Source organism: Diorhabda sublineata, chromosome 4 (genome assembly GCF_026230105.1).
Source record: "Diorhabda sublineata isolate icDioSubl1.1 chromosome 4, icDioSubl1.1, whole genome shotgun sequence".
NCBI lineage: Eukaryota > Metazoa > Arthropoda > Insecta > Coleoptera > Chrysomelidae > Diorhabda > Diorhabda sublineata.
The window spans coordinates 16141372-16356326 of record NC_079477.1 but is presented as its reverse complement, the minus strand read 5'-3'; the positions used below and the strand labels follow the sequence as shown (position 1 = coordinate 16356326).

At 31.3% G+C, this 214955-nt stretch overlaps 5 protein-coding genes across 12 annotated transcripts; 3 read left to right on the top strand and 2 right to left on the bottom strand.

Annotated features, from left to right (window-relative positions):
• Positions 1 to 13504: 13504 nt before the first annotated feature.
• Positions 13505 to 14863, bottom strand: LOC130443597 (CDK-activating kinase assembly factor MAT1). Its single transcript, XM_056778349.1, has one exon. The coding sequence runs from the start codon at positions 14626 to 14628 to the stop codon at positions 13690 to 13692; it is 939 nt and encodes a 312-aa protein (XP_056634327.1). The 5' UTR covers positions 14629 to 14863; the 3' UTR covers positions 13505 to 13689.
• A 436-nt stretch (positions 14864 to 15299) lies between these two features.
• LOC130443596 (protein kinase C) lies at positions 15300 to 82665 on the top strand. Its single transcript, XM_056778348.1, has 12 exons — positions 15300 to 15792; positions 18511 to 18568; positions 18624 to 18780; positions 39324 to 39355; positions 47538 to 47608; positions 48841 to 49075; positions 52614 to 52775; positions 56030 to 56340; positions 59604 to 59852; positions 61681 to 61858; positions 62268 to 62416; positions 63207 to 82665. Exons 1-12 carry the CDS (start codon positions 15460 to 15462, stop codon positions 63369 to 63371), a joined length of 2100 nt encoding a protein of 699 aa, XP_056634326.1. The 5' UTR covers positions 15300 to 15459; the 3' UTR covers positions 63372 to 82665.
• An 88-nt stretch (positions 82666 to 82753) lies between these two features.
• Positions 82754 to 122812, bottom strand: LOC130443595 (dynein heavy chain, cytoplasmic). Of its 2 annotated transcripts, XM_056778347.1 has the most exons (43): positions 122393 to 122768; positions 121366 to 121639; positions 120863 to 121118; positions 117149 to 117353; positions 116680 to 117004; positions 114234 to 114483; positions 113163 to 113254; positions 111999 to 112215; positions 111757 to 111892; positions 110337 to 110710; positions 109967 to 110002; positions 107873 to 108002; positions 107579 to 107784; positions 106391 to 106801; positions 104782 to 104903; positions 104353 to 104715; positions 103462 to 103965; positions 101818 to 103400; positions 99270 to 99542; positions 98980 to 99214; positions 98434 to 98744; positions 97550 to 97638; positions 97118 to 97353; positions 96719 to 96896; positions 95913 to 96642; positions 95647 to 95834; positions 94789 to 95284; positions 93341 to 93662; positions 92871 to 93211; positions 92254 to 92444; positions 91862 to 92191; positions 91561 to 91801; positions 91289 to 91487; positions 89121 to 90636; positions 88627 to 88984; positions 88133 to 88457; positions 86031 to 86244; positions 85770 to 85964; positions 85396 to 85710; positions 85009 to 85338; positions 83967 to 84164; positions 83599 to 83770; positions 82754 to 83135 (listed from the first exon to the last, which is right to left on the bottom strand). In XM_056778347.1, exons 1-43 carry the CDS (start codon positions 122637 to 122639, stop codon positions 82867 to 82869), a joined length of 13983 nt encoding a protein of 4660 aa, XP_056634325.1. In that variant the 5' UTR covers positions 122640 to 122768; the 3' UTR covers positions 82754 to 82866. The 2 variants fall into 2 exon arrangements, with proteins under 2 accessions (XP_056634325.1, XP_056634323.1); XM_056778345.1 differs by lacking the exon at positions 109967 to 110002 and having other exon boundaries at positions 122393 to 122812.
• Positions 122813 to 123440: 628 nt separating this feature from the next.
• On the top strand, positions 123441 to 207607 carry LOC130443613 (phosphatidate phosphatase LPIN3). 7 transcript variants are annotated; one of them, XM_056778394.1, is made up of 17 exons: positions 123441 to 123805; positions 155599 to 155735; positions 167573 to 167783; positions 182364 to 182534; positions 183478 to 183768; positions 186792 to 187054; positions 187114 to 187301; positions 192343 to 192585; positions 193399 to 193507; positions 193774 to 194056; positions 194234 to 194435; positions 194529 to 194620; positions 194675 to 194823; positions 194949 to 195188; positions 197844 to 197958; positions 199566 to 199669; positions 204975 to 207607. In XM_056778394.1, exons 3-17 carry the CDS (start codon positions 167604 to 167606, stop codon positions 205099 to 205101), a joined length of 2757 nt encoding a protein of 918 aa, XP_056634372.1. In that variant the 5' UTR covers positions 123441 to 123805; positions 155599 to 155735; positions 167573 to 167603; the 3' UTR covers positions 205102 to 207607. The 7 variants fall into 7 exon arrangements, with proteins under 7 accessions (XP_056634372.1, XP_056634366.1, XP_056634371.1 ...); XM_056778388.1 differs by lacking the exon at positions 204975 to 207607 and adding an exon at positions 199811 to 200892; XM_056778392.1 differs by lacking the exon at positions 123441 to 123805 and adding an exon at positions 147617 to 147842.
• Positions 130087 to 131421, top strand: LOC130443041 (uncharacterized). Its single transcript, XM_056777486.1, has one exon. It carries the CDS (start codon positions 130087 to 130089, stop codon positions 131419 to 131421), a length of 1335 nt encoding a protein of 444 aa, XP_056633464.1.
• Positions 207608 to 214955: the final 7348 nt, after the last annotated feature.

The following is a 214955-nucleotide window of genomic DNA, read 5'->3' as shown; positions in this document are numbered from 1 at the left end:
TATGCTTTTATTCAGTGTCAACCGAGAACTGAGTTGAGACCCGGAAGAGAAGGCGGATACATATTTGGGAAGCTACATGGACGGACACGCGCATAGCTTTACATTTGGTTTCATTTTTAAAGAGTTTTCCGCAACTGGGGTTCATTAAACCTCACGTATGTAACGCCGGGTTAAGTAGCGACTATCAAGGCCAAATCGTGACTCGTCAGAAAATAAGACGTTGCGCCATTGGGGTAAAAGCCAATTCCGATGCTCTACAGCCCATTGGCGACGTTCAGCTCTATGTCGAGGTACCCTTAAAGGTCTTCTTACCCTGAGATTTAACCTCCTTCTTATGGTACTTCGAAGGGCTGTGACCGTTATTCTTCGGTTTCTTCGAGTGAAAATAGCTATTGTACTGATCTTCCTTCTCTGAAGTTCAAAACTGACTTCTTTTACAAAATTCTGAATATTTTCATACGAAAACAAGTTTTTGCTTCCTAATTGCTTTTATTTTTATGATAAGATAAGAAGGTATTTGTAAACAAAAAATGCTGAAATTAAAATAAACAGACTTTTGGAGGTGTGTATATTTTAGCGAAATGGGCAGGACATTCGCAGAATAGAGGCTCAGCTGTTACCACCGTGCAATTGTAAGAAATAAAGTTGTTTGTGCTTATGCTGTTGTTTGTAAATTTTGTTTTATGATTCCAAATTTGCAATGGTTTTATCATTTTAATACAAAAGGTGAAATGAAGTCACATAATTTGAGTTGCTAAGACATATAAGACAAGACCTATTGATGTAACAAATATTTTAGTATCATTGTAAACTCGAAATTCAGTGCGCCTCGAAAATAACAAACTTCAGAAAATTAAAAAACAGTCTAACGCCAATGGGCTAAAATTATTTCTGGAATACTTATATATTCTTAACGTTTGCATTCTTTATTAAGCATATCAATAAAAATACAGGGTATATAAAAATTACTTACTAATTTTAGAAAATAATTATGTTGTTTTGAAATCAGTTCAATTGTCTCTCTTTGCCCTGATTATTCCTTGACATTTTCAAGGTGGTCATAAAATCCAGGCTCAAATTGCACAAAGGTGAATATGGTGCTACATGCGGCTGCTGAAAGTCTGTTATGTATTGAGCAGCTTCCTGAATCATAACCAACTTTGAGATTTTTGGCTGGCTTCCAAGCTAATGCCACCTATAAACTCTTCTATAGCGTTCATGACTAAAATAACGAAATTATAAATAATTTTAGTGTCAGTGGCGAATTTAAAAATTTGCCGCTTGTAGGCTATTCTTCTTCTGCTGCCTTTAATTACCTCTGAAATTTGATGCCTTAGTTCACAATTAGAGAAAATATAGAGACGCCTAAATATTTAGTATACTGCATATAATCCTATATTTAAATTTTTATTGAATTAAATTTTCTCTAAAAATTTCAAAACTCGTCTTCGCCGTGTCAACAATATTTTTATTACATCTAAGTCGAAATAAAAAATTTTTGAACAAAATTTGCCGCAGACAAATTAATTCTATAGGGCTTGTGATAAAGCAATTATGCTATCAAAAATAGCGCCAGAGCTTTGAAATCAGTAGATTGTGACGTCGAAATACTACTTGAACTTGTAGCAAAGATTCCTATTCTCAGGCTTGCCTGGAGTTATTCCAAATTATAATGTCTCAAAACTTTGGAAATATTTTTAAATCAAAGGGGTCAATTTGAAAATTTGATGCAGTTAAGTTTTTGAATTTTGAATAAATGTGTTTCAATTTTCGCAGTGTATATGAATCGAATATTAATCACATCATTTCTCTTTTTCTCTTACTATTATTGTTTGCCATAAAAAAAATTCCAATACACTTAAACCTCGTAATGTAATATACTTCATTTTACCCCCTTTGTATTTTGAAAACTTTTCTCATATAGTTAAAATATAAATTGTCTTGATATTAACAAGGTTTATTGTATAAAGTTATTCTTACATACAGTTAAGCTTGAAACTGATTTAGTATGAAAGGATCAAGTTATTCAGAATTAGATTTTCAAAATAACCTTTTAATATCCTAAAATTTATTGCCAGAAAATTTAAATTTTTGGTTTTGAAGGAACTATCACCTCACTTATATGAAGTTATCATTATCAAAATAGTTAAAATAAATAAACTATTTTCATATTTTCAAAACATATTTTATATCATAAAGATCAAAACAATTATTTTACTTATTTCACAAGGAATGAAATTAATAATGCAGGGTAAATCTATAAGAACATTATTTTGTGTAAATTATAAACTCCAACATTACATAAATTATGGGAAAATTTTGAATAATTTATTTGATTCCATGAAACTGTTTACTGTTTAAGTTGTTAGTTGAATTAAAAGAAACTATCAATGAAATCATATTATAATCTTTATATGTTAACTGTTGTGAAGAAATTAATATATATATTAAAAATGTTTGTTTTTACGAAAATATATCATATCAATTAGCTATAAAGGCAGCTATCATTTTGGTGGTAATGCTACAGTTCGGCGATTATATAATATTAACGGTGATTATGCATAATCACCACTGAATTTGGTAAATATAAATTATTTAATATTTATAAAATTTACGGATTAGTTTATAAAAACTCCCAACTCGTAATATAAATCAGATTTTTTTTTATTTAAATCGGATTTTTTGATCAATTTATAGTTATTCATTACTTTTATATCTGTAAAAGTAATACGGCATCATAAAATATAATTGAAGTAAATTTCATGCCAGAAGCTACGCTTTTATAACATCATTTCAGATTTAACATCAACGAACCCTGCTTATTAGGCCAGTAGAATAGAGTTTTTTGAGTTGTTTTTTTTTGTCTTTTGTTTTTTTTGTATGTCTACAAATACTAGACCATTCCTGTGCCGTCACAACCGCAAATTTTTGCTTAGCAAGCACCTCTACGTCCGCCAACCTAAATGTTATGTTGTGCGCCGCTACCCAGTTTTTTACTAACGCCCAAACTTTTTCTATGAAGTTAAACTTGATATGTAAATAATTAAGTATGCTTATTAGCTGAATTCAATTTTATCAGGAGTCTTCTTCGGCGATTTAAATGACGTACTTGGCCCACTCCATTCAACTTTTTGAGCTAATTTTTTGATAAGTAGATTGGGACACATCTGTAGCTGGTGTCCTTTCTCTGAAATATTATTCCATATTTTTTAGAAAAAGTAATGTAAAGTGTAAAATATGCTAATATAAAACTTAAAACACCTCTTGATAGCTTAGCTTTGCTATTAAAAAAGCGCAAAATATACTAAAATCAGTTTTAAAAGGACACTTAAGTTGGCCAAGATGTAGTGGCAACGTGCCCTGTTTTTCTTTAGTAAAAAGGAAAATAGGTAATACATTTTATGGTTTCAACCTCACATTTACTTACTCCATGCAAAAAGGTCTTATTATTTAAAAAATCTAGATGTTTACCTGTAATTTTTTGAAGGAATGGTAATTCCTTCCTCTGCTTCTTTTTTTCATAAAATTAGTAACGTTATGTACAATTTCTCCTATAATAATTGAAACCGAAAAAACAGGACAAGTAAACAACCTGCAATATATATTTGCCCCTTCCCGAATTCATTAGTGAAATCGGGCAACATCGGAAAAAGACTGCCAATAATAAAGTATCCATGTAAACGAGACCGCTTCTGTTCACTTCATTTAGCAAAACTTGTTCTACACAATAAGAATACGGAAAACTTGTAAACACGCCAATGTAATAAAAATACAGTGCCCAAAAGGGATGAGGATATTCTCACGCTCTTTGTACTCTTTGATTTGATTTGTAATTCACTACCTAACCTAACCGTTTGTTCTCTTAGTATCCATAATATTAAGTAATTTGTAATTAAAACGCTCAAGCATACCAGCCATTATTCAATTTTTTATTTTTACGAGAGGACAGCGAAAAAACGTCTACTTGCAAAGAAATTGGAACCACTTCTGAAATGACGTGGTTGTCACGTGCCAAACAGTTGCGCAAACTAAACGATTTTTCGTATAGTTAAGAATTTTTATCATATTCCCCATTACGAGTTGGGGATTTTATAAACTAACCTAAACTGGAAAATTTGATAAATATGAAATAGTTTATCATATTCAGTTCTATAATTGATATGATAAATACTAATTGAAGAATAAAATTGAATATTGGAATACTCAGTGGCGCAACAGATTTTTTCGGTCCCCCCATGAGTGATTTTTGGACCACCGATACAACGTAATCAAACAGTATCGTCATAGATTAGTAAATTATCATCACGACAGGGATTTATTAGTGGTAAGGTTGACAGCAGCTAGTAGGTAGCTCTCTACTAACAACAAAAGCTCCCTTTAATATTTGTATTATTTTTGGCAATGGTATTTTATGGCAATATTGACAACTTTCTCTTCAACTACAATCATACTGTTTTAATCCGTATCGGAATGTTTTATATCAAGAGTAGGTTTAATATTTAATTTATTATACTATATATATATATATATATATATATATATATATATATATATATATATATATATATATATATATATATATATATATATATATATCTTTGGTAATGATGAATCGTGAGGTAAAATAAGATAGGCTAACAAAGTTAATAGAATAGCAAAATATTTTATTTAACTTAACACAATGAATATTAAGGCAAAACTGAAATAGAAAATAATTATTTGTTAAAGGGAAATTTAAAATATTTAATAATAAATTTATCAATGTTTAAAACCCAAAATGACTAAAAAATATAAAACAATCATTTTTTGGATCTAAAGCTATTCAAAATGTCTCAAGCTCTTCTTTTGATTTTGCTCGCTCTTAATGCTTTTATGACCTCATTTAAATCAGTCAGTCTTGCCACTTCACTCTCTATACTTAATATACTTAGCCCTCTAAGCCTTTCTTGAGACATGGTACTTCGAAGGTAGTTTTTAATCAATTTCAACTTCGAAAATGACCTTTCATCTGACGCAACAGTTACTGGCAAAGTTAAGAACAAAATGTATGCTGTGCTTTGGTGAGGAAAATCTGAAGTGAGATCCTCGTTATATTCAGTAGCTAGTTCTGTTGATTTCAGATTCAACTGTTCATCTGTAGATGATGACAAAAACTCGGATGAGAACAGAAAACGTACTACTGACATTGTCCATTCCCTCTATCTTAAAGTGATTTGATTTATTACAATATCTAAAGTTCCATAATAAACAACCGTCTTGAAATAAAGTTCAGGATCCGATAGGCGTTCGTCTTCTACTAGTTTATCAACTTTTTTTACTTCTCGGCGTGTCTTGTCTTTAAACTTAGTTTCAACTCCCCACTGTTGAATAAGAACTGCTACGTCATATTTATTTCTAACACTTAACAGCTCACTTTTTGAGTCATTTAATAGCTTAGGTGCCTTCTGTAGGTCCATTTCTTCTCTTTGAAAGTTTTTTAATACCAGGTTTATTGGCTCAAAGATAAGAGTGTGCAACACCACTAGAAACACAAACTAGAAATTCTCCAAGTGTTTTTGAATGAATGAAATAGTTTGAGTTTTCTCACTTGATGTGGATACTGACTTATTGATGTTTGAGATAGCATCATATAAGACCAAATTGTGGTTAACTTGTCTTCAATACTTTTTAATATATCTTCCACTAGGTCTTGTCCCGTTTGGTAGGTTACCTCTTTAAACCCCAAAAAAACTTTCTTTTATTTTCAAACAAATTGGTCTTCCTGCTTCGTCCTCTGAAATTGAAACATATCTTATTGTTTGGCTAAGTTGGTCTTTTTTAGTTTATCTTATGTTGTGTACATAATTATAAGAAAAAAATGTGCAGATTTAATTTCATTTGAAATACTATTTTCAATTTTGTTTGATAAAAGCTGTATGAGCTCATTCTGTATCTTAGGGCTCATATATTTATTGCTATATATAGGTCCAGTGACAAATTCTTGTAACACTGGATCATATTTACTGTTTGACTGACTAATGCTTTCTCTATAGCCCCTAAAAGCTAGATTAGAAGCAACCAAAGTAAGCGTGACATTTACTATTCGATCCAACACTTTCGCCCATTTGGTTTCATTTTAATGTTAAATTCCATATTAACGTCAACAGTTTGTTTTTTACTCCTCAATCCATGTTGTTGACTGTAACATTTTTCTTTCGGAAAACAATCAGCAAGCTTCACAGTACATAGAATCTTTTTTTGGTGAATAATAAAGCCATGTTCGTGATATTTTAAACTCCATTTTTGTGGATTTAAAATAATATTTTTCAGAAAAAGATTTATTGTTTTGTTGACGATATCTGTAACTATGTCTACGTCCTCATCCCTTTCTGATGAATCCTCCCTGACAGAACTTTCACCACAATTATCACCACCGGTATCGTCTTTTTCTTCACTGACAATTTTGCCAATTTCTTGTTGATCTGGATATCCCTGATCTATGGAATTTGAAGAAAAACTACTACTACTATTAGGTGTTTATTTTTTCAAGTTTTGCCTCCGATTGTTTTTGTTGGGCTTTTAATTTCCTCTTCTTAGCGCCACTTAAATGTTCGTATTTTGGTTTAAAAGAATTCATAATTTATATTTTTGTGACATAAAAAAGTGGGAAATAGTAAAATGGTCACTTTACTATACACTACGAATGAGAATTTAAATCTACGGGTCATTCGGCAAATGTAAACAACGCAGACGCCTGTCGTCACAGGTAGGCTTGACTGACTGGTCTGAGTGATGACAGCGGGAGGGAAAAGTAGGGATGAGGAGCAGATAAGCAGCTTTGCCAACATGGCAATATTAAAAACCCCAGTCAACGCTCATGACTCCAGGTAACTTAATGTTTCAAAATGTTAGGCCTATTTGGTTTCAGACATAAGCAGTGTATGAAAGTACGATAGCATAATAATTAATAACCCAAGTTGAAACGTTAAATTTATCAATAACAACATATGATTATTAAAGTAAATGATATTAATTATACCATTATTGAATGATTGATAAAATCCAATATGAATGACTCACGGGCCCCCGCATTGCGGACTCGTCTGTTACGCCACTGGGAATACTTATGAAATATATGCAGATTGTGATAGGTATGATCAAAGGTTCTAACAACTGTTTATATTATACTAAAATCACAAATGTTAGCACAAGGTTAATTGTTATAAAAATATGGCTTTAAAATAAAAACTTGACTAGAAGAGTGTAATTATTATCCTAGTCGAATAAAAAAAGGAAAAAATATCGTCACTTCCATCCAGATATTTCAAGATGTTTCTAAGACATTTGTATTTGAACGTTGAATTGTGCTCAATGTCTCAAAATAAACGATAACTTTTTTTAATAAAATATTTAAATTATTCTGTCTTGATAACATTATATAATTAGTACCTACCCAACTTCCAATTCGAGCATTATTGCTTACACACTTGCTTAATTAACGTCCACAAAACAATGGTTTAATGGTAATTATAACCAATGATCTGATAACGATGTCGGGTTTAAATTTTTAAATGATGGGCACACCTTAATATAAATTTTGCAATTTACCTCACGTCTCTAGCACTCATAATAGCGCTGATATAAATTTTGTGTAATATTTTTACTCTGCCCTAATTTCTTCACACCAATCGCATGCTTACGTCATCAGCGCCGATCGATTTTCTATCAATAGCTACAGCAGCATCCACACCTTGTTTGTTTTACCATCGTATCGAGTCGTATTGGTCGTATTTTTTGTTAGGATGTCGAATGTCCGTTATAAATATTGCATTGTACCAAAATGTACCAACACCACTATAACTGCACCAAATAAAGTATTTTTAAGTATCCCTTAGAGAGAAAAATTAAAGAAAAAATGGTGTCATGCAATGAAAAATAACAGTAAAAGGAATACTGTTTTGTCAAGTACAAGTAATCGGTTTGTTTGTGAAGATCATTTCGAGGTAAATAGGTACTTTCATTTTTTAAATAGCATATTCAAAACTTACGACGATACGATACATGGTAGTTTGACGTATTATTGTAACAATAGTGAAGTAGTTTTATTGTGTAGACTTGTAATTCGGTTTTTTTTGCATTGGCGTGGTGTCCAGGCCTGAATATTAATAAAGAAAAAAAGGGCACCAGAACTTATAATTTTCAAAATTCACGTTTAATATGGATCAAATTTGACCACAAGAGTATTTTTTTAAGTAAAAAATAAAATCGGTCTGATTTTCATGACGAAATCGTCAAAATGGGGTAAGGACTTTTTTATAAAAACTCTTAAAATCTACATACATAATCAGGCATTAACTAAATTAAATTACTGATTCTAGGGGCGCTATAACATTGAGAAAACAATAGCATTTCCCTATCTGATTTTAATTATTTTGTGATGAAAATCAAATACTTTTTTACTCGATTACCGTAAGTTCAACAAAATCGAAGTCGAATTTGCTCCAAATTAAATTTAATATATTTGTTCAAACTTTAATACTTGGTATCTCAAAATTAAGTGCACATTATGTGCACATAAAATCTTTTTGCCCCATGAATATATTATTTTATAAATCTGTCTGTTCATCCTGCGGAATTTAACAGTCACAAAATCGTTATTTGTGGCAAAATAAGTAGCCATTTTAAGGGAATATATTTGAAGAACCACGAAAAAACAAATCAATTCTTTGTCGTCTAAATAGCACTTTTGTCGGTAGCATTTTGTCAAACAGGACGGCCGATTTTCTATACAATCGGCGCCAATGACGTAGTATCATTTAGAACGGATCTCGGGCGGTATAAATATATCTAGACTTCTAAACTTTCTAAATTTGTTAGTATAGTTCTTCCAATATCAATTGCAGATTATAAAAACCCTTGCCGACAATTTTGTTTGATCTACCATAGGCGTAGATACCTCATTTTATAAATATATTATTTTTATAAATACTTTTATGTACATCTTATGCGAGAAACTACTCATTAAAAGGCAATAGAATCATTATAAATTGGACGGCATTATACTCAGTTATTTAGACAGATGCACTTAAATGCAGTCCTACTTAGAACTTGGAAAAAAATCATTATTATACCTCGCTAACTTGCTACTAACTAACTTAATATTAAATTATAAAACGTAAATAGACGAGTAAAATATACTTACCTGTGAGGAAGTTTGGTTTAAACATCTTGTCGCTATCAAACTATCCTTGACTATTCGGTTATTGCTACATGCTGACAACACTTAACGCCATGTTTCTGAACTGGTATAATTGTATTCTGGATAATTTGCTACCTTTTGCTATATTATATATATATATATATATATATATATATATATATATATATATATATATATATATATATATATATATATATATTATATATATATGTCGCAACCCTGTTCTCCTCATATAAATTATAAATTGTCCTACGTATAAAATCTTGAGTAGCTTTGTCAACTGATTTCAGTTTTTCTTTACACGTTTTTTGATTCTGTGAATGATCCACAGCAACCCCTTTCGTGACTAATCGATAAATGGAAAATGTTTTTACTCTAGTTAATTCAGCAATTCTTATTATTATAGCGTTATCAGATTTCTGAATATTTTCCTTTTTTAAACATTCAAATATATTTGAAATAACTTGCTGTGCTTGTATATCTAAATCTTTATTATTAAATTCATACCTGTCTTTATTCTCACTACACTGTGCAATTTCATTGTCTTTATTCGCCCATGGTCTAAAGAACGTCACATTTCTATTTACATAAAGAAATTTACGAATTAAATGAATTTCACCAAGCCACACCACTGCTTATCGTAGACTAACTCTGGCAGTGATATTTTAAAGAAATTGTGTACATACGCCTTCTGGTAGCTTCGGCCAATAGAAAGGCATTTATGTTTACGATTCGATGTTTTCATTGGTAACCAGTGGAGATGATGAACTCACGTGGACTGACGATTTGTTAGATGTAAACCAAATTTTATACGGGTAGTAAACATTATTTTTCATTTCTTAATGAGTGCCGTGCGTATTTATAAAATATTAATTGTTTCTCGCATAACTGTCTTTGCAATTGATATTTGAAGAACTATACTATGGACTTGAAATAATCACCATTATTTAACTTTGTTTTTTACATTTTATTTACAGATGGCGTAATCGTATTTTCTATAAACGTTTTCTTACACAGTAATGAAAAAGCTTGACCTCCAGCTTATAGGTCGCCACTTCTTATCTCGGGGGGAAATCTTTCAATTTCCTTAATTCATGTTTTTCAATACTTTGATAATTCTCTTCAGGAAATTACTTTCACTTGGATTTATTTCGATAAATAATGTATTTTTGGCGTTTTGACATAATTTAGTAGATCTTTATTACAATATAATCTGATATTGACAATCAGATATATCGCCGTTCCGGAAGAACAGTGATGTGAATTGAAAATTTTCAATTATATAGTGAAAAACGATTTACAGATGTATAATTGAAAAGGGTACAGATTCAGTTGTGGATTTACTAACAGGCTGAGTAGGCTGTAGCCCATGTCGGCAAATTTTTATTTCAAGTATTTTGAAGCGATGGAATTAAGCATATAGAAAGTTTGTACTAGAAAAATGGAAAAAGACAGCAAAGAGAGATTTGATGGAAGACTTTGGAATGGCTGCTAATGACTACTTCAGAGTTAATACGTTTTTCGTTGTCTCATATTCGAGTTAGTAAAACGGTAAGAGACCTATTTATGAAGGATTTGCATCTACATGCTTTTGCGCAGGTCTTGACGCATCTGCATGATACTAGACGCAGCAGTTTGGGAGAAGCAAAAACTTGTATTGTGTAGCTGCAGCTGTTGATTGTAGTAGTACAGTTATTTTTGGTGAGGTCTTGAAAGCTTCCTCCTTAGAATTAATGTACCCCAGACGGCTTATCGACGGATCGGATCGGTCTCGTATACGTTGGTAAGGGATTTCTCCCCTCTCCTGCTTTCTGGAGTTATCTCTGGGTTTAAGCATGAGAGTTTTCATAAATTACAATTTCCATTGGTTGTATAGTGCCGAAGTCGTGTCACACTCACAAAATAGGGTGATCTTTGGTCACACTTACTCATTGTGTGAAGAAACATTAACTATTCTTTAGGGTGATTTCCACTAAGCACTCACGACAACCACGACCTTTCCCGTTCCACTTAGTCCAGAGCGTTATAATCTTAAATCCAAGTGGAATGGCTTGCGAGGCGTTTTGAGCGTTGAGATAAAAACTCAAAATATAAAGCGAAAGCTTTAAAGAGGTTATGTTATAATTTGTAAGTAAGTAATTTTTTAGTGGGGTGCTTAACATTTGCGCCACAAGAATGTTTCAAAAGTACTTATAATATCCCATACCTCATCAAGTAATGATATATATTCTCATGGTTGCAATCTGAGTTCCTTGAGTTTTGAAACTTCCGCTAATTCTTTCAATGCTCACTTTGGAACGCCCAAAAGAGTACGAGGTCTGGCTATTAAATAACGAGACCTAGAGGTCGCCCTAGACAGGTGGGGTAAAAAGCGAGTAGTGCGTTGGGTATCTAGATATCTTGTCCTTGTCTATGCACGTCCCAAAATACGTTTCCGTCTCTATTATAATATTTGTTCAGTAGCGGTTTGAAACAAATGTGTTTTTTTTCTTGTGACGAAAAACAGGAGCAACGTATCAATCTCAAAATTCTCGTTGAGTAAAAAGAGAGAAAATTGAAAAATACTCCGATTGAGTGCTATAAATTGTTGCGAAAGGCGTATGAGAACAATTCTCTATCTTGTGCTCGTGTTTTTGAGTGGTGTAAGCGCTTTAGTGCCCAGGTCGCCCTATGACTGTTTCAACTCCGGAAACAGTGACCAAAATCAATCAAATTGTGCGTGCGTAAACGGTTAGAAAAATTTTACACGAGGAATTACATATGACAAAAGTCTGTGCGAAGTTGGAGCCAAAAAATTTGACTTCTGACTAAAAGCTCTTGAGTCAACGGGTTTGCTCAGATTTCCTTGAAAGGTTAGAAAAAGATCTGTTTTGAAATTGACCCGATTTGAGTCGATGGAAGCGGTAAAGCCAAAAACGGCAGAGCTCATAAAGGCTCTCACTGAAGAAGACTTCCAGCACTGCTTCGATAAATGTAAAAATGTATGGAAAGGTGTGTGGGCGAAGGGAGGGGATTCTATTGAAGGGGAACATTCGAATGTAGTAACCCTTTTTCGAAACCAGTCTAGTTATTTAATAGTCAGACCTCGTTTAGGCGCTGTGAACCCTTAGTGGAATACACTATTAATGTTTTGTTTTCCAGAGCATAGTTAGGAAAGTAGGTGGTTGGAGGAACGCGCCAAGAACAAGTTACACTGGTAAATCTCCCGTCAAGCTGTTATGTCATTTAGGTTGTACATAAACTGTTAAAACAGTTGAGTATTACAGCAGTGGCGATTTTAGCGAAATCTGTGAATTTCACTAGATGTGGAAATATAAAAGTTTTTATCCTATACGTGTCAGGTTAACTATTCAATAGATTAGAAATTTATTTCACCCAGATCTCTAAACTGGGGAGTTGAAAGTATGAAAATATGACCAATATCTTCAAGCAATTTAAGACTATCTTGTTTCAAATAGAATCTTAATCCCTTCGTTCCAAGTCATTTCTTGATCGGAGTACCTTTATGGTCAATACAGGAAAGCACTTTCCCTTTGAATAGATTCTGACAACAATGTACTTATGCGCAACAGAATTTGTTACCTCAATTAAAAAATCGTCTAAAATGGACTATTTATGTGAAAGGTCTTACCATTATAATCGTGGTACTTATCAAAGCTGACGATTCTTCCTTTTTAAGGTGACCACTAGCTTTTATGTTTCAGATGTTTCTATTCGCAAAAATGGTAGAAATCAGTTAGTCCAAGTCTAAACCTCTTCATAATTATACTTGCCCTACAGTTATAATTATTCCTCTATTCTACTTCACCATGTAACATACTCTTCCCTTGGGAAAGAGAGAAACAATAATTCAGCATGTTCTCTCAACAAACACTTTTCCTTTCTTACTCCATTCTATATATTCTATAAACATGTATAATGAAACTTTTAAATAAAACCCAAAAAGGACCATATGGTACAGAGATGGTCAAAACTAAGAGCAGGAGCAGCTGTTTGTAGCATGAATAAATTTATGTATATTGTCATTTTGAAGGTTATCTTTGAATCACATGAATTTAGTATTTTAAAGAAAATTTGTAATACCACAATGGTCCTCCCGATGACGAATAAATACATAGTGACTCAAAAGATTGGATTATATATCAAAATAGTACACTTGTATTTCATTACCACAACCCCACAAAAATCATATTTATTAACATATACATGTAAATATGGTACTAGTATATAAAAGCGAGTCATGTTGAAAACTCATTTTTCTTGTCAATAATTCATTTAAATAAGCTGTTCATTGAAGTACTAATAGAAATTGTAACAATTTATTATCAACAACAAAATGAAATCATATTTGTAATTTATCAAAAAATATAACAATTCAAAATTTCAAGTTTAAACAATTTTATAAAATAACAATTACTTCCATTTAATTTTACTTAATATTATTAACAAAAGGAAATTTAAACTGCATTTTGCAATACATTTAATTTAATTCAAGTCAACAAAGTCTTTTTACTATGAAAAAGTCCCATCATAGCATCCTGCAAAGCACGTAAACAGGCAATATTGGATTTAAAACCTCCCGCTCTTTCTTGTTCTGTTTCAGACCTAACATGATTTAAGAATTTTTTTTCTATGATATCAACTACATTTGGTGGTTCAGGTCCATCTATAGGGAATGTTAATGGTTTATATGAGTAAAGGGGACCTTCATCTGTAGGTACTGGCAAAAATGTTGTATGAGATTGATGACCAAACTGAATTCCAGTTGAAAATTGAGTCACTTTTGGAGGCAACTTTTTTGTTTCTTCCTCTTTTGCTTGTTGAGCAAATGTGTCAACAATATTTTTGGCATCAGCATTAGAAAACATGAGTTCATCAATCAATGCTTCTTTTTCCCTAATTTTCTTTTTTTTATTTTCAACTTCTTCCTTTTGAAGTTCTTTTTTTCTTTCATCCTCTCTTTGCTTTTCAAATTCTAGCATTTCTTCTAATTCATATTCTTCTCGTCCTAATCTTCCTTTGCTTTTTAATATCTGTTCTTTATTATCACGTTTATATTGTTCTATCTTTTTATTGGTATTTACAACATCGATATCGTTTGTTAAATTATATATAATAGTTTCTATTTCCTCTAAGTAATTATTATAATCATCTAATGAAGAAAAATCTTCCTCTTTTTTATTAAAGTCCCTAAGAACTCTTCTCCTTATATCAACTTCCTTCTCCACTGTGGCATCTTCAAATAATTGTATTCTGAAATTATTCCTTCGCAAAGGTATTCTACAGTCTGGACAAGCACCAGATCCTTTTAAAAATAATAGATCCACACAGCTTTCACATAAACCATGACCACAAACATTAACCATCATTTTCATGGAGGGATTTTGAAATTTGGATGTCCTGCATCTTGGACAAGTAAAATCATCCATATTTTCATATAACTATTGATTATTTAATAAAATTACTTTAATAATAAAAAATCGGCGGTTCAAACAGTCTAACTAAACATAACCATACATGTAAATGCTTCGCGTAAATGTCAACATGTCAATGTCATCGAAATGTTATGGGAATGATCATTATAGCCAATCTCTTCTAACAGGAATTTTATTAAAACTTTCCATTTTGATTAAATATTCCTTTTGTTAAGATTTTAAAAAATCTTGAATTGAAGATGTATTTAGTTCCCGAAAGATTGCATATTTTGTTGTGTTATAATTGGTGGTTTGATTAATGAAATTAGCTATTATCAAATGTGCAATCAAAGAAGTGTGATGATAAGTTATGTCTACTGTTCTAAAATTTCATTATTTGTGAAAATAAAATACATTGGAGAAACTATTTTGAACCAATAAATTTACACAGAAAAAAAACAAATCATTCCAACTTGTGTGAAAAATAGTACTGCGCCACCTATTGGTAAGTGCATTCATGAGCTGAAATTGATTATAAAATATAGGTTTGACAGTGAAAATAGGGAATTTTAGGAAAAGCAACTTTTCCAGGAGGTTTGAAATAAGGTAGAACTCCAGAAGGCGGAGCCTCAAGCTTAGCAGTCTCAGATTTTTAGAGGTCGTGTTGGGCCGAGCAAATCGAGATCATACGATGGTGTGCGATAACTGTCATTTATATTGTATTTTATAGACTCGTTTCTAACAAATTGTGTCGTCCCTATGTAGGTTTAAAAGTGATTAGTGGTGTGGTGTGGTGGATAAATTCATTCCTCATAGGTGAGGTATTGAAAACTCGTGTACAGTGCCATGTTCACGGGGACTATTCGCGTAAAATTATGCGAGGCCCAGAGCCTGAGACCGACGGATTGCTCGATGCGTTATACTTTCGGGAAACCTGATGAACAACTTTTAGATCCTTATGTTACGATTGTTGTGGATGACATTCATGTAGCTCAATCCACTTCTAAACAAAAAACTTGTGATCCAGTATGGAATGAATTCTTTGAGCACCAGGTTGAGAACGCTAAGACGCTGACCCTGACGGTGTTCCATGACGCTGCGATTCCACCTGACGTCTTCGTTGCGAACGTCTCTATTCTTTTTGAGGATTTGCTAAATAGGGAAAGAGATGATTTTTGGGTGAGTTTAAGAAACGTTTATTTTTTTGTTTTTTCTTTTAAATATCTGTCATGCTGTACACCTGTCGCATTTTCTATAAATGACGATCTCCAATAATTTTCACACTTATTGGGTGGTGTTAATAACGAATTTATTTTTCTAATAAAAGTGAAACATTTGATTAAAGAATATACATCTGCTGGTTGTTGAAAACCTCAATCTGTAAGAACAAACTTTGGTTAAGTTTTATTTTCGGGATACCTATTATTTTTTTAAAATATAGTACAAATTTAATGTGACTAAAAATGATTGTATTTTCAACTTTTTTCATATTTAGTGAATCATACCTTATCTTTAAGCTCTACTTCCTAATATTTTCACATTATGTATCAGTATATTACATAGATAGGCGATCAACATAATATACTTTTTGTTAAATTGCGAGAATTAAAATGTCATAAAATATTGTTTTAAATAATATAATTTGTCTATATAGACAGTAGTAAATACAACTGTAGCTATTACCTACTAGTACAATTTATCTAAGAAAATAAATCTAAACAAATTAACTTAATAAAATATTAGCCGAAAGCTTAAAAATATTCCAACAATTTTTTAAAACTTTTCATAGGCTGCGGTTTTTTATGATTTAATATCCATAAAAATTGACAGTATCTATGGAAATCTATGTTTTGTTTAATTTAAAGACTTCTTCTATTTACAAGAGTTGGACAGTTATGTCAAACAATAATATAGAGATAACTAAAGTGGAAAGAACTAAGCTGAACATTTTGATCCATATTTTTAACCACATAGATACTGTCAACATAAGTTTTTATGTTTAAAGAAGCTTGATTTTGAATAGTTTTAGTGGAAAACTAGAAATTTGGAATTCGTAACATTTTTTTTTAATTTGTTAGGTGTTAGGTGTTAGCTTAAGAAACAAAGAAGAATACGAATTAGTTTGGTTAAAATTAGGCGTCAAGATTAGTTCAATGTTGAGTATACATTAGTGTGGACAAAAAAACTTTATTTAGCTTCTACGAAAATATCGTTCAAGATGTTAAAAAAAAATTCTGGTAAAGTTTGATCTCTTAATACCAATATTTGAGGTTCTGCATCATGATTTTTAATTTCCCATTTAAATATGTTTTTTTTTTTGAATTTTAATGTATTTCAACAAATTATTTTTGTAGGAAATTAATCCTACAAAAATTCTCCAAAATAATTTTTCGCTAAGTCAACTCGGTTAAAAGTTATTTGCAGTTAAAGTTCAACCTAAATAATACAATCAGAAGATTTTTAATGCGATTAAGTCTATTATTTAAAGATTTGTTATTTGGAATCAGTTACATTGAAAGTTTTTCTCGATAAATTTGGGAAGTAAAAATGAGAAAAAATTTATTGTAGAAAACTATAAAAGATTGTGGAAGTCATATATTAATTTAAGTTGAACTTAAACTGCAAATAACTTTTAAATGAGATGACTTAATGAAAAGACCTTTTTTGTAGGCTGTTTAATTTCCTACAAAAATATCTATTTCTTTTTACTACACAATAATTCGTTGAAATACATTGAAGTTAAACATGGTCTTACAACAGCATAATAATTATTTCCCTAGAAAAAAATCTACTGTTAATACAGTATGTCTTCAAGATGTTAGGGGATTTAATCATTATAATCAACCTCTTCTAACAATATTATTGAAATTTTTCTTTTTGATTGATTATTTCTTTATTTTTTTCAAAATTAATAGTTAACTTAATATATCCAAAAAAAGAAAAAAATGTGAAAGAACCTACCAAAAAATAACATAAGTATTTCAAAAAATCTTGAGTCATTTAGCTTTTGAAATATTGCATGGATACATTAATATTTTCCTTTTTATGATCCAACTTTGTGAACACAACTATAGCATTTTTTAATATTAACTTTTTCATAATATAAAAAAAACTTTTCAGTTAGTATTTTTTCGAAAATTCATTTATCATGGAGAATAACAAGCAACATATATTATACAATACTAACCACAAACAACAACCTCTTTTCAATTCAGCTATCTGCATTTTTGATTATCTGAAATCCAAACTATAACTATTAGTAGCTACTGTAAATTTTAATCAAGTTTCTAGAGTATCTTTATAGATAATTAAAATTAGTGAGGATATTTATTAAAACATATAGTAAACAGAATGAGATTTGCTATTATTATCAATTTCAAGACTCATTACATATGATCAATAATTACTTTCTAAATTCATCCATCTATTCAAATAGATATGATTTCCTGTTTACTTCATGTTGAAATGATATTTTTTTTCAAAATTCAAACTGTAATATTTTCATCTGAAAATAACAAATTTAAAATGAGAATATGTATTGTTTTTCAATTCAAAATGATCTTTTTTAAATATTTATCTCTTCCTTTTCATTTTAATTAACATTTACAACTAAGCAATTTTGAATCAACAAGAAAATTTATATTAAAATGAAATTTCTATAAACTTGATGTGTGTGTTAGAATGTCACTCAACTGTGAAGTAATTTTATTTGGTACTAAATCTGCTGCACATAAAGCTACTAAATTAAATTTTTGTGACAATTTTTTTTGTAAAATACCCTCAGTTTTGGGTTGAAGTTAAAAAAAAAGTAAAAGGAAAAAATAAACATTATTTTAATCGTATCTCTAGGAATGCGCTTATCTGTTCACTCCAACTATAGATTCTGTTTTGTTTTAGGTGGATCTAGAGCCCAAAGGCCGCTTACATATTAAAATTGACTTAAGGATATCAAAAGGTAGTCAATAGTTTCAATTATCTTTTACTACATTTAAAGTTCCTATTTTTCACAGATTATGGAGGAAAACCAAGAGAATTCAAAGAGCGCCAGGGCTTCAATAGGAGGCGTGGTGCTATGCGAAGAAGAGTCCATCAAGTTAATGGTCATAAATTTATGGCTACTTTCTTGCGACAACCCACATTTTGCTCTCATTGTCGTGATTTTATCTGGTGAGTATATATATTTTGATTACTGATCTTTTTGATACATATTTATTTGTGGGAACTAATTCTACAGTACTATTTATTGCAATATACAGTAACTTTACTAGATCTTTTCTTAAACATTACCGTTTGAAGAAAGTCTACGATTAATGGGAACTTGTGTGTGTTACTGTAGCTTCACAATGGTTTGTGAAGGTATGTTTAACTGTATTCTTCAGGCTTAAGATAAAGTCCACCCAATATATCCAAAGTGGCAAAGATATTTACTACATTGGTTATTTTGGGGGTCATTTATAAGTACCTACTAATTAAATAAATAATCTAAAGAAAAGGTCAAGTAGAATAAGTAGAAATTGTAACTGTCAAATTAACAGTATTTAGTTATGTTTGTTTGAAATATATGAAGGTTATTGTGTTTTTAAACATAAAACCCGATAAAATAGAGATTCTCGTGATTTGTGTCTTAATATTCTAAATTGTCTAAGTATATTAATATTCCCAGTGTCAATTATATATACTACTTGTAAATTATGTGAAATGATAACATCAATTCTTGTGAAGCTGACTTCATATATAAATAGCATTTTCTAATAAATATCCTTATTTTTTTAAAAAACTAGCAAGGGTAAGTGAGTCTTACAACTTAATCTTATACACCTGTGGCACATATTTCTGGCTTGAAGGATATACTATGTGCTGATATGGCAAGATGAAGTTATTACCATTTCACAAGTTATCCATTGCAAATGCAAATGAGATTATGTGAAACCAATCATTGATCGTGGTATTAGCTTCAGAAAAAAATCTATTCTCAAACAAATATCTAAGAGATGATAAACAGAAAATTGAATTTGACAATAAAGTGAGAATAAACCAATAACTACAAGTTTTTATTAAAGGACGATACTAGTACATCTATATTTTAGACTTTCTATAAAAGATTTAATTGATAGTCTTGCTGATGATACCATTGCCAGCTCTACAGTTGATATCTATTTGGCTTCTCAAAATAAGATTAGTGAATTTGGATTTATAGAAATTTATAGTATGACTTATAATATATGTAACATGATTTTTTTATTTATATATTATAAATCCAATAAATATAGTTGATATGAGTTAATTTGTTGACTTGAGAGCAGTGCTCTTTTTAGTAGAGTAAGGTCTTTTTCAGCCCTTTTCGTCCATTTCTTATATTAGCTGGACGATTCCTATTGAGACTTCTCATGTTTTGGGGTTCTAGATGTGATGCATTGACATGGTTTTCACTTCTCTTGTGGTGTTTCATATTTCTTGAATATATGGAACAGTGCTTAGTGTTTAATTTGTCACATACCATGGCTTATCAGTGATAATGCAAAGTATTTTGGAGTGACTTTGTTGGATTATAGCTAAGTTTGATTTGTTGGTGCAGATAACCTTTGATCAAGAGATCATAAACCTTAGTATTCTATTGACTATCTGTGTTTATGAAACCTGAGACATTAACACTTATTTGTTATGTTTTTTTCCTATTATTTCTGTCATGCTGATATTTGCGAGGAAAGATATTTTGCCAAAATTATTCAGGAATAAAGAAAAATTGTTTTTGTTATATTGATATTAAATTGATAATAAGGAATGAAAAAAGGTGATTAAAAATACTTTCCCGGAAGATTAACTAGAAATATCTTGATTAGGCAACTGGTTAGGTACAAATTGATAAATATTAAGTTTCATTGCTTTGTTACTTGTACTTTTAAATGTTATATCCAAAATATTTTGATGTGCTGTCTATTGATAAGTGTTTCTATTTTATAGGAATTGTAAGTTCCATAATTTTTACTCTTCATAAATTCACTTCCTTAGTGCCAGAAAAAATTATAGATGGAAAGGCAATAAAAAATGTAATGATTCTAATGCTGTTATACATTACAATGATTGTAAATATACCTATAAAAAATATAAAAAAATAATTTGTTTTACCATTATCAACTATGACAAGAAATTTTTCACCAGTCCATCTTTCATTAACACCAATTTTAACCACCATATTATTTGCAAACATTCAACTGTAATCTTTCTAATTCATGAAAATGGTTTTCAGTGCATAACTATTTTATCGAGTTTATGTTTAAAATATGCTTGTAACATCTAATGTATGTTCATGAATATTTTTAATCTCAATTAAGACAAAATTCACCATTGTTGTAATGTAATTGAATTAGTGGATATTTACATGGAGTTGCCAATAGCGGTCACAGTAATTAATTGGAAGCAGAAAATCCAGGGCCAAAAGAAGGCCTTTGTCAAAATTTGTTACTAAAATACCGTAACAATTGAATCACATCTCCATTAATAATAATTTTACTATTATATTGATTGAACAATCAAGAAGGTCAAAAGGTCGCAAGAAGGAAATAATTATTTTGGAATAATCTGTGTACAGGTGGATTCTGTGGGATCTATTTTTTTTTTCAATAACAATCTGGGGATGATTCATGAGAATAATCAAGTTTTGGGCATCCCTGTAATTTTTTCATTAATAAAGTGTTTCTCAGTGCCTAAACAACTCAAATATTGGTATTAAAGCTGTAATTAAGTCTTATCAATACATACTGTCTAATTGTGATTTGAAAAAAAGATTTGAAACAGCTCTAACGCAATTTTTAGGGTATTTTGGTAACAAATTTTGACCAGGGCTTCCTGATCCCTATAATAATACAGTTGAAAATCACCTGTCTATGAAAAATATTTGTTTGAATGGAAGGTTTTCACCTATGGAGCTTAGAGCAAACATAATATTAAATTTGATTATAATATAAATATATAATATAATATAAATGTATAATATACGGATAGAGAAAATGGATTGTAGTATCCGTTTATCCTATTCTTGAAAATGTTTATCATTTTTTCTGGATAATAAGATTTTCTTTCAAAATTATTGAAAAAACTAATTTTAATTATTATGAGTTACATATATATATATATATATATATATATATATATATATAAATTTATTATAAAAAATATTTGAAGTTATTTTTTTTATTGTAGCTTCAAAACAGAAATGTTAATACAAAAGATAAATTTTACTTCATTAATGTTCTCTTTTTATTTTAATAATAATATATAATATGTATATATATAAGAAATATATATATGAATTGTAAAGAAGTCTTTGCCAGCTATATTATATAACGGTTTTTTTATAGGGAACGTGGCAAGGAAACACCAAAGTGGACTAACTTTAATATATTTTCTGATCTTTCGAATACTTATGTATTCATCGTCTGGGAAGTAATTAATTAAGATTTCCCAATAAGAAACCGCTTATATATATATATATATATATATATATATATATATATATATATATATATATAAATATATATATATATATATATATATATATATATATATATAAATATATATATATATATATATATATATATATATGTCACCTACGCCATTGCCCTTAGGTGGACAGTATATTGTGCTGATTAAGAACTTATTTTATTGTAGAATTGCTTAGCTTGTGTTTACCAAAAGATTATTTAATTCACGTTTGTAATAAAAAATATCAGTCTTGTAATTGAAGTTGTTGGTAGAATTTATGTTAGAAATAAAGTTAGTTTTTAAAAACACGGTTCCAGTAAATTAAAAGTTATATATATATATATATATATATATATATATATATATATATATATATATATATATATATATATATATATATATATATATATATATATATTAAAATGAAAAGAGAACATTAATGAAGTAAAAATTATTTTGATTTTCATCTCTATTTTGAAGCTTCCATAAAAAAATAACTATCAAATATTTTTTATAATATATATATATATATATATATATATATATATATATATATATATATATATATATATATATATATATATATATATATATATATATATACATAATTTACAATAATTAAAAATAATTTTTTCAACAATTTTGAAAGCAAATTGAAAGAAAATTATCTGGAAAAAAGGATAAAGAGATACTACAATTAATTAAAAAACAAAACAGAAACGAAACATCAAAACAGGAAACATTTCTTCTTGCCATATTTACAAAGGAATCCCAAGAACTATGGAATTATTTCAATAAATATGATAGTGTAAGTCATAAAGGACATAATACATTATCCAAATATTATATATCAAGCACCTTGTACTGATTGTGACGTTGTCTACATAGGGCAAAATCTCAGTATTTATAAAATAGACTAGCAATACGATAAAAAAAAATAAAACTGCATTAACGAACCACGAAATATAAAATAAAATATAAATTCAATTATAAAGATATAAGGGTTAAGAGGGAAAGTGATATAATTCGGCTTAGTGAATTTTTTTAATAGTCAGCTCCAAGGATCAAATATAATTACTTATATTAGAGGTAATTATTTAAAATTAAAAATGTTATCACCGAAATTTGTATTTTAATTGTTAATAGTATAGTAATAGCGCCATCTATTGCAATCTATGTAGAGAGATAACTTTTACTAGTGCCATTTATTTGTGAAATCATGAACAAATTTTTCCATATGCAATAAATAAAACTAATAGATTTTTTGCGAACCTTGGGTATAAGCTCAAAAATAATTTTGTAATATGAATTTTGATATTTTCTTATAGAATAAGGAATATATCATATGTTACTCCTGCAGTGTCGTACCCATTATTTATAACATATACCAAAGAACAACAATGTGGGTATGATTGAAAAATTGAATAGAAAAAATGAAAATACTAACGTCCATTAAATTTTTATTGGGAAATTGCCAAAATTTCGTCATCGTTTATTTTTGTGTATTTCCGCCCTCAACATTGTAATGATTAATATATTTTTGTGTACCGGTTTTTGTTACTTGAATTCGTTATTTTGTAAATATTATATATTGAAAACGAGATGCAACTGTACCTAACGATGTATACATTTTTTTGGTGTCTAAATATATAACTAGTAGATTAAACCGTTTAATAAATGTCAAATTCTATATTCCAAAAAAACTAGTTTTAATACAGAAGAGACCTGAAATGGATAACATTTATATGCATTAATACGAGGATATATTGAAAAATTCTTAGCCTACTATAGAACCAATATTTCTTCTTGCTGTGTAAACCAGACCTCCACGACTTTTATGACCTCCTCGTCGGAAGAAAATTTACAACCTCTTAAACTTGAAAGAAATGATAGTCGGACGGAGCCAAATCTGGTGAATTAGGGGGGTATTCAAATGACAAATTTTTTGCATGGCAACATAAGATTTGTGTGCAAGGGCGTTGTCCTGCAAAAACAAAACACCTTTGGATAGCTTTCCGCGTCTTTTCTCTTTAATTTTTTTCCGTAGAATGGTCAGTAATATTGAATAGTAATCCCCAGTTATTGTTCTACCCTTATCCAAAAAATCAATTATGATTACTCCATGGCAATCTCAAAAATACTGAAGCCAGAACTTTACCAACTAATTTTTGGACACGAAACTTCTTAGGTATTGGAGAATCAGAGTATCGCAATTCCATCGATTGTTGCTTTGTTTCTGGATCGTAGAAATGTACACAAGTCTCATCCATAGTAACAGTTCGGTTTAAGAAGCCTACATCGTTTTCAAATCGAGCACAGATCGAACGCGATACTTCTACCCTTGCACGCTTTTGGTCAACATTCAAACATTTGGGAGATCCATTTTGCAGCAATTTTTCTCATGTCCAAATTGATGTGAACTATATGATGAACGCGTTCGTATGAAATATTCAGTGCTTCAGATATCCGTTTTAGCCCAATTAGACGGTCTCATAAAATCATGTCATGAACTGCATCGATATTTTCGGGGACTGACACTGAAACTGGCCTTCCCGATCGGTCAACATCTTTAATGGAAAATGTACCTTTTTTGAAGCTTGCAGTCCAATTTTTCACGGTCGCATGCAAAGGACATTGATCACCGAGAGTATTAAGCATATCTTTTTTTGAATTTTCTTAATTGAATTTATGTTTTTTTGATATTTCATGGTTCGTTAATGTAGCTCTATTTTTTTTATCGTATTGATGACCTCAGTCTATTTTATAAATACTGAGATGTTTGCCCTATGTAGAGAGCGTCACAATTAGTACAAGGCACATTATATATAATATTACTTCTTTTATTTTTTGGTGTTTTTCTAATAAATTTAATATATTTGAGATGTGGAAACCAAAGAAAACTTAATTTTTCTTATTGGAACAAAGTTCTAAGTTGATTTTATCCTTATTTTGATATTCCTGATGAAGGTGATCTATTGATCAATATAAATAAGCAAATTGTCAGTGTCATATTTTGATAAAGACTTAAAGAAAAGTCGAAACGTCAAAATTTATCTTTCTTTTAAAAACTATCAAAAAAATTAATTTTGAAACAGAAGAGACCTAAAATCAAGAACATTTAGATATATATCAGTAGTTTTTTATTGGGAACGTGACAAGGAAACTCCTTCAATATATTTTCCGATCTTCCGAATACTTATGTATTCATATTCTGGGACTGAAATTATGGTCAAATGCAATATAAGAAATAAGTATAAATGTATAACAATAATAAAATTTTACTTACAATAATTAATTAAGATTTCCGGTGATTTTGTTACTATTATAGCTTGTAAAAATTTTTAAACTCTTGGAATTCAAAATTCAATATTTAAATTGACTTATATTGAAATATTGATTAATTGAAATATTTATTCTGGTTACTATAGGAATTCTCATTAATTTTTGATTAGTTTTATTTTGAATGACGTTGAATTTTTATAGGTTAGATAAGGATAAGTTTTAGTGAATGATGTTTAATATTGATTGATAAATTTATGGTTACATCGTCGAAGCATTATTTCATTCCGATTGAGCTACGTCCAAAACATGTGATTTGAACGCATAAATCGCTTCTTCATGTGTAGAAGAACGTTTAATACGCAATTTACTTTTGATCTGCGGATATAAGAAAAAATCATTGGGTGCCAAACAAGGACTGTACGGCAGATGACCCATCAATTCGATATTTTGACTGTTCAAAAACGTTTTTGTTAGAACTGATGTGTGAGAGCTCGCGTTGCCGTGGTGGAGAATGATTCGTCTTCTGCGATTGGTTTCCCTGATTTTTTCGAACACTTCTGGCAAACAAATGCTCGTGTACCATTCAGAATTATTCCGTTCTACGTTGTTCTAATGGAACGTTGGCGACATGTCCAGTTATTCCGAAAAAACAGATGACTATTTGCTTGTAAGTGCTTTGTAAGCGAAAAACTTTTGTTGGATTTGGCTCGACTCATACAGTCGATTATTGTTCAGTTTCGGGTTCATATGTCTAGATCCATTTTTTTTGAGCGATTGTCAAATTATGCAGTATCCTACGCGAAAAAAACTTTTTGACAGCCAAATATTCGTACAATATTGAATGTATGCGAGTGGAACTAATGACCAAGTACGCCTCAATTTCTAGGTATGTCTCATGACAATCTTACAATATCAGTTTACAACATTGTTGTTTTCTGCAACAACGCCCGATTTTGGACTACGTTCGCGAAATTAATCTTATATCGAATTGCCATCATGATTGAATTCTGAAAACAAGCGAAACTCAGTTGCTCGAGTTGGTGCTTCATCACCAAAAGTCAAGTTGATCGGCATACTGCTGTTTCTTTAATCTACGACGAAAGCCATAGAAAATATTCGCGATTTAATTCTATTTTTCAACCAAGATGAATGTTTTATGTATCCGTAAACAACTCAAACTCTGATTCGAAAATTTTCCCGGCTCGTTCCCCAAAAATTGTCGGTTTTTGTTCCGCGATAAAGAACTCGCAGACGCGAAGCTTTCATATTTGCGGGTTGCTTAGTCAGTAGCAATTGCCACGAATGGTTATGTTTTTGGCACCAAGATTTTACATACAAAATGAGTACCTTGTGGAATAACGAATTAGAACTCTCACTTATTCAATGCTTTCCTGATAAGTTGGTATTGGGGGACGTTAATTTGAAAAAATATAAAAATACATTGAAACAGCAGAGTAGCAACCCCAGTATGAAACTATAAAAATATGATACATCTTCAAAGTCAAGTCAAAAATTTCGTACACCACCTGCTTAATTTAATTGTCGCTGTTAAATCTTTTACCCCTCGGCTTTTAGCCTTGCGAACAAAAAATATTTTGACGGAGTCAGATCAGGGCTATATAGTGGGTGTTCAATCTCTGTGAAGCCACATTCATGTACCGGATGTCCCAATAAGAATGGCTCTCGGCCATATCTCGGAAGCCGTTTATAGTACAGCTTCGGGAAAAAAATATGACAAAAGTGACCTCGAGAAAAACCTGGAAATTATTTAGAGTTGTAGGTCCACCGCTAGAGGGCGTAATTAAATACCAAAAATTATGAAATGAATAATTTACAAATTTTGCCTAATTAAGATGCATTTAAACTATGATTATCGTATTCTTCAAGAAATTCAGCGTATATTTGATTTTAAAAAAACGCCTGTAAGTTCAATTCTATTTAACCTATCTATGCAAACTTAGTCTTTTTGAAGAGAGTCCCTTTCTACCAATGTAAGAGTTATAATTTCGAAACAAACTAATGAGTATTCGTATACGCTAGAGGGCGCTATTTATTCATTTTTTTAAATCTAGCTATCCTTTAAAAATGTTGATAGAAAAATACAGTTTTAATTAAGGAATATAAAAGTACACCAAATTAGCGAAAATTAGAATAGCGAAAAACGCATGTCGATATCTTTTTCGTATTACGAGATATCCTAAGAAATATGTAAAATTTAATCATTTTTCTTTAAACATAAATTACTCCGGGTTGACTGAACGGATTTTAACATTTTTTGACTCCTCAAAATTGTCTTTCTTTGTTCTATTAATAATAGTTCCAATTATTATGTCAATATATGTTATGGAAGTTAAAATGGAAATATAACTTAAGGTACCTCGCTAGTGACGAGCTAAATGTTCAAATTGTCGCCCAACATTTTCGATACAAACGTTTATTCTTTGAAGAGTAGATTGAACATCAGTCTCAATTTCTGCTCTCGAAATACTATGAATGAAGTTTCGTATTCTCTCGATCATGTTATCTCTAGTAGTGGGTCTAATTGCACAAACAAGGTCTTTAATCCGGCCCAAGAGCTAGAAATCTAAGACGGTTAAGTCTGGTGACCTAGTTCGCCAAAAAATAGGCCTCCACGTCCTATCCACCTATCAGGGTAAGCATTATCTAAAAATTCTCTAACTTGTCTGGAGAAATGCGCCGGACACCCATCGTGCTGAAACAACATAGACCTACGAGTTGCTAGTGATATATCTTCTAGAAGAAGTGGTAATTCATCCCCGTTAATTGAGTTGTCAAAAATAAAAGGTCCAATTATCTGACCATCTATAATACCACACCATACATTCACCGACCATCGCCCCTTATACTGAACTTCTTCCATCCAGCGTGGATTATTCTGTGACCAATAGTGCATATGATGCCGGTTAACCATACCATCACTACTAAATGTAGCTTCGTCTGACCACAAAATACGTGACAGTAATTGAGGGTCGTCATATACCATATGTAGTAACCGGTTGCAATAATCCAACTTTCTGTCGTAATCACGATCAACCAATTGTTGATGCAGTACTATATGATATGGATGAAATCTAAAAGAAATATAATGTCCTGTTAAATATCTTTCCGGTATGATAAATAAATTATTATGTTAACATATAACAGTGCCTTCAAATAATATTATGCGGCTATATTTTTACATCATAATTTACCTGTGTCCTGTCAAAATACGTTGAACGGTGGTTCTGCTTATTCCCAAGTCTCTACTTATTGCTCTAATACTTAAATGCGAGTTAAATTGCACATATACCAAAACATTTATTGTGTTTTCCTCTGAACGACCTCTGCCGCGTCTTCTAAATATAGGAAGATTTACATTTCCAGTCGTTCTTAAATGATGTGTGAATCAATGAAAAACTCTGCTACCGGGATGACGTCTTTGGGTATATTGTATGGCATATACCCTAGCCGCAACAGTTGCAATTCTCATACATTCAAAGTAAATGCCTATCATATCAAATGCTTCTTAGTTTGTAAAAATCATCTTAGATATAACTTTCAAGTAAATTTTATATCGAATTTAATGCACACAAATCGCAATGACACGTAAATGAACAAATTACAGGTTTATTAATTTGACGCAAGACATACATTTTTATTTTGTTTTTTTCATGGCCCACTACTTGTTTTTATATATTTCCATTTTAACTTTTTATTATATTTATTATTATATTGTTATTATATTCTATTATTAATACAATAAGGAAAGACAATTCTGAGGAATCAAAATATGTTAAAATCCCTTCAGTCAACCCGGAGTAATTTATGTTTAAAGGAAAATGCTTAAAATTTACACATTTCTTAGGATATCTAGTAATACGAAAAAGATATCGACATGCGATATTCGCTATTCTGTTGCTAATTTGGTGTACTTTTATATTCCTTAATTAAAACTGTATTTTTCCATCAACAATTTAAAGGATAGCTAGATTTAAAAAAATAAATAAATAGTGCCCTCTAGCGTATACGTTACTCATTAGGTTGTTTCGAAATTATAACTCTCTTTAAAAAGACTAAGTTTGCATAGATAGGTTAAGTAGAACTGGACTTCAGGCGTTTTTTCATAATAAAGTTCCCGCTTCCCCCCACGTCTTATTTGAAGAGATAGACTAAAACTTGTCAAATCAAATATACGCTGAATTTCTTGAAGAATACGATAATCATAGTTTAAATGCATCTTAATTAGGCAAAATTTGTAAATTATTCATTTTATAATTTTTGGTATTCTATTACGCTCTTTGGAGGTGGACCTACAACTCTGTAAATAATTTCCAGGTTTTTCTCGAGATCACTTTTGTTATAAATTTTGTTTTCCCGAAGCTGTACTATAAACGGCTTCCGAGATATGGCCGAGAGCCATTCTTATTGGGACACCCGGTACAGAGCCTTGGAAAGCGAAGCATTGTGGACTGGAGCATTGTCATGAAGCAAGCGCACACTTCGGCTGATAAATTTACAAAAAAAAATATCCATGAACCCAATCCTCCAAGTAGTTGCTGAAAACTATATAAAAAGTTTATTTATTTAAAAAAGAGAAAACAATTTGCATTAATGTGAATTCAAAGTAACAACTATTATAAGTAGTTATATAATAAAAATAACTTTAGCTAATATGAGAGAACTTATATAGATAAGGTTGTGTGGCTGCAGCTCTAATCGGCGTTGTATTTTGTGGCCGTGAGCCGGCAGCTGAAGACCTGCGGGTAATATTGGATAAAAAACGGTAATACGGATTGGAAACAACAAAGGAACTAGTAAATAGAATAGATCTGGGTAAAGTTTACGAAAAATTACACTATATTGAGAATATATTACCAGGCATAACCCTGTTCTTTTTTTCGTTCTGTTTCACAAATAAATAGAAAATTAAAATTTCCGCAGAACAAAAAAGGAGTTAAAAACTTGGTATCGAACAACTTCTTAAAAAAATCATATGATAAAAGTGTTGAAAAGTAATTTTGTAGGCAACACACATCAAAAGAAAAGTTTGGACAGAACTTATCAGCGTTAGTAAAGATAAATGTTACCAAAATTTATTTAAACTATTGAATTATTGTTGTCTTAAGGAGGCGATGAAGGAAAGCATGTTTGAATATCAGACTCAGCTAACTGAGTGGTAAGTCGACAAGCTCTCTTTTTTAAAATATCGGAATGAAATTGTGAAAATATTTGACGAAAACGAAACAAGACGATTGGTATGTTACAATTGAGTCGACCAAATAGAGTGACAATATTCATTATTAGTTTTTTTATCATTCCTGATCCCAAGAAAGGTAGCAATTACTTTAATGGCTAACAAATCCATCTTAGTGCCCATTCGCACAAAGAGACTCATTGTTTTGACTGCTCTTGTCAAATTGTTCTAATAGGTTTTAAAAAGAATAGTTCAGTTCAAGAGATATATCGGACATCACGCCAGTTTTATTCCGAGCACACTCGTTGATTAATAGTAGAGATACTGTTTGTTGATCGTTTTCATATTACGTTAACTCTAGTCGACAATATGCATCTCCCAAGACTTCGTGCATTGTCCACAAAACCAGCGATTGCCGCTGTTCAGCGTAATGTTGATGGTGATTTAAATATGTCAATTTATCATCTTGTAACTTGTATCCAATCACTCTGTGGGAAAGTTTTCACAAAAATCAGGGTTTCCGTACCTATAAAATTTAACTTAAGTAGCTTTACATTATCACAATGGACGAAAGGAAAGAATGTCATTGTTTCATTTTTGTTTCAATGTATGAACAAAAAGAACTGTCAAATTTGGAGATAATATGAAAATAACATTACTATCAGAAAAAATAACTGATTGGTGTGCTTCATTGGCCGGTGCAATAATTAGCTCTTATGTCTCTGAAATGGTGCTGTTCAAAAGGTTACTTTGAGTGGTGAGCGGTATGGAGTCATGGTTACTAACTTCTTTGTTTCTTATTTGAAGGTATTAACGTTGCAGAGTTGTGGTTTCTTAAGTATAGAGAAAAATTTTAAACGATGTGCCAAACAATTTACTACAGCTAACATTTGACCAACTATTCATTTCACAAAATGTACCTGTTAACTGGACACCTCGTTAATACGACTTGTCACCATTAGATTATTTCGTTTGCAAATAAACCAAAATTACTGGAATACAGCCTGCAATCCTGCAAAAAGTGGCAATTGTTATATTAATTTATGTCCTACATTATCAATCAAATCTAGAAAGTGAAAAAGTTAATTGAAAAAAAAAACAAATGCTACGTGTGAACGTAGCCAAATTAAACTACTTTGTAAAATGAAATCTACAAAAATCTGTAATGAATATGTATAAAAGAGGGTATACTGTATTTTCAAGTTAAACAAAATTATTCCAATTGCAGCATTGACTCACTCTTTATTTAATGTTGAATATAAAAAATATTCTAAATTAGGGGCATAATACCTTTCAAAACATTTCTTTTTAAATATTTGCACATTCTCCACCACTGCATATTCGTTATAGTTTTTGGCCGAAAAGTTAATGTTAATTCGGCGCCATTTCTCAAGATGTTTGCAATTGGATTGACTACATACTTTTTGAAATAATAAAATTATTATTAGTCTGATTCTGACTTAAATAGATTTTTCCACATCTGTAGTTTTATTGGAAAGTATTTTTTACATACCAAATAATATACAATTTCTTAGACCTCTCATATATGTTTATGTTTCCAAATTGTCTTGATTTTAGGTTTCTTCTTGCGTCTTTCAAAAATTTAAAAAAAAACTAATTTTACAGAGATCTATATATACATTATGAATATCAAAATAAGAATAAAATCAAAATAGAAATTTGTTTTAATAAGAAACATGAATTTTTCCTTAGTTCTTACATCTCAAATATGTAGTAGCAGTAATCAATTGAATTATTTGTAGTTTTATTAGAATTTACAAAATAGATCTATAAATTTTACTTAAAATATTCAGGTCTTGTTTATCATTTATAGATTTTTTGTTCTTATGAATGTGAACCATTTTTGTTTCTGTGTTTTTTTGATGTTTTATGGTTCATTAATGCAGTTTTATTTTTTTTATCGTATTTTTGACCTTTTGTCCATTTTCTAAATACTGAAATGTCTGCCCCATACAGTATCTATTAACCCTTTTCTTGAATATGTTCTTAGTTCATAGGTGTGGGCGGCCGTTGAGCACATAGGCCTTCAGATAGGCCCGTCGTGTCTCATTTGACGTTACCAAAGTCCGATGTCCTTTGGGAAGCCGGTCAGACGCTTTGACTTGAACCCTTTGATGTCGTTAGGCAGGTTGTGGGGTTTGACCAGGTGTTTAAACCGCGCCCGTGTGAGTACAGGGCACTCACAGATAACGTGGTTGGCAGTTTCATCCTCCTCCATGTACCAGCGGCAACCCAGATCATCCGTGATGCCCATGGTGTGAAGGTAACGTCTTAGATGACAGTGTCTGGCTAGAAGTCCGGTCACGCGCCTATTTTGATACAGAAGTCGTTTGGTGAGAAACGAACGGGGTCCATCTATATGGGCCTTCGCTTGTCTAATACCAGGCGTCTCCATCCATCTCTGCCGATAATGCCTTGCGAGAAGGCTGTTGAGAGACATGATAACAGCACTTTTGGCAACACCAAGAATTGATTCTGGGCCCATTTGTGGGTTCGCCGATCTCAGTCTGGTGAGTGAGTCTGGCTTCGTCGTTGCATTTGTTGCCCGAGTAACCGGGCACATAAACAAACTGGATCTTGCAGCCATCACTCGCCAGATTTTGAAGGACCCGTATACTCCAGCACTGGCCTACCTTTTCAGCCGTTATAGCTTTTATGGTACCTCTGCTGTCTGTGCAGATGGAAATTACTGTGTTTCTGTGGCGTCGATTGTGTATTGCACGTCCGCATTCCATCACAGCGAATACCTTGGCTTGGAAGACGGTAGCGTGTTCCCCACGCGCTTATATATACAGTACTTTTCAGATAAAAGTATCCAACTTTAATAACTTTTGTAATACTGGTATTTAGAAAAAATCCAAAAACACGTCAATTTATGTTGGAAGGAGCAAGCATTATGGCTTATTTACTGGAAAAGCCACCCCCTCACCCCTAGCAGCATCCCCTTTATTTTTTTAAATCACTTGTCATATTTTTTATGTAAAATTTGGATACTCCTCTTTGAGCTGATTTCAAAAATGTATAATACTTGTAGATATATATATATATATATATATATATATATATATATATATATATTATTCCTCCTAAAACCGTCTGTGTACCAGATGACTCCACTATTCAATGTAGCGGGCTTGGAATCTCCATTCCACTCCTCACGATCAATGATGTGTGCCTCCAAACTTCTATTATCAACGGTCGGAGGCGTCATTTGATCGCTGCCCATCGAAATGATTCACCTGTGGCCTGCGCCAGATTTTTGCGTGGCCAAACCGATCCAACCCGCATTTCTTTGTGGATGTACAACAATTTTATCGCAAGATCCAGGGGTGGAAGGCCTCAAGAGCCCTGTTATACTGAGGCACACAAGAAGTTGGACTTTGTCCAGTCTCGTTTTTCTTTCTTTTTCCGTGTAGGGCCCCATATGTGAGAAAAGTTTTGACCATTGAGATATAAATCCAGTGGAGGGTCTTAGGTGGAAGACCCCATGTACAGCCAAAGGCCCTTCTGCATGCCCAGAGATCGCAGGTGGCCTTTTTTATTTTATTGTCCACGTGTTTGTGTCACAGCAGCTTTGTATCCAGAGTTACAGGTATTTTACAGCTTTAGAGAACGTAAGAGTCACACTGCCCACGAGACATGGATATATACCCTCCCAGCCCGGTGATTTGTAGAAGGAAAGGGATTTGACAGCTTACCCTACTACAGTTTATTACCTTTTTGGCCGCGACGTAGTCCGTGTGAATCGGAACTCGAATATTGGCCAGTCGATCGTTATTCGAGTGGAAGCCCGGTGTGTTTGAAGCAAGATTTTCAGGGTCTTCCTCTTTGTGTAACCGCTTTCCGGAAAGGATATTGAGCTCACTTTGTGTAGTGATTCCTGGCTAGAGCCTTGCAGAGACGCACTGTCGGGAATGTCTTGGTGACACCCTCGCAGAACTTCCACCAGCTTTGTCTCTTGGAATCTCTGAGAATTTTTTTGTACTGTCTTTGAGCGTTGTGTAACGCCTCCATGTCAGCGTGGTAAATCGAACGCTCGGCCTTGTGCAAGAGCCTGCTTGTTGTTTTCCGGTGTTCCTCCGTAGAGTAGTTCCACCAAGCACGATACATTCCTGGTTAGAGAGTGCAGGCGCGCGGATTGTCACAGGGAACGCAGTGAAGTAGCGTGCCCTCAGCTTGACCCAGGCCTGTGACCGTGCCTCTAAAGGTCCTGCGTTCTTGGATTAGAGCTACTTTTGTGTCAAGTTCGTTGAGTCTCTTATACAGAACGGCGGTTGAAGCCGTGCTGAAGATTGACCTGTAAGAATTTTATGGGCATGCAATATAAAAGTAGGACTTATTGAGGCGGCGCCTGAGTTTCCTTGAGGGGGAGAGGTGTACACTTGCTAGTCCACCTTGCTGGAGGCAGCATCCATGACGGCTGTATCCGGCTTCTCTTCTTTGGCAGAAGCTAATTGGTTGACAGTAGACTCCCCAATGGTTTCTCCGGGGTCCTTGGTGGAGACGGCCTTGGATTTGCCAACTTCTTACCGCCCAGCTATTGAGATTGAGGCTTTGGAGATGCTATAATATAGTGAGCCTTCGCCCTCTTTAATAGCCGACTTGTTGTCGATTCCCAGCTCTAATCTCCCAGCCCGGTGATTTGTAGAAGGAAAGGGATTTGACAGCTTACCCTACTACAGTTTATTACCTTTTTGGCCGCGAAGTAGTCCGTGTGAATCGGAACTCGAATATTGGCCAGTCGATCGTTATTCGAGTGGAAGCCCGGTGCGTTTGAAGCAAGATTTCCAGGGTCTTCCTCTTTGTGTAGCCGCTTTCCGGAAAGGATATTGAGCTCACTTTGTGTAGTGATTCCTGGCTAGAGCCTTGCAGAGACGCACTGTCGGGAATGTCTTGGTGACAGCTCTAATCTGAGGCTTTTAGCCTCTTCTTTGCGCTCTCATACTCTTTATTGGGAGCAGGCCAGGATTTTGCCTTTCCAGGACCCTGTGTGTGTCCTGGTCGGATTGATATCTTCTGCCGGTATGATCGCTCGGGGAAGACGTAAAACGGAAGGTCTTCTGCCGTCACTGTGACACCTTTCCTTTTTGTTAGATTCCATCGTGTTCCCATGACTAGCAAGGGAATATCGGTCCGCAGAGCCCCGCATGCCACAGTAAGGCTAGGGTACTGTAGAATTTCGCCATGTTTTGCGCACACTTCGTTCTATACACCTGATTTGGGCCCATGAAACTGAATCGTCCTTGGCACCAGCCTCCTTTCTAGTGTCCACAAAGGTGGGCCCGAGGAGGGCAGCCGATGAGCCCTCTCACCAACGTCAAGGCCCAACGGCTCCTTGAAGGGCTCTTGAATATGACGTTTATCTTTTTTTCCGGATAATTATTTTCAATGCAGCCTTTGCTTTTTGAATATCAAAGCATCTAAATTTAGGATCTGATAGATGGATAGATCTATCAGTCAAAATTATCATCACTGATGTTTTTTGTGACATAGGATGACATGAATTAAAGTTATCTTGAGGACCATGTTATAGACTATAGAAATAATTTAATTGATTACTGCTATATTTGAGATGTAAGACCTTTGTAAAAATTCATGTTTTTTATTAAAACAAATTTCTATTTTGTTTTTATTTTTATTTTGGTTAAAAGTACATTATCGGTACTATCGGTAAAGTTTTTGCCCACCCTATAGTATACATGATACACAACAAATAAAAACAATTCGATTTTGATATTTATAGATATAGATATAGATAACGGCCGGTTTCATAATTTCACTCTAACTGACATTTTAACTAAAGGTTCATTTAGATTAAAGGGCTCATCATCTTATTTATTAAAGTGAATTGGTCTCATAATAGACTTATAACGGTCTCTCAAGTAAAGGTTCCTTTAAGACAATAGAAGGTTGACAATCTGGTCTTTTTCAATATGTGTCGTTAGAAAAAGAAACAATATGGAACGTGGGAATGAGTGTTATTTTGTCGCTAATATTTCTTTTGGCTGCATCTTTGGTGGCGTGCTATTGTGTTTTGTATTTGCCAATTTAATTTTTCATTTCTAGTTTTCATTTTAATTATTCTATACAATAATTATTTTTATTATTTTTTAACGAAGTATTAAAGGTTTTTCATGATTGATGCATAATTTTTATGTATACGACGTTCCTTGTTCATTATTGTATAAATTTTCAGCGTTTTCAATTTTTGTCATAAGATATCTTTGAATGCGATATCCACTGTCACCCACTAAAAGTGTCGTTTCTTAAAGCACTCTTATTGAATATTGTCTAGTCGTGAACGGAACCTGGCCAACGAGCTACAATGTTACAAATCCGAAGTGGAGCATCGGATACAGTTTGTTCGTTTATTGCAAAAAAAGCCTTTTCGGCTCCTAAAAATTTCTGCGTTTTCGCCGCTAGTGTTAGTATAAGAATTAAGTAGCAATCAATTGCACCCATTGTTAACGGGAAATTGGCTATTCGATTCATCCTGAATTTTATTCAATAATTTAGCAAATGTGCGCTTGGTAACACGAAATCGTTCAAAAAAATCCAAGTCGTTATTAAAAAGACATCTAGGTCAGATTAGACTTCAAACATGGCATATGTTTGCATGTGACGTTTGCCGCTAATTATCTCACCAATTCTCATGGAAACCATTGGGATCTGTGCACGGATACTGGGCTTTTAATAGTTTGACTTCGTCGAATACGCTAGTCGGATTATTGAAACCAAGTTTAATTAATTATTTTTTGCTTAATAACTAGTTTTTCCAAAGTGGTGTATTGAGTTATTTAACTGGATAAAGAAGACTTTGATATGCTAAAGTGAAACATTGCTGACTTCACCTTAATGTTCAAATTATAAGAACATCATAAATAAACATCAATCATAAAACGCGCGTCTTAATTTAATGCCAACTTTAAATTTAAAGCTTCATTTAAATGTATTATAAAAACGAACTTAAGAATATAGTAATAATAAATCGACAGTCTAGAATTGTTAAATATCTAAATTTTTGATTCATCGATATAACACCTTTAGGCTTTTATTATTTCGGTGCACAATTTTTGCATTCCCTGTAACAATTCCGACAAATTATCGTCGTCTATTTGGTTTCATTTTTCAGGATATTCCAAAGATGAGAAGTGGAAGTAGGACACTACTTTCTGACTTCCCTGTGGAATTTGTCCCACAATCACTTAATCGGGTTGATGTCAGGCGACTGTGACGGTCAAATCATTACATTTAGTACATTCTTTATTTGCAATTCTTTGGTATATTCTTTGCATAGTTTCTAGAAATGTTTGGGATCGTCGTGCTAGAAGATAAATTTTCTGCCGATCAGGCGCTTGCCAGAACGTACTACATTTTCCTCTAATATTATTTATAGTTTTTTTTTCAAAATGCCTTCAATATTTACGAGGTCTTCAGTCGCCCTTTCGTCGTCCAAAACATCCCCAAACTATCACCGAGCCTCCGCCGTGTTTTACAGTCGGGATTACACAATTACACATCCGTTCTCCCTTTGACCTATGCACAAATACTCTTCTTTTAAACTTAAAAACCTCAAACTTTGACCTCATCACTCACACATAAAACTATTTGCCGTTTTTCATGTGTCAATTTTTTATGTTCTTTAGCCCACTGAAACCTCTTAATTTTATTTTGACGTTTCAAATGAGAAGAAAAAAGGCCAGTTTAACTTAATCTCCTTTTCACTATAAAAGTACTCAAAAGCATATCCCTAGATTCATTGACCTGAGCTGCTATCTCTGGGCTCGTGTGTTGTCGATCTCGTTTACTGATCAATGCAATACGTTTATCCTCAGCGAATGTGGTTTTTTGAGGTCGCTCTGAACGTTTTATGTCGCCAAAGCTTCAGGTGGATGCGTACTTTTTTACGTTATGGACCAAGGAGTACCGAGATATTTCTAATTCGGCTAGAATGGTACCGTTACTTTTGCTTAATCTATGAAAACTTGCGATTAATGCACGAGTTTCCACCGATAGTTTCTTACAAGTCTGAATTTGTCAGAACGAAATCAATTCGTATACGAACTTCGAAAAATATGTCTTGGTCCAAAAAGTATAAATTATAGCATGTTCTTGCGTCTCACAGGGCTAACTGGGACTAAACTCCGATCATAAACACCGAAGATTTACAGTTGAAGAATAATAAACAAATCAGCCGGTACTTACAAATTTTAATTTGTTGCACTCAAATTATAAGCATGCGCTGGTATAAAGTAAACAAATATCGGGCATTATTAATTTTAGTATGTTAATGTTAGTAAGCCACTGTTTCGACCTCCGCTTAACAATATAAAAAATTTGTTTATTATTTTGAAATTTAAAGAATGAGTTATGGAGTGGGCAAAAGCTTTTGATCGGTAGTGGCTATTGTTATAGAGCACTCTAGTAATACAACATTTTAGAGACCTAATTACCATTCTGGGTAAATTTTTTGCTGTTTTCTAGAAGAACTGAAGTAAAAAAGTATGTCCTAATTTTTTTCTACATCAAGTATATTTGGGTATGAAAGAAAAAAGATATTTATTGTAATAATCACATAGATAAACAAATAATTGGCATTGAATTGTAATATTCTACTATGCTAAGCTCAATTTACAAAGGCTACCGTTAAATTTATATAGCGTATGAGTGCCTAGATTTTAGTTAGCACCCAGGGTGGCACTAACTTAGATAATGGTGGTTTTATTTTCAGGGGTTTGGGCAAGCAAGGCTATCAATGTCAAGGTATGATTTACGTTCAAGCATGTTCGATGTGTCAGTGTACATTTTTTAGCTGAAGCTTTGCTTTCCTACTTTACATAATCCTTGTTAATTATTCATTAATTATACGAGGTGTTTCAAAAAGAATCGTCCGATTTAGAAACATCGTAGCTATTTACCTGTGAATCAGATGAGGTAAAATAAAGTACTGCTAAAATGGTTTCTAATGGTTTCAATTTCGTACCATTGATGGTGTGGAAAAGATAATGGTTATTTTGTATCACGCATAGCGACACAAAAATACCACAATGTAAGAATATGGGGAACCAAGCAACCACATCACATTGTACAGCATGGGCCAAAAAGGGGCCACATTGAACACCTGTAAATGGTATGTAAAAAACTTCATTAGTCACTCTTTAATATAAAAGTAACTTTATATTCATATGATCATTAATTTTGAAAATATAAACCTACATTATCGGAAAATTCTTTTTGAAACGCCCTGTATGTGTAGGTGGTTGTGAATATTCTGTCCATTGATTTTTTTATTCTATTAATGAATTCATATTGACAACAGAAAGTGAACTGATATGGAATCATATATTAATTGAAGAGTTTTCAGGTGCTAAGCATTATTTTATGCCTGAAAACTTTTAATTGAAATACTTATTTCTCTTCATTTCCATTAACTATCGCATCAGAATGTAAGGAATATAGAAAATTAATATTTTCGCCAAAGGTTTCGCATCAACTTGAAAAATAATGTAGAAGTAAGTAATTAAGTGCGTTACGTACTTTAGAAAAATAATTGAGATCAATATTCATTTACAAACTATCCTTATGTGCATGTTTATTGTGATTTATATTTGTGATATTTTATATAAAATTAAAAATAACGTAATATTCTTCTTCTTTATTCCAAAGCCATATATAGATTTATTTCTGGCTGGGAAACTCCCTCTTTTCTAAAATGCACTCGTGAGTAAAAAAATCGACTCAAGTCGCACACTCGCTGTCAAAAATCTAGAAAAAAATCTGTAGCTTCCATTCTTTTTTTGATTTTAGCATGTCAAAGCCATTAGTCTTAGCTTTATGAGTGGTCTATGTTGTTATTTCTTGGTAAAAAAAATATCAAACGAAAAAGAATCTTAACCAATGAAACCAATAACAGCTTCCAATCGTTTTTTTATGTATCGAATAGTTTCTTTATTCGATGTTGTCTTATTCTTCAGTGAGCGCCGTTTTGAGGTCCGATTTCGTGGCTAGTATAGGATTCATAGATCTAACATACAACTTAATAGGGTTCAAGTCCGGGCTACGCGTTAGCAAATCCATAAAGTCGTCCTCCCCTATCGCTACTATGCTGTCACACTCTACTTTCATCTGAGAAAAGAACAGACCCCATTGTTTATCATTCCAATTAACATGTTCTTTGGCAAATCGTAGATAGACTGCTTGGTGGGCTGGGGTTACTTTGGGGTCATAAGCCTTTTTGGCTTAAGGTTAGCTGCCTTTTGTCTTATTCTGACTTTCCAACCACTCCTCATATCTCTCTTGGATATGCAACTTTTTCTTCCGGAACGGCGTCTTTGATAAAAGTAAGTTAGCCCTAATTAGCACTATTTTAAACGCGCATCAAAAGGGTGGTCACCGATCATAACCTAACAATTACAATATTTTATATCATTTTAAAGCTTATACCATTAGCTTTAAGATCTTACCAATGAAAATATAATTTAGATTTCAATTTTTTTGCCATTGACTTATACGATGGCAAGGATGTCGCTTTATTCTCACGAGTGTAGTTTAAATCACCATTTTAATTCCAATATTTACGAAATCCTACACAGTATTAGATTCCATATTAGTGTCTTGCAGTTGATTTCAATTTATATTACGGATATTTAAATATATATATATATATATATATATATATATATATATATATATTATTTTGGTTAGTGGTTATTGCATGATACGTTAATATTAATTTAACTACCCTATTGCTCTCTAATTATTTTTTTAATTTGCAGCACCACAGGCATGGCTCTTCTTAGCTTTTTAATTTTGTTGTAAGTTTATTTATTACTTACTCTTTTTTGTTAAAGTTTTTTTTCTTTTTGTTTTCTTGCAACTCACCAAAAGCGACATTTTACGTGTTTCCCACAAATTTATTTATGAATCTGTCCAAGATTTTATATTTTGGTGTTGTATTTAAGATAAAGACTCGTCCATATTTTAGGTATTTTATGTTTTAAATAGTCAAACAAGTATGGGCCTTTCCTCTTGGCCTACCATGAGATGATAAATATAGTCCAGGAGCCAGTGACAGATTTTCATGATCAAGTATCTCCCAATCAAAATTCGTGAAATGCATTAGGGATTTATATTATAAATAGTCGTGACTGTCAGATACGACTCCGCTGTCGGGGCAGGCAGTGGCAGCGTCACACGCATCGAGAAAAAAAGTTGTTTTAGTCATTTGCACCTATTTGAAAATTTGTCAGATTATAGTTTACCTAATATTTTTAAGGAAAAATAAAGTCAGCTGACCATAACATGGTTTTTTGGCTCAAGCTAAAATTTATTTCTTTTTTTTTATAGAATAAATAAGTATTTTTTTCAAAGTCAATTTTTGCGATAAATCGTAATATTTCCGAAACAGTTGAAGATAGGTATAGGACATTATGTCTAGAATTTTCTGGAGAATGCGAAAAATGAATAATAGACAGTTGATATTGACCACTGTCACATGACACACCCCGTATAAAATTAATTGTTTTGAAGAAACTGTGCATTCAAAATTACTAATCAACGTGTCCAAGCGTTTTCCCCAGACGTTCTCATTTCTTTATTAACGAATTTATTCCATTTCACCATTATATTATTCCAAATGAGAATAAAGTGTAAATATTTGTTTAATAAAAAATTAAAAGTGTATACGAAGTCATAGAATGGTCAAATATTTTCAATTTTTTGTATTATGATGGAAATATGAATGAATTTTACTGCAATAGAAAGTAAATATACTTTTTATAGTAAGCAACTACTGTTGACGTAAAATGTCGCTGATCTTTACTTTCACTGTTACATTCAAATGATATGTTTTTCGTATTAATGTATAATTTTAAAAAATCTTGAAATTATTTTCGATGTATTTCTAGCCTTGAAATCTCCGCACGTTATATTTTTTTTATATTTTTGGCAAGTTCAACGCATTACTTAATTTTTTCAAGTTTATAAATTTCAATATCACGAATTTAGTTAGTGAATTTATGAGGACAGAATAACCGCTTCCGGATATAAAATGAGTTACATTTATTTACAAATAAATATTAGTGAGTTTGTTTAATATCAAACTATTTTTCCAGTCTAAGCGAATTTATATCAATATCAATACGAAATTCACATTATCGGTAACGATTCGCTTATACAGACAACAATTAAAAAGATAATTAACTCTTGAAATTTATTTCTATCTAAAAGTCGTAATGCGTTTGTCGGTTTGACAGGTAACAGGTTAAAAGATAACCGTTATATATGGAGGACAACTGTCGACTTTCGCGAAGCACGTACCTTCAACATTAATTATGTTTCAAATTAATAAAAAACTGAATAACATTAGAAGTACCTACCGTCCAGAAAATTCAAACAGGATTTTATTAACACGTTGACGGCGGCTGTCGAAGGGTATTCGACAGTGGTACCCCTTCCCAAAACTTGACTGTCGACGACCTTTCTGTATCAGTCTAGCCAACTGCAAGAAAGAAACTCTTAAACTTTCTCCTTCCTTTTTCAAACAGTTCTGCTTATACCTGTGCCACCCCACCCGTCACCAGATTTTTTTAAATTTTTCTCTGGAGATTTATCACTAAAGATTAGTTTCGTAATCTATATATTTTTTCTCATTTGTACAATATAATTATGTTATTGAAAAAATGGATTATATGAATATAGTTATGCTATATATATTTTTAAAAAACTTCGTTCATTTCCACTATTCACACATCTATAAAATTCTTATTTCTTATCTTTTCAAGTGATTAGTGAACCTAATGGTGGCCATCGAACAACCTTCCACAAGAAATTTTTCGCAGTAAAAAAAATCGTTGAAAAAGGTTATGGCCTTGGGTAATTCTGTTACCTCATACAACTTAGCCGCCAACAAGTTAATTAAACAAGAAATTTAGACTAACATCCCACACTAATAGCTAATTTTTGCAGAAAAACCCCAAAAATTGAAGAACAAATTTTTGCATTTCGGTCATTAGAAAAAAATCTCTTTATACTCACCTCACTTGTCTAGGCCAGTTTAAAGTCGACGTTCTTCAAGAGAGTACTGGTGAATATAATTAACCAAGTAGAAGTGTATTGGGTTTTTCCATAAGTATGGAGACTACCCCTTCAGATATGTAAGTTATCTGTCAAAGTTAAAAAACGCATTTATTTTTGCTTTTGGTCTATTGCCTATTAGACCTATAATTTTAAATCGCGCTTAACCATGTATCTAAAAATAAATTTCTTTTTGGTCTTGTAAACTTTATTCTAAAGTTTTTCTAGAAATTGCTTTCCTTGCAATAAAAAGTAATATATTAAGGACAACCCAAAATAAGACATGAGTCGCCCTAATTTCATTAGGGTCTAAGGATAAGTTTTTGTAAATTTGACATCAAATTCATAATCTGCAACCTCGAAAACCTTGGAAGTAACATGTAACTTCATTGCTTTTTGAAGTATAAGTTGAAATGCAAAGGGGTGGTTATAAGAGGGTGAAGGAGAGAAGCTTTTGGAAGTGATATGTTACCTTATTGATTCATGAGTATGGGCTATTTCATGCAAGGGGGTAAAGGTGGTAAGTCATTTTCTTAATTTTGACATTGAATTTGTGGCCAGTAATCCAAATACCCCCGAGTGCGAGATTTCAGATCTATGACTTGAATTTTTTAGCTTTGGTCAGCTTTTTAAGATTTGGCCCCATTATCTTGAATATTTGTAGGCTAGAAATGATATATGAGGAGGCTTACATTGCGAGTAAAATATGAGAAATACTTATAGACCCATTTCTATAAACCATTTCGTGGACTTTTCTGAAAGAACTGTAATACGAGCGATCAGCAGCTTAATGGTTTTTCAACCATGTTTGAAATCAGCATTTCAACCGTTATTGCCGATAGAGCAAGCACAAAAAGATAATACCTATTATACTTCGAGTGGTTCGGGTGGTGTCTGCTGTATGAAGATGCCTGTGAATATTTATCTTGAACTGTATGTTGTAGTGTTCGGGAAAGACGTGACTTGATAGCTGATTCCACAAGCTTCCACTTTTCTAAAGAAAGGAGTTAAATTGACGTTCTGGATGTCTGCAGGCGATCTCAATGCTCATGCGCCACTTCTGCTTGTCGAGTAGGTCTTGCAGATACTGCCCTAAATGGGATTATGTTGGACAGCTCCGAAAATCATTTGCCGTGGTAGTATCGGTAAAACAGTGTCAGGTCAGCGATCTTTCTTCTATGCTCTGAGCTGACCCAAGTTTCTGGTCAACTATGGATCTTCTATAAGCCGAGTTCAAAATATGCGAGCAATATTCCAAAGATGAATGAATCTGGGCCTTGTAGAGGATTAGAAACTGTTGCGGATTGTATAGTTCGGCCGACTTTGCCAAGACATATTGCTCCCAACTGAAACATCCGACAAGCGAAGACTCAGAGACATTTTTGAGTGATGATCTAGTTAAGGCATATTTTTTAGAGATTGTTGTGGATGCTCTACTAAGACCCATCCGTGACAATTCGCTCTGATCGCGGTTCCAAGGAGGTGGTAAAACGCTCTCAATATAATTTAATATCGGATAAATTAGATATCTTATTCGTATCGCTCATATTAGCAAATTTATTCTCGATTGAATTTTTTTTTCAATTTTCTCGCTACATGTCCAATGTATGAGTATTATAATATCAACTCCATAGGTACATGAGTATTTGTGGTCATTTTATATAAATGAAAAACATTATTCACCTTTAAAGCACATCCTCAAAAAAATACTTAGAAAACCTGTCTAGCACTGCAGAATCCGACTATTCGTTATAGAAAGCTAACAGAAACATAAACCAACCATTTCTACCACAATTAAGTTAAACAGAAGCGGTAAAAATAAATCAAGGGACAGAGGCCTCATTACCTAAACACCAGAAAAGAAGTAAATGTAATTATAAGAAGCAACTTTCATCCTATTAAGGCCCCAGATTATGATCTCATCACAGGAAAACTAGTGATGAAACTTATCTTAAATGCAACCCTACGTCTAGGATACTTTCCCCAGGGGAAAGTTGTCTAAACCACCCTTATCATCTAACCTGGAAAACCTAATAACGTCACTATCTACATACGTATCCACCAGACATCAAATGATGACGCAAATTTAATATATAAAGCCAAATGTGGAGATAAATTGGTTTCTGTGTACCAACCTTTACTACTATAATAGATTTAATTTTTTTGTTAAAGGATATAGTTAGATGTAATATTACTCTATGCATGCTGCAATCAATACTGAGTTTGAGATAGTTGATAAGGTGAATATTAATTCATTCATTTACATTCAACGGACACGTCTCACACGCACGGTCTTAAACCTCTACTCTCTCTTCCGCTCTTTTAATTGCTCCGAGTTTAAAACTTTATCACATGGCAATAATATTCAAAACGAGCATATATTCCATTTGATATTAAATCATCTTTATTCCAATATGAATTTTGGTCATCATCAGATTGCTCTTATATTATTATTATCTCGACCCAGACTTAAGCAAATTTTTTAAAATTTTAACATGCATCTTTTAATACTTGGTAAGAACGACGAAAGTGGTATGGGACTAGCAGTGCCAGAATCACTAGTATCAGAACTTATTAAGGGTTTTCGAAAACTATGATCAGGTTAATCTATTGATGATCTGAATGTAGGGAAAGTAATCAGGATCCCGTTCCCTGTGGTTAGGAAACTGAACGAGATAATCGGATCTTTTTTAGTCAGTTTTCGTCGGTAAGTGGCATTAGCTGATAGGTTGTTTGTTTTAACATCAAAAGTATGGAGGGAATAAGTATCCAGCTGTATACAATAAAAAACAGTGGAAAAACCTTCCAGAAAAGAGCTGGTCTAGATAAAGAGTATGGTATGAATATAGAAATTGTAAAGGAATTGAATTATGCCGAATTAAAAAATTCCATATTATGGTTCATTATTGAAAATTTCAACTATTTGCGTTGTAAATAAGTATAAAAAATTGTAGATAATATTTGGCGTTTAAAATTAACCCTGATGATAATTGGTGCCACCCTTATTTAAAAAATTTCGAAGGACTTTTTCATATACACAGATTGTTCTTCTCTCTACCCCCCATATTAAAAGTTATAAATCTCGTATATGGTTATTTTTGATTAATTCTTGTAGCAGCCTAACTGGCAGATTACTGACGCTTAAGATGCTTGTACATTTTTGGTTTTTTGGTACAAAAATAACCGAATTAAGGTTTAAACCCAGAACAAATTCATTTGTAACGTACGGAAATGAAGTAATAAAAATTAAAGGTTTTGATGGTTGAATTTTAAATTGTAAATCTCCAATAAAAATCGAACGTTATATTCCCAAAGTTTGATAAAAAATCTCGTTCTGTGTAGGAATATGTAATAAGCTGATAGGTGATCTACTCGATTCCGGATTATTGTTTCCAAAAATTTCTATTCAATTATGTAATATTTATAGTTAAAAAATTCTAAAATGTTACAAACAAACGGATATTAAACCAAAAATACCTCAATATAATTCCTTTCAGTTCATGGAGTGATGGTTTAAGATGATAATGTAAAAATTCGTATTTTTGAATTATAATCGCTTGTGTGTCATTCATGTTGTCATTGTGTGGGAAGAAATAAAAGTACATACTTCAAAAATCAAATCTGCAATTAATGAGTGTTGTTCAATAAATGTCACAGACAGTAACATTAATCTGGTGCTAAAGATACTTTTCATGAAATTTGATCATAGTAATATTTTAAATACAATCTGAATGTAAACAGTGAAAGTAACATTCTTTCTAAATGTACATTTTGTATATATACTTAGCTTCGTAACAACAACTGCACTAGTGCGGTGACGGTTTTTATTTATGTATTGTTTTTTTATCATTTTTAACTACCTTTTTTACAGTGTGCACATGCGTTGTTCACAAACGATGTCATCATACCGTAGTTACAAAATGTCCTGGAATGCAGGATGAGGTAAGAGTATTTGATTCAATAACTATATTTTCACTGTAATGCTATTTGATGTAATATCATTTTAAATTCCATTTCAAAATGTGTCTCCTTAGCCGTTTTCCCAATTTGTGACAGAACTTTATGTCCACTCATTATTTATGTCTACACCTCACACTGATTACGTTCGATTCGACTACACGTACCGGCTTTTCCTATTATAGCTACGATGTTTCCTGCTAGGTGGCGCGCCTTGACATATTTTTTGATCGTTTTGTGATAGCGTCTGCGCGTAGTACATGCTGCTATTGAGATATCGAGGTATTCGTGAACTTTTTAGAAAAACTTTGTATAAATATACTTTAGAAGAACAATATTTCACAAATATTATCGAAACTACCATACTTCCATTGCGTTACATCTTATTTAACTTTGATGACGGCGTTGAATCTTGTGATGTGTCTCTACGCCACATTTATCGAAGTCTTTGAATTCTCCTATTGGTATTGCAAGACCAATTCATTTTATACCATAATTCTATGGGCGGTTATTCAGAGATTTTTATTAAATATAATTTATGACACGCAGCCTCGTTTTACTGCAAAATAAAATTCTGATTTCACAGTTTCTTCACTAGTGGGTAATATACATTTCATAATAGCAATTGAATATTTATCTGTATTGACAATACAATTTGCAACGTAGAATCGCCCGATACCTTTGGCCGACATTGACTCCCACACCTCATTTCTTTCACGGAGGATACTCTTGGTCTTATATCATACCAAATTAAAATTGAACACAAAAATTGATACTTTTCAATTAGTGATTAAACACCCATTTGGGTTTTCGTGTATTTGGTGAGATCTTCCGGAAAGTGGAAAGTAATACAAACCAAATGGAGAGGCATGCTCTTCTAGTGTGATTCTGATCCATGACAATGCAGCACCGTGTGCCAATGAGAGAAAAAAACTTAATGACTCGCCTTACAATCTTGATTGCTGCTTAGTGGCAGCAGACTTCATTGCAGGAGAGATGTCTTGTTATGCCAGTTTCATGGTTAACTTTGTAGAAAAATAATTATTGCTATATGAATATTTTGGTAGAAAAATAACTTGTTTTCTGAATACGTCTCTAGGTTATGGTCTATCAGAACTTAAAAAAAAAACCGCAAGAAAAATATTTAAAATCAAAAGTTTCACATGTCATTACCCATTTTATTTAAATTGAATATATAATACGAATTTTCTTTCTAGTCGAATCAACATCAAAGTACTGGCTTCAATGTTAATGTACCACATAGGTTTGTAGTTCACAACTACAAACGTTTTACATTTTGTGATCATTGTGGATCACTCTTATATGGACTAATAAGACAAGGACTTCAGTGCGAAGCTTGTTCTTTAAATGTACATAAACGATGTCAGAAAAATGTCGCCAACAATTGCGGTATTAATACAAAACAAATGGCAGAAATCCTGACACAAATTGGTAAGTAGTTATATGAGGTTGTTGGCGAATATAGTTTAATAAAACCCGATTATAAATTTCAAAAATGGTAGTCAGTACGTAATATAGGTGGCAGCACTGATGATATCTATCTATCTGTAGCTCAACTTGTCGCTAGTTTTATTCAAGTTTCCCATTTGATTAACATGAGAAAATTTCCTTTTTTTCTAAAATTAAATTTACACATAGTTGTTGTTATGCTATCAACCATTTTTGGAATTCATAATCCTAATCCATATAAATATAATACTGACTATTAATTCGGGTATCAATTTTAAGTAATTGTGCAAAAAAAATATTGTGAAATATTTCTCCAAATTTCAAAATTTACTAATTTTCTTAATGACTGTAACTAGTCTTCATGACATGAAAATCAGACATTATTGTAGAGTTTTTCATAAGTTCGAAGACTCAACTTTAAGAATGTAAAATGGGTTTTTGTAGTAAATTGCGTGAACTATGTGTAAATTCAATTTTAGTAAAATGTTAATCAAATGGGGTAGTAAAATAAAAATAGCGACCCCTTAGAGTTGAGCAACAGAGCTCATCTTTGGTGAGGATTTTTTTATATAAAATACAAACATTTGAGAATTTAAGCGGTAAGAATTAAAAAAAAATTTTTTAGCTCCGCAATATATATGCGTTTCATAGTGGGATTGTAGCAAACTTAAACACCAAAGTGTACTATTTTTATTTGAGCTTTCAAATTCTTATGTATTCATCGTCTGGGACTGAAATTAGGATCAAGTACACGAAACTTCTTAGGTATTGGAGAACCAGAGTATCGCCATTCCATCGATTGTTGCTTAGTTTCTGGATCGTTTCATCCATAGTAACAATTGAGTTTAAGAAGTCTACATCATTTTCAAATCGAGCACAGATCGAACGCGATACTTCTACCCTTGCACGCTTTTGGTCAACATTCAAACATTTGGGGATCCATTTTGCAGCAATTTTTCTCATGTCCAAATTGACGTGAACTATATGATGAACGCGTTCGTATGAAATATTCAGTGCTTCAAATATCCGTTTTAGCCCAATTCTATAATTGATATATAATCTGATAAAATCATATCATGAACTGCATCGATATTTTCGGGGACTGACATAGAAACTGGCCTTCCCGATCGGTCATCATCTTCAATGGAAAATTTACCTCTTTTGAAGCTTGCAGTCCAATTTTTCACGGTCGCATACGAAGAACATATCGATTTTCGCAATTTCGGTGGACATTTTTTTTCTTTCAATAGTTTACTTTTTTAACGTCAATCTTCACACCGACACTTCTAATAAGTTATTGTTAGTTGCTATGGTAACGCAATATTTTGTTTATGCATGGAATTGGTCTAGGCTGACTAGATATCAATACATACTCTTATAAAAGTATAACAATAACGAAAATTACTTACATTAATTAGTTAAGAATGGCAGAATTTTAAATTTCGTTAATTATTTAAAAAATATTTCATCGATTTAAAAATCAATATTCAATTTGACGCTTTATAGAAATATTAAGGTTATTTATTATGGTTGCTATAAAAATCGATATTAATTTTTATTTGTGAAATTATGAATGGCATTAAATTTTTATAAGTTAGATTGGGCTAGGTTGTTGAGAATGATGTTTAATATTGATTGGTTAGTTAACAAATGATATTAAATTTTAATAGGTTAGGTCGTTATGAATGACCTGAATATTTCTTGGTTCGATTATGAATGACATACTATGAATTATGAATCTACCAAAGTTTTGACATCTAAGAAAAACTACAGAAAACGTCTATTTTTAAAAACAACATAACATGCACAAAATGACATATTCGCGTATTCGCATCTTCTCATTTAGGAGTCACTAATCCTATCCTGAAACCACCTTGATCGCGGATTCAAACATTGTCCAAAAAGAAAAGAGATGAACAGATTACAGTGTATGTCAGTGTATTTAAAACAAAAATTTTTCTAGAACAATAAATTTTCAGAAAAATATCATAAGTGTACATCAGTATATTCTTATTTACTTCTGAAACCTACTTTGAGTTCAAATTTGTTTATTCACATGACATTAGCTGTATATTTTGTTTGAGTGATTGAAAGTACAGTCTATATATATATATATATATATATATATATATATATATATATATATATATATATATATATTTAGATTTTTTATTCAACGATGTAACCCCCTTTTGCTTTTATCATATCGATGCACAATTTTGGCATTCTCTGAAATAATTTCGACAAATGATTCATTCGTTTTTCAGGTCGGGCGACTGTGACGGCCAAAGCATTACTTTCAGTACATTATTCCTTTCTAATTCTTTCAAATACACTGATCAAAACGTACTGCATTTTTCTTCAATATTTTTCATAGCCTTCTTTCTTCAATATCCCTTTAAGTCTTCAGTCGCCCTTCCTTCAAAACATCCTCAAACTACCCTCGAGACTCCGTCGCGTTTTACAGTCGGGATTACATATGGATCTAACATCAGTTCTTTTTTTGACCTGCACACAAATACTCTTCTCTTAGACCCAAACCTCAAATTTTGAATCGTCACTTCTTAAAACACTCTCCCATTCTTCATGTTCGATTTTTATGTTCATTATTATCGCCGAAGAAATAATTTTTATGTTCTTTAGCTGCAACCTTTTAATTTTATTTTGACATCTTGATAGAGGTTTCTTTACTGACATCCTTCCAAAAATGCTAGTTTCTCTCAATCTCCTCATCACTGTAGAAGTACTCAACGGCAGATCACTAGATTCATTCATCTGAGGTGCAATTTCTGGGCTCGTGAGTCGTATATTACATTTACAATATAGTACGTTCGTCTTCAGCGATTGTGGTTCTTCGAAGCCTCCCTGAACGTTTGTTATCGTCAAAGCTCCAAGTGGATGCATACTTTTTCACGTTGTAGTCTACGGTACGTCGAAGTATTTTTAATTCGGCGGCAATGGTACAGTCACTTTTACTTAAGCTGTGAAGACTTGCGATTAACCAATTTTACCCATTTTAAAACTTACAAGTCTGTATTTACGATAACTAAGATGATTCGAATATGCATTTCACAAAAAAGATGTCTAGGTCCCAAACATATAAACTACAACACATTCTCGCGTCTCTCGGGACTAAGAGAGACTACACTACAATCATTATCACCGAAAAAATAATTCACAGTTGAAAAATTATAAAGAAACCAGCATGTACTTGTAAGTTTTAACTTAGCGCACTCACCGACAAAATATAAACATGCACTCAAATAAAGTGAACAAATAACGAACACTATTATTTATATGATACCGTTTCTACCTTCGATTGACATTATTGAAGAGAAATTTGTTAGAGTCCATTATTTTGAAATTTAATGAATTAATTATGAGGTGAACAAAAACTTTGGACCAGTAGTGTATATATATTCGTTGTCAGAGGTCATATTTTTTCCTAAATTCAAAAGTCATAGCTTATACGGGTATTTGCCTTAAATAATTGTCAAATTAAAAAATATATACTTTCAAGGTGTATCACCCGATAAACAAACTCCAAGAAGAAGTAAATTGTTAACTGGATCGGGTGGAAATGGAGCACAACAAGAAGGTTTCACAGAAAATTCAACTACAACTAGTGAAACAACAAGTGAAGAATTGTCAAAAGCAATGGAAGAAAAGTTATCAAATAACGGTAAATATATCATTTACTAGATAATATGAATAAAAAGTATTATAATATAATTAGTGAAAAAGTAACGAGACACAAAACTGTATGTGTATACTTATTAAGAAAAATTTATTTTCGCATTTGTTAACATTAAAAATAAACTCAAATTGTTAAATGTTTGTTACGTTCTCTATAGAATTTCAAAAATGAATTTGTTTAGCAAACACCAGGAGATGTAGTTTGGATATTATAACGATTTTCAGATTGAACAAACAATTCGTATATTTAATTAGTTGTTTTGTTATAAATTCAGAATTATTTTTGAAAGGAAGTTTCTTTAAAAACATATTTAAAAATGTATATAATTTATGGATATGGATAAATATTTTAAAAACATCGGCTCACCCTCAAATGGGAGCTAATAAAAAATACTACTAAGGGTGTAAGAATCTTTCATTCATTCCAAACTAAATTATAGAAGCTTTATTTTTATGTCAACCAGCGAATCTTTGAAAACTCTTAATTCTGTTCATAATTCAACTCTCAGAATTTGACTTGGAGCTTTCAGATCTACTGGTACCAAAAATCGTGTATCCAATGCGACGGCAACTACTCTTCATGTCATACTGTATCAAGTACAACTTGACATTCAGTTTATTCTAATGATTCATTAATCTAACGCCAGTAAATCTGCCTCTGAACCCTGATCACTTCCGGTAATCCTGTTGAAACTCATAACCAATTTCAAATCTATCTAAACTGGTGCCCATCCCTATCTCATTCTATTCTCCTTGGACAAAGCAGCAACCAAAGTTCAATACATCTTTAAATATATTTTCTTAACATGAAATACATAGCGATGTATTGAAACAACGATTTCTAATTATTATTAATTCCATTAATTTTAATAAAATTCTCTGTACTATATACTGATGCATCTAATTCTGATGCTAACATAGATTACGTGTTGAAAATTTCCATCAAATAATTAATCATCGTCTACTATATTTCGCTAACGTCTACACAAGAATCATATCCAATCATTCAAACTCTAAATTCTCTATCCCCTGACAATAAGTTATATGCAGTGACTCACTCACATAAAAAAACTCTATTAGACAAATATATCCCATACATCCTATTAGTCAGGATATTCATGACTCTATTGATCGTCTTACAAACTCTGATGTTGTCATAGATAGTTTGGAGAGTAATTTTCACTTTATAGCCACTCTGCACTTATACCTAGAAGATATTTTGTACAAGACTCTAAATCTCATTATTCTGTTTCCAAAATACGTGGACTCCTCCCAAATGAGGCTTTTTTCAGAGATTTTTGTGTTAGTACTCTCCCTTCAAGATAATTAAACCCTTCAGTGAAATGGACAGGACATTTGCAGAGTAGATGCTCTGCTGTCTCCATTGCTTACTCGCAGAATCTGCAGTTATCGTCCTCTGCCTTGCCTATTGTCTTAAAGTGATGTCTGATGGGGCATTGATGTTACTATTACTTTCATATGGGTACCATCTCACACAGGAATACATGGAAATGAACTTGCTGATCGAACTGTAAAAAAAGCTTCAACATCTATTAATTCACAATTACATGATAATTAGAATAAGGCGTACCATACGCTACTAACAGGGAAATCTTTGGACAAGTAGCAACACTACACTACACGAAATTAAATGGTCCATCGACTTCAAAGATCTAGCTCCCATGAGTTGATGTGGTGATATCAGTTGTCGAGAACGTTAATTCAAATAAATAAGAAATAATTTGAATAATGAATTATTATTAAAACAAGCAAAACATCCAATCAAGATAACATGAAATAGAATCGATTAATATTTGGAGTAATGTATTTAGAATAAATAAGTTGGTATTGTCCTCTTCCTCCTCCTGTTACATGAGATATCCTATTTATAAACAAATTTTAATCAAAATATGCTCAATTGAAAATACTAATCAACACCAATAACACTTATTTATTATTCCATATTTTGCTGGTAAACACTCTACGTATGATTCATTATATTTGAGGTTAAGTTTACTTTCTCCGTAGATAAATTGATTGCGTACTACTTTAAACTGAACTCATTTAGAACGCCATATCCTGCCGTGTCTACGTCGTTCGTTTAAAAATGGATTTTCATAATTTATTTATACTTTTGTGATAATTTCTGGACAAGAATGGGGATCAGTAACATAATTCTTGATTTGCAAAGTATTTATTACGATAACTATATCGAAATATGAAAATTGTTCTAATATTAAAGAAATGGTTGAAACGAAATAACTATAAAAACATTTTATTGGATAATGGCCATTTTGAAATATAGAACTAACAATAAATGGAAAATCAAATTAACAGTAAACACTTGCGTTAACACATATTCTTGGATTCGGTAATTCTTCAATGCCTTAGAATTATAAAAACTTGTTTTATTTGTTACGAAACCTTCTCTTAACTCTAATATTTGAAGAATCCACCTCTTCTTTAATGAGATCATAAATTTATTTGATTTGTGAAGACCAGATTAATGGTGATAATCTAAATATATTTTAACGACCATTAGAAGTTGAAAAATAAAAAATATTTGTGGTATCAAAAGACCTCTGTAATTACATTACGATCTCAAGAACTAGCATTCATTGCTCGACCAACTTCTTTTTGGCAAATATGTTTCAATGGCTCAGGTACCAAAATAACATGCGACATTTATGACGATTAACAAACCACCAAATTGATAATATGAATAAAATAACATAATTCTGTACTAAAAATTTTCATCCGATTGTTTTTGTTCAACAATACATTCAAGGCATTCTTTTTGCCTTGCATAATAATTTGGCTTAGACTCTTCTCTTGGTTGAACTTTGCAAGCCGTGATTGCACCTCACCGAGATCTTTCCCTTTTTCAACAGACACTCTTACATACTACTTTAATATTGGCATTTGTATGGCTCGTGTTCGCTGACATCAATTCATCTGGTTAATTTGAATTTCTCATTTACTTTCTTGACAATTGTTACTCTCACCATATTTGTGTGGTCAGAGAAAAATTCAAATCTTGTGCAAATTTTGTGACCACAAGACCCCGAATTTCTGTTCTTCTGTTCGAATCTATAAAAACTGACCAATTATACCCAAAATATATAACTATTATATTTGTATTTTTCATTTAAAATTTAAAAAAAAGGAAATCATCAAGTTTACACCACTAATTTGTATCTTATAGGAGATTTTAAATATGTAATATATTTTTTCTTTCAGAAGATGCTTGTGCTGGAAAGAAAACTATTGGCCTTAATGATTTTCACTTTATAAAGGTTCTTGGTAAAGGCAGTTTTGGTAAAGTCATGTTGGCCGAAAAGAAAAATACAGATGAAGTGTATGCTGTTAAAGTGTTAAAGAAAGATGTAATTATACAAGATGATGATGTCGATTGTACGATGACAGAAAAACGAATCTTAGCTTTGGCGGCAAATCACCCATTCTTAACTGCTCTACATTCATGTTTCCAGACGAAAGACAGATTGTTATTTATAATGGAGTATGTCAATGGTGGTGATTTGATGTTTCAGGCAAGTACTTGTAAATGTGTCTGTTAATCTTGCCTCCTTTTGGTGGTTAAATAATATGAGGATTTGAGTGGTAACTTTATACCCTCCAAGAGTTAGTGTTGATAATTTTTGAAAATTTGTAAATATAATCTAGACAATAGATGAAGAATTAATGTTTTGAACTACTGGTACTATATATTTCTCAAAAATATTCTTGAGGTTTTTTTTATGTTCTTGGCATCAACATTCATAAAAACAGAAATCAAATTAGTAAAGAAGTAAGGATAGATAATTTGTTAATTCTAAATATAAATTATCCATACCAATATTGAGTCTATACAAATTTAGATTATTTATAATTTTCTCAAAATGATCAAATATGAACGAAGACTTCAATGACAAATAGCTAATTACAGAAAGCCAGTTAGTCAGATTGAAATCGAATCATTTCTCTAAATACAAATTACCGTTTTAAATAAAAAATATGAAATTATTAATAGTTCTAATAAAAAATTCTTGAGAAGACTCTAATACATTTTTGTTTCATGTCCAAAATACTTATAATTTTTTCTTTGAATTAGCTCAGTTTTTAAACCAGTCATAATGTTATAAACATCTAAAATAGTTACATTATTTCATTCTAATTAATTTTTGGTTTTATTGAAAACATTTGATATATGACTAGCATAAAGAAGGTAACTACTATAACTATATTATTTTCTACATTATTTTCCAACATTAATAGAATTTGTATAACAATTGGACAGTCAACATGCCAACTAACAAAGTAGTTACAAATTGGGGTCCAATGAAGTAAAATGGTATCAATTGCTGATAGAAGAGATAGCCAATGAGCTCATATGTGTCGTTTTATATTATACTTATAACTTATTACTTTAATTTTATCAAAGTTGTAAAACAAAAAAAAGGTCGACGCAAAAAACGGTTATGTTCTGAGAACGCACGTACTCGCATGTCTGTCAGCGACTGATAGTCCTGAATATTTGACATTGACAGATACGTTCAGAAACTGTGTGATGTGGTTGTACTGCACTGAGCAGTGAGCACCCTCTGACTAAATAAAAACAAATTTGTGTGAGCGTCTAAGTATAACACATAATAATGTGTTTTCATTTTCATGCTGAAAACAGTATTTTGTATACTTTATTTTTGTTCAACAGTAAATAGTATAATTTAATGGTAAACAATATAATACTGTCCAAAACAGTATAGTTGGCAACTTTATTATGAAGCCGCCGATTTGTTAAATACATATCCTAACAGAATTTCTCATATTTCCAAGTCTATTCCATGCCTTGGAATTGAAACTGGTAGTGTAAAAAACATTTCCAATTGTGGACGAGAAAGAACAGCCCACAAATGAGGATAATTAATTTAATGTAATTCTAAATGTACAGGAAGAACATAAAAATGTAATATCAAAACTTGCAATGAATAACAATATTAATGAAAAATCTGTAAAAAGGATATCTTAAAACATAATATTCATTCTAATAAAGTGTAATTACAACAAACATCAGATAAAGATGACGGCGTAGGTTGTCCCATAACCGTTATTCCCATCAAACAAACACCATCGTCTACCACCTTTGGCTAGCGTCAATCATCATCAATAAACTCCATTAGACGAATATATCCTTTACAACTTATGTATGAATTAGGATATTCATGGTTCTATTGATCCTCTTGCAAGCTCCGATGTCACCATTACTTTAATACCAGCTAACGACCAATACAAATTCATGATGACCTTATAATTAGGGTAAGGAGTTCCATATGTTAGTGACGGGCAAATTGCGATACTAAGCTATATGAAATTCAACAGTCAATCGATTTAATCAGCTAGGAAACTCACTTCCAAGAAATTTTAAATAGTCCAGAACAGTTAATAGGCCTAATCCACGTTAATCTATATAATGAATTATTACTTATTAATGTAATCTAAACAGTAAAAACTGTACCATGTGATAATGATTCCAGTTGTCGGAAACATTAATTTAAATAAAAAAATGGATGTGATCCTGTTGAACAATTATAGTTTAGCTAATGCTACTTATAAATGAAATTGGATGTGAATAACATTGTGCTTTCCAGTGAAGCAACATTTTGCTGGAACGACTTTAAAATTGACATAATTGCAGGTTTTGGTCCGATAATCGCATTAAATAGAAGAAAGCTGTATATAATATCCCCAAAAGCTTAATGTTTGACGTGGAGTAGTTAGAGGAATAATAATTGAACCCTTTTTGTGAGAGATGCATTAAATGATGATAGATATTTACAGAACCAATGTACAAAGTATCATGACAGAAATCATTCAAAATTCGCTAAGGTCATTTGCTGACAAATTAGTTTACTGCCAGACAACCGAAGGTTTTCATTTTCAACAATAATTATTACAAATAAATGTTGAAGTTTCATTTATTGTATATTTTGTAATGAATAAATATTTCACCATTTAAATCGAATTGTTAAATAAATAATAAATATCATATCAACTCAAAAAATTATAAATACAGGGTGGTGTATTTAAAATATTACTCATGATGTCATATCTCAAACAATGTCATATACAGAAAATCTGAAAACATGATTAGATAGTATAGAAAATATACACAAAGTTTTATTTGAGGCATTATTGAACCACAAATTGTCCGAACCTTTATACTGATAACCAAGTTATCGTCTTCAGAGACAGTGAAATTGTTAGTATTGGTAGTGTAAACAGTGTGTTCAGTATGAATGAACGGTTCCAAAAATTCCAACTTAGCTGCAAAAGCTGCATGATTTTGTAGATATAAAAAAATATACAAATTGTAGAGAACAGCACTATTAAAAATGAAACGTGAAAATCAACTAATAGACCCATTAATTATTTTTTTCGATTTATTGTAAAGAGCAAACGTATTCCCATGTAGTGATAATTCAGTTTCCAAATTATTTCATAAGTTTATTTTATACTGAAGGCAGTATTTAATTATTCCAGTACCATATGATTTTTTTAATGCTCAGTAGAAGTAGTAAGAACTGAGCATTTTAACATACAATCTATAATTTTTATTCATAGCTGTTAATAGAGTATATTCCAAGCAACTGTTAGAAGCCAATATGCCATTTTAGGTTGTTAGCTATACCAAAAATAATGTTGGTGTTGAAACTATCAATTTGCAACAAATCATCTTTTTCTAATCAACTATCTACAAGATCTGTTGTATTAATTAAACTCAACAGACCTACATGTTATAAAAAAAATATTTTTTCAGATACAACGTGCTAAAAAATTCGATGAGCCACGTGCAAGATTTTACGCAGCAGAAGTCACATTGGCATTACAATTTTTACACAAGCATGGAGTTATATATAGGGATCTCAAATTGGATAATATTTTATTGGATGCTGAAGGACACTGCAAACTTGCTGATTTTGGTATGTGCAAAGAAGGTATTCAGGATGGTAAAACTACTTCCACTTTCTGTGGTACTCCTGATTATATTGCTCCGGAAATTCTACAGGTAATAATTATACAACACTTGCGATGATTTGATAGACATGAGTTATATAATTAGTTATACAGTTGTACTTCATAGAAAAAATTCAATGAAACTTTTGTAACAGATATTTCACATTTTAGCATGAAATCTAGAATCCCTAAGTTCATGACATCTTGTCCGATCTGTCTCTACTTTTAGATACTACATATCTGAGTGCCAACTTTAGTACACTTCTGTTATGTTGATATATGTCTGATATGTTCCAAGTATCGATTTACAAACAGCAATCCTCTCTTATAACTTTTATTGATTTAGAGATACCATTTTTCTATCCATTGAGTCAAATGCAGCTACCAAATCGATGAATGTCATATGTAATTATTCTCCCTGTTCTATTTTCTTTTCTATTAGGCTTCTTAATAGGCATGTATTATCTATCGTTTTTTCCCTTTTTTATATGCTTTTTGTTCCTCCTCCATTTCCTCATCAATGTATCTCCTTAAATTTGCCGATGATCCTCTTTATACTTGAATATATTTATATAATCTAGTAGGCACCAGATGTCAAATTCTTAAATATGTAATCAATTTTTAAGTAATTTCGCCCCAAGATTAAAATATCTTGTAGATGTATAAAGATTATATCATTTTGTGAGTTTCAATGTATGGTTATTTTATTTAGTCATATAACAATACAAAAAAGCAAAATTGATTAAAACTTCGTTTTAAACTAGATTTTACGTAAATAGTATTATAGGTACCGTGATTCTACTCGAAGTGGAATAATTATACTAACAATAAACAACAATGAATTGAGAAGTATAACCAGATATGTTTTCTGGTTATACTTCTCAATTCATTCAAACATCTATATCGACATAGTAAAGTAGCAATTGGTCTAAAAATCATAATTATCAAAAATACTTTTAATCTTTTCAATACAGATATTTAATCTTCGTCTAGTAGAGAAGATTATGAATTTAATTTTTTATTTATTTAGTTTTTCTCTTTCTACATAGTAGATTCGCTTAGTTAAATGGTTAACCTAATGTTCAAAAGCGCTACTATAATGTAGTAGAGAGATAGAGAGATAAAATGTCATAAGATTCACTAGCTATGTAAAACTTGTTTGGTAAGTACGAAGGTAAAGGATGGCTGAAATGTCTGAACAAAGTAGAAGTTTCGTTTGGGGTTTGTGGTGTTTTTTAGATAAGCATTAATTCAGGAGATTTCAGTTAGCAAAAACTTCATTTTTTTAAATGGAACACCCAGTATATTATTTTACTATCTTATAAAACTATTTTATCTCTTCAAATAATGTCTTGTTATGTACACTCTAAAATTGACTGTTTTTAAGAAAATTGTACTTTTAGTTTATGATTTAAAAATATTCACCTTTTTAACAAGTAAATACTGCATGTGACTTCTAGTTTTTGTGACAAAATCAAACACCCCGAACCACAAACGAAACTTCTACTCTGTTCAGACATTTCAGTCATCCTGTACCTTCATACTTACCAAACAAGTTTAGTTACTTCTCACTAATAACGTTTACTAGGCAGCATTTATAGTGCACCAATTTTATTTAAATCTTCATATGTTTCGCACCAATTTGGCGACGTCACAATTTATGGGCTAGATTCAGAATTTTATGCTAAATTAGATGGTAAACAAATATATATTTAAAAAAACTTTACTTCATGTTGTCACGCTTAGGATGAACACCCTGTATACCTCTAAATATTTTAGAAATGTGTATCTGTACAAATACAAACAACTTTTATTCAAACATTTTTCTTGTATATTTTATCTTAAGTAAGTTATTACATTTCCATTTTTGCAATTTTTAGGAATTGGAATATGGTGCAAGCGTAGATTGGTGGGCATTAGGGGTCCTGATGTATGAAATGATGGCAGGTCAACCCCCGTTTGAAGCAGATAATGAGGATGATCTTTTTGAGTCCATTTTACATGATGATGTCTTATATCCAGTTTGGTTGAGTAAGGAGGCAGTCAGTATATTGAAAGGTTAGTTTACATGTAACAATAGTCACTATAAAATTTATAAATTTCAACAGTTTTAGAGGTATAAATTGAAATATTTGAAATTATATGTGGAGTGTGAAACAAAGATCCGTAATTAATTCTAACTGTATATTCTTTATGAGATTACAAATAATCGTCTCATTCATTACATTAAATTTCAGCTGTCTCGTTTTAAGATCAGCAGATTTTGTCAGGGTTACCATATTAAACAGAAGTACGAAATAAATGTTCAAATTTGAAGTTTTTTAGATTAAAAAAACCTAATGATTAGAAACTTCCATTTAGTACCAAGATATTAGTTATCATCAAATCAAAAACCATGTTTATTTTATATTTAACATGACTCTTCAAATGTAGAAAATTGATTATTGTTGACCTCTTCCTTTTTTAGGCTTCATGACTAAAAATCCAAGCAGAAGGTTGGGATGTGTAGTTGCACATGGAGGCGAGTCTGCTATTCAGGCACATCCCTTTTTCAAAGAAATTGATTGGACCGCTTTAGAACAACGACGAGTGAAGCCTCCGTTCAGACCAAGAATAGTAAGTTTTATTATTAAAAAGTAAATTCTCTTTAATACATATTCTGAGTTTTCGAATATTTATATATTCATCATCGGTAATTTATTTTGTTATATTTTCTAAATTTATTTCGTTATATTTTTTAGATTTATTTTTTTTTAATTGAAATCCGTCTGATTCAAAATCTTTATGAATGACTTTTTATAAAATTTGTTTTTTCAAAACCTAAAAGATGCATAGGTTACACTAAAGTTATTTAAATCAAATCAAACGATTTGAAATTAAATTAATAAAATTAATGCATGAAACTGAAAAATCTAGTGATCATTTTTTTCATGTGACAAGATTTATATGAAACACTACTACGTTATTTGTATTTGAAATGTGGAAACTGTCTTTATACAGTATCTCATTTAATTACCAGTAAGTGATTTGTGATATCATTTGAAAAAGTATTAGCATCGGAAATAATCAAGTTCGTTAACTTTTGATTAAACAGATTATTTGGAGGTTGGTAAAATGATTATAGAATTGTATCAAGACAGTCAAATGAAGTTAGGTTTTTTAATAAAAAACATGTTCCAAAAACTCGTTTAGTAATAAAAAGCAGTGAGAATTTGAACAAAAACTGAATTTTGAGGTAGTATGAAAATTTGAGTGTTGTCAACAAAATTGTATGATTATTCATTTGAAAAACTAGTTTGCTGTAATATAGAATAATAAATTTGTGGTTGTAAGTAAACCAACACAAACCTGAGTTCTTTCAAACTAACATAATTTTTCTATGTTATATATGAAATATTTTTTACAGAAAAGCAGAAAGGACGTGACAAATTTCGATGCAGAATTTACAAGGGAAGAACCCATCTTAACGCCAGTGAGTAATGAGGTACTTCAATCTATAAATCAAGAAGAATTCCGTGGATTTTCCATGATTAATCGAGATTTTAACCCAGCCAGATTTCTTGCCGAATAGGCTTCTTTGTGTACCTAAAGTAAAACCAGGTACCAAAAATTAATTTAGTCCTGTATGTACCTTTTGCAAAATGTTTATGTCGGTTTCTATGTTATTCGTATTTCTTAAACTACAATGTATTGATTGGGTAGACTTACTATTTCACTTGAATTTTGTAATTATACTAAATTGAAACGGGGGTAATTTACGTAATATAAAATCAGGATAAGAAAAATCGAATGTAAATTTATTATATAAAAATTTAATTAAGGAAAAAGACTAAACTTTAAAAAAGTATTCGTGTACATAAAGTTTCTAATAACGTTTATGTTATATGAAACCAGTTATTGTAATTGTTTTAGCAAATAAGGAAACATTTTGTTACTAAACACTTATAAGTTTATTATATTAATTTTCTGTCATCAATATGCGTAAAAAGTTGAAATTAATTGATGATTACTATTGATTAAAATTGGAAGTTGAATTTATTGGAAGAAATTTATGTGCATAACGTTATTTATTGATCATTGTAAGATGTTTATATTAAATTAAAATAGATTAATTGGAATGAAGTTCTAAAATATGGATATTAACCCGTAAAAAATATCTATCCAGGATGAGGGATCACATAGAGTTCTAAAAACAATTAACATTGATAAGTGGTCAAGTTTATTGCTGAATAAAAAATTTTAGAAACAATTTTATTGGCACACAGGAACAAAAATGACGATATATTAGAAATAAATAAAATTTAGTTGATGTTATGATCATGAGTTGAAATTTCTAAAACCATTGGTGTTACTTATATTGAACACAATATTTACTACTGCTACAATATTATTCACGACTACACTGACAGAAATGCGTGTTGATAATCGAGTATCTTCTTCAAAGATCAAAGGTAAACTTAAAACTTATTTAATTTGTTCCACATATTTACTAAATATCTTACATCAATGCACTGCGCTGCCACAAAAATTTACAGTCTGTAAGTTTCACATATAATTCGTATCGAATAAAGTGTAGAACGTAATGAATAAGTCCTTTTTTTAATTTTTCATGCATATTTCAAATGAGCTCCAAGTCTGCCCAACTTATTTATCTTTACAAGAATTACAGCTATTTTTTGTTAATACTGCTCTTTTCCAAATCCATTATTTTATACTCAGGATTACTTAAAAACTGTGTCAAAGTATTGTTTATAAACAGTTGAACAATAGGTTTCTAGATGTTGATAGAGACAAATTACATATTCCTTACAGTCTGCACTTTATATTTTATTAGCTGAAATTAAATATGAAATTTTACCCCTGAATGGGAGTTTTTCTTGAGAGAAGGTGCACTGGTGTAGAAAATTGAATATATATAAAGGATCAATTAAGTTTCAACTTAATTTTGATCTCGCAAGATGAGAACTTGAATAACTTAGAGTACGCCAGGTAGTGTTATTTTGAGTGTTACTGTAGTGATAGTAAATAGTAAGTTCGCCCATATGAACAAGATAATTGTACAAGTTGATATAAATGATAGAACAATTATTTTAAAAGGTATAATCCATAGTTAAACATTCTGATAGATGAGTTCGTATACCTCGGAGCCTCGATAAACCTAGTAATGATGTTAGTAAAGAGACAAAAAGGAGTATAATGCTTGCTAATAGATGTTATTTCGGACTGTTAAAATTCATAAAACGATCCTCTCAAGAAGTACCAAGTTAAACATTTATAAGACGTTAACTATACTAGTTTCAATATATGGATCGGAAACCTCGATCGGAGATAAACTGAGGAGACGTTAATATTGATCTTCGAGATAAAGATAATGAGAAACATTTACGAGGCTCTCCAAAAAAATAACGTCTGGAGTCGTAGATAAAACTTTGTCTACAACTTATACAGATCAAGAAACAGAGGCATAAGAAAGACAATTAAAATTGGTAGACAACAGTGTGTCCACAAAAAAGAACTTGAGTCCATACAAACTAACAGTAGAGGTAAAATGAGACCAAGGCTAAGATGGAGCAACGAAGTCCCTGAAGATACTACAAAGATTGGTGCATCAAACTGGATGGTCCTTGCAAGAGATCGGAAGAAAGTCGAGGTTTCCGTGTAAGGCTGTAACGCTAATGAAGATGATGACATGTGAAAAAATGAACAAGAAATTAAAAATGTTGCTTTTTAAAAACTTTTTTCACCTGATGTAAACGTAAGCAATTTCAGAATAGTACACAAGGATATTAATAGAACATTTGAAGGAAAAGGGTGTCAAATGTCTTTTTTAATCTCCGCGTTTGTTTTTGGATAGAGCTTTATTGCGTCAATACTAAAATATCGTTAGTTTATCTACACATTTAATTCGTGAATCATTACTAATATTAATAAGTTATGCAAAAGAATTTAAATTACATTTTGGCATACAGATCACTTGACTACTTGTTTATTAATACAATACTGTCATATTTTTCTTTAATCTATTTTTGTTATTCGAATTGAGTATTTTCTAGAATAAGGTTTATAAATACGCTAGCTAAGCTAATTAACTATTGTAAATTGTAAATAATGCTTCGATGACGTGTAAAAAGTGAATGTTTCGGTGCGTAAAATTAGTATATATTTATGGTCTATCCACTTATTACTTCAGTTTAAGAATAGCGGATAAAATCTATTAAGTTATAGAAACCTCTTTCGGTACATATATGTGGCGATAGAATTAATAATTTAGTCAGATGATATAATTTTTTGTCGAAAAACTGATCGAGAAAACTTGAAGCTTTAATTAACTTAAACATGTATGTTGGTATTTGAATACATTAGTTTTCATCGCCTTACCTCGAATTATTTTTATTGTTATTAATTCACGTTCTGGTGAATTCTTGAAAGTTTCCAAACATACATTTTATTTTTTATCAACAATACAAATACTCTGTATATTTTATGAAAGAATTTCATTGCGTCATTACAACTCAATGTCCAGCAACTTTTTGTTTCCATTGGGATAATATAAATAGAACTAACTTTTCAATACAAGCGCTTAAAATTTCATGTAGTAAAAGAGTTTCTCCAAGGAACATTTTTAATATGTCCAAATCTTCATTAATATAAGCTTTACCTTCTGTTTTCAACTCAAATTTTTAAAGACAAGGGTGACATGATCAAATTCATAACTCTTTTCTGAAATTTTTTGGTAGATTTAGAAGGTTACAAGGAATATTCGTTAACAATTAAAGCCAGAATATTGTTTACTGAATCTCTAAATACGATTATTAAAATTAATGTGAGGATTTTCATAGTATGGATATTTCGTCATAGGAGTTCAAAAACTTGATCCTAAAACACAAAGTAGTTGTTATGTAAGTTAGTTTAACCAAATGCCTGTAACTACCTGAACATGAATAAATCTTGAATCTTCTTAAATATTGGAGCCGCTTTCTTGAGAATGTTTCTTGAATCTGTTATTTATCTGCATTTAATGCATAAAACTCATTTTATGTTGATTTGTTTCTTTGGGCAGGTATATTATAAGGGCATAAACACCACCTAATCACACACCATTAAGGAGAGTTGAGCCAACTCATTGCCCAGTAAAAAAATCCAGATGTTTCTAGCATCCATGATAAAAATTTTTTTTGAAGCATTAAACCAACTTGTTGTTTACTTACTCCTGTTTGGTTTTACTTTACAAAATTGTTTATCTATCTATTCTTTCGAAAGTAATACAATCAAATTCAGTCTATTTTTTAAGTTTGCTTCTTTTTTGTTATCATAATGAAATCATAAAAAAATAAACCAGAATAACTTGGAAAAAAATAAATCGAACAATTCATGATTAAACTATGATTTTTCGAATTTAATATTGAAAAAAAGGAATATTGAATATTTTAAATCATTGTTACTTTCGACAGAGTTTCCAACATCAGTTTAAATTGATAAACTGATATTTTTGAAACTGTACAAACAAATTGGTCTATTTATTTCTATTAGCAACAGTGGTATACTTTATTATTTAATAAAACTGTTAGATACACTACCAAAAGTTTGCACCAGATCGAGGAAGCTTTGAATGGAGGATGGTCAAAGATTGGGGAACTATTGGTTTTCCAAACAAGCGTTGCAAAAAATACGTAGGTGATAGGAAGCTTGGTAGTTTTGTAGTAGATGAAAATAAGATATTGAACTAAATATATAAAGATTTGCTATCCAAAAAACTTGGTTATATTCAGGTTTGTTCGGAATTCAACATATTCGTGCACGAAATTGGGCATGAAATAATTCTGTTTACTGTGGTAGTTCTTGGGTAATAATGCTATAAAAAGGGCGTTTCCAATTTGTTATCCCAAATTATACACTGCTGTCTTCGTATTTTGCTTGCTAGTGGACCAGTTTCCAAACATCTGTAATTAGAGTAAACTCACCAAGGGTTGTAAATGTTAAGTGTGAGCACCTTGTGAATGAAGTAGCTGTGAACCCTTTTTCGTGAATAAAATACCTAATCTAATCGGGGAACTGTTGTAAAATTTTAGTGAAAACCAACCATTCTTACGTTCACGCCTGTTCTAGTTTCACACGACTAATGTGGGGTCGTCATAAAATAAAAGATAGATCATAGGTGAATAATAGTGAAAACACACTTGACATATAAAAATTAGGAAAAACATTCCATGGATAGTGGCTAAATTATGACGTATAGGGTAATATTAAGTTAGATAGGTTTTAAAATTGAGATTAAAAGTTGATTAAAAAGGCTTAATCAATACACTTCAAATATTTAATATAAAAATAATAATAATAATAAGAAATGCTGAAAATAATTTTTAGTTCGTTTAAATCACCGAGATGTACAGTTTTAATGATTTTGCACTCTGCTTATTACTTTAAATATTTTTGCACAAATGTTCATATATTATTACTATTAGTACTCTAAATGTAATGTATTAAATTTGTGAACACATAATTGTTGATAATTGATAAATGATAATGGAAAATTCAAGATTTCATCTTTTTGGGCCGATAACTAAGTGTTTTATTTTTGCTTAGAATTCTGATTCTCACACAAAATTGAAATGAAACATACATATAAGTAGATTGGATAAATCCTACTTGAATGCTCACGTGTGTATTATTTATTTTTACCTTAAAACGGCAGTATTGTTTACATAACGCTGGTGAATACAAGAGTGAAGTTTTTAGATTTGAAATTTAAGATGCATGTATACTTAAACATGTCAATATATAAAATTAAAAAATTTTGCTTTAAAACATCTTGAGTAATATAAGTATCACATTCGAATTTCTACTCTCGTCCCTTTATCATACACTCCAGAGTTCTAATAAACACTTGAATCTGTTCAAAGGATTTTCTACATTGTTTGTAAAGAAACTTGATAATTCAGTGTTTTTCCCCTTTTTTTAAATCGTCTATAGTAATTTCTTTTGCATTCTTCCTTCCTCTGAAAGCCTCTCTTTTAGGTAGATGCACTTTTCTATACCACAGAATTATTTCATGCTAATAAAAGGCTTTTGCTTCTTATCTGACCCCGTTTCCTGTGATATTAAATATACTCATGTCACGATCAGTGCGCCTCTTAAATTAAAGCTAGAAGGAAATGTCTTTGTCACAGTGTCAACTCAGTCGCTCTAGTAGTTATCATAATTTCACTGCACTGCTATATTTGACCAAAAAATGTGCAAAAACGGACTTTATATTGGATTTGGTAATTATATGGTTTCGATTAGTGTACTCACAATTTAATATAGGATTTCCAGCGTATCAATTCAGACGTTAAAGTTGAAGCAAATGACTCCAAATAAATCATTGGTAACCCAAAAAATAGTTAATGATCACCAAAGTATTAACCACATTTTAATTTAAAATGACATGCAAATATTTAATATGTCGTTGTCCTATTAAAGTAAATTAATTTAGGGTAATAATTAGTTACCTGCACATAGTAAATAAACTCCTTGTTTGATCCTTTATTATTATAAGATACAAATGATTTTTTTGAGCGTTTATTCAACCAAAGGTTAAAAAAATAAAACTCCTACAATTTCAATAATCCTTTATAACAATAATAAACGTAAAAGTCAGTCCTTTTAAAACTAATAATAAATTTTAAAAATCTTAAGAAGAATCTGTCTAATAATTTACTGCACAATTAATGCTTTCTTAGCTTTGGCTGGTTGTCCTCTTTTGCGTTTCATGCCAATTGGAATAGCTCTTGCCTCTGACATGCTTAAGCTGAATTGCCAATTCAACGAGAAGCTTGCAAATATAAACTTTGAGAAACTTTATGCAAATGCATGATCCGTGTAAGCAATTTGCTTTTCTCGGGGCATCGTTACAACGCTAGTAACGTTTTACTCCTTCAGTCATATGAACTTTTTCTATTGACCAGGTCATCTCATTTTTGATCAATTCCTCTGCGTTTCGCACAGTCGTCAATTTTCTTTTGAAAACCCAAGCTTTGCCTTGCCTTCGACGTTTTTTCTCCGCTCCGTGATTTTATTACCGTCTTCATCTGATTTTGTTGAAGAACTCAACAGCGGAACACAAGTAAATTGTTTGTATTCTACTATTCCAACAACATCTGAATTGTGGGTATCTTATTTGTGTTTTCAATGTCATGATTATCAGTAAGAGAATTTTGTATTAAACGTAATTCACATACTACTTACGATTTGTTTTTAAAATATATATGAATCATGGTATTCACGTTTACTTGGTACTTTTTGTTAAAGGTAATCCATTATTGTGAATTACCCGAAAAAAATCGTGTTGTTGGAAACAAAGAATAGAGAGGAGTGACATTGAAATTAAACTGAAAATACTTATTTCATTATAGAAAGAAAATTGAAACAAAGTTCATGAGCAAATAATATTAGAAAAAAATAAAAGAGGTAGAAAAAGCAGTTGTTATAATAATGAACATAATAATATTGAATTTGCAATTTATATTGAGTGGCAATTATTTAGAATGAAAAAATAAAGTACGAGTAGTGCATAGAGCAGGCTCAGAAAAAAAAGGATTCGTAAATATACGGATAAAAGAAAAATAATAAGAAAATAAGTAGAACATGTGAAACCATATTAGTAGTAAGGTTATTATTACTTAATCAGTTCGAAAAAAAATATGATTAAGTAATGACTAAGAAAATTCATATAAAACAAGAATTAGATAAAAGTGAAGGCACAGATCTATGATAGAGTACCAAAAGTATAAACTCGAGATAAATAATAGTCATTAAAAAATAACTCCAGCTTTGAATGATAATATTAGAACGTTAAATTACTCAATTTAAAGATGTGAATTTATTAAAACCAATTTGGTGTAAATGTACGAATATACATAAAACTTCATATTGTATTCACTAGATGCATGTTATTCTATCCCAGCAGTGTTCTATTTATTTTTGTCTAGTGACATATTTAACAGATTTCTTCTTTTTTAACGATAAGTTGGAACCATCATGTTTTTTATGTTCCCATCATATTTTGTTGGAATAATACATTTTACACCATTTCAATTTATATATAAATATATTGTTATGTTTTAAATTAATCAAGATCCTCTAATTGTTTTATATATCTGTGTAAATACCGCGCGTAAAACCTTATCTATAATTAACAGCTTATTTACGCTAATCTTGCATTCTAGTTCTTTCCGTCACACTCTAAAACAACATTTGGTGCCTTGAAATAAACTCGTCGTATTGATAAAACTTTATGCTCTGGAAATTTTCCTCTGCATATATATACTTCTATATCCATTCCACTTTCAACCTGATTACTCTTCAATCAACAACAATTCTTATCAAATTTCAAATTTTCATCTTCTTATCATACTCCTCTATTTTCTTTCTATTTGGATATTCTGAAAAGCTATATGTCCTCTGACCATAGAAATATGTCGAAGTGAAAGTCAATACATTTCCGATATTATAAATATGAAGTTTCAAGTAAATCTAATTATGTTCAGTTCATTCATGAGCTTTTGCACTGTTTTCAGTAAGTTTTTTTTATATTTATTTATCATTCGACTCTTAGTTCGTTGCTTTTCAGTTTTCAATGATCCCTTGGTTCCTTTAATTTTTATTTACTTCATGCAATTTCATTGAATCTAGATGGTCTTCTGTAATTCTTGACCAGAGAATAAAATAATGATCTACTGTTTCCATTTTTTTCTAAAGTTTATTTGGATGAGGTCAAGTCGTAAAAAAGCCAAGATTTCAAAATTGCGTAGCTTTAATGTGCTACAAATAATGCTAATTATTTCAACATTATCAAAAATATAAATGATTTTTTCTAATATTTCATCTTTAATTAAACTCATCTACCCTTGGAAAAACTGCTTTTTTGTTAATAACTGTCAGATTTCTGACCAGTGTCACTGTTAATCCTTACCTTGAACATCTCGCATTTATATTAAGAAAATCCTTATTACTACAAATAAATATCTTGATAAAATAATTATGGGGATATCAATATTATATTACTTTTAAAAAACATAACACTATACTATATATAATGTCTCAATGCATATATTTAGATTTTATTTTTTTGCTGTGATTTCGTAATATCAAACAGATGCAAAAATGAAATTGAAATCACGTGTTAATCTAGTCATTGAAGGCCTATCTATTCATAATAAAGTTTATAAGGTGATCTAAGAGGATGGCAATGTTCCATATTTCCTTGTTCTTATTTGATATAAAAATGTTTACATAATTTTAAATTAGCGGATACTAAATATCTTCTCTAAATGTAAAAAATTAATTATAGAAAAAAATTGTTATGGTTTTTTAGAAGGGAAAACTTATAAAATGCCATATATCATGTATATAGTATATTTTTCATTAGAGGGGGAAAGTATGTTTTTTTTATGAAAGGTTGAAATTTTTGCCGATTCTGTATATGTACATTGTAAAATAAAAATTTGTTTAGTTAGTTAAAAATCTGTTATACAGGAATGCATACCCTCCTTCTCTATTTATCGTTTATTTTTAACATATTTCCTTGCTTTTAAAGCTTTTTCACATCGGAACATTCGATCTCATCGAGAAATGTTAGATCACCTTGTATAGTAGTTAATGCAGTCTTATAATTTAAGAATTTACGGAATCCTAAAAGCAAGTCGAATTTTCTGAATCTCGCCAATATATTAGGAAACGTGAATGTTTCTTTTATATACGGAATAATTATACTTCTAGGATTCCTGTTCTGAGCCTTAAAGAACACTGTTTCTAGACTGCAGCAAAATAGTATAACAAATAAGAAAGCCATTCAACTAACAGAATTGTCGAGTTTAGTACAATTTGTAACAAATTAGTGTTTCAATACTAAAAATTGCAAGATTGTTGAAATCCTTTTAGAAAAGAATTCATTAGTATTCCTTTTAGATCTTGAAAAACTTTGTTTTGTTTTTTATACTGTATCATTATTTAATGTATGGGTACAGTATTGAAGTTGTATTGCGCATTTTAAATAAAAAATCGAATACATTTTTTGAAGAAAAATTATATGTGAATATTGTGTCTTCATAGCTCGTGGAATGGGTTTTCTAAAATATATAATTTGGAATTCTTTTTATATTTGTAACACATGCATCATTTATTGTATACTTAAGTTTCAATCTTACTTAAATCAAATACTTAACTGTATCACTTAAGTTAAAAAATTGAATCCTTTTTTCAATGTTAGAAATCTAATTAGGGATAATTAAAATTTTCTCCCCGATTCTGACCAGTGACAGAATAGCTTACAGTCATATTTAAAAAAAAAACTTTCACAATCAATGTCTTGCTCCTGGTAAAAAATAACATAAATTTTCACAAAATAAAGATGCCAACATTTATATACTCTGCTATTATTTAGTGGTCTTCTATCTCATGTATTACTGAAAACTATGTAAATTAAAATCAATATTGACCAAAAAATGAAAAAAGATTAGAAAAAAAATAGGTAATTTTTAGTATTGATTATAATGTGTTATTGGTGCAATCTAGTCGATCTGTTCTGTTGGTTTGATGAAACTAATTGCCCCTATTTCTTAGATATATAACACTAAATAATTGTTTTCTAGTTATGTTGTGATAATGTGTAAAATTGAATTTATGTGAAATAATATGAATCTCATTCATATTCACGTAAAGACTTAGGAATTGCATATAAAAAATGCTTAAAGTTGTTAAAAAAACTACCAAAGATTTTATTTATTTTGTAAATGTATCTATTCGAATTACTAAAGGAATATTCATTCTCATATGTATTTACGTGTACTGTTGTTTGTAGTATCTACATTTTAGCGAATAAAAGCATTTAATGACCTTAGTTATAAAATAATTGAAAGGGGCTATAATTTGGATATATTTATTGATATATTATGAATAAGATGTTAATCTTTTTACAATAATACATTCGTTTGATGTAAATATAATTAGTATTAAATTTGAATTCGAAGACATAAAAAATTCAAAGAAAGGTTAATAGTGAAATTACAAATCAAAAAATAGATTGATAACAAAATGGATATTATTGCTATTCTCAAAAAATATTTATATTTTTAAGTTTAATCATGTGAATGTTGGGCAGAATGCTATCTGCTAACCAAGACGATCGGGTTCAATCGTGGGTCCAGACTCTCTACTACAGAAATGTATTATTATGATTAAGGTCTTTTTGTAAAGTAAAGAAGAATTTAGAAACATTATACATAATAATAACTCAGTAAAGAAAGGTGATGTAAATAGGTTGAAACATATATAATCATCTTAACGAGAAGGATGAACGTGGTGTGCTGCTACTAATTCTTAATACTAATAATTACTTCACAGAAACCACGTGCCACTGAATATCTTCTTCTTCCTCTTTCAATAGGACCAGGTCATGTTCAATCCTCCTACATTTGGCCCTCTTCCTAGATCTTCCTGAGAAGCTAAACTCCAGTTCTCGTACCACCTCATTGGTGGTCTGCCTACAGGTCTGCGTGTGTTCGGTCTCTGAGTTTTAGCCTACTTTGCCCATCTGGCATCCTTTCTATGTGATCCGTCCAGAATCTTTTTCGTGTCCTGACCCATCTCACCACATCCTGTACGCCCAATTCTTCTCTTATGTCGTTATTGCTTATTCCGTCCCTGAGGGTGACTCCCTTGATGGTTCGCAGTATTTTCATCTGTGGGGTTCTCATTATTTTTTTTGTTGTTGATGTCTCAGCTCTGGTTTCTGAGGCATATGTGTGAATAGGTCTCACACACGTTTTATAGATTCTGGTCTTGCTCTGTGAGCTCATCACTTTGTTTCTCCACACTATATCTCTCAGACAGCTGCTGACTTTTGATGCTTTCATCATCTGTGCTCGTGCCTCCTCTGACAGGTTTCTTTCACTAGATATATTCATTCCCAGGTAATTGAATCTTGATACCTGCTGTATCATTCCCCTATCGACTGCCAATTTGCATCTGATAGGATTTTTTGATATTACCATTGATTGTGTCTTGTTGACTGAGATGCTCAAATTTTTTCGGCAGAAATTTTCATCTTATATAGTAGACGTTGTAAGTAGTCTTCATTTTCTCAAGTTCATTGTTTATATTATCAGTGCCAGGCGTCTTCCGGTTCTTCAGTTTTTTTTGTTGTTTATTGAACTTCCTCCACCGTTATTTCGGGTTCATTGTTGTCGTCATTTGGCGTGATTTCAATAGTCGATGCATTATCATTGGGCGCACCATACATGTTTTCGAAATATCTAATCCATGTCTCCTGTGTTATCTCATTCACCTGTACATCCTCCGTCATCTGTTTCCTTCTGTTTCGTAGCATATTCCATATCTTCCTCTGGCCACTATATAGATCTCCCTCCATTTCGACCGAGAATTTTTCCCAGTACTCCTTTTTTAGTTGTTTTATCCTGTTATTTAATTGGTTTCTAACGATTTTATAGTTCTGGTATTTGGCTGGGCTTCTGTTGTTGACATATTTGATGTATACTTTTTTCTTTTCTTTTGCAAGTTCCTTAACTTCGCTGGTGAACCAAGGTTTCGTTTTGCCTTTAGCATTGGTATTTACATTTCTTATTCCTATGGCTTACTTTGCACTATATTATCCTTAATTTTTTCCCAGGCTAATCCTTATATATGGTCTTCTCTAATTTTTTCATTAATTCTCTGTTCGTATAATCCTCTTGTGCTGTAATCTTTAGCAATTCTATGTTGAACTTAGTGATGAAGATGGGTTCTTTCATTTTTTCTGTATGCTTGCGGTTCGGTACTTGCACAAGATAAGATTATGTTGTGTTCCTATGTTTAGGATGCTAGTACTCTGACATCAAGGATATGTTGCGGTTCTACTTTTCTGTTCGTGATCACTTAACCAATAACCGATTTATCTCCTCTAGTATTATTAAATGTATATTTTTGTTGATCTTTATGAAAAAATGTATTATTGATTCTCAGCTCATTATATGTACATAACTCCAGAAGCATCTTACCATTCTCATTTCTTGTTTCCTCGTTAAAACATTACATGGTACCTGGAACTGCATCATACGTGAGTTGAGGTCTCCCATTATGAATACCTTGTCGTTCATTGATAGTCTATCCAAGGTGTTTTGTAGATCATCGAAAAACTGTTCTCTTTCCTCTCTTGGTTTCTTTATATCTGGTGCGTACAAGCTTATCAGATGGGTTCTATTGGTATATTAGTATATTTTGGTGTATGTACTGTACGTTTTCAATGAGATGTTCCAGTTTCTCGTGTACTACTATACCCACACATACCCTGTATGTGCGCTGTGCACTCCTGCAAATATCGATGTTATTGATAGCGATTTCTAGTAGTACTTCCTGATCTTTGTTGTTCCATGATGTGATATTTTAGCAGGCCAATCTGAGTTTGTTCCGTTTCCATTCTCGTTTTTTTCTTTTTCTCGCCGTGTCTTTGACCAAAATCATCCGTCCTGTTTCGGAGGCCAAAGTATCAGTTATTTGAGCAGTTTTGGATTTTGTAAAAGGCAGGTTGCTAACCTCACCTTTAAACCCTCCTTTATCTGGGCTTGGGACCGGCAACAGAGCCTTCGGACTACTCGATCCATCCAACTACTCTGTAGGCGGAGTTGCCACTGAATATGTTTCAGGAAATGCAATGAGGTACTATAACCCATATCTTAGGATTTCCTTTTACAACCAGAATCATTGTTAGCCACAATTGAATTTAAATTGCTTGTAATTCTTTTTGTAGCTGTTGAAATTCTTCTATAATTCCACTTGAAAAGGGTTACAAAATCCAATCAGGTGTGTTCATTTTGAAAATATTATATTGTTGATTTAAATCACAATTAGAAAGTATATCTTCAACTTTTTTTCCATCTCTTATCATTTTAGGTTCTTTTTGAATACCTCTCGCTGTAGTGCGAACCACTTTGGAATTCACTAAAATAGACATTCCAATCCATAGTTTAACTGTCTGTAGAGAACCGGAACACAGGTAGAAATGTCCATACTGGAATAAATTACTAAGAGAGGTATAAAGTTCTATTAGTATGTTTTTCTGCAGATACTGCAGTATGAATCTCAATCCTGATAAATGTCTTATATTCTAAATGAATGTTATATCCACTGTGAAATATTAATCTCAATTAGTGAAACTAATAAATGAGTATATGTTTAGCGAACAAAAGTACAAATTAACATTGTTGTAATAATAATTATAAATATTATCACTGTTGTCTTCTTTCAGAAAAATCTTATATGAGACCTTGGTCTTTCTGGAGTGTCCGTATTACTATCCTCTGTCGCATCCTCTATTACAACTGCTTACACATTATTTCAGTAGGACTGAATATGCCTGGTTGTTAACTACTCCCTGCTTATATCTCTACCGTCTTGCCTTTGTTTTCTATAATGTGCTTTATGATTATGTATGCACTTCTCCATCGTTCCTACCCTGAGATCAGGGATGTTCATACATCCATGTCGATTTCATATGTTTCTTTCACGTATACGCAAACATCCTGAACTTTATAACAGGAGTAGAATTTATAGATCAGCTGTAAACATTAAACCCAGTACTGTAGAATGAAAAGGGGTTACAATAGACCCTTTGGGTCGTAGTGTATATGACACCCTGTATTACACATACATACATATCTCTATGAAGAATAGTTTTTCAAGCATTAATCACAAGTAAACGGATATGTATTTATCAAACACATGGACATATAAACATTGTTGTTAATATTATAATTGATCGATGTTGGTTAATGTTGGGATTAATTAATCTGCCATGATTGACTCCTTGTTATGTTCAGATGAATCAATATGAAAGTTCGCAGAAATAATGGCGGTTGTTAAGCAGAACTGATTACCATAGTAAAAGTTGATAACCACCTTTTTCTTCCTAGCAATTAATGCAGAAATGTAAATATAATATGGGGAACTTAAAAAGGCATGTCATTGACAGTTTAAACGGAGGAGCTGATAACGGTCCTTGGTAATTTAAATTGTTTTTCATTTTCACAAATATTTTCTATTTTAAGATTTTATCAAAATCTTTTAATGAATAATGCTATGATTTTCTTTTCACTCAACGTCCTAAGATTTGGTTTAATTAAAAATTGATTAGTAGATTGAGTATTTCATCAGATATTTAACGTTTTTTTCTTGCTTTTTATGTAAAACATTACCGATAATCATTTTATTTGAAGGAATCTATTTTATTCCATTGATTTAAAGGATATATCTAGTTTGGTCCAATAATATATAATAAATATATACTGCTACTCAAAAATTATAGAAAATTATAAATTATAGAAAATTATACCTGCAAATACCGAAATAATACATTTAAGAAACATTCAAGGAGGCATTACACTCCCTGCATTATTTTATAATTGGAAAGGGTCACCAGCCAATAAAGCGCACATAAAATATATTTTGTTATGTACATAAACATTTTCAAAATATTCCGTTAGTAACTCGTTTACTTTTATGTACCATAATTTATGTATGTTTAGGTGTTTTTTGTATAAAATATTCAGAAATGTAACACGTCGTGACCTACCAAAGGATCGCTAAATATTTTTACTAGTCATTAAATATTTTGAAAAAGTTTAAGTGAAAATAATTGGGAATCCTTTCAAAGTGTATTGGTGCTAAACAGAATCAAGTATAGAAACTAAAGTTTTACTCATACTACTTATCCAAAATTCAATTTAAACGTTTATTTTGAAATCCCCAAATGAGGAACACTTTTTTTGGCTTTGCATACGTCTGTCATCCAATATTGGAACTCATTCAAACCGATAAAGAATTTGTAGCCATTCCATCTACATTACAGCAGTGATAATGTTCCTCTCCAGAATTTATTGGATGATGATTGACAATTAATTTTTCTTAACTACTTTCTCTATATTTTGTTTACGTAATACTGTTATATCCTTACCCTTACTCAAATAATGGTTTTTAACTCATTTTGAATATATATATATATATATATATATATATATATATATATATATATATATATATATATATATATGTATACATATGTTCAGTATTTTAGTAGTTGTGTTTCTGAATCCATTATACAAACAGAATGAATGTGGTGTGGTGTTATTTAATGTTTTTTTATTTATTAAATATATAAATATGTTAATTTTATTTATTTTGTACTCTTAAAATCTGCCAGATTGTGTAAAATTGACATTCAAATACATTTCAAGGAAATGTATATATTGTTAAAAATATGTAATGTTTTAGATATTTATTAATGTGAACTTAGAATAGTAAACAGATAAAGAAGATTATCTATATTTTTGCCTACTAGAACAATTAATATCAATAATATAACGAGTTTTTTTTTCAATCATAAATTTTATATATTTTAGGTTCATTCCATTTAATAATGGATTTCTTAATAGATAATATTTTTCACGTTAGGACATAATTATAGTCTTTAACAAGAATATTCGATAAAAAATCCATTATCAATTAGAAGAGAATCGTTTTAATTTTAGGTTTCCTCTGATTTGAAATTAGTTTGTTTTATATTTTTGAAGACAGGTAAAAATTTTTATGTTTTTCAAAAATTAAAAAAAAACTTTTTTTTATAACAGAAGAGACCTAAAATCAAGACGATTTATAAACATAATCATATATAAAAAGTCTAAGCAATTAAAGAAATACATATGCAGGATTTCTCAAATTATATCACCTTTCTTCTTGGCATCAAATTTAACAATGATTCCCTTTGCTATAAATATGTTATCATTAGTTATTTATGCAAGTATATATTTTATATAACAACTAGACCTTTATTGTACCCCAGATCAAGTTCTTTTTTTGTCGATGTTTCATATAGTTGAAGAATACTTGCGACTAAATCAGAAGCTTTTAGGTATGGACCTATCACATTGTTCCAATTTTTTGAGATCTGTTTTGTCGAAGTGGATGGAATGTGAGTATTTTGCGAATTTTTCATGATAATTTGTGACAATTGATCCCGATTATATTTTATTTTTGTGACTAATTTCGGATATTTTCTCTATAATTATATTATTCCATTTTCTTTTGAATTTTTCTTTTATTGCATGACTCATAAAACCCTAATAGATGGTATTTCAGAAATGGCTTGTCTAACTAGGATCTTTTATGATTATGAAATGTAATTATTGATCGTTGACCTCAGTTTTAGTTAAGGAGTATTAATAAAAGAGCTGTTAATATTAATTGGAGATGAATGTATGAAATATGAATTAACACGTAGTTTAAACTACTTTTTGATATTTAATCCTTATTGTCTATTGAATGTTTGAGTATCTTTTTAACGGAATAGAATTAGACAATGGTGCCCTACAAGTACCAATCTATTTTTTCTTATGATTGACAGCTTTTAGTTACTATTACGCTGTTAAAAAGCAATTTTATATACGGATATATACTACAAAATATTTTGAATTCTAGAAAGAAATGAGAATACATTTTTCATATCTTATAACGGCACATACAGGAAATAATTACCTTAACAATGCTATAAAAATTATCATCGGTGAAGTTCATAAATGAATTCACATCAAAAATATTTTTTTAATTTTTTTTCATCTTTTGAAGGCATTCTTAAAGTATAAAACGTTATTCAAAGGATCTCTGTCGATGTTGAATTTGTCTGACATACATGCGTGTGATAAAAAAATGTTATGAACAATGGTGAATATATAATTAAAAATTAAATTGAAGTGCATGTATCTCATGACAGAAATGTAAAATTGAATAATTCAGAAGAAATATCGTAGTTCTTTTCTGTTTAGGGTTTTTTTATTCTTTTAAATTAGCTTATTTATATGCCATAATTTTCTTAGGAGCCTAATAAAAATATATCATATATCATATCATAGACATATATCAATCCAACAAAAAATTTTCTTAGTTAATAAATAATAAATTTTTATTATTTTCTCTTCCGCTCTTGTCATTTGCTTGACTTGCCACCTTTTAAATCTGGTCATATTCATAGGTAAAATATTACTTTTTTATATAAAATACACTTTTCAAGCTAAAACATTGCAATAAAAAATTCACATATATAAAAATAAATGGAAAGCTTACTTATATAGAAATACAAATGATGCAGCATAAAAATTAGTAGTAGTAAGCAAAAGTTATAGTGTCGATACACTGAAAATGGGCAAAAATATAGTTAACCACCCTATATAAGAAAAGAAAAATTAATCTACTATTATTAGTTAATGTTTAGATCCATGTATCACAGGTCTATGTTAGCACTAGACTTAAAAATCCAAACAGATCAGAGATCAATTTTATCCAAAGATTGAGCTTTTTGATTTCTTTCATTTTTGAATATTTTCTGGAAAATGAAAGAAACAACAGTTTCACCATTACTACAAAAATTAGATCTCGTTTGCTGCTTTGCTTTTATGTATTAAAAGTTATAATATATTACAGGGTTAGATGTTCTAGCATCTGTAGGGTATTTAATAACTCTGATTCATTAATTGAACTGAAAACTAACAGTTATTAGATTACATCTATATTCCTATTTATGACAATGGCGTATTAATCTAGACCATTAATTTTTTTTAAATTTTCCCTCTATTACATTTTACCAATTTTGTGGTTTTGTTAATTATTTTGATGATAGAATAATGTAAAATATTTATTTCATATTAATAGTCAAAGTTGTTGAATTAACCCGATAATTGTAACATTAAGCAATGCCCCCCCCCCGTATATGAAAATTATTTTCAAAATTAGTTAAGGCTTATTATTTTCTACTGTTATAGGTATCTTAGTAATAGGATAATTATTCAGAAGTTGACTATCTCGAGTGAAATAAAACCAGACAGTACAAACTTAAGAAGGAATACAATTTCTTATACACTATTGAATAGTTCATGGAACATATAAATGTAAAATCACTATCTATTAAATTCCAATCTGACGGTGTAAGTTTCAATAGAATGTCGCTATAAATTATTATAACCTCTAACTATTCTACTGGATTAACATTTTAGAAAATCTGTATTATACAGAGATAGTATTTTATGTCTCCGCTGCTATAATTCTATCAGTTCGTTTTTTCCTTAAATTGTTAGAATTTGTAGCTGTTTGATTGCATCGCATGAAGCAATAATTCTCTATCTGTTTGGACGTTAAAACAATGTCTTTATTATTAATTGAACAATTAATCAGCAAACGCATGTCTCACTCACGCATTCCCACTAAAGTGATAAAGGGAAATAGTAATCTAGTGGAACAGTTGAGACCATTATAATTTATCGTGATGTCTTATTGAAGCTTACTCTAGTAGATTGTAATTAAGCTAGTTAGTAATTACATCCATATTCGTTTCATGAAAATTTTTCCAATACTATATATATTGAAATACCAAATGGGTGTTATTTTGACTTATTTTTGAGTACGATTCGAATTTATTAGTTATTTGAATACAATTTCATGAAATAAAAAATATATTTGCAGTGGAAACCCCATTTTTATAATGTTTCATTGTGTCCTTAGTGTTCCTGTTACATTTGATATTAGACTGTTCAGCTTTTGAAATATCCTATTAATGTTGAAGTAGATTTGTTTTAGATAACCTGTTTCAAAGTGGTGATTGATAGATTGAACAAGTTGTGTTCGGCTTACAGTATTGTGCCAAACCATATTCCATTTCAGCTGGCTGTTTGCACAAAAATTCACTTGACCATTGTATTGTTTAAAGAAATCATATTGTAGTATCAATGTGTTGTACTCTGATGTACCTATTTCTCTGATTGTGTACTAAAATATAAATAAACTATTTAATGTAACACTTTATTGTTTAGTATGTTGCCTATCGGGCTTAGACTTAGAATTAACTGGAATGTCAAAGGAAATTCGAATGGAAAAAAGAGACAATTCTTAAAGTTTATTAATAAAAAGTAAAATTCAACTACATTTTAAATATAGTAAATAAATAAATAAAGTGGTTAATATTTAAAGCTAGAATATATAGTAACATTTCAATTTTAATTCAAAGCTGTGGATGTAAGCAAAGCAACGCCTCGTTCGTAGAAGCTGTGAGGGTCTTGACCAGCTGCGATATTAAGTTCTACTGTATACAAAAGCTCGGTTCTTGTCGAGTTTAGATACAATGGTAAAGATAATTTGTCTTCTTTGAGTTTTTCATCACCAGTCACCCTTACCCATCGGAAAAGAGTGATAGGTAGTTCGATCATAATGCTCGAAGTTAATAGTAACTGATTATTTCGACACTGAGCCCCTTGTAATTTAATTCCTGTAAAAAAGTATACAGATTAAAACTACATAGACATCAAGTTATTATAAAAAAATTATTCTTGTATAGATATTAATTCCTTGTGGTATAGTGAAGCATTTTTTGCTCAGATTGTTTAGGAATAAGTGGTCCAGAAAAATGTTAATCACAGACACAAGGTATGATAAAAAAATACAATGAATGATTTCATTAGACAGAGTCAACAAAAGTGTGAATTAATATCCTTCAAAGTATTGAAAAGTAGAATACACTTATCCCAACATTGGGATGTTTTCAAAAATCGAATACGACTCATAATTTGAATGCTTAGTTAAATTCAAATTTACTTCTATTTTCACTCTTATTATAGGATAATAATAATGCATCAGCCACCAATAAATATACAGAAAGTTAATAACTTTCAACTATTTTGAAAGCTTAGTCTATTGCAATATCTGTAATATCGTATCAAAACTTCACTTACCAACGACAGCAAAACAATCGTGGGGAATAGATTCCTTATCATTAGAATCTGTTATTGTAACATCCAAGTGAAGTTCTTCCAATGGCCAGCTGTTTGCCTGAGCAACACATTGTCTTGTAGCTGTTATATAAGCTTCCGGGTTTAATAGACCTCCTAACCATACGGGAAAACTCTAAAATGTTGTTGGCACTGTTGTTTAGGTTGTAATCACAAATTATATATCTACAGCATCAATTGGTTCATTTATAATTCTACATTAATTGAATCCAAATAAATTTAGAAATAATGCTAATGAGTATTATTTGAACTGCAAGTTTCCAAAATAAGCAAATATGTACACTTTCACATAATTATCAAATAAATTATACCTGTAATTCTTTAGCACCAGCAGACGAAACTAATTTGGACACTTTTTGCAGCTGTTTAATTCTTTGACTAAAATCGGTAATCCATTGCATAACCATACAACCTTTTGGTACTGTATACCTGTGCCAATTTTTTGGAATTATACCTCTAACCAATTCGGCTAGCATCAGACGATGATAGTTAGTTTGTTTCTTCTCCCCCTAAAATAATTTATATTTCTAATTATATATTAATTAATTTATATATCAATTAAAAATTGTAAAACAGTACTGTAAATGGTAGAGAAATACGTAGATGAAGATATCTTTCTTCTGTAGAGAGTAAATTTGATGTTTTTGGTTTCCCATGGTAAATTCATGTAATGACCTTGGTATTGAAAAGAGACGTCCTGGCCTCTAAGCCATTGATCATTATGAGTTAGGACAATTATATGGATAATGAGAACGTGTTTCACACAATTTTTTTCTAATTTCAAATTATTATATATATTATAATACTAATTATTTGAATTAAAATTAAAAGTAGTGAAAACGTCCCAACGAGCATTCCCCGTAGATTTCTTTTGTTTTGTCTTGACTGCTATGGAAGTAAATACTTTTTAGTGCAACGTTGTGTTGTCAATAGATGAAAAATAATGTTTTTTTCTTGTAGGTAGAAGTAATTCATTTTTTTTGGTACGATATACTTCAAAAACCTATGACTACTAAGTTGGAATTTTTGGTACCGTTGGTGATATTCATATTGAACAAACTGTTTAACACCTCTACACCAACACTCACAATTACAATGTATCACGCTCGTTTCGATAACCAAGTTATTTTAAATTCTCATCCTAAAGGGTTATGTATGGATAATTCTATAATTAATAAACAGAAAATTACTGTAAACGTAACATGCTACAATGCCATCCATAAGTGAAATGTCGGAACAGTAGTTTAATAAATTCCACTAATTAAATTTTTTTGTGTATTTCTCATTTGATCCATGCATTGTCATCGAAATTAAGCAGGAATGCAAAATAATATTAACTATTTCTACAATTACCTGACATATCAATAATACATCATTAAGGTCATGTAAAACATCAGTAAGGAGCTTCGAAGCAGAATTAACTTCTCTTTCAAAATATCTATAAAGAGGGTCTTTGATATTTTCAACGGTACGTCTCAAAGTCTGTAAAGAAGTAGGTAATAGTTTAACCCATGTATGAGCGCTGTTATGAAGAGTCTTCATCCAAGATGGTCTACCATCGATCTGTGCATGATCAGTTGGTGAACTATCATCTATTGAGTAAGCTAATTCATCGTCATCTTCTAGTTGTTGCATCTTAAGTAGTTTAGCAATAAGATCTGTACCTCTGGTGGTTAACAAAACCTGAAATTAATTTTTAGAATTAATACTATGAACTCTGCATAATTTTTAAGAACTTACTTTTTCTGCATTGTTGGGCAGTCCCAACCAAGCTGGTGTCTGTCTATCAGCAAAACTCTCAATCCATTTCAAGAAATGGTCTCTTCTAGTACCATCTGGCATTGTAATATGTCTATTTCCGCCTGGTCCATTATCAATATTAGCCACAAGTGCAAAATCACTTTCAAAGCTCTTAGGAGTAAACAATTTATTTAAGAAGGAATGTAAAAGTCTTTGATCAAAATCATTATCGATTTTACCACCATAAATAGATTGAGAAAGTAATGTGATTAAGGCATCCCACGGAACTTTTTCGGGTGGTAAATTGGTTCTTCCCTAAAAGAAAATAAATATCAACATCTTGAATATTTACAATAATTTGAAAATAAAATTACCATAGCTGTTGCATCTATCCAAGTATCTAAAGTATCACAGGCAACTCTTAAATCTGATTCACTAAATTCATAATGTTTTGCCCATCCCAGAGGGCAATACCTTAACCTTTCTTGAACAATTGCATGGAACCAAGCTAACAAGAAATAGAGTCTGGCTCTCTCATTAGGCGCTTTCATCATTCTGCTTGCTGGTACCTAAAAATTTGATTATTTTTTATTTTACGGATCAATGTTTCAATACTCTTGAAATATTGTACTTACAGTACTAAATGTTCTTAATAAATTAGCTCTAATTCCTGGTGGAGGTTCAAATACAAATATTCTTCCAGCTCTTAATAAATTAACTGGAAGTTTAGGATTTATTTCCATTGTAAGAAATAGACGGAAGTTTGCATGAGGCTGTAGAGAATGAAGCTTCTTTTCCAACTGAACAAGCCATTGAGGTGCCAAATGAACATTCTTGAGCATGACCCATCTATTAAAAAATAATTTTGTTTTACTTCACCAATAACAAAAAACATAGTATAAATTATAAGGACAACCAAAGATAAATTAATATATTTATATACAATTTTCCGTTCAAATACAACATTTTGACTATCCAACTGGAATTTAAATTTTCTAGAAAATATACAATTTGTATTTTTTGTTACATACCAACTTCTAGTAGACTGTATAAGCGTGCTTTGAGATTAATATGTAATAATAGGATAAATTCCAGTTAGTTATAATCACGTGAATGAATACATTGAAGAGGAAATCTTCAGTAGTTTTTTATATTATCATAATTTTCTGGGGCTGGAATGAAATTTTAATTACATATTAATATGCGGGAAATTTGGAAAACTTTTTTTTCTCGTGTCCAATATGGAAACTATTTTCCTTATCTTAGTATGAAAAATAAAAATTTAACAATATTTAAATGTTTACGTTATATAAAATGTGTATATGTATAAACATTTCATGTATTTATTTCTGCTTTAGAAAGTATTTCATGTTATAGCAGATAGCTGCCAACATGATGGAAAAAAATAAAGAGTATAAGGAGAAGCAGCAACAAACACCCACGTTTTCTTTTTATCGTTATTACATATGAATTGAAATTATTGACAATCATTATGAAAAATAAGAAGATACAATATTAATTACTTCTAATCAATAAAACAAAAATAACATTCTAGCTGTAACATCTTTAACACATTCAATCTCATTGCTGAATATATTTTCTGTTAACATGTCTCTTTTGATGAATATATATTTAAAATGAATATCAGTGGGAAAGACGTCCTTTGCAGTGATCTAAAAATCAGAATAAATGCGATCTTCATTTTGAATTTTGTTAGATAACTAATATGGAGTCATTGAAATAATTCCCTCCACTCTCTTCTGGATGTATGTAGTGATTTCAAGTGGGTCCATTGAATTTTCAAATAATCTTACTAAATTGTAGTCATCATTCTTTTCTTCATACAAGGCTCACAAATATCTAACATGTTTCCTGGAGTCATTGTTGAATAGGAATTGTTGGAGTGGAATTATTTTCAAAGTCTAAATAAATTTATTTAATTTGTATAACTTTTTGACTTGTTTCAGGTGATAATCTTGGTTTATTAGGTATGTTCCATTCGCGCAGTTTTCGGCTATACACGGTTTCTATAACAGTACTTGCTATCAGCCAAGTATCGAAAGGACCGTCCAGGTAACGGTTCACAAACGTTACCTAAGTCGGTTGGAACACAAAACTGATGTATTCGTATAACGGTAACTGCCCTGTTGGAACACTATTGTATGAATTTGCAATTGGTTTTCTTATCAATTATATCCTATAATTACTTTTGTCCTCGAATTTTGGTGCTATCATTAACCAATAGTTGTTATCCAAAACACAATGGAATCATATATCCTTTCAGAAATTGCCTGTTCCGAGATGAAAACAGAAAAGTGTCTTATGTTCGATGTCATTATTGATGGGAAAGTTTAAAATTTCTATGCTGTTAAATAATGAACCCAACAATGCTTAGTGCATTTAAAAACATTAGTCCGAAATGTAGAAAAGCAGCAGCAGTTTTGAAGAGTTTAGTTTTGTGCAGAAAAAAAGAGATAATTTATTTAGAAGGCCAAACTCTCTGAAGGCAGTGATTGGTAGCGATTTGCAGACAGCTATATCCCTTAAAACTCTTAAACAGTGGCATTTGACATGTTATTTCAAAGATCTCACTCTATATCAGTACATCTAGTAACCAACTCAAATAACATGGTAGCCCTAATTAATATACTTATTTCAGAGCTTAAATAAGATAATGCAATTTTTTACAACGTGTATTATTATAATGATTCTAATATTTCAAGTTTTACTTCCTTACCTTCCAGTTTTGCAAGCCATATTTATTGCTCTATCAGCTTGATTAAAACCTTCAGCTGAACCAATAGCAATACTAGAAATCTGTTTGTTAAGTTCTGCTGCAAGATCATCGACTCTTCCAGAAGCGTCAAAACCTGGAACTGAACAAAGAAGGGCCGGAACATTGGACCTAATCTCTTTTTCGACACAAGTTGCGAAATCCAACTCTTTTTCGGCCAGATACATGAAATTCTCTCCCAAAACGACTGATACAAAGTTGTGAGCAGCAGCAATAACCCGATCAGGTCTGAACGCTTGAATAATCAAAAGTTGATACATTGCTCGACCTAAAAAATAAATTTTTTATTATAAACATAGTAATTAACCTTTGGCACACAATCCTGAAATACGATCTGAAATTTTCAGTAGTTTTTTTGATACTAAACACATAAAATTATTTATAGTAGTAGTAGATTTTATATTAATGAATATTAAATTGAACATTGTCATACTTACCTACTGCACTAAGTTGCTTTTCCTCAATCCACAATTGTGGAACAGCTTGTTCGGGACTACTTTGTTGCAACCATGCTCCAAACTCAGGCATTTCCTGAATTTGACCTTGCAATTTCTTAAATGCCGGTAGTTTCATTGTCAATCTACTAACCGCTTCTAATTGGTCGCTATTTAAACCATCAACCAAAGAGGAGCCGGAACTATGGAATACCCCTTCTTTTCCTCTAAGGAAGAAATTAAATTCTTGATCTAGATTGGGTTCGGATGTTTGTCCTTTTAAGTGAATTCTACATAATAAGATGGCAAAAGTAAGACGATCATTATGGAGCATACCTCTTGCTACTCGTTCATAGACAACCTAAAATAAAGCAACGTTTATAATAAAACATTTTTAGAACTATTTATTATACGAGATTTTTTATTTTTAGTACATTTAGAACATTTCAGATGGAGCAACCCTATCTGCGTATTAATTTCAATCAAAATATACTTACAGAATATAGGTTTGAAGTGATGACATTAAGCCTAGCTTGATAATCACTGATTCCATCAAGTTGAATGTTATTATGTAATACAGTAGCAAAAACATCCAAAAACATTTTAAGCGAGTATTGATACAAAAAGTGAACTTGATTAAGACTATCCATAGTAAAGTAGGTATTACTACAGGCTTGTGACAAAGGAAGGTATTGTTGAGAAACAGCTTCAATCTCTGAAATAACTTTATCAGTTTCTTCAACTTTCTGACCAATTTCAGCAGCTTCTTGTTTGAGTGTTTCTAAAGTAGTAATAACACTATCATCATCCAAAATTTTTCCTTTTGCGTCATTCAAAGCTTGTAAGAGAGACTTTTCTAATTGCCTTAATCGTAAATGGAATTCGCCTTGGAGTTTCAATAAATCTGAACGCTTAGCATCAATGTCTGGTCTTTCAGCTTTAAGTACTTGGTTCAAGCACTGACTTTGTAGAGAGCTTCTGGTGACTGTAAAGTTCACGAAAGTCACTCGCGAACATATGTCCGGAGGAAATTCGACGGTAGGATCTCTTGTTGAAAGGAAAATAACAAAAGAAGGGGATAAATCTATATCTTGATCACCTAGAGTAATTAAAACACGTCCTCCCGTTCTCCTTAATTCTCTATTAAGTACAGGATTGAGAATAGCATCATAATTTTCGACGTCTTGGACTAGTAATGGATTACCAAATCTTAAAGCCGATTCTAAATTCTTTCTAAATGAATCATCCAAGAAGCTAGTTTTAGTAATCTTCTTATCTTTAAATTCATTCATAATAAACTCAGTAGCTTGTCCAGAGGGATCAATAATAAGAGGATACCTATTGAATCTCTTCAACATTATAGCATTTTCAGTACATAAATCATCAGTGGGTAGTGCATTGGCTTGCCATCTAAGTCTTTCATCAGGATTAGAAAGATATTCAGTTCTTGCTATATCAGCTCTATACTGAATGCAGGCTTGTGTTAGATGTTGACACCAAGTACTGAATAAATTTTGACGGTAGTGCTGATCAAAGTAACCACCGTATGCAATAAAAGCAGCTGAAAGTAAAACATCACCAATGATGGTAGACATTTGCGATCTGAATGTTTCACTACTGGCTTCCCATCTTTCTCTTTCAATTACAAGAGATTTAAGAAGAGCAATGGACCTATCAACTTTAGCTTGCACATTTTCTAAATCTGTTTTAATAGCTTGTGCTTGGGCAATTAGTTGTGCATACTCTTCTTTATAAGCAGCAATACTTTGTTCTAATTGACTAATAAGAGCTTTAACATCTTCGCCTCGTTTCTGATTGGTTTCAGCTTGTTGTTCGAGAGATCTTAATTCTTCACGTAAAGGTTCGACTTTTTTCAACATGTCTGCGTATTGAACTTGCGCACATGCCCATTTTACAAGAGGTCCACAAGCGTTACTGGCATGATAGATTTTATCTATATTGTAGTCTGGATTACTGAGGTAACGACTCTTCATTTTTTCTCTAACATCATCACTGAAAAATAATACAAAAATCTGTTATTGTCCGCATTAATGAAGTTAAGTAAATTAGAGTGAATAAATCGTTTATTTTATAAGAGTCTTGTGCAATATATTTTCATAGCAACTATAATAGTTCAAGATTAATGACCAATTTAATTAACTGTCCAAGTATTCATTTTAAACAGACTTTCTTTTAACAGGAGTACTCAAAGGGCCTGGTTGACCTATTAAAATCACATATAAGTAAATAGAAGAATACCTGTTCAACACCTTCCAAGAAATTAAACAAAAAATTTAAAAAAGAAGAGTTACTACTAACATGCAAATATTAGTTTATAGGAGGCAGTTATCACTAATGGAATCGTTTTTTTTTACTCAAAAGACCTAAGTAGAGGAGGACTATTTTATTCAGAGAAAATTTTCTAGAACTCTTCTGAAGAATATTCTAGGCCTCAGATTGACTGTTATCACACAATATGATAGAAGAGTAGTAGACGGAAATAGAAAGATGAATTAGAGAACATCAAAAGTTTTGACTCTCAATGTATTACAATATATTTTTTTAGAACGTTAGAACAAGTTCATGTTTGCAGTAAATTGAGGTATTCGCAATAAATTATTTTGGTAAGTATGGAAGTTGAATATGAATCACAAATTATACCTACCTAATGTCTTCTGTATTAAAATTGTTGACAACAGTATTGATAAAGTTGTCTCTCATTATTACAGCACGAATCGATTTCCAATCACTAGCATTTTCTCCAAGAAGTAGACAAATAGATTCTAAAGCTAATTTTACAAGAGCAGGAGGATTTGCCATTGTACGAATTTCCACTAATTGTTGTTTCTTAATTGATTTTACAGCTAAAAAACAAACGAGAACAAATAAAACGTCTTTCAATCATCATTATTAGTTGATTAAGAAATAAAAACTTACCCAGCTGTGCTTCAATGACAGCAGGTTCGACTTGTTCTAAATCAGCCATTACTTCTGACCTCTTTTGTTGAATATGTATTGTTTGTTCTGCCAATTGTTGCTGGATTTCTTGACTTTGTACTTTTTTCTTCTCAGCTTCTTGTTGATCCTTTACCATCTGTTTGAGTTTAGCATTTGCAGCTTCATTCTTGGCTTGCAACTCTTGCGATTTTACAGCCAAACTTTTTTGCATTTCTTCTACCTACCCATATTGATAAATGGCAATATTTTATACAATCACTTTATAACAAAGTAAACATACCTGTTCTACGGTTTCAGCAATTTTGTTCAAACCAACATTCAAATGTAACTGTTGTTCCTCCAAATCCGATCGTTTTTCATTATACAATTTAACAAGATGGTGGATAAAGTCTAAGTAGTGTCTTGGAGTAATCGCCATTGTACGGCTTCCTCGTTTTATTAATCTTCCATTTGCTTTATGGAGTGTTTGATGGACATAAACACACGCGTTTATAACAGCTTGCCTATGAGTTGGTGAAGCAGGTATATTATTACAAGCTGCTGGGAAGAAATCTGGACATTTCCACGATTGTTTATCGAGATCAAGACGATTTGTAAATTCTTTACCAACCTGTTGAAAAGATTATTATTGCAATGTGAGAAAAAGAAGTATGTCTTGTTTGAATAATTTACCTGATACAGAGCTCCATCTGACCAATCACCAAACCAATTCAATACACATCTGTTAAATAGAGCTGGAGATGTGGCTGCTCGGTCTTTGAGTCCATCAGTGGATGGATTCATTGTGAAAACAACATGTAAGTTACGCATTACTTGTTGGGTAAACCATTTGTATAGTTCATCATTGGAATCTAACATTAGACCTAGAGAAAATATAAGTATTACAATACAGTATAGAATGAAGAGAATAAAACAGAAGATTTGAAGAAAATTGAAATATGCCTCAATAAAAAATACATAGTCGACCACTGCATGACAAACAACATCTGAAATCATTAGAAAATAGGAAACAGCACTGAATTTTTAACCAATATTTTCAATAGAACATATAATAAAGGAACAGTACCAAACAATTGAAAAATCAGAGAAATAATGTCAATATATCAAATTATTTTATCTAATATTTTCTTAAGAAATATTATCTTCAAATATATATTATAATATAGGGCAGTGATCGTTCCATTAATATTGTAGATACATGACCATATGACCACTCTTATAATTACATTTACATTATTTATCAGATATCAGCATTGAAGAATGAATGAGCTTTAACAAAATTTACCAACCTTCTCTTTGAGCTCCCTCTTTACATTGGGTCATTAAAGTAGTGTATTCATCTCCTTCAAATAATCCAGGAACTTCCCCATTAGCTAAAAGTGTGTTCATTCTTTCTAAGAAGCTTGAATCCAACATATTAGATTCATCTAGAATAAACGCGATTTTTTCATGTTTGCAGCCACTTCTTCTTAATACAGATCTCAAATCTTCATCAAAATCCTCAGCAGTATATTTATTATGAACCTTAATTTGGAAAATAGACAGGCCATTCATCCAAGCTACAAATCTAGAAAGTGTTGTTTTTCCTGCTCCAGAAACACCAATTAGCAATAAATGTCCTTGAGGTTGTCTGAAAATTAGGGAAAGGCGCTATATGATTAATTCTAAAAAGAATTGTCACATTATAGTGAAAGATAGAAAATAAAAATATGATTAAATTTATTGTTTTAGTTAACTGAAATCAATAAAAATTATTCACCTGAAAATTCTATCGATTCTTAACACATGATCTAATACTTCATCAAATAACACCAAAGGAACATCAAGTTCTTCTTCATAGAATACCTTTAGTCTTGCTTTAACATAATCCCTCAATTGCTCTCTGCCAACAGGTACGTAGTCTTTAGATAACCAGTTACTGTAAAGAATTGGTCTTTCGAGAGCTTTTTCGCAATTAGCTGATGGGAAATGTTTAAGTGCTACTGCATCAATATTTTCATTAGTCCATCGTCTCTCTGAATCTTCTACCAATCTATCTTGGAACAGACGAAGCGCTTCATGTGCCCAAAGCCTCACCAAACCTACAAAATACATTCAATTTTAAGAATGTACTTAGATGAGCTATCATACTTGTGCGACACTTTATTAATGTATGACAATAATCATCATCGGAATTTTATTTATAACAACTCATCTATGATTTTGTAAATAGTCTTGATATTGGCCGAATTTGGCCAATACATCTACTTGTTTCAAAACGAAATGATTAATCAAAAGAGCTCTAAAATCAAGACGATTTATCAACAAAAACATATAAAAAGGTCTAATAAATAAGAAGTCAAGAAACTCAAAAATGATTTAATCAACATTTTTTCACCGTAAGGGAGGGGACAAAAGTAAACAACTCTTATGGATCTGAAAGACTTTTGTTCTTAGCAGGTGTAGTTTAATTAGTCAATTTAATTTAAAAGAGTAACATTATGTTTGAATAACCTGGAATTAAAGTGGAAGAGAAAATGGAAAAATAAGATACTAAACTAACAAAGCTAATAATTTCTCAAAAATTCACTACTCACTAAATAAAATAATACTAGGACGTATAAATATAGATATAGAGTTGAAAATAAAATATTGGGAGAAACAAATTAATGAAATGGAAATGAGATTTTTGAGAATAGGAAAATAACTAAGTAGAACATAATAAAGAATCGGTAGACACGTTGTAAGAATGGAAATAGATTAACAAGACAATTATAGGGAGCTAGAAACACCATTAATAAACGAAGGACACAAAAAACAATGAAAGAGATTGAATAAAGGAACTGGGTACAAAGGGAAAATATTTAAGAGGTATTAAAGAAGATTTAAAAGACAAGACAAGGCAAGAAATGGGTACAAAAGGGACTGAAAATATAAAAACTTTCTAATTATCAATAGAATGCGGAATATGAAAGTAGTACAGAGAAAATATGTATTACATACATTTACATAAAATGTAAAAAACTTGGAACATAATGTATTAAGTTGCAAAATTTGAAATTTATACGAGCAAATTTGTTGAATTTCTAGGCTAGGAAAAAATTTGGTCAAATTTGATAAAACAGGATTTAAAAATTTATATGATTTTCAAAAACGTACTGTTTAACAGATACTATTAGAAACAACTGTTTGATCAAGTTTAAATTTCGTCACTATCCAGATACAAACCTTCCACAGAAAGATTATCCAAAGGTCTAATGGCTTCACATATTCCTCGTACCCATCGTGTCATTTCTCTTGGAGAATACACATAATGAGGCTGCATGTCTTGTGTAAATCTATCTTGAGATGCTAGGTAAAATTCTACCATAGCGTTGGTTAAGGGTTCAGCATAACCTTTCAAACCTGGCGCCAGTCGCAACATTGCTCTAGTGAAAGTACCATAGATTTGTTTTAGAGATGTCTCTCCTGGATAATCAACATATATGACGGGGACGTGCCGCAGGAACCTGTGAGAAAGAGGTTTTCTACCAGGATCTGTAGGCGGATTACACGCACCAACAAATTGAATACGTTCTAAAGATACCCATGTTTGATCTGAGGCGCGGTAAAAACCTTTTTGTTCTACTATTTGACGTAAAAACATTATCACACGTTGGGTTCCATAATTGTCCATATCAGGTAAATTTATTTCGTCACAGAAAAGGACCAACCATTTGCCCAACTGGAAATAGATTTAGAAATATTTCATATATGTTGAGCTCACAGAAATGAAAATTTTTGAAAATTTTTTTTGAATAGATTATTTATTATTGAAACTTAAGCTGGTAAAGTGGAAGTGAGTTGATTACATATTGAGATTCCTATATTCCACAAAATATAGAACTGTAGACAAATCTGTTTTTTTGTACATCTTGGTTTTGTTTTCATAAATTCTACCTTTTGAAATTTTATGCTACTCATACATGATCATCATATTCATACTACTTATGTATGAAATTTCAAATTTTTTAAAATAAAAAGTTTTAAACGTTTTTTGTATGAGCAGTATGTTATATTTTCTGCAAAAAATTTCTATAAACTTACCTGAATTGGGGACAAAACTACACCGTTAGGAGTTTTTCTATATTCACAGTAATGATCAAAAGTTTTCAATAATAGTTCTGGTGTAGTAGCTGAGGAGAAATTCAATCCAACAACTTCCATATCGGGTAGAGCCCTCAAAGCTGAGAATAATGTCATTGTCTTACCAGAACCAGGTGGACCACAAAGCACTGTAATTTATATTTTTTTTACTAAACTTAGCAACATTCGAACAATTTCAATACATTATTTGTGCAAAAAGGACTCACCTAATGGTTTATGTTCAGCTAGCCAAGTATACAATAATGATTCATGCCTTACAGTGTCTAAGGTAGGTACAACAATATCAGGCGATGCTACTTTATGTGTCTCAACTTCGATTTGAGGAACTTTATTAGACCAAAGTGACCATTCTCCTTCGATTGTAACCTCGTAATCGATAATAGGCATGTTATTATCAGGAGGAAGAGGTACAGTTGTCACCGATCTAATAAAATCGCCAATGTCTGAACGAATTTTAAGTTTTGCATCACCGGAAAAACTCCAAAGAACAGAATATATCAAACATTTTGGTATATATTTATCTAAGGATTCGTTAGACAATGGAAAATCGGGATGCATGTGATTATATTGTAAAACATTTCTTACGGCTTGATTTAACATGGAAAAGAGTGAACTAAGTGCTCTAAGACGAGTGAAATCCATAATATGTTCTTGTTCCATAGCATATTCCAAACAACGCACAACAAGACCGTCAGGTGCCAAATAAGGTTGTAATAGATTCACGACATCCACTTGTAATTGTAGAGTGGGAGAAAGTAAATCCTCTTTATCTGATTTTTTTCCAAAACCGGTTTCTTCACTTTCTTCAAGTGGGATATTTCTCAAACGAAGGATGTAGTTTTCGAAAATCATATCTGTAGATAATACATCTTCTGAGAACCACACCATACCACAACGAGATACTGTGGCAAGAGTAGCATATTTCAAATCTTGAACCTATATAATTGAAATTATTATTACATAGTTTATAAAAATGTATTTTTAGGGAAATACAAACTTGATTTATACTTACTTCAAACATGACTCTAACATTGGGGGGTAAAGAAAGACGTTCACCATTTGGCAGAGTTAGCAATTTGTTATCATCCAATACCGAATTCAAATTTTCTACCCATTCAGGATCTACATCACCATCAAAAATGATCCATTGACGCTTGTTGATTTCTCCTCTAACATTATCAATGATTTTTCTAAAAAAAGGAAGTAATAATGAAATTTAAAAGAGACAATGAGCTTTGAAGTTGAAACTTCCTTATTAAGAATTTTTCTATTGTGTATTTGTGTTTATGAAAACACATCTTACTTGAACAAAATTATTACTTTATAGTACAGTTGAAAACCAAAATCTCTATTCGTATAATTGTTATAAATTCATATGAATTTTAATCCAGAGAGATTAATTTGAAGGTACCTTAAAATGTGGGTGAATAAACCATCAGTCCATTCTCTGGTGTTTGGATCTAAAACACCATAAAGTGCTTCTTTGCTAATAGCCTTTGGATCGATGACATGTGCAACACCTTCGGTGCCCTCGAATCTTTCCAGTGCTTTAAGAAGTACTCTCCATGCTGAACTTTTTCCCGAACCACTTGGACCAACCATCATCAGACCATGATTCAGATTAGATATTTGGTAGAGTTGTAGAACCTAAATAAAAATATGTGATAAATTGTATAAAATAATAGAAACTAATTTAAAAAATAATAAAATAAGTTAATTATATAACAAAGTACCTTAGATAACCATGTGTCCCTCTATGTAGCAGCAAAAAATGAATATACTTCAATAAAAATTGATCTTTATTATTTAAATAATATTTATAATTAAAAATCACAAGTTTTACCTTTTCCATCCAAGCAGATCCACGTTCATCCCCTTCTCCACAAACCAAATACTCTTCAGCACAGACTTTTCTAATTTCATCTTTAAGACCTTTAACAATAAAAATATAACTCACCAATATGCATATTTTTTAAATTTGCTCTAAATATATAAAATTGCATTTATCACTTCAAACAGGTACATGTCAGAATAAATGGGACTAATATGTATGAAGCAAACTAGAATACAGGCAATAATAATAAGGCTAATAAGGATGACATTTTAAATGGAACAAACACTGTGGAGATGTTATAAGTTCGAATTGCGAGTCAGATCTCTACTGTATTGCACACGAGTGATTCGAAAAACAATTGATAAATGATTTGGAAAAAGTATGGACTGAAAATACATTAAGAAAACACAAATATGTGAATATCAGAAAGCAGACCTACAACTATCCTTCATGTAGATCAAATTTTTTTTATATATAGGGGTATTAATAGGAGAAAAACGAGTAGAAGCGTAAATCTGAAAGGTAGTATAGTCAAAGGAACACAAAAGTATAAAAGCACTAATAAAATAAAAGTATATGTCAAAGTAAACTAAAATAAGACTATAGTTTTTGTCTGCCCTTCATGGTATCAAGAAATCGTAGTGAAGTTGAATATATTGAAAAAGAAGAGAGATCAAGAAGAAGAATCTTTCTGCTTTCAGATTACTGTAAAGCTACATACTGCAAAGTAGATCTTGCCGAGGTCGGTACTAATTTATTTATCTGTACTCAAGAAACTAATTGTAGCTGAAAACCATTTTCTAGATATGCTAAGAGAATTTTAATTTGAAATAGAGGTTTCTATCATACCATTTTTTATTTATTTTTATTAATCATAATTTTGTCTCAATTACCTTGCATTTCAGCTCTGGTATATTGAACATTGGGGAAAACATCATTCAATAAACTAAATAACAGCGGTATATCTTCTGCTACCAATTTGGGAACCATGGTTTCGCAAACAGATTGTATTAGAATTTCTTGTTCTGGCAGGTTTTCAGCTATACTGGCTTCATCTATATCAGTCTCTCCTCGTTGAGTCATACCTTCTTTAATCCGCTGGATTCTATCTCTTTTAACATTACCAGCAGATATCAGAACGGATTTCAATGCTCTCAGACCAAAATCGTAATGAGACTGATTGGATAATTGTTCATCACATAACCTAAACATAATTGAATAATTGTTAAAATCAAATATTGGTTTACACTTATTTAAACATTTGGTCGATACAATTGCTGAATAAATTTAATAAATATTATGAATAAATTTAATATTTTCAATAACTTTAAATTCTAATGTCGAATCCTTCAAGGGAAGAGGGTTTGTTCGTTGAATGTTGTTACTTGTCTGTAAATCATTTTCATAAATTTTGATTTCCAAAATATTTAAAAACACACCTGAAAAATGGAACAATCTTGCAAGCTAATTTTTCAGCTTGTCTGAAACCTTGAGAGAATAACATAACTTCTGCAATAAGTTGCCTATCTGGTGTGGTCATGGCTAATGATCTGAACAATTTCTTCAAATTGTCAGGAAGATTTGATCTTCCTGCATAACCAGGATTCATGGTAATAAATATAGCCATATCTGGAGACACCTTTACTTGTTTTCCAACAAGTTCAACACTTATGCCTAAAACAAATAAACAATAAATTGTCTATGTACTTTAAAACAGTTAATTACATACTCCCTATTGCAGTTCCTTCTGCTGCTGCTTCTTTCTGAGATTTTAGTGCCTCTTGTATAGTTTGAATTTGTTGGGAAACAGCTGATAACATTCTTTCTTCAAGACGATTAAATTCATCAAAACAACCCCAAGCACCTACTTGGCAAAGACCAACGAATATTCTTCCCATTGCCTGGAAGTCAAAAGTTTCATCGCAATTGAATACCAGAACGAAACGACCCAATTGGTTGCCCAGGGCTTTGACCGATTCCGTTTTACCGGTACCAGCAGGACCTAAGATAAAATTAGATTAATAATATAATCATGAATAAGTTGTTACAAATTTGTAATTAGGGCAAGTACTGCTGATTATGATACATATATATATATATATATATATATATATATATATATATATATATATATATATATATATATATATATATATATGTGTGTGTGTGTGTGTGTGTTTTATAAATTTTTTTTTTTTAAATAAAATCAGATTTTAATTTGGGCGCCATTAATTATTTGAATTTCTTTATTTTATTATGTTATTATTTATTTTTTTTTATTCTCAGGGTATTATATTGTGAGGTCAAATTAAAAAATTTTATTGCGATAAATTGTTATGGTTATAAGATGATAATAGTCTTAAGACCGGGTCTGTTCTTTATAATGAATAAAATATTCAAAATATACAATTTCTTAACTAGCTATTACAATTATTTTATTTTACAAACATTCATTCATTCATTCATACTCGTAATTACATTCATAAAACTAAATTATATGGAAATGTGAACTCAAATATTATATACTAAAAGAAATACTTAAACTTAATAGAACAGTACCTTAAGTGTTTGTTATGTTGTATTTTTATTTTTTTTTTTTAATTGGTAATTGTTACGGCCTTGCAGAATAAACGGATACTCCGCTGTAGTTCCACTCCTGTTCTTTTTCACAACTTCTTTATCTTGGAAATTGTCCCTTTGTGAGTATTCTCACTTATTTCATTTTATTGAATTGTTTTCACTAATTTCTTATTACTACACTTATACAATTATTAATTATCAATCCTTTGAATATTTGATGGCTTTTTTATCAAGATTTTAATTTTTAAAAATTTCAATTAAAATAATTTTACTCTTTTCTTTTCTTGCCAAAAAAATTTCTCCCGTTGTTGATTCTTTTCTTCATTGTTTTTTTTTAACCAATGATATTTATTTTAAAAGTTAGTTACTAAATTGTCATTTCTAAATTTTTAAATTATTGTGACTTTATTCAAATAATATTATTCTATAATTTCTTTGTTGTATTTATTTCATACCTATGTTATTAATTTTATCATTGCAGTTGTCAAAATTTTTATATTATATATATATAAAGAATGTTATTTTTATTGTGATAAACTGCTCTAAGTAACCGAATAACAGAACTGAACTTATTGCTTTATTTATATCTTATTATTATTTAATAATTTATTTTGGATATATTCATACCATAACAATATATATATATATATATATATATATATATATATATATATATATATGTTTGCAAGAATGAAAAATATGAAAAATGTTCTAGTCTGCCCTTTTATAACAGCAAAATTTCTCAACTGAATGTAAGATGGAAAATAAAAGATACTTATTATGAGCTTTTATACAACCCAAAATTACTTAAAAGCGTGTTGAAAAGATGGTTAAACAGCTATAGAATAAATATATAATACTAAACTCACATCCATTATTACTTCTGAGTATGGATGAAATTATGTGAATATTTGAGAACAATTACTATACTAAATGGTCAAAAATAAAATCTGATTATTTCTTTGTTAAAACCAATACAATTGAAAATTGTTCTTATGAAGGATAATGAATACAAAGAAAAAAAACTATAACGCCTTATGAGCAAGACGTATTTGTTTATCACATCCCAACAGTTCTGTTTGCCAAATAGTTTTGATGTGTTTTAATGAATGACTGGAGTTATCGAAAAAACAACTTATAGGTTTTTAAACTAGAGGAAAAGTGGAGACAGAATACCAAAACAAAATTTAGGAAGAACATTACTATCAACATATTGACTCCCGAAGACGACGTTTTACAACAGGGAGGCAGAACCAAATTATTGAAACCTTCATGTGTGATAAAAGGGTATCCAGTGAAAAGCTGAAAAATATTGTTTTCAAAAAATAATAAAGGACAATCAGGAAATGTTGATCAGCTGTTCTAGTATCATTTTCCAAAGTCACACTTGATATGTATTGTTTCTTGGATCGTTTATAAGTAAATATATATTAAGACATGGTGTACCGAGCGCACATCACTAATAATTATTGATCTAATATTACCATCTATGTTTTTATGATAATTTTGTCGTTCTATTGTTATTAGAGATAAAACTCAAAGATATGTGAAACTTGTTTATTAACATGAAATTTATTTGAGCAAACAGTAAACACTTTGTGTAGATTTTCATTTTTAATGAGAATGAGAAACTTAAAGGAGCTACAGTGATTTTAACTAATGAAAGATTAAAGTAAATGTTTTTTAAAATAACTTACCAAATGGCGAACCTCCCAATCTAGCTTCTAAAGCTTGTGTCATTGTTAAGTAGCATCTATCAGTCAAAGGTGTCTGCACAAGCCGATCCTGAACTCCCAAATATTCAAAACCATAATAAAATCTTGCATTAGCCATGTGTATAGTTAACTGCTTAAGAACTTCTGTCTGGCGTGGATCAAAATAGAATCTCATTTCACATAACCACTCAAAAGCTTTATTACTGCAAACTCCATTGGCAATCAATCTCCTTGTAACAGTTCTTTTGTGTACGAATTCATTAATCAGATGTTCTAATTTTTTTCTTCTTAGCTGAGGTTGTTCTTGAAGAACAGAATCAGCTAGAACATTTAATGTACCTTCAACTTGTTGAAGAACTTTTTCTAATGGTCCTTTTTGAGGTTCACCATTCAATTTTAGAAGTGCAGCTTCAACATCCTCGCTCCATAAGATCTGAGCTGCTAGTACTACAATTTGTGCTTGGTATTTATCTACCCACTGCATATAAGTCTTTGGATCAATACCATCTTTGAACTGTTTAATATCTTGCACTGCCTGTGTTAGATTAGAAGCTAAAGTAACTCTCATTTCTTTTTCAACCAAGGTAAGCCATTCATTGATTTTTGGATGATCAACAGTAGAAACAGGATTATTGAAATTCACTTCTTCTCCCTCTCTTGAAGCAATACCGGTAATTATTGTATTATTGTCATTTAATAAGATAGAAGCAACACCAGCAAACATTTTTTTGAAATGTTTTTGAAGTCTTGCTATATTTTTGCTGTTACCTATTATCTCCAATAAGTCTTCATCACCCACAAAATAGAATCGAGGGAAAGAAGTACGTTCTCTTTCCAAGTACTCTCCCAACGCTTTTTGAATTTTCCCTAACAAGTCAGCTAATCTTTCTAATGCTCTTTGAACTCCCGGAATGTTCAACACATCCATAACCATAGGACTTTTGCTGACTTTTTTCATCAGTCCTAGAAATTCTGAACTTATACTATGGAACCTGGATGTTTCTACAGGCAATAGAGTTTTGATATCAGCACTCCCTGAAAATATTCCTTCTAGGTATACCCATCTCCTTTGAACATCAATCCAAACATCAAATAGGGCATTGATTCGATTTAACTTTTCTTCCCAGGTCAGTGCTTCTTCTTCAAAAACTTTGTAGTAAGGGGACAATTTCATTGCTGCTACCGAGTTGATGTGTTCTTTGACTTTATTAAATAGATCATCCCATCCTCTTATGAGTTTACATTTATTCTGATAATTAATCAAGTCAAGTTCATATGTTTGCCAAGATTCACGCACTTGTTTCAAAAACTCTTCTAGGGCCATTTCTCCTTGTGCAACCAAGATGATATCTTTTACTATAGCTTCGTTTTTCTGCAAATTCACATCCCATACTTGTCCTAAATTTAGGTCAGATAGAACCCAATTTACTCTCAACTGTTTCATAAGTTGTTTCCAATGTCTTTCTTTAAGAGCATCAGATTTAAGCTCCACTATCAACATGTTAACTTTAGTATAGGTTTGTAGGGTTTTCTTTACATATTCATATGAAGCGTATTGTCTCAATCTAAAATTAATAAAAGCAACTAATCATGCAAGTTCTTTAAATATAAGAATGAAGTACATACCTGGCTGGTAGTTCCTTCAATTGTGTACTTAGTGCATCAAGCTGCTGTCTCAATTTTCTTGGTTGAATGGATAACCACGGCTTTTCTCTAGTTTCATCAATTTGTTGCCATATACGTGCTAATTCAGACCACACACCTCTTAAATCTTGTAATTCTTCAAACACTACCTGCATTCTGTCCTCACTGGTACTTATACCACCAGGATCTTGCAATTCAAGAGCTTCCTTAGCTTTAGCAACATTATCTCTCTCTTCTTTCAATCTGGAAAATTTACTTTCAAAAAGTTGTAGTTGTGATAGAGCATCATCTGGTCTAAGATGGCCTTCAACTGGTTTACTTTTCTCCCAATCATTAAGGAAATCGTTAGTACGACTTTCCACAGCTTTATCTTCAGATACAATTTTCTGTTGAAGACTGGCAACTTGAGTTTGAATACTGGAATCCTTTCGTTTAATGATTTCGTTAAATGCGCCCCATTCGCCTTCCAAATTTTCTACATGTAACCTGAGAAATACACAATTCCAAATTACAATAAATATGGTGTTTGTTTATGTATATCCTACAATAGTTTTGTAAAAACAAATTTCTAGATTGTAGATATAAAGTGAAGAGAAGCTATAATTTCAATCACTTTATCGATTCAATTCAAAATCAAAAATGATTACTAGTAAAACATGTAGGGATTGATGAGTACGTCTTTTTCGTTGCTAAGCTTGCTTCACTCACTATTTGTAAAATTGGTTATCAGTACTCCTATTGAGTTTACAATATTTTATTAAATGTATATGCAATAAACTCATTTTTGGATACTTTCTTTTGTAATGTGAGCTTTGTGAATATAAATTGATTTTTAGACATGTTATAATGTTGTTATAGCACCAAATTACTTACCAGTTGGTCGGGAACTGGAATCTCTGACGTTCTAAAATTCTCTGTCCTTCTTTATAGATATCAACCTGCTTTTCCCAGGCTTTCATATTTCGTTTTAACTGTTGAACGTAAGTTATAAAACTGACAGCATCTGAAGTACTTGCTGCTTCTATGCTTTGTAACTCCAGCTCGGATCGTGATTTTGAAACGTTGGCATGGAAAGTTGTCATTTCGTTACTGAGTAGACTTCCAAATTTACCCAATGTGTCTTTGTGCCAAGAGTCATACTTAAGCGAGACTTTGCTTTGCACTTTCGCAAAATCAATGATAATTGGTCCAAATTCACGACGTGTATCTGATGTGTCGAAAGTAGTACGAGTTTTTCTAGAAAAAAAGTAGTTGATTATACAAGTATTGTTTTATTACCATACATGTTGAGAAGTTACTTACTTAATATCATTTAGGCATTCCATCCATTTGCTAATATCTTCTCCCAATTTACCATAAAGATTGTCAGCTTGTAAGTCCCAGAGTGATTGATAAGTTAGCCATTCATTGACATAGTTTTGAACCTACAAAAATATTAGATTTTTTAAAGAGCTCTTAATTTTAAAATAAGCCATGCCCTATGTAGCTTTGACATATTAATAGAATAATGTTTTGAAATAGACACTAAAAGTGAGCAATTACATTGGTTGTCTGTGTAAGGACATATCAGTTTGATGAGGAAAATATGTGAAATTAATTTAAATGTAATATAGTGTCTTCATCTACATTGTCTATACTACTTGAAGTAATTTAATGTCGAATAATAGTTAAAAGTGTTTCAAAGTTTATCAAAATGGCGGTCTTCAGACTCAGACACAGATGAAAAACAGAACAACACCATCACAGTTCTTTAATTAAAGGTGCAATTCAACATGTAGCTTGTAGATTTTTCGAGGATTCATTTTGGCTATCCAGCCGCTCTGCACCTATACCTAAAAAGATATTTTCTTTGCAATTCCATATCTCCTCTTTCTGCCCCCAAAATACGAAAATTCCTCCTAAAGAAGACTATTTTTTGGAGGTTGTTTGTCCCACTTCCTAAGGTGTTAGCACTACTCCTTTGAAGTACCTAATCCTTTTTCTGAAGTGGCTAGACTTTCAGATGACCGACCACCAATTTAATGTTGTTGCTGGACATCTTGAAAAGTTTCTTAGACTTCTTAGATGATATAAATTATGAATCTTTCGGATTGTCTCCAGTAAGAGTTTATCTGATGCTTTAACCATTCATTCAACTCATTGTTGATGTGACATGTTAATTTGTTTTTGCTTTTAGGCTTTGTTTACATTCCCATTCTATCTTAAACATGCACTCAATAGCCTTCAAGGGCTAGGAAAGAATGTAAATTGCTTTCTAGCCAAGTTTCTATTCAAATATTTATGGTTAGCAGCTCTACCTGACAAATAGTGAGTGATTTTTTTAGTGGTATGGCCCAAAAATGGCGAATCCAGCCCTTTGCGCTAACGAAGATGTTTATTGGCACAAGTTTGGTAATCATGGATTACCACTTCAAACGAGATGTCTGCGTCTATCAGTTATGCATTTGGTTCATTCCTTTATTACCACTTTCCAGCTTTGTTGATTTTAGAATTTTTAAGTGACCTATCAGATTCCATATAGCAAGCTAACCTAACCAGAAACATTAGTAGATCTTATGGTAATGAGAGCTAATTTTATTTAAAATGTAAGGGTGATTTCAAACAATGGTAACAATTAAATGTCTGGTGAAAATAAATATCGCAAAACTATATGGTATGAAAGCTTAATCACATTAATTGAATTTGATGTGTTGATTGAATTGAATAATTAAATAAATTTTAATAAGAAAATTATGTATATATATAGTTAAACTAAAAAATTTTGAATTGTTTCTTTAATTACAATAAAAATAGTTTTATTTATTATTTATATGTCAATTAGAGTTTCTGGAAAAAATTGTGAGGTATGAGATATTTAGTGCAGTGTAATTGATTTTCTACCCAAATTAATAACCATCAACTTCATACTTACTTCTTTAATTTTGGAAGCTATTGCACTATATGCATTATTTAGTGGATGCGCTCCACCTGGCAACTTAGTCAAAATGTTCCTATATGTTTCAGTAACTGGTTTATCAACACCAACTTGATATCTACTACTTTGCAATCTTTGCTGAGATGTAACAATAGCTTGCCATGCAAATAATTGTTGCATTATTAAAAATCGGGCTTCCTCGATACTTGGATACAAATACATGGTTTGATTTGTGATTCGTACTTCATGAACCATAGTTTGGATTTGAGGGTCCCCACCTGGTTTGTGCGTAGGTTGAGCTGGAGCATCTGTGTCCATACTATGATCAATTTCTTTCTTTTGTCCACTTAAAGCGTCTGTCCAGGCTTCAATGCCGGCTTGAAGTCGTCTTGATAAATTTTTTTCAACCTAGAATCAAAGGGTATATAAGTAAGAACCAACCACTGACAATGCAGAAATGAAACTTGAAGAGAAAATATTTACATTTTAAAACCGGTTTGTCGCAAATGTTGGTTTATTATATTTGTCATAGATAAACTACCAGCGGAAGAAAAAATAGTTAAATTAATATCAACAAATAATAAAAAACAAAAGAATTCTATTTAAATTTGGACAAACAAAAGAACTAATAAGAAAATTAAATAAATATTTTTCAATTACATTTCTCAGTAGTTAAACACTAATTTCTGCACATGACTATCGAATTCTTAGACAGAATTCATTTCTGATCCTTGTACAGGTTTTGGAAAATTTTTGTAAGATTCGTCCCTAGAAGAAAAACTCTAAAATTTTTAGATCTGAGTGGCTAATCTATCAATGGATTACCACAGTTTATCAATCAGTTTGGATATTTTTTATTATCTGTATTCTATTCATATCAATGAGTAGTTTATTGAAGATAATTGAAAAGTGAAACAATACCCATCACATATTTCTAATTTTTTTGAAATTGTGGTTACAACTATATATATATATATATATATATATATATATATATATATATATATATATATATATATATATATACAATAACAACTCTGCTAAGAAATAACACTTTTTCACAAAACTATACACATAAAACTTATATTTTTTATCAAATATTAATATTAACTGATTATGGAATAGAACAAAAAAAATTCTTGAAATTATTTACTAGTTTTCTTACTATGGTACATTATAAATTACCTCTTCATCAAGTCTAGAGACCCATATATGTAAGTTCGAATACTGTTTTAAAGACAAATCATCAACAGCATGCTGAATCTTGGATAAAATATCTGCAAATGTGTTAGCAGAATATGGACAAGTTTCTAATGACCGTACATCAACTTCCAGTTGTTCACCAACAAAAACTAATTCTTCTACCCTCTCTTGAAAACTGACGACCAAATCTGAAACGTATATTTTTTGTAATTAAGAAATGAATAATTTATAAGTGGAATTGTATCACAAAAAATTTTGAACGTATCAATTGATTACCTGAGAATCGTTGAACATAGGGATCTAGTTTGTAGCTTTCCCAAACCAATTGGATTCCTTCTGCAATTACTTGTTGTACTTCTTTACGCATTCCAGCAACAAGAGGAATTATACTAGCCTTATCTTCAATCTAAAAATTTACAAATCTCTATATTTTCCAATTTTTAAATATAAATCAATACATTGATAGAACAAGCAATATACTGCAAGGGTACATACATGTACATGTATAAGAGGTGGGATATATACAATTAAGATGCTATATGTTTGCTACATTTTTTGTTCAACATTTTGTTTATTATTATTAATGTTTACTTTAAAAATACACTATTGAAAATGAGAAATCAAACTACGAGAAAAAACTCTAGTAGACAAATTTAAATACCTGGGCGTAATGACAAATAATAAAGGAAGAAAACAAACGGAGATTGAAGAAAAAATAATGGTATCAATCCGAGTGTAGCAAAAAACCTATGAAAAACAACATAGAATATATATATATATATATATATATATATATATATATATATATATATATATATATATATATATATATATATGTATGAAACAATAATAAAGGCTGTAACTAAAGAGCCATGTTATACTTATTGTTAAGAGGAACAGTTCGTAAGATGCGTTTCAATTAAATTTCAACCCTTTAACGGGTACGGTCACAAGCTAAAATCTCAAATAGAATGGAAGCTTGAAGCTCGTTTAACTACCATTTCAAAAATAGCAAATTCTTAATCTCTCTTTTTAATACTTTTGCAATAATCAAGTAAAACCATACAAACATTCTAAGTATCAATTAACAAAATATAAAAGAAACTTATTAAATTTTTGAAATGTTTCTGAACAATGATAAAGTTTGCTCTCAAACTACTCTCTAACATTTCCAAAAACCCTTTTCTGAAGCTCTCTACACGCAGCTATTATTCTTTTCTTTAAATCTTTCAACAATCGAGGTTGTGATTTATAAAGTTTGTTTTGTTTAAAACAATCAATTTTAGATTCTTCCATATAAAAAAAACTAAAGGCGCTAAGTCGGGCGATCTTGAAGGTCTTTCTATTGCTCCTCTTTAACCAATCAATCTGCCAGGAAATCTATCAATTTTCAGTTATCTTACTGGAAGAAAGTAATGTGGTGGAGCTCCATCTGATTGGAAGTGAACATTTTCTTGCAAAATAATATTATCAGCTGCAACAATTTGAGTTTCAAAACTAATTTTTATAATGACCTTTGCTTGTTGACTGTTGACACGACAAGTAAAGTTGTTTTGAACTTAAATATGTCCCGCTTTGTCTAATATAAGGCAAATATTTCTTTTTTATTGTTCGCAAAGGCCCAGTTTCACTGAACTCGGCGACTAATTTGAATACATATCTTTTATTAAACAGTTAATAATAGAATAGTTTCAGTTCTTTATTGAAGTGCAAACATCATTCAAAAAACTAATAGACACAACCTTCAAGTCTCAAAACTAATTTTACAATAATCTAATTTTGGTAATAAGAATGGTAAAATAATAAAAATTTTATATTGAATAATATGCTTCTTTATGTTGTGTATTATAAGTAAAACTTGTTTATTTTTTACACATTTTCTGTTGAAAAAGCCAAGTAAGTGGTATTTTTAAAAGATAGTTCTTGTGGTTGAACAAATGATTGTTCAACAAACCGCTTCAATTGCAAATCAAAGGAGATGTAATGTTTATGTTGTTTGTCACGTGGAAATGTAATTACTATTAAATTTTAACTTTAGTTGAAGGGATAAGCTGTACAAATCACAAAGTTTAGCATGTTTTTGAGATACACTTCAATTCATAATAAATACCAAGCACATTGACTTATTTATATATAAAACTACAAAGATTTTAAAATAAAAGTAGGAAAAACATGCTATTTCATAAGCTCAATAAAGCAGAAAAGGAATTTTTGAAAAAAAAATGAACGATTTCAAGATTTTTGTTTCTAAATAATTGAGAGAGGAATATTTTTATAGTTAGGAACATATTTTTAGATGTGACAAAAATGTCGTCCATTAAACATGCAAGGTATACTGGTTACATGCCAGATCATCTACAGCACATCTACCTTAACACCACACGCTGGATTAGTCCTATTGGTTAGCTATTAATAAATTTTAAAATTTACAAATGACTTATGTTTAGAAATAGTATACAATATTTTATCATCAATACTTGAAATATGTGCAAAATTCAATGAATTGTTAAAGACTCACTTCTTTATCAATTAGTACAATCAATCAGTTTTGGTACATATGAGAATTGGATAATTTACTTAAAAATGTAATACATACACAAATCAACATCAAATCTGATATTTAACAAATCTAAATTTGGAATATATAATTTGTAAATCATCTCTATTACTAGTAAAAATTTGAATGATAAAATAGAAACATTCAACTGTATATCATGTTGGTTATTTCATATTTATTTACCTTCTCTAAAGTCATTTCATACGTCCTTACACTCTCAATGAGTGATATAGCGAATGGGTATAGTTGGTTTGCCTGATGAGCTTTATTAACAATAGCCAATGGTACTCTGAATCCTAAACATTTTAAATTTCGTACTTCTTTAGCCAAAGTTATAATTTCTGGTAGAAAATTTACTTTCAATTTCAACACATTCCCTCTACCACTTCTCGAACGTACAGCTTCAATAGTGAAGATTCTTCCAGAAACTCCTAGATTTCGCTGTTGCACATTACGAGCCCAATCGTCAAATATTTCTTGTGTGTTTAATTTAAGACGGAAGCTATCGCCGTCTGCTTTTAATTTTTGACCCTCTATGTGGTTTTCCCAACCTTTTCCTGAAATAAAAACAAAAATACTAACATAAATGTTTAAGCAAAAAAAATGAAATTATACTTTTTAGGATGACTTATGAAATGTATTGTACCACACAGGGAGGTTTTAATTTATTCATTGACACCAAATTAAGCTTGCAACCAAACACCTAGTCACATAGTAGTCTCATCACTACCAAACAGAATCTTTACAGGTGTTAGACCTAAAGACTCGTGAGCCGCTGATCGACTCCAGTTCTTCATGGTATGAATTGGGGAAAAAATTTCTACCATTATTCCTTCTGGAATCGTTTTCTGAACATGTCCCCTCCGCTTTCCAATTGTGTGTAACATTTTGAGAGCGTCGTCTGATAAATCTTACATGATGATGACATTCTACACATTGAATGTAGCTGCTATCAATGCAGTAGCCATTTCCCTATATCCAACAATTCACTTAATTTCTTGATTGCCATTCTTGCTTTTTCTTAAAAATCACACACTTGACCACAATTTGTAATATACCATTCAATTTATTTATCAACACAAATAGCTTTATCCTTATAATTTTGAAGTTTTTCTAAGATTTGAATAATCAGTCAGAACAACTCCAGAATATTCGATAACTGCATAAGCAAAAGATAAGTTACAGGGGACAAAAAATAACTCTAATCTATAAAACAACTTTGTTGCAGTATTTTGAATGTTTTTTCAATTAGTTAGGAAGTAAAAGTACATTTTTTTATTTTATAATTAAAACCATCCTGTAACATTGTTATTGGTAACATTTTAATATATGTATGTACCTTAGAACCAGTGGTAGCGCAAGAATTTGATTTAAAATGTTAACCATAATCATACAAAGCTCAGGGGTAGGTGTAGTTCAAATTTCTTGATATAATTATTATTTTTCATGAACTTGATGTGTTCCGCTTTTCCCTCCAAATCGATCATACAGTATAGATGTGTATATATAATGGGTTTCTAACTTAATATATACTATTATTACAGACAATCAATTTGACTGCGAATTTAATTATGTAAAGTTGAATTAAATTTTATTAACTCACCTAAAACGTCCTCCACGCGTTTTAAATATGTTGTTAGTTGATGATCTATTTGTTTAGCCCAAATGATAGAACCAGCAACAGGAGGTAAATCTCTCACTTTACTTATTTTTGCGCTGTTGCTTTGTGGATATTGAACCTATATCAAAATTATATATGTAGTAGCAACAAAAGTACGTTATTTTCACAGAAATTTAAAGCAATAGAGGTAGTTTCAATCACCTAAAGTTAACATTAAATAATACCTTGAACTTCTCATGAAGAGCTTCAATGTCATCCTTCACTCTTTGTATAAGATGAGTTTGATACTCTCGAATAGCTCCTCTAATATGTGGTCTAACAAAGAGAGCATTAAAACGAGAGAAAATCCTGAACATCTCGTTGGCATTTTTAGCAGTACCCAATTGGTCACGCAAATGTGCCGTGATTCTAGTTTCAACTCTGTCGATACGTTCTTCGTATCTAGAAATATATTTTACAGTTAAATATATCATTCACAAAATTAGATACAAATTCTCCAAAAAGGAATAGCAAAACTAATCACATGATAGTGAATAAAATGATCAAATATATAAAGCAAAAAAATTATTTCTATGTACGATGTGCCCAAAGCCCGTTTAATTGAAAAGGTGATAATGCAAGCTTTAGAAAACATTTTTGATTTTTGACTTGTTTTCGCTAAAAATTTGTAAAATACAATCATCAATTTGAAATTTTGTACAGAAAGATTTTACTCTCATTACAAAAAGAAAGTTAATTTTGCAATCGAGGAAATATTGCCTTCAAGAATGATATCAACACAATAATCCATCAAATTAAATTGAAGCTAACCAATGAAGTTGTCAAGAACAAATCAATAGATAGGAAAAAACTGTCAAATATTTAAAATATAAATGCTCTATAATGTATAACAATTAACAATAGGAATTTGGTTACACTTGTCAACAATTGGTACGAGGATATATTGAAAAATTATTAGCCTAGTATAGAACCAAACAAAATTTGAATGTCAAAATATGGCAGAATAGTTATTGTTCTATCCTTATCTAAAAATCAATCATGTTACTCGATGGCAATCCCAAAAAACTAAAGCAAGAACTTTCCAGCAGATTTTTGGACACGAAACTTCTTAGGTCTTGGAGAACCAGAGTGTCGCCATTCCATCAATTGTTGCTTGGTTTCTGGTTTACTTTTTTGACGTCAAGCTTTACACTGACACTTCTAATAAGTTATTGTTCGTTGCTATGGTATCGCAATATTTTGTTTATGCATGGAAATGGTCTAGGCTAACTAGATATCAATACATCCTCGTATACCTACCAAATCATTTTTTAGCTAAATAATTATCACAATTTTAAATAGAATCTATGATTTTTTTTGGAATTCGCATAATAAAATTCAAAACCTACCTTTGAACAGCTGCATCCCAAGCATCTTGTCCTTCTTTGGATATGTCTAAGCAGTCCACTTCTTTCACATTTTCGTATGCTAGATTGACCTCCTATCAAAATGAAGTTTCATTATATATCACGCTTTATATTATTTAAATAACATATTAAAATCCGAATTTTAAACTACTATTTATGGATTAAGAATGTATAAATTAAATTTTTTTTTTTCATTCAAAGAAGCGTAACGTAATTGGGGGAATAGGATGGTCTTCAGATACTAGGCAATTAAATCTCTCTAGTTGGCAACCCTTTCCTTTAATGCTATACAGGAAATCCCCGACTGAATTGTACTTCGTTTTTTTTTGTTATACTTTTCAGTATCCCCTCAGCAAATGACTGTCAGACATAATTTGCAAGGACATCTTAATAACGTAATATATAGATTAATTATTCAACTAAACTACTTACTAATGTAGATACATGCTTCAAATTACAGTTACTGATTTTTTTGAGATGTTTATATTGTCCTTTTTGGCTGTCAACTAAAAATACTGAGGACACTGTTTATGACTACTATTCCAATACTCACATTACTCTGACCTAACCTAACTTAACCCTCTATGGATAGTGTAAATATATAATTGTCAGTATGTTACTGGTGTAGCAGTAGTGAACAGTATGTTACTGAAGGTAAACTACTTAGCAGTAGTAGTTATAAATTACAACTCAGTCCCTGTAGACGATAACTTGATTATTATTGATAACAGATAATGTAAAACTATATAATCTGATTATTATTGATAACAGATAATGTAAAACTATATAATCGTAAGTATTGGTGTAGTGGTGGTAGACAGTGTATTTAATATGCATATCACAAAAGGTTCAACAATTTCAATTAAAAAATGCATAACTTATACATACATCAGTTTTGGCTACCTCCCACCACAGTTTTAGAAAAATATAATACAGATTTTGTAATTAAAACTGATGAAGTAGTTTTTCCAAAATGATTATAAGTTCTGTTTTAAGAATATCTGTTTAGAAAAATTGACCTAACTATAACATATTAAAAGTTGAAGAACCTACCTCTATAGCGTTTGCATCAGCAGCATCTAGAGAAAATGTAGGTTCGGGCGTTTCAATATCTCCGCCCTCCATAGGCACAACAGTTTCTTTAATGCTGGGCCTCAGAACGCGGACAATAACTGTGCGCAACTGTTCATGTTGTTTACGAAATTTACGCATTTGGTCCATCCTACTCTGTAACTTCTTATGCTGAGGTGATATACGCCACACCATTTTCATATGTTCGTCGCGTTTCTTTTTCATTATATCTCTGAAAATATATTAATAAGATATGAACTATTTTTTCTTATTATCACATGAAAATTGAAATATCACCCAAGAAATAGATAAAAAAACACAGTAAACATGGAATTGAGATTTAATAATGAATAATTATATAATTATAATTATGAATGTATAAAAAAAGGAAACAAACTCGATGCAAAAATTATAGGGTATTGTATTTGATACAAATTATATACCCAAATTTTGGGAAAAAGGTCTGAGACATTGCTTAGAACTAACGAGCAAGCAGCTTTTAGACTGGGAAAAGATAATAGATACATAATGAGGAGCTTAATAGAAAGAATAATAGAGAAATGGAAAACATTTTTTTCTAGAATTCATTGATTTGAAAGCAACAATTGAAATAACTGTTAGAAAATCAATGTGGAGAATGCTAGAGGAAATGAAAATATCTAGAGGTCTAATACAGATTTAAAACAGGACAAAAGTACAAATTGCATGGCAAATAGCAGAAGAGTGTAAGAGGACAGTTGAAGCACACTTCTGTTTATACTTATCATGGATAAGATAATCAAGAACATTCTCTCAACTCAACAAGTAAAACAATTGGATATGGTAATATGAAACCTGTGAATGTTATACATTGATAAAGTGGTAGTAATAGTTAATACTAAAAAAATCAAAAGTTAATAATTCTCAGAAATAGACCAAATTCATCATAATAAATATAATAAAATTATCGATACAATAAAGAAATAAAATATAAGAATATATGAATATGAACAAAAATTTACTATACACTAAATAAAACAATATTGGGAGAGAAATATATAGATATGGATGTGAAAATGAAAATATATAATGTGGCAGCAGTGTCAGTTATAACATATCAAGCAGAAAAGTAAGGACAAAGAAAAACAAGTGAAAAATAAAAGGGGAAATCAAGAAAGAACTGGGCAGGCCAAAATCTGTAAGTACTGAACACCACTTCACATACACTCATAATTACAGGGCTTTCAACACACAACGTTTAAAAAAAAGGGACTTTAGGGAAAAATAACAAAAATCATTTCACTTATAAATATCAATAATATATGAATATTTTTTTATATATATTATATATAATACCTGAAATCAAGCAGTTAAAATATAGCATTTTATATTTACAGTTAATTGATGGCAATACAATATTTATAAAATCTATTAAAATTATTTTGTAGAATTTAAGATTTCCATATTTTATGTAGATTATTCAACCTCTTATCTGATCAAAGTTTTTCTTTTTTTTTAAATAAAGGTATTAAAATTCAGATATGCATACCTTGATTCATTTAACAGGATAATTTTAAATAAATATGATAAATATTTCAAAATATTTTATTCAAACACAAAAATATTTGGCCTGTTTTTCATTGAGTAAGGTTTTTCATGAAAAAGGGAGAATAAACAGTGAAAGTGTCCCATCGAAATAAAGTAACTACTGTTAATAGTCAATATATTCATAAAGTTTTTATATAATTTTGAATATCATTTACTGGAGGGCAGTAGCAAGTCCCAGGTTTCTATGATGGTGGTTTTTTACTTCTGCTTCAGTGTTAGTAAGAAGTATACTATTGTAACCAGTCCAATCATACAACTTATAATTAATATCACCTCACACTATCGTCAAATTAAAAGTATGCGGCAATGTGGTAAACATATAAAATCATACAATATTTGATGCAAATTTTAAAAAAAGGGACTAAGGGACCAATTTGCAAAATAGGGAAATTTAGGAACCTCACTAAAAGCCCTGCAATTATAATGTTTGACACGTATTTGATTAACCACTTTTTGTCATCGGACAGTGCAATTTTGAGTGTTGGTGTAAAGTGTAGACAGAGTGTTCAGCATGAAAATTACCAATAGCTCCAGAATTTCTAACTTAATATGTATTATCTTTCAGAATCGACAAAAAAATATTGTCATATATCGCTTTAGTAAATATTTTCTAAAACTCACTTATTACAGAAAGAGCACAAATAGCCATGAAAGTAATTGATTATTCACTGACTATTGCAGGAACACGAAAAAAAAAAGGAATACCCAAAAAGAGATGGTATGCGAAGGTAGAAGGAGGGATGAGCTCAGAGCTGGAATAAAAAAGAATAGAAAATTTTTACCATGCTATTGGTCTAAATTGCCTGTGTGAAGCACGATATATATAAAATTTTTTTCTCACCTCAATAAAGCTTGCAACTTTTCATATTCATCTTCCCAAATTGAAAACACTTCAAAGCACTGTGTCATAACTTTTTCAAATTCATCAGAAGGAATGTGCATTAATCTCCTGGTTCCCAAAACCTTCAGCAGCTGAGCTCCTAGATCTCTGGAAATGGCTTCAACTAGTCTCAAACATCTTTGGATTGGATACTTGGTTGATCTCACTTTTCTAAGGTGGGCAAAAATTAGTTGTACAGCAGCTCGAATTCTTTCTAACTCTGTAGCTGCTAATAAATCATTAATGGGAAAGTCTTTCATCAAAGGATTATAGTCATTCACCGTTGCTGAAATAAATTTATTTATTAGAATTTTTTTACTTAAATCACACAAAAAAGTTTAGTCTAACAAATAGATTACTCAAGGTTTTGGTCCATCGATAGATTTAAAACTTGAATTTTTATTTATTAATTCGTTTCAATTGAACTTACCTATTGCTTGTTTTAGACCAGTATCAGTATCAAATGATACTGTAGCATGAAATCTTTTACCATGTTTCAAAATGTCTAATGTAAGAGCGACTTCCATACTTTCTCGTTTTTCTTGGATGCGATGAAGAGCTCTTTCTAAATTTAACCAGAAGCTTATTTCTTGAAGAGCTGTGCCTGATGACGGATCTCTGTCGAGTTTTGTTACCTAAAACAAAAATTAGTATAATTTTTAAATAATGATGACATCACCGTTTTATATTAAAATTTGTAATTAATTGTTGAAATGGATTAGATTTTGGTTAAATAATATTATAGAAATTTCCTCATCTTCAGAACACAGCTAGTACTTATGGATCCCCCTTCCAGCAGTATTCAGACTGACATTATGTTATCTCACTCACATATCTTCCTATATTGACTTGACCTCTATTCAGTCTGTCAAAAATATATTTATCCTACTAGTTCAAGACATACATAATCTCTATGAAAAACTCATGTCTCTAAATCTGGTTCACTATTGGTGAGTTGAAACTTAAATATCTTCGACTGTTGAAAATGGTCTTTGTTTTGTCTACCTAATACTGTCAAACACTTACTTGAAGAATGCCCACCTATGATAACCAGAGATAATTATTCATTAATCACTATCGAGATTAATGGGTATTTTGATGGTGTGCTCACATTGGTGACTAGCAGTTACAATTTTAATTGAAAAGATATAAATTAAAAGTTTATGATTATCTTAAATTGTGCTCAAAAACAGGACGTTACTTTAGTTTATATTAAAGATAAGTTAATGAATGAAGCTGACATCAATGAACTGACATTTATAATGATGTCTAATAATTGTACACAAAAAGCGAGATTCTCAGTTATTGAGTCCGATTACTAATTTATGTATGTTCTTTTTTTGGCAGTTATTAAAAATGGTTGTTAATAATGCCTAAAGTTCAGAACAAGCTTCACAAAAGTTACAAGAAACAGATGTGGCTGTTAGACCAAATGCACAAAAATATAGCATTCCTAAATCTACCATTCATTTTAAATTAAAAAAATTGTATTGCTGAAAATACGTTTGACCTGCTTTATATTCTAACGACTCATGAGGGATAATAGTTAATGCAAAGGATTTCTGAGTCAAGTAGAAAGGGATTTCTTGGAAAAATAGACGTGGTTTTAAGTGTAAATTCGCGAATCCCGGGCCAAATCAGTTCAAGAATAATCGTCTGGGGATGGGTGGATAAAGTCCTTTATCCAAAGAAATGGGGTCGTGGGGTTCTAGAAATCTCTCCAATCGGGTTAAAAACCGAACGGAAGGAGGACCATCCCAGAGTAGCCTGGTTAAAACTAAATATAGCTGATCTAGACCGGGAGGTCGATAAACATTCCCCGAATCCAAGTTGGAAGACATCAGGCGACGGATGAATGACAGCAGGGTGATTGCTGTCTCAAATGATTCCCCTGGGGCACCGGGTCGATCTTACTCCGACATGCGAGGCTCTGCTGGAATGGACCAACCGTTCCCTAGCTATTCCTGGGAACAGCTATGGAGAGAGTAAAAAATAAAAGAGAAAAACGAGAACAAACCCCAAAAATAGAGAAACCCTCCACCTCTCAAATAAGAATACCTTACGAGAAAGGGAAATAGGGAGAAGAACTTGCTGGAACCTGGACAACCAGGAGGCAGTGATTACCCCCTGAGGCGTGGACTCAGCCGGGCGGGTTGCCGATGGTATCTGCGCTACTTTAACAATGGGCTTGCACCAGAAGAAGCCAGAGCCAAAGTATTGGAGCATAGATCCAAGGGTAGTGAAACAAAAACACTACCCTCTCAGCTTCAAAGAGGAAATGGGTTGAGACTACCTTAACCGAAAATCCTGGAAAAAAGAAAAGAGAAGAAGCGGACAAAGACACTCCCTCAAACTCTAAGAGGGGCACTTACGCGACTACCGTCAAGCTCGTGAGAGTTGCCAATCTGCCGAGGGCGTTCCCCGAGACTGTTCTCAGCGCGGACAAGCAAACTTCAGTGGAGGAGGCACTAGAGGATGAGATATTCTCTGAATGGGAGCATAAGATCCAATTTACGAGCATCCACTTTCGGCCGGGACTAATTCTGGCGAAACATGGCTGAGTGGTTATGGTTGAAGGTTCCTCAACTCGCAGGCTGAATGGGGGCCGAGTCAACTACGTGTGCGGGAGAAGATATCCCGAAAGCACACACCACCACTTTGTTCTTCTCTAAGAGTAAAGAAGTGGAAGAAAAGAGGCGTTCTACAGCTAATAGAAAAACGGAATGAGGTTTACACCTCATAATGGAAAGTCCTAAATCGGAAGGACGAAAGTAATGGTCAGCTCATTAGGGTAGGTATAGACAAACAATCCTAAAGGAGGAGAACAAAGGTATTCCCAGTACATCCAAGGAACACACTGAAGATGCGAAGGTTTGATGGCGGACATCGAAATAGCCCAAGTGAACGCTCACCATGCAAAAGGGGCATTTGCAATCATCGCTCGGGCGTTGACTAAAGAAAACCTTACCGTAGTCCTAATCCAATAGCCTTGAGTCTAGAAGGAACATGTCAAGGTACTAACCTTTAAAAACACCAAGGTAATATATGACACAAGTAGTGGTAGTATACCGAGATCATGTATCTTGGTAAGAAACAACATAAATCATTTTTGTCTTTCAGACCAAAGACCTCGTACCGATTTGAGCACACCTTGAATAAGAGAAAAAACCTCAAGAAATTGTCATAGTCTCCTGCTCCTTCGATGGAAACGGGCCTGTACCATCACCAGAACTGCAAAGACTAGTAGAGTATTGCCAGAGAAAGAAGCTGCCAATACTCCTAGAGTGCGATGTAAATGCACACAACACTGTTTGGGGTAGCAAAGACACCAACAGCAGAGGTGAGCAACTCTTGTTCGGACTGGAGACAGACTCCACTAAACCAGAAATCAGTAGAAATCCAAGAAAAACCATTCTCGATGCATACGAATCGAGTTTCCCCATACAAAAAAGCAAAAAAAGTAGCGATGCTCCCCGATGGAATGATCCACCTGCAGCTTCAAGACTTCACAAAGTCTTGGCGAAGGTCAGTCAATATAACCATGGCACTGAGGAAACCGGATGAAAGCTTCACAGAAAGTGAGGAGGGCAGAGCACAACTCTTGCTGAAGACTCACTTCCCAGAAGATGGCAATCCAGCCTCAGTATTCAAAAGAACAGAATATAGAAAAATTAAGAGAGAAACTGCAGCAATTGCAAAACAGGTATACAGCAGTGAATGAAAAACATGGGTTTTAAATACCTCTCAACTGTTCAAGTCGCCAGAAGTGGACGGAATCTTCCCAACCCTCCTCCAAAGGGGACAGGAGGATATCTTGCCATACTTGATCCGCCTCAGTAGAAGCAGCCTAGAGCCATGAACAAGGTCCAAAGTAGGGAAGAAGAATACGACACATTCCAAATCCTTCAGACCAATCAGCCTAACCTCGTTTTTACTCAAAATGATGGAAAAAGCTGTAGACAATTATATTAGAACTGATTATGAAGTGGAAACCTCTCCATCTATGTCAATTTGCATCTGTACACAGAATTTTTTATTGGAAGAAATATACAAGAAATTGGAACCTCCATATTATTTTAAAGTCTAATAAAAAGTATGGGACTATATTTCAATAGTAATAACTTACTATATTATTCAAACCTACCTTTTGTATTTCCTTTATCCATCTATTAACTCCGTGTTGCAATTGATTTAAAAAGTTGGAATCATCTACTTTGTCACTAAAGTCGGCAACTTTGGGTTTTCTACCCTCATCAGCACATTGCTTGATCAGACTTGCCACATAAGGGTGCACTTGTAATGTTATTTCAGGAATATCAATATTTTGTTGTAAATGTAGTAAACCCATTTCTAGTTCAGCAATTGTTTTTTCTACTGCTGGAGCCATCTTGTCTCCATCGCTTATATGAAATAGAGATATAGAAATTAAAGAGTTGAAAATTTATTAAAACCAGATGTATAATTGAAATGGAAGAACCAGTGTAATTCCACAAAATAATGAATGGTTAACTAAGGAAGAATAAGTAAATGAATTTAATTGTGTCTTTATTCCAAATATCCTAAAGTAAATTCGATGAGATAAAATAAGATAGAAAAATTTAATTGAAGATAGCTTGATAGTTATTTTTTAGACATTATGTCACTTACCGATCCGCTCTTCCAGATTCTTTAACATATGATTTGAAGAAAGGTGCCACTGTCCTGCTTACATAATCATGTAATATCTCATAAGGAGATCCCTCACTAAAATTCATGAGCCTAACTTGTGCTCTAATACTTTTGTCTGCTTCTATCACTGGGCCTCTTTTAATACAAACTAGACTGGACATTTTAGAGTTTGAATAATGTACTTCATTACTGACATAATATGTCACTGGTTCTTTTTCTTCTTCGCCTTCTGGCGGTTGCACACTATCATCATCTAAAATTTTAATATCAAAGAATAGATTATTTGAAATTTGATGCATAACTAGATATCCATCAAGACCATAAGAAAATGTGTGTTAAACTAATGGCACACCAAAGTGCTAATTTTTCTCTGAGGCTAAAAATTCTCACAAATGTGCCATGAGATAGAAAAAATACATTTTATATAAATTATAATAATTTTGATACATTTATAATAATTGTAATCATTTATTGGCAAACTTTTCACTTAATAAATATTAGAATTTTTCAATTACAAATTCATCAACTTTATTGATAATGAAATATAATTAATTTATGATAAGGGTTTTCATTATAATTAAACTTTAGATTGACATTTCCAATAAACATGTGCTCCCTTCTAACCAAATCAGAATTATATTTAAAAGGTCATATTTGACAAAAAAAATATGAAATAATTGTATAATCCCACAAAAAAGAGTTAAAAAGTAGTAATTTTTTTATGTAGCCAATATTTTGTGATCTAGTGAATTATTAAGAAGAATTACATATATCTTTATAAGACATTAGATTCTTAGTATTCTTCTGACATAAGTATTTATTTTTAAATCAATAGCAGCAATTATATTGATCATGACCTTCATCTGAGAGCCCGGAATTTTTGAAAAACTACAAATAATATAATAACTGATAAACATCAGTTTATACTGACAAGCTTTTATGTGCATGGTGGGAATAATATGTTAATAAGTATTACCGATTATGCAAATAGGTGAGTCATGTTTACCTTTGGAAGAGTTTCTTTGTATGTATAAAGTTGAAATCTGGCTATCACTGATAAATTTTCTAATACATTCTTGGTTTGTCTTATCATCTAAAGCTGCTACCAAATTAGCCGGTTCAGCTTGACCGTCATCTTCCGGCAAGAGAACTGTTGCTGCTTTCAAAATGAAATTCGTAAAAGCAGTGAAATCTACCAAAGCCACATTCTGAGTTTCGTGGCTGGTTTCAGTTGCTTCCAATGAATCCCCCATTTTTGGGGATTTAGATATTTTCAATGCATATACAGAAAAACAATTATTAATAACTAAAAACACTATCCAATAATATATATATGTATATTCACAATCAATTAAGAACCATAGATTTTTTACACCTCAATAAACCGATCAACTGAGATTAATGAAGTGACAATTGAATGACATCTGTCATAGATGTATAACAATGACAGATGTCAGACATAAGTTTGCTAGATACGTTTTTTTTCTGAACTACTTACTTAGTTAAGACAGTATGGAGCTTTGTTAGGCATGTTCAACAGATATAAATATTTATTTGAGGTTTTCACTTCGCATTAAATCCCCTTCCCAAAAATGGAAAAAAAGATTTCATCTGAAAAACTATTAGATCACTCTTTGTAAAACAGACTAAAGTTCCATTTATCTAATTATAGGAATACGATAACATAGATATGTCCTAGGTAAATGCTGAAAATCGAAAATATAATAAAAGTTATATTTTAAATTTACACTTATTATTGATTCTAATTATCCTTATTAGATCATAATTAAATTTAAGGTCAGTCGTTTCAATTTCTATGTAATGATTTTGGTTTTCAAATGCAACACTGACTTTTGTATAAATGTACCAAATAAATTATTTACATATCAGAATTTTTTAATCTTTGCAAGTTAGATTATCTGTTTCGTATCTCATTTACTGAGAAATTAACTGAAGTGATATGAAAATCATAAATGAAATTAAACTCTTCTATGGTTACTCAATTCCTCTACACATTACTTTTCATTATCTGACGGACGTCGCTTTCTTAACCTAGTTGTATTGTTGTATTCTCCAGAGGTATGGTGTTAATGTAATATCTGTAATTGTTTGGTGAAAATATATTAGCATATTATGTATGATTAATTTAATAGGAGATTCATTTATGTATCACCTTAATTTTGAAAATTTGTTTACTATATTCATTTCAACTCCTTGCATACTCTGTGAAGACTTGGCAACGCAGTAAAAAGACCGGTTCATTTCTGTATCCCCGTCAGAAAAATCAGCTGTTTATCGTATGATTTAATTTTTGAACGGTTAGGTGAGAGTGGAGCGATTGAAGGTGTTCTTTGTGTAGATTGTGAAATTTGTTATAACATTTACATCGGTAATAAGTGTAATTTTGTGAAGATAAACGGTAAGTTATTTCATGTTATTGAAAACTAATATATTTTTGTTAAATCAATACGACGTTAATGTGAATCAAGTGTATTCACTAACAAAGAAAATCAATAGTTTCCTAAGAAGGGTTGACTTATTGGAAAACCCCAGGGTGTCATCATTTTGAATTCACTAACTGATCATAAATAGGTTACTATTTTAGTTCTAATTTATAAATTAATGTCAATGGAACTGTATTTAATTGAGGAATGACAAACATATTTATATATTTTGTTTAATAAATGGCTATAAATGCTACTTTTCCTCATGAGGCTGTAATTTAATCATTCAAAGGAGGGAAAGGCACTTTGCTCCTATGTTATACATGATTTTTCTGCCTCTCTCTAATAACGGGTAAATTTTAAATACTTTATTTATGAAACTAACAAACAAAATTTATTAAAGCACTAAAATTAAGAAGTTGGTATAGTATAACTTAGAGGCACGTTAATTTCATTCTTGTATTACAAATATTTTTAATTCGTGGCAGAGTAATTATACTAATATTGAACGTGCGATTTTGAGCAGCGGCTATTTGAATACTATTAGAGAGAGATAAGCTTTATTGTCACATGAAAAGTTTATAATTTTGTGGACAAAGCGACACAATTGTACATTAAATAATATAAAATAACAATTTGGCTTGATAATAATTATGGTACAATATTAATTACCTTACTCCATACTACATATTGAAATATGCCAGTCTATGGTATATTGCAAAATTCTGTCACAGAATAATAAGGTCCTTCTAGCAGAAATGCCTCTGTTAATCACCGTAACTTATTAACTGTATTTGCCACTTTTAATTCTGAAGGTAGCTGATTGAATAATTTTTTGGTATCCAAGGTGATGGAAATTTTACCATATCAGAGATAGGTATTGTTAAGTAAATGTCCAAATTTTTTTTTCTAGTAGGGTATCTATGAATGGGTTTCTCAATTGATTTATGAAAGTGTTTTCACAAAGATAGTTAAAATTTTGTATTTTCTAAAATAGAATTTGCAATGCATGCTACTACTTAAATAATAAATGTAACGGATAGCTCTTTTTTGTTATTTGAAGATGGATTCAAAGAGGTGCAAAGTACAAGTCACCCAGAAAAGCAAACCATGGCAAAGATGCGATTCGAACAAGTAGTAAGCAGAAAATTATTTTTTCATGTCTACATGTACAGACTATTGAAGGATACCGTCAATATGTAGACCAAGAAACTTGATTGAGATTAATAGTAATGAGGTCCATGGTAGAATGTATATAATATTCTTACTAACGGTGACGAAATAATTGTTAAGTTCGTCTGGGTCGAGGTCTATAGAGTTAAGGAACGTGTTTGGTTTCTCAAATCATTGATAACTGACCAAGTTTCTTTCGAGGAATTTTTAGTGCTAGAGATAAGATTGTTGTAATAGTTTTGATAGTTTTCAGGCACAATAATTTATAGGTATTGATATAATTGAGTAAGTGAGGATTGTCTGAGAAGTTTCTAATAAACATGAGTGATCTCATATTCTTAGATGAAGTACGTGTTCCTTTCGTAGACCATGATTTGTGATGATTAGTTTTACGAGGGGGAAGAGGAAATACTGTAATGAAGCACCTGATAGTTTAATCGAGAAAGTCCGAAAATTTATTCATTAATTTGGTGTCGTTAGTTGCATTCCAAAGCAGGCTGACACCCTAGTGTATATACAGGGGGTGGCTCCGAGGGGTGAAAGTGGTCAATTTTTCAGGAAAAATAAACGATCGACAATATGCCTAAAAAAATTTAGAATTTGAGAATGTACTGACTACAATACTAATTGTAGACAACATTGTACTGAGCACCAGAATTTTGTTACTCATTTGAAAATAAATATTTATAACCTCATATTTTTCTGTTTCATATTGGTTGAATTAACCATGTATTGGTGAAAAATACTGGCACATCACGTGTTTTTGTGATGAAACACTTTTTTTTAAAAACAAATAACAACTTTACTAACAAAAAATACAATAAAATATTAACAGAACAAAAGTTACAAAATCCTACATCAAAATCACAAACTTAAAATCTGTACCAAAATCTTGACCCAATATCTAAATCTAAAATAAAAGTACATATAGAATGTATGTATATATAATAAAATAAATGCTGATTTCACAAATGATTATTTTATAAAAGAACTAGCTTTTACCCGCGGCTTCGCTCGCATCGAATCCATTAAATAAGTATCAGAAATCATTATAATAGAAAAGGACGAACTCTGTAGCAATATTAGAACCTGAGATATAGATCTTTAAATATAGAAAAATTGCCAAAAACCTACAAAAATCCACTCCACATTGAATGTCCGCGCCTAGCTCTTCTTCAACTCAACCGATTTAAGTGTTCAAAAACTCAAAAGAAAGAAGGTGTTTCAGCGAGTGTTCTTAAACCAAAACGAAGTCTCTATCTTGAATAGAACCTGAGATGTTGAGGATAGAACGTGTGTATGTGAAAAACTCCCATAAGTAATGTACAGGGGGAAATCGCATTTCAGTATAACTTGAGAATGGTGAAAATTAGATGAAATCCGATGGTTGATGGCTAATCTGTGCATCAATAACTTTCATTGAAAAAAAAATTAAGCAAATCGGTTGGGTAGAACGCCTGAACGGACTCGGAATGGAAATCATCAATTTTTTTAATATATAAGATACCAATTTCCAGGTTCGTAATTGGCACCATAGTATATTATCTAATTTGTTTGTTAAATTAATTGTTCAACTCAAATTAGTTTGTATGATACTGTGTATTTGTTACTAGCTTTTTCTAAAATTCTCATTGTGATAAAAAAGTAATTAATGCATAGCTGAATGTTTGTAGGGTTTATATACCTGTACCTACCTCAGAGGTAAACTATCATAACTGACAACTTTACAGGAGAGCAGTATTAATGTTAAATTTTCCTTTTTATTGTTGCTCACTGTTTTCAATGATAACTAGAGGTCATCAACTTGTAATTTTCCTTGATATATTATTAAAACTAAATAGTAGTGAATATTACCATATATGATTTCTCCCACCCAATTTGAGGGGTAGCAGTTACGGGGCGGATGTAATTTGGGCGCTAAAGGATTAATGTACTTTTTACAACATGTAAACTAGGCGCCAAGACCGAAGGGTCATTTTAATCCTATGTGTATTTTGGGCGCTAACCGACTGAAGTACATGATTTATGAAATACAGTTATTTATTAAATCACCGACATTTATAATAAGATATATTTTTGTATTTTTAAATTTTCCTATAAGAGACATGACCTATTATCACTTAAGGTCTGAAAAAATTTACCGTTAGAGGGGGCTACTTTGCACTTTTTTTAAATGAAAAATCTGCCCTTAATAAAGTTTCCTCACAACATTTTTGTAACACTCTACAGAATAAAGTAAATTTTATATTTCTTCATATTTTTATTTAGTACTTAAGTACATATTACATATAAAATAAGAGATTTACATAACCTAACCTAACCTAACCTAACCTACTTAAAAATCTATCAACTTTCCCTCTATTGGGTTATTTTATGACTCGACCTACCTGCACTTCTTACCGACGAAAATACTTGTCGGATTATCTACCCTTCTTGGTCAGACAGGTAAAGAAGGATGGTTAGCACCCAAATTACACCCGCCTGCAGTTTTTTACCACTAACAATTTTATTGTGCCGCAAATAAAATTTTAAATGTCGTAACTGCTTATATATTAGAAGAAGGTTATAAAAACTCATTTTATTATAAAAAAAAAACTGTATATTAAACTGTCCATACAAAATTATAAAAAATCCTTAGTGTTAAGAATAATAATGCATTACTAATAATCTTCATTAATCTGGATAATCTAGGACAGCCGCAGAAGAATCTATGTTTTTATAAAAGTGGTGAAAACAAGAAGAAACCCATGTCAGTAGTTTTTATAAATCCTAAAATTTATTTTTGTTGATAGACCTAGGCTTTGTATTCATAACTGGTAGTTCTGTAGGCCACACTTGATGGCACTCTTTCCTCCGCCGATTAGGTTCTAGGTCCACAATTTTATATTATTCTTGGAAAATGGTTTTATAGAAAAGCTTATTTGGTTCAGATGATCTAAGTTGCAGTTCTACTGCTTCACTTATTAAAAACTTCTCTATATTGGCGATAGATTTGTGGTTTTTAAGAGATGCTCTATCAAATCTTTGAATCGGCACTGGCGCACGTACTGTTGCCAGACCCATGGCACCATCATTTGTATCTGACCAACCAGCTTTTTGGCTCTCTCAAACACGGAATGAACTCCATCGACTTCCATAAGGGTATGCCCTTTTAATAAATATTTGTGAGTAATCACTTTTAACGTAGGTATTGTTCTCAAAATCCACACGTAAGCTGGCACTATCATAAAATTTCGATTTTGATTTGTGCAAACCATGAATAAAAGATTAAATAGTGGATTATAATTATTGATATTTAAAACTATTTGTAAAACAAAACAGAAACACCATAAAAGATGTAAACAAGAAAAGTAGTATCACTACCTCCTATAACTGTTACCTTCTGGACATATGTCAGCTTTTGACAGTGCTGCCTTTTTTCTCAGTGAGTAAACTGTCTTAACACATTTGCACCTCCTTCACAATCAGTATTTAATAGGGATATACAGTTGTAACTCAAGTTACTTGAGTTTACCTTTATCATATCATGACAGATACATTACATTCACATTGACTATGACGCCATTCATTCACAGTTTACCTTTCAGGTACAGATATATTCTGTGATATAGAAAAGTTCCAATGATGAAGGAATTTCTTTGCACTAACTCTAAAATGAAATTTTGCTTAGCCTTTTATTTTATCAGTTTCAAATCAGAGTACGTTTTCAATACCTAATAAATTGAAGAATTTATTTTGGACATTTACATGTGATACAGGTTATTATTATGAATATTACAGATTAACCATTTAACACGTGTGGGTAATGTAGAATTCATTCATACTAGCACATGGGTGTATGTTCTTACTTCTACGCAACATTTACTTATTCAAAACCATTTCTACCATAGGTTTAGAGATACAAGGGTGTATGTAATTAATCACTAAAATTTGGATGTATAGCTTAGCAATTATTTAAAAAAATATGTATTTATTTGAAATGCTTAAGTTCATAACTTGAGGAAGTTTTATATAACAAAAATCTATTTGAACTCCCGTAATTAGTTATTTTCGAAATTTTTATTTTCATGGGACATGCCTTGTTAAAAAAAATTTTTGATCAAAACTTATGAAATTTAAACAAACAATTATTAGACTGAAAATGGGGAATTTATTTTATAGTCCAAGTGATAGTATAGCTTTTTGGTGCATGATTTCATAATAATTTGATTAGAACATTGAAAAATCAAACATATTTCAGTTGGAATAGATCCATTCTGAATTCTTCCAATGCATGTGAAATTTTTTTCGTAATTAGTTTTCATCATCATGTGTAAAGAATAGTCAACAGTAGAAATATATAGAAATAATACTGTTATTATAGTCAGCTACTCATATAAAGAAATTACTACTGAAACGTCAATAGGTGTATGTCGGTAATGTCATCAAAAGGAGAAATCACTTACAGTATGTACTATCAAATATGATGGTGGCAATATTGTGGTGCAGAATTATTAATGAAGGAAATATATATCCAAAAATATTTGGGGTAGGGTTCTGGATTTCTGTTTTGATAGAATAATGATCCAAGCATTTGCTGTGTCAGAACAAAAAGAAAGTGATTAAAATGTTTCCAAAATTATGTAATGGCCAGGTTAATTATCTAACCTGCTCTATAAATATAATAAAATGAAACTTGTTTTTCCTTGAAGCTCAATTTTTCATTTTATTGCCATACTGATGTTAATATTTTATATTGTTAATTGGCTATTCATACTTGTATGTTGTATGGATTTGGAGTCTCGTACGAGGCCTCATATTGATATTTAGTTAGCCTAGACCAGTTCCATGCATAAACAAAATATTGCGTTACCATAGCAACAAACAATAACTTATTAGAAGTGACAGTGTAAAGTTTGACGTGAAAAAAGTGAACCAGAGTTACGCAATAAATTAAAAGACAAAAGATGTCCACCGAAATTGTGAAATTTGAAGAATTGGAGTATCGAGCCATCATCAAGTACCTGTATTTAAAAGGATTAAGAGGTAAGCAGGAAATCTATCAAAATCTATAGATTTCCTGCACAATCAAAAGTTATATGTAATGAACAGCTTCTTTCAAAAGAAATTGCATAGACGATGGACTTGGGTAAGTCCAAATGGAAGAACAAAAAATGAAATAGACTTTTTTATCACGACGCGGAAAAGATTTGTAACAGATGTTACAGTTCTAAATAAATTCGGTATAGGGAGTGATCATAGAGCTGTAAGAATAACTGTAAGAATAAACGCCAGAAATGAACGACAAAAAATGATAAGAAAGAAACAACAAATAAAGTGGGAGACCCCAGAAGATATTGATGCATATAATACTTTCTTAACTAAATCCCTGAACACGAACCAGTCACTAGACATAAACATATTAAATGAAGAAATCACTGGAACAATATTAAAAGCACAACAAAAATACTGTAAAAGAGATGGAGATAAAGAAGAAAAAATAAGCAAAAATACAAAAGATCTAATTAGACAAAGAAAACTTCTAGTAGAACAACAAAAGGAAGATACAAGCGAAATAAGAACACTAAATAAGACTATTTCAAAAGAAATACGGAAAGATTTAAGGAAATATAACACAGAAAAAACCAGACAAGTAATCGAAGAAAATAAAAGTATGAAGGTGCTTAGAAGGAGACTGGCTGATGGGAAAAAGAAAATCGTCAAACTCAAGGATAACAACAAAAAAGAAACAAACAATAGGAGAGAATTGGTAAAAATTGTAGAAGAATTCTACAAGGAACTATATAGGAGCAGAAGAGAAGAATTAAATATCACAGAAAATAAAATGAAAGTCGTAAACCAAGGTTCAGAACTTGTACCCGAAATAACAATTGAAGAGTCAAAAAATGCCCCAACGGAAATGAAAAACAAGAAAGCGGCAGGAGAAGACCAAATTGTGATAGAAGCTGTCAAAGTTGGGGGTGAGAAACTTTTAAAAGAAATAATCTCCCTCTTCAATCTATGTCTACAAAAGGGGGAAATCCCGGAAAAGTGGAGAAATGCGACGATAATTCTCATCCACAAAAAAGGGGATATAACGAACTTTGAAAACTATAGACCTATAAGCTTGCTTTCTCACCTTTATAAATGGTTCACTAAGATCGTAACGAAACGCTTGGAACGAAAGTTAGACTTTTATCAGTCCAGAGAACAGGCGGGGTTCAGAATAGGGTATGGAACAAACGACCATTTGCAAACGATTAAGATACTGATAGAAAAATCCATAGAATATAATAGGCCCCTCGTAATGATATTTGTCGATTTCAGAAAGGCGTTTGACACAGTTGAACTTCCAGCAATTTTATCAGCCCTGCAACAATGTAGGATATACTACAGATACGCAAACTCATTAAACACATTTATGAAAACGCAACTCTAAATGTAAATCTCCACGAACCAACAAATAAGATACATGTAGGCCGCGGGATTAGACAAGGAGACACTATCTCTCCTCAGCTCTTCACATGTGTGTTGGAATACTCTTTCAAAAAATTAAACTGGGAAGGGAAAGGTATAAATATCGACAGTGAGTATCTAAACCACCTGCGTTTCGCAGACGATATCGTCATAATCACCGACAATATGCAAGACGCTCGGCAGATGGCCACGGATTTGAAAAGAACCACAATGAATGTTGGCCTAGAAATAAATCTAGACAAAACCAAATTTATGACAAATCTGGCAACAAATGATAACATAATTACCGATGGAGGTGAGATAGCGCAAGTGTATGACTATAAATATCTAGGCCATGAAGTGAGGATAGGAAGAGATAACCAAACGTGTGAGATAAAGCTTCGAATACAGTTAGGATGGATAGCTTTTGGCAAGTTGAGTAGTACCTTGAAATCAGACTTACCAATAAGCTTAAAGTGAAAAGTATATGAGCAGTGTGTTATACCTGTGATGTCCTATGGGGCAGAGACGCTTACCCTCACGAGACTGCAGGAAAGATGAGAGTGGCGCAACGGGCAATGGAAAGGGCAATGCTGGGAATTACGAGAAGGGATAGAATTACAAATGAGAACATAAGAAGAAGAACAAACGTTAAGGACATTATTGAAATTATAGCCCAAAAGAAATGGAAATGGGCAGGCCATGTAGCCCGAATGACGGATAATAGATGGACGAAAAGAATATTGGAGTGGAGGCCAAGAATGGATAATAGAAGTAGAGGCAGGCCGCCAACAAGATGGAGTGACGATGTAAAGAAAATTGTAGGAAATTGGATACATACAGCTCAAGATAGAGATAGATGGTTTAAACTTCCATCCACTGCCTATATCCAGCAGTGGATGGAAGATGGCTGATAGATGATGAAGAGGTAAGCTGATTTACGAAGATATGATTAATACCCTTGGTGATCAATGTCCTTCGTATGCGACCGTGAAAAATTAGACTGCAAGCTTCAAAAGAGGTAAATTTTCCATTGAAGATGTTGACCGATCGGGAAGGCCAGTTTCAGTGACTGATATACGAGGATGTATTGATATCTAGTTAGCCAGACCAGTTCCATGCATAAACAAAATATTGCGTTACCATAGCAACGAACAATAACTTATTAGTTTGACGTCAAAACAGTGAACCAGAATTACGCAATAAATTAAAAGGTAAGAGGTTAGCAGATTCCTTCGTATGAGACCGTCAAAAATTGGACTGCAAGCTTCAAAAGAGGTGAATTTTCCATTGAAGATGACGATCGATCGGGAAGGCCAGTTTCTGTATCAGTCTCCGAAAATATCGATGCATGATTTTATCAGACCGTCGAATTGGGCTAAAAGGATATTTGAAGCACTGAATATTTCATACGAACGCGTTATCATATAGTTCACATCAATTTGGACATGAGAAAAATTGCTGCAAAATGGACCTCAGAAATGTTTGAATGTTGACCAAAAGCGTGCAAGGGTAGAAGCATCGCGTTCGATCTGTGCTCGATTTGAAAACGATGTAGACTTCTTAAACTCAATTGTTACTATGGATGAAACGATCCAGAAACAAAGCAACAATCGATGGAATGGCGATACTCTGGTTCTCCAATACCTAAGAAGTTTCGTGTCCAAAAATCTGCTGCAAAAGTTCTTACTTCAGTTTTTTAGGATTGCCATGGAGTAATCATCATTGATTTTTTGGATAAGGGTAGAACAATAACTGGAGATTACTAATCGACATTAGTGACCACTCTACGGGAAAAAATTAAAGAGAAAAGACGCGGAAACCTATCCAAAGGTGTTTTGTTTTTGCAGGACAACGCTCCTGCACACAAAGCTCATGTTGCCATGCAAAAAATTTGTGATTTAGGGTTTGAATTACTGGAACACCCCCCTTATTCACCAGACTATCATCTCTTTCCTCAACTGCAAAAAATTTAAAAGGTCGTAAATTTTCTTCCAACGAGAGGGAAAAAAACTGTGGAGGTCTGGTTTGCAGAGCAAAAAGAAACATTTTTTTTAAAAGGTCTAGAGACGTTGCAGGTTCGCTGTAATAAATGTATCGAATTGAGAAGGATATGTTGAGTAATAGAATATTTTGACATTGAAATTTTGTATGGTTCTATAGTAGGGTAAGAATTTTCAATATATCCTCGTATACACTGCGACCCAAAGGGTCTATTATGTCCCCCTTTCTTGCTGCGATACTGAAGAACCCTGTGTTTACAGCTGATCAATTAATCCCACTGCTTTTAAAAAGTCTAGAATGTGGGATAGCTTAACTTGACAGAGATCTTCTATTTCATGCGCTCCTGGGTGCAGGGCTTTGGAGTTCCTTAGTGTTTCACACTTCGAGAGAATAGGGATAGAGGTTTCGTCCTCTGTGCAACAAAACCTGCACACATCTGCTAGGCCTAGCGTCTTCAAGTGTTTGTTGGGGCGACAGTGCCCAGATAGAACTCCTGTTAGTATTCGTAGATTGTTCTTACTTAGGTTGATACATTCTGCAGATCTACTCTGGTTATAGTTTCCCAGAAGATTCTTTGCCTGTCTCAGCCCTTGTAGGTTGTCCCAATAATTGGTTTTGTTATTCATACTTATGTACTGCTTCCCCCCAATGTCAATTTGCAAAGAAAAAATATTGGCCACAGAACTGCCTATACTAAATTTTATAAACATATTATGCCATAAAAATGTAAATTTACAACTATGCAACAATTTGACGCGTGACGTCAGGATCTATGGGAACATAATTGAGAATAATATTTGTTATTATATTGTTGATAACGTCGAAAACGATAACACTAATTTATTTCAATAATATATTTGTTGTAAAAATTTTTTTAAGGAAATAAAAAATGATAGTGGAAAATTTTATACGTGAAATCGGCTATCGATTGTTGAACATAATTATTCTAACGCGTGTATTTGCAGAAGATTTTATATAATATTATTGAAAAGTTAATCATTATTGTTATAACAAAAAGCTAGTGATGTTAGGAATGCATCGAATGTCATGGAACAGAAAAAATATATATAAATAGAACAAAACAGGCTTAGAATCGCGAACTATATAGAACTGTTATATATCAGTTGTAAAATTTTGAAACTCATCACTGGTACCTACAACGCATTATTTGTGACTTCACCGTGCCTTTTTGAATTTTCGATTTCCAAATAAACTTCATGCGCATTTAAATTTCTAGAGACTAATAAATCACTTGTTGAAACAAATTGTTATGTGTATCAAATCATCTTTAAAAGATCTTGAAAAATCATAATTATTAAATATAAATCGATTCGATATAGACATTTTTATGTTATGTTTTCTAATTATTGATATTTTCAACTTATTATAAGTGTATTGGAATAATTTTGGTATAATTCATAGACATACTCTGCGTGCTCTTTCAATGACTTACGTTATACTCCTGGTTTTCTAAAATATATGGAGTGATGTAACTGGAGAAGTTTGCTACATTCAGTCTAGCGCATCGCGTAATATTTGCACGGTGGTTTTTAAGAACGATTTGAAAAGAATAACAACATTCTATAATAGATTTGGAGAGATTTTGTGCCTCAGATTCGTCCATCTTTAGTGTATTCATCGCACATTTGGAGCTCGGCCCCCTATTCGATTTATATACGATCCAGAGTTGACCAAAAACTTGGGACATACAGAAATTCAAGGTCAATATCTACAGGCATCTCCACAAGGCAGTTACCATTCGAATTAATCGAGTGTAATAGGGCTTACACTCTTGTGCTCTAAACAGTCTCACCTCAATAATACATATAGCAATAATGATTATGCATTTCTGTTAAATAAACCAATTCTGTAGGATACCGAAAACTGTGTGCCCTTTAGGTCATAAAAATGTTTAGCATGAGTTATAAAATAAAGAGAATATCTTCTGCCCCAACGTTTCTCTCGCCGTGTAAATTTGAGGGCAATAGCTTCTTAAAAATTACCTTTAATTAACATGAGACTAGGGTCTTGTACAAAACTTCAAAGCAGTGCGCAATGGATTAACAAACCAAAAAGTACAAACACAATTTAACCAAGTGAAAATTAATGGCTATAGTATTGTAGGATGAAAGGGCGTTGTCCTTGTAGATTTCATGGAACAGATAACATTAATAATCCTACGTCGCCTCCGGATAGAGATACAAAACAAACGAAGGAGCATGGTCTCCTCTGGCGTAATTCTGATTTATGACACAGGATGATCGCATGTTGCCAATGCGACAAAAGATCATCTCCAAAAGTAAAATGGATAGTGTCTGATCAACTACCTTATAATCCTGATCTAGCAGTCAGTGACCATCACCGCTGTTGAAAAATGTAGCTGTGTTAAGATGCTCTAATATTAAAGAAGGACCTCAAAACGATATCTATTTGAGCTCACTTCTGTACGGAAGGTATGTTTTTAACACAACTCGTAAACATAATTTTAATGACTATAATTCTTTTATTGTATCCACTTAAAGAGAAACCATTAAAAGAAAAATTATCGGTAAATACTACGCCGTTGAATGCATTGTAATTAACCTGATTCGAGATTAGTTTTTTTTTGAATGCATCAACGTATATGACGTAGTGAGATCGTGCCACAAATTCATGCAATCTCATTCGTTCTCATGAGAGGAGTGTTTGTTACGTAGCAGAGAGAGAGAGGTTTGTCAAGGTCGAATAACAAAATTCTTGAATTTGTTTATGCGAAAGTTGCGTTTGTGGTCACTACACGTGCTGGGCTATGATAAATATGAATGTGTTGCGCATTTTATTTTAGGCGTAATATCACATATTAACTCGTTTTTTTGATATAGGTATCTATTAATTTCTTTGGATATGATAAATGCACCCGAATTACCTTGATTGAAAAAATGATCATTCATATAAAGTGAAAACAAAGATTATAATTGGGGAGAATGCTCACTTGCCTAAGGACAAGGGGTAGATATGATCCTAAAAGTTGTAATCTTCATAATATGCACACGTTTCTACGCCACTTGCAATAATGAAAACTGTTTATATTTTTAAAAACCATATGAAATTATTCGTTGTATTCATAATAGTCTTGGAAAATTTAAAAAAAAAGTATATTCTTTTTCAACAAAAATAAATAAAACTTAATTTTACAAGAATAATAGTGTTTATTTCAAGTCGATAACATTAGTATTAACAAACTCAAAGCTCAGAAGTCTGGATATACATAATTATACCGCCTGAGATCCATTCCAAATAAATCCTACGTTATCAGCGCCGATTGTGTAGCAGAATGGCCGGACTGTTTGACAAAATGCTACTGGCTATTTTGAACACAAAAAAAATGATTTCCTTGCGATGGCTAGTTATTTTACCGCAAATATGACTGTTAAAATTCGCGGAATGAAACAGGTGGACAAATCGATAGAATGACATATTCAGGGAGCAAATACAAGAAGGGCCGTTATACACGGAACCTCTTAATTTTGAAATACCAAGTGTTAAAAGTTTAAACAAATATATTACATTTAATTTGGAGCAAATTCGACTTCGATTTTGTTGAACTTATGGTGTTAGAGTAAAAAAGTGCCCGTTTTTCAACACAAAATAATGAAAATGAGATAAGGAAATGCTATTGTTTTCTAAATGTTATAGTGTCTCTAGATTTCATAAATTTAGTTAATGCTTGATAACTAGCAAACGGTTTCAACCAACTTACATAAAAAATGTAGTTTTATAAAAAAAAGTTATGTCCGTAATCAGACCGATTTTATTTTTTACTTAAAAAAATACTCTAGGGCCCAATTTGCTCCATGTTAAACGTGAATTTGAAAAACCGATGGTGTCCTTTTTTTCTTTAAAAATATTCAGGTTAAATCCCATATGGACGCCAAGCCAATGCAAAAAACCAAAAAAATCAAATCACAAGTAACACCTTAAAACTACTATATTATTGTTACAATAAGTATCGTAAGTTTTACAAAATTACTTGTACTTTATGAAACAGTATTCATTTACTGTCCCCTTTCCTTGCATCGCATAATTTTTTTTCCTCAGGAATACTCAAAAATTCTTTATTTGGTGCAATAATAGTGGTGTTGGTACTTTTTGGTATAATGCAATATTTATAACGAACCATTGTCGATCTATGCTTGGACATCTTGACAAAAAATACGACAAGACGCGATAGGATGCTAAAACAAAACAATGTGATGTGGAGCTGGTGTAGCTTGGCAAGAAAAATTGAGGGCGGGGTAAAAATATTACACTTTTAAAAATTCATATCAGCGCTAATATGAGTGCTAGAGACGTGCGATGAATTGCGGTACGGCGTGCCCAATCCTTTAAAAATATAAACCCATTCTGTAATACTTCTGTTTTGAATTCTTTAAATATGTGTACGTAAATCGTCCGTCACATATCTTCTATTTGGTATGATACGAATCTCCTTCTGTGGGTTTAATATTAGAACACGACTGGCTAAGGTAACTAGTACATTCAAAAGAATATCACAACTTTTTTGAAGGAACATTTAATACCACATCTCTTTTTACAGTCTCGTGAAATTTTGTTAAAGAGTTTTTTATGTGCAGTTAGGAATAGAGCTTGGACTGGTCAATATCGAGGAGTCGAGGACTGAGGATTCACCTACGTCTTTTTATTGCAGTGGTCCCGCTACTGTGGGGCCACTATTTGATTTCAGACAAAATTCTCGTATGAAGTTTGACGACAAAATCAAACAAATAAAGAAACTTGTTGGGTTCCGCTACTGTGGAATATCATGCATGATGGACAACTCAAGGTGAAAATTCCGACGGATTTCAAGCTTGTGACGTACGCGCAACAATGTTGTCGTGGTAATAGTAGCTAACCATCTAGAAGAGATTAACTTAGCATTTGACATTATCTTTGAGAAGATCAGCCAATAGATGCACACGGTTGACTTGAAATTGGCTGTACACAAAACTGAGACAATGCTCATTACTAGTAGAAAGCAGCTGAAAACGATCACACTGCAGGTCGGGCGCATGAAAACGATTGACGCTCGGTTTATTTTCAAACAGCAGGCATAGCACTTGAGCGGCTTATCGGCGATGGTCAGAACAGTCTTAGCACGACTAATGCCCAACATAGGAGGTTTAAAGCAGAAAAATAGGAAACGACTATCATTTGTAGTGACCTCTGTACTCACTTAGGGCATTCCAATATGGGCTGTGCATTAAAAACATAGGAATCACAAAGGAAGGTAATGCCAGTATATCGACTGAGTACCTTGAGAGTGGCAAGCGCTTTCTGCACGGTGTCTTAGTGTGCGTTATAGCCGAAATGCTGCCTATAAACTTACTTACTACCGATGAAAAGGTTCTACCAAAATTCATCCAAGTAGAACTCACAAATGAATGATAAAAGAACAGCCTACAACGAAGGCAAAAACAGTGGAGTTCATCGGGAAATGGCCGATGGACTTACCGTCTTATCCCACAAATAGACACCTGGGTGAATCGTGAGCATGGAGAGGTCAAATATTACTTGAGTTAGATGATATCAGGAAATGGGTGTAAATGTGTGAAAATACCTGTATCATTTTAAGCACGACACGTCTCCAGAGTGTAACGGTGTAAACGAAGGTGCTGAGCATGTGTTTATTGCGTGTCCTCGTTTCTAGTCATTTCGCAGTACTTGGGAAACTGCGGTAAAGCAGGCACTGCAAAGAAGAAGAAGCTGTGGATTTCAAAGACCTGAAGGAAGAGTATGATTACTAGATCCTCCCCCCGCGAAGTAATACCTAAGCCCAGTGTCGAAGGGGAAACAGAGGTCTAACATCTTGTTCTGGTGATACATTAAAAGTATGTTCCGCATCTCTATGAAAAAAAAACACACACATATTTCGTCTGTAGTGAAATATCATCAAATTTTTTTCTCTTTCTATGCATCATGAAATTTTTTTAAGCGAAGTAATTTTTTTATTTTTACTTCGATTAAAATCGCTTAAGATTCCTCAATTGGCTGTATAGAACATCATCTAGCTTCAAAATTCTCATGTTCATTGTTTTCTTTTCTGGTATATATTAGTTGTTATGCTTGCCCTACTTGAAGTAGATACGAACGATAGAGCACTACTAGAATGACAATAAGACTGACTTCATTCTGATTGTTCATTTGGCTTTATCTGTTAAAATAGCCAATATTTTGTTAAAGAACCACCTTATGAATATAATTAATAATAAAAATGAAACAAACTAAAACTATCCTCGGACACGTTTATTAAATTAATATTTATGAATGTGAATAATAAAAAAGTTTCAGCAACAAATAAATTCGCATTAACTGCGTATCCAAAAGAGCACAACGAATAAAAAGCAGTTATAAATTAAAAACAACTTAGATTTATATACATTAAAGATAAGACTGAGACTTATATACGAAAATCTGGGATGGTTGCAGCCCTCAACTGGAGTTCCAGATGTTAGAGTTGTATTGGTTTCTTGTGATGCTGTCCCGGTTGAATCCGTAGGTGTGGATGTAACTCCAACCTAGCAGCTGTAGAACTGCGGGGAAAAAGAATAAAATGAGAAAAGTAACGGGAACAAAGATGGGTACTACCAAAGAAGGAACGAGTAGGTAGAACAGATTTGAATAAAAAGGAGCTTATGCTATAATATAAAAAATTTTAATTATATTTTTTAAAATATAATCAAACAGGAATTTGTTCTATTCGTTCTGTTCCACAAATAAATAGAAAATATGAATTCACACGGAATTTATTTGTTTAAAACAAAAGGAAATTATTAAAGATAACTGGAACTTTTGTGACCACTATAAAATGAAATAGCAATATTGAGACGATATTTAAAGAACATACTAGCGATTATAAAGAGTAGTGTCAACCCACATTTACTTTGATTTAAATAATAGAGTGTAGATAGGTAGAGGACATTCCAAGAATTTTTTGAATTTCTCGAATGGTGTTAATTAATTTAATCAAAAACTCGAATTTTAGAATAAATAAATCAGAAGGGACTACTGTGCCAAAATAGGTGAACAAATGAATACTCGAAATGTTTGAAGAAAAATGTAACAGGTCGAACGGCACGTTACAAAGTAGGAAAAATAATATTCTCATAACTTACCACTTTCATAAGTATGACCATCTGTAGAAAATAAATTTTAGCTTCACTTTATATTTGGTTGGTATTGAGCCTCTTACAGTTTTCGTTGACGTTCAGAAGTATTAAGAAACAAGACTGTGCAAAGTGAACAGAGCAGATGCCATTTGGTTTAAGTGGTGCCTAAATCCACATATTCTTGAAATAGATTCGTTTTGGAAAGCTTGAAAACAAATATTGGAAACTAAGAAATTTTACGAATGTTCATACATATTTTATGTAGTATTTTGGATTATTATGGTTTCTTGGTCGCTGACAACTTAGGACACAGAGAGTTGGTTGTTCCGTTCAAACTCCGGGATAATAATTTTAATTTTCATGTATATAAGCAAGGTATTCATCTGCATCTTCTATATTGCAAACGTATGTCAAATATCCTTACCTTAACTCGAGAAAATGAAAGTGTATCATCTTGTTTCATTATGTTTTGTTTACATACGGCAGTAACTTCTTTGTTGTATTTATAACCTATTTGCAGTATGTTGTGGCCGAGTCAATTTCTAAGGAATTCTTTATTTGTTTACGACAAATTAGAGATTTAGAACATTCTGGATATCATTGTAGTGTAGTCTCAACAGCTGTAATAGTCAGTAAATAATCTGATGCAAATCACATTGGGATAGACAAGTAAGCCAAACGGTGAATTCAAATAAATTATATAAGTGGATAGTGAATAGTTTAGTGTATGAATAAATTAGGTGAGTAAGTAAATACATCTTGTGTATAAATTGTTGAATCTAATATTACAATTATTATTACGAGGATATATTGAAAAATTCGTAGCCTACTATAGAACCAAAAAAAAATTTCAATGTCAAAATATTTTATTACTAAACATATTCTCCACTTAATTGGATACATTTATTATAGCGAACCTGCAACGTCTCTAGATCTTTCAAAAAAATGTTTCTTCTTTCCCTGCAAACTAGACCTCCACAGTTTTTTTCCCTCTCGTTGGAAGAAAATTTACGACGTTTTAAACTTTTTTTTAGTTGAGGAAAGAGATAAACATTGACGTTAAATATCTTTTTATAAAATCTGTGCGCCCATATTTGTAGTTGTACCTTCCTATATATAATTTTTCCCTTATGCGATCTTACACGCTGTTAAAAATCAAGTCCTTTTACATGCACCCGTAAAACCAACAAAAAGAGGAGCGACGTGTGACGTCGTGGAGAGTCTGGATCGGATTATACATTCGATAATTGTTTAGCAGTAATACCGATTTACGTCTTCCTGGTTATTTTATTTAATTAATCAATATAATTATACACGTTTCAATTCTAAGAATTACTTGTGTGAGCTAAAAGTAAACTTTTATTGGCAATTCTTGTTACACATTTTGTAAATAAGTATGATATACTAAAGTCAATGGTTTAGTTAGAGTTTCAAATTATTTTAGGTCTTTCATACTGGTCTAAAAATAATATAAAATCTTCTGTCAATGTACGTATGTCGAAAGAAAAATTTTGGCTCTATTACAAAATCAGCGTCCGTTCTATAATCATTATTTGTATGGGTATTTATATTTTGCCATACTGTCTGTGCATGAACAAGTCACCGATTCATATCGTTCGAAATATATCAAGGTCATTATAACGTTCGGATGAATGTTTTAAGACTCACCTCTAAATTAATCGAAAATAAATATGTAGAACTTGTCTGTAACTATTAACTAATAGTCACTATTAGCTAATTTCGTTTGTTTTTTTTTTGCTAATACAATTGGTGAAGTATTGAAGTTGAATTCAGTGTCGGTTTTGCCATTTTTTTCGCTCTTGTTTGATAATTAACATAAAATTTACAAAATACAATCATTCCTACCGTTCTATCTTTAAGGATATTTGATTCCAATAAAACAAATATGAAGCAAGAGAATTTGTCCAAGTGATGCTATCAAGTAATCTCTCAGATTACCAGATTTACCTCTATATGACTTTATGTTGGGGTTATTGGAAGCAAGATGTTTATAGATATGGCTACCAATCTTAAGAAATTGAGATATAAGGCTATCTCTGTACAATAGATTTGGATATTGTTCAACGGAAAGAGGAGTATCTTTTTGGCCGCTTTTCAAAGAGAATACTCGCTTATTATTTCACTCGGCAATTTGTTAACTAGCTCATTTTTTATTTTCGAATTTTGCTTGTTAATTGTTGTGTAAATTTTTCCTTACACAAAACTAACGTTATTTGAAAAAAATCCTTGACCTTGTAATATTCATTGTCAAAATCGCGAATAAAAAATTGGCACGTGTCGAGAAAAACATCGTTGTTTATTCGAATTTGTAAAACATGCAAAATGTTATAATCTTATCAGATCTTTAATATTGCGAAACGTGTATTTTTAGGTCGTTTGTACTTGTACGATAACGTAAATCAGAATAAACAATCTCCTCCTGTTTATAATTCTACGGTTATATAAGGTTTGTTCCACGGTCAGACGGTCAGAAACAGTGAACAAATTTTGTAAAGAAGCGTTTGCAAAGGTCAGTTGTTTTTCATTAGGGTCTCTCCTTATCCTTAGGCCAAATACACACAGATCAACTCAAAAGAAACTCATTTCTGACGCAAGCCACTAACCAATTTGCAATGGGTACCAACCTTTGTATTGGAATGGGTATCTACAGACGAGGCAAGTGGTTTCAAGCTAGTCAGCAACGCGTTGGCAACAGGTTAGAAGAAACTCGACCTGTTGATTCGCCGGCAATTTAAATCAACAGCCTCTCAAAGGTTCCAATGGACGGAGGTTATTTTGTTTTTAATCTGATCTGATCTCTTTCAATTTATTAATAATAATAATAATTGATGCAGAGCAACATTTTTCCTACCGATATTGTTTTCTTTCAACATAGGTGCCTTAATTACCGTTCTCTTTTGTTCCACATTAGTGACAAAGATTTCTTTGTCTGTATATTGTAACTTCATCTCTCAATCTTGAGAGAATCTGTTTCTGATCTTTATTTTCAATTATGTGTTTGATTTTACTGTATGGAATGTCATTAAATTTAAACTGTGAACTTTGGGATTTGTATTAAAAAATTTTTCATTTTTCATTTGCAACACTTTAAACTTATTCTTAGAAGAAATGTTCAGTATCATGAATTAACAAGTCCCAGAGGACTATAAATATCAATGCTTTTCATATTTCTCTCTATCAAAATCTTGGCGCGGCTGAGAAAATTTTTGCTCTATGTATTCTAGATTGTTATCTGTATTTCGAATGAAATGCATGCATTAGACCTAGATTCATAATGCTATTTTTATTTTGTGGGACACAAATTACTTTCAGGTTCAGGTTTGGTATACGTACAACTGCACATGAAATTGCATTAGAATCCCTTCCTGCTAGGAATTCATGCCATATGCAATTATAAATTGTTTTATTTACATTGCAATGGGCGCTTAGATTGAGAACGCATAGTTTTGATTTGTAGTAGAAGTTCGAAACCTCAGATTCCGACAGTGAAAAAACATTTTATAGATCAAATGTTAATACGGTCAGGCCGAAGCTATTGCGTTCCCTATCCAAATTTCTTTCTGTTCGTTCATGATCTTTTCTTTATGCAGAATCTCTTGGTCTTCAGAAGGGCTTATTAAAACCTTGAATGAATATCTTTCTTTGGGCGAAAAAACGATAAATTGAATTCATTATTGAAAACTTCGCTGTAAATAGCATAAGTAGCTGGTTTATTGTGTTTGGTTCTCAATAATGTTTTTGTTAAATTTAAAGTGGCTTCCAAATATTTTGTTTGGAAATCAGCTCGACAATAGAGGAAATCCATATTTGGGTACGTTTTGATGTGATTTCGAACTTCGTCTAATTTCTGCAGGGTGCAAATTAACTTATGTTGATTGATTGCATTGTCAATTTCTCTATTTTAAAACTTTTTACCCATCCCATAATCCATTCGAATCATTTTAGTTATCGCAAATAAAGACTTGTAATTTTTAAAATGGGTAAAATTGCTTAATCGCAAATCTTCACAGCTTAAGTAAAAGTGACTGTACCATTGCCGCTGAATTAAAAATACTTCGACGTGAAAAAATATGCATCCACCTGGAGCTTTGGCGATAACAAACGTTCAAGGAGGCCTCGAAGAACTACAATCGCTGAAGATGAACGTACTATATTGATCAGTAAATGTAATCTACGACTCACGAGCCCAGAGATAGCAGCTCAGATGAATGAATCTAGGGATCTGCCTTTGACTACTTCTACACTGATGAGGAGATTGAGAGAAACTAGGCTTTTTGGAAGGATGTCAGTAAAGAAACCTCTACCAAGATGTCAAAATAAAATTAAAAGGTTGCAGCTAAAGAACATAAAAATTGGACGCATGAAGAGTGGAAGAGAGTTTTATGGAGTGATTAGTCAAAATTTGAGGTTTTTGAGTCTGAGACAAAATGTTCGAGTTCATAAAAATAACTAGTTTTTGAAGAATACTTCTGAGGGGTACTGCCAAATTTTGCGGAAATTTAGAAGAACACTTCAGCTTCTATTCGCTCCTAGACATGATAACGTCTACTCGAAAACACTAAAATTAATAGATACTAAACATCTGTGCAAACTCTTTAACATTATATATGATGCGGCAGTATTCCCCTAGACTGGCTAAAATGCACCTTTGTGGCTATCTCGAAGAAACCCAGTGTCAAAATTTGTGAAGACTACAGAGTGATAAGCTTGATGAGCCACGCATTTAAGGCTTTTTTGAAGATTATACACACGAATATTTAAAAAGTCTGAAGAGGTTAGTGGTGAAACGCAGTTTGGGTTTAAAAACGGGCTAGGTACCAGGGAAGCACTATTCTGTATGCCGTTTCAAATTCATAAATGCTATAATCAAAGAAAAAAATGTCTTCGTCTGCTTTATAGACTACCGAAAAGCGTTTGACTCCATCCGGCATTACTTACTGTTTGACATCCTAAAGGATGTTGATATTGATAGTAAAGATCAGCGGAACTGCGAACTAGCGGCTCTCTAACTACGGAACATCTTCATATACTTACGGGAGTCCATCAGGGATGCATACTCTCACCCATGCTATTTAACATATATGTAGAACGAATTTTTCAGCTGGCATTAAAAGACCATCAAAAAGACATAAAAGTAAATGGATATGCCGACGATACTGCGATATTAGCCGACAACGTAGAAGACCTACAATAGCTAGTCAATTCTGTCAACGAAATTGGAATCAAATACGGACTCACAATAAACGCGCATAAAACCAAACTGTTCATATGCGGACAACAGCACAGCGAAGCTCAATTACTTGTCAATGGAAATAACATAGAGAGAGTCAATAAATTTAAATACCTTGGATATATGTTAAATGCAAAGTAGGATTACGATAAGGAAGTTGAAACTTGAAAAGCAATTACAAAAACAGCTTTTACAAATTTTAATAAGTTCCTAATCCGCCTGGAAGTCCCCCTAAGCCCTAGATTGAGGGTAATAAAATGTTATATTTGGCCAAACCTTTTGTATTGTGTAGAGACGTGGTTCCTGAAAGTGAGATTCTTAAACAGAATAGAAGCAATGGAAATGTGGCCGTTGCGTAGACTTCTGCGGATCCCATGAACCGAGCACATGACGAATGAAGAAGTACTGAGAGAGAACAGATCGTGGTAATCAAACAACGAAAAGTATCTTATTTGGGACACATCCTGCGAGGACCGAGATATTCAACTCTCAAGCTCATACTACCGGGAAAGATCGACGGAAGGAGAGGACCAGGGCGTAAACAACATTACTGGCTACGGAATATAAGAGACTGGTGTGGCAACAATTTTTCGTCGTGCAGAAGAGGGGTGCCTTCAGATAATAGATTAGAAGTTTTGGGACAAGACAACAACTAGTGTATGATACTTAGAAGAAGAAGAAGAAGAACACTTCAAGACAATGCTCCGACGTCCAAAATTTTGTTTTTGTGTGACAATGCCCGACTTCCTACAGCTGTAGTGACATCTACAATATTATATATTACATTGTTTTTAACAACTGGATACTACTTTTCTGTTAAAATCCACGGCGTGTTATTGTACTTAGTCATACTTTTTATGCACAATTGGTGAAAAAGTACTTTATAGTAGGTACTGTTATTTGCCTAGACGAAAAAGTGTTTTTGTTTGCTCAATATCTATCAATGAATGCTTTTTGGCACGGTTTCTAAATCCACATCAAACGTATTCATTATTTATGAAAGAAAGCAAATTTAATATGGTGCCAACAATTTGCGATCCATTTTTATTTCTATATTTATAAGGCATTTAAAATAAAACGATCTAATCATACGAGGATGGTTAAAATAAAAACGTGAAAACTTTAATGTCGTAAAAATGACTGCACTGGATGTTACGTTCAAATAGTGCTAGGTGGCAGTTGAGTGAAAAACGATCAAGTTAATATGATGCTGTTTCGGGACTCGATGCAAAAAGTGCGGAATTTAACAGAGGACGTGAAAATTATGCGGTGACATAAAAACCATTTAAAATTGCGAAATCAGAACATATATTTCAGTATATTTTCTAAATTATACATTCGAACATTATTAATTTTCAATGGATGTAGTGTGTTTGACGGAATAAATAATTCTACACTACTATCTGAAAGTCAGGGGTGACACCAGCCCAATGGTTAACAATCCGTAACTTTTACAAGGAAAACCCTTACAATCTAAAGATAGCAAAAATGAATTATTCAATCGTTCAACAAAAAGGTACTGTACTGTACTGTTTAACTCGATACAATTTATGGTTTAGGAGGTATGTAGATTTTTAGGTCGTTATACATGCCAAGGAAACCGTTCGCCATAAAGAGACGTTCTGAAGAAAATTATCATAAATTGTAATTATTTATTGTCGAACATCGTGTTACTTAACTACTTATGGAAAAATTTAGAGGGTTAGCTAACAACTTATCACATAAAAACAAAAAAAATTGTAACATTCCATTCGGCATGTTACGTTTTTCTTCAAACGTTTTGAAAATACCTTTGTTCACGTACTGTGGCACAGTAGTTATTTCGGATTTATTTATTCTAACTTTCGAGTTTTTGAAGAAATTAATTTGTTATCGACCTCCTACTTAATTCGAGACATTCAATAAAACCTCGAAATTGATTGGAATTCTTCCTCTACCTATCTACACTTAAAGCAAAAGTAAATTTTAATAAATCTGTGGTGATTTTATTCTTTATATTGGCTGGTAAGTTTTTCTTTGCTTTTTTATTGTACTCACAAAAATTTCAGATTTTTGTTTGGTTATATTTTAAAAAATATAAATTCAGTTTTTTTATATGTTAGAAAATAAGCTCTTTTTGTTCAAATCTGTTTCTACTCGTTCCTTTTTCCGTAATGTTCCGTTTCCTTCCTCATTATATTTTTATCCGCAGTTCTACAGCTGCCAGGTTGGAAGTTTCCACAACAACCACCAGACTACAAAGTGAACCTCAACTTTAACATCTGGATATCCAGTTGAGAGCTACGATCATCTCGGATTTTCATAGATAGTCCCAGCCTTATCTTTAAGATATAGAAAAGTCTTATTTGTTTTCAATTTATAACTGCTTTTGTTCGTTGTGCTCTTTTGGTTACACATTTAATGCGAATTTACTATTTTTTCTATAAATTTATTTATTGTTGAAACTTTTTTTATTGTTCTTAGCAATAAATACTAATTTGGATAATGGTGTTCGGGAATAGTTTTAGATTGGTTAATTTTTATTTTAATTTCATTCATAAGCCTTTCCGCCTTTTTTTATTAATTTTTAACGTCGTTCGTTAAAAAGCTGGTGGCGTCCAATTTAATATTAATTGTTCACCCCATTTGAGTGCCAGTTTTTATATACCTTAACTGAGGCCGAATGCCACTTCCTGGGGAAGAGTCTCCTACTGGAGGTTACAAACTTTAATAAATGTTCGAAGTGGGCACCTTGCACTTCTACACACGTCCGGGGTCTACGGATGATATTTCTTTGAACTTGGAAGATCATTCCGAGATTCTTATGTTTACCAAGCTTTAAAAATATCCCCAAAAAAATGAATCCTGTAATTTGTGGTGACCATGCAAATGGACCACCATCTTTTAGAAAGTGAGGAGGGACTCCATCGTGTATGAACCACGTGTCTTTGCGTATGTTTAGAGGAGTATCACACAAAAAGGTGTAGACTGTTTATGTAAGAAACACAATGTTCGACAGTATGCAGTTCAATTACTAATGTTTGATTGTGCTCCAATACCTCTTACAAGTATTTTCAATAAATTTAAATTACGGTTTCATTGGCATCTAAAAATCTACATATCTCCTAAACCATAAATTTTGTCGAGTTAAACAAAGAGTACCTTCTGTTAAAAACTCGATTGGAAAATTCATTTTTGCTATCTTTATATTATACAGGTTGTCCCTGTAAAAGCTAAGGTTTACCTATTGAAGCGGATGAAATTTCAATTTGGGGTTTATTGAGAGAAAATACTTATGAACGTGTAAGAAAAAGCAAAAGCGTGCACATGAAATTATTTTCCACGTTTAAAGGTATTTTGACAGTAAAACTGAATAAAAATAATATTAATTTTAATGTTTTCATCTTCATTGGAAAATTGAAACCAAAGATTTTGAAAAGTCGGTATCCTATAATACAAACATAAAGCAAGCTTTTTCATGTCATGTCAAATTTTGTGTTGGCCCATCTAATTGAATTCCTTATTATTTTAAGAAACAATGTTATTATTTTGAAAAACAATAAGTGACAAAAACACACATAAAAATGTTGAAATATTAATAGATTCTATTCAATATTCTCTTTTATGAAATGTCTAATTTTTTGAAAAAGCCTTTGCACTGTCTGTATTTTGAAACAAAAACAACTTCTTCATAGCAATAACCACCCTAATTTTCTATTCATAATACCAACAGTGTGTACGAACATAAAGAAACTAATATTTTCTAAATTCCTATAACAAACCACATCGGTCGGAAATCATATCATATGACTACGATCCGATTAACTCGATCAGTTTCCGAACAACAATGAACCTGGATCGGGGTTAGTTTCTGAACATTCAGATCATGAACGTGTTAACCCGATCAAAGTTTCCATAGTCCTAATATGTTTGATACGGCCACAAGTTGGCTACAAAAAAAATCGTTGGAAAGTGTCCGCTATAAACGTCACAGTACATGCAGTGTCAGACACAAACAATAACATTGTCTGAAAAACTTGAATGACTTCCAAGTTCATTACAAATGGAAATAAATAATATATTGTTGAAAGTGAATATATTCCGATGCGAAATATATTGTCTCGATGACTTATTTGATCACTCTCAATGACATTTTGAATCATGTAGACACTCCAGCGTTTTAAAGAATTGAAACGCCGTAGTCGAGGCAATACAAATTTGATATTCTGATTGCCATAACAAACTATGTCCAATATATTGAGGCTTTATAAAATGGGTTAGAAAATAGCCGTTAAATTCGTTCATATTTTGCTTTAGATCATTTCGATTTCTGATTTTTATAGTATAGTGAGAAGCGCTTATACACTACCGGTCAAAAGTGTTTTCCCACCCCATAATCCATTCATTAAATTTCAGAATAATACAATTCAACAAATTTCTCTTTCATATTGTCAAACAGTGCCTTCTAAACCAAAAATAATAGTGTCCGTTATTTGTTTACTTATACGTATACGAGCGCCTCTTTAGGCTAAAGTACCATTGCCGCCGAATTACTTTAACGTACCGAGGACCACAATGTGAAAAAATACCCACCAGTAGTTAAAGATAAACGTATTATATTGATCAGTAAACGTGATCGTCGATTCACATGCCCAGAGATAGCAGCTCAGATGAATGAATCTAAAGATCTGCTTTCGAATACGAGGATGGTCCCAGAAGTACCTGGCCTGACCTAGAGATGACGGTAGTTGTTTGAAAAATATCACTGTATTTATATATATTTCAAATTTGAAGACGCTAAGTTGTTTAGTATTTGTTTGGCAGCTATCAATAGGGAACGTTTTCAGTGAACGTGTAAACATGGAAAAAATTGGTCATCTTGATGTGATACAATACTTTTATTTGAAAGGCATTAGCCAACTAATATAAAAGCTGAACTAGATTCTACTCTGGTGGAGCATCGCAGTGGTCGAACAAATGAGGTGAGCTAGCAGTTATAGTAGGCATCAGGCGTAAGATGGCTACCGCGTTTGCTCACAATGAAACAAAAACAGCGTCGTGAAGATGTTTCCATTGATTGTTTGATAATGTTTCACAGAAATAAAGCCGAATTTTTGCACCTTCTCATAACCATGGATGAAACATTGGTCCATCAGTTCTCACCCGAATCAAAAGAACAATCAAAATAATGGACTGAAAAGGAGAACCTGCTCCATATTAAATGAAAATGTAGTATGTTCTGGCCAGTGTCTGATCGGCAGAAAATTCATTTACAAGAATGTACTGAAAGTAATGATTTGGCCGTCAAAATGGCCCAACTTCAACCCTATTGAGTCTTTGGAGTATTTTGAAACACGAATGGAACCAAACAGATTACGATTATTTGTCGAAATACTTACTAATATTTGTGTATAATTGAAAACCTTCGATTCTTGTCCATACTTTGTCATTAACTATTTATAATAATTATATCCTATATTTGCAAAGTTGCAAATCATTCTAGTTTACTCCATTGCACACAGAGACTATTATTTAATTTCTTAAGCAATTCTGCAGAGAAAGTATTAAACTAGTATTGGAAATTATACTGTTTCAAAGACAATTATAGCTGATATAAAATATCACCATAAATAATGGTGTCGGTCTTTAAGTTTATTGCGTAATTAATACTTTTATTTTCATTATCGTTTGGAAGACTTTAATCTTTTCGCAGCATCTCGAATAATTCACATAATTCGTTACAGCGGTTTGTTAGAAGGTCATCTAACCAAATAAAGAATTGCATTAGTGTCACGATGATAAATTATAATAAATAGAAATATTATTTTTTCTATCTTCACTATCTAGACTCAGATTTGTGAATATTTATTGATTATTTTCCATAAAGTAGATAAACAAAGTAAATCTGTCTCATTCATGAAGTACCATAATCTTAGTAAAAAATTTTTAGTTTAAAAAATAATCGCAAAGAAAAAAATCTCGATGCGTTACCAGGCGATATATTTCTCTTTATCCACTGATTTCTTCACTTCTATCATTAATCTGGTGGGGCACCTGTGAAGGTCTAGTTCAGTAGTGAGACGAGATGTGTATTTGGCTGCAAGCCCCGTGAAGGTACAGCTACAGTAGACCAGAAGTTTACGAGTTTTCGAATGGCCTTTTCGGTAGAAAGGTAAGTCCATCATGTGTCGCTGTAAGTCCTGTGAGATTGCTGCTGAGATCAATCACGATTCGTTTCGTCGACATCTGCGAAGGCTCTTTTCGTTATATGTCTACAGTGAACTTGATGTTTTACTGGAAGCCTGATATAGACTCACCTGTAAACAACCAGAAGTTGGAAAAAATTGACGGTGATTTGTCGTATTATTGGACTTTTAAGGAGAGGACTAGCCCAGATTGTCTGGCGTTTTGGAAGAAGCTATACTATAGGCATATAAGTACAACAAGTTAGAAGTGGAGATGGGATTTGTTCGACAAGTCGGCTGAGTTTCGTCTTGTATGTTGTCATTCCATGAGGAAGCAATGTAATGAGGGCATCAAATACAATTTCTTGTTTCTTTCTGTGGATGTTTTATAATTGTGTATGGTCGCCAACCATTGTTTACTACAGATTTGATTTTGTTTTGCTTCATAAGAAACCGCCCGTGTGTTTTACATTTGAGTACAATCTGCGTCGAGGAGTTAGAAGTGAGCTTTGATCTATCTAGATCTATCATAGCGAAAAGTTTACAAAGTCTCTTTGAATAACCATGTTCTCTATAAGTAATTTGTTCTGATGACATCTCGGTTTTTCTAGCTTAATGATATGGTAATCCCTTTTTCTCATGCTTAAATTTAAAAATCTGTACATGACAACTGTCGTTTTCCTGACTACCCAACTTTTTATATATTTTTCACTTATAAAATTAGGTTCGAAATAATAAAATATCAAAACAGTGTATACATCTAGGTTTAAAATGAACGAATATACTAATGAGGAATTAGATCCACATGAGATACATCTAATAAATGGGTTTGAGTAAAAATAAACACAGGTATCCTAACCGGACCTTGTCATTTTCATATATGTTTTGCACTACATAAACTCAGAGTGAGATACCTGGGTGTATTATCTAAATTAAAAAAAAGATTCTTCTATTTTATGAAGTAATTCTATATACTTGATTTCTAAAAGAAAATATGATTGGAAAAGCTGCTATAGTTATTGAAAGTTAACCAGATTTAAGTAATTGAAGGAGATACAATACATCTTTCAATTTGCAGTAGCGGTCAAAAATTTTTGCTCATCCCATAATACATTCATTAAATTTCAAAATACACTTCAACAAATTTTCCTTTATTGTGAAGCGAAGATCGTGTCTCCACGTACCGTGAACTACAACATGAAAAAATGTGCATTCATTAGGAGCTTTGGCGATAGAAAACGTTCAGAGCGGTCTCGAAAAACTACAGCGGCTGAAAAAAACGTATTGATCAGTACATTTGATGGACGACTGACAGGCCCAGAGATAGCAACTCGGATGAATGAATCTAAAGATCTGCCTTCGAGTACGAGGATGGTCCCAGAAGTACCTGGCCTGACCTAGAGATGATGGTTGTTGCTTGAAAAATACCACTGTATTAGAAAGTACACAATCTATATAGCTATGTTTGACAGCCATCAACAGTGAAATTTTTCAGCTTAGTAGCTCAGATCCATGAATCTTGAGGTCTGTCTTTGAGTACTTCCATAATGGAATAGAATTTGAGATATTGGACCCATAAAGAAACAGAGAGAGTTTTATGTAATGGTGAGACAAAGTTTAAGATTTTTGACTTTAAGAGAAGAGTGTTTATGCGCAGGTCGAAGGAAGAACGGATGTTAAATTTATGTGTTCTCCTGCCTATAGAACATGGTGAAGGCTCGGTGATGGATTGGAGATGTTTCCGAGGAAGGGTGACTGGAAAACTGGTAAAAATTGAGGGGATTTTGAAGAAACACGGCTATAAAAAATATTTAATGAAATTCAATTTATTAGGGTAAGCCGAGGCTATTCGTGAATAGTCTGTGGTCCAGTGATGTTTAGCAAAAAAAAAGAAGCTTGAAGAGACACCACCTGACTAGGAAACAGTTAAATCGGACAAGTGGTGCTGTATTTAAATTTTAGTTTTTCATTATATGTTTGAAAATTTACTCACTATGTTTTCCTAAAATCTATCATTTAGTCTTCTAAATTGCACAATTTAATTTTTATATATTAAAAATTATGTAGTACATAGGAGGGCATAAGAATTTTAGAAAGGGTTGGAAGGGGCATGTCACAAAAAAGGTTGGGAGAAACTGGACTAAAGCGAACAGGTACGCCATCAAGTTTTGTGAACGCCAGATTGTTTGATACATTAAATTTGGAAGTTGGACAACAAGTCGAGGGACCCTACTGGCTAAGTAATGACGCAAAGAGTATTGTCCTAAAAATGATTTTGGAACGGGAAGAAATATTACGACTGGTAACTGGTTTACCAGTTGCTAACTTGTGGAGTTTTGTTTCTAGATCATAGGCTGACGCTTGTTGACTTTAAACATAAAAGACTCTGGTGTTTTATGTAGCGAGAAAGAATAAAAATGTAATACTTGTTCCTAAGTTCCTAAGATGCATCATGAGGATGAAATACATTCAGCCACAAACGAGAAAGCCAAACCTTCTATTGTAACTATGTAGAATGCAACCAAATCTGGAGTTGATGAGGTAGATAGGAAAGCAGCAATCTGTAATTGTGCGAAAAATACCATATGGCAGCAAATAATATACATATTATTTTTTGTGCAAATAATGAAAATGTGGATTTGGTAAGACAAAAATTTCTACAGCTGTTAACACGTTAGTGATTATAGCAATCTTAGAGCAACACTGTAAAAATTTTACACGTGAAGTGAGAAAGCGTCGACAACGTGCTCTCAATATTCGTGAAGAACATGGACCTACCTAGAAAACGGAACCGATATCAATTTCAATAATGCTTTGGTTCAGATAAAAAAACTAAGCTATACTGTAAAAAATGTTGAAATTATCTATGTTTAAATGACACTTGTATTTTATGTGAAAACTGTAGTGAAAAGGCGGATGCAGATGAATTGGATTAGGAAATCTATAATTTTTTAAGCTATTTTTTTATGTTCTATGATTTTCAATGTTCGTTTCCTGTTTTTTGTGTTAAATGAGTTCTGTTGTATTTTTTCTTTTGTATGTATTATATTTTAAAGTTATTTAACAGCAGTATTTTTTGAATCACCAATAAACTCTGCAAGTGATTTTTGCTCAAAATTACTCAAAAATACTATAGGGTCAAATGACCCAGCGCGACCATAACATACAGGGCGCGACTCCTCCAGGGTTAAATATATTGAACTAATTAAAATATTTCGTACACGTTAGTGAAAATTGAAACGTTAATCTACATTTTTTATAATATCAATAGAGACAATATTTTGTAATCGACAATAAATATGCCAACATGCATCCGTTACATGAAAAAAAAAATTAATAAATATATGAACCGATTGCACCAAATTACGTAACAGTTCAAATAGACCCGATAAACAAATAAACGTTCCCGGGTCTAAACAAATGTGAGTGCGAATTTGCCGGTATTTGTTTAGTTATTAATGCGCAGTAAAGTTGCGCATAAAACTATAAAAACAAAATCGCGCTCGTTTGTGTATTCATTCGAGTTGATAGCTAGCCAACGATAACAATTAGAATATAAAATTGTCGTATTAAAATAATTTCGTTTCAATTTTTAGTTATTTGGACGAAAAAACAACACAACGGTGCTAAGTGTCATTGTGATTAAGTGACCTAATTAGAGGAGGACTGTGATAAGACTTTAATTACGAATAATGTACTGAATAACTCTTCACAATTAGGAGCCAAATTTAGGGTAAATATTGGAACATTTTTCTTTATTTATTATAATCAACCAATAGCATTGATATCTATCTAATTTTTTATGTTATTGCTGACAATTTTAATGCCGATCTATCATATTTTCTATTATTAGAATATTGCGTGACTTTGATTATTTGTTGTTCAACAATACACATGGAAGTTTACGCTCAACAGGATGGAATCACCAAATATATTATATATTCATTTAAAATTAATACGTAAGTAGGTCAAATAAGGTTACAATTTAAATTCTTGGTATTGGTAATTCTTTCAAATTTTTCAGAAAAACATTGTCTTCATATTTATTAATTATTCTTGATTACTTAATTTTTATTAAACTAATTTTTCTTTGTTGGTTCTAAATTATGACTTTGTTTTGTAAGATGAAGACTAATTGAAATTGAGGTATTTTATTTGAGAAATACGAACAATTTCATGGTTTTTTTCTGGTATATCCTTGATATAGAATGGATTTATGGTGTTTTTAGGAGGTTTTTTTTACTTGTGGTATCAATTCGCTACGTGTGAGTTCGCCTGAGTTTGTGTACGGGATAAAATGTAAATAATGGAGCGAAACAAAATGGTTGCACGGACCAAAGAACTTTTGAAGAGTACATCTGATGAGTTTATTCGAAAACTTTTCTTTGACTGTGAATTACAAGTAAATACAGGATGTTTAATTGAATATAATTTATATTACTCTCTAATACAGATTAAACTGCAACGACCGTTGACCTACCTCCCCAGGGAATCTATATTCGTTTAAATATTCGGCTTCGTGCCTTGAGCAAGGACTTTCCTGTATAATATTATCAATGTATTTTTTTTATATTTGTCAATTTATTATCCATACACTATAAAGCATAACATTTTAATGATAAAAATAATTGCGATATTTTCAATAAAAATTGGCAGTACACATACACTTAATTTTTTATATTTTTATATTTCAATAATGTATTCGCGATAGGGTTTCTCAAGAAATCCTTGGAAATCCAAGGTTAGTTTTTCCGTACCTTGACATTTTATCGATTACCATATTTTTATGTTTTGTTTATCCCCTGATAATTCCTTTCGATTGAGCAATCGATCGAAGTAATTTTGAAAAAGTAAACATTTCGTAATGTTCTTTTTATATCTGTAAACTGTTTTTATTATCCAAAAAGGTAGGATGAATTTATATCTTAATTACATAATTTATTTATACACTAACTATTCAATAACTTACACGTTTAACTATTCACTGTGTGGGTCTTGTGATACGGTCGGTATTATGGTGGTATCTACATTGTTATCAGACTTTCCTTTTTCTGGAAAAAAAAGTGAAGTTTGTTATTCCAAATAGATTACACTAGTTTACCTTCAGTCTCTGAAGACGATAACTTGGTTATAGAAACGCGCGTCAGACAGTGTAATTGTGACAGTGTAATGGACGTGTAAACAGTGTATTCAGTATGAATATCGCCAACGGTTGCGGAAATTTCAACTTAGATCACACTATATATTTTGTGTTCTTGAAATTCTTAAAAAATACATTTACAGTATAATAGTTAAAAGTTATAATAAATATTGTACATTTAGATGGCTATTATTGAACAAACTCTTTAATTTGAATATACTTTAATAATTTATATGCTAATACAAATCTTGTAGAAAGGTCTAGTGTCAGTAAATTAGTAAAAAGTTTAACGAAACTGGTACAGCAAAATATTTATCCAAATCAAGGCGCAGAAAACCTACGACAACTGAAGACAAATCTTTTAATTTTTGTGTTATGTTGTCCATTTACTTCAATACAACAGCCATGCGATATTTAAAACTTGGCAATACATTTTGCAACATCCATGACTGCACAATTCTTCTTGGTCTCAAATCTCTGTGGTAATCATATCTTTTAATTCCTGAATATTGACAGATTTTGTTTTATAAACGATGTTTTTTAAGTGACCCCACTGGAAATAGTCTAAAGGATTCATGTCGGGTGATCGCGGGGGTCATTCGATAAAATCACGCCTTCCAATCTATCTTCTGGAAAATGAATCTAAATACGCCGGACCATTTAAGTTACCCTCAATGAAAAGGGACCAATTATTTTATCGCCTATTATTCCAGCCTATACATTCAGTTTTTTTGGGATTTTGGATGTGGGATTCACGCATCCAACGAGGATTATTACATGACCAGTATCTACAATTATGCCGATTTACGTTTCCATTATTACAAAATGTAGCCTTATCGCAAAGCATAACATTACTTAAAAAATTTGGATCATTGTTTTGATTGTAACATTTTTCCATCATTAGGTCTGCAAACTCTTCACGTCTATAAAATCGTCATCTGACCACTCTTGAATCAACTTTACTTTATATGGATGGAATTTATTATCACGTAAAATTTTCATTACGAATGTTTTCGAAATATCAAGTTCACTGGATATTTGTCTAGTTCTCAAGTGTGGACCGTCTTCTAACATCTAAAGATTTGTTTTCAGTTGAAGCAGTTTTTCTATACCCTGATTTGGATAAATCCTTCACTGAATCAATTTCGTTAAACTTTTTTACTAATTTACTTATTACTAATTACAGTATATCTTGTTATGGGATTTCGGTTAGTATATAAATTATTAAAAATATTACACATTTCTTGTTGACTTCTATGCCTATCACCATATTCTATAATATCATGAAAATATTAATTCGTTCTTTTTCAGATAAACGATCCATTGTGACTTTCAATAAACTTCAACAATAATAATTTATTGTAACGTCAAATTTGTTATCGTAGCAGTGATAGCCACCTAAATGTATTATTTTAATTTCGGCGGAGATAACGCTAATGTAGCTATTACTCTGAAATTATCGATTAGCCCTCCCTTTGACTATAAGTCATTGTGGTCAACGTTAGAGCTGTTGAATAAAATGACAGCACAGGAGAAAAAATGACTTATTATCGTATTCCGCGACGAATCACGATTCTGTTTAGGTTAGCAGGACTTTCGTAGAATAGTAAGACGGCTATGTGGAGTGGCATCTACATATGTCTCTTGAAATATTGGTTATGAATGACTTATGACCAATGGCCGATTACCACTTGTATTTATTAGAGGCAGAATGACAGTTGGTCATTATGTTAGAGCTGTTCTTCATACCTCTGTACTGCCTTATATGAATGGGAGCCCACTAATCCTTTCTTGATAAGAGAATGCACGTTCATATATTATTGAGTTTCTTCAAAAAACCAACGTGAATACTCTGCCGTGGTCATTCTAGTGACTAGATTTAAATTCCAGATCCCAAATTTGTATCAACCTCCACAGAATATGGCACGATTAATCTACTAAACTAAATTTGCTTGGAACGAGGTATCGCAAGATATAAACATCAACCACTTTTTTTGTCGATGTCTAAATGTGTATAATAGTGAATTAAACTACGGGGGCGGCGCCAAAGGCAATTTTTTAAAAATGCTCTCATATGATTGGAAATACAAATATCCTAAAGGAAATGGGTAAAATAGGAGGGAAAACAATAAAGGGTCTATTAGATCAGAAGAAGGACTATATGATCACAAAAACAGATTTCAAGGAAAGTATAAATATAAAAATTCTTACAAGAGAAAATTGGATGAGAAATCTATCATAAAGGATAAAGTAATCTGAATCTTCACATATAGCTGGATTACAAAAAATGCAAGAGATGTGTTGTAAGGAAGTTAATCTCCAAAAGTTGTCACACTAAATACTGGATGTTATATCCTTTAAGCAGAAATCTACACAATAAAGAAGGTTGTGAAACTGTTAAGGAAAAGTGGTGAAGCAAACAAAAATACAACAATCTACACAGATAGCCAAGCAGCACTAAAAGCAACAAAATTAAAAGTCTCCTGGATTTGGACGTTAAAGTAAGCCTCTGCTGGGTACTTGGACACTATGAACTGGAAGAATGAAACAGAATGAAACGGGCATCTATTATAAAGACTGCAAAGTAGAAGAAGAAACGATTGAGCGTATGTACGTCAAATTCTTAGGGACTTGCAGAATTAAACATAAAAAAAGTACAAAAACTTCTTTCTGGGCTGAAAATGTACAAAAATAAATTATAAAAAGGTAAAAAATGAGAGGATAGTTAACTAAGTTTCCAACTAGAGAAAAATAAAGTGTAACCCAATGGGCCTCTGGCCTTCAAGTGAATCAAGACCAATCTAGATCAAGGTTCCCTGTCCTAACTGAACCTATCATAACCTTTTCGATCTATAACATTACCAATAAATCAATATCGGTTAATTATACTCTCTGGGTGTAATACTTCAAGTCACTGAAAACTTAATTTTTCTCCAATTTATTCCAAAAACAGCAGTGATAAAAGTGTCCATACTATAAATGAAATACAAAATGGATACCGAAAAAATATTGTACTTAACACGATCCAAAAGGAAATATCATAAGTTCTGGAAAATTTTTACTTATTCTAAAAAATATCACTTTTGGAACTTGTTATGTAAATTACTATTTTTTATATGCCAATTTTTTTGTCACATATTCCTTATTAATCGCTATCATTAAATATTTCGATACTGGTTAGTGTCGAGGTCATCTAATGTATTCCGCGATTAGCAATTTAAAATTTCCTTGTGAGACACGTAACATCGACTAGAACGATGTTTATGTATATCATGTTAATGTCTGTGATACATCCTATTGTTTGTTTTTCCTTTATTCGAAGTGAGCAATGTCTGTTATTGTTTTCATTTTTAATCGATACAATTCACTCAGTAAAGATATTAGTTCAAATACGAGGATGGACCCAGAAGTACCTGGCCCAACAAAGAAAACACGACAATTTTCGAAAAAAATATATTTATTTTTTTACTTTTATTTCCATACACTTTTCCCAGCAATATCCAATAAGTTCGATACGTTGGAAAATCTTTAATCATCGAGCCATTTTGTCAAGTCTGAGAACAGAAAATAATCCGAAGGAGCTAAATCTAAAAAATTAATAGTTTTTTTCAAGATAGTCAAGGAAAATTATCCCACGCGCATTTAAAAAAATCGACGTCATAACCTTGCCTGCAGATGGAACGGAATTTGTTTCTTTGAAGCTGGTTCTCCCTTTTCAGTTCATTGTTTTGACTATTCTTTTGGTTCAGGTGTGAAATGATGGATCCACGTTTTATCCATGGTTATGAAACGGAACAAAAATTCCGCTTTATTTCTGTGAAACATTGCCAAACACTCGATGAAAGTATCATCACGACGCTACTTTTATTCCATTATGAGCAAACAGGACACCCATCTTGCGTACCGCTTTCTAATGTCCAAATTTTTAGTTAATATGCGATGTACCACACTTTTTGAAATGTCTACTAAGCTGTTAGCACTTTGAGTCAACGACACTGACAAATTTTGTTGTTTTAAGTTATTGATAGGAATTTTTGGAACGAATACGACAATACATCCGTAGGATCAATTTTAATAAATATCGTGTTCTCAATTTTGGTCGTAATGAAAATATTATTTTATAGTGACAACTCTCATATATAAATAAAAGCATCATTCACTACATGAATATCAAATTAAAATTTATTTCAATCTATACAAAGACTTTCTCTCTTCTACTTTTTAAATTTAAAGTATGCTACGGAACAGTATAAATATTAACGATTTCTTCTGTTTCTATAATTAAGATTTTCTAATGCTGTTTTCTATTGTGTGACTTTTTAAACTTACAATAATTGTGGTGTTTGTCGAATGTAAGTAGCGTCATAATTATGGTGCATTATTTTTAATGCTGTATGTCTATCGCCCAAAGTCGTAATCGATAAATATTTCGAAAAAATATGTTTTACAAAATTATTCTATTTAAAGGGCATCATAACGTTCTTCAAAAAATTCAGTTCAATTTCATTTTTGCGAATTTAGTCTTCTTGAAAACATCTTTTTCACCAACATAACATAAAGAACTAGAGGAAAAGTTGTCTAGCATTATTCAGTTGCTTTGTTGTGAACTAATAATATTATTTCTCCATTTGAGGAGTATAAAGAGAGAATTTGAGATTTAGTGTAATTTTAAACTGAATTAGCTAGTATATCATTAATATCTTCAAAATAAAAGAACAAAAACCAGAATTATACTAGAAAGTAATCAACTTTATTTCTTAACTTTTACACTTTTCTGTTTTCTTTCACTTTAACTTACAAAACCATTCAAAATGTTTTATATTCAAACAAGGATTTGAAAAAGGACTCTACTAATTACTATAGTCTTTATTTACCTAATTACCTAACTATATGAGTTAAGAAAAAAGGAGGAAATAACAAACTTTTTAATAATTTAATCACCATCATCTCTTCTACCATAGGTATAAAGGTAATATGTCTTCTCCATCTTCTATCCTTTGCTTCCCGTTTAGCTCGGCTCCAATTCTTCTTAGACAAAGATAGAGGAGAGAAAGGTCATAAATGAGAAAAACTGTAATTATTTTTCAATATATTGTAATGATTCTCTTATTTCCTAATTTATTTAAACTGTTTTTCAATGGTGGGGTGGATTCATACAAACTGTCTTTTATTTACTTAATTTATTTAAACACTTACACTCGGCTTAATCTACTTATATAATAATTATCGTATACTACTTATATTCACTATTCACTACTTTTTTAATTTATTTAAATTCACCGGTTACTGATCTATTTCGTTCCGTTCACTATGACTCTTGACTAACTCGTAACTTATAAACAAACTCATATTTAAAATTTCTCAATAATTCTAGAAAATAAATGAACAGACAAATTTTTTGGAAAAATGTAAAAAAATCGCCACTCTTATAAAACACATATAAAAACAAACATCAAACGAATTCCCCAAACTGGCGTTGCAAGTTTTTTGTTTTTAGGCGCCGGCCACTTAACAATTTCTTTCACTAATTTAATGTTTTTTGGAGTAGACAGGACCTCCCGTACGTGGGTCATAGTGAATGAATCTCGTCCCCAGCGAAACAACAGACCAATCTTCAATTGTTGAAAATGATTGACAACAATGACAGTAAACAGTCTCGATTTTGTTATTGATTTGTGTTGGTGTTAATTCCATCTCTGCTATAGAAAAATGGATCGAAGCAGCAAGTTGAAACTTGGTGTAGTGCTTGTTGAGAGTTGTCACTAACAGATTTCTACTAACGCATTCCATTTACTATATGAGGTCAAGAACTAATGGGCCGCATTACGTATGTACATTAACGCTGATCTTGCATATTCTTGATGTAGCGTTCACATTTTTTTATATAATTTTTCTATTAATGAGAAGGTCTTTATGTATCCTAACTCAATGGAAATAGAATTTTTCAATTTCTCTGAGATCGTTGAGATGATTAATTCTGCAATTTCTATACTTAGAAGATATTTTGTACAAGATTTCTTCCAAAGGAGGCTATTTTTTGGAGGTTCTTGACTCATGTTTGGCGGACGTTAATTACCAATCCGAATGGGGTATCTTTGTTTGTCATGACCTTCTAGCTTTATTAGGCCTAGAATCTTTAGGTGGCCGATTAGCTTTTCCGGCTGTAGTTTAACTGTGTGGGCGTTGCTAAATTTCTCATTCTTCACTATGACGTGAAGAGGAGGCACGTTCAGTAGCGCCTCCAAGGCTGTAGTAGGGCAGGTTGACATTGCCCCTGTAATACCTAGGCAGATTAGCCTTTGAATCTTGTTTAGTTTTTTCTGAGCCGATGTCTGTTCAGTTTTCGACCACCAAACAAGCGCTGCATATGTGATCATGGGTTTGATGACTGTTTGGTATATCCAGAATACCATTTTAGGCTTTAGCTTACGACATGTTCTTCTTTTGCAATTACTCTGTCGAGGTAATTGTTCCAATTAAGTCTTTTATCCAGAGTAACTCCTAGATATTTTGCTTTATTGGAAAGTATTGATTTAGTTCCATTGAAATTAGGTGCGCTTATATTTGACTTCTCTGTACTTGTAAATGGGACTAGTGATGATTTACTGGGGTTGATCAAGAGTTGCTCTTTGTCACTTCAGTTTTTGATTGTGTTTAGGGCCGTTTTCATCCGTTCAGAGAGTATACCTTCATGCTTACCCCTTACTAGGTTACTACTTGAAACAGGTATACTTGAACTTGAATTCAAACAATTGAAGACGGAACAATTTTGTATGATTGAAACAGATTGTATTATTATATTCATATAGTGACAGATTATAATTTTATTTCCATAATTTAATAAATAATCTAACTTCTGTTCACCTTGGTATAGTCATTTATGATGTATTTTGTTGCACTATTAAATATCAACGATGGGATTCATTTCTTTGTTCTTACTTGAAATTATAAAAGCTTTGTTTCCATAAACAAAAGTGAACATTTTCAGCGTTATTAAATATTTACATAACAAATATCGTAATTTGTTTAATCAGGTAGAGTGCAGTGAACTGGTATTCTTTAAATATTGATATTTGGTCTTGTATGCTGTTTAAATTTTTACAAGAATTTGCATTTAAACGAAGACTAACATTATAAAGATTTTAAAAAAATTTATTTCATAGATTTCCATGACCCAAATTTGATACATTTTTTTGTAATTGTGCCAAAAAGTTTTTAGACAATCAATATAAAACTGTTTTAAATAACAAGTATCTCTTTTCACTCTCACTGCTATTTGTCATTGCGATAATAATGATAGCTCATATCCTAAAATAACTATAAATTTAAAATAATTTCATAGAATTTCCTTCATAATGAGGATCAAACCAAGTATCAACGTGCATCACAGTAGTAAAATAAACGTAGAAAGGCTCGGTACGTACTAGGTGTGCGACTCCAAAGCGTGAAGCTTTGATTGTCCAAATGAAGGAGATTATTGCTTTTATCTAGCATATATAGGAAATATTTAAATAATCATAAACAATGTTATAACTTTATCGCGTATTTGGGATGCTTTATTTGATTTTGCTAAACTATAGTAGTAGTAAGTTATTCTGTAGATTCATACCAATCACCTTCCAAAATGTTAATATCAAACGAAATATGATTTAAGTAACTTTAAATAATCCTAGATCGCAACGATATCCGATAGTACGCCGATAATAGATTTTGCGGCAGATCGCTTATATGTATCATGCAAGCGAAACGAACCTCTCGAGCGATTTTCATATTTTAATATTAAATGGCTTAGGAGAAGAAAAAAAGAATAACCGAATACGTCATGAATATGGCGAATTTCATTATCTCTATCAAATCGAGAGAAATTAACAGCTAAAAAGGAGAGGTTACATACAAAATAAATCTAAAATAATACATTGCGTAATTATAAAAATGCTAATGTATTATTGGGGAAAGGGAATGACATATAAGTTTAAATCTCTACTGAGTGATCCAGAAAGACGCTTTTTATTGTTGTGTATTGAAAAATATTGCATGTCATATTACATGGTTTCCAAGGCATCGTTGTCCTTTTTCTGCAACTTTCAAGCTTTTACGTTAAAGTTCAATGAACGGTAACAAAGTAATTCAGAAACTTAAGTCTGCATTATTAGTATTTTGCATAAATTGATTATCAACTGTCTTGTCTTTTAAAATCACGTGTTTTAACATTGTTGAAAAGCACACCGAGACATGAAAATACACTGTAAACATTGCGGGTATCTGAATATGTTCCATTTCAAAGACTCGGGTGTTAGTCAGACGGCACCACCGCATCGTGATCTGCCACCTACGCAAGTATAACAACTGCATCTGAAAACAATGTAAAAAACAGATGCAGGTGACTTGCCTTACGCATCAAAGTATAACGACGGCCCAAGATCGTTTTAAGGCATCCCCTTATCTGTGCAGGTCGGATTGGAACAGATGTTTGGGCAGCATAATTTAATAAATATTACGAATCAATTATTTTTATCAGCGCACTTTCCTGTCTTCATGAGACAAAGCAAAACAAACGTTAAGACAAACAAATTCTCGCTATACATTCTAGATTGTTGCTTCTGGAAGTTCAATGATTTTTAATAGCATTGGGAATTTAGATTAACGAATACTTTCTGTGGTGTCGATGTTTGAAACGAGACATATTATGTACGTTGTCGATTTTATATAACATTTTATGGTTATGATGTTTATGCCCCCATTCCTTTTATCATACTCTTTATACATATTCTCTTGACTTATTATATTATCCGACCGTTAGTTTGCTACCCCATAAATAGTTATTTGTTCCTGTGTTAGAGCATATACATACATCGACAAAATAATCTTAGAGAAATTGATATTTTTTGTGATGTTGCAAACTTAAGTCGTCTGCTTTTAGCTTTTGAAAGTATTCAGTTGGTTTGGTTTGGTCTAGAGACAACTTGTTACGTACTGGAAAAACTTTATTTAAATCCGGGCTTAGATTAACGTGTGACAGCAGACGTATAACGGTATGAAGGGGACCATGATGTGCATTGCTTTAGATTTGTACGTTTTCTGGGAAGAACCAAGATGGTTTGGGGAGGTATTATGTACTCTTGTCGGATAAGTTCTATCCATATACCACAGACGGTACGAAAATATATCTCGGGTTATTAGATCAAACTTAAGAGAAGAAATTGAGAAAAATTGATTTTTATGGACGATATTATCTCCAAAATGTATTGTAAGAAGCATATGGGAAAACATTATTCTACATATGCTAATCAATAATTTAATTCTTCCAATACCGCGGCAGATCAATTCACTATTCCAGAATAGAGAAGGCCATAGTAGGAGTTACCATATATTTTTTTGAATGTACATTTTGAGAGGTTAAAATTTTAATTACATATATTTCAAAGTTTCATTTTATTCTGCAATATCTTGGTTGTCAAGTCTTAGAGGTCTGTCGTTATGTGTAGTATAATACTCTAGACAATCTTTCATCAAATAATAATTTATTAATTGACAATACGGTTACAATTGGATATATCAACAATTTCAAGTATACAGTGAATATGTATAAACTTTTGCGATTTTGGCAGTAAAATCCCAATATTTCTGTTATTCATATTTTATTAAGTAATAGTCTAGTTCATTTAAGGTAGTTAACCTAGGAAAATCGAGTTACCCAGCTATAAAGTCGTTTAAACTTGTTCATTTGACATCCTAAAACTTCTCTCAAAACTTATTCGATGTGAGCAACTTTAAAAATCGGGGGTCAAAGGCAAAAAAATCGATGTTTTGCACATTTTTTGCAAATAACTCGTTTCCTATGTATTTTACTCTATATGTATTTCTTATCAATATTGTAGAGCATTAAATTCTTTACAACTTTTGTTTCAAAAATTCTTTCATACTGTGAATCGTTTCTGAGATAGAGGGCAGAGCGCGCGCGGTTAGAATCCCGTTTGAAATCAATTGGTAATCCCGATCAAACTAATCTATTATAAAGTTTATAAATTATTGCTAAATATATAATTATAAATAATTTTCATTTTTATCAACAATTACATTATATTTAAATATTTTTTGCTTATTTATTTAATTCTAATCAAGTATAAATTCATTTAATAGCACTTACCTGTCCGTGTTCTATAATATTGATAATAAATACAAATAGCGTAAAGCCCATAGGAAACAATAGCAAAAAAACAATTTTTTTATTTTTGATCTTCGATTTTTAAAGTTGCTCACATCGAATTTTAGGATGCCAAATGAGCAATTTTAAACGACTTTATAGCCGGGTATCTCGATTTTCCGAAAATCTTGCCTAAATCTACCTAATGACTGAACTATAAATAAATGTTCGTCCATTGAGTTTTGATGTAGATAAGTTCTGAATAAATATTGATATTTTCTTACAGGTTGAAATCGACGTCTATATTATCTATCAAAATGCATGGAATGATGAAAATTTTCTCAAATTTCAAAGATTTTTATAACGATATAAATGGTGCAACATTGACTGGTGCTATAGATGTGATTGTAGTAGAACAACAAGATGGTTCTTTCAATTGTTCCCCGTTCCACGTAAGATTTGGGAAGTTGGGAGTTTTAAGAAGTAGAGAGAAGGTGGTAAGTAAATAAATACCTCTATCTTTGTAACAACCGGACTCATAACAAAAACTATGATTTGTTAAGCTAGTTATATACTGTTTCTTTAATTTAATTTGGAATCTTCTCGAATTACATTATCAGTTATTATTTTTTTAAACAATACTGGAAAAAACTGAAAATAACCAAGATCTTATACAGTAATTGGAAGAAAGTGATATTAAACTTATTATTTATTTTGCTAATGCACAAAAGTGAAAGTATATATTCAATTTATAGCATATACGAGTAATAGCATTTAACGTGGTCAAAAAGTTATCATTATATTATTATTTTTCAAACATACGTTTTCTTGGCTGATATGAACTGTACCCACAGGCATAAGCCGATCTTTAGGATTATTATCGGAGTGTATTTGGGTGTTGCGTCTGTTAGTTTTTGATGCGTCTCTAATCTGAAAATGTGAGGTTATCCGATTTTAACTCTTTTACTGCACCGGTAACTTACTAATTTCTTCGGTAATTCCACATAAGCGAGCATTGTCTCTTAGATTTTAGTATACACTTCCTGTTATTTTTTGTTATGATAATCCCATCCTGAATTGTGAATTGCTATTTTCACCATGTAAGTGTGTATTAGTTATTCCACGGATTCGGCTGATTCTTCCTTGAATAGTTATTCAAGCCCATACCTACGTGGATGGCAGAAACGGCACGACAATAGTGACAAAATTCAAATCAATGTATAAACATAGGAGCGTCCTAAGTGAGGAACAAAAGCGAAGCTTTTTCAGCGTGGGTTGCTAACGTATTTTGAAATTTCTTATAATTTTATATTTTTCCGCTGTTGTTACTCGCAAAGTGCAGTACTGGTATCGCCAGCGCCCCTCACATAGTTTACGCCCGCCGACAGTGCCAGAAGTATCAGCTTCCATTTTTATCTTTGGAGATCTTAGTGAAATCACAACATCTGGCGAACCAAACATTCCACTGGTGTCGCGCCACTTCTGTCGCCCACGTAGGAAGGGGCCTGAAGCGTTGCCAACTTTAATGAATACTGCTGATCAATCATCTGAATTTTTTGTATTAACAACGTATAGTATTTCCTTCTTCATACTGCATTAGTACCGTATTCATTCTCCTCAAAGCTTTATCGCATATAAGTACAACATTTACTGTTGCAACTGTTTGTTACGTCGCGCAAATAATCTCAAGATTATCAGCCAAAAATATTATCTGATTAAACGTGTTTGTATTTGTGAATTAAGTAATTCCTTAATGTCGTTCTTATCGCGTATGTAACAAGGAGCCTTATGTAGAAGAGGAAAACTGTCGATATGAAATGACTTGTCCATAAATAGTGTTACCTTTTGTAGTATTAGGAAATACAGCTGCTAAAAAAATATTTAATCACACCTTTCCACTTTAATAGGTGCAGTAAATGTATTCAATAACAAATAAAAAAGTCAGATATATTGGTTACGAGATAGAGGCTTTACAAGTTAAACTATGCAAGAGACTCATATCAAATGTATATTTCAGTCACCTACATTAGAAACCCACCCTAACGTCCATCTTACTGTAGAGGATCATTTCAAGCTTATTAAAAAAATGGAGAAAGAATGGAATAATGAAAAGGAAAGACATTCGGTCAGTTCCTAAACTGGAAATCAGATTCAGATCTATTGATTACAAAACGCAAAGCTAATTTAAAAATGTTATAAAAAACCTCTCACGCTTTTATAATAGTGACGTTGGTTTTCTCATCAATAATTTTCTTCGTATGCCAAGAATTATTTTTTACTTTTTACTTTGATTACGTGCTTTTTATTTTTTCCACGTTCGTTATAATATTCATGTTTTTTTTATTCATTTGCATTCATGAAGAATGTAATTTCCGAATCTGTCAAAAAGCGTGAAAAAAAGTACTGTACCGGTTCATTTTTTCACGTTTTTGCGTTAATAAAAAGTGCCGTAACGTGCCATTTTTTAACGCAATTATAAAATGGTTCTATCAAAATAGTGGGCTGTAAACGGTTTCTTTCTCATATCAGTTCGTTTCTCCGATAAACTGTCACACACTTTTATTTCTCGATACTCGTTCAAAAAAATCCGTTTTGTTTCTAATTAAAAAGAGTGTAGTATTATTATTATTAGTGATGGAGAGTACCTAATAGTGAAGAAAGTTTAAACTGCACACCAGAAGATGTTGTTGAATCGGCATCTGCAGCGACTATGAATCTTCTCCCTGAGATATCCAGGGAACAGTATTTAAAGGAATATAATTCTTTTATGGAGTGCCGTACTAAAAAAGGCATAAACAGCTTCACACAAAGAGTGTTACTAGCCTACTTTGAAACTGAATCCAAAATATAGAAATTTTCACACTTTGGTCAACTTATTGAAAGGCAAACTGAAAGGCACCCTAATGGTAAATAACGACGTTGAAATCAGTAAATACTCGAAAGTCATTGCCTATTTGAAAAATAAATCAGTTGGCTATAGACCCAAAAAATCTAAAACATTTGCCCGTGAAGAAATTAATAAATTTCTGTTGCGAGCTCCAGACGATCATTATCTTATGCATAAGGTATAACAGCAAAAAAAATTTAATATAAGCTTAGATATTATTTGTAGCATCTTTCAGGTTGCTTAATTGTTCGGAATCGCAGGAGCTCTACGGAGGGAGGAATTATATAAAATGAAGTGTAACAATATTAATAATACAAAAACTCATATTCGATTTACTGTTATTGGGGAAATATCTGACAATAGATTAAATTTGGTAAACATTCATAAAAAATATAAAAACCAACGACACACAAATGTCAAAACAGATCATTTCTTTTTGCAGTATAGAAATGGAAAATGCAAAACTCAAGTTGTAGGTATCAATACCTTTTCAAAAATTTACAATACTTTTGGACGCTCTTCGGCGTCTTTATTAGTGGATTCCGGTGGTGATATAATTCAACTAAAGAAGCACGGTGGGTGGAAATCCAACACATTTGCGGAGGGTTAAGTAGACGACTCAATAAAAAACAAAATAAATTCCGCAGTGAAAATTTTAACGGGAACAATTAGTTCGACTTCAAGCAACATTGTAAATGTTCACGATCCTACCAACAATCTAACTCGTTAAATGTTGCCAATTCAAGTACCAATAGTAATGTAACTTCTTCTTCACTTCAAATTAATAATGCTCACAGTTGTACTTTTAATATTACTATTACAAAATAAAAATTGATAAAAATTTTATCGAATTTTCTTAAGTCTACGGATGTAGAAAAACTTTTGTATGAAACTCGTGACTAAACTAACTTTATTTACTCGTAGGAATTACCTCACTCGCCTTCGGCTCGTACTCTCTTACTCTTGAAAAAAGTATCACTTTGCATTAATAACTATTTTAGTACGTCTTTCTATGAGTAGAAGTAGAAAATATACTACTTCCATCAATTAGTTTTGATTCCCCCAATATTTATCAGTATAAAATGTATTTTCCCTATTTTGTCTATTTAATAATTTAGGTTTTAAACGGAAATTTATTTGTTCCAAACGGCTACAACTAAGATAAAACCAGATGCATTAAGGTTGCATTTAGTTTTACTTAAAACCACTTGACATGATGCAATACAACGTGCAATGCAAGGCAAGATGCAATATTTCTGCATCAAAATCAGGCACACATGAAGTTCATCTGATTGTTTTATGCATGATTTTGACATTGCGTGCAAGTTGCAATCTAGTTACTTTTGGCTTAACAGATCAGCTAACTTTCGTAAAACTTAGTTTCGTTATTTTCATTGTTAAACTAGGTACAGAATATTAGATAAAATTTGAAGTTACGAATTTGTTTACTTTTACTGTTTACAGAGACTTGCATGTAATTTCTTGCACGTTGTATTGCATTATGTCAAGCGGTCTTTACAAGTTTTTCAATAAAAATATCCTCAACCTTTAACCATTTATTATATTTATTATTTAAACCATATGTGTTGTATGATTTCGAATATAATATAATTGAAGAGGATAAAAAATATAAGATGCATCATTCATTTGCATTTTAATTGATAATACAGATATGAATATTCAATGAGTTTAAAGAATGAAGCGCTCATTATTGTATCAGTAACAGCTAGTACGATTTTTATAAATTTCAATTTGTACCGGTTTCGTATTATATTATAATATGGTGGTATTTACATTGTTATCAAAACTTTCATATTTCTGGAAATATAATGAACTTTATCATTTCCAATTTATGGTTTTGAAATAATAGAGAAAAGCAGGATACACTTTCCATGTAATATTCCCTATATCTGATTAAGAGGGTTATCTGAAAATTTCCTACCTAACAAATAAAATGGGATATATTAAATTCGTTCCAACCCATCAAAAACCGTCCTCGGTACGGTGATGATTCTGCTTAATAGAGATTACGTGTTCCAACCGGGCGGTTACCGTTATACATTAGGTTAGGTTATTTGTTTGTTTTGGGGATGGTCTTTTCGATACTTGGTTGATACCAAGTATTGTTACAAGAACCGTGCATAGCCGGAGATTGCGCAGAAAATATCTATAAACGCTTCCGATAACCGTTCCAAGTACAATCCCGACTAGTAGATTGGAACAAAACTAATATTATTCTCTTATTGGAATGTACATTTTTTATTGAACTTCATGATTTCGTAAATTTGTCTCTGTCCTTTAGTATTGTTCGAGTAATGTTGTGATGTGGATAATTTCACTAACGATATGAAAATTACCAATGTATTGCTCTATTTCCCGTTCACGTTTTTATATTATATTGTGCCCATTTTTTAAATTAGATTCAATTGAATAGATTAAAAGAGATCTTCAGAAAACAATTGGTAACTGTATGAATCTAGTGAACTTGAAACAAAAGCTTCTAATTTTTCGGATTCCCTTTTTTATATTGGTAGGTTTATTATTTCTTGCTTTTTTTCTGTGTTTCTGGTGGAAGGTGAAGTTACTATCAGAGGAATCACTACCTGTTTCGAGGATAACAAGAAATTTTCTATGAATTTGACGCTTTGAAACGTGAGATTCCAACGAAATTAACATTTGACCATAGGCAACATTAAAAGTTTCCTATAAGTTATAATATAAACCTTGACGTATACGAGGACTGCTATTTAAGTTTTGAGATATGGCAACACTGATGTGAAGTTTGACATTTTTAATGGTGGATATATTCAGAACGTGTTGTCATACTATTTAAGTTGTTTACAGATACTTGAAATATCTTACATTTTCGTGCGACGATTTTCTATGATTTTAAACAAACAGCAGTGTAATGATCAATTCACTTCAATTTTTGGTGATGAGGCACTACCTCGCTGGTTTTACGAATTTAATTATGATCATACTTTACTAAACGATGAATTTCGTGAAGGTCGTCCAAAATCCGATGCGCGTAAACTGATTTTGCAATATCATCATGTGATATTCCGTGAAATTGAAGCATACTTGGGCATACCTCCACTCGCATATATTCAAGATAGCATGAAAATGTCTGTCAAAAAGATTTGTTCGTGTTGGATACCGCATAAATTGAAAATCTTTAAAAAAAAAACACTCGTGTCGATTGGTGGGTCTTTCAAGACTAGCCAAATCAAACAAAAGTTGTTCGCGCACCAAACACTTCGAGCAAATGGTTTTTTCGGAATATCGAATCAATCGACAATTGGTTTAAATGAACGAAAAAGTACAATGATCTTAATGGATAATATTTTGAAAAGCAATAAAGTCAAATCCAATTATAAATATTTGTTTTTAATTGTCTATCTCAAAAATTAGGTAGCAACCTCCGAAGTTGATGTTTATGAATTTATTACGTGGAAAAATATACATATATATGTTTAAATCTACTTGATTGAGAAATTTTATTAAAACTTACGGCTGCAACTAGCTCTTCCTATTAAGAGTACACCTAAATGTGCACAATTGCACAATCACTTGCCAATTGAAATCAAATCGATATCATGTTTTCCCGCATTTTCACGACTTCTATTTGAATAATAATATTTAATTCCGGGCATGCTGTTTACTGGTTTATATTTTGCTATGGACTTATTACTTATTACCTATTACTATTACCTATAATTTTGTTACTCATTGTGGTTTAATTCTGTATATTAAAATTTTATTTTATGTGTATCTTTATTTAGTTATTTTTATAGTGGTTTTGAAGTTTTTACAAGCTTTTGTCTACAATATGTGACACAAATGCATGTTTTGAGAATTTGCTATAACTGACAATAGATATTATTATAAGATTTCTATCGGCATATACGAGGGTTGTCTTTTTCCCGTAGTCTATACACTTTTCTAGCGATTTCTTCTCAAAACGGACGTTCACGTATGCGATAACGTGCTCGTCTGATGAAAATACCTCACCTGTGAATCTTGAGAAATAGGAAAAAGTCATTGATGACCAGTACACAGAATACAGAGGGTGGTCAACCAATTCTAAACGCAATTCGTAAATATTAACCAGGGCGATCACCGAAATGTGAGAAGGTGTCTGTACCGATGGCAAGGAATTTCTTTTTCTTCAAATGCTGTTACATTTTTTCAATTTCTTCGTTCACCTTATCAAGCAATACTCGCCCCGTTATTGTTTTACCTTTTTGAAGATACTCAATGAACACAAACCCAAGTCAACCAACATTCGCTATCCTGTTGGTTAGGAGAGAATTATTCATTCGAATGCGCTTTTGATTCAAAGGGAGAAGACACGACACTCAACTCACATGAATAATTCGTCAGTTTATGTCAAAAGGGTTCTTTTGATATGCCGAGAGAACTTTTTAGATGATATCGCTGGTTTTCGCAGTTGCTGTCCCGAACAGTCGTCGACAGTCAGGTTGATACGGCCACGTTGAAATTCAGCTGTCCAAAATTTTACATATGTTCTTAGTACTTAACTCCTCTTTCATCTTCGTAGGGGTATTTCCTATCAAAAACAATTATTTCATGACAACTCGATACTCAATTTTTTACATTTCTAGAAAAATCTTCATAACGATTCATTTATACGATTGTCAAATAGGTACTAAGATTCCAAAATGGATTAGGTTGAGGTCGGAAACTTTTAAGAAAACTCTCATAGATAAGATTAATCAAATTAAACTACTTTATTCAATTATAGACAGCTTAAATTATTATTTGTAACATCTATGAAGATACTGCAAATATAGATAGAACTTCGAATTATTTTTTTAAGATTCAAAAACAAAGTTCATTGTATTACCAGATAAATAAAAGTTCCGATAATACATAATAACAGTGACAATATTACAAAACCGATACAAACTAATTCTTGCAAGCAATTTCCGAGATAAATGAGTGTATCTTTCAAAAAGAATTTCATAATCTAAATTATATAAAGTATAAACATTTATATTCCTCAAGAAATCTTAAAGTAAAAATAAGATTGTGATACGTATTCTATGTATTTATTTTGATATCAGGATTGACAATACTCATCCCACGTACACGCTTTCACCTGCTGTTAAACTAAGATAAATTTAGAACCATTTCGGTTACAGCTGCCGAAATATATTTGCAATGATTAGTTGATAGAACATTGGCAATGAACCTTTGTTTTTTGGCACGAAAAACCTCAAATTAACCACTTATTGATTATATTATAATTAAAAATAGTTCCGCGGATAATTTTATTTCAACTTGTATTTTAAAAAAGAGTGGGTATATATTAGGGTGGTCGTTAAAAATTAAATTTGTTGCGATGTCCTCTAAAAAGCTTCATTTTGATGAAAATAAAACTGCAATTTTTTTTAGTTCAAAACAACACGTGCCTCTACATGATCTAAGTTAGTTAAACGTTAAATTAAACTACTAGAACGATTTGTTTACAAAAGATGAAGGACAGAAACAATTCCTGATTCAATTCTTAAATGTTTACTAGCTGACCCTTGTATAGACAATGGAAGTATGATTTATTTAGGTTAATAAAGTATTCTTTATTTAAGTTACAAATATATTTCAAATTAAAATTCTTGATAGCTGTCTAGACATCAAAAATAATTATACATATTTTTACTATCAATTGGGCGAGAATATGCTACACATAGTTGTCAAATACAAAATTTGAAATGAGTCTTATTCTACATCAAGCTCATACTGGAGTGCTATTCGAAGAAATAAATCTGATTTAAATTGTTGGCATTGTTGGTTAATACCTGTACGACTGTGTACTATGAATCTGTGCATTTCTAATCGTTCTAATTGTCTCTATTGATTTCGTTCATCTCGTGCTTCTTGACTGTGATTGACATAACTGTGCCGAGCTCACACGCACATCTGCATTGTTTTGTTCGCTTAATCTTCATGCTCTTATACTTTGCATGACTAAATTTAATTGTTCGACGACTCAAATTTGTCCCTTAGATCTTGTTGGCATTGCTGACTGTACATGTAACATATAAATAAATCAAGTTAAAATACTTATTTGTGAAAAACATTAACTCAATATTGTATTCGTTTTCTTATTTGACTTATCTTTCACAATAATAAATAACGTACACGTTTCTGTTTTGATTTAAAACTATTTTCAAAAAATGTTGAGTACAATATGTACAGGTACGATAATGGCCGTTGTCTGCGGGAACTCACAACATCTGTTTATTTACATGAGAATAAAAACTGACTTCAGTTATTAATAAATAATTATTGCACTGTCACTGCTACGATCGATACAAAAAGGAAATTGAAATTGTAAATAAGAATTTATCATACTATAATTATTATATTCGATTGTCATCTTGCGAATCTGTGGATAAAATGAAAAAAAGTAAAAATCGCGATGGAAAAAAAGGGATTGATCGTAGAAGGGTGAGAAATTGAGAGTACAAAGTCACGACAAAAATCAACTAAAAATCTTTCCAAAAAAATTAAAGATTATAATCAACAAATAAAAAAAGGGGTTGATCGTTATCTAAAAAATAAAAAAAGTTAAGGGTGGACTACCCATAACATTTAGGGGAATGAAAAATAGATGTTGTTCGATTCTCAGACCTACCCGATATGCACACAAAATTTCATGAGAATCGGTCAAGCCGTTTAATTACAAACACCGCCACACGAGAATTTTATATATTAGATAGAAGAGAAGGCATTAAAAATCTGAAAAAAAGCTTACTTGAGGCTTTGTGAAAAGAAATCTAAATATTGAAATAACCTCGGACAAATGTAATTTTGAAATAAAAATATCAATTTGAATATCTTACATTTTTTATTTAATAGAGTAAATCAAATGGGAAAGTTTTTGAAATTAGTTTATTGTTATTTTCATCAAATATTGTTATTTTTATTGATTTAAGTCCTATAATTTCTAATATTTCGTGTAAAATTGAATTTTTCGTAAAAAATACTGGCATGTGTTTTTTTAAATTGGAAAAAAAATCCCAGCGTTTTTTTATCAAAAAAGCTTTTTAGAGGGTATCGCAAACTGATTGTAAGACGACTCAATATACTTTCTGTTTTATAAGTATTAAATGCTTTAGAATTACAGTCGAACTCCAATAATTCGAACTGCAAGGGACCGTAGCAAAAGTTCGAATTATCGAGGTGTTCGAATTATCGGAGTTGTGCACATTTACATACATATATGTATGCATTTCGATGCATCTTTCCATTTTATAAATAAATAAATAAATAAATATGTTATGGGTATATAACATGTTTATTTATTTATTTAAAATAATAATTTGTATACGTTTGAAGAATTTTTGGTCCTAAAAAGGACCGATTATTTATCTTAAAATAAAAAAAAATACATATATTTATTTTTTTTGTAAAGAAATCGGCTATGCTAGATTGCTTCATGCTGACGATTTTTTCCTTTGAAGCAAATCGAGTGATTCGACAAAATATCGTCGTCTTACCTAGAATCTGAAGATTCGAATTTTTCAATTTTTTTCAACACTAACAGTTCGAATTTTTTAATACATATGTACATACATAATTTATACAAGAAAAATTCGAATTTTTCAATTATTCGAACATCAAAAATTCGAACTTTTCAATTATTTAAACGCCAAAAATTCGAATTTTTCGGTAATTTTAACACAGAAAATACGAATTTTTTTGATAATTCGAACTTCAAAAGTTCGAATTATCGAGGTTTTTTTACATGTCAAGGGACCGACGCAAAAGTTCGAATTAACGAGGAATTCGAATTATCGGTGTTCGAATTATCGGAGTTCGACTGTATTGAATGTGAATTCATTTAAAGTAAAAAAATACTATATAGTATGCGTAACAATTAGTAAAAATTACTGTCGCACCAACTTTAGAAGTTCCAATCTCCCAACCAAGGGACCTCTTATCATTCATTCTCTAACTAATCTAAACTAACAAGTTTAGTCTATAGCTGAACTACTCTTGAGTCATTTTGAGAAGCAGATTAGCCAAGAGTTTCAATATTTTTTCATGCTATAGTACTGGTATGTGGACGACACTTCGCTAAATTTGATAACAACCCATAAAATGAACAGGTGGTTTAGTTAACAATATCATGTGACTCATAGTGGCTCATGTGACTCATCCCGAAAAAAGTGAACAACTTTTCTTTTGCTATATCTTTATTATCTACAATAAATTTTAAAATAAAAACATATAAAATTTTTATATTTTTGATATATATTGAGAATGTATTAGAATCGACTCCGGAGGGACATTCCGAGTGATGCTTTTCATTGTACTTATCCAATATAAAATAACCAGTATGCATTTTATGAACTAACGATTGATTCTTTTCCAACATAACAATGAAATATATAAGAAAAGGACTTTTTCTACGTCCGTTATAACATCCACGTTTTTTTTTCATTCATTTGCATTCATAGAGAATATAATTTCTGAATCTGTCAAAACGCGTGAAAAAAAGTACCGTAGAAGTTTTTTCATGCTTTTGCGTTAAAAAAAGTGCCGTAACGTGTCATTTTTTAACGCAATTATAAAATTGTTTTATCAAAATAGTGGGCTGTGAACGCTTTCTTTCTTATGTCAATTTGTTTCTCTGATAAACTGTCACACTTTTATTTCTTTGAACTCGTTAAATGTTGCACAGTTGTACTTTTAATATTACTATTACAAAATAAAAATTGATAAAAGTTTTTTCGAATTTTTTTGGGTTTAAAAAATTTTGTATGAAACTCGTGAGTAAAGTAACTTTTTTTCACTTGTAGGGATTGCCAAACCGTCCTACTCGGGAAAAAAACTATTATTTCACTCACTTGTTGCATAAATAACTATTATTGAGGATAGGTTTGCAAAATCTCTGCGAAATCACCTTTTTTGAAAACAAAAAATTGATTCTGGTACCTTTCAATCCGCTTTATACAAAATGATTAGAAACCATCTCATAATTAAAATAATGGTAGGGCAATACCAAAGATGAGGTACTAAATTTAGAGAAGAGTGGCATTCACGAAAGTAGCTGTAGTGACAAGTAGACAAGTAAGTTGGATGGATAAAAAGATCGGATATTGCCGAGTAAATGTATCCAACAATCAATTTTTGGATGCATTTAAAAGTATTGATTTTGTTAAATGTGAAAATAGTTTAAGCAGAAACAGCGTGCTTATTCCTTTAAAGTCCACTCTAAACATTAGCAGTTAAACAATGAATGTGAAATTTCCCGCCGAAGAAATTTTCCCGTTGGAATTCGTGCGAAGAAGTTCATTGCGCAGGAACATTTAGTATAAATAAGTTGGTCAAGTTAATGTTTACCACGATACCCTACACGGTATCCCTAGGCGCAGTAACGCGTCATCTCTCTTGCACAATGTGACGTCAAGTTAGAATCAAAATGTGAAGTATAATGTATGCTGTATACCCGTTAAAAAGTTTTATTTTGATTCCAAAAGTAATACTGGATGCAGAAATATATATATATATATATATATATATATATATATATATATATATATATATATATATATATATAAAGCGGTTTCTAATTGGGAACGTGGCAATTAAACACCAAACCAACTTTAATATATTTTCCCAGCTTTAGATTACTTATTTATTCATCGTTTGGGAAATAATTAATTAAGATTTTCGGTTTTTTTGAATTGTAATAATTTTTGTAAAAATTTCTTAAATCCATAGTATTCAATTCGATTCAATTCAATATTCAAAATGACATTAATAGAAATATTGATTAATTATCCTCTCGATCAAAGGGTCATGTCCACTGCTTCACCAAGTCTTTCTTTGGGAACCAAAGTATTTAAATTAGTGTTTTTGCAAGTAGCGACGGCATTATGATCTCATACTAGAAAGTACAATATTTTACAAGAAAATAACAGTTAGATCAACTCTATAATAGCCGCTAAACACAAACCCAAAAACCCAGTAAATACGTCCAACTCCAACCTAATCTTAATGGCCATGAAAACGTGACGTCATGCGCGGGGCGTTACAAATTTGAGCTGATAATTCAGCATACCGGTACATTTGTATCGTGATGTTTACTTTCAGTCCCTGAAGACGATGAACGGGTTATCGAAACGCGCGTCAGTACTAATTGTCAGTATTTGTGTAGTGGTAGCGTGTTCAGTAATTTTCTATAAAACAGTCTAAGCAAGTTTTGCTTATTATTTCAATAATACAATAGCAACCTAAGATCTTTACAGGTAACCTTATAAATTTCTCTCTCTCTCTCTCTCTCTCTCTCTCTCTCTCTCTCTCTCCCCCTAATTTTTTTGTAGGCGCCAATCTGGCTAGTGAATTGGATGTAAATAACCTTTATCAACCTAATTGATTAAAATTCATTTCATTTGATATGATAGAAATTATAACCTCAAAATAAGAGTATATTGTGTTTTTGTTATATTTACTAGTAATTTTCGTGTAGAATTCATATCGAATAATCTCACACCTTCAAACAAGTAGCAGCAACTAAGTATATTTAAAAAATTATTAACATTTTTTTCCCACATTTTCACCTAAGTTCTGTGACGTTTCTAGAATGATAAATCAACATTTTCTTTTGTTTTCTTGTTTTGAATCCAGCTACTTATTCTGTCTTTCATTTGGATTTAGAACTGATTGTTTTTTTATGTTTTCTTAACGAATATAAAATTTTGAAACTTATACTTATAGTTAGTTAACCTATTTTTTTTCAAACAATGAAAAAATTATGATTAATATTTATTCTGTCACTAGTTTACGCAATTACATAGATTAATTTATATTACAAATCATTTTAAATAGATCTGATCGTTCACCTGTTTTTGATCTGTGGACTGAAACTTTGGACTGTCATTACAGTACCTTGTGATTGAATGATTATTTACTATATTGATATTCGCTGTAATCTCAAGTTTTTTTGTTTTTGTGTATCGATAAGACTGGAATCCAATGTTGATTACAATAATATAAAAAATGAATGAAGGTATATTATAATAGTTCTATTCTTACACAAAGGAATAAACATATCCAGAAAGGACTCTTTAGGCCCAATTTTATAAGTGTAGTTTAATCAAACCTAAGTTTAAACTACAGATGTCGACTTTTTGACGTTGTATACAAACTACTGTTTAAACGTTACCGGTGGTTTTGGGGTGGTTTAAATTTTGTTTAACATAAACGAAAGGTCCGAACCTACCTTTTTCAAATTGTTCACATTTTTCAATATTCAACAAGGGTTTTCGTAAAATGGTTTAAGAGTTACACTTCATATTTAATGAACTCGGCAATGATGGTGAAGAAATTATCAACATTTTCGACGCGTCTAGTAAATATTTAAATTTTCCCACTTATTTTTCAAATTTGTTGTGCTTCTATAAGAGAATTTTGATATTGAAATTCTATGTAGATTATGAAAGCTTTTCAAAAATTACTAGCAAATTAGAAAAAACTTGCCTAGTCTAAATATCTGTTTGAGAGAGAGAGAGAGAGAGAGATAAATGCTTTATTGACAAAAATGGTTACAATTTGAAGACAAAAGTTTGTAAAAATTAAAAAACAAACAGAAAAATAGCTAAATAAAGTCTCGATAAATCTTAATACTTTGTTAATATTCTTATCGAAGTTTGACAATACGTCATAATTCCATGATAATGATTTTGGTGTTTAGAACCACACTCTATTAAAAATTAAAACATACTGAAGTGTCCCTAATCGTTTATAGTCATATTAAGGGTAGGGATCTTCAACTTTTATCATTTTTTGGTTAACTTACTTTCGTTTTGGTAGAATGGTAAAATAATTATTCAATCTTCATTTCCTAACGGTCTATCACTACACTAATAGCATGCCATTGGTTTTTATTTTGTACCAAATTTTCTTCACTATTGCCGAACCCCAAGTATTGTTGCATGGGATTTGGTCGAAACAAAGCCTAGGATATTGATTACGTTTTCATCTGAATGTCTTTTGGCGAGGATCTTATTTTTACCGCCGTTTAGAATCAGTTCTTATATTTTAATCAACATAGACAAAATCAGTTATGCTTTGAGTTTGTTCTATTCTATACAAACATCGAACTTTTTTGCATATAAATAAGTTAATAATTTATTGCATTAATACTTACTTTTTTTAGGTGGATATAGAAATAAATGGAGAGCCACAAGAAATTCACATGAAACTTGGAGAAAGTGGAGAAGCTTTTTTTGTAGAAGAACTAGAAGATGATGATGATGAAGAAATTCCAGAACATTTGGCCACGTCACCAATACCTGTGTCAGAATTCGAAAACATGTTTAAGAAACAAGTAAGGATACTCATTTAAATATTTTTTTTTTTGGAAATATTGTGAAAAATCTTTTACTCAAATGCACCGTTTTCAAAAACTAATATTATTTAGTCAATTTACTCAAATTAATCCTTTTTCAATGAACGAATCTGCCTAGCTCAGGTTATTCTGACGACATAACGAAAATATGCGAAGTGGAAGATGTCAAATAGGTCAGAAGTAGAAGAGACTGTAGAAATCATGTGGATAGAGTGGTAGTTTTTGAACAGAAGTATGTCCCAAAAAACGAGTAAAAAGAAATCTTCTAAAGGATGACATATTATCCATGGTGTAAAAACAATCGCTACATTTGTAATTTTCTCTCTTAAATGTAAAATGTCCCAATTGTATCTTATGGTTGCAGAACAGGCCAGCGCTTCCATTTTAAGCGAATTGAGTCCTTTGTTAACATTCCCATCCATTGGCAACAAGAAATCATAGCAAAGCAGAGGAATCCAATTGTATGGTAAAGGTACTAGGAGATAGTTTTCACACAACTATCGACTTTTCATCTTCATTTGAATTTTGCTAGGTTACTACCAACTTATTTCCTAATTTAATATTGAAAGTACAGAATGTATGTATTGTTGAAGTCTCGTGTTCGTGTGTATATTTCAGTAGTTATAGTTCTACAAAATTGTAGAAAACCCAATCCTCAATCTAAAGCCCCAGGCCTCAATCTAAAGCTTACCAATACCAACCTATTATTCTAATGACACTTCTCATTGCATGAGAAGAAAACTGTTCTCCTGTAAATTCTCTATTATGGACTTATTATGACCGATTTTGTAACCAGACGATACAATTATTAATATCTATTTTTATTTTTACCTCAGATAACAAAAGATCGGAATAACGTGAAGAAATGTTGCAAATTTTGAGAGATTCCAAACATAATCTATTTATTCACTTATTGTTTCAGGGAAGGCGGCTAAGCTTGGAAGATATTTCCAATTTAGGATTGGAAAATGAAGCAAATGATTATAAAACACGTCGCAATACTGCTGATAATGAGAATAGCAAAACACGTGAACGAAATTTCATTAGAAGACAATTGGTTTTAGGTAATTTGGAAATCAACGAAAATTCAGCAGAAGAAATGACATTATCTATGATATCAGGAAAACACAGCAGCGAAGATTTAAGTAAAAGTCATAACGATATATCGGAAACCATATTTAAAATGGATAGCTTAGATATAGAAAACAGTAAGGTGAGAAATTTATAATTTATTATTCCAATCATTTAGAAAATGTCCAACCTTGCCATGGCATCAATAAAATATGCTGGATTTTTGAGGTGAATTTTCAATAAATAAAATCAAGATACATGGAAAGGTGTGGTATTACACTCTTAGTCTGAAATTTATTCACAATTTAAAAACAACGGCGCTGCTTTTCTATACGTTTCATAGCTATTCCTCGCCCAATTGAAACAATATCAATTTATCTTTCAAAAGTTAATGATATTGTCACTTATCGTTAGAGCAACATACTTGTAATTTCCATTGTTATCCAGTTTCTTCAAACTAATTCCAATGCAAATAATTGTATCTGGATGTCCATAATAATATTTATCTAATTTTCTTTGTGATAATTTTCGATATTTTGAAATTTTTTTCCAAATTTATATTTTCAATGAACATCTTACATTTTTTTAATTCAATAATAATGTATACAGGGTGTCCTAATTTAGAGCATTGACGTATTCGTTGATTTTGTTAAATGGAAACACTACCATTTTCATAGCTTCTCTTCTTTGTCGGGTGATTTAATAAGTAGGCGGCTATTCAATCCAGTGTGACAACATGACCTATCGACCATAGGTACTGTAAATTTTTTTACTCTATACCTTAGAGTTTTTTTAGAAATAGAATAGTTAGTTTTCCTTAGCTGTGTATTCTATTTCTGTTAATGTGTCTCAGATTTGTTGTTAATTTAATATTTAATAATCACAACTAAAATAGGGTGTGTAAATTGTAGATACAAATATTAAATTTTTATTCCTCTTCAGTTACAAAATAATAAAAGATAAGAAAGTTATGACAAACGAGTAATCAGATAGTTAAATCTAATTATTTTAAGTAAAGTAAAATTGATAATATGTTAGCTTTTCACAATTCTAAACATCATATTTTTAATGTCTTGGGGCGACGTCACGTTACAAGCATATCTTATCCGTGCTTTTAGCTTCTTAAGATTTGCAAAAGTACATCATAATAATAATTGTGAAGAATTGAAGTATCGTGATCTCGATGGCCATTCAATAGGTCACCATCTATTTCTAGTAAGTAACATCAAGAGTCTTTGCGAAATGGGAAGGTGTACCGTTAATATGTATAGATTTGAAATTTTTCAATCGCGGCATTAATTCTTCTTGCAAAAATATCAAATCTACTCCATTAAGAGTTTCGTAAAAAAATATTACTATATTAATATAACTTAATTTTCTTCACTCCCTGATCACTTTTTCCCAATTGCGACAATGTTCTTGATTTACTTCACCAGTTACCATAAACATACATTAATCAGAACATGGAATGTTCTTTTCTAGAATGTTGCTTGTGTCTAATTGATCCATGATTTGTTCACAATAGATAATTATATAGATGAAATTTATATGCCTAACATAAGTTAATCTAAATAAGGACTTTTAAGAACTAGTGGTACTGACGAATGGCTGGTTTCAGCATCATAACATATTCGTTTGGACAGATATTTATGTAGGATTGAGATTATTGCTGTACTCCATCCCACAGCCACGCATGAAACACAAGTTGTCTTCAAGCAGCCTAAAGCTAGCAATAGCAGTCATAGATGAACTACATATAGTAGTTGAGCCAGTCGTGAATAAGACGCAGACGACAAAGACTACTCAATTAAGACGATTTTCCGCTCATTTAACGTATCACATATACGAATATTTTTACTATCAATCTTACTTACATTATTTAAATTTTATGTAAGTAAAGTGTTTCCATTGGGTAAAATCCATATAAATAAAGTGTTTTCCATGTACCCGGCTTTTAACGAAGAAAAACCATAGACAACCAGACAATCACAACAGTAATATTACTCAGTAATTTTAATGTCACACTAAGGGCAGTTTATGAATGTGTACATGTTTTTCTTGGAAAGAGCAGATTTTAATACATATTGATATTTTTAAATCGCAAAACATTTCGTCGTCTCAAAAACCACAAAATTATCATCTAGCTTGCTGGCTTCGTATAGATTGTTAATGAATGGAAGTTGTCCGTTCATTAACAATCGACAAGTATCAAGATATAATCTTTTTCAATTTGTATTGTTTTGTAATTGGTATTTACATTAAACAAATTCAATGATAACGTCATACCTATAAATTTAGACACCCTGTATACATATTATTATTGTATGTAAACAATACTGGTTAGAACTAATAATGGAAAGATCTACATTGCTAATATTTCTTCAGTTGCTTAGACTTTCGATTTTTCAAAAAATCATGACGAAAAGAGATATTAAGACAAACTCATTTCACCATGATTTTCAAGGTATGCTTTTATTTTTTATTTCTAGCTGGTTACAGTTTGTAACTTTATGCTGTTCACCAGTATTTACATTTTGCTTTATATACAGAATATATCACAAACATTGACAACTACTATCACTTAATATTTTTCTGTAAATGTGAGTTCAGAGGAGCTTGTTCCAGATAATCTTTAGTTGACTCCCAATTTCTGATTATAATGGAAGTAGATCTCAAATTTGTATTTTTATTTAGAATGCCCAGGTTTCTATTATATTGTCACAATCTGCGATTAATTCCAAAATAACTCATTCTAACCATCATATAGGTAACTGAAGATTTTTTAAATTTTGGCAAGAGCCCTTCACAAAAGAGTTTTTTTATAGAAACACTTGAACCTGTGAAGGTGTTCTCTGAAGTATACATATGCATGTATGTATGTATATTTGGATACCATGTACACCGTGAGGATCTAATATACCTCCCTATCTTGCTATGATACCGGGATACTCAGTGTTTAAAGCTGTTCTATTAATCCCACGATAAAATTATACGTTAACCTCAAATTATTACTAAAAATTGTTTATTGAAACTTCAATATTCTCTTTTCTATTCTTCCAAAAAAAAACTACAAAGAAATTTTCATTTAGATATAGGGTTATAAGCAAAAACTCTCTATTTTCTATTGCAGTTTTTGATATCTAGTGTCTAATATATAATTTGTAGGCTGAAGAATTGAAGTCTGAAAATATAGCTCCGGTATCTACTGCTACATATACCAAAAGTACAGATGATCCTTCTACAGAAAGTAAGAGTAGTAAAAAACGTCGAAAAAGATTGCGAAGAAAAAATGCTCCAAAGAAATCATCAAGTATTAACCAAATAAGCGCTAGTCAAGCTTCAGAAAATTTAGAAAATAATGATACAATTACTGATAGAAGTTCATTGGATAGTAATGGTTCTGAACCAGATCTCAAGGAAATCCAATCGTAAGTTCAATTTTCTTTTATATAACATGTTTAAAAACTAATTTCCAAAATTTTTTTAGGAAATCCAGAAATAATGAGGATATATTGCGGGCCGATACTTCAAATATTAAAAAAATCGATGCTGATTTTCATTTTTTCAGCGATACTGAACTAACAAAAAATGGAAATGTTGATTCCAGAGCCGCGTCTCCTGTCAATGTTGAAGCTGTGTTGTCTGACACAGAATTTGAAGTAAAGGGAAGAAAAGGTTAGTATAGAAAGGGATATATTATTACACCACCATCACCTAAATGATACTACAGTTTAGTCTTTCTTTTTTAATATCTTTACTACTTTCTTCCCCCTATTCACTTCTGAATACAAGTCTTCATCTATTTCTAATCTAATCTATTTTATCCGGCTAATATTCCGAGTAAGATCGCTTTGCTCTGAATCTTGAAACAGTTCTCAGAATTGTTTTAACGTTTCGATGCTTATCAAATAGCCATTTTCGACAGTCGTTTTTGTATTTACCAAAGTTCAATTCGAAAAATGGAAAAACCAGCAGTAGCTTTAATTTGTGCGTTTGCTGAAGTTTTTTTTTAAATGAAGAAGATGAAATGGAAGTATATCCAAAGAGCATAGACTTTACTCAATAGATTTTCTTAAGATTTAGTGAAAACCAATTTAATTATTATTTTCGAATGAATCTGAAAACATTTGGAAACCTGATTTTAAATATCCGTAATGTTTATTTACAAGCTACAAGTTATTCAAAAACGGATTCATCCAAATAGTGCATTGTCATGCTTTGGTGTTATGCAGTTAAGAATTTAAAAAGGCAATTTTTGTATTTCCATAAGACTCCATACTTCACTAGTTACTGTTCTAATCACTTGACTCAAATTATTTTGGGCAAATTTTTTTTGTTATTCGATTACTGTTAGGTAATTACCACGATAAATGTGTAAAACCTAGGACCATGTGATACAAATGACTCTATGCTCGCTATGTTAGGCAAACAACATTACGGAACGCAACTATTGAGCAACTCCACGATATCGGGGTCAATTTTCATATAGATTCAATATTAGTAATATAATGATCTAATAGGAAAGCCTTTAACATTATGAATACAGGGGATCAAAAGGATTTATGTTCACTCTACTATCTAATTTATCTTTAATTAATGGAGTACATATTTTCTGAAGATAATAATTTTTTTGAACTTTTCAAAAAAATATATAGCTCCTAGGCTAATGGAGGTTGCTTTATTTGACTTGTCCTCAATAAAATAATCATCAATAATCCATTACTAGACGCCTCTTTCTTTCTCTCACATGCTTTTCTGTCTAGGGATCATCTTCAAATCATTTGCCCATTATATTTGTGATATATCTCTTTCTTGTACTTGTAGTTGTACTTGTAGTTCCACAATCCTCTTTATCTCAAAGTATATTTAGAGAATATTTGTTCAGTTATATATAGAAATATACGCATGCATCCAGCTGTTACATATCCTATCTTCCAGTGTTATATTTAGTATTTCTTCTTTCATTGTCTGATTGAATAGTTGGGGTTGAATGCTACCGCCTCATTAGAGGTGAATGAATTCTCATCGAGCCACTTCACTTAGATAGGTGGATTTTTTTTACTTTCTGACAAAAACAACTCAGAGAACTCAATAATGGTGAAGGTCATTTGAAACGGAGGAAACATGAGCAAACAAAGCTAAGCTGATATATTCTTGCTAAATTTCTAAGTTGCAACTGAAAATACTTTTTAACAATCAATAAAATATCAGTTAGACTGGCTGATTGTTTTCATTACTTTTGTGAAACTAACCTTGTTACAATCATATTAACATTAAGTTCAAATTTATGGTAATTCTCGCACAGTTGCGTCTTCAGACCGATTATGGCCGGAGATCTAATCGTCTTGAACACGCCAGATTTTTATTCGCAAACTGATAGTCGTATCTTATATGGCAGAGAGTCGTGGTTTAGATGTATCCAATAATCAATGTTTTGTACTTGTTAGTGTTATCTTCGGTCATCATTACTCACTTGTGGTTCATAGTTAGTGTGATAGAAATTTACCTTTGATGAGTCAACCGTGGTTTTTCATAATTTTTATACGCAGCGCTGTCAAACCGTTGAGTATTAGTTGAAGTGATCATGATAACGTTAGTTTTGAATTTTTTAAGCATTTTTCCATATTTATTATTGTACTGTTTCTATAATCATATAAATCTTTTATTTTCTGTTCTGGAGAGATCTGGTGGTCCTTCGATTTGTTAATAGCTTTAAACCGCGATTAAAAAGATTGTACGAATTTTCATCAATAAATATAGTCCACTTACAACATCTCAAATCGTAAAAAACAATTCGTCTATTGGGTAAATCTAACCTAGTTGATTTGCCATTGTTGTTGCTGGCATTTATTTACTTCACTTTAGAAGAGCTGGCAGCCGCACATAAAAGTAAAAGATTCGTTCTGATTAGTGGTAACTTGGTACAAAGGCAAGAGTCTTGAATCTTCTCAAGCAATGTGCAAAATTCGTTATAAGCAATATTTTTTCTTGAAGAAATTGCACGCAATTTATTTTAGTTTTAATCTTGCTTTATGTCATGCAACCTGAATATATTTTCTATACCAAGCATGTTTTATTATTGGGTACATTTTAATTTTTATAATCGCTAACTATCGTGAGTACATGCCTTTTACTACAATATTTTAAATATCTGTTTGAAATGAGAGCGATAAGGTTTTATGTTATGTTGAAAAGAGGAAATGAGTTGATAATCAATTGATAAGATATATGTAAACACAATAACAATAATATATCATGATTCAGTGGTACTTAGATATATAACAGAATTGTAAGTTATTTGCTTTAATATAATTTATCCTTTATTTTATTGCTAACATTTTAGTAGTATATGCGTGTCATTATAGCGCTTCCTGGTAAAAAAATAAGCAAAAAAAGGTTTTGAGAATCACTTTGTAAGTGAATCAAGAATGAATGATATCAAATTGTATGCTTTTGCCACTGGCGTGTACCATAATCAAACAATGAAATTTAATTTAATAATTTCCATTTCATAGAATCCTTTGCTTTGCAGCTTCATTACTCAATTTGTACTGTTTTAGGTGTTATCATTAAATTAGGATTATATACAAAAAAATATCATAGAATTACTAAAGGTTATAATACCAAGATATTTAAATAAGTAGCTCAGCATAAAAATTAATTGAGATGAATAGATAAAAGCATGATTCAAATTTCACTTACCTAATAAATAGTATTGCTCAAAATATGTCTCTTCAAACTCCTTATTTCACTATCCTCTGACTTTTCAGTGATACCAAGTGGGTTGTAAACTATTGTATTCTTTATTATTAACACATAAGTCGTGTGACTTACTAAGAAAAACACATTTTTTTCTGCTAAAAATGGATAATCATTTCAAAGCTTCTCTAACTTCTCGATGCCATGCTTGCAGAACGATTTGTCTTTTGTCCCAAAATAGGCTACAGTTTCAGCAATTGCTTCTTCATTTGAGCTGAATTTCTTACCGGTGAGCATTTTATGATATCAGCAAATAGTCACTAGTCATTGGGAGCAAAATCTGGACTATACGAGGGATGAGGAAGCAAATCGAAGTGTAATTCGTTGAATTTAATCATCGTTGCCATCGAGATATGAATCGGAGCATTGTCTTGGTGAAACAGTGGTTTTTTATTCCATATGAGGCCATTTTTCCTTGATATTTGCATCACAACTATTCAACAACTAGATGTAGTATTCGTTATTAATTGTTTCTCCATTTTGGAGATAGTCGATGAACAATATCCCATGTGCATCCCAAAATACTGATGCCATAACTTTCCCAGCTGACTGTTGTGCCTTTGGGCGCTTCAATTGGTTCACCGGCTGCAGTCGACTCAGATGATGATCGTTTTGATTCTGAAGTAAAGTAATGCATCCATGTTTCATCCATTGTCACATATCGACGTAAAAAAATTTATTACGTGTAAACATGGCCAAACATTGCTCTGAATCATCAACACGTTTGTGATTTTAATCGAGTGTGAGTAAACGTAGCACCCACTTTGAAAAAAGCTTTCTTATGAGCAAATGATCATACATAATTGTAAACACTCTGTCTTATGATACCTTTACGGCCTCAGCTATATCCCGCAATTTCAATTTATGAGATTAGATATAACCAATTTGTGGACTTTTTTGATATTTTCTAGAGTAACCACCTCTGCGACCAGAACGTTTACCATCATCGGTACCTGTACGACCACGTTTAAATTCAGCAAACCAATAACAAATGGCTCTTTTCGATGAGGTAGAGTCCGGATAACACTTTGAAACCATTGCTGAACTTATATTGTTATTTTTTTTTATCAAAAAGCAATGATTTGAACCCATTGTTGTGAAAAAACAAAACTGTTAGTCACACGACTTGTTGAGTGATGTAATAGGCATTTCATTTCATTTTGGTAGATAACAGGAAAACATGTTTCTAGTTTAACGTGTACTTGAAAAAAGCAGTTAACAAGGTTTAAGATCTAGTACTGAAAAGTATTAGAATCAAACTTTACCTTCTTTACACTTCAACAATTTCAGATTTTTTTTAAGATTTGATTTTGATTTGATCACTAAAAATTTTAAAAAATTCAACATAGTGATAGTGTAGATTTAAGAATTAAGTATATTTTGACAACATCTAAAGCTTTCTCATTTCAGTTTTAAAATTTCTAAATTATCATAGTTTTTATTTTAACAATCAAATTTCAAGATCAATAATTGGCATGTGAACTGATTACTCATTAATTTTCTTCTGTGTCATCTTATTGTATAATATCCAGTTTTCTAAAATTAACTAATATCTATTATATAAATTTTCTTTAAATTTATTATTCAAATTTTTAATAAATCAATAATTTCTCGATTAAATTTTGAAAATTTATCTATTATTTATATGAAAATGAATTTTATACATAATATAATAAATATTGAACTTGCTTCGAAAATATTTATGTTTCCAAACATTTGGAGGGTATAAAAAAATTCCACATCTAATAAATATCGAACCTTATTTGGAATATATTTATTATTTTCAAACATAAGTAGAATCCCAACTCTGTATAAATACAATATGTGTTTACCTACAACTTGAAGTAAATATTGTTATCCATGTATGGGACTTAATTTTTCTCCATTTCATCCAGTTTTGTTACACATTTTGAAGGTAATGAGATAAATTTAATTTAAAAGTAATCATTTTTCCTAGATGATCTCATGGATGGTGCAAAAAGCTGGGAATGGGGTGGATTTCCAAGCGTATCTCAAACAAATTCTCCAGCTAGCGATAAGGAACATAGATCTATGCTAAGCGGTATGTTTTCCTTTATGAAACAAAAACATGGTACTCAGAATCCTTTAGAAGGAGGAATATATTTGTCAGAGATTACTTCAGGTACTGTCAATCAAGAAGTAGCTCAAACATATTTCAGTACAAGCAAGGAGAGAAAAGGTAATTTAACTTATTATGTACTTTGTAAAAATAAATTTTATTTCCTATGTAGTCCTATGTTTGGTATGCAATCAATTTGAATTAAAAACAGAAATTATTCCATCTTCATATTCTGCAAATAATATATGATAACCATATCTTATTAAATGGCGAGGAAATAGAATTTTTAGTTCTTTACTTTTTATTGCAGTATTTGAACAAACTGTTCAATTAATTTACTGTAGTACTTTTGAATCCAGTATATGAAAAAAAAAATCTAATTTTCAAAAAACCATTTTGTTAGTAAAGTCTTATTTATTTCTTCATTTAAAATAATAGATTAGATAAGAAATTTAGATATAGTTATACATAGTATATATTTAATTCCGGTTAATTTTGAAAATAATATTGTATTATATCAATATGCATGCATTTAATGATAATGATGCTTTGCTCTTGTAAAGGAAAGAATGTTGCAATTATTTCCTCTGTTAATACCAATACAAAATTTAAGCTGCATTGATTTAATATTCTATTATTTGAATACTTCGGTTGCTTCCGAGTTAAATATTTGCGTACGTTTACATATGCATGAAATGTTCCATATTTACTCTAAATTTGATTAAATGTTCAGATTTAGTCGACTTGTGGAATCGAATGAGTTTGTTTGCATACATTGAACTGATATTGAAATTATCAAGAGAATTAACTTCTCATCCTTTTTTCACAAAAAATATTTGGGACCTTTGATGTATTAGTAGCAAACAATGCTCTTGTAGATTTGTGCTTGCTATTTATTTGTATGTAATAAGTGTTATCTAATGCAAAATTTAGAAGTCGAGGTGGATTGTGAATCAGGAAATGGACCTTCGCTGACTCAAAGCCCCAACAGCGCAGATGGATGCAAAAGTATCGACTCCGATTTTGAGGATCAAAATAAATTGTAAGTAAATATCTGTAATCCAATATTAGAGATGGGAATTTTGTAACATTTTATCACATCCTATAATAGCACTTCAATTAAAAAATGTTTAATTTCTCTTATTTTTTGTTAATACATTATTTTATAAAGTATTCTGAAATTTTTTACAAACTTCTATGTGTTGTTATATATTTTATATCAGTATTTTTAACAATATATTTTCCCATATAATAACATACAATTTTTAACTTTAAAATGCTATAAAGTTAATTAAAGTGTGAATTCAGTGCCCAGACGTTTTCACAAGATATCTCGCTCTCCATGTGTGGCTGGGAACCGGAACCAAATTGCAACAGGTTTTTAGAAAAAGTCGTTAAATTTAGCGATTTGTGTAATAATCCCATTCTATTCGAAAATCCCGATTTGGTTGTGAGGATCAAAGATAAATATTATACGTGGAAAGTCGCTGCACCTATTATAACCAGTATAATGGTATATGGAAGACCGTTGGTTCAATCATCTGTTGATCAGTTATGTAATATACACATGCCAAATCGGCCAGCTGCACAGGTTAGTACATCATTTTTTTAGAAATAAACGTTTTTAAATCATTTTTCTATTTCTTTTGTGTACTGTACCTTAGTTGTATATTGGTTATCTATCATACTACTTACTATACAATTCAATAGAAGTTCAATGCTCAAAATAATTGAAAATTTTTATGATTTTCGAATATTTTATGTGTAGGAATTGAAAGAAGAAGGTCCGAAACAAGAAATTAGACGATCCTGGTGGAGATGGAGTCGTGGTGCAACTTCTAGAGAAACTACTCCTGCTTCTGAAAATGTTAATATTAAAAAAGTTGTTGATACCAAACAGGTTGTTATAGAAAAGGGGGAGCATGTCAAAATAAAAGAAAATGACAAATTAGAAGAAAGTGACAAAACGGGTGAGTTCAATATATTTTAATAACATATATCTGGCTCTAGTATGTGATTATCAATGAACTTCCGTTTGTAATGAACAAATTTTTTTTCTTCAGAGTCTTTTGGTGAACAAATTAATATACCTAGATCTCCTAACTCTAGTTTTGAAAAGTATCGAAAAACTTTAAGATTGACTTCTAAACAAATTGTAAGTATTTATTTCAAATGGTTTTCCTAATAATGTACTCAAAATATTTTACAGGCTTCATTAAATTTAAGAGACGGTTTGAATGAAGTAGAATTCAGTGTTACAACAGCTTATCAGGGAACTACAAGATGCCAGTGTCATTTGTACAAGTGGAAATGGGACGACAAAATTGTTGTATCTGATATAGATGGTACCATAACAAAGTAAGTTGACTGTCATTAAAGTTTCCAACGTCTCCAGTCTAAATGTGTGGAGGGTCTTTATAGACAAAAATAAGCATTTTACCTTACAAAAATTGAATAACTAAAATTGATAACCTGTTTTTTAGGTCTGACGTTTTAGGCCACATCTTACCTATCGTTGGCAAAGATTGGGCACAGACTGGAGTAGCTCAATTATTCAATAAAATTGAAGATAATGGTTATAAATTACTCTATTTGAGTGCAAGAGCCATTGGCCAGGCAAGGATTACCAGGGATTATTTAAAATCTATTAAGCAAGGAAATTTGAGTATGCCTGATGGTCCAATACTTTTGAATCCAACATCTCTGATAACGGCTTTCCACAGGTAAACAGGACAAATTATGTTTTATATGGGTACCATCTGTCATTGAAATTCTTTGTCATCGATTATTATTGTAAACGACAAAATAGGAGGCCCTGTTTTTTTATTTCATGTTTCTCTAAAATTCCATAATTCCAGCAATTTCGACTGTTATGACTGTTATAAATTTAGCAAAACCTTGTTAATCTGAACATGATAAAGACCAATTTCAATTACAGAATTGTGTGAAGATTATTGTTAACGATTTGTAATAATCATGTGCTAAGTATACAGTTAGGATATTAGAAACTCACTTGAAACTAATTATATGGATTTATTAAAATGGAATTGTAAATCATTTCGTGTTATTTCGAAGAAAAAATATTTCATTCTTGTCATTGTTGATATTATTATCCTTTCTAGTATGTAATTTTGACTGATGTTGCGGGTTGAGGACTCAAAATAAAATACCAACGTTTCGATCTTTTATTTGATATTTATCAACTGTATCTTAACAGAAGAATTATCTCTTTGTGTGGAATATGTATATATGTATTTTATCTTTTTACTGACATCTAATAATATGAAAAACTTGAAAAAGATCAAATAAAAGATCGAAACGTTGGCTTTTTAAAAAACTCTTGGACAGTTTTATTTTGAGTCCTCAACCCACAACACCATTCGAAATTACATTATAATTAAATAATTATGAAACATCTGTGTGTTTATATCTGTGTGTTCGTGATAATCTCAAAAACTACTAGGAGGATTTTGTCGCAGTTTTCACGAATATTTAGAGTTATTCATTGTAAAGGTTTAGGTATATAGTGTGTCAAGATTTTAACTGAATGAGTTGAAATAAGATGATTGTTAGAATAGTCGAACCTAATGCCTTGGAGATATAACAAAATATTCCTCTTATATAGAACTAAAAATGTCAGTAATAGTATTCTAAGATTAGCTCATTACACACATCACTATACAGAATTATGATAAAGTAATGCACAAAATTCATACAAAAACTAAACAAAACTAAACAAATGTTGTTTTTTGAATATATGAAGAAACTACATAATTTAAAAAAATTAAAAGTGACGTAGTAACAATATCAGAGTTTTTTTATTGTTTTAATAAATCAACTTTCAGTCTTACAATTAGCGTCATACCAATTTTATTATTATGACTTCGTTAACTGAAAGAGAGGATTGAAATTCTAATGATGATAGCTTATGGCGATAGGTGCATTTTGAAAGACATCCAAATACTAGAAGCACAATAAGCAGAATTGTTGAAAACTTTAATGAAACGGGACCGTGGAAAACCAGAAATAAGTGACGATGAAAAGTTAGATATTCTGCTGTTATTAGAAAACAACCTTCATGCAACTACTACAGAAATTTCCTTATAACAAAATGTTAGTTGTTTGTAATAAAGTTTTGAAAGAAAAAAAAACTGCACCTATACAAAGTTCAATTTGTTCACGAACGGATGATCTGGACAGACGTTTGGAATTTTCTTAATCTTCATGAGACACTGTGGTGAAAATCTAAGTATTTTTAATAGTGTGGTATTTTCAGACTAGGCAACGTTTTGTTTAAGTGGTATAGTAAATCGACATAATTGTAGATATTGGGCTTGGGAAAATCTGTATTCAGACAAAACACACCCATAGCCCTCAAAAAATTTTGTAGGAATCATTAGGAAAAAATTTATTGGCTCTTATTTCTTCTGCGGGAATTTAACAGCAGAGTGATATTTGGAACATCTTTTCATATGGCAGTGCTTCCAGATCTAATTGCGGCAATTTCGAATCCAAATAAAAATTGGATCTCAGTATATGGCCCCAACAAATGGTCTTACTTCCATCATATTATAGGCTTAATGTTCAAAGGTTTCTGGATAACCCGTCTGCAGGAAAGTGGATTGGAAGACGTGGATCAATGTAGTGGCCATCTAGGTCACTTGATTTTACCCCCGTTATTTTTTGCTGCGGGAACATTTAAAAAATCGGTTCTACGTTAAATGACCAGACAATTTAAAAGACTTAATGGAAGACATGAAATGGCTACGCAGATAATTAAAAACTCTATAAAACATGTCTACCATCGTTTTGGCCTATGGCAGATAGTAAACGGAACACAGTTTGAACTTTCCTTTAAGAAATAGTTTGGGTTTGATAGACGATTTTTATAAATTTTCTGTTTTTTTTTTTAATTTTATGGCTCCTACTTAAATCATTTTTTTATAATTCAGGAAAACAAGCTTCATCAAATAATGTAAAAAAATCTTCTTATTATAAAGTAAAAGTATTGACGGTTTTATTCAAAAATGAACATTATACTTAAAAATAACCCTATATATGTCTGTTCATGATAAAATAAAAGTTTTTTACCATTTTACATAGATTAATTGTTATAGGATAACAATGGTTGAAAATATCGGATAAACTGAAGCCTCTAGAACTTTTTCTTAAAATACACTGCACTTTAAGATGTAATGAAATTATGCATAGTGAAATATTTCTATTGGTGTGCATCTCTTGAACTTATTTAGCACTAGTTTTATTGTTAATTATTTTATTCTTTCATAAATCAATAATATCTTTTATTGAAAATAACTTTCTGGAATCAAACTTTTCATTTCATAATTGTGCATATTAATTTATTATTTGGATTTTAGGGAGGTCATCGAAAGGAAGCCAGAACAGTTTAAAATTTCATGCATGTCCGATATCAAAGCTTTATTTCCTGTTGATTCAAATCCTTTTTATGCTGGTTATGGAAATCGAATTAATGTAAGTATCATTATTCATTAAATTAAAAGCTTACTTTCAAGATTATTTTTAAAATTATTTTCAATGTCGGGAAAGACTTTCTTCGTAAAATTTTGAATTGAAGACTTTATTTAGTAATATTTATGAATGTGTAATGTACAGAAACTTCACAGGAGAAATTGGGGTTGTAACCCAAAGATCCTCTTGTGGATCTATACGGCAATTGGATATCAACAACACATATGGCTCAGTGGTTTGGGGTACTAGAACTAGTCTGAATTCCACGAGGAACAATTTCTCTAAGTTAAAAAGACTGGCCTGCATATATGTAACCGCTGTACTATAAGTGATTCCAAATCTCCCACCTTTCCACATAGTACAGGCGGAAAAACATCACTCAGAATGTTCAGAGACGGAATCAACAAGGCAAAACTGTACTCAAAAAATGATCAAATCTGTAACATGCCCATGGTGTAATGGAAGTACTATCATTGTTAAGTGGTAGTTTTTATTAATTTTGGTGATTTACTATGCTCGGAGATAGTCTCAGTTTTAGTTTTTTTGTCAACAAAAATCGTATCACAACCCATCTCACAAATAGCGAAGAAATGTTACCGTGATGCCATAAGTTTTTCTCTCAATTGGGTGCCACTTTTCCTCACAATAAAACAAAACAAATCGATTATTGCTGGATGATCAGCTCACCTTTTTCTGAATAAGAAATCCTGCATACCTTGTTCGATAATTTCAGAGGATGAAGTGCGTGAAATATTGAAAAGATTTAGCTTTGAGAAAAAAATCACCTCAATACTAAGCTGTAGATAGAAGTAAATGGGATAAAAACACCTTATGAAAAATGAACAAAAATGCCATCAAATGATATATGAAAGGCTTCGAAGTAGCTGACAGAACTGGAATGTGTACAGTTCCAGAACTGTAAACACTCTGAAAACCTGGGGAACACACCAAGCATGCTTCAAGCAGAAATTTATGCAATTGAAAAATGTGTCTAATTCAATCTATATAGGAACTATCCTGTCTGATAGCGAAGCAGCCATTAGAGCTTTAAGCTCCAATATTATAAAATCAAAACTAATTTGGGAATACCAAGATGAATTGAACGAGCTGGGCAAGAAAAATAGAATTGCCCTGCAATGGAATCCGGGACACACTGGGAAACGCATTGGCCGATAGTCTTTAAAGTAGGGGCAGACAAACCCTTCATAGGATCTGAACCCTTCTGTGGTATAAGCTACAGAACAATTGAAATAGCATTGGAAAAAAAGTAAGTACGGGTAAAACTGATTACTGGGACAACCTACAGGGGCTGAGACAAGCAAAGACTATCTTGGGAAAGTAGAGAAAATCTGTAGAGAAAATGCAACGTGAAGATTCTGGTGCTCAGAGGACAAAACCTCTATCCACACTTTCTCGAAGTATGAGATATATATCTCCAGTCGGTGATATATTATATAATGTATAATCACAAATATTTAATGACTATTAAAATTCTTTTAGAAAAATTCAGCTTCCTTTATCGTATTAGATTTATCTTCACAAATATATTGTTCCCTAATACACATACATATAAAGACTCAATACTAAATAGAATACGTTATACGTTTCAGGACGTTTGGGCTTACAGAGCAGTTGGGATACCAATAGTTAGAATATTCACCATCAATCCAAAAGGGGAATTAAAGCATGAACTCACCCAAACTTTCCAGTCAAGGTAAGAGGGTTATTATTACTACCTCGATTTAAGATAATGTGATTGGTGTAGGGGCTATATGCTACTGTGGGTTGCTGGTTGCTTGGTAATTTTGATTTTGTTACTCCAGTCAGTTGCTGATTTTTTCATTTAATTTTGCAGTTACTCAGGCCAATCTCTGGTGGTGAATGACGTATTTCCCCCAATTTTGAATAAAATTAATTTATATGATACAGATGGAGATTCTGACTATGTGGATGACTCTGATTCTGAATCATCCTCTTTTCGGGAAAACTAAATATCAATTTATACAAATTGTAGTTTCTCATGATATTATTTTAATTTATATTTAAATTCTTAAGCGAAGATATTAGTTGAATCAATTAAATTTCTAATAAAATATGGGGAATATTAAAAAACTATTGACAGTAACAAAAATGTTATATTCGAAAATTGTCTTGTGCTCATTCCATAGAGATAAATTCCAGAACAAATTTCTTTGACAAACATTATGAGAGCTTATGCTATAATCAGTCCTTCTGCTTGTAATGGGGTCAAATTGAAAATATTGAAACACATTTTTATGATATAATCACTTATCCTAAAAGTATCTCTTGAGAAAGTCTCTCACATTAAACACACTTGTTACTACTACTACAGCAAAACTTAAAATTACACTATCTGATGCGCGTTTTGATAACAAAGTTATCATCTTCAGAGATCGAAGCTATGTGTAATCAAGAATATTATCAACGTTTCTCGAAATTTTCTATATAACATATCGATATTTTTTTATTATTCCCTGTTATTTTATACACAAAATAATGTAATTATTGTTATACCTTATTATCTATTTAATTGTTGACTGCTAAGTATTTTCTCTCTCTTTCTATAGTCAATATATTATTCGTTAAATGAACATATGTGTTTTATCAAAATGCATGGTTAGGTGAATTTTTGATTAGCATTCATAATGTTAATGTCGGGTGAAACATATAGGAGACTTTTATATATTTTTTCTATGCTAAATTCTTTACCTGTATGTTTCATTAATAATCATCTAAGTTCGCTTTTTGCTTGGTTTTTCTGTATTGATAAAATACATATGTACGTTGGTTAACTAATTATAAGTAAATATAACGAAGTTGTTAAATAAAATTACGAAAGCTAAGTATGGGGTTAAACGTTTCGGATCTTCTACAACCCATCCTCAGTCAACACGTGATTTGGTTGCATCGATGATTATGGTAAGCAAGCAGTGTTATATTTCAATATCTTTTCTTGACTCTTCTGCACTAATTTCTGTTTATCATCAAGATTAACTTGAAAAGCATTACATATTAAGTAATATTGTAGGGGATACTACTAATTATCTACCTAACTGTGAAACCTGAAATTTTTAAATAATATACAGGGTATAAGGTGGGTGAATTAATTGACCCATTCCAACATATTTTAATTTGAGTCACATGTATTGTCATTAATATTCCTGTTACGTTGATTACCAGTAACCTTGTTAAGCTTCAGTACAAGCATTACTAGTAAATTTAGTCAATACTACTTTCATCTCTTTAAATCGAATCTATATATTGTATTAGAACTTTTAAAGAAGAGAACTACTCCATAATCAATTCAAGTTTTAAAAAAGATGTGAATTTACTATTAGCTGGGCACATTCGCTGATCAATATAGACACTGTTAACCCTCTGTAGCGCCATGTGACATTTTGGTCAATAATTAATTTTTTACCATTTAAAATTAAAATATAAATACAACTCTATTTTGTGCAACTGTAACAAACCAATGTATCGCTTTAGTTGAACATAATTAATGTAGGTGGCGATAGTACAGTGTGACAGCACTTGTTTGTTGAACCCGAGGTCTAATTTTTATAAGATTCAAGTTCTCAGTAGAGTATATGAATCGAACCTAAAATTAGCTCAGAAGATATGGTAGTGCCAAACGAACCAGTTCTTGGTGCTTCTTCAAATGTTATTGTGTGTCTGTTACGAGAAGTACCTCGCAACCAAAATTACAAATTATCTTTAGAAGCTTACCACTGCTAGTGTACTTATCACAAAACGGTATACTAAGTCTTCTTACAATTCGCAGAAACAAGATTTGAGATTTCAAATTGTCTACAAGAAATTTTTAATAAAGACAAAAACTATTCTGTTGAGTATGTTGCTGATGTCAATGGTGTGGATGTAGCAACGTAGCTTGAAGATGCCAAAATCACTTGTGAGGTGGTATGACAAAAAAACCAAGTAGTACATAACAAATGATCTTTCAAATATTTTTGGAGAATATGATCGCCATATGGGTGCCGTAGACCTTATTGATAGCATCAGGGGATGTTACAAAATACAGCTACGTAGTGAAAGGTGGTAGGTTCGAATACTTTTATCATTTATTGGACTTACTCTTCACAAAAGAATTCATAGAGATAACGCTTGCAAGAAAAACATCTTAATTCTGCTGATTTTTGGCTACAGCTTTTTATATACTTCCAGTCTATCGTCGATCTATTGAAAACAAATTTCAATGAAAACGACACAAAGGTACAACATTTTGCTTCACTGTCAATCATGCAGGATCGGACGTGATATAGGTCTGTTTGGACAGAAAAATAGAATATGCTGCGAATTTCTTCAATGCTTTTCTATGAGACGTATGGCTACAAAAAACACAAAATTGTTTCAAACCTTTACTTTTTTGATGCAGTGTGACATTTATTTCAGACTATTTTTAAATGTGATTTTCTCATATGCATTTGAAAAAAAAATACAGAAGGTTAACAAGTTGATGTCGGCAACTACTGCATTTGAATTGTTCAAAACAAAATTTCATAAATATATTGAATTTTTTTATTAGACAAGGTGGCATAAAATCTGACTGAGCTGTTTTCGAGAAATATTGGTGCTAACCAGCATGCTTCAAACTCATTTATAACTTTAGATTAGAGTCAATATTTTCGCTTTTAGAAGCAAGGAACGTTGTAATTACACCTCAGTATACTACAATTATTTTATGAATTACTAACACATGGCCCATATAAATATTATATTGTGTCATTTGAAAAATTTAATTGCTATTTAAGGAAGATTGTGTAATAAATTACTGTTCATGTGTTATGGTTAGGTAGATGTTTCTAGTGTCTAGTTTTTTTTAGTTAGATATATCAACTACATATTATTAATTCTCATTTTCCTTTCGTTTTTCTAATATTATTAACATCATCATTTTCACAACTTGCTCAATTTTGCCAAAAAAGAAGAAAATTAATGCCATCATATGTGGTATTGTAATATTTGGATGTTAGAGAAGTTATCAACTTCCATATTTTTTAATATTCTCAGCTATTTGTTCACTTTTATGGGACAAACTACTTGAAAATTGGCTATAATAGTTAATTAACTTCACTTTATAATTTTCGTTTGTTTAAATCAATTTGAAAATTATTTTAACAGTTCTACCAAACATAATATCTCATATGATGGAATGATCAGAATTTTTGTTATTCATTGTACAAAGTTTTCTGAAAATTCTAACATACAGATAATCTGTGATATTTTCCAAATCACTTGCTTTCTGAATTGGGATGTTAACTTTAATCTTTTAAAATCGTAGCTACCATGCTTTTAACAATATTCCTCATACTGGTTATTTGAAATACTATTACACTTAGATATGTATATTTGAAAATGTTAAATATTATACTTTGATCTTACTTATAATTACAACAATATTACATTAAAATGATTTATCTTGAACATATTGAAATGTCTGATTCAAATTATTGAAGGTTTGCCATTATTAGTAAAGGTTTTTTCGATTATCAAGAGATTTAATTAATATTTCTAACTTGGAACCTTTGTCTAGTTCCTAATGCCCAGAAAATTCTGCCTTTTAATACATATTTTTATGTTACATAACAAAAGTATATCGATTTTAGGATTGTGGTTATGGGGTTTTAAACTGTTTGGAACAATTTTCATAGGTATTGACATACATAAGATTTATTACTACTGCAAATTTATTTTGCTGTGTTAATAACTCCACATGTACGTGCTTGATACTAATAATTTACAGTAATATGTTATATCAGAACTTTGTTGCTATTCAACATCCTATGAGTATTGAAAATCAATTAAGTGTCAACTAGTTACTACTTTAGATTACTAGATTTTTTTTAAATCTTGTAATTTTTGTAACTACATAAAAATAGTACTTCTAGTGCCTCAATTCGACATCTAGGAGAATGCTCAAATATTGTGTAATGTAGACTGATAACATCTAAATATAGATAATATTTACGGTTAGGAATTGATTTTTTATGTACATATTAGGTAATGCTAACCTTAATATTGACATTCTACTAATTTTAAAGGTGGACTTCACTGATATTAAAAATTTAACTGTTTGTCTCTAAATGTATGAGTCAATTACCGTTTCCTTATTTACTTTGGGTATTTCGTATTCGTAATGAAAAATTAATCTTTTTCTTCTGTTTAATTTATATTCTGTAAATGAGCTAATATATTTTTTTAAATTATTACTTCTTGGACCTTTTTTATATGTTTAATATCGTGATTTTTTTCTATAAAAATCAGTTTAAAATTAAATGTAAAAATTAACTTTTCGACCTAAATAAATCATAAAGAACGAAGTAGGTCATAGAAGAGACCTAAAATCAATATACTAATATTTTTATATTCTATTTCAATTATATGGTTGCATTTCTCGTCAGCGTTCCTTACTTCACAAACAATTTTCTTTTTTTTGAAATTTCACTATGTAGGTTCATAATGAAATAATGGTACTTTCTTTATTGACAAATTGATATTATTATTGGAATTATTTTGGAATATTTTCATTGGTGGCATTCTGTATTTCCTAAAATTGGTCTTATTGCTGAAATCATTTTAAAACATTTTTATTAGTGGTTTCTAATTTCTAATTTCAGATACTAACTATTCTCAAGTACATATTGTATGTAAATTATTATGCATTGCGAATTTTAATATTGGAGTAATCTAACTCCAAATAAATAATATGTATCATTTTTATTCTGAAAATATACTCACTACTAACATGACAAATATTACCAGGATTCACTAGGAAGTCTTTGTATTATTACAAGAAATTGAAATAATGAATAGTTAACTAGATCTGATGATTCAAATTAATTACCTCTTTTTGTGTAGCTTAAGATTGTAGATTTATTTATGCCGTATAATCATAATTAATTATATATAACTTCAAGTGTGATAATAAGTAATTAATAAATATTTCGATTTTAATATTTGCTTTTCTTTATTTTCAGTTATTCCAACATGAGTGTAATTGTTGACCAGCTGTTTCCGTCTCGTTTGGAAGCAGCAAATGATTTCTCGCAAAATATATATTGGCGTGATCCTATAGCGCAAATTGATGAAGACCCTTTAGTTTAAAAGGCTATTTATAAAATATGTCATTTGCATTTATTAATGTAAACCTCTGTGATTAGCTTAAAATATTTGTGCTTATTGCTGATTACTGTTTAAGTTTGGCATGTGTAAATTTATAATTACCCAATTGTGATAGGAAAATTAATTAAGGGGATGGAGACGTAACATTTTAGACTTGGATTGATTTTTAAAAATATGTAAGATACATGTACATTTTAATTTTTGTAAACCCCTCTTCTGTTGTTGTAACGTAACCTTTAATTTTTATTTTATAAGGGCGCTATTAATTTTAGTAGACATTTAAATTTTTTTAGGTGATCAGACTTACCAAATTATGGCTTTATTTCACAGACCGTTTGATTTATTACTTCAGGTTTTTTTATAATTATAGTATTTGAAGGCATTATGCCAATTCCAATTTATGAGTAATTTAAAAATAGTATATTTCAACTGACATATTCTAATGGACTTGGTTTAGTTTGTGTAATACAATCAAGTTTTATTATATACTGTTGTGATTGCATTATGATTGTTTATCAAGACAAAAATATACCTGTGATGTGTGAATGTTGAAATAAAAATGTTTGCTTGTCTAAAAATCAATATTGACGTTTTTAAAATTGAGTTATGACTGACTGAAAGTTCTGAATTACTTTGACATGTATCTAAATTCTTCGCTGCCAATTTTTCAGATTGTATACAGAAATATAAACTCCAGAAAAATTTTGTTTAGGAAAATATGGCCCATTTGGTTTAAAGAGACGATGATAAAATAGTTGAAAATGTTTGTTAAAGGAATTAATGTATATTTTGGTTAACGAACTAATTTTGCTAAACAGATATCTTGACTTTCACTCCACTTCTATCTCAAACTTGGTTGAATATGATTTTCTTTCTAGTCTGGAATTGGAACTTTCTGATTGTACTGAATTTTTATCTTCGTATTTGATTTATAGTGATTATTATTTATTTGATAATCAATATTTTTGAGCTATTAGTTCAAAAACTAGTTATTTGATTGTTCCTTTTTGGAATTATCGGTGGTTATTTAGTAACATTTAGTTGTATTTTCCTTTCAATAAATTATTGGATAACACAAAATAGAATATATAAATTATGTACTGGACATACTACTATGAGTTGAGTTGATATGGGTATCAAGTAGTTTTTGGAAGAGCTCATTTCAGTTGAAATATTTTCAATTGTTTACAGTTATACTGGAAGTGAATACAAACTCTGTTAATTTGAATGTAACACACCCCGTTTTATATCGCATTTTGACAATCTATTATGAATTTATATACAACTTATAATTAGAGGATTCAAGTTATTTCAGTTTTTTTTTAATTTTTGTAACTCTCTTCAAATGCTTTTAAAAACCGATGGATGTTAACATATGTAGTGAGCTTATACTGGGGTGTAAACAAACAATATTTCAACATTTCTTTCGAGATATCTTCATAGCACACTTATAACCTTGTATATCCTGTACTCATAGTAATGCTCTAATGTTTCCTTATGTGATGTACAAACTATTATTAAGGTATGATATTTGGTTATAAATTATTTTTTGAATATTTTCAATGTCTCAGTCTAATAATTATATCTCTATAATGAAAAGGGGTAATTTGAGAGGGTACAGCAAGATCTGTATGGTAGTTTAATTATAAGCCTTTCATATAAAAACATAATGTATTACTGAATGTTACCATTTCAGTCTTAAGTAGCTAGAATTGCTTTATCAGCGAATATTTTGCAAATTGTCTAACACTATGTAATCATTATCAAACTTTTTCTTTTTATAGAATAGACAATTTTCAAAAATAATTTAAAAAAATTCCTAGAACAAATAAAAATATTTTCTAATTTAATACACAGAGAACAAAGCTTTTAAAAAGCAATTTTTGGAATATAATTAAGTAGTATGTAGAGGTAGCTTGCCATGAATATAATAATTCTATATTAAAGGTTTTTTAAGTCGTTTTGTTTGATATTAAAAGGAATTTAATTTAATCGATTTCAATTTAACCTTCCTACCATTGCATAGTAAATCTGCAAAAGTTGACATCAATTTAATTATAGTTTATGAATTTCAGTTTAGGGTAACAGTGAATTGTGTAATTCGAGTAGGCTCGTTTGCAAAAAGTTCTTTAGCCATTTTTAATAGTTTTTGCATTATCACTTAAGTTCCTTTCCTATTTCATCGGACATCGATTGGTATTTTCTTTATTAATTTTGCCTGAATGGAATGTTGAAGTCGATTATTTACAATGACTAGGATTGATTTATTTTGACTTTTTCAAGGCTGTTGGTATTGTGATAAATAATCTACCAATAAAATAGGTCTGTATTGTATTTAGTTTCTATTTTTTTTATATATATATATGTATAATTCAATTATGTTTCGTCAAAAACTTTGAATTTTGTGATATAGTTTGTTTGTAACTTTAAAAAAAGTGTAACATTATTTTGTAATTTGAGTTAGAGCAATAAATTATTTTTTTGGAAATCGCTGTTTATTTTCAAGTAATTTGTATGTTAATATCTACACTTACTTAAAATCCACTGCAAAATTAATGCATAATTTAGATTTTTCAACAATCTTGCAATGAATTTGAATAGAAAATGAAGCGGAGATTAAAAATCCAAAATATATTGTAGAAAATTGAAAGATTCAAAATAAAATTTGCAAAGCAATTTCTGCTCGACAGTATCTGGGGATACTTTGAATATGATTTCTGATTTCCTTTTGGAAAATAAAATTGATATTTTACTGGATCAAGAAATTTTTCGTGAAAATTGTGTGTATAAATTATATCTAGAGCTTTTAGCTGGCGACACTGCTTAAATTTCAAAGAGATCAAAAGGAAAGATTTTTGGTCAAAAATATATTTATGAGCATTAAGAAGATTATCACATACTGAGTGGCTCTCCCTATTAATGCCTTCCCATATTAATAGTGGTCACCTCACACATAACTGTGTTATATGCAGCCTAGTTCAACCTTCAAGCTTTGGTAGAGTTTTCGAAAGAGACCACGTCCATTTCATCGTGATAGTCTCTCCAAAATTCTTTTCGTTTCAAATACCTATAAAGCATCTGGTAGAAAACCCTTTTCACTACCGATGGGACAAATTATTACTCTATGTCCTTTTCCTAAAATTAAATTTTTCCTATGAAACCAAGCACCCTTTACAACCAAACATAAAATGTATTATTAACTCTTGAATTGTAATGAATGTGGAAATTATCTAAGTCTACCCAATAATAAATAATAGTGAAAAAAATCTCGTTAGAAACAAGCTTTTATTTGAATGAAATTTTAGGGGACTCACAATATGGTTTTAATCATGGAAGAAGCTTGATATTTAGAATTAGGCAATTAAGTCAGAAATTATAAAGATAAGGAAATTCACATATATTTTATAATTTTGGAGATAGCCTTTGAAAAAATAACAAGAGAAGATATAGTGCTATAAGTAGATGTCAATTAAAATGAAGTTCTTAGATTTGATTACGCACATACATACACAGACAGGTGACACTAAATAAAAACTTGTAAAATAGTTTTTTGAAATATTATCTACCTGATGAATTTTTTAATCCGGTGGAAAGTCCATCCAAGAATGCTTGCCTTATCCTTATTATGTTCAGCGTTTACCAATGTTAATAAATTTTTCTATTTTCGTCACGAAATTTTTTAATTTCTCGCCACCACACAATTATTTCTGCCTTTTCTAATAATAAACTTTTCCTCGTTTTTTGTATTGAAATCCCATTTCTTACAATAAATTATAAAATTTTGATCTTTTAAAATCCGGCAAGTCCTTATTTTCGTTAACTACTCTCAGAACTTTATCCACTGTAGGAAACTCATTTTGAAAGAAAAAAATTGTGGATAATTATTCTGATGGCGTTCTTGTCGAATTCATCAATTGAATTGTTACTTTTTTTTCTTAATGGATACTTTTTTGGGCCACTGAATGATTAGTCGTTTTGGAAATAACGTCATCAGCTGTATTTGTCTCAGATTCTGTTTAAGAAAATTACGAAACAGACAAAAATAAACAATCTCACTGCGGTACGATAATAGGATGCCAAATGCTGTCGACCCTGTACTACACCTGATCTAGCGGATTTCGCAGCAACGCGACACAGGCCCCTCTCACGCGGCTTTTTATTTTTATTATGGTGACTCTGATGTCGACCAATAACGATGCCGCGCCCTGTTTCGCCCGGAATGTTCCAAGTGATGATCATGCACTGATCATTGTTTTGGTTCACTATTTTTCTTCGATAAACAGATTTTAGCGAGTCACGTGTTGAGACTTTTTCTAAAAATTATTTGCAAAAGAAGATTTAGAATATGCCAAGATCACAGCTGCAATGATTGTTGAAAAAAGAAAGAAAAATATGATTATGTTAAGGTGATATTAATTTAGATAGGACACTAAATGAATAAAATAAATTGAAAATACTTGATATATAAAAATAACGTTTTATCAAAAACAATAAAAATAATGTTTTATCAAAAACAAATTCTGTGTTGTAAAATACAATTAGATAATCTGAAAATGCAGTAATCTTAACGTATTGTTCAAGGTGTCCCACCACCGACGTTATTATTAAATTATATTAGTTATATGATAAAGATGAATATTTATTTTTTATGTAAAAGTTCTCAGCAGTCATGAGGAAATGAAATTAATTATATTGGGATATATAATATTTAAATATTTTTGTCCAAATTTGAGTACTTATTTTATTGATGGGATACCTTGAACGATTAAACTTTTTTTATACAATATACAATATTAGATCTCTATATCTATTAAGTCTATCATTACGACAAATTCCAAAATCTCTTCCCACTGAAGTCGTTTTGATGCTGCAAAATAATACACTAATGAATAAAATATCTAAAAATAAATTTAAAAAAAATTCATCGTCATTCGTAACAACCTTTAATTTATATATTTCAATCTGAAAAACAAAATGAAGCAACAAAATGTGACAAGATATATTTCTAGTCATCATATATTCCGGCTATAATGCAAGTCTCAATGAAGAATGTTTAGATATTTGAATGCAAGAAATATATATTAAAAAGTGTAGGTACATTCTGTTGTAACATTTATACAAAAATACTTTTTTTAACAGACATTATTCCGTAAAAAAAAATTATAACTAATGTGGCTCCGAGAAAACGAGGATATTATTTTCAGAATTTTAGGTCCGCCACGTACGTACGTCCAGGGCGTATAGAAAATATAGAAATAAAGAAAAATATTTTTAAAATTTATCCAATTAACTGGCACTTTACATATGATAAACGAATTCTCAACAAGATGACAGAATACTTTGTTATATTTTCTTTTCACTAACTTTTTTTCCTCGACTATGATAGAATTCATTATTAAACGCTGAATTATGCGTGAATAATTGTTGATTAAAATTTGATCAACGTTACCTAATAATATTCTCCACTGTATTTTTTGTGGGGCTATTCAAAATAAAAAAAAATTACAGCCATAAACCTAATAGCGTTAATTATCTAATTAATAAGATAAAAGTGAATGCTTCAAACTTTCTGGATGGATAATTTAGAAAAAATATTTATGAGATTCGTGAAGTAAATTGTTTGTCAAAATATAAACAGAAATCAATTCCAATATAGATTCAAACTATATATAATTAGTCTTATGCTGAATTACAAAATTGATTATAGGTTCAATTTAAATAATTGGACATTCATTCTTCTTATTATAATACGTTCAGTCGACCTTTGTTTAATGTATAAAAATCATCGATATAATTTGCAGAAAATCAGAGAGTTATTTACCTATTATTCAATTTCTATTCCACAATTACATCCACTACCTCTGTTCTGTTCCGAGATTTGTCTTATGTATGCAATTTCCGTCCATGTATGTCTTGAAAGCTACTTGCCTCTCCGAGTCCACTGAATTAATGGTCGACGAAATTCCCTAAAACAAATCCTTTTATATTTATATAAATAAACAATGAAGTAAGTTCACTGCTTCAACTCTAAAATTTGGAATCGATTTGTAATATTCTAGGTCGAAAAATTTGAGAACATTATTTAAGTGATCAAGATCTTCTGTTTATGTGAAATAAATATCGAGGCAAATGTCAATAAATGGATAACGTTATTATAGTTTTGAGACCCTTAAGAAAAAATGTTTGGTGTCCAGTAAATTTTGTTTGAAAAATTTAGATTATACGAACAAATAATCGCCGTACCCGATAAACCATTTTTACATTAAGAAGACGATGATGACATTTTTGGGCGACTTTTTGTGATGTAGTAAGCATTAAACTAATACACTTGAACACTATTTAGGTTATAAAAAACGAATAATAGGCAAATTTCTGTTGCAAACGTAATAATTTTAATATTTGACAAATTTGTTACTTTCTTCACAATCACTACATAAACACGTTTCATTTGTTTACCGGTTGCTTCGCATATAAACCATACCTATGGTTTGCTGATAAATCTATAGACACATTAAAGCATATTAAATTGTCTTTCAAACAGCATATTTCTTTTTTTGGACTGATTAATTTAAAAAATATATATTCAAAAGTTTACAGTGGGCCGATTTCTATGCACGCAAGTGTAGCAAAAGAACTGATATACAGAACTGAACATGAATGAAATGTATGAAACAGCTCAAGAACATTCAGACACAAATTGAATAACAAGACACTCAACTTTTTATTTATTATGTATAACTATTATTGAGATGTGGACGCTAATGGAACTTCGATAGAAAAAGTATAGCTATGTTGTTTAGAAAAAACGGCTCCTGGTGTTTGGTTGAAAACAGTACGACCCACTGAAAAAAAATACAGGATTGGTAGGATAGGGAAGTAATATTTGTTAATGAAAATTTACCTAGACTTATTTTTAATTTTGATAGAGGTGATTCGCAGTAGATTTAGGATAAGTACCAAAACTCTGAAAATTGCATAATTCACAACAGCTTTCATACAAAGTACCAAACAATATTTTGTGTTGAGTTATGTTTTCAAAAACATTTTAGTAATAAGAGGGTTGTTAAAATATAAATCGGCATTCTTGAATAAATGCGCGAAAAATTTAGTGTCGTAAAGGTAGCTCGCTTTTTAGTGTAAGCCATGAGGCGAGAAGGATTTACCAGTGTCTGTTGCGCTTCATTATTCGTTTATTGGTCGAAGATAATGTAAAATCACGCTTTTCGAAAAGGTCGAGAAGTGGTGGCAAACTTACTCCCAAACAAGTATTATCGATGAGAACGTGAGCGCTGTAGAAAAATTCATTTTGGGAAACCGACGCAGTACTGAACGCGATTTTGTGAAGAACCGGGCTTAATTCATCAACGGCTCGCTTACCGCAAAATTTCAGCCAAATTGTTGCCAAGAATTTGGAATTTTGAGCAGAAATTCACACGCTGGAAAGCTTGCACGCGTCTCCTGCTTCGGTGTGAAAAGGAGAAGAAAATTTAATGCTCCAAATATTCACCGCAGACGAGACTTGGGTATACTAGGTATACTATAATATTCCGGAGAGTAAATCCACGTCTATAGAGTGGAAAACGAAAGACGTTCTATTGAAAGCGAAGGTTACACTGTCAGCGGGAAAAGTGTTGTGTAGCGTGTTTTGGGAAATGAGACGAGTAATTGCGGTTGGTTTTCTCACTGAATAATAAACTTCTTACAGTCAGTGAAGCTGAAAATTTATAATAAGTTCCGTTTTAGGCTCAGTTTCGCTTTTTATTTTTTAGTAGTATAAATTACTCCTAAGTGGTAAAAATTAAAAAAAATTAGTTTTAATCATCTTACTGTTAAAAATCCTGTTCAAGCACAAAGATTAAATAGTGTTTCATGTTCTCGAACGTATTTTATTGTATATTTGATTATTACAACCCCTTATCTAAACCTTAAAAACAACTACCGTGCAAAAAATAATGACAAAAAATACCTTTTTGAAGATTTGATATAATTATTTATTTAGAAAGGAATTAAAGAATATTTCCTTTCCATCCCTAAAAACCTCCCCTGTATTGAGAAAAATGAAAAAAATGCTTTCTAAAAGATACTTTAACGGTGCCTTTAACCCTTAAAAAACCCCCCGAACTAAAAAAGTGTTAAAAATTACTTTATACAGTAATTTAAAATAAAAATTTCCTCATATTATTTTTGAAAAAATATATATTATTTTCAGCATCAATATTGATAATTAAAAAAATTTTGTTGTATAAAAACATTAATAATATATTTATTTTAAATTTCAAAGCCAAAATTGTTATCTTCCAGTTCTGCTGGTGGACAATTCTGGCAACACAAGTGTGGAGTAACTACTTTTATGCAACAGCAATTTTACTCCAAAAATGAGAAAACCTATTTTGCTCCAAGCTCATGTGAATGAAAAATCTTTTAAGTCCTTTATTTTTTGAAGGGAAAGGTTTGCAGTGCTTGAGACAGTTCATTTTTCCACTAAAGTGGTTACTTTAAACTGCAATATCTCCTGTATTTTCCAAGTTACAGAGATATAAAAATCCAAAATATTCGTTAAAAAAGAAGCTACATTTTTATTTTCTATAACTTTTTATGTATTTTTCATAGTTTTAAAGTTATTATGCAATTATGGCATCTAAGTTTAAGTGAAAAATATTATGAAAAGTTCTATTAAGTATTGAAAAATAATAGCTGTCATGTACATATCTTTTACATTTAAGTGAAAGAAAAAAATACAGCATGACAACGGTGCCATCTTTTATAGGTTGATATGATATGATATGATGATATGATGTTATGATGTTAATATTTATTCTCTAAACTAGTTATCATAGAGTATAACACATGAGATAAATAATCTGGGGCAGTTATATATAGTTTCATAACCTATGTAGATATTACTTACCGACAGTTTCTTTTCTATGCTGCTTTGTGGACTATGTTTAAGTAATGAATGACAGGTGGGACATTTTTTGTCAATGGTCCCAATTCCCATATCTCCGCCGCTAGATGGAAAACTATCTAAAAGTTTCAATTTTATTCAATTTAAAAATGTGAGGAGCAATAATTTAATTTAATATTCAATTTAAATTAATTTCTGCTGTTAGCAAGTAAAACAAAATTCACCTAAATGAAAGAATGGCAACAAAATTGATAATTGACAAATAAAACACTAATTGTTCAAAATCAAGCTCTGGCAATGAGACACAAAATTGATGCTTTAAATGATATTCCGAAAAAAAAAAATTGAGAAAAGGATAAATGAAAACTTCTAGACTCAACCGCTCCAATACTCAGCTGATTAAATTTTCCCACGTAGGAGCAAGAAGGAATACTAAAAAAACAGAATTGTTCAATACTTTTTGAAACATCTCTTAATCAAAATATTTGTATAGCTGATAATATTGAATTGACTCACTAATTAAAGGAATAAATTTGGATGAACAATAAAGAAGTATTCAGTCAAACATTATAAAAGCAAACGTCAATTTATAAACTTAACTACCTCGAAAAGGCCCTGTAGAGGAACAATTCCTATTACAGGGCCCACTCCAACAAACCCTCCTTATAAAAATTCTCCTTATCCTAACAAATTTAAACAACGAATCTCTCTCTCTTAACTCGAGAAGGTTTGGTTTTACTGTACTTTATGTATAGAAAAAAATACACTGTAGGCCAAATTAGCTCAAAAATAGAAAATAATACTAATACCCAAACATAGTAAGCCAACTGCATAATTATAAAATAAGCAAAATACCGGGTATTTGAAAATGAGTAATTGAGTTTTATATTATTTTATATATATTTATAATATTTAATACATTAAACTTATT

Bases quoted from the DNA above. Each gene is read 5' to 3' on its own strand.
- LOC130443597 (XM_056778349.1), bottom strand. From the start codon at position 14,628: ATGGATGATTTTACTTGTCCAAGATGCAGGACATCCAAATTTCAAAAT.
- LOC130443596 (XM_056778348.1), top strand. From the start codon at position 15,460: ATGTTCACGGGGACTATTCGCGTAAAATTATGCGAGGCCCAGAGCCTG. The intron at 52,776-56,029 runs GTAAATATATCA...TTTTTCTTTCAG, and splicing joins AGAAAAGTTATCAAATAACG to AAGATGCTTGTGCTGGAAAG. The intron at 61,859-62,267 runs GTTAGTTTACAT...TTCCTTTTTTAG, and splicing joins GGCAGTCAGTATATTGAAAG to GCTTCATGACTAAAAATCCA.
- LOC130443595 (XM_056778347.1), bottom strand. From the start codon at position 122,639: ATGGGGGATTCATTGGAAGCAACTGAAACCAGCCACGAAACTCAGAAT. The intron at 114,484-116,679 runs GTGAGAAAAAAA...ATATATTTTCAG, and splicing joins AAGTTGCAAGCTTTATTGAG to AGATATAATGAAAAAGAAAC. The intron at 95,835-95,912 runs GTGAGTCCTTTT...TATAAATTACAG, and splicing joins AGCTGAACATAAACCATTAG to TGCTTTGTGGTCCACCTGGT.
- LOC130443041 (XM_056777486.1), top strand. From the start codon at position 130,087: ATGAACAGCTTCTTTCAAAAGAAATTGCATAGACGATGGACTTGGGTA.
- LOC130443613 (XM_056778388.1), top strand. From the start codon at position 167,604: ATGCATGGAATGATGAAAATTTTCTCAAATTTCAAAGATTTTTATAAC. The intron at 167,784-182,363 runs GTAAGTAAATAA...TACTTTTTTTAG, and splicing joins TAAGAAGTAGAGAGAAGGTG to GTGGATATAGAAATAAATGG. The intron at 195,189-197,843 runs GTAAACAGGACA...TTTGGATTTTAG, and splicing joins CTGATAACGGCTTTCCACAG to GGAGGTCATCGAAAGGAAGC.